Raw genomic sequence first — 227,657 nt, forward strand, 5'->3', positions numbered from 1 at the left:
GGGCAGGCATGACCCAGGCTCGGCTGCGGGAGCTCAATGCCAAGCACGAGGAAGAATCGGCCTATATTTTTAATTTTTATTTTTTTTGAGATGGAGTCTTGCACTGTTGCCCAGGCTGGAGTGCAGTGGCACGAGCTTGGCTCACTACAAGCTCCGCCTCCCGGGTTCACACCATTCTCCTGCCTCAGCCTCCCTAGTAGCTGGGACTACAGGCACCCGCCACCAAGCCCGGCTAATTTTTTTGTATTTTTAGTAGAGATGGGTTTTCACCGTGTTAGCCAGGATGGTCTCGATCTCCTGACCTCGTGATCCGCCCACCTCAGCCTCCCAAAGTGCTGGGATTACAGGTGTGAGCCACCGTGCCCGGCCATTTTTTGTATTTTTAGTAGAGACGGGGTTTCACTGTGTTAGCCAGGATGGTCTAAATCTCCTGACCTCGTGATCTGCCCACCTCGGCCTCCTAAAGTGTTGGGATTATGGGCGTGAGCCACTGCGCCCAGCCCTAATTTTTTTTTTTTTTTTTTTTAGATGGAGTCTCGCTCTTGTCGCTCAGGCTGGAGCGCTGTGGTGTGATCTCAGCTCACTGCAACCTCTCCCTCCCGGGCTCCAGTGATCCTCCCACTCAGCTTCCCAAGTAGCTGGGACTATAGGCACATGCCACCCTGTCTGGCTAATTTTTGTATTTTTTGTTAGAGAAGGGGTTTCGTCATGTTGCCCAGGCTGGTCTCAAACTTCTGAGCTCGAGAGATCTGCCCACTTCGGCCTCCCAAGTGCTGGGATCACAGGTGTGAGCCACTGGGCCCAGCCTCGAATGGGTTTAATTTTTTTTTTTTTTTGAGATGGAGTCTTGCTCTGTTGCCCAGGCAGGAGTGCAATGGCGAGATCTCAGCTCACTGCAACCTCTGCCTCCTGGGTTCAAGCGATTCTCCTGCCTCAGCCTCCTGAGTAGCTGGGATTACAGACATGCACCACCACACCCGGCTAATTTTTGTATTTTTAGTAGAGATGGGGTTTCATCATGTTGGCCAGGATAGTCTCGAGCTCTTGACCTTGTGATCCGCCCACCTCCGCCTCCCAAAGTGCTGGGATTACAGGCATGAGCCACCACGCCCAGCCTTTTTTTTTTTCTTATGTTAAATAAACAACAAAGAACTGTGAAATAAAATATATAACAATACAAGGAAAAACATGAGAAACAGTTTTATTGGAAATATTCTAACACATTTTCTGAACAAATAATCAAAAAATAAATAAGGACATAGAAAATATGAACATATAAATTTCTTACCCTGAAAACAAACAGTACACCTTCTTTTCAAGTTTCATGGACAGTGGACAAAATTAAATAATTATTAAGCTACAAAGAATATTTTGGTAAATTTTGAAAAGTAGAAATTCTAGAAACCATTCTCAGATCAAAATGCAATACAACTAACAATAATGTAAAACATACCACTTAGAAATTTTGAAACGTAAGTAGCACCTCAAATTATCCTTAGGACAAGATGTAAATCAAGAGTTAAAAAAATTAAAAAACAGACGATTTAGAAAATAATTTAAAAAGTAGGATTAACAGCCAAAGCTATATGCAGAGGTAAAAACAGCATTAAATGCTTTTAGTGTCAAAAATAGAAGAAAAATGAAACGAATTAAGCATGCTTGCAAGTTGGGATTTTGGAAAGTAGTATAAAAACAGTTCCTCCAAAAATGGGAGAAATGGAATATTTGAAATAGAAAACAGAAAAAGCAAACACTCAGAGGCCTGAGAGGTGGTGGGATGAGTTTTCTGCCTGTGGACAGAGACACGCTTGGAGGCATCCCCGCGGGCTTGGTCCCCTGGCGTGTGTCATCAGGCCTGTCCCCTCTCACTCCTCGAGCCCCGCCTGGTGTCCTCTCCTGTTCCCAGGGCTGAAGCTCCTGTGTCTGTGTCATCACCGCATCTTGAACATCCTGTGCCTTGATTGTGGCACTCTACAGGTTTCTCTACAACTAATTCTTTTCACTTATGACTCACTTACTAGTAGACTTGACAGGACAGGAACCATGTCCTGATACTCATTGGATCCACAGGGCCCGGTAGGCATTGAGTTCTTAATAGACATTATGAGTGGAAGAAAATGAGCAGATGGACTCAAGCACTGATTCCTGAGTTGCATCTGGCCCCATTGCCCAGCCACAGGCTGGAAGCCCATGTCCTGAGGCCTGGAATGAATTAGTCCAACAATAAGAGGACTAACTATGCAGGATCCACCTAATAGATTGTTATGCAACCTATAATGGCTGTGTTGACAATGTCAATAAAATATGAGGAAGTGGGGCTTTGATTGTTTTTCTTTTTCCTTTTTTTTTTTTTTTTTTTTTTGAGATGAAGTCTCGCTCTGTCGTCCAGGCTGGAGTGCACTGGCGCTACCTCAGCTCACTGCAAACTCCGCCTCCCGAGTTCAAGTGATTCTCCTGCCTCAGCCTCCGGAGTAGCTGGGATTACAGACACCTGCCACCACACCCGGCTAATTTTTGTAGTTTTAGTAAAAACAGGGTTTCACCATATTGGCCAGGCTGGTCTCGAGTTTCTGACCTCATGATCCACCCACCTCGGCCTCCCAAAGTGCTGGGATTACAGGCATGAGCCACTGCACCCGGCCTTTTTTTTCTTTTTTTTTTTTTTACTTTTTTTTGAGATGGAGTCTTGCTCTGTCTGCCAGGCTGGAGTGCAGTGGCATGATCTCGGCTCACTGCAACCTCCGCCTCCCGAGTTTAAGCGATTCTCCTGCTTGGGCCTCCCAAGTAGCTGGGATTACAGGCGCCCGCCACCATGCCTGGCTAATTTTGTATTTTTAGACCATGTTGGCCAGACTAGTCTGATTTTTTTTCTTATATTTCCTCTTTTTACTGAATAATCAAAGATTTCTTGTGTGAAATGGAAAATAGTCTTCTCCTCAAGTCCCAGTTCAAACGCCATCTTCTCTGAGGACCGACCCTGATTTCTCCAACCAGAAACACTCTGGCCTTTCCTGGGCTCCCAGAGCACCTGCCCCTCCCTCTGGTCTCTTACAATTTCTGCCTTTGGTTATCTGTGTCCTGCCAAGGGGCTGTCAGCACCCCATAGGCAGGACTGCATACTTCCTGGATGCCTGCACCCCAGGATGTTCATTCCGACTTGAACCCACCCTCTATGGGCTGTGCGGGGTGGGAGGGGACAATATACAGGTTTGAATGAGCACTGGCCGGAATGACAGAGACCACAGTGAACTCAAAGCATGCCAGGGCAGAGGATTATGGTGCCCAAACAGACTCCAGCAAGCCTTGGGGACCAACCTGTGCACACTCACACCTGCTGTGTTATACCTGGCTGGGAAAAGGTCCCGGGAGCAGGTTGTATAGCTCTAGCTACAATGAGGCAGGGAGACATGGGTTTGCTGTCACATCACCAGGGGCTGGTAAAGGAGCAGGTTGTATAGCTCTGGCCACAATGAGGCAGGGAGACATGGGTTTGCTATCACATCACCGGGGGCTGGTGAGTGCAGTTGAGACAGGTGTTTTAATCATCGTTTTTGCACCCAGATGAACAAGGAGAGGGCATTCAGGCATGGCGACCCGCCTGAGCCACCTCCAGGGGCAAGAGATGAGCAGATTTACTTCAGAAAGGACAACAGCATCAGCCACTGCCACAGCCCCCCCCAGATCATCTGTACTGGCTGTCAGAACAGTCCTGCTGAAACGCCAATCACACCTGTCATTCACTGCTCTGCCCAAGACTCTTCAGTGGGCTCCCCAGCGCTAAGCATTTGGCCTGACACTCCAGGCGCCATGTGCCCTGGTCCCCACCTACCTCTCCACTGCAAATTCTGGCCATACACCCCTGCACCCCCAAACAGTGCACTCCCATCTCAGTCCACATTCTCCCCTTACAACATGATTCATCCAAGACCATGGATTCGTGGCCTTAAGTTTACTTCTGGTCTGGACTTCTGTGTCAGCTCCAGAGTATAGTTGTCTCACTGACCCCTTCACTTGGGTGCCAGAGAACACTGGATATTCCAGACCCCTCAAACTCAACGAATCTAACACCTCCCCCCACCACCACCCAACCCCTTACTCTGCTTGTCTTCCCTGTATTAAGTCAACATCACCATTCCCCCGGATGCTCCGGTGGCTCTCAACTCTGCCCTTTCTGACTGTGCGTTCAATCCACCACTAAATCCTGCTGATTCTACCTCCAATGTTTTTATTTTATTTTAGAGACAGGGTCTTACTCTGTTACTGAGGCTGGAGTGCAGTGGCACAATCATGGCTCACTGGAGCCTCAAACTCCTGGGCTCAAGTGATCCTCCCACCTCAGCCTTCCGAATAGCTAGGACTATAGGTGCACAGCACCATGCCTGGCTAATTCTTACTTTTTTTTTTTTTTTTTGAGACGGAGTCTCGCTCTGTCACCCAGGCTGGAGTGTAGTGGCTCGATCTCGGCTCACTGCAAGCTCCACCTCCCGGGTTCACGCCATCTCCTGCCTCAGCCTCTCCGAGTAGCTGGGACTACAGGCGCCCGCCACCATGCCCGGCTAATTTTTTGTATTTTTAGTAGAGACGGGGTTTCACCGTGGTCTCGAACTCCTGACCTCGTGATCCGCCTGCCTTGGCCTCCCAAAGTGCTGGGATTACAAGTGTGAGCCACCGCGCCCAGCCAATTCTTACTTTTTTTTTTTAAGAGACAGGGTGTTGCTATGTTGCCCAGGCAGGTCTCAAACTCCTGGCCTCAAGCGATCCTCCTGCCTTGGCCTCCCAAAGTGTTGGGATTACAGACGTGAGCCACAGCACTTGGCTTCCAATGTTTCTCTTACCTCCATCCATTCCCTCCCCATGTATGTCACAACCCTAATCTAAGCCACATCTCCCACCTGGACTACACGAGGGTCTCCCTGCTTCCTCATGTGTGCCCCTATAAGTGCATTCTCATACAGTAGTCACGGTGATCTTATCCGTAAACTGAATCATGCCACTACACTGAAGCTGGGATGAAATCCAGGCTTGTAGTTTTAAGGAGCTTCCAGCGGCCAAATCTGGGACAATCTGAGCACCAAAATAATTAAGATTAATAACTAATTATAAAATTTATTGGAAAATAATAGAAATCCAAGAGTCCCTATGAATAGTGAATCTAAAATAAGTGGACAGAAGAATGCCAAGTGTTGACTAATAAATGTGGAGGGAGTCCTGGGGTTGAGTTACTATTCTGTAACCATCGTGATTCTTAGGCAAGAATCATCAATAGGTGTTAAATCTCATCTATTTAACTTTTGATGTGGAATAGGATATAGTCATGGTTATAAAATACCTCCTCATAGATTACTTGTTACAAGGGAAAAATAGTAACTCTAGATTGGAGAAATCAAATAACCTTGACTTGGTGATCAAAATTAAAATCACCAAGGAGGGGCTGGGTGTGGTGGCTCACGCCTGTAATCCCAGCACTTTGGGAGGCCGAGGCAGGCGGATCACCTGAGGGCAGGAGTTCAAGACTAGCCTGGCCAACATGGCGAAACCCAGTCTCTACTAAAAAATACAAAAATTAGCTGGGCATGGTGGTGGGTACCTGTAATCCCAGCTACTAGGGAGGCTGAAGCAGGGAGAATTGCTTGAACCCAGGAGGCGGAGGTTGCAGTGAGCTGAGATCACACCACTGCACTGCACTCCAGCCTGGGCAACAGAGCAAGACTCTGTTTTAAAAAAAATCACCACGGAGGAACAGACAGACATGTGTGGCTTTAGCTGTTACACTGAGAAGGACACAGTATCACTTACACAGTCTTCCAGCCAGGAATGCATAATCCATATATTATAATGAAGAAACAAGTAGACAAACCCCAAATGAAGAATGTTCTATTAAGATAAAGGGGAAGATTGAATTCTTCAATAATATCAACACCATGCAGACAAAGAAAGGCTAACCATTCCCGATTAAGGGATACTAGAGAGAAACAACAACCGAATGCAATACAGCATTCTTAGACTTGATCCTGTGCTAGAGGAGAAATGGCATCTAAAGGGTGTTACTGAGACAAGTGACAAAGTAACTTTGATACCACATTGGATCAGTGTGAAATTTAATGCAGTGGATAACTGTACTGTGGGAGGAAACACACTATTTAGGGGTAGAGGAACATGAGGTCTGCAACTTATTCTCAACTAGATTGGAATCAAAGTCATCTGTATATACCTTAAATAGAGAGATGGCCAGTGACAGAGAAATGGGGTAAAATGTGAACACCAGGTGAATTTGGGACAAAGGCTATGCAGATGTCCATTGTACTATTCTTGAGACTTTTCTGTAACTTTGAAATTATTTCCAAATAAAAAGTTAAACCAGGAAGGGCATGGTGGCTCATGCCTGTAATCCCTTTGGGGATTTGTAAGCACTTTGGGAAGCAGAGGAGGGTGGATCACTTGAGGTCAAGAGTTCGAGACCAGTCTGGCCAATATGGTGACACTCTCTCTCTACTAAAAATACAAAAATTAGCCAGGTGTAGTGGCAGGCACCTGTAATCCAGCTACTTGAGAGCCTAAGGTGGGAGAATCGCTTGAACCTCGGAGGTAGAGGTTGCAATGAGCCAAGATCACACCACTGCACTCCAGCCTGGGGACAGAGTGAGTCTGTGTCTCAAATTTAAGAAAAAAAAAAAAAAAAGTTAACCTAAAGCCTCCAGGCTCCTTACTGTGGCCCACCAGGCTCTGCCATCACCCCCGCCCAGGCCACCTGGCTTTATCTCAGCCCAAGCCCCTGCATGCTCAGCTCCCACTATAAGGATTGCCTTTCAGTTTCCCCACCATACCAAGCTCTTTCCCACCCTTGGGTCTTTTGTGCCTACTCTTGCTTGTCTATGGAATTCTCCTCCCCAATTCAGATCTCAGGGAGACAGTAATTGTCACTTTCTCACAATGACCTTCTTTGACCATCTTAATCTAATTTAGATCTACAATATGCTTTCATGGCACCAAGAACTTTTCCTTCATGACACTTATCACAGTTTATAAGAGTGTATTTTGGGGGATTGCATGACGTCTGTCTTCTCCAACAGCCTGGATGCTCCCTGAAGCCAGGAATCCTGTTTGTTCTACTCATGAATGCATCTTTCCACCCCAGCGGCTGGACCTGGCATGCAGCTGGGCATTCCATAGCCAGCTGACTGATTAAATGGTGAATTCCACTCTCCAAATTCACCCCCAGACTGTTGGTAGCGCTCAGAGAACACACTCTGTGGTCTATCTCTAGCCCTGAGAACTCATTCAAGAGGCTTCGTCTTTGAAGCCTTTCTAAATTCCCCACCACTATGCCACAATTTGGAACTAAGAGGCCATGGCAGGGAGGAGGTGGCACTTTGGAAGCAAGCCGTGTTAGGGGAGACATCACGAATGAGACCCAGAGAGGGGATGTCAAGGAGGCAGCTGGCTGCTCAGGCTGGCGCTCAGAGGGGCAGTCTGGGTTAGACTACTGAGAAAGGACCAACAGCTGGAGCTGCGCACATAAAGGAGATCTTTCACAGACCCGTGCAGAAGAAAGAGTCTAAGGACAGGGCCCAAACGAGGCTGACTTAGGGCTAAGCAAGAAAAACAGCCCTGGAAGCAGAGAAGCAGTGTCCAGAGAAGTAGCAATGATATTCAGAGACAGAAAAAGTTGTTACCAAAGGCAAGAAAGGAGGACATTTAGGCACTGAAACCATTTGGATTTTCTTCTTCCTTGTTCAAGATCAGCAGTCTGGCCCCTGGTGGTTGAGGCAGGCTGGTGAGGTTAAGAGCTTGGACTGTAAACTAGCCAGGCGCGGTGGCACAAGTCCATAGTCCGAGCTACTCGAGAGGCTGAGGCACGAGAATCACTTGAACCTGGGAGGAGGAGGTTGCAGTGAGCCAAGATTGTGCCACTGCACTCCAGCCTGGGTGATAGAGTGAGACTCCGGCTCAAAAAAAAAAAAAAAAAAAAAAAGAGCTTGGACTGTGTCTGAATCCTGACTTCATGATATATTAATATCAGTTGTGTGACCTTGGACAATGGACTTGACTTTCTGAGACTTCAAGCCCTCATCTGTACATTGTTGAGGGGCTACTGTCAGAATGACATGCGATCCTCTCTGGAAGGCCCTTTGAGCCATGTTTGGTCTACGGTCTAGGCAATGAATGACATCGTGGTGCATGCACAGTGCGAGAGGGTGCACTGGTTGCCGCTCACAGGAATGTGTCCTAAGTTCAGCCTTTCACCAATAGCAGTTTCAGACAAAAGTCAGAGCCCTCCAACCACCTTCTATTACATGTCCCCTTCCTCTGATGCGGCCCCTAATTAAAAACAAAAACAAAAACATATAGTGGGCAGGTTCCATTTAACATGATCCTTCCTCTAAAGCCTCTTTCTGAAAAATCAGTTTTCTCCCTGTCCCCAAGGGTGCCCCAAGTCATACCATGCCAGAGTTTGCCCTCATGACTACAATTAACCCTTAGCTGAGAGCATTTTGCACTGTTTTCCAGCTACCCATGGTGACACTCGCCTCAACACAGCTACCTTCTGTGGACATAGGTAAGTATTCTCAGGCCCCTTATTTGGGGATACCATTAACGTCTGCCCATAGCTTCCAACCATCCCATCTCTGAAGGCAAGAGAAGTGTGTGGCTACCATTTCACAGTTTAGAAAGCACTTCCCCAACACAGCCTCCCTTTCATCCTCACGACTGCCCGGTGAGGTAGATACAGCAGGTAACAGCTACAGTGGTTTGCATTTATCAAGCACTTACAATGTACCATGTTCTATGTTAAGCATTTTCATATGTGATCCCATTTAAACTCATGAAAACTCTATGAAGATGATGTCTGCCACAATCATCAATCAGTGCCACCACTTTACAGAAGAGAAAAATGGAGTGGTTCGTAACTTGCCTCAAATCAAAGAGGTGGTAAGTAATGGAGCCAGGATTCAAACCTCAGACTGACTACAGAGCCACACTCTTAACCCTCCTACAATATTGCCTCAAAAAGCAAGCATTGACTCCCCACACATTATTCTATCCATTAAATTGAAGCTCAGAGAGGTAAAGTGACTTGCCCAAGACCTCGCCACCAGGAACTGGCAGAGCTAGGATCCATACTTGGATTCTCTGGCTCTGAGGCCCCTGAAACCAAAAAGGCAAGATTCAATGTTCTAGGTAAAATTCCAGCAGCAGACTTGACTTGCCGATGCTGCTCAGTCCAGAGTAGTGTTTCTTTTTCTTTCTTTTTCCTTTTCTTTTGAGACAAATCTCCCTCTGTCACACAGGCTGAAGTGCAGTGGTGGGATGTCAGTTTGCTGCAACCTCTGCCTCCTGGGTTCAAGCAATTCTCCTGCCTCAGCCTCCTGAGTAGGTAGGATTTCAGGCACGCACCACCATGCCTGGCTAATTTTTGTATTTTTAGGAAAGACGGGTTTCACCATGTTGTTCAGGATGGTCTCGAACTCCTGACCTCGTGATCCGCCCGCCTCGGCCTCCCAAAGTGCTGGGATTACAGGCATGAGCCACCGCGCCCGGCCTTTCTTTTTCTTTTTTGAGATAGAATCTCACTCTGTCACCCAGGCTGGAGTGCACAATCTCTGCTCACTGCAACTTCCACCTCCTGGGTTTAAGCGATTCTCCTGCCTCAGCCTCCCGAGTAGCTTGGACTACAGGTGTACAGCACCATGCCCGGCTAATTTTTTTTTTTTTTTTGTATTTTTAGTAGAGATGAGGTTTCACCATGTTGGCGAGACTGGTCTTGAACTCCTGACCTCAAATGATCCAACCGCCTTGGCCTCCCAAAGTGCTGGGATTATAGGCATGAGCCACTGTGCCCAGCCCCAAAGTAGTGTTTCTATGCAGGAAATCCCTTCTGGAATTTATCAGGAAATCTGTATGTTCTTCTGAATCCCAAAATCGATCAGTCAAGAAATTGGGAAAATGGGGAAAAGCATTATAATTCTCCTGTGAGAATTAATGCTTAACAATCAACATAGAGGCATTCCTGGCTTAAAGAAATCCACTGATGCCAAATTGAAAGCAAGAGAAGGCAACGTTGACACACAGAGTCTAAAGTTAAGGTACTGTAATCCCGGTGCTCTGGGAGGCTGAGGCGGTTGGATCATTTGAGGTCAGGAGTTCGAGACCAGCCTGGCCAACATGGCAAAACCGTGTCTCTACAAAAAATACAAAACTTAGCCGGGCATGGTGGCATATGCCTCTAATCCCAGCTACTCGGGCGGCTGAGGCACAAGAATTGCTTGAACCCGGGAGGTGGAGTCGAGATCGCACCACTGCACCTGAGCCTGGGAGCTGCAGCAAGACTGTCTCAAAAAATAAATAAATAAAGTTAAGGTAGACATTTCCAGAATATGGGATAAGAGTACCTAGGAGATAAGTAGTCAAAATACTTTTTGTAGCTGTTGACACACTAAAAGTATATTTGTGGCTGTACCTGTTGTTAAGAGCGAGTCATTCCCACAAATATTAATGTTGACGTGCACTGTGTTTTATACAAATCCTACAAATGATGTTCTAATAAATAACAAGTTTTGGAAACACATAAGTCCTTAAATTGGCAATTCTCTCCCTCTCTCTTTTTTTAAGAGACACGGTCTTGCTCTGTTGCCCAGGCTGGAGTGCAGTGGTGCAATCATAGCTCACTATAGCCTCAAACTCTGGGCTCAAGTGATCCTCCTGCCTTGCCCTCCGAAAGTGCTGGAATTACAGGCATGTGCCACCACACTCAGCCTAAACTGGCAATTTCAACTCGTGATTCTGTGTAGTGTTGTTAATCTTGTCAAATATTTGAACATTTTGTTATTTAAATACTACCCAACAATGTTCATTGGCATCTTCCAGTTACTGAATATTTGCTACGGCCTACAGATCTTTGTAACTACTACTAAATGTGTATTTCTTATTTATTAAAAAATACAGAAAGTGGCCGGGCATGGTGGCTCACGCCTGTAATCCCCGCACTTTGGGAGGCTGAGGTGGGTGGATCACCTAAGGTCAGGAGTTTGAGACCAGCCTGGCCAACATGATGAAACCCTCTCTGTACTAAAAATACAAAAAATTAGCTGGGCATAGTGGCACGTGCCTGTAATCCCAGCTGCTAGGGAGGCTGAGGCAGGAGAATCACTTGGACCCGGAAGGCAGAGGTTGCAGTGAGCCGAGATCACACCACTGCACTCCAGCCTGAGTGACAAGAGCAAACCTCCGTCTCAAAAACAAACAAACAAACAAACAAACAAAAAAAAAAAACACAGAAAGTTATGAAAAATACAGAATAACATGCTTTCAGGAATTCCCCCAAATCCCATTTTTTCATTCCCAACTCCTGAAGATTAGTTTCCCTTTTGGGAACTTGGAAATCTTAGCCCAGAGGAACTGGATGAACTTCCCAGACAACCCAGTGGGATGGCAAATGGAGAGAGGTCATCCTTGTTGGCCTCCAGGAAGGCTCTACACAGGAGCTGGTCCTGGAATGGAGCTTCCTTCACCAACATCACCCTGGTGACGACTGAGAAAAGGTCATTCCAGAATTCCATGGGCTGAACCTAAAGCATTGGCTTGAAGCGTGAAATTTCTGTCATCTCAATCATTGGTACGAATGTTGACTTTCATCCCAGGGAGTATCTACTCACTTCAGTGTAGAAAGCGTTTTCTGTAATTCACCAGAGAAAAATGAATGCTCTCCATAAATGGAGGCCCTGTTAACCCACGGCCTTAACCCCGCTGTGTCCCAGCACAAGAAGTGGTACTGCATTGCTGACTTTGGGCAGGTTCCTTAACCTCTCAGAGACTCAATTTCTCCATCTGCAAAATGCAGATAATGAGAATATCCATGCCACAGGGATGCAGTGAGAACTAAATTACATCAGTCACAATGCCTGGTACAGAGTAAACCCTTGATAAATGGGAGGCGTTATTATTTCCTAGTACAACAGACCCAACGGTGAAGTCAGGAAGTGAGAGCTTGGTGAAGGGCCTTGGAACCACCCAAAAGGCTCACTCGCGCTGCTTCTCGGGCTAGGATTTTCCAGGTAGGTTAGGCCACCAGCTCAGGGCTGCGCCAGAAGTCTCCACGCCTCCACCCGAGGCGGGCGCCTGGGCTGAAAGGCCGCTTGTCCACATGGGTTCCCAGGTTGGCCTGCTAGGCTGACACCCTGGTGGAACCACTTGCCGTATGTCCTCGGGCGCTGGAGGTCTCCCAGCGCTGGCATACATAAGCCCTGGCGTGCGGGGCGGCTTCTGCGCTGGGGTCTCTGCGCGTGCACGGGCCTCAACATATGCATGGACGTCCAGGTGCCACGTGGGCATCTCGTGGTGCTGCAGAAGGCGGGAGGCCGGCGGGTCCCCTGCGCTTGTCCCCGCCACGGCCCTTGCCCGCTGTGGACCCGGAGGCTCAGTGCCGGCAGGACTCGGGACTCGGCGCCTCTCCCGGGGTGGCAGGCGCCTCGCATGGCACACTCAGACCGCTGGGAGGGTGGCCGCATGGGTGCGTGAGGAGGTGGGCGAGGCAGCCCAGTGCACCCCTCCCCTAGGCCTCTAGCAAGGCGGCCTCAGGCACTGGATGTGGTCCGAGTTCTGCCCTAAGCCCTTCCCATGCATTCGGGCGCCAGTGGCGAGCCAGATGGGTGCTGTGGCCTTAGGTTCGGGCAGGTGTGGGGCCGCTCGCCCTCCGATGTTACCGCGGTGGGTGAGCTGGGAAGCTCTTTCCGCCCTCGGGGCACAGGTAGTGGCTGGATCTTGGGGCAGCCAAGGGAGGCTTTAGGGGTCTTGGCTTGCTTGGGGAGCCCACTCACCTCCCCTTACCCTGGGGGATTGTTCTGGGTGCCCTCGGGGCCTTGCTGCCTCCCCCGGGAGCTCTGGTGTCCGGCACCGCCATGGAACTGGGCCGGACATTTGTCCGGAGGCCCCTCCTGGGCAGGAGCCTCCTGAGGGGCTCTGTCTTCAGCCCCTTCTCGTGAAGGGCTCTCCTCGTCATTCTCACTCCCGAATCCTGTACGGAGAAAAGAAGAATCTGGGTAGTGTTTCCTCTTCTCCCCACCTCACTGAGTTTCCACCAACTTGTCCCATTTATGACTTCCAAATGGCGCAAGTTGGTGGAAAGTCTTTTGCAAGCGATTAAGCTGGGTATTTTTGAGAGCAGGCAGAGGGTGAGGCAGGGCCTTGTAGGAAACCTGTAGGACCTCAGTTTCTGAAATTAGACAGTGCTGGGTTTGAATCCCAATTCCAGCCATTACTTGTAGTGTAATCTTGGGCAAGCTACATAACTTCCTGTTAAGCTCTAAGACGGAGATAACCTAAAGGCAGCCTCAAATGATTCTGTCAGTGTGGTTGGTGCATCCACAGGCCATCAGGGATATGTTCAATTGGAAAGATCAATATAAACCTTTACCTTTAAGAAAACTTTTGGCCGGGCTCGGTGGCTCACGCCTGTAATCCCAGCACTTTGGGAGGCCGAGGTGGGTGGATCACCTGAGGTCAGGAGTTGGAGACCAGCCTGACCAATATGGTGAAACCCCGTCTCTACTAAAAATATAAAAATTAGCTGGGCATGGTGGCGGGCGCCTGTAATCCCAGCTACTCGGGAGGCTGATACAGGAGAATCTCTTGAACCCGGTAGACAGAGGTTGCAGTGAGCCGAGATCGCACCACTGCACTCCAGCCTGGGCGACAGAGTGAGACTCCGTCTGAAGAAAAAAAAGAAAAAATTTTTTTAGCAGAGCACGATGGTTTAGCCTGTTATCCCAGCACTTTGGGAGGGAGGCCAAACAAAGCAGGATGATCTCTTGAAGCCAGGGGTTCAAGACCAGCCTGGGGCCAGGCGTGGTGGCTCACGCCTGTAATCCCAGCACTTTGGGAGGCTGAGGTGGGCGGATCACTTGAGGTCAGGGGTTCGAGACCAGCCTGGCAAACATGGTGAAACCCCGTCTCTACTAAAAATACAAAAATTAGCTGGGCATGGTGGTGTGACACCTGTAATCCCAGCTACTTGGGATGCTGAGGCACGAGAATCGCTTGAGCCTGGGAGGCAGAAGTTTTAGTGAACCAAGATCGCATCACTGCACTCCAGCTTTGGTGACAGAGCAAGAATCCGTCTCAAAAACAAAACAAAACCAAAAAGCCCAGCCATAGCGAGATTCCATCTTTACAAAATATTAAAAAATTAGCCCAGCATGATGGCATGTGCCTGTAGTCCCAGCTACTGGGGTGGGGTGGCAAGGTGAGAGGATCACTTTAGCCTGAGAGGTCTGAGCTGCCGAGAACTTATGATCACGCTGCTGCACTCCAGCCTGGGCAACAGAGTTGAGACCCTGTCTTTTTTTTTTTTTTTTTTTTTGAGACAGGTTCTCCCTTTGTTGTTCAGGCTGGAGTGCAGTAGTACAATCATGGCTCACTGAAGCCTCAAACTCCACATCTCAAGCGATCCTCCCACCTCAGCCTCCCAAGTAGCTGGGACTTACAGGTGCATATCACCATGCCTGGCTAATTTTTGTATTTTTTGTAGAGATGGGGTTTTGCCATGTTGCTCAGGCTGGTCTTGAATTTCTGGGCTCAAGTAATTCACCCACTTCAGCCTCCCAAAGTGCTGGGATTACAGGTGTGAGCCACTCGCCTGGCCAAGACTCCATCTCTTTGTATTTTTTTTTTTGTTTTTTGAGACAGAGTCTTGCTCTGTCACCCAGGCTGGAGTGCAATGGTGCTGTCTTGACTCACTGCATCCCCTGCCTACCAGGTTCAAGCGATTCTCCTGCCTCAGCTTCCTGGGTAGCTGGGACTACAGGTGCGTGCCACCACACCTGGCTAATTTTTGTATTTTTTTGGTAGAGACAGGGTTTCACTATGTTGGCCAGGCTGGTCTTGAACTCCTGACCTCGTGATCCACCTGCCTCAGCCTCCCAAAATGCTGGGATTACAGGCATGAGCCACCGCGCCCGGCCGACTCCATCTCTTTAAAAAATTTTTTTTCAACTCTCGTCACTGAGTGAAACTTTGCCACCCTACTGACACTTATGTATATCCTTAATGCCCAGTTGTTGGTGCCTAATAGTGTTTACCATTAAAATAACCAGGAGTTCTTGGAGGGTAGCTGATTACATTTCTTGAGACAAGAAAAATCAGGATGGGTCTATAGCATCCTGTTCATTCCAGAAAGTAAGGATATTTTCAAGGATATTGGGGTAGTGGTACAAAGACAAAGGTGATAATAATTTTTTTTTGAGGCGGAGTTTTGCTCTTGTTGCCCAGGCTGTAGTGCAATAGAGCCTCTTGCCTCACTGCAATCTCTAGGTTCAAGTGATTCTCCTGCCTCAGCCTCCCGAGTAGCTGGGATTACAGGCGCCCACCACCACGCCCAGCTAATTTTTGTATCTTTAGTAGAGATGGGGTTTCACCATGTTGGCCAGGCTGGTCTCAAACTCCTGACCTCAGGTGATCCACTCACCTCAGCCTCCCCAAGTGCTGGGATTACAGGCGTGAGCCACTGAGCCCAGCCGTGAGGACTTTAAATAAGAAGATGCAGATAAAGCACTTAGCACTGGGCCTGCAGCATAGGACATGATTCAAATGAGTTAGTTTATTGAAGAGGGCAGGGGGTGGTAGCAGGAACAGACATCAGAGAGGCAGAGTGCAGAGAGGAGCTTTCCCAGGCATGCTGTCTGGCTGATCAGGTGGCCAGTCAGTTGACTGGCACATGCTAACTGAGTCCCAACAAGGTGCCAGCCACTGGAGACATAATGGTGAACAATGCAGGGCCCTACAATTTTTCCTCCTCTATGGACTTCTCTCCAAGTCCTACTGGCTATCTTAGCTACAAACAATTCCCTACCACACTTTTCCCTTCAGGCTATTTTCATGAATAGAACCAGGACATTCCAGGCTTGGCTTCTTTCCTGTCCCAGGTTGGGCCACTGGCTTCACCACTGAACAGCCCGAGGTCTCAATTCAGGGCACAGGCACTCAGCTAATCTCCACCAAAGTGGTTAGGAGCATGGGCTTTGAAATGGATGACAGAGGTTTGAATCCTGACTCAGCTTCTTCTTATCTGTGACCTTGGGTAAATAATATAACATTACAAAGCCTCAGTTTTCTTATTTGTAAGTAGGCATAATAATCCCTACCCAAAAGGAATGTGATGATTAAATGAGATTACGTGAGTGTATGTGTATATAGTATACACATATAGATCAGAGATAGATGGTAGGTAGCTAGGTAGGTAGGTAGATAGATAGATAGAGGCACTGAGTAACGTTAGTGGCTGCCATTATTGCCTTAATATTCCAGTTACTTCAGGGTTTGCTCCTTGGAGGATTTTGGATATTTGCTTATGAGTATAAACAAACAGATTAGGCCAGGCGCAGTGGCCCATGCCTGTAATCCCAGCACTTTGGGAGGCCAAGGTGGGTGGGTCACTTGAGGTCAGGAGTTTGAGACCACCCTGGCCAACATGGCGATACCCTGTCTCTACTAAAAAAAATACAAAAAATTAGCAGGGATTGGTGGCAGTCACCTGTAGTCCTAGCTACTCAGGAGGCTGAGGCAAGAATTGCTTGAACCCAGGAGGCGGAGGTTGCAGTGAGCCAAGATCACGCCACTGCACTCCAGCCTGGGTGACAGAGCGAGACTCCGTCTCAAACAAACAAACAAACAAAAAAAACCCCCAAATAGATTATATCAGACCAGTGGCAAAATTTTTTTTCTGGGTATTAATAATGCATTATAGCATTTTCAGGAAGTTATAGCCATTTTATTTCAAACTTTCCCCAAATCGTTAACAGATAAATCAATGAAGAATGTCAGAAAGATTCTGGGAAAAAAATGTCTCTATGACAATAGCCAGGGTGGGCAAGTGGTTGCAAAGCACAGGGTGTATTTGAGTCCACAGGATCTACTGAGATCAAGGCCACTCACAACTCCTGGAGGTGGGTGCCATTCACTACCAGGTAAACAAGAGGTTTGTATAGTTAGTGCAACAGATTTCCAACAGATAACAGTACATTGTTTTAAGGAAAGGGCACCTCTTTCCTAGTTCATACAAAGTTGCTAAGAATTTATGAATGAGCCGAAGAGCTGACTGTGGCCTCTCTAGAGGACAGAATGTGTACCACACTTGTCTATTGGGCTAGATTAGGACCTAACAAACCTGTGGCAGAGAGGAACTGTCTTCTCGCAGGGTCTGGGGCAAAGAGTGGGATTCCCTGGTGTGACAGACAGGATTCTAATAGATGCTCCCCTCAAGATTCCTGTCCCCTGGTTATTCAGTCAAGCACTAATTTAGGTGCTGCTGTGAAAGGATTTGGCAGATGTAATTAAAATTCCAAGTCAGTTGATATTAGGATACCGAGATTATCACCTAGTCAGGTAGCCATTTAAAAGCAAGCTCTTCTCTGGCTGGTAGCAGAACAGGAAGTTATGAGGGGCATTTAAGCCATTGCTGACTTGAAGAAGGAGGCAGCCATGTGCTGAGGAATGCGGAGGCCTCCAGAGAGCTGCCACTACCCAACATCCAGCAAGGAGCTGACTTTGGCTAACAACCTAAACGAGCTCGAAAGTGGATTCTTCTTCAAAGCATCTGGATAAGAGCCCAGCTCAGCCAACACCTAGACTTTGCCCTTTTGAGACTGAGCTAAGAACCCAGTCACACCCATACAGTGGGACTTAGGGAACTGTGAGATAATAATTGGTTGTGGCTTTAAGCTGCTAAATGCGTAGTAATTTGTTATGCAGCAATAGGAAACAAATATTATTTGTTTCATGAAAGAGCTCAGCTGGAGATAACTTGGGAATCCCTCCAGGAGAGGACTCTGTCAGCTGTCTTGCATTATGCTGGTGGAGAGAACACATTTTCCCCACTCCTGATGTTTACTTTTATGCAGGTAGAGATCTACAGGTGTAACATTACTGACCTTCCCCCACCTCCTGACTTACTTAGGAAGGAATGGAGTTATTAGGAAGGAGAAATGGTATGTCTATATATCTGTTTCTTCCTCTGTTTTTCCCCTTGAGAGTGAACCTGTTGCCTAAGAACTTAGGTTCTGTTCTACACCGTCAAATTCCAAGTTGTTTTTTTTTTTTTTTTTTTTTGAGACAGAGTCTTGCTCTGTCGCTCAGGCTGGAGTGCAGTGGCATCATCTCCACTCATTGCAACCTCTGCCTCCCAGGTTCAAGCAATTCTCCTGTCTCAGCCTCTCGAGTAGCTGGGATTACAGGCACATGCCACCATGCATGGCTAATTTTTTTATTTTTAATAGAGACAGGATTTCACCATGTTGGCCCGACTGGTCTCAAACTCCTGACCTCAAGTGATCCACCTGCCACAGCCTCCCAAAGTGCTGGGATTACAGGCGTAAGCCACTGCACCCAGCCATCAAATTCCAAGTTTTACAAGGGGAAGGCTGTCAAGGTCTAGTACTACCTGTGACTATGGATGGGTAAACATGGTCCAGAACTGACGAAGAAGAAAGATGTATTAGTCTGGTCTCACCTTGCTAAAGACATACCCGAGACTGGGTAATTTAGAAAGGAAAGAGGTTTAATTGACTCACGGTTCAGCATGGCTGGAGAGGTCCCAGGAAACTTACAGTCATGGCGGAAGGGGAAGCAAACATGTCCTTGTTCACATGGTGGGAATAATAAGAAGTGCTGAGCAAAGTTGGAAAAGTCCCTTATAAAACTACCAGATCTCATGAGAACTCACTCACTGTCACAAGAACAGCATGGAGGTAACTGCCCCCTATGATTCAATTACCTCTCACTGGGTTCCTCCCATGACACGTGGAGATTACAATGGGGACTATAATTCACGATGAGATTTGGGTGGGGGGACACAGCCAAACCATATCAAAGACCTTAATTAATGGTCTCCCTCATCTCTCCCACCCCTGCCAGAAACCACATATAAACATACAGCCCTGGAAGAACTGACCTAATCTGCTCACCCTTGAGCACTTAGAAGGGAGCTGCACAGGTAGACTGACTTGAGGAAAGATGCCTGCCTGCACTTGAAAAGCCCTGTAGGTAAGGCTTCCTATTCATGCCTTAATAGTCAGATAGTGGTCTGCAAATTTGTTCAATACTGGGTGTTGTAGACTGAATGTATATCCTGCCCCCTCACCCCAATTCATATGAAGAGGTCCTGATACCTCAGAATGTGACTGTATTTGGAGAGGGTTTTAAAGAGGTAATTTGTTGGGAGCCGAAAAGGCCACAGGGATTGTGACCAACTCAGCATTCCACTGGAGGCTACATGATCAAACAGCAAACTGTTTATTATGAATGCAGGATGTAAGCAAACTCACACTGCGCCTGCTGCCAAAAGGTTTGCTGAGGGCCATCACTCCCTGGCTCCGGGCTCCTTGAAGTTATCTACTGGGAAATCTAGCGCCTATTGTTCGAAGGATACAGTCTCACAAGCCTGCTGTGAACCAAACAGCTGACTGACAATTACCCGACAACCAGTCCCCCTTTCTCGTTATCTCTTTTACCAATAAATACAGAGGGCTGTGTAAAGCTCAGGGCCCTTGGCCGGGCATGGTGGCTCACACCTGTAATCCCAGCACTTTGGGAGATTGAGGCGGGCAGATCACGAGGTCAGGAGATCAAGACCATCCTGGCTAACATGGTGAAACCCCATCTCTACTAAAGATACAAAAAATTAGCCAGGCGTGGTGGTGGGCACCTGTAGTCCCAGCCACTCGGGAGGCTGAGGCAGGAGAATGGCATGAACCTGGGAGGCGGAGCTTGCAGTGAGCCGAGATCATGCCACTGCACTCCAGCCTGGGCCAAATGCGAGACTCCATCTCAAAAAAAAAAAAAAAAAAAAAAAAGCTCAGGGCCCTTGTCCACCAGAGACAAGGTGCCCCCTGACCCCTTCTTCCAAATATACTCTTCTGTCTTTGTCTTTTATTCCCGTGTTCACCCCCCTTTGTTCAGTCTCCCAAGGTCCGTGCAGGTTACAGTAATTGAGTTACAGTGAAGTTGTTAGGGTGGGCTCTAATTCAATACGACTGGTACACTTAAGAGGAAATTTAGACACAGACATATACAAAGTGAAGACCATGTAGAGACACAAGGAGAACAAGGCCATTTACAAGACAATGAGAGAGGCCTCAGAAGAAACCAACTCTGCCGACACCTTGGTCTTGGACTTCCAGTCTCCAGAACTATGAGAAAATAAATTTCTGTTGTTGAAGCCACCCAATCTGTGGTACCTTGTTATGGTATACCTAGCTAAAGAGCACACTGGCCACTCAAGAGGAAACTTGCCTTACGCCACTTGCCTCTGTTTGATAGAACCTAACATACTATTCTGACTGCTAATTGTAAATAAAATAAGGAATAATTAAAGAAAAGTTACAGCCCATCTAAGGGACTCAGAAACCAGAGGAGGGAAGATCAAGCCAGTCCCTGGATGAAATGTTATTTATTTATTTTTTAAAACAGAGTCTCGCTCTGTCACCCAGGCTGGAGTGCAGTGGTGCGATCTCAGCTCACTGCAACCTCCACTTCCCGGGTTCATGCCATTCTCCTGCCTCAGCCTCCCGAGTAGCTGGGACCACTGGCGCCCGCCACCGCTCCCAGCTAATTTTTTGTATTTTTAGTACAGACAGGGTATCACCGTGTCAGCCAGGATGGTCTCGATCTCCTGACCTCGTGATCCGCTCGCCTCAGCCTCCCAAAGTGCTGGGATTACAGGCATGAGCCACCGCGCCCAGCCATTCTCCTGACCTTGTGATCCACCCTCCTCAGCTTCCCAAAGTGCTGGGATTACAGGCGTGAGCCACTGCACCTGGCCAAAATGGTTTTAACTGAAGTAAAATTGATTGAAGTCTGTTTTTTAAAAAAAGTTACAAGAGCTCAAACTTCCTTGTCACCAATCCTGTTCTTTCCAAATCCCTGGCCATCCAGCCAAATCATGAGCAACTGCCCATGCGTTAGTATAGGTCTGTACTTCTGGCTATTTCTCATTCCAGACATAGCAAACAATCAAACATACTAGTCAAAATTCCGGCCACTGCGAGGCCATGACAGCAGATTTTGCAGACTCTTCTGTAGAATGAGAGATACTCCAGGAGGTCATAGACACTAATGGAGGGAGAGGAAGACAATGTAGCAAGAGTTGGTGTTGGGCTGGGTGCCGTGACTCATGCCAGTAATCCCAGCACTTTGGGAGGCTGAGGCAGGAGGATCACTTGAGACCAGGAGTTTGAGACCAGCCTGGGCAACATAGTGAGACCTTGTCTCTACTAAAAATGAAAAAGTTAGCTAGGCGTAGTGGCACATGCCTGTAGTCCCAGCTACTTGGGAGGCTGAGGTAGGAGGGTCACTTGGGCCTGGGAGGTTGAGGCTGCAGTGAGCTGTGATCATGCCACTGCACTCCAGTCTCGGTGACAGAGTGAGACCCTGACTCAAAAAACAAAAAAAAAAAGTTGGTGTGAAGGAGTGGATTCTTCTATTGGTGTTTGCCATGTTTGCCATGGACACTGAGCGTTACCGGATCTGCTGGATCTCAAGCACCACACAGTAGACCAGCATGTGATGTAATGCAGCCTGGACTTGCTGCAGAGCCTTCTCTCGCTCCAGTCCCTGCTCAAAACTAGCAGCATAGACCGGGCACTGTGGGTCATGCCTGTAATTCCAGGATTTTGGGAGGCTGAGGTGGGTGGATCACTTGAGGTCAGGAGTTGGAGACCAGCCTGGCCAATATGGTGAAACCTCATCTCTACTAAAAATACAAAGAATAGCCAGGCATTGTGGCACATGCCTGTAATCCCAGCTACTTGGGATGCTGCTTGGCAGGAGAATCTCTTAAACCCGGGAGGCAGAGGTTGCAGTGAGCTGAGATCGCACCATTGCACTCCAGCTTTGGCGACAAAGCGAGACTCTGCCTCAAAAAAAAAAAAAAAAAAAAAAAAAAAAGTCCGGGCGTGGTGGCTCATGCCTATAATCCCAGCACTTTGGGAGGCCGAGGCAGGCGGATCACAAGGTCAAGAGATCAAGACCATCCTGGCCAACATGGTGAAACTCCGTCTCTACTAAAAATACCAAAATTAGCTGGGCGTGGTGGTGCGCACCTGTAGTCCCAGCTACTCGGGAGGCTGAGGCAGGAGAACTGCTTGAACCCAGGGGGCAGGGGTTGCAGTGAGCCCAGATGGCACCAATGCACTCCAGCCTGGTGACAGAGTGAGACTCCGTCTCAAAAAAAAAAAAAAAAAAAAAAAAAAGGGAAAAAACAAACAAACTAGCAGCCTTACAAATACTAATTTGCTCCAAGAAAGATACTGTATCTGGGAACAGCAGCTACAATTGGAGTCACCATCTGATAAAGTTTATGATAGTCCACAGTCATTCTCCGAGATCCATCTGACTTCTGCACAGGCCACACTGGTGGGTTAAATGAGCATGTGATAGGTGTCATCACCCTTGCTTCTTTTAATTTTTTGATGGTGGCATTAATCTCTGTGCTTCCCTCAGGAATGTGGTATTTCTACTGGCTTCTTTTCTCTGTAGGGAGGGGAAGTTCCAGGGGCTTTCACTTAGGCCTTCCTGTCATATTGACCTTCAGTCTATGAGTCAGAGAGCCTATGTGGGGATTCTGGCACTATGTCAGTTTTCAATCAGTTGTCTCAGCTCTAAATGTCACCCTCCAGTACCTGCTCTAAGATAACGGGCTGGACTTCTAATACATTTCTCCTTGCAAAGAACATGATGTTATGCTTTGTCAGTAGAGGGCGCTGGTGGGACATTGCAAGAAGAAGGGGAAGCTCTTCCTGGTTCTGGTCCTGTTGAGGTTTCATTTTTCTTGCTCTTGCTGCAGTTTTTCAGGGGCAGATCCCAGTGGTTCTCTGCCCTAGATGCATGTCCAGAGTGAAAAGTCCTTGGGAGGCTCAAAGACCCCAGTTTGCAACACTTTACCACGTTCCCTCCCCCAATATGGACACCACAAATCCCATACCACATGCCGCCTTTGCTGTGAGTGGCTCCTGGCACTTGGATAGTTTTTGCACACCCACCACTGGTCCTGACCTTTATTGGCTTTCTCTAGCACTGAACTCTGGCAGAGCACGCTTCTCCAGTACTTGGCTTCTGTAGCAGTCTAGCTTTCTCCAGCACTGTGCTCTCACCAAGCGCACTTTATCTAACAGGTAGAAAGCATGGCTTTCTCTGCCACTTGGTTCCTGTATGGGTAGAGCTTCCTCAGGCACTGGGCTCTCGCTGAGTCTGCATGCTCTCGTGCTTGACTCCTCTAATAGCCTGACTCTCTACAGTGCTTGATCCTTGCACTGGCAAAGCTCTTTCCAGCAATGGGCTCCTGCAGAGTGAGTTTCCTACAGTTCTTGGTTCCAACAGTGCTTGGTGGAATAGCAGCTTCACCTGATACCCCAGAGGGCAGATTTCTAGGAGGTCTCATTTGGTGAGGCATGTCAGTGGCTTCTCTGCCATGCCTTTCAAATGACATCTGGATCTCAGCCCTTGTGGGAGAAGATTCTTCATTGGATACTGTATCTCAGCCCCGGGGATAGTAGCTGATCTTTATATCTGCCACCTCTGTATTTCTGCATTCTTTTTTTTTTTTTCTTTTTATTGAGACAGCACTCTGTTGCCCAGGCTGGAGTACAGTGGTGCAATCACAGCTCACTGCAGCCTCAAACTCCTGGGCTCAAGAGATCCTTCAGCTGGGCGCAGTGGCTCATGCCTATAATCCCAGCACTTTGGGAGGCCGAGACAGGCGGATCACAAGATCAGGAGATCGAGACCAGCCTGGCCAACGTGGTGAAACCCCGTCTCTACTAACAATACAAAAATTAGCTGTGCATGGTGGCAGGTGCCTGTAGTCCCAGCTACTCCGGAGGCTGAGGCAGGAGAATTGCTTGAACCCGGGAGGCAGAGGTTGTAGTGAGCTGAGCTGAGATCACGCCACTGCACTCCAGCCTGGGCAACAGAGCGAGACTCCATCTCAAAAAAAAAAAAAAAGAAAGATCCTTCAGCCTCAGCCTCCTCAGTAGCTGGGACCACAGGTTTGCACCACCATGCCTGGCTAATTTTAAAATTTATTTATTTATTTATTTATTTATTTATTTATTTATTTTTTGGAGATGGAGTCTCACTCTGTGGCCCAGGCTGGAGTGCAGTGGCGCGATCTCAGCTCACTGCAAGCTCCGCCTTCTGGGTTTAAGAGATTCTCCTGCTTCAGCCTCCCGAGTAGCTGGGACTACAGGCGCCCACCAACACGCCCGGCTAAATTTTTTTGTATTTTTAGTAGAGACGGGGTTTCACTGTGTTAGCCAGGATGGTCTCGATCTCCTGACCTCGTGATCCGCCCACCTAGGCCTCCCAAAGTTCTGGGATTACAGGCATGAGCCACTGCGCCCGGCTTAAAATTTATCTTTATTTTTTGTAGAGATGAGGTCTTACTATATTGCCCAGGCTCTCTGTATTCTTTAGAATTGTCTTTAGCTCTCATTAACCAATTCCCTATCATTCCAATCCCCTATCAATAATTCCTTATGTTAAACTCCCATTGTGGCTTCTGCCTTTTGATTGAACCTTAACTGATATAATAAGTGGCACTGGGAGTGATCCCAGGAGACAGACCTGTGGAGATGGATTTGGGGATTTATTTAATCACACCCTGGGCTTGAGCTCCCTGCTGAGCTCCTTGCCTTGGGAAGTGGGATGCCAGCAACCCATGGCCTGCAGTAGCATTCCAGCTAGTGACGCTGTCACGTGATGGTGGTGAAGTGCCTACTGAAGCACATGCCTTGGGAACCCAAATGGCTGCTATTCTTGACTACAGTGACAGCAGTAATGACCAAGGAGCAAGGACTGTGGTGTGCGATGGATTCTTTTCAGTACAGTCGAGTTATTACAAAGAGAAAATGGCAAGCTCAGGTCTATTCACTCTCAGCTCAAGTCACAGTCTGAGAATCAGAATGCTTCCATGACAAGCCTAAAACAATCTCTGACTTGTGTAGACCCAGGGCTGATATTGCTGAAAGTCAAACACATAATTTAATTGTGTGGTTTGCTGAAAAGTAATGAGTTGAATTTGCAGTCTCATCAAATTTGTCATGCAAAAACTAGGGCACTAATTGGGAAATAATAGGATCCAGAAATTTGGAATGGTGAATCTGGTTGGACCCAGATGAAGCCAACAATATTGAACTCCTATGTCATTCAGAGTCTCCCTTGTGAGTGGAAGTAGCCTGATGTCCACAGTCTGAAGAGACTCACTTTCCTGTCTGAAAAGGCTGTGATAACCTCACCTGGGCAAATGCCTTGAAAGTGGATGCTCATACCCTCAAAATCCACCACAACCTATCTGTTGCCAGTAGGTCTTTAATAGGGTCAAATCTCATCATGGGCCAGGCACAGTGGCTCACACCTGTAATCTCAGCACTGTGGGAGACCAAGGCGGGTGGATCACCTAAGGTCAGGAGTTCAAGACCAGCCTGTCCAACATGGTGAAACCCTGTTGCTACTAAAAACACAAAAATTAGCCGGGCATGATGGTGCACACCTGTAATCCCAGCTACTCAGGAGGCTGAGGCAGGAAAGTCGCTTGAACCCGGGAGGCGGAGGTTGCCAAGAGCCGAGATTGTGCCATTGCACTCCAGCCTGGGCAACAGAATGAGACTCTATCTTGAAAAAAAACAAAAACAAAAACAAAAAAAATCTCACCATGTTTCAGGGGGACAGATACACACTGAGACCCAGGAGAAAATGACCCAGCTTACACACTAAAATAATTGCAGGACATTGTTGATACGTTAGCAGAAAACTAGGGTGTATGGGAAGATGGGTGCTAAGGATGTTAGACCAGTGAGGGGAGAATGTGATACTAGATAAGGCCAAATTCATTGATGTGGGTGCATGTGCTAGAGACTCCAGATGTAATGTGTTAGCTTGTGTACCTGAATTTGGCTGTAAGAGACTACTTGGCTGGTTGACTGGAATTTGGACTTCATGGTGGCCTACCACTATTAAGTGGTTAGTGAAATGAGATGCCAGATCTTTCCTGGTAATCACAAGGAAGAGAGAATCCAAAGGCTTAGCATGATAGACTGCGTTTATCATGTGTACTCTATCAACTCTATTTTATGAGAGGACCCAGAAGGCACTCCTTTTGCTAGGGCATTGAAGGGAGCAGGTGTATCTTTGAGAAGTTCTCTGGTTGCTGTCCTTTGTAGGCCAAGTAAGGCTGCAGGAAATGCACCATTGAGGTGGGCCCTCTGATCTTGGGATATGAAGGGACCCTGACAAGTTAGATACATCAACTGTAAAGGGCAGCAGAGACCACCAGGCAATCTAATTTCTTGGCTTGCAGAGGTCTTGGCAGTAGCTAATGGATTATAGTGTCCCTAGGAACAAAGTAGATGGGCAGTGTACTCCAATATTTCTTGGTCTGTTTCCTTGTTGATCATCTGTTCTATCCATTATTGAAAGTAGGGTATTGAGGCCAGGTGCGGTGACTCACACCTGTAATCCCAGCACTTTGGGAGGCCGAGGCCAGCAGATCGCCTGAGGTCAGGAGTTCAAGACCAGCCTGGCCAACATGGTGAAACTCCATCTCTACTAAAAATACAAAAAAATTCTAGCTGAGTGTGGTGGCACATGCCTGTAATCCCGGCTACTCAGGAGGCTGAGGCAGGAGAATCACTTGAACCCAAGGCAGAGGTTGCAGTGAGCCAAGATTGTGCCATTGCATTCCAGCCTGGGTGACAAAGTGAGACTCCATCACAAAAAAAAAAAAAAGGCTGGGCGCGGTGGTTCATGCCTGTAATCCCAGCACTTTGAGAGGCCGAGGCGGGTGGATCACGAGGTCAAGAGATTGAGACCATCCTGGCTAACACGGTGAAACCCTGTCTCTACTAAAAATACAAAAAATTAACCAGGCGTGGTGGTGGGCGCCTGTAGTCCCAGCTACTCGGGAGGCTGAGACAGAAGAATGGTGTGAACCCAGGAGGCGGAGTTTTCAGTGAGCCGAGATTGAGCCACTGCACTCCAGCCTGGGGGACAGAGCAAGACTCCGTCTCAAAAAAAAAAAAAGAAAAAGAAAAAGTAGAGTATTGAAATCTCTGCCTAATATTGTTGAATTGCTTATTTCTCCCTTCAGTTCTATCAGTTTTTGCTTCATGTATTTTGGGGCTCTGTTGTTAGATGCATGTATGTTTTCAATTATTATGGCTTCCTGATGGATTGACCCCTTTATCATTATAAAATGTCTTTTGTATCTAGTAACAATTTTTGTCTTAAATTCTGGTTTGTCTGATATATATATTAGCATAGCCACTCCACATCCCCGTTTTTTGTTTTTTTGAGACTGAGTTTAGCTCTATTGCCCAGGCTGGATTGCAGTAGCACGATCTCAACTCACTGCAACCCCGGCATCCTGGGTTCAAGCATTTCCTGTGCCTCAGCCTCTCAAGTAGCTGGGATTACAGGCTCCTGCCACCTGCCTGGCTAATTTTTATATTTTTAGTAGAGACGAGGTTTCACCATGTTGGCCAGGCTGGTCTTGAACTCCTGACCTTGGGCAATCTGCCTGCCTCGGCCTCCCAAAGTGTTGGGATTATAGGCATGAGCCCCTGTGCCTGGCCTCCTTTTTTCTTTTTTTTTTTTTTGGAGTCAGGGTCTTTCTGTCACTCAGGCTGGAATGAATGGTACGATCGCAGCTCACTGCAGCCTCCACCATGCCTAGCTAACTTTTGTATTTTTTATTGTAGAGATGGGTTTTGCCATGTTGCCCAGGCTGGTCTCAAACTTCTGGGCTGAAGAAATATGCCTTCCAGGCTGGGCGTGGTGGCTCACACCTTTGGGAGGCCAAGGTGGGCAGATCACAAGGTCAGGAGATCAAGACCATCCTGGCTAACACAGTGAAACCCCATCTCTACTAAAAATACAAAAAAATCAGCTGGGCATGGTGGCAGGCACCTGTAGTCCCAGCTACTCAGGAGGCTGAGGCAGAAGAATGGCGTGAACCCAGGAGGCAGAGCTTGCAGTGAGCCGAGATCGCATCACTGCACTCCAGCCTGGGTGACTGAGCGAGACTCCATCTCAAAAAAAAAAAAAAAAAAGAAAAGAAAAGAAAAAAAGAAATATGCCTTCCAAATTGCTGGGATTACAGGCATGAGCCACCACACCCAGCAAACACATCTCTTATAGTTACTTTTGCATGGCATATCTTGTTATATCCTTTTACTTACAAACTATTTATCTTTGAGTATAAAGGCACTATATACAGTCATGTGTTGCTTAACAATGGGGATACATTCTGAGAAATGTGTCATGGGCGATTTTGTCATTGTGCAGACATCATGGAATGTAGTTACACAAACCTAGATGGTATAACCTGCTACTACAAATCTAGACTATATCATATAGACTATTGCTCCTAGCCTACAGATCTGTACAGCATGTTACTGTCCTGAATACTGTAGGTGATATATATATAATACTGTAACATGATGGTAAGTATTTGTGTATTTAAACACACAGAAAAGGTACAGTAAAAATACAGCATAAAAGATAAAATGATATGCCACACTGGTATACCACGGTATGCCATGGTAAGTACCAGGGCACTTACCAGAATGGAGCCTACAGGACTGGAAGTTGCCCTAGATGAGTTAGTAAGTCAGTAGTGAGTGAATGTGAAGGCCTGGGACATTATGGTACACCACTGTAGGCTTTATGAACACTGTATATATAGGCTACACTAAATTTACAAAAAAGATTTTTTCTGCAGTAATAAATTAATTTTAGCTAAGTGCAACTTTTGGTGCAAATGTAATTGCGGTTTCGCACCATGAATTTTAAATCACTATAACCAGGCTCAAACACATATTTATTAATCAAAATAGGAACCAGTACAAACAACACATTTTTTCCAATAAGAAATAAGTTTGTTTATTCCTGTAGCGTAAAAATCTGTGCTTCGGGATTCAGCGAACTCTTGGAAAGCATTTTCTGCATCCTACTGGTTCGTTTTCCCTGCAAAACTGCTGGGATGCTTGAAGAAGTGGTAGTCAGTTGGCAAGAGGTCAGGTGAATATGGTGGATGAGGCAAAATTTCATAGCCCAATTCGTTCAACATTTTTTTTTTTTTGAAATGAAGTCTCACTCTGTCGCCCAGGCTGGAGTGCAGTGGCACAATCTTGGCTCATCGCAACCTCCACCTTCCGGGTTCAAGCAGTTCTCTTGCCTCAGCCTCTCGAGTAGCTGGGATTACAGGCGCCAGCTACCATACCCAGCTAATTTTTGTATTTTTAGTAGAGACAGGTTTCACCATGTTGGCCAGGCTGTTCTCGAACTCCTGACCTCAAGTGATCCGTCCACCTTGGCCTCCCAAAATGTTGGGATTACAGGCGTGAGCCACCGCACCCGGCCTCAATATTTGAAGCGCTGGTTATGCGATGTGTGGTTGTTGTCATGGAGAATAACTGGGCCCTTTCTGTTGAGCAGTGCCACAGCAGGCCTTGCAGTTTTTGGTGCATCTCATCGATTTGCTGAGCATACTTCTCAGATGTAATGGTTTCACTGGGATTCAGAAAGTTGCAGTGGATCAGACCAGCAGCAGACCACCAAACAGTGACCGTGACCTTTTTTTGGTGCAAGGTTGGCTTTGGGAAGTACTTTAGAGCTGCTTCTCAGTACAGCCACAGAGCTGGTTGTTGCCGGTTGTCATATAAAATCGACTTTTTGTCACACATCACAATCTGATCAAGAAATGGTTCGTTGTTGTTGCATAGAATAAGAGAAGATGACACTTCAAAATGACGATTTTTTTAATTTTTGGTAAGGTCATGAGGCACCCACTTATTGAGCTTTTTCACCTTTCCAATTTGCTTCAAATGCCAGACGGCCATAGAATGGTCGATGGTTGAGTTCTTGGGCAACTTCTTGTGTAGTTTTAACAGGATCAGCTTCAATGAGAGCTTTCAGTTGGTCATTGTCAACTTCCGATGGCCAGACACTATGCTTCTCATCTTCAAGGCTCTTGTCTTCTTTGCAAAACTTCTTGAACCACCACTGTACTATATGTTCATTAGCAGTTCCTGGGCCAAGTGTGTTGTTGATGTTGCGAAGTGTCTCCACTGCTTTATGACCCATTTTTAACTCGAATAAGAAAATCGCTTGAATTTGCTTTTTGTCTAACATCATTTCCATAGTCTAAAATAAACGTAAAATAAACAGCAGTAATGAGTCATTAAAAAAATAAAGTGAGAAATGACCATTAAAATGATGTATAGCATAACCACATTTATTTAAGAATGTATTCCAAAATCAAATGGCAAATTTCAACAATTACTTTTGCACTCACTTAGTAACTTTATAACTTTTTTTTTTTTTTTTTTTTGAGATGGAGTCCTGCTTTGGCGCCCAGGTTGGAGTGCAGTATTGTGATCTCGGCTCACGGCAACCTCTGCCTCCCGGGTTCAAGTGATTCTTCTGCCTCAGCCTCCTGAGTAGCTGGGATTACAGGCGCATGCCACCAGGCCTGGCTAATTTTTGTATTTTTAGTAGAGACGGGGTTTCACCATATTGGTCGGGCTGGTCTCAAACTCCTGACCTCAGGTGATCCACCCGCCTTGGCCTCCCAAAGTGCTGAAATTACATGCATGAGCCACCTCACCCAGCCAAACTTTTAAATTTTTTAAACTTACTCTTTTGTCAATAAGCTCATTAATAAATGTTATTACACTTAGCTTAAAGTACACATTGTACAGCTGTACAAAAATATTTCCTTTCTTTATATCCTTATTCCAGAAGCTTTTTCTATTTTATTTTATTTATTTTTTGATACGGAGTTTTGCTCTTGTTGCCCAGGCTGGAGTGCAAATGGCATGATCACGGCTCACCGCACCCTCCGCCTCCTGTGTTCAAGCGATTCTCCTGTCTCTGCCTCCCGAGTAGCTGGGATTACAGACATGCGCCACCACGCCCAGCTAATTTTGTATTTTTTTCAGTAGAGACGGGGTTTCTCCATGTTGGTCAGGCTGGTCTCGAACTCCTGACCTCAAGTGATCCACCCACCTCAGCCTCCCAAAGTGCTGGGATTACAGGCATGAGCCACTGCACCCGGCCAACTTTTTCTATTTTAAAAAGTATATTTTTCAATATTTTAAACTTTTTTGTTAAAAACTAAGACACACATACACACACACACACCAGCCTAGGCCTACACTAGTCAAGATCATCGAGATCACTGTCTTCCACTTCCACATCGTGCCCCACTGGAAGGTCTTCAGAGGCAATAACACGCATGGAGCTGTCATCTCCTATGATAACACATTCTTCTGGAATCCCTCCTGTAGGACCTGCCTGAGGCTCTTCTTGAGGCACTATCACTCTTTCAAAAAATGTCCATGGAGGTTTGCTTGGCTTCTTTCTTTCTTTTATTTTAATCATACATTTGCTTGTAAACAGATAATGCACCATGAACATATCTCTATTAATGAAAACCGTTCAGTATGGGGGTCCGTGTTTTCAACGTTTTAAGGAGTTTGTTGAGGTCTGCAGCAGCTTCTGCTAAACCCTTCACTGTGAATTTTCTTCTGGGTTTTTCTTCTCCTGCAGTTTCTTTTTTCTCTTGCCTCTTCTTCAGCTATGTATTCCTGTTCCAGTTCCAACAGCTCCTTATTAGTCAATTCCTCAAGAATTACCTCTAGGCGCTCTACCATGTCATCCTCATCCACACCCAGGTTAAAATTATTTGCCACCTCAACCACAGCTTTATTGATTTTTGAAACCTCCTCATCCTTGACAAATACTTTTAAGTCATGGACCAACCTTTTGAGTGTCTTCCTCCAGATGGCATTCATACCGCATGGTGACATCACCCCAAGTCTAAGCAGGGTTCTTGATGAAGTCACAGATGTGTTGCAATCCTTCCAGAATTGTCTCAGTGGCTTCTCAGTGTCTTCCTCAGCTGCAGCAATCACCTGGGCAAAGGTCTCCTCAGGTAATAGGCCTTAAAAGCTGCTATACCTCCATGATCCATTGGTTGAAACAAAGAGGTGGTGTTTGGAGGGGAAAACACCACTTAGATATTGGGATGAATATCACCAGTAAAAGGAGGATGTATGGGAGCCTTATCAACAATAAGCAAAATCTTGAAAAATATATTATTCTCCAAACAGTATTTCTGCATTTCTCTGGCAAAACAATTCAGGATTGCATCTTGGAAGAGGAGCTAGGTCATCCATGACTTCTTATTGCTCCTGTAGTACACTGGCCATGTGTGCTTACTGATGTGCTTCAAGGCCCTGTGGTTCTCACTGTGCCAGATCACAGAGGGTTTCAATTTGTAGCCTACAACATTGTCCCCCAAGGAAGACTGTTATCCTGTTCTTCAAAGCGTTGAAACCTGGCATTGACTTGGCCTCCTTATGGATGAAAGTTCTCTTAGGCATCCATTTTCAGAATAGGGAAGTTTCATCCATATTGAAGATTTTCTCTGGCAAATAATTTTCCTGCACAATCAGCTTATCTACAGTTTCCAAAAATTCTTCAGCTGCCTTCACATCAGCACTCACAGACTCACCACTCACTTTCTTTTTTTTTTTTTTTCTGAGAAACAGTCTCGCTCTGTCACCCAGGCTGGAGTGCAGTGGCATGATCTCAGCTTACTGCAACCTCCGTCTCCCAGAGCGATTCTCCTGCCTCAACCTCCTGAGTGCCTGGGATTACAGGCACGTGCCAACATGCCTGGCTAATGTATTTTTAGTAGAGACAGGGTTTCGCCACGTTGGTTAGGCTGGTCATGAATTCCTGACCTCAAGTGATCCGCCTGCCTTGGCCTTCCAAAGTGCTGGGATTACAGGCGTGAGCCACCATGCCCAACCTCACCACTCACTTTTACGTTATGTAATTAATAACATAATTAATCCTTTAAACCACTCAGAGCTAGCAATAATTCAGCATAATAGTTGGGTCCAGCCGTTTCTTTCAATGTCGCACACAGACTTTTTGTTTTGGCTGAGATCATCATGGTGCTGAGAGAGCTATGCTTCTGTGTCTAGTCTTCAATCCAGGTCATCAGAAGTTTCTCCACATCTGATATAGGCCACCCTTCTCAAATAAATTTATTTATTTATTTATTTTGAGATGGAGTCTCCCTCTGTTGCTCAAGCTGGAGTGCAGTGACATGATCTCGGCTCACTGCAAGCTCTACCTCCTGGGTTCAAGCGATTTGTCTGCCTTAGCCTCCTGAGTAGCTGGGATTACAGGCGTGTGCCCACCACCACACCCGGCTAATTTTTGTATTTTTCATAGAGATGGGGTTTCACCACATTGGCCAGGCTGGTCTTGAACTCCTGACCTCCAGTGATCCATCCACCTCAGCCTCCCAAAGTGCTGGGATTATAGGCATGAGCCACTGCACCTGGCCCTGCCCTTCTCAAATTTTTATGAGTCTCATTGCCTTCAATGAAGCAGATCCTTTAATAGCTTCTGTCACTTTGTTCTTGTTCTTTAAGATCATTGCTACGGACGGGGCATGGTGGCTCATGTCTGTAATCCCAACAGTTTAGGAGGCTAAGGCAAGAGGATCGCTTGAGCCCAGAAGTTTGAGACCAGCCTGGGCAACATAGCGAGCCCCTGTCTCTATTTAAAAAGAAAAGAAAGGGCTGGGCGTGGTGGCTCATGCCTGTAATCCCAGCACTTTGGGAGGCTGAGGCAGGTGGATCACCTGAGGTCGGGAGTTCAAGACTAGCCTGACCAACATGGAAAAACCCCGTCTCTACTAAAAATACAAAATTAGCCAGGTGTGGTGGTGCAGGCGCCTGTAATCCCAGCTACTCAGGAGTCTGATGCAGGAAAATCGCTTGAACCCAGGAGGCGGAGGTTGCATTGAGCCAAGATTGCACCATTGCACTCCAGCCTGGGCGACAAAGCAAGACTCCATCTAAAAAAAAAAAAAAAAAAAAGAAGAAAGTTATAAATAAAACTTTCTATTTTTTTGCATGTCTCATCATTTTTGGTTGAAAGTGACATTTTAAAAACCAAAGTCGGGTGCAGTGGCTCATGCCTGTAATCCCAGCACTTTGGGAGGCTGAGGCGGGCGGATCACGAGGTCAGGAGATTGAGACCATCCTGGCTAACACAGTGAAACCCCGTCTCTACTAAAAATACAAAAAATGAGCTGAGCATGGTGGCGGGCACCTGTAGTCCCAGCTACTCAGGAGGCTGAGGCAGGAGAATCACTTGAACCCAGGAGGCAGAAGTTGCAGTGAGTCAAGATCACACCACTCTACTCCAGTCTGGGCGACACAGTGAGACTCCGTCTAAAAAAAAAAAAAAAAAAAAAGTGTGGCAGCTCTGAAAATTAGATTCCCCTCCTCCCTAGGCTTTGTTATTGTCACTGTACGTTGTTGCTGCTATTTGTTATGTGAATCCCTAGACTAATTCAGTCGCATCTGTATTCTACGTTGTGCAGCCACTGAAGTCTGCTCTGTTAGAGCAGTTAGCCCAGTTAGCTTAGTTGTCAGCTAATGATTGGACAGAGATTTTCTTAAATGCCTTTCACAAATGACTCCCAGCTTTTCCGAGGGGCTCTATGTGTGTGTCTCAGTGTTCCAAAGACAGTGTATAGCACTGCTCTAACCTTCCCTTGCTGCCGGCCGGCACAGAGCCACAAGGTCAGCTAGAGGTGAGAGCGTAGGGACTTCTCAGGTCTTTTCTCTGTATGTTCACAGCCCTAGACATGCTGGTGACCTAGGAATTCCTAAGAATATGTCAGAGCTTTGCTCTCTATTGGATATGGCATGGTTTTCTTTCCTTTTAAGTTTTTTTGTCAGCCTCTTATATCTCCAACTGGTATTACCACCCCAGGCACTTGTGATGTTAAACAGTTGTCACTGCCTGTTTTTGTTTGTTTTCAACAAATGCCCTAGGGACATGGCTGTTAGTAAAGGAAAAGTCCTGAGTCAGGTCAAATAAAGATAAACCCTGAGGGCTGGGCACGGTGGCTTATGCCTGTAATCCCAGCACTTTGGGAGGCCGAGGCGGGCAGATCACATGAGGTCAGGAGTTCAAGACCAGCCTGGCCAACATGGTGAAACCCCACCTGTATTAAAAATACAAAATTAGCTAGGCACGGTGGTGCATGCCTGTAGTCCCAGCTACCCGGGAGGCTGAGGCAGGAGAATCACTAGAACTCAGGAGGCAGAGGCTGCAGTGAGCCAAGATTGTGCCACTGTACTCCAGCCTGGGTGACAGAGCGAGACTCCATCTCAAAAAAAAAAAAAAAAAAAAGATAAACCCTGAGAATAGAGCTTTTCAAGGAGTCAGCGGATAGGTCAAATAATGACACTTCTCTGGAAACAGAGCTTTTGTTGAGGTTCAAACCTGTTCTGCCCCTCTAATGGCTGCTAGGCTATTGGTTCTCACAGGTCTCTTAGTTGTGAGGCTCTTAGTTACCAAGATTGCTGTGGACCAAGGGAGAGAAGAATGGGAGCAGAGCAAGTTAAAACACCACAAAACTCACTCTCCTTACTAGGATTCAGCTGTTTTTTCTTGAAAAACCATGCCTTGGAGGCCGGGCGTGGTGGCTCATGCCTGTAATCCCAGCACTTTGGGAGGCCAAGGCGGGTGGATCACCTGAGGTCAGGAGTTAGAGACCAGCCTGGCCGACATGATGAAACCCCATCTCTACTAATAATACAAAAATTAGCTGGGTGTGGTTGTGCACGCCTGTAATCCCAGCTACTCGGGAGGCTGAGGCAGGAGAATCACTTGGACCTAAGAGGTGGAGGTTGCAGTGAGCCGAGATTGTGCCATTGCATTCCAGCCTGAGTGACAAGAGCGAAACTCCAACTCCAAAAAAAAAAAAAAAAAGAAAGAAAGAAAGAAAAGCCATGCCTTGGATTGTAATAGCTAGCCTTTGGTTAATTTATAGAGTTCTGAAAAAGCTGATTTGGGCAATTTTTGCCAGTGTTCTCATTGCTTTTATGGGGGAATGGATTTTTGGAAGTCTTTAGTCTGCCATTGCAGAGTATTTCTCTCCTGCTTCCTTTATACACTAGGAGAAACCCTAGGTCTGGTAGCCAAGATCCTGACTCCATTGCCACAGTGAAGAGTCCCAGCCTCTCATTCCTTTCCAGACCTAAGTCATTAGCGGACCCAGAGCTCCTTGATTGAAGGAGATAACCAGTACCCTGGAGGAAGGTCCTTGCAGCATAAATCTTCCTTCAAGCCTTTCCGAAGTGACCTATGGCCACTCACCAGGGTGTCTGTGCCTTGGGGAGAGGGAATATCCAGGCTCCTTAGGGATTACTAGACATGGGCTCTAAGTTTATGCTTATTCCTAGGGACCCAAAACGCCAGTGTGCTCCACCAGTCAAAATAAGGGCTTAAGGGGGTCAGGGGACAGATGGAATCTTAATTCCAGGCCTCCTCAGTGGGCCCCAGTGGTTCACAGACCCATCCTGTGGTTACTTCCTCAATGCCAGGAAAAACCTAGAATAGACATATTTGGTAGTTGGCACAGTCATTAATGAGACACTCGGAGATACTGGAAGAAATCCTATCACATGTCAGAAATTCAAGAGAAGGAGCCCTGCAATTACATGTGAAACTGAAGGGCTGATCCAGAAGACCAACAACCAAACAACAGGAGCCCCAAAAGAAGAGAACGGGAACAGTGGAGTGGGAAATTTGAGTCTGAAGAGTAAAATGACTCGCATGACTAAAGATAAGCATCTAGACATAGCCTGATAAAATCCCTGAGTCCCAGAAATAGAAAAAACACCCTATAAGCTTCCAGACAAAAAGATTAGGTTACTTATAAGGGAACGAGAATCCTCTAAGGGTGCCCATCTACAATACTACAAGCCAGGAGATAGTAGAATACAGATTGCTAAGAGAAAAGGAATGTGACCAAAGATCAAAACCAACCAGTGTAATTGCCTGATCAAGGCAAAAGAAAGACATTTTCTGGCTTACAAGATTCAGTGCATATATCACCTACATGCCCTCTGAGGGATTTCCTTAAGAAAATTCTTTCAGTAGTGGTTACAAATTCACGATAATGACAGATGAAGAGGTAAGGTAGCAGAGTTAGCAATGAATTATGCAATACAGAGAAAGAGTTCAGCTTAGACGGTGGAGGATAGACTGGGAATTTGTGCATCAAGTGTTTAGAGACTGTTTTGCAGAAGTGAGTAATGAAAATCCTAATAACAGTCCCACCATGGTGGTTTACACCTGAAATCCCAGCACTTTGGGATGCTGAGCTAGGAGGATCATTTGAGGCTAGCAGTTCAAGACCAGCCTGGGCAACATAGCAAGACCCTGTCTCTGTCAGGCCTCTGAGCCCAAGCTAAGCCATCACATCCCCTGTGACCTGCATGTATACATCCAGATGGCCTGAAGCAACTGAAGATCCACAAAAGAAGTGAAAATAGCCTTAACTGATGACGTTCCACCATTGTGATTTGTTCCTGCCCCACTCTAACTGATACGATATATTCTCCCCCCTCCCCACCTTTAAGAAGGTACTTTGTAATATTCTCCCCTGCCCTTAAGAAGGTACTTTGTAATATTCTCCCTGCCCTTGAGAATGTACTTTGTACACCTATCCCAAACCCATAAGAACTAATGATAATCCCACCACCCTTTGCTGATTCTGTTTTCGGACTCTGCCAACCTGCACCCAGGTGAAATAAACAGCCTTGTTGCTCACACAAAGCCTGTTTGGTGGTCTCTTCACACAAATGCACATGACATTTGGTGCCGAAACCTGGGACAGGAGGACTCCTTCGGGAGACCAGTCCCCTGTCCTTGCCCTCACTCCGTGAGGAGATCCACCTACGACCTTGGGTCCTCAGACCAACCAGCCCAAGGAACATCTCACCAATTTTAAATTGGGTAAGCGGTCTTTTCACTCTCTTCTCCAGCCTCTCTTGCTACCCTTCAATCTCCCTCTCTCGCTACCCTTCAATCTCCCTGTCCTTCCAATTCCAGGTCTTTTTCCTCTCTAGTAGAGACAAAGGAGACACATTTTATCCGTGGACCCAAAACTCCAGTGCCGGTCACGGACTCGGGAAGACAGTCTTCCCTTGGTGTTTAATCATTGCGGGGACACCTGCCTGATTATTCACCCCACATTTCATTGGTGTCTGATCACCGCGGGGATGTCTGCCTTGGTCATTCACCCACATTCCCTTGGTGGCAAGTCAACTGTGGGGACGCCTGCTTTGGCTGCTCACCCACATTGCAGCCCAGGGCTGCTCACCACCACTCCATGTCTCTACCTTTCTCTTTAAACTTACCTCCTTTGCGATGGGCAAGCTTCCGCCCTCCATTCCCCTTTCTTCTCCTTTAGCCTGTGTTCTCAAAAACTTAAAACCTCTTCAACTCACACCTGACCTAAAACCTAAACACCTTATTTTCTTCTGCAATACAGCTTGACCCCAATACAAACTCGACAATGGTTCCAAATAGCCAGAAAATGTCACTTTCAACTTCTCCATCCTACAAGATCTAGATAATGCTTGTTGTAAAATGGGCAAATGGTCTGAGGTGGCTGACATCTAGGCATTCTTTTACACATCAGTCCCTCCCTAGTCTCTGCTCCCAATGTGACTCGTCCCAAATCTTTCCTCTTTCTCTCCTGTCTGTTCCTTCAGTCTCCACCCCAAGCTCTGAGTCCTCTGAATCCTCCTTTTCTATGAACCTATCTGACCTCTCCCCTCCTTCCCAGGCTGCTCCTTGTCAGGCCAAGCCAAGTCCCAATTCTCCCTCAGCCTCCGCTCCCTGACCCTATAATCCTTCTATCACCTCCCCTCCTCACACCCGGTCCGGCTTACAGTTTTTTTCCGCGACTAGCCCTCCCCCATCTGCCCAACAATTTCCTCTTAGAGAGGTGGCTGGAGCTGAAGGTAGAGTCAAGGTTAATGCTCCTTCTTCTTTTTCTGACCTCTCCCAAATCAGTTAGCGTTTAGGCTCTTTTTCATTAAATATAAAAACCCAGCCCAGTCCATGGCCCGTTTGGCAATAACCCTTAGACGCTCTACCGCCCTTTACTCGACATTAGAAAAAGCTCCAAAAATTAGATTCTGGCCGTCAAACCCTACAACAGGACTTAATTAACCTTGCCTTCAAGGTATACAATAATAGAGTAGAGGCAGCCAAGTAGCAACATATTTCTGAGTTGCAACTCCTTGCCTCCACTGTGAGAGAAACCCCAGCCATATCTCCAGCACACAAGAACTTCCAAACGCCTGAACTGCTGCAGCCAGGCGTTCCTCCAGGACCTCCTCCCCCAGGATCTTGCTTCAAGTGCCAGAAATCTGGCCACTGGGCCAAGGAATGCCCACAGCCCGGGATTCCTCCTAAGCCGTGTCCCATCTGTGTGGGATCCTACTGGAAATTAGACTGTCCAACTCGCCCAGCAGCCACTGCCAGAGACCCTGCAACTCTGGCCCAAGGCTCTCTGACTGACTCCTTCCCAGATCTTCCCGGCTTAGTGGCTGAAGACTGATGCTGCCTGATTGCCTCGGAAGCCTCCTGGACCATCACAGACGCTTTGGGTAACTCTTACAGTGGAGGGTAACTCCGTCCCCTTCTTAATCAATATGGAGGCTACCCACTCCACATTACCTTCTTTTCAAGGGACTGTTTCCGTAACTGTTGTGGGTATTCACGACCAGGCTTCTAAACCTCTTAAAACTCCCCAATTCTGGTGCCAACTTGGACAACATGCTTTTTTTTTTTTTTTTTTTTTTTTGAGACGGAGTTTCGCTCTGTCACCCAGGCTGGAGTGCAGTGGCGTGATCTCAGGTCAATGCAAGCTCCGCCTCCTGGGTTCATGCCATTCTCCTGCCTCAGCCTCCCAAGTAGCTGGGACTACAGGCACTGGCTAATTTTTTGTATTTTTAGTAGCGACAGGGTTTAACTGTGGTCTCAATCTCCAACCTCGTGATCCGCTGCCTCGGCCTCCCAAAGTGCTGGGATTACAGGTGTGAGCCACCGCGCCCGGCCTGGACAACATTCTTTTATGCACTCCTTTTTAGTTATCCCCACCTGCCCAGCTCCCTTATTAGGTCGAGACATTTTAACCAAATTATTTGCTTCCCTGACTATTTCTGGGCTACAGCCACACCTCAATACCTCCCTCCACAACCCATTATTCTGTTATGGATCTCAAACATGCTTCCTTTACTATTCCTTTGCACCCTTCATCCCAGCCTCTCTTCGCTTTCACTTGGATTGACCCTGACACTCATCAGTCTCAGCAACTTACCTGGGCTGTATTGCCGCAAGGCTGCAGGGACGGCCCTCATTACTTCAGTCAAGCCCTTTCTCATTATTTACTTTCTTTCTGTCCATCTGCTTCTCACCTTATTCAATATTGTAACGACCTTCTACTTTGTAGTTCCCCCTACAAATCCTCCCAACAGGACACGCTCCTGCTCCTCCAACATCTATTCTCAAAGGGATATCTCGTATCCCCCTCCAAAGCCCAAATTTCTTCCTCATTCATTATCTATCTTGGCATAATTCTTCATAAAAACACACGTGCTCTCCCAGTTGATCGTGTCCGGATAATCTCCCAAACCCCAAACCCTTCTACAAAGCAACAACTCCTTTCCTTCCTAGACATGGTTAGGTACTTTCACCTTTGGATACCTGGTTTTGCCATCCTAACTAAATCATTATATAAACTCACAAAAGGAAACCTAGCTGACCCCATAAATCCTAAATCCTTTCCCCACTCCTCTTTCCATTCCTTAAAAACAGCCCTAAAAGCTGCTCCCACACTAGCTCTCCCTAATTCATCCCAACCCTTTTTGATTACACACAGCTGAAGTGCAGGGCTATGCAGCTGGAATTTTTATACAAGAGCTGGGACCATGCCCTGTAGCCTATCCAAACAACTTGACCTTACTGTTTTAGGCTGGCCCCCCCACATTATTCCTGATAACACACCTGACCCCCATGACTGTATCTCTCTGATCCACCTGGCATTCACTCCACTTCCCCATATTTCCTTCTTTCCTGTTCCTCACCCTGATCACACTTGGTTTATTGACAGCAGTTCCACCAGGCCTAATCGCCACTCACCAGCAAAGGTAGGCTATGCTACAGTATCTTCCACATTTATCATTGAGGCCACTGCTCTGCCCCTCTTCACTACTTCTCAGCAAGCCGAACTCATTGCCTTAACTCAGGCCCTCACTCTTGCAAGGGGACTATGCATCAAAATTTATACTGACTCTAAATATGCCTTCCATATCCTGCACCACCATGCTGTTATATGGGCTGAAAGAGGTTTCCTCACTACACAAGGGTCCTCCATCATTAATCTGTCTTTAATAAAAACTCTTCTCAAGGCCCTTTTACTTCCAAAGGAAGCTGGAGTCAATCACTGCAAGGGCCATCAAAAGGTGTCAGATCCCATTGCTCAGGGCAACGCTTATGCTGATAAGGTAGCTAAAGAAGCAGCTAGTGTTCCAACTTCTGTCCCTCACGGCTAGTTTTTCTCCTTCTCATCGGTCACGCCCACCTACTCTCCCACTGAAACTTTCACCTATCAATCTCTTCCCACACAAGGTAAACGGTTCTTGGACCAAGGAAAATATCTCCTTCCAGCCTCACAGGCCTATTCTATTCTGTCATCATTTCATAACCTCTTCCATGTAGGTTACAAGCCACTAGCCCACCTCTTAAAACCTCTCATTTCCTTTCCATAGTGAAAATCTATCCCCAATCCGCCACTCTTGACTCCCTCTTGGAGTGGATAGATGATCTTTGCTGACAGGGCACACTCCAATTCTTTCACCCTGATGAAGTCCTATTCTTTACTTTTATACTCACTCTTATTCTCGTTCCCATTCTTACGTCACCCTCTACCTCTCCCCAGCTATCTCCATCACACTATCAATCTCACTGACTCTCTCCTAGCCGTTTCTAATCCTTCTTTAACAAATAATTGCTGGTTTTGCATTTCTCTTTCCTCCAAAATCACCGAGGCCCTGATTTACTCACTGCTGAAAAAGGAGGACTCTGTATATTTTTAAATGAAGAGTGTTGTTTTTTCCTAAATCAATCTGGCCTGGTATATGACAACATAAAAAAACTCAAGGATAGAGCCCAAAAACTCGCCAACCAAGCAAATAATTATGCTGAACCCCCTTGGACACTCTCTAATTGGATGTCCTGAGTACTCCCAATTCTTAGTCCTTTAATACCTATTTTTCTCCTTCTTTTATTCAGATCTTGTGTCTTCTGTTTAGTTTCTCAATTAATACAAAACTGCATCCAGGCCATCACCAATAATTCTATATGACAAATGCTCCTTCTAACAACCCCACAATATCACCCCTTACCCCAAAATCTTTCTTCAGTTTAATCTCTCCCACTGTAGGTTCCCACGCTGCCCCTAATCCTGCTCGAAGCAGCCCTGAGAAACATCACCCATTATCTCTCCATACCACCCCCAAAAATTTTCACCGCCCCAACACTTCACCACTATTTTGTTTTGTTTTTCTTATTAATATAAGACAGGAATGTCAGACCTCTGAGCCCAGGCTAAGCCATCATATCCCCTGTGACCTGCACGTATACATCCAGATGGCCTGAAGCAACTGAAGATCCACAAGTGAAAATAGCCTTAACTGATGACATTCCACCACTGTGATTTGTTCCTGCCCCACCCTAACTGATGCGATATATTCTCCCCCCCACCCCCACCCCCCCACCCTTAAGAAGGTACTTTGTAATATTCTCCCCTGCCCTTAAGAAGGTACTTTGTCTGTAATCCCAGCACTTTGGGAGGCCGAGGTTGGCGGATCACAAGGTCAGGAGATCGAGATCATCCTGGCTAACACGGTGAAACCCCATCTCTACTAAAAATACAAAAAGTTAGCCAGGCGTGGTGGCAGGCAACTGTAGTCCCAGCTACTTGGGAGGCTGAGGCAGGAGAATCACTTGAACCTGGGAGGCGGAGCTTGCAGTGAGCCGAGATCACGTCACTGCACTCTATCCAGCCTGGGCAACGGAGCAAGACCTCCAACTCAAAAAAAAAAAAAAAAAAAAAGTACTTTGTAATACTCTCCCCACCCTTGAGAATGTACTTTGTATGCCTATTCCAAACCCATAAGAACTAATGATAATCCTACCACCCTTTGCTGACTCCTCTTTCGGACTCAGCCCACCTGCACCCAGGTGAAATAAACAGCCTTGTTGCTCACACAAAGCCTGTTTGCTGTTTGGTGGTATCTTCACCCGGAAGCGTGTGACAGTCTCTACCAAAAAAAAAATTTTTTTGAAAATTAGCCTGGCCTAGTGGTGTGCCTTTGTATTCCCAGCTACTTGGGTGGCTGAGGCAGAAGGATCCCTTGAGCTCTGGAGTTTGAGGTTGCAGTGAACTATGATTATGCCACTGCAGTCCAGCCCAGGTGACAGAATGAGATCTTGTATCTTTAAAAAATAAATGAATAAAAATAAAATAAAACACCAATTCAAGGTACTGGCAGTAGGACTCTAGGTGGCAGGAATAGTGTTACTCTCATTTTTCCTCATCTGTATTTCCTGACATTTTACCGTGCACATACATATGGCTTTTTTTTTCTTTTTTTTTTTTTTTTTGAGATGGAGTCTTGTTCTGTCACCCAGGCTGGAGTGCAGTGGCGTGATCTTGGCTCACTGCAACCTCCACCTCCCAGGTTCAAGCGATTCTCCTGCCTCAGCCTCCCTAGTAGCTGGGATTACAGGCGCCCGCCACAGTGCCCTAATTTTTTTTTTTTTTTTGTATTTTTAGTAGACACAGCGTTTCACTATGTTGGCTAAGCTTGTCTCGAACTCCTGACGTCAGGAGATCCATCTGCCTCAGCCTCCCAAAGTGGTGGTATTACAGGCGTGAGCCACCTCGCCCGGCCATATGGGTTTTATAACAACAACAAATCCTCATAATAGACGAGAACAAAAAATTGTAAACTATCTCAGTAATAAAACTCAAGGACTGGGGAGAGTGGGAGAGTTAGAAGCATGCTAAAGGCAGCGTCTTTCAGGGAGTGATGGAGGAGTTGGCAAGCATAATATTTTGATGGAGGAGGATTATTTACCATGTATCCATAGAGCAATTTAAGGATATGATTGTTAGGAAAGAAGATAAACACTAGCAGGTTAGCAAAGGGAAGGCTGGGTGCGGTGGTTCACGCCTGTAATTGCAGCACTTTGGTAGACTGAGGTGGGTGGATCACTTGAGGTCAGGAGTTTGAGACCAGCCTGGCGAACATGGTGAAACGCTGTCTCTACTAAAAATACAAAAATTAGCCAGGCGTGGTGGCACGCACCTGTAGTCCCAGCTACTCAGGGGGCTGAGGCATGACAATCGCCTGAACCTGGGTGGCAGAGGTTGCAGTGAGCCAAGATCGGGCCACTGCACTCCAGCCTGGCCAAAATAGCGAGACTGTCTGGAAAAAAAAAAAAAAGGTGGGGGGGTGGGAATTAACAGGAACTTGATGAAACCCACCAAAGTTAAAGAAAAAAAAAGGCACAGAGGAAAACATTAATGAAATGTAAATAGTAAATGTAAAATAAGGCGGAAAGAAAGTATATTGCTTATTGAAATAAATATGAACAGGCTGAATTAACCTATTATAAGTCAGAGGTTTGCTGGGCGTGCCGTCTCATGCCTGTAATGCCAGCACTTTGGGAAGCTGAGGTGGGAGGATTATATAAGGCCAAGAGTTCACGACCAGTCTGGGCAACATAATGAGATATCTTCTCTACAAAAAGTTTAAAAATCAGCTGAGCATGGTGGTGCACACCTGTAGTCCCAACTATCCAGAAGGCTGAGGCTGGAGGATCACTTGAGCCCAGGAGTTTGAGGCTACAGTGAGCTACAATTGTGCTACTGCACTCCATCCTGGATGACAGGGAGATACCCTGTCTCAAAAACAAACAAAAGTCAGAGCTTGTCAAACCAAATGACTTTTAAAATCTAGCCATATGCAATGTATAGGAAATGCACATAAAACAAAGTGACAAAAATGTTGAAAGTTAATAGATGGACAAAAAAATTCCAGGCCCAAAAAAACATGATTGGGGGAAGGTGGGTATCATTGAGATTCTGACCATGTTTATTTCTTGGTTTGGGTGGTGGTTATAAGGATATTTTGTTTTGTAATACTATCTTAGACTATTTTTCTATGAATATTTATGTATATGGATGTTTCATAAGTGGTAGGCAGAATAATGGCCATTATTCTGATGTCCTAAAATTCCCACACCCTAACCCCTGGAACATGTGAATGTCTTAGTTTACATGGTGAAGGGATTTTGCAGGTGTGATTAAGGACCTTGAGATGCGGGTGGTCTTGGATTATCCAGGGGGGCACAATGTAATCATGTTGGTCTTTAAAATCAGAGACTCGGCCATCCCAGCACTTTGGAAGGCCGAGGCAGGCAGATCACCTGAGGTCAGGAGTTCGAGACCAGCCTGGCCAACATGGTGAAACCCCATCTCTATTAAATATACACAAATTAGCCAGGCGTGGTGGCGCATGCCTGTAATCCCAGCTACTCAGGAGGCTGAGACAGGAGAATCGCTTGAACCCGGGAGGCGGAGGTTACAGTGAGCCAAGATCGCGCCACTGCACTCCGGCCTGGGCAACAGAGCAAGACTCCATCTCAAAAAGAAAAAAATAAAATAAAATCAGAGACTTATTTCTGATTTTGATCAGAGGGAGATGTGATTGTGGAAGAATGGTCAGAAATGCAGTGTGACTGACTCTGAAGATGGAGGGAGGGGCCTCTGGAAGCTGGAAGAGAGAGTGAAACAGACTGTCCCCTAGAGCCTCCAGGAGGGAACACAGCCCTGAAGACACCCTGATTTGATTTCATTTATTTATTATTTTTTGTTGTTGTTTTACAACAATCTCTTGTCCAACAGAAACACCTCGATTTTAGCCCAGTGAGACTCATGTCAGACTTCAGACCTACGGAATTGTAATATGATAAATCTGTGGGTTTTTTTTTTTTTTTTGAGACAGAGTCTTGCTCTGTCACCCAGGCTGGAATGCAGTGGTGCGATCTCAGCTCACTGCAACCTCTGCCTCCTGGGTTCAAGCGATTCTCCTGCCTCAGCCTCCCGAGTAGCTGGGACTACAGGCGTGTACCACCCGACCCGGCTAATTTTTTTTTTTTTTTTGTATTTTTAGTAGAGACAGGGTTTCACCATGTTAGCCAGGATGGTCTCCATCTCCTGACCTCCTGATCCGCCCACCTCGGCCTCCCAAAGTGCTGGGATTACAGGCGTGAGTCACCGCACCCCGCCAAATCTGTGTTGTTTTAAGCTACTAAATTTGCTGTAATTTGTTACAGCTATAGAAAACAATACAATAGGCCAGGCGCGGTGGCTCACGCCTGTAATCCCAGCACTTTGGGAGGCCGAGGTGGGCAGATCACCTGAGGTCGGGAGTTCGAGACCAGCCTGACCAACATGGAGAAACCTGGTCTCTACTAAAAATACAAAATTAGCCAGGTGTGGTGGCACGCGCCTGTGATCCCAGCTACTTGGGAGGCTGAGGCAGGAGAATCTCTTGATCCTGGGAGGTGGAGGTTGTGGTGAGCGGAGATTGCGCCATTGCACTCCAGCCTGGGCAACAAGAGCGAAACTCCATCTGAAACAAAACAAAAAACAACAGCAACAACAAAGAAAAAGAACAGAACGGAAAAGAAAAATAATACAACAGCAAAAAAAAAAGATTTAAAAAAAATTGGCCTGTTATGCCTCTGCTTTACCTCCCTTCTCAGCTTCCACATTACACTTTTAAAATGAATCTGTAATTTTTTCTTTTTTTTTGAACTCCTGACCTCAAATGATCCACCTGCCTCAGCCTCCCAAAATGTTGGGATTACAGGTGTGAGCCACCGCACCCAGCCATGAATCTAATTTTTTCATGGCCATGGCTTTGTGAGTCGACAGTTATGGGAAAGACAAAGTAGAAAGAGTGCCGAGCTTGAAGACTGGGGCCAGAGTCGTAGTTCCAGCTTTGCTGTGTCACTCGGGGCCTATCGCTTTCCCTCTCTGAGCCTATAGCCTTCATTATTTTATTTTGTTTTTTGCGACAGGGTCTCACTCTGTCACCCAGGCTGGAGTTCAGTGGCACGATCATGGCTCACTGCAGCCTCGACCTCCCAGGTTCCAGCAATCCTCCCACCTCAGCCTCCTGAGTAGCTGGGACTACAGGCGCCTGCCACTGTGCCCAGCTCATTTTTTTTTACTTTTTGTAGAGATGAGTTCTCACTATGTTGCTGGCCTCGAACTCCTAAGCTCTAGTGGATCTCCTGCCTCTGCCTCCCAAAGTGCTGGGATTACAGGTGTGAGCCACCACGCCTGGCTCTTTCTTTTTTTTTTTTTTTTTAAAGAGACGGGGTCTCGCTCTGTTGCCCAGGCTGGAGTGCAGTGTCACGATCAAAGCTACTGTAGCCTTGAAACTCCTGGGCTCAAGGCATCCTCCTGCCTTCGCCTGCAGTGTAGCTGGGACTACAAGTGAGGACAATCATGCCCGACTAATTTTTTTTATTTTTTGTAGAGATGGGGTCTCGCTATGGTGCCCAACCTGGTCTCCAACTCTTAGCCTCAAGCAATCCTCTCACACTGGCCTCCCAAAGTGCTGGGGTTACAGGCATGAGCCATGGTGCCTGGCCTTTTTCTGTCTTTTCTGAGTTCAGCATGGACCTAGCATAGAATGGCACCTCCATGATTGTTGAATGAGTAAACAAATTATTCCTTGCCCTTAAATTAGAAGATAGAATGAGGTGATATCTAAGAAAACTCTTCTCTAAAATTCTAGAAAAATAGAGTAGGGCAGCGGCTAAAAGCCTAGAATCCATGTGTATGAATACATGCATCTATCCATCTATCTCATATATCTATATATCTCACCTGTATCTCAATCTCTTAGCCCAGGGCCTGCCACCTTAGGAAGATGCAGTAAATGGGAGCCATTGTTACCATCACATTCCTGTTCCCCAGGGAGGCTCAAGGATTCTCATCTCCTTTTCCCCAAACTCCAAGCCCCTCAGCCCAGCTGCTGCTCTAGAAGCCTAGGCAGAAAATGGTTCCTTAGACCAGGCCTTACGACTCCTGGCCTGCCAAAGGAGTGAGACTTCTTTTTTATAAGAACACCCTTTTCATAGTGGTCTTTTAAGTTTCATTCTGAAGTTCCTAAAAAAAAGGAAGCTTGCTTTCATTAGAAAAATTGGGAAAAGAGGCCAGGTGCAGAGGCTCACACCTGTAATCCCAGCACACCTGTCTTCTCGGCCAAGGTGGGAGGATCACTTGAGCCCAGGAGTTTGAGACCAGTGTGGCCAACATAGTGAGACCCCGTCTTTACAAAAAAAATAAAAAATTAGCCGGGTGGGCTGGGTGCGGTGGCTCACGCCTGTAATCCCAGCTACTCAGGAAGATCAAGCAGGAGGATCGCTTGAGCCCAGGAGTTGGAGGCTGCAGTGAGCTGTACTCCAGCCTGAGTGACAGAGCAAGATCTTGTCCCCCCACCAAAAAATAAAATAAAATTAAATAAATAAATAAATAAACTGGGGAAAGAGATTTTATAGATAAAGTAGAGCCAGAGAGGGTAAGAGACTTGCTGGGGTACCACAGCCAAGCATCACCTCCCTCCCTTACATGACTCTCAACTCCAGAATGTCCCTAAGGAGTGGCCAGAGCAGTAGACTCAGGGATGGGCACCTGGGTTCCAATCCTTGTTGCTCCATTCACTAGCTGTGTGCCCCTGGGCAAGTCACTTCACTGTCCTAGAATTCAGTTGACTTATCTGTAATATTGGAAGAATAGCGCCTGGGAAGTAGCGAGGACCAGATAAATTGTAAATGTACCCAGCCCAGTGCTGACACATAGTAACTCGGTGGCAGTTGCAGGCCAGGGGAACAGTTGTTAACTCATCACCAGAGGGGCCAGAACTGGGCAGGGGGAAAGGTGTCCTGAGTGGGAGATCCAGGTCTTGGGGTGCTCCGACTCTGGATCTCTGGGAAGAGGAATCCCCAACTCTGCTTCCCAAGTAGCTAGAAACTGACTTAGGAGGGGGACAGCGTATAGGGAACACTGAAATGCTGCTGTAAACGATGGCTGGAGTTAGCCTCATCTGAACTCTGTGTTTGAGGGTACACACTCTGAAGTCAGATGATACGGATTCAGATCTGCCTCTATTATATACTATGGGACAAGTGACTTCACTTCTCTGTGCCTTGCTTTTCTCATCTGTCAAGTGGAAATAATAAGAGTACTTACCTCACTAAGTTATTGAAATGATTTTGTAAGATTATGCATGTAGTGCTCTGAGAATATTCACCTAGCTCAATGTTAGCTTTTTTTTTTGAGACTGAGTCTCACTCTGTCGCCCAGGCTGGAGTGCAGTGGTACGATCTTGGCTCACTGCAACCTTCACCTCCCGGGTTCCAGTGATTCTCCTGCCTCAGCCTCCTGAGTAGCTGGGACTACAGGCAGGCACCACCACACCTGGCTTATTTTTGCATTTTTAGTAGAGACAGGGTTTCACCATGTTGGCCAGGCTGGTCTTGAACTCCTGACCTCAGGTGATCTGCCTACCTTGGCCTCCCAAAGTGCTGGGATTACAGGTGTGAGCCATCGCACCCGGCCACTATTTTGTTTTATAGGGTCCAGAATTACTCAGATAATTGCTTGGATTTAGGGTTGAGATTCTCACCTAAGTTGAGTGAGACCAGATGGACCCTAATCATCCTGTCTGGAGGTGCTTAGCCTCAAGTTTGGGTCAAGTTGAATTGCACAGCTGTGAGAGAGGTGGACTGAGTTAAATCGGTGTTGAACAAGAGCATGGCAGGACCTGGTTGTTTTGCTTATCTTCTATATGCTATAATTTCAAAAATTAAGGTATAAAATTAAGCTCTCTCTGGAAAAGGATATTCGTGTTATTGGAATGGGTTCTGAATTTAATGGTCAGTTAAAGCCCACAGGGAAAGAATAAGATGAGGAATAGGGTCTGAGGGAGGAGGCAGAGTTCTGATGAAGATGATGGCAAGAGGTGGGAAAGTCCTTGGCCAGGAAGGGGAGAGAGGGAGTCATGGTGAATACCCTGCGGCTGTGCTCCAGGAAAGTGGTCAGTCCTGAGAGCAGGTGGCGGCCTGACATTCCAGAAACATGGGACCCTATATGCAGGTAATCCCAGCCAGCCTAGAGACTCTGGTGCCCACAGGTGGAATAGGGCAGAAGTCATGGAGTGTAAGGGACCCCTGTGGGCTTGGAAAGTGATGCCAGTAGCAACCAAGATGAACTAGAGATCAGACTCTCCTCACCACCAGCACGCACGTTCACACACACCCTCATTCTCCAGGCAGGCAGCACTTCCTGAACTGCGGTGTGCCGTTGAGAGAGGGTGAAAGCCCCAGTGGCAAATGAGATGGGATTTCTGTTTAGAGTCATAAATTGTTTCATAGAAATATTTGAATATTTGTTAGAAGAGGTACCCAAAACAACTCAGGCAGCCTGGTGCCCGCATGTTTTGGGTAGTGGCCAGAGTCCCCTCTCAAGCCTGCTAGTCCATTCCCCACCCCCTATCCTACTTCCAGACTTGGTAAGTAGGTAGTTTTGGCAATCAGACAGACTTGGTTAAGCCTAGCTTCTGTCACTAGCTGTGTGACACTGGACAAGTAATTGTACCTGACTTCTCTGAACCTGTTTCTTCATCGGTAAAATCATGCACTTCTTTACAGGAGTTGTCAGGAAAATGCAATGAAAGAATAAGGTGAGGGTGGTTTTCAAATGATGACCTGGAGAACCGTAAATCAGACAATCCAGTGTTTGCCAAACTTCATTCACATCCCATCTTCCCAACCTCTGACAAATTTGTGGACCACCTCTACTTCTGTTTACTTAATCTTGTTCTTTAAAAATTATCAACTCACGTTTTGATGGAACTAGGTGTATTCAAAAGGAAACTTTAACCACTGCCATAAATGAGAAATTATCATGTACCCAAGAGTGGTAAAAATAGATACAATAAAACCAAAACAATGCTGTTCAGTTCTAGCTGGCTATGATTATAGGCCAGGGCTCTGAGCTCAAGGAGTTGATTTTGTTAAAAACAACAACAAAAAGGTTATCTCAGTCAAAAAAGGCCACATAAAGCCCTAATATGAAATGTCCAAAATAATCAACTCTATAGAGACAGAAAGTAGATTTGCAGTAGTCTAGAGCTGTAGTGGGAGGAAGGCTTGGGAGTTACTGTTAATGGGTATGGTTTCTTTTAGGGGTAATGAAAATGTTCTAAAATTGACTGTGGTGATATTTGCAAAACTGTGAAGATACTAAGAATCATTGAACTGTACACTTTAAATGGGTGAGTTGTATGGTGTGTGAGTCATCTCTCTCAGTAAAGGTGTTATTTTAAAATACGTATATATGGGCCGGGTGTGATGGCTCAGACCTGTAATCCCAGCATTTGGGGAGGCTGGGGCAGGCAGATCACTTTTGAGCTCAGGAGTTCCAGACCAGCCTGGGCAACATAGCAAAACCCTGTCTCTACTAAAAATACAAAAATTACCCAGGCATGGTAGCAGCAGCCTGTAATCCCAGCTACTCGGGAGGCTGAGGCAGGAGAATCGCTTGAACCTGGGAGGCGGAGGTTGCAGTGAGCCGAGATCGAGTCCCTGCACTCCATCCTGGGCCACAGAGCTACACTGTCTCAAAAAAAAAAAAAATTGTACAGATATATATACACACACACACATATAGAAAAATTATATAATTTTTCCTCCTCTCTCTATATACATATATATATAGATATATGTATACACACACACACACACACACAGAGGAAGGTATAGGTGTCAAACCTTTTTTTTTTTTTTTGAGACAGATTCTTGCTCTGTGGCCCAGGCTAGAGTGCAGTGGTGCGATCTTGGCTCACTGCAACCTCTGCCTCCCGGGTTCAAGGGATTCTCCTGCCTCAGCCTCCCGAGTAGCTGGGATTACAGGTGTGTGGCACCACATCCGTCTAATTTTTGTATTTTTAGTAGAGACAGGGTTTCACCATGTTGGCCAGACTGGTCTTGAACTCCTGACCTCAAGTGATCTGCCCGACGTGGCCTCTTAAAGTGCTAGGATTACAGGCGTGAGCCACTGAGCCCAGCCTAAATTCAATTATTAAACTCCTTGAGTTAATTAAAGGGTAGCCAGGTGCGGTGGCTCATGCCTGTAATCCCAGCACTTTCAGAGGCCGAGGCAGGAGGATCGCTTGAGCCCAGGAGTTCCAGACCAGCCTGGACAACATAGCGAGATCCTGACTCTACAAAAAACAGAAAAATTAGCCGGGCGTGGTGGCGCGTGTTTGTAGTCCCAGACACTCCTGAGGTTGAGGTGGGAGGATCACCTGAGCCCTCGGGAGGTCGAAGCTGCAGTGAGCGGAGATCGCACCGCTGCACTCCAGCCTGGGGGACAGTGAGGCGGTCTCAAAACAAAACAAAAACAAAAGGGGAGGGCGGGGGGAAGACTTAAAGACCCCTGAGCCAGGGCCATTATTATTTAACTTGGTCGGGTCTCTGAACCATTCGGAGGAAGCTTGGGTTTCTATCCTTCCCGACTGAGCCACAGACCTGAGTCTTGACTCCGGATAAATCACCCCAGACTGTTTTTCTGTCTGTGACACGGGAACGGCAGCTTCTGCCTCGCGAGGTGGAGAGAGAATGAGAAGCGCCGTGTGTGGCGCGCCTGACACGGTCAGCTCGCGGGTGGAGGCCCGGAGCAGAACGCCCTCGGGCGCCCGCTCTTGCAGCCGCACTGGAGACCGGGAATGGCTCCGGCCACGCCTCTGCCGACTGCGGCAACGCGAGGGACAGCTGGTCTCCGGGGTTGCAGCGTAACGCCCTCCTTCCCGGCCTCATCTTTCCTGACTGCATAACGGGCATACAGTGGGTTCCATGGCGCAAGGGAGCTGAAGAAGCCGCCCGCCCCCAGCTCGCCCGGGATCCTCACGCCCCTATAACGCCCCGAGGGGCCACGATGCTGCCCACAGCCCAGATCGCGAGTGCGGACCCTGCGGGAGGGTCTGGCCTAGATGCGAGTTTCCCGCCGCAGACCAGGCGAGGCCACGCGACATATCCCCTACCCGCTTACTGCAGGCCGCAGACGGAGACAGTGCAGCCCTGCGCACTGCTGAGGTTGCCCGAGGTCTCAGCCTCGGCGGGTCGGGAACACGCGGCGCGCGCCCGCGCCCCAACCGGAAGTCCGCCACCGGCCGCTCTAGCACGCGCAGGGCTGCGTCTGTGGCCTTAACCCTTCCCAAGGCTGCGCCGCCGGCCTTTGTCTCCGCGGAGCGTCACAAAGGTTGGAAGGGTCGCGGGGCCTCTGGGTGCCGAGCTGCAGATGCCTCCACTGCGAGCACAGCCCTGAGACAAGGGCCCAGGCGCCCAGCGGGGCTGGTTTCACTCAGTCCAGCCGCACCTACCCGTGCCCTCACCAGATCTTAAGATACAGACATTAAAACCTCCACCGGGCCGCGGCACAGGACAGCAGTTTTACTTTCTGTTTTTGGCATTGCATTGCCTCCATTTCCTAGAGTGCACGTAATAAATACCGCTGGTGATTCCAAAATATAAAGGTTGAAAATATTTACTTTACAAAAATTTGGTTCCCATACTGCTTTTAAGGCCATCCTCTGCACTTGGTTCCCGCTGCTCCTGATGTGGTTGAAAGATGGATGACCCCAAAGACGAGGAAAAGATTATTGGCTCCATTTTTTAGATGCGGCAGCCAGCTAAGGTCTAGACAGGGGAAGGGACTTGCCCCAAATCACAGTTAGAGCAAATCAGTCTGAATCAGGAATAACTCCATTCCTATCCCGCATCCTGCCCTTTCACTACGCCACAGCTGCCTGGCTGCCTGGAGGAACAAAGGAGGGCCGGGCAAGAACGCCATTACCAACTGCAAATCCACAGGCAAATGCAAGAGGACAGAAAGTAAGTTCTTGGGCTCTGCCCTTGTGCCGTACCCGGAGGGGTTCTGGGGTCACCAGCCAGGTGCATCCCTGCCTTCACAGCCATGCACAGCGACACCCAGTTAACTAATGGGGGGGATTATGCCACTTGCTGGGTATGCCTGTGCCACCAGTGCACTCACTCTGTGCCTGGGGAAATAACCACGGATGAATCTGGGGATCCCCTGGGCCCACTGTGAAATGGACCTGAGCTAAAACTCCATTGATCACAGGACCTCAGGGATCTTTTGGGTCTCGAGAACAGAATTGGATGCTACAGGAGAAATGTAACCAGAAAAGGATTAGGATTTTGCCAGTAGAGAAAGGGAGATGTGCTTGCTTTCATTCATTTATCATTAATGAGCACCTACTGTATGCCAGGCACCACACTAGGCCCTAGGAAGACAGAGATTATGAGACAGATGTGGCCTTATTCTAGCAGGGGAAGTGAGATGAAGGAGGTGAGAAAGAGGAAGTATAGTGACTAACCAGGGACCTGACCTAGTTTGAAGGTCAGGGAACCTTGGAGGAGGTGAAATCAAACCCAAAGCCTGAGATAAGAGAGAGAAGGGGAGGGTGGAGGGAAGGAAAGGGCTTCACAGACAGAGGGAACGGGAGTGCTAACAGCCTGGCCAGCTTCCTTGTGGTAGAAGTTCTATGCATGAGTTGGAAGAAAGCTTGGGGAAAGGGGCAGGAGAGGTGGGCAGGGGCCAAATCCAGCAGGGGCTTTTCTACCATAAGGAACTTGGTGGGAGAACTCCATGGGCAAAAACAGGTGTGGAAGGGACCAAGAAGCCCATGTGGCTGGAGGGCAGGACATGAGATGAAGATGACTAGAGCAGGGAGTGAGGAGGTGGAGAAGGTGAGCAGAGGCCAAGGCTGGGAGGCCTGAAATGCCTGGCCGCAAAACTCAGCCATTAGCCTGGAGGCCATGCAAGTGAACAGCAAGGAGGAGAGTGGAACACCAGGGAGCGGTAGGGATTGCGGGGACTGAAGGGCAGAGACTCCGCCCCCAGGGCAGTCAGTGTTCTGCACCCCCTACCCCCCTACCCCACCAACCTCCGCCCCATGACCACTCCAGGAGGCAAACTCAGTATCTCAGAATATCTGCTTTCAAGGGTAGCTGGAGTCCAGATTTCTTTTTTTATTTTTGGTAGAGACAGGATCTTGCTCTGTCGCGCAGGTTGAAGGGTAGCAACACATAGCTCACTGTAGCCTCAACTCCTAGGCTCAAGCAGTCCTCCTGCCTCAGCCTCCCAAAGTGCTGGGGTTACAGTGTGAGGCACGTCACCCGGCCTGAGTCCAGATTTTTTTTTTTTTTTTGAGACGGAGTCTCGCTCTTTCACCAGGCCCGAGTGCAGTGGCACTATCTCGGCTCACTGCAAGCTCCGCCTCCTGGGTTCAGGCCATTCTCCTGCCTCAGCCTCCCGAGTAGCTGGGACTACAGGCACCCGCCACCGCGCCCAGCTAATTTGTTGTATTTTTAGTAGAGATGGGGTTTCACCGTGTTAGCCAGGATGGTCTCGATCTCCTGACCTCGTGATCCACCCGCCTCGGCCTCCCAAAGTGCTGGGATTACAGGCGTGAGCCACCGCGCCCAGCCTAGTCCAGATTTTTATATGAAATCACTTGATTTTAATGTTGCCAACATGTTCAACACCATGTAAGCCAAACAAATCACATTCACAGGCTCACAGCTCCAAGCTTTGCAGCATGTTAGCATCACCTGAGGAGCTTGTAAAAATCCCAGGGCCCTTGGCCGGGCGCAGTGGCTGATGCCTGTAATCTCAGCACTTTGGGAGGCCAAGGCGGGTGGATCACCTGAGGTCAGGAGTTCGAGACCAGCCTGGACAACATGGTGAAACCCCATCTCTACTAAAAATACAAAAATTAGCCGGGTGTGGTGGCAGGCACCTGTAATCCCAGCTACTTGGGAGGCTGAGGCACGAGAATGGCTTGAACCTGGGAGGCGGAGGTTGCAGTGACCCAAGATCATGCCACTGCACTGCAGCCTGGGCGATAGAGCTAAACTCAAGACTCAAAAAAACAAAACAAAACAAAAAATCCCAGGGCCCAGGTTGCACATGATACCAATGTAAAATGTCTGGGGTGGGGCCGGGTGTGGTGGCTCATGCCTGTAATCCCAGCACTTTGGGAGGCCGAGGGAGACGGATCACAAGGTCAGGAGATTGAGACCATCCTGGCTAACACGGTGAAACCCCGTCTCTACTAAAAATAAAAAAATTTAAAAAAATTAGCTGGGTGTGGTGGCACGCGCCTGTAGTCCCAGCTACTCGGGAGGCTGAGGCAGGAGAATCACTTGAACCCAGGAGGCAGAGGTTGCAATGAGCCGAGATCGTGCCACTGCACTCCAGCCTGGGCGACAGAGCGAGACTCTATTTCAAAAAAAACAAAAATGTCTGGGGTGGCTGGGCGTGGTGGCTCACGCCTGTAATCCTGGCACTCTGGGAGGCCGAGGTGGGTGGATCACGAGGTCAGGAGCTTGAGACCAGCCTGACCAACATGGTGAAACCCAGTCTCTACTAAAAATACAAAAATTAGCTGGGCGTGGTGGCACGCACCTGTAATCCCAGCTACTCAGGAGGCTGAGGCAGAAGAATCACTTGAACCCGGGAGGCAGAGGTTGCAGTGAGCTGAGATCGTGCCACTGCACTCCAGCCTGGGTGACAAAGCGAGACTCCGTCTCAAAAAAAAAAAAAAAAATGTCAAGGGTAGAAGGCAGCCATCAGAATATTTAAATGATTCCCCAGGTGATTCCAGTATGCACACTACCAGAGACTACGTGCTTTCAGTTGCCAGGCTCAGCCATGGGGAGCCATGGGAAGTTTTAGAACAGGAGAGGAGCCCAGTTTAGAGTTTAAGGAAAATCATTCTGTAGGAGGAACAGAATGTAATCTTGTGTGAAAAGGGTCCGGAAGCCCCAAGGGCAGTGGCAGGATCCTGCTAGGGTGATGGTGATCAGCCATCCCAGTTTGCTCAAGACTGGGGTGTCTCCTGGGACATGGAACCTGCAGTGCTAAAACCAAGAAAGTCCTGGGCAAACAGGGATGCTTGGTCATGCTAGATTCTCCTGATGTAGTTCTGTTTTCCCAGATTTTTGGGGAGACTGATGCCACAGACTTCGCATTCTAGAAATTCCTAAGAAAAGGCTGTCCATCTCCCTGTGGTGCATTCACCTGAGTCTCTGAGCCCTGGCAGGGCCCATCTCTTCTCCACCCAGCAGAGTGATCCTGGCCTATGGAATATAATTTAGCAGTAAAAAGGAACAAACTACTGATTCACACAATAATCCGGATGACCCTCAAGAATATTAGCCTGAGTAAAAGAAAACAGATGCAAAAGAGTTACATACTGCTTAATTCTATTTACATGAAGTTCCAGAACAGGTTCACCCAATCCGTTACTTTAAAACAATCAGGCCAGGTGTGGTGGCTCACGCCTGTAATCCCAGCACTTTGTGAGGCCAGGAGGATCCCTTGAGGCCAGGAGTTCCAGACCAGCCTAGGCAACACAGAGAGACTCCCCTTCTCTACAAAAAAAAAAAAAAAAAAAACTGGGCACGGTGGCTCACATCTGTAATCCCAGCACTTTGGGAGGCTGAGGCGGGCGGATCACGAGGTCAGGAGATCGAGACCATCCTGGCTAAAATGGTGAAACTCCATCTCTACTAAAAATACAAAAAAATTAGCTGGGCATGGTGGCAGGCACCTGTAGTCTCAGCTACTTGGGAGGCTGAGGCAGGAGAATTGCGTGAACCCGGGAGGCAGAGCTTTCAGTGAGCCAAGATCACGCCACTGCACTCCAGCCTGGGTGACAGAGCGTGATTCCGTCTCAAAAAAAAAAAAATGTTAAGTAGTTGGGCGCAGTAGCACATGCCTGTGGTCCCAGCTACTCGGGAAGCTTAGGTGGATCACTTGGGCCCAGGAGTTCAAGGCTGCAGTGAGCTATGATCTAAAACAAACAAACAAAAAAAAACACTTTACCCAGTTACTTGGGGGAGGACAGACATTGTGGCATCATTAAAGTTGTTTGAACAACAACAAAAAGGCTGTGTGCATGGCTCACACCTGTAATCCCAGCACTTTGGGAGGCAGAGGTAGGTGGATCGCTTGAGCCCAGGAGTTCAAGACCAGCCTGGGCAATATGGTGAGACCCCGTCTCTGCAAAAAATACAAAAAAAAATTAGTGAGCTGTGAACATGCCACTGCACTCCACACTGGACAGCAGATCAAGGCCCTGTCTTATTAAAAAAGTCAGAACAGGCTGGGCGCGGTGGCTCATGCCTGTAATCCCAGCACTTTGGGAGGCTGAGGTGAGCGGATCACGAGGTCGGGAGATTGAGACCATCCTGGCTAACATGGTGAAACCCCGTCTCTACTAAAAATACAAAAAAAAAAAAAAAAAGTCAGAACAGCGGTTGACTCTGGGGAGTTGGAGATGAGAAGGGGGCAACGGGAACTTTCTGGCAAGTGATAGTGATGTTTTGTATTTGAGAACAGTTTCCTTATGCAGATGTATGCATTTGTTTTGTTCTGGTTTTATTTTTATTTTTATTTTTTTTAGACAGGGTCTTGCTCTGTTGCCCAGGCTAGAGTGCAGTGGTACAATCATAGCTCACTGCAGTGTTGAACTTCTGGACTCAAGTGATCCTCTCACCTCAGCCTCCCAAGTAGCTGGAACTAAAGGTGTGCACCATCATGCCCGGCTAATTTTTTTTTAAGTTTTTGTAGAGATGAGGTCTCACTATGTTGCCCAGGATAGTCTTAAACTTCTGGACTCAAATGACCTTCCTGCCTTGGCCTCCCAGTGAGCCACCGCACCTGGCACTATGCTTTTGTTAAAATTCACTGAATCAAGCAATTAACACCTATGCATTTTACTATATAGATATTTTACATCAAAGACGGGGGAAAAAACCTGTGAATGAATACTGGGCTGTAGTTAACAATGTGCCTGCAGGCCGGGTGCCGTGGCTCATGCCTGTAATCCCAGCACTTTGCAAGGCCCAGGCGGGTGGATCACCTGAGGTCAGGAGTTCAAGACCAGCCTGACCAACATAGTGAAACACTGTCTCTACTAAAAATACAAAATTAGCTGTGTGTGGTGGCGAGTGCCTGTAATCTCAGCTATTTGGGAGGCTGAGGCAGGAAAATCGCTTGAACCCAGGGGGCAGTGGTTGCAGTGAGCCGAGATTGCACCTCTGCATTCCAGCCTGGGTGACAGAGTGAGACTCCGTCACACACACACACACACACACACACACACACACAACAAAAAATTAGGAACAAAACCTAAGTCTGATTATGCTTTTCTGCTCAGAACACTCCACGATACCCAGAGGAAAAGCCAAGTCTTGACAGTGGCCTCTGAGCAGGGCGACCATAAGTTCTGCTGGCCCAGCTTCTGCCTGCCTTCCCAGCGTGATTAGTACTGCCCTTGTTTTCATTCTCCCAGTGTGAAGGATAATTTAAGTGCTTGCCCTGCCTGCGAGGCCCAGCTGACCTGAACTCACTCCCCTGCCCCTCCCTCCCTCCGCTCCAGTCACACTGGCTCTCCTTTGCCCTGGCCATTCCCTCTGCCTGGAATGCCCTTCCCCAGAAACTTGCAAGGCTCTCTCCCTCACCTCCTTCCAGCTTTTCTTCAGCCTTTGCCTCAGTGAGGCCCCTGCCTCGCCCCCGCTTAAAATCACACCCTGCTCTCTCCCCATCTCCCGTTCTGTGCTTGCTTTTTCCAGCGCACTCTAACTTCCTGCTTAGGATATAACTGCCTGAAGGCAGGTGCCATGAGGGCAGGGATTTTTTTTTTTCCTGTGTTCTTTTTTTTTTTGAGACAGAATCTCACTCACCCAGGCTGGAGTGCAGTGGTGCGATCTCGGCTCACTGCAACCTCCGCCTCCAGGGTTCAAGTGAATCTCCCATCTCAGCCTCCCGAGTAGCTGGGATTATAGGCACCCACTACCAGGCCTGGCTAATTCTATTGTATTTTTAGCAGACATGGGGTGTCACCATGTTGGCCAGGCCGGTTTTGAACTCCTGACCTCAGGTGATTTGCCTGCCTCGGCCTCCCAAAGTGCTAGCCACCACGCCCGGCCATTTATTCTGTGTTCTTTAAGCTGCATCCTCAGGTCCTAGAACAGTGCCCAGCAAACAGTAAGTACACAATAAGTACCTATTGCTATGAATAAAGGGAATCCTCTGCCCTCCTGGGGCTTGCAGGCTGGTGCTGAAGAACCAAGCAGACAGGGACCACTACAAAGCAACAGCCACCACTTCACGACATAGCAGAGGAGGGGTCAGGGGCTGAGGGAAGGCAGAAGAGACACCCCAGAAGCTGAGACTTGAAAACTGCTTTGGCATCTGCCAGGCGAAGAGGGGAAGGGAGGGGCTTTCCTGGTGGAGCAGCCAGTGTGAGCAAAACCCAAGGGGTGAGAGATGGCAGCAGGCATCTGGGGGCTGTGAGCAGTTCAGAGAGTGACTGCAGGTGTGGGTATGCAGCAGGCTGTGGGCTCCATCCTGCAGGTAGTAAGGACAGGAAGGTTCTAACTGGGGGCAGTGGCATGGACAGATTTGGGTTTCTGAAAGATTGCCCAGCTACTGGGTGGAGCATGGATTGGAGGTGGGCACCAGGAGGCTGTTAGTTTTGCTGGCACCTAGTAAAGCAGTGTTGCCCTGAAGAAAGGGGCTAACTGGAAAATTACTTAAGACAGAGACCTAACAGGACGTGGTGGTTCCTGGAAGGTGACTCTGACTTCTGGTGTCACCATCTTGGCTGGCTCCTGGGATGGTAGGAATAGGTTGTGGGGAGGATGAGGCTGGGGTCTCTGGGATATCCCAATGGAGATGTGATGCAGCCATTTGGCTCCTGGAGTCTGGAGGTGGGGGTGGAACTTAGAGTCAGAGAATGAGGAACTGTTGATTCAAAGGGCAGGTGGGACCCAGCAGGGAGAGTGTGCACAAAGAGAAGCAAGTCCAGGGCAAGAGACAGTTCCCAGACCAGGAAGAGGGGAGTGCCCAAGGACAGATGAGGGCTCAGAGGGGAGGAGTCAGTGAGCCCCAGAGGTGGGGCCCGAGAGCCAGGGGTAGAAGGATTTCCACAAATAGAGTGTGGAATTTGGGGAGGAGGTGGAAAGGGGAGACAGCAAGGTGGTAAATAAGGGCTGTGGCTCTGGAAGAGATAGCTTTTTAAATTTACCATGTTCACTGTTTTTTTTAAGATACAGGGTCTCGTTCTGTCATGCAAGCTGGAGTGCAGTGGCACAGTCATATCTTACTGCCGCCTCAACCTCCTGGGCTCAAGCGAGCCTCCCGCCTCAGCCTCCCGCCTCAGCCTCCCAAAGTGCTGGGATTCCAGGTGTGAGACACCATATCCAGCCAAACTGGCTTTTTTTTTTTTTTTTTTTTTTTTTTTTTTGAGATGGAATCTCACTCTGTTGCCCAGGCAACCTCCGCCTCCCACGTTCAAGTGATTCTCCTGTCTCAACCTCCTGAGTAGCTGGGACTACAGGCATGCACCACCATGGCTGGCTAATTTTTGTATTTTTAGTAGAGACAGGGTTTCACCGTGTTAGCCAGGCTGGTCTCGAACTCCTGACCTCAAGTGATCCGCCTGCCTTGGCCTCCCAAAGTGCTGGGATTACAGGTGTGAGCCACCACGCCAGGCCCAAACTGGCTTTTAAACCAGGTCAAAGTGCCGGGCGCAGTGGCTCAGGCCTGTAATCCCAGCACTTTGGGAGGCCAAGGCGGGCGGATCACGAGATCAGGAGATCGAGACCATCCTGGTTAACACGGTGAAACCCTGTCTCTACTAAAAATACAAAAAATTAGCCGGGCGAGGTGGTGGGTGTCTGTAGTCCCAGCTACTTGGGAGACTGAGGCAGGAGAATGGCGTGAACCTGGGAGGCGGAGCTTGCAGTGAGCCAAGATCACGTCACGGCACTCCAGCCTGGGCGACAGAGCGAAACTCCGTCTCAAAAAAAAAAAAAAGCCAGGTCAAAGAATGGGGCATGAGAGGGTGGGGGCATGCCTGGGGGGAATCAGGACAGTTTCCTAGGCCCCGTGACCAGGAGAGAGTCAAGAATGGGGGAGACTCAAACTTTAGCTTCTCAAGGCTGCTCAGAAATGGACACCCTGTCTGGGGCCAGGCTTCTGTCCCCAGCCTCAGGGACAGGAGAGTCTCTGGTAACCTCATTTGTAACATGGGGCAATAGGACAAAACCTGCCATTTATTGAGCACTTACTACGTCCCAGGCCAAAGGCTGTCTCTCCATGTGTGGCCTAATTTAACTCTCAGAATACTCTCATCAGGCTGATGTCACTATTATCTCCTATCTCCATTTGTTTTTTTTTTTTTTTTTTTTTTGAGACAGAGTCTCCCTCTTTTGCCCAGGCTGGAGTGCAATGGCGTGATCTTAGCTCACTGCAACCTCCTCCTCCCGGGTTCAAGAGATTCTCCTGCCTCAGTCTCCTGAGTAGCTGAGATTACAGATGCCCCGCAACCATGCCCAAGTAATTTTTCTATTTTTAGTAGAGACAGGGTTTCACCATGTTGGTTAGGCCAGTTTTGAACTCCTGACCTCAGTAATCCAACCACCTCAGCCTCCCAAAGTGCTGGGATTACAGGTGTGAGCCACCATGCCTGGCCTATTATCTCCATTTTATAGATGAGAAAACAGATGCACAGAAAGGTTCAGTCACTTGCTCAAGGTGATACAACAAATGAATGCAGATGCTGAGATTCAAACCCGGAACCTGAATTCTGAGCTTCAACACTGCACCACTAACCCACACAAGGGACTTTCCCATTTACAGAACACTCTCCTCCCTCGGGAGTGGTTGAGGGGAGTCATGAGGTGGCCACACACCCAGCAAACAGCCGACATTACCATGAAGATGGCCCTCCAAAGAAGTCCACATCTGAATCCCCAGAATCTGTGCATGTGTTGCTTTATATGGCACATGGGCTTTTGCAGGTGTGATGAAACTAAGGATTGTGAGATAGGAAGAGTGTCCTAGATTATTCAAATGGGCCCAGTGTCATCACAGGGTCCTTGGAGGAAGGAGGCAGGAGAGTTAGAGAAGATGTGACGATGGAGAGAGATTGGAAGATGCTACACTGCAGGTAGCCTCTAGAAGCCGGAAAAGGCAAAGAAAGAGATCCTCCTCTGGAGGGAACTACTGCTGAGACCTTGACTTTAACCCAGTGAGACTAACTTTGGACTTCTCCAGAACTGTAAGAGAATCAATGTCTGTGGCTTTTTCTTTTTTTTTTTTTTGAGATGGAGTCTTGCTCCATCACCCAGGCTGGAGTATAGTGGTGCGATCTCGGCTTACTGCAACCTCCCGGATTCAAGCAGTTCTCCTGTCTCAGCTTCCCGAGTAGCAGGGATTACAGGCGCCCGCCACTATGCCCAGCCAACTTTTGTATTTTTAGTAGAGACGGAGTTTCACCTTGTTGGTCAGGCTGGTCTCACACTCCTGACCTCAGGTGATCCACCCACCTCGGCCTCCCAAGGTGCTGGGATTATAGGCATGAGCCACTGTGCCTGGCTAATGTCTGTGGCTTTGAGCCCCTATATGTGTGGCAATTTGTTACAGCAGTGATAAGAAACAGTTACACTACATTGCAGCAAGCCTGGCTTCCCTGGACAGCACTGGCTCCACCAACACCACTGCAGCTGCTGTCGGAAGCATCCTTACATTTCCTTTGTTTGTTTAGACACAGGGTCTTGCTTTGTTGCCCAGATTTGAGCACAGTGGTGCAATCATCACTCACTGCAGCCTCAACTTCCCGGGCTCAAGCAATCTTCCCACCTCAGCCTCCCAAGAAGCTTGGACTACAGGCGCGCACCAGTATGCCTGGCTAATTTTTTCATTTTTGTCTTGCTTTGTTGCTCAAGCTGGTCTCAAACTCCTGGCCTCAAGCAGTCCTCCCACCTGTGCCTCTCAAAGGCCTGGGATTACAGGTGTGAGCCACCACACCTAGCCTACAGTTTTTAATGCTTCTTTAAAGTTCCAATTTGGTCCTCTCTGAACCTCAGTATCTTTCTTTATTAAAAATAAAAATAGGGCCAATATACATGACCCTATAGGCACAGAGTGAGAGGGCCTTATATTACTCGAAGCTTCCCACAAACCCCTGGGGCAGATGAGGCCTAGTTATTGTTCCCATTGCTCAGATGAACAAACTAAGGCTGAGAGTAGAAACAGCCTGCCTAGAGCCACTCAGGGAGTAACAGAGCCAGGACTTGAACCAGGGCTTCTGACTTGAGTTCTAGCACAGAGGTTCATGTCTCAGAGCCCAGCTCACATGCCACCTCCTCAGAGAAGCCTGCCTGGAAAACCCCAGCCCATTCATGTATTCATTTATTCATGAAGCAGCTGCTGGGACTGCCCTGTTCCCAGTGTTGTGTGGAGACCCCTCAGGAGCCCACAGCCTCGTAGACAAGACAGACACACAAACCACGGATCCCAGAACAGCCTGATAAATGATGAAACAAGGAGAATGAAGCCCAAGGGGTTGCTGGAGCTCAAAAAAGGGGAAACTCACTGAGCCTGGAGTCAGGGAAGGCTTCTCGGAGGAGATGGTGATTGAGATGGGGATAAGTTAGACCCAACCAGAAGTGTGGCCAGGCATCCCAGGTGGAGGAGTGGCTTCTTCAGGGCAGGGAATGGGTTGGTCATCCCAGGCCCCCAAGTCCCTCTGGGCCTCTGTGTTATTATGTATGAAACGTGAATAGGCTGGGCGCGGTGGCTCACGCCTGTAATCCCAACACTTTAGGAGGCCAAGGCAGGAGGAACACTTGAGCCCAGGAGTTCAAGACCAGCCTGGGCAATGTAGCGAGACCCCATGTCTACAAAAAATAAAATTAGCAGGCTGGGCATGGTGGCTCATGCCTGTAATCCCAGCACTTTGGGAGGCCGAGGCGGGCAAATCACTTGTGGTCAGGAGTTTGAGACCAGCCTGGCCAACATGGCAAAACCCAGTCTCTACTAAAAATACAAAAATTAGCCGGGCGTGGTGGCAGGCACCTCTAATCCCAGCTACTCAGGAGGCTGAGGCAGGAGACTTGCTTGAACCCAGGAGGCAGAGTTTGCAGTGAGGCGAGATTGCGCCATTGCACTCCAGCCTGGGCAACAAGAGCAAAACTCTCTAAAAAAAAATAGTGATAAATAAATAAATAAATAAATAAAATTAGCTGAGTATGGTGGCACACACCTGTGGTCCCGGCTACTTGGGAGGCTGAGGTGGGATGTCAAGGCTGCAGTGAGCCATGATCGCACCACTGCACTCCTGCCTGGGCAACAGAACAAGTCTGTGTCTCAAAAAAAAAAAAAAAAAAAAAAGAATCATGGCCTAGCTACCCAGAGTTTTGATAATTGTTAGGCCCAGGCGAGGGCTGAGCAGGAAGAGGGGTCCTGGGCCTCCCAGAGGAGGAGGTGAAGGTCGGGAGATAGGACAGACCTGGGAAGTACTGAGAGGCAGGGTCCTGGCTCAAGCCCCCACCCCACTCTGCCTTGTGGTGTCACTACAGGAAGGTCCTCTCAGAGCCTCAGTGACCACATCTGAGCAATGGTGCATGAGACAAAACTGTCTCCAAAGACCCTCCCCAGCCCTGACGGGGAAATGACATGACACAAAATTACAAAAGGGTCTTTATTTGTAAAAAGCCAAAGGGGCCCCTGGGGCAACAGGACAGGCAGGCCGGCTTCTCAGGGGTCAGGGGCATTTGGGCAGATGCGCTTGAGTGGGGGGGCACCCTCCGAGTCCTCTGTGTCACCCTGGGCTGCCTCAGGGACAGGTGGCACTGGCTCAAAGACAGGGTAAGCTTCGGGGGCCTGGAGAGGAAGGGTGGACAGGCGTGAGCTCCACAGAACCCAGGCGTCCAGCCTCTGAGCCTCTGCCTTCTCCAAAGCCTCCACTCCCCTCCCCTCCTGGGCCCGGGAGGCAAGCCCAGGGCCAGATGCCCAGGATGCAGAGGAAGCAGGCACCAAAAACAACAACGACAGTGACACTGTGTGGAGGAACGAACCTGATATTTGATATTTCTGAAAATGCCTCGAGGTAGCCTCGTGAGAAATGTCAGAGGTTTATAAGGAATTTTCTTATGCTAATTATACAGTTAGATATTTTTTGATATTTTTTGAAAATGCATGGAGGAGCGCCATGATTTTGTCAGGCTTTATTTATTTATTTATTTTTGAGAAGGAGTCTCGCTCTGTCACCCAGGCTGGAGTACAGTGGCGCGATCCTGGCTCACTGCAGCCTCCGCCTCCCGGGTTCAAGCAATTCTCCTGCCTTAGCCTCCCGAGTAGCTGGGACTACAGGCACGTGCCACCACGCCCGGCTAATTTTTGTATTTTTAGTAGAGACGGGGTTTCACCGTGTTAGCCAGGATGGTCTCGATCTCCTGACCTCATGATCCACCCGCCTCCGCCTCCCAAAGTGCTGGGATTACAGGCGTGAGCCACCACGCCCAGCTTTGTCAGGCTTTTAATGGTCTCAATCAGCCCTGATCCAGCCCTCAGCACTTTGTCTCTGAAACACCCTTTCTTTTTCAGTCCCAAGAACCCAGCCCCTAAGCCTTCAGCTCTGTCCCAGGTCTGCCTCTCCTCCAGGCCCTCAGGACGCAGGCTCCAAGCCTTCGACTGCCCAGATCCCCCATTCCCTCCAAGACCCAGGAGTCCAGCCTTCTGGCCTCTCTCACCTCAGCTTCCAGCAGTTCTGGAACAGGCTCCTCCTTGGTCAGCATTGGGGGTTCGTCGGTGCTGCCAGCAGTTATGCCCCCGGGATCTGGAACGTCAAGGTAACAAACATCCCCTGAACAGCCACTCTGTGCCAGCAGCACAGACAGTGGGGGAAACAGATGGTCACAGGCCCCAGTCACAGAGGGCAGAGGGCCATGGGAGCAGAGAGGAGAGAGCAGGAACCTGGCTGTGCCCCAGGAAGCAGAGGAGGGAACACTGATGTGGGAGCTCGAGGGTGATGCGGTGGACAGGAAAGTATGACACGTGAGACAGAGGGAATGCATGCTAAGTTGCCACAGATTCTGGGCTTGGACTGCCTGGGTTCAAATCCTGACCTTGGGCCAGCTACTTCATTTCCATGGGCCTCAGTTTCCCCATCTGTAAAATGGGGATAATGATAGTAATTACCTCATGTGGCTGTTGTGAGGGTCAGATGAGCGGATGCAGGTAAAGCACAGTGGCTGGCACACAGTAAGTGCTCAATAAATGCTTGCTACCATTTTTATATTAGCAAAGGTATACAACTGCTTGGCACTGTCTAGACCCAGACCCAGTCCACAGGCCCACATCAGGGTTTTCTTTTTGTGTGTTTGTTTGTTTTAGTTTTTGAGACAGAGTCTCGCTGTGTCCCCCAGGCTGGAGTGCAGTGGCGCGATCTCGGCTCACTGCAACCTCCGCCTCCCAGGTTCAAGTGATTCTCCTGCCTCAGCCTCCCTAATAGCTGGATTACAGGCATGTGCCACCACGTCCCGCTGATTTTTTGTATTTTTAGTAGAGACAGGGTTTCACATTCTGGGAGGCTGAGGCAGAAGGATCGCTTGAGCCTAGGAGTTTGAAACCAGCCTGGGCAACATAGTAAGACCCTGTCTCTATAAAGAATAACAACACTAATTAGCTGAGCATGGTGATGCATGCCTGTAGTCCCAGCTACTCAGGAGGCTGACTGAGCCCAGGAATCCAAGGCTGCAGTGAGCCGTGATCACGCCTCTGCATTCCAGCCTGGGCGACAGAGTGAGACCTTGTCTCAAAAAAAAAAAAAAAAAAGCAAAGCTTAAAAAATGAAGGAAAAAGTTGTTCTGGCAGCTGTGTGGAGGTGACTAGAAGAGACCAGCTGGAACCAAAAACGGGTGAGAAATGGGAAGGCCAGGGACAGGGAGCCTAGGAGGAAGAGGTGCCAATCAGACGGGTTTGACTGCATGGAAGAAAGCAGAGCTGGCTGGGCACGGTGGCTCAAGCCTGTAATCCCAGCACTTTGGGAGGCCGAGGCAGGTGGATCACGAGGTCAGGAGTTCAAGACCATCCTGACCAACATGATGAAACCCCGTCTCTACTAAAAATACAAAAATTAGCCGGGTGTGGTGTTGTGCAGCCTGTAATCCCAGCTACTCAGGAGGCTGAGGCAGGAGAATTGCTTGAACTTGGGAGGCGGAGGTTGCAGTGAGCAAGATCGTGCCACTGCACTCCAGCCTAGGTGACAGAGTGAGACTCCATCTCAAAGGAAAAAAAAAAAGCAGAGCTGATGAGGACACAGGCCCAAGATGCTGGCTCACTGGCTGAGTTACTTCTCTGGGTCTCAGTTTCCTCATCTATAAATAGGGATCATAACAAGATCATCACCCTTATAAGGTTGTAGTAAAAATTAAATGAGAAAAAAACACGTAAAGTGTTGGCTGGGCACGGTGGCTCACACCTGTAATCCTAGCACTTTGGGAGGCCGAGGCGGGCGGATCACCTGAGGTCAGGGGTACGAGACTAGCCAGGCCAACATGGTGAAACTCCATCTTTACTAAAAATACAAAAATTAGGCCAGGCACGGTGGCTCACGCCTGTAATCCCAGCACTTTGGGAGGCTGAGGCAGGCGGATCACCTGAAGTCGGGAGTTCGAGACCAGCCTGGCCAACATGGAGAAACCTCGTCTCTACTAAAAATACAAAATTAGCGGGGCATGGTGGTGCATGCCTATAATCCCAGCTACTCGAGAGGCTGAGGCGGGAGAATCGCTTGAACCCGGGAGGCAGAGGTTGCGGTGAGCTGAGATTGTGCCATTGCACTCTAGTCTGGGCAACAAGAATGAAACTCTGTCTCAAAAACAAACAAACAAATAAACAAAAAAAACAAAAATCAGCCGGGCATGGTGGCATGCCTGTAATCCCAGCTACATGGGAGGCTGAGGCAGAAGAATCGCTTGAACCTGGGAGGCAGAGTTTGCAGTGAGCCAAGATCGTACCACTGCTCTCCAGCCTGGGCAACAGAGCAAGACTTCATCTCAAAAAAAAAAAAAAAAAAGGCTGGGCGTGGTGGCTCGTAATCCCAGCACTTTGGGAGGCCAAGGCGGGCAGATCACCTGAGGTCAGGCGTTTGAGACCAGCCTGGCCAACATGGCGAAACCCCAACTCTACTAAAAATACAAAACCAGCCGAGCATGGTGGTTCATGCCTATATTCCCAGCTACCCAGGAGGCTGAGGCAGGAGAATTGCCTGAACCCAGGAGGTGAAGGTTGCAGTGAGCCAAGATTGTGCCGTCGCACTCCAGCCTTGGCAAGAGCGAAACTCTCTCAAAGAAAAGAAAAAGAGAAAAGAAAAAAACCCAACCACGTAAAGTGTTTACCAGGGCACCTAGCACACAGTAAGAGCTCAATAAATACTAGCTGTTGTTATTCCTATTATTGTTAATCACCCCTATGACTATCACTATTATTTATTCACTCAACAGATATTTACTGAGCACCTACTATGTGTCCCATATTATTCTGAGGATACAGTAGTGAACAAGATCACATAGGGCCAGGCACAGTGACTCACGCCTATAATCCCAGCACCTTGGGAGGCTGAGACAGGAGGATCATTTCAGGCCACGAGTTCAAAACCAACCTTGGCAACATAGCGAGACCCTACCTCTACAAAAAATTTAAGAATTGGCTGGGCATGGTGGCACACACCTGAGTCCCAGCTATTTGGGAGGCTGGGGCCAGAGGATCCCTTGAGCCCAGGAGTTTGAGGCTGCAGTGAGCTATGATTGCACCAGAGTACTCCAGCGTGGGTGACAGAGACCTTGTCTCTAAAAAAAAGGGGGGGGAGGGCCGGGTGTGGGTGTGATGGCTCACACCCGTAATCCCAGCACTTTGGGAGGCTGAAGGTGGAGGACTGCTTGAGCAAGTGAGTTTGAGACCAGCCTGGGCAACATGGTGAAACCTTATCTCTACAAAAAATACAAAAATTAGCCAGGTGTGGTGGCATATGCCTGTGGTCCCAGCTACTTGGGAGGCTGAGGCGGGAGGATCGCTTGAGCCCAGGAAGTTCAAGGCTGCAGTGAGCTATGATCACACCACTATACTACTCCAGCCTGGGTGACAGAGCGAGACCCTTTCTCAAAAAAAAAAAAAAAAAAAAAAAAAAAAAAGGATCAATATGGGCCCAACATTCAGGAAACTGACATGAGAGTGAGGAGAAAGATAAACTAGTAAAAAATTAATTTACATGAAAATCTCAGACAGTGATATGTCTGTATAGATTCTAAGAGACCAGAGGAATGAGACTGTAGCTACAGGGAGATTCTGCAGGAGTCGGAAGGCGCCTTGAGGAGGGTGCACAAGACGGGGAGCAGGTATAGGGATGAGCTGGTAGGTTAGACTCTGGAGAAGACAGGACTTAGAGGAGAGAGCTCCTGGGAGGTACCTGGTCCTACCTCTCTCTTGGCCCAGCCGTGGGGGCTGAGCCTCCTCAGGGACCCCTTCTGGGGGTCCGGCAGGTGACACAGGGCGGCTGGGCTGGGGGGTGCCCCCAGGACTGGGCTCTGTGCCCTTTTGCAGGGAACCTTCCGAATGGAAACTCTGGTTGCTGTTCTCATCTGCGGGAGCAAGAGCCGAGATGGTTGGCCTGAGATCCCTAGTACACTCCTTCAGTCCCCACAGCCCCCCGCGTTTCAGGATCCCTACCTACCATTAAGATCCAGCAGGATGAGAGGGCCACCCCCTCGGGGACTGGCGCCCCTGCCCCGACGTTCCCGGCCACGGGATCTCTCTGCCCCGCCACCTGCCCGCCTTCGCTCCTGGGGGTTAGAGGATTAGGGTCAGAGCTCTTGGAAAGCCCCACCATACACCTAAGGAAACTGAGGCACTGAGAAGCAAAAGGGCTCAAACTCAGGGGGTGTGGAGCAGAAAAGAGGGCAAAAGGGGAGGAGCTGCTAATGATGGTTCCCGTCTGTCCTGCTGCATCTGAGGTCTCGGGGAGCTGGAGGTAGAGGTCAGCGTGGGGAGGAACTTGCCTGAGGTTGCACAGATGCAGGGCCTTGTGGGAATGGGGGTTGCTCACCTCCTCCTGGGGATCCACCACTGGCACCCACTTGAAGATACGAAGGGAAGTGTCGCCCACAGTCACCCATCGCTTCTCCCTGTGGGAGGGTGGGGGGCTGGGTCAGAGAGGCCTGAGGGGAGACCCACCCCCCTAGGAGCTGGACACATCTGGGGGTACCTGCAGAGGTTGAGGAGGCACAGGAGGATAGCAACAGTTTTGCTAATGGGGCATAGTTACATGGAGGAAGAGAGTCCTGCAAACCCCAGGGCATAGGCGGTGGGTGCCTCTAGAGAGAGGATATGATTTGGGGCCCTGGCTCTGCGGACCCCTGGGGCACACATGGGGGGCGTGGCTATGGGCCTGGCCCGGGATCAGAGCCCTGCAGATCCTGGGGCGCACCTGCAGGAGGGGTGTCAAAGCTTTAGGGGGCGGGGCACAAGAGGGGGCTCCCGCTCTGGGAGGACACGGCTGGGGATCACGCTTTGTAGACCCCCAGGAGTAGCCAGGCGAACGGGGACAGAGCCCTGTGGATCCAGGGCAAAGCTAGTGGGTGGAGATACACCGAACACCCGGGGCCCAGAGCTGGCGAGGGCAGCGTAGACGCCTTTGGTGCTGGTGGTCCCGCTGTGTCCCGTCCCTGGCCCCCGAGCAGCGCTCACCATCTCCGGACCTTCTCGATGGTCGCCATCACCTTCTTGATGTCATCCTTGGCCCGGCTCCGGGTCTCGGCCCGTACAGTCCGGCCGGCCATGCTGGCGGGGCTGGGGCCGGGGCCGAGCCCGCGGCGGGGCCGCCTCCCGTCCGGCGGGCTCAGGCTCCGCGCCAGGCCCGGGCGCCGCGCTCTCGGCCTGCCGTCCCCCCTGGAGTTGGCCGCGCCCTCTCTCGTCCCCAACGCCTCCGCAAGTCCCCGCCCCGTTTCCTGCCGCCGCGCCCCGCCCCGGCCTGTCCCCGGAGCGGCCCGGTGGCGCGGGCGGCCAGAGCCCAGGCCTGGAAGCCCGGCCGGCCCCGCCCCGACCCGGGCCCGCCCCCTTGGAGCGCCTGGACGCTCAGCGCCCCCTGCCCGCCGCCGAGAGCGGGAGTTGGGGACGGACGCGCGAGTTGGGGACGGAGAGCGGGAGTTGCGACCGGACGCGCGAGGCAGGGCCGAGGCCGTGTGTTCAGACCACGTGGGCGCGGGGTGCGCGACAGGGTCTGTGTCCTGCGCTGCGTGAGCCGCGGTGGGTGTCCGCGAAACGCTGTGTGTGGAGTGCGTGCGTGTGTCCGCCCTCGCCAGGCTGTTGGTCTACACCGCCCAACTTACTCAGTCATCCATTCATTCAACAGTCTTGTTAACTGAGTGCCAATTACGCTCCAGGCGCTGCGAATACGAGTGGGTCTCCACCACCAGAATGGCTAAAGTGAAAAAGACCGCACCGTGTGGAGGCGAGAAAGTAGAGCGACTGGACCTCTCTTGTATTTCTGGGGGAGTGTAAATTGGTAGAGACATTTTGGAAAACTGGCAGTTTTCTAATGAAGCCGAACATATGCCACCTCTGTGATCCAGCAGTTCCACTCCTAGGCTGTCAACACCCAGCAGAAATGTGTAGGTGTGAGCATCAAGAGGGTGCATGGGAATGTTCAGAGCCCTTTCATAACAGCCCCAAACTGGAAATAACCCATCAACAGAATGGAAAATGAATGATGCCCTACTCACTACCATGCACATAGACACAGCAACGGGATTGACATGCCCGGCTACACACAGCAACATAGACAAGTCGCATGATGAAATCTTGAGTGACAGAAGCCAAATGCAACAGTACATACTAGATGGTTCCAGGTGTATTACGTTCAGAACCAGACAAAACTAATTTATAGTGCACCAAAGTCAAGATAGTGATCGCCCTTAGGGTTGGGAGGGGACGAGGGGAGAGCTTCTGGGAGCTGATCCAGTTCTGTTGTGTAATCTGGTGCTGGTTCCCTGGGCATATGTATTCTGTGAAAATCCATCACATGACTTAAATAAAATGTACATTACTTAAATAAAATGAGTGTGTCTTTGTTGACTTTATTTGAGGCTGGCTTGTCAGCAGATAAGACCATGTCAAAATTTGTGCTGCTGTTGTGTGTGTGTGTGTGTTTCAAGGTGTGGCTGTTGTGTCTGTGAATTTGGGCGTGACCATGTCCAGAGGTTAAGGGTATAAGGGGTTAGGAGCATGGTTAAGACAGCATTTTTTTGAGCCAAGCTGCTTAGGTAAAATCCCAGTTGTGCCACACCTAACTGTGTTACCCTGGACAAGTCACTTCTCTCTATTCCGCATCTATAACACAGGAGTTAGTTAATGTGCATATGGCTCTTAGAACAGTGCCCAGCACATGGTAAATGCCCAATAAATATTTACAGTTAATACACATGTGATTGTGGGCCCTACCAATTGTCTGGCTCAATTCTATCTGCTGTGCCCTCTCCAGTTAAACTCTTTCTTCTTTTATTCCAGCAATTGCTCACGGCAATACACACACCCACTCACACGAACACACGCACACACATGCACGCGCACATGCACACACGCGCACACCTGCACACTCACACGCACACAAATCCACTCGCACACACGCATGCTCACACGCACACACGTCCGCATGCACGCACACACGCAGACACACGCAAGCGCACACACACACGGGCCTCCTCGTCTTCATTCACAAACCCCATTAGCTTCTGTTGTCTATGGGCTTCCTCGACAGACCGCGAGCCCCTCGCGGGGGCCAGAAACCAAGTATGGATCATCCCTATGTGCCTTCCTTTCCGTCTACACCAGGTTAATGGGGTTGACGTATGGGTGTGACTTCCTGTCCAGGTCTCTGTAGCTTGTTCTCCTGGGGGTGGGGGGCGGGGTGTGATTGTTACTAGGCCTGCTAAGAAGAGGAGAGCAGTGTATCTGTCTCCCTCCTGGTGGGTGTGACAATGAGATTGGAAGCCATCTAAGATAGGCCAGGAGATGTATGTCTGGACAAACATGCCCCAAGCCTGACGGCCCCCATCGTAGCCTCCCTCGCAAGCCGCGCCCCAGACTAGAGAGAGGGCCTGCGCATTCCTGTCCTGCCAGTCCGGCAGTTCCCTCTCCTGTCTCCTCAGCTTTACACCCAAAGCAGCCGCTGCCTCAGGTCCAAGCCTGAGCCCGCGGCAGAACATTGGGCTGCCTCCCAGGCCCTGACACCCCCAGCCCCGAGGTCCTGTCCACCCGGCAGACAACTTGCCTTCCCCCTCGGGCCCCTTCCCCCACTAGGCCCCACGGACGAGGAGCTGAGCTCAGGGCCAAGGAATCCTGTCTCAAAAGGGGGGGTAGGATGAAATGTTTGGGGTCTGGGCTCTGATTGGCTGCGCCCGGGCCACGCCCCCAGCCCTTTCCCCTTTCTCCCCCCTCGAAAGGGGGGCGTGAAGGGAGCCGGGATCAGCCAGGGGCCAGCATGAGCCGGAGGGAGGGAAGTCTGGGTAAGGGGCTGAGGGACCGGACGCCGGGTCGCTGAGGGGCGCAGGAGTCAGAGGGATTGGGAGCTGGGGGTCTGGGTTTCCGCCACCCCCGGGTCCGGGAGGGGAGCGGCCTTGGCGGGGAAGGGCAGGGCTCCGGTGTCAGGTAACGAGTGAGCGGGTGAGTTGTGAGAAACAGCAGGCGCTAGGGTTTAGAGGAGGCCTGGGGCTGAGGTTTCAGGGACCTGGGCTCAGGGCTTAGATCACCGGTTCGAGTACACCCAGGGGGAGGACTGGGGTCGGGGCTGGGGCAGGACCCCTGCGTCCACTGAGTCTCGGGAAAGAATCAGAGCTGGGGGGCTGAAGGAAGGGGTAGAGTAAGGGAAGGCAGTCTTGGAGTCACAGGAAGTAGTGAGTGACAACAGGAGACGAAAGTCTGGGCTGCTGAGGATCGCGACTGGTGCTGGGAAACTTCGGGGGTGGGGCGGGGGCGGGGCACCGGGTCAGGACTACATTCCCCAGCACGCATCGGGCGCGCGCTGTGCGTTTCGGGAAATGGAGTCCCTCCCGGGGCGCCAGACACTGGCTCTTGCGGACCTTGATTCGCTGACTAGCCAGGCCAGCGCCTTGCATGGATGGGGCATCAGGGAGAGAAATGGAAATGGAAGTCAGTCTCCCTATCTGTAAAATGGGCCTTCAAGGCACATTTTGATATGAAGTTCTGTACTTCGATGATGTTGAAGTCCACTAGCAGTCACTGAGGTAGAAATATGTAAGCCCTGTCTTCAAAGGGCTCTCAGGCTAAGGCAGATACACACAGAAAAGCCGTTAAAAGAGCTACCCTGGAACTCATGCAAATGGCCTTAAGTCAAAGGAAGGAGTTCGTTTATAAAGGAGAAGTGATTCTGGAGGCTTCACTGAGGAGGCAGTACAGTCATGCACTGCATAACAACATTTGGTCAACAGGTGGACCGCACAGACAATGGAGGTCCCATAAGATTCTATGCATTTTTAGCCTGGGCAACATGGCGAAACCCTGTCTCTACAAAAAAATACAAAAATTAACCGGGCATGGTGGCGCATGCCTGTAGTCCCAGCTACACAGGAGACCCAGGCGGGAGGATCGCTTGAGCCCAGGAGGTCGAGGCTGCAGTGAGCCAAGATTGCACCACTGCACCCCATCCTGGGCGAAAGAGCAAGACTCCGTCTCTCTCTCTCTCTCTCTTTCTCTTTTGGGATGGAGTCTTTCTCTGTTGCCAGGCTGGAGTGCAGTGGCCTTGGCTCACTGCAACCTCTGCCTCCTGGGTTCAAGCAATTCTCCTGCCTCAGCCTCCCAAGTAGCTGGGACTACAGGCGTGTGCCACCAAGTCCAGCTAATTTTTTTTTTTTTGTATTTTTAGTAGAGATGAGGTTTCATCATGTTGGCTAGGATGGTATTGATCTCTTGACCTCGTGATCCACCTGCCTCAGCCCTCCAAAGTGCTAGGATTACAGGCGTGAGCCACTGCGCCTGGACAATTTTTTTTTTTTTTTTTGAGACGAAGTCTCGGTCTGTCACCCAGGCTGGAGTGCAGTGACCTGATCTCAGCTCAATGCAACCTCCTCCTCCCAGGTTCAAGCGATTCTCATGCCTCAGGCCCCCTGGTAGCTGGGATTACAGGCACCCACCATCATGCCTGACTAATTTTTGTATTTTTAGTAGAGACAGGGTTTCACCAGATGGTCCCGAACTCCTGACTTCAAGTGATCCGCCCGCCTCATCCTCCCAAAGTGTGGGATTAAAGGCGTGAACCACTGAGCCCAATGCCTGGCTAATTTTTGTATTTTTAGTAGAAACGGGGTTTCACCATGTTGGCCAGGCTGGTCTCAAACTCCTGACCTCAAGTGATCTGCCCATCTCGGGCTCCCAAAGTGCTGGGATTACAGGCGTGAGCCACCACGCCTAACCGATATATATTATATAATAAAATACATACCTATATATGTATTTTAACTGTAGCTTTTCTATGTTTTTATTTATTTATTTATTTAGAGATAGGGTCTTACTCTGTTGCCCAGGCTGGAGTGCAGTGGCACACTCACAGCTCACTGCAGCCTCGACCTCCCGGGGTTCAAGTGATCCTCTCATCTCAGCCTCTCAATTAGCTGGGACTACCGGCATGTGCCACTATGCCTGGCTTATATTTGTATTTTTTGTAAAGATGGGGTTTCACCATATCGCCCAGGCTGGTCCCAAACTCCTGGGCTCAAACAATCCACCTGCCTTGGCCTCCCGAAATGCTAAGATTACAGACATCAGCAATCTCACCTGGCCCTTTTCTATGTTTAGATACACAAATACCACTGTGTTCCAGTTGCCTGCTGTACTGTAACATGCTGTCCAGGTCTGCAGCCTAGGAACAATTGACTAACACCACATAGCCTGGGCGTGTAGCAGGCTGTACCACCTAGGTTTGTGTAAATACACTCTACGATGTATTTACGTACTCTACGATGAAATCGCCTAAGGATGCATTTCTCAGAATGTATCCATGTTGTTAAGCAAGGCATGACTGTCTTTGAATTTGACTTTAATAGGATTTCAACAGTGATTTGGGGACAGGCAATACATTTCAGGTAGACCACCTGCTTGACAAAGTTCTGGTGCCTCATTTTCCTTCAGTTGGAATGGGACAGACCCTGATGGGGTCAGGAACAAAGAGCCAGCGTGGGAGAGGTGATCAATGAGCAGGAGGTTGGCCATCCTCATTCCTCCCCCCTTTCCCACCAGAAGACCCCCAGACTGATTCCTCAGTCTCACTTCTTCCCCACTTGGAGGCCAAGATCCGTCAGACACACAGCCTTGCGCACCTCCTCACCAAATACGCTGAGCAGCTGCTCCAGGAATATGTGAGTGGGAATGGGGGTGGGGGTGCCGGGGGCCTGGGGAATGGGAGCAGACATCACAGAGGTCCTCGATCACCCATTCTCTCAACCTCATTTTCCAACTGTGGAAATCAGGGCTCCTGAGAGGGACAGCAACTTGCCCCTGGCCACACAGCAAATTGGAAGAGGACCCTGTCTGTGACCCAGATGCCACTCTGTCCTCTCCAGCTTAGAGGCACCCTCCTCAGTGCTTTGTTTTTGAGAGGAGGCCTCGCTCTGTCGCCCAGGCTGGAGTGCAGTGGTGCCATTATGGCTCATTGCAGCCTCAACCTCCTGGGCTTAAGCAATCCTCCTGCCTTAGCCTCTCAAGTAGGTGGGGCCACAGGCACACACCATCATGCCTGGGTAATTTTTTCATTATTTTGTAGAGGCAGGGTCTTGCTGTATTGCCCAGGCTGGTCTTGAACTCCTGGGCTCAAGTGACCTTGGTGCTTTAAGTCAGAGGTAGCCAGGTAGCCTGGGGCAGTGAAGAGAACTCTGATCTGTATCTCAGGAAACCGAGGTTCTAGGCTCTGCGTGACCTTGACACCTCCCCTCCATGGGCCTTGGTCTCTCCCCAACAGTAAAAGGAGGCAGCTAAATATGATTAACTCTGAACTCTCCCACCTGGGATATTCAGGGAAGCCAAGAAGAGGTTCCAATCTGGAGCAACAGTTATCCCAAGAGGGCACTTTCACAGAAGACAGGGATCTGCTGACATCTTTAGTTGGGCAGAGGACCCTGCCCAAGGAAAGAAAATATTTCCCCAAATTACCCTCGTGTAGTGAAGGGAGGGTATAGCTTTGAATCAGACTGCAGGCCTGCCAACTTGTTAACTGTGAGCTTGGGCAGTAACAATAACATTAAAAATAATAATGTAACAATTATGGCAGCGGATAGTGGGAGAATAGTGGCATAATAGAACTAGCTTTGGGCTGGGTGCGTTGGCTCATGCCTGTAATCCCATTGCTTTTGGAGGCTGAGGCAGGAGGATTGCTTGAGCTCGGGAGTTCGAGACCAGCCTGGGTAACACAGTGAGCCCTCATCTCTTAAAAAAGAAAAGAATAAAAGAAAAGAAAATAAAAAGGAAAAGAAAAAAATAGCCAGGCGTGGTGGTGTATGCCTGTGGTTCCATCTACTCAGGAGGCTGAGTGTGGAGGATTGCTTGAGCCCTGGAGGCTGTGTGATCAAACCATTGCTCTCCACCCTTGGCGACAGTGTGAGACCCCATCTATTTAAAACAAACAAAGAAAACTAGCTTTGTACTGCTATGAACTTTGGTTCAAATTCCAGCTCTGCCACTTCCTAGGGTAAGTCACTATAGTCACTGTATCTCCAGCCCAACATTTTTTTTTTTTTTTTGAAATGGAGTTTCGCTCTTGTGGCCCAGGTTGGAGTGCAATGGTGCGATCTCAGTTCACTGCAACCTCCGCCTCCCAGGTTCAAGGGATTCTTCTGCCTCAGTCTCCTGAGTAGCTGGGATTACAGTCACCACCACCATATCTGGCTAATTTTTGTATTTTTAGTAGAGATAGGGTTTCACCATGTTGGCCAGGTGGGTCTTGAACTCCTGACTTCAGCTGATCTGCCTGCCTTGGCCTCCCAGAGTGCCTGGATTACAGGCGTGAGTCACCGTGCCCAGCCCCACATTTATCTTTCATTTGTTCATTCATATGATGTTGATTCATTGAGCCCCTGCTCAATGCAGGTACAGAGGTTGGGGAGGATAGGGAAGGGAATGAAGCCCCCTTGGCCCCTGGACTATCTTATATGATTTCCATGAAGACAGGACAGGAAGCTTCCCCATTCATTGTACAGATGAGAAGGCTGAGGCTCAGAGAAGGGAAGTGGTTTTGCCCCAAACTGCACAGCTAGTAAGTGGTGAAGATAGGATTTGAACTCTGGTCTGTAAGGTAACTTTAATAAAAGAGCTGACATTTTTACTGAACTCTTCCTGGGACCAGGCCCTGTCTTGAACACTTGACATGGTCATAACTGCTTTATGAAGTTGCTGCTGTTATTAGGTCCTATTTATTTATTTATTGAGACAGGGTCTGACTCTCACCCAGGCTGGAGGGCAGTGGTGCCATCATAGCTCATTGAAGCCTTGACCTCCTGGGCTCAAGCAATCCTCCCACCTCAGCCTCAGCCTCCGGAACAGCTGGAACTACAGACATGCGCCACCACACTCGCTATTTTTTTTTTTTTTTTTTTTTTTAGAGCTGTGGTCTTGCTGTGTTGCCTAGGCTGGTCTCGAACCCCTGGGCTCAAGTGATTATCTCACCTTGGCCTCCCAAAGTGCTGACCTAAACTGGCCCAGTCTGGGTCCAGTTTAGGGAGGAAGAAACAGGCATTGGTGTCAAGCGCATGCCACTTTGTTTTGCCTTAAACAGAGCAGCTCTGTTAGGAGGGATTATCATCTGCAAGATGAGGAAACTGACACCCCCAGAGAGCGGGTTGGAGAGCCCAGTTAACAGCCCCCTGCCCGTGCTCCGGGGCCCCGCTGACCCGCCGGCCGTGTCTCCGCAGGTGCAGCTCCAGGGAGACCCCTTCGGGCTGCCCAGCTTCTCGCCGCCGCGGCTGCCGGTGGCCGGCCTGAGCGCCCCGGCTCCGAGCCACGCGGGGCTGCCAGTGCACGAGCGGCTGCGGCTGGACGCGGCGGCGCTGGCCGCGCTGCCCCCGCTGCTGGACGCAGTGTGTCGCCGCCAGGCCGAGCTGAACCCGCGCGCGCCGCGCCTGCTGCGCCGCCTGGAGGACGCGGCGCGCCAGGCCCGGGCCCTGGGCGCCGCCGTGGAGGCCTTGCTGGCCGCGCTGGGCGCCGCCAACCGCGGGCCCCGGGCCGAGCCCCCCGCCGCCACCGCCTCAGCCGCCTCCGCCACCGGGGTCTTCCCCGCCAAGGTGCTGGGGCTCCGCGTTTGCGGCCTCTACCGCGAGTGGCTGAGCCGCACCGAGGGCGACCTGGGCCAGCTGCTGCCCGGGGGCTCGGCCTGAGCGCCGCGGGGCAGCTCGCCCCGCCTCCTCCCGCTGGGTTCCGTCTCTCCTTCCGCTTCTTTGTCTTTCTCTGCCGCTGTCGGTGTCTGTCTGTCTGCTCTTAGCTGTCTCCATTGCCTCGGCCTTCTTTGCTTTTTGTGGGGGAGAGGGGAGGGGACGGGCAGGGTCTCTGTCGCCCAGGCTGGGGTGCAGTGGCGCGATCCCAGCACTGCAGCCTCAACCTCCTGGGCTCAAGCCATCCTTCCGCCTCAGCTTCCCCAGCAGCTGGGACTACAGGCACGCGCCACCACAGCCGGCTAATTTTTTATTTAATTTTTTGTAGAGACGAGGTTTCGCCATGTTGCCCAGGCTGGTCTTGAACTCCGGGGCTCAAGCGATCCTCCCGCTTCAGCCTCCCTAAGTGCTGGGATTGCAGGCGTGAGCCACTTTCCCAGCCTCTCTTTGCTTTGCCTGCCCCGTTCTCTTAACTCTTGGACCCTCCTCGTCTGCATGGTAACTCCGTCTGAGTCTACCATTTTCTTGCTCTCCCTCCTTCCTTGGGCCTGCCTCAGTTCCCTTTGGCCTCCCCCTTTACCCAGCTCTTGGGGTGTCTCTGTTTTTTCCATCCCCACTTCCTGCCTTCTCGTGGCCCTGTGTGAGCACATGTGTACATCTCAGCCTTATCTCAAGGAGGTGACACCTTCTCTCCTTGTCCCCATCTGGCTGTCTCTCTGTGCTTCCCTGGCCAGGGGCGTGCCTGCTGGTCCTATGGGGGGAAGGCTACTCTGCATCTCAGCCACCTTCCTCAGGCTCACTCCACCTACATCCCCAGTCTGCCACACCCCATCCCTTTGGGCCTCAGCCCTGTCCCTTTGATGTCCTCCTTTCCTTCAGCCCCTCTGCCCTGTCCCTGCACACCTCCACTGCCTCCCAGCAGATCTGTGGAGACAAAACAAGCAACACCTTAAAAGAGTTTTATTTCTGAAAATAAATTAATTTTTTGTAAATAAAATGTTTAAAAATAAAAAAGAAACTAAAGTTACTTGTATATATAGTTGTTGAAAATGGGGAGACAGCTTTAGGGAGAAAAGGACCCTTGGGATGCAGCCTAGTCCCCCAGACATGCCCAAGAAGCCCAGCAGTATAAATAGGAGGCTGACAGCCCCTGGCCAGTGGTGCCCTCTGCCAGCCCAGAACAGGAAGTGGATGTGTCCTAACAGGAAACAGATGTGATGCAGTCCTTAGTTCTTCAAGAATTGGGCTTCCATGGATCAGGAAGTGGAGCCCCTGAGGACAGGAAGTGGAACAGTAGCCCCAGAGAGACAGGCCAAGGAGGGGAGCCAATGAACTTCAGCAGGAAGAAGGAAGCCTATCCGCTTAGAAAGGCGGGCTCTTCATACAGCGAATGAGGCAGACAGAGACAGGAAGGCAGCCCCAACCGTCCCAAAATTACAAAAAAGGGAAGGTCTCAGGGAGAGCCTAGGAAGGGGACCAACTGTCCTCTCCCTGTAGAGTGACAGGTGAAGCCTCTTTGGAGAGGTGCATCTTTCCAACCAGGAAGTGGACACCCAGTACCACTGGATGGGTAACCCATGGAATGGCATCCATGGAGGTTGACCCAGACCTAGAACGCAGGCCAGAGGACCTGGGCCGGAAGGCCCTGAAATAAGGAAATTGAGGCCTGGCTCCCAGGAAATATTCCCATACATGGCACCCAAGCCCCATCTGCTAGATGAGGTTTATCTCCTTTTCTAGCCCACAAGCAAGGCAGAAAAGAGGCCATTGTGAAAGAGGAAGTGCTGCAGCCTCTGACAGGAAGTCCTACCCCTCTATGCTGAGTACTTAGCCTTGAGCAGAGCCAAGTCTCTCACAGCTCGGTCTGTCCAGTGGCCATATTCCCGGGTCACCACGTAGCCTCGACATTTCCTCTCAAAGGCCGAGGCCCCAAAGGCAGCAAGCCCTAGAGTATCCTCTTCTGGGGGGATTGGCAGCCCCAGGGCCGTCATGATGGCGGCCATATTGCCCAGCAGGCCTTGGGCCCTGAGTCTCGCAGCCCCGAGCTGAGCCGGCAGGATGGGACTGCCAGGGTTCAGGTCGCTCTGGTCGTCCTCCACGAGCTGGAGGTGCTGGGTCAATGGCCCTCTGGGCAAGGCTCAGCCGTTCCCCGTCATCCAGGGCGTGCCAGGTCTTAAAGAAGGCGGTGGCAGGAGGCAGGCTGCTGAGCTGGAGCTCAGGGGCTGAGAAGCCAGGGTCACTAAAGGGGCTGCCCTGGTACTGGAGCTGCAGGAGGGACAGAGACAGACAGGAGTGAGGGGACCAGAGCGGTGCCTGGGACTCTGACTTCACGCCTGCCCACTGAGACTGGCTTCTTCCCAGGAGTCGTCACTTGCTGCGTCTCAGGGAGCTGCTGGGATGTCCTGACACAGGGCAAGGGCCCTAGGAGGCTCAGGTGTGTCATCCTCTGCACGCTAGCTGTGCAACGTGGAGTCACAAGCTTCAGAAATTCCCACCTGGCAGTGTTATGAAGATTATAGGAAATAATATATATAAAGCCCTTAGCAGGCCGGGCACGGTGGCTCACAGCTGTAATCCTGGCACTTTGGGAAGCCGAGATGGGTAGATCACTTGAGGTCAGGAGTTTGAGACCAGCCTGGTTAATATGCCAAAACCCTGTCTCTACTAAAAATACAAAACTTAGCCAGCTGTGGCAGTGCACGCCTTCTATGCCAGCTACTCAGGAGGCTGAGGCACGAGAATCACTTGAACCCAGGAGGCAGAGGTTGCAGTGAGCCGAGATCATACCACTGCACTCTAGCCTGGGCGACAGAGTGAAACTGTAAAAAAAAAAAAAAAAAAAGCACTTAGCACAGAGTCTAATATACAATACAGCATCTGATATACAATAAGGGTGTGATAAGCCATCATTAATAATATATTTATATTAATATCAATGAACACTATGATTACATTATTTACTGTAATGTTTTCTTTTCTTTTATTATTTATTTATTTATTTTGATACAGAGTTTTGCTCTTGTTGCCCAGGCTGGAATGCAATGGTGCGATCTTGACTTACTACAACCTCTGCCTCCCAGGTTCAAGCGATTCTCCCGCCTCACCCCCCAAGTATCTGGAAACCCACATTACAGGCACACGCCACCACACTTGGCTAATTTTGTATTTTCACTATGTTGGTCAGGCTGGTTTCGAACTCCTGACCTCAGGTGATCTACCTGTCTCAGCCTCCTAAAATGCTGGGATTACAGGCACGAGCCACCACACCCAGCCAACTGTAATATTTTAAACCAAGTATATTATTGACAATGTAGTTACAGCCTGGTATCTTTTTTATTTATGGCATTTAGTTATGTTTGTTTACTTTATTTTATTTTATTTTATTTCATTTATTTCCCGAGATGGAGTCTTGCTCTGTCGCCCAGGCTGGAGTGCCTTGGCATGATCTCTGCTCACTGCAACCTCCGCCTCCCGGGTTCAAGCAATTCTCCTGCCTCAGCCTCCCAAGTAGCTGGGATTACAGATATGTGCCACCACTCCCAGCTAATTTTTGTATTTTTAGTAGAGATGGAGTTTCACCATGTTGGCCAGGCTGGTCTCGAACTCCTTACCTCAAGTGATCCACCCCACCTCAGCCTTCCAAAGTGCTGGGATTATAGGTGTAAGCCACAGCCTCCAGCCCTGGGACCTTAGTGCACACTGATAGATGTCCTAACTGGCAGATTGCCTGGTCCCATTTTACAAGTGGAAAAACTGAGGCTAAGGGTGCCCAAGGCTATCCAGGGAATAGTGACAGCTGTGGGACTAGAAACTAGGTCGAAAGGTTCAGTCACTTCACAGGGGCCAGAAATCTGGCCCAGAGAAAGAGCTCCAGATGTCAGGGGCTCCAGGGCCAGGCAGATCGTGTCAGTTGTGAAGAAGGCAGGACTACGATGCCAGGTGGGAGTTTTGACCAACAGTATCCCTGTGCCTGCTATAGACAGGCATTCCATTCATATTCAAACTTTGAACAGGAGCTGTATGGGCCAAACAAAAAAACAGCTGTGGGTCAGACTCAGCCAGCAGGCTTCCAGCTTTAACTTTGAGATGGTGTAGAAGGCCATGGAAAGGGGAGGAAATTCCACAGACCTGGCTTCAGATCCTGGCACTGCCAGTTATTAGCTCTGTGACCTCAGGCAAATTATTCACCCCCCTCTAAGACTCAGTTTCTTCACCTGTAAAATGGATTATAATTCCACCTGCTAGAACTGTTTGAAGAGTCAGTAAGATAATGGGGGTAAAGGACAGGCACAGTGGCTCACGTCTGTAATCCCAGCACATTGGGAGGCTAAGGCAGGTGGATCAGTTGAGGCCAGGAGTTCAAGACCAGCCTGGCCAATATGGTGAAACCCTGTCTCTACTAAAAATACAAACATTAGCCAGGCGTGGTGACATGCACCTGTAATCCCAGCTACTCGGGAGGCTGAGGGACAAGAATCACTTGAACCCGGGAGGTGGACGTTGCAGTGGCCGAGATCACACCACTGCACTCCAGCCTGGGTGACAGACATTGGGGGTAGAGTGCCAAGCAGGCATGGGCCCAGGTAATCACACAGCATGAATGGTGAGGAATTAAATGTGGCTGTGTAAAGCCCTTCTCTCTCGGTGTGTCCTTTGAACACTGTCACAGTCCTAGGAGGTCAGCAAAGGCACGCTCAGCATCCCATTTTGCAGATGAGAAAGCTGAGACCAAGAGAGGAAGAATGACTTGCCTAAGGTCACCCAGCCACCAGTGACATGAGTGGCACAAGTGAGTGTGGCTCTAGTGAACACTAGAGTGTTACAGGCATCCCTGTCCCCTCGGGCCATGGAGGAGTCTTCTGGACTTGCTCTGCTCACCCTACCCATGGCAGGGCCTGGGAGGCAGCATCCCTCTCCCCTCGTCCCCTGCTCATGCCCCTTGTCATTCACATAAGTCCGCAGCAGCGCTGAGGTGTTCTTCTGCATGTAGAGGGCCAGGCTATAGGCTTGACTGATGGGCTCAGCTGGGGAGATGGAGGCTGCTGAGCTGAGGGGTGGCGACAGCAGGGTCAGCAGGCAGAGGCGGGCTGGCAGAGGAAGCCGGAGGTCAGCACCAAGGCCTCGACCCTGCCTCCGATTCATTCATTCATCTCCACAACTCCGGAAAAGGTCCCATCCCTTGTGGGCTACAGCGATCTTGCATGTCCAAGTCAGTGACAAACCCTCCTGCAGGTAGATTATCCTGGCCCAGAACCCTCTGAACTCCAGGCTCATTGATTCAGCTACTTGACATTTTCAATTGAATATTAGTAAGCATCTCAAACCCAAAATATCCAGGGTTTAATTCTGGAATATTCCCCCCAAGCCCCTCCTCTCCTAGGCTCCCCTGTCTCAGGTAAAGGCATTTCAATTCTTCCAATTGTTCAGGCCAAAGTCATGGTGTGCTCTTTGATGCTTCATTTTTTTTCTTACTCTACACACCCAATCCCACAGGAAATCCTGCTAGCTCTATGCTTTAAAGGCAGCCAGCACAAGTGTGAATTTTTTCCTTCTTTTAGAGATGGCGTCTTGCTCTGTCACCCAGGCTGGAATATAGGGGTGTGATCATAACTCACTGCAGCCTCGAATTCCTGGGAGCAGGCGATCCTCCCACCTCAGCCTCCCAAGTAACTGGGACTACAGATCCACACCACCACACTCAGTTAATTTTTTAAATTTTATGTGGAGACAGGGTCTCGCTATGTTGCCCAGACTGGTCTCCAACTCCCGGCCTCAAGCAATCCTCCTGCCTCGGCCTCCCAGAGTGCTGGGATTACAGGTTTGAGCCACTCCACCTGGCTGCATGCTTATTTTAAATGTAAATAGATGCTGCCAAATTGTCCTCTCAAAGATCTGGTCCAAGCTGGGCGCAGTGGCTCATGCCTATAATCCCAGCACTTTGGGAGGCCAAGGCGGGTGGACCACAAGGTCAGGAGTTCGAGACCAGCCTGGCCAATATGGTGAAACCCTGTCTCTACTAAAAATACAAAAAAATTAGCCAGGCGTGGTGGCAGGTGCCTGTAATCCCAGCTACTCAGAAGGCTGAGGCAGGAGAATTGCTTGAACCTGGGAGATGGAGGTTGCAGTGAGCCAAGATCAAGCCACTGAACTCCAGCCTTGGTGACGCAGTGAGACTCTGTCTCAAAAAAAAAAAAAAAAAAAAAAAGGCCGGGCACGGTGGTTTATGCCTGTAATCCCAGCACTTTGGGAGGCCGAGGCTGGCAGATCACGAGGTCAGGAGTTCAAGACTGGCCTTGCCCACATGGTGAAACCCCATTTCTACTTAAAAATGCAAAATTAGCTGGGCATGGTAGTGTGTGCCTGTAATCCCAGCTACTCAGGAGGCTGAGGCTGGTGAATCGCTTGAACCCAGGAGGCGGAGGTTGCAGTGAGCTGAGCTCTCGCCATTGCACTCCAGCCTGGGTAATAGAGTGAGACTTCGTCTCAAAAAAAAAAAAAAAAGAAGAAGAAGATCTGGTCCAGTTTATGTTTCTACCAACAGTGTGAGGCTCGGAGAGGAGGAGAATGACCTAAGGTCACCACCCAGGAGAAACAGAGATGAGAGGCAAACCCAGGGCGGCCTCCTTCATCCCCCTTGCCACATTCCTGAGTTCCCAGAGTTCAGTAGCAACTCAGAGAAGCCTGAGAGGGAAGACCATTTCATTCCTTCATTTCACAAACTTCGGGCTTGCAGTGGTTCACACCTGCAATCCCAATATTTTGGGAAGATCGCTTGAGCCCCAAGTTCGAGACCAGCCTGAGCAACACAGGAGATCCCATCTCTAGAAAAAGTTAAAAAAAAAATATGTCAGGTGCAGTGGTTCATGCCTGTAATCTCAGCACTTTGGGAGGCCGAGGCAGGTAGATCACTTGAGGTCAGGGGTTCGAGACCAGCCTGGCCAACATGGTGAAACCCTGTCTCTACTACCAATACAAAAATTAGCCAGCCGTGGTGGTGGGCACCTGTAATCCCAGCTACTCGGGAGTCTGAGGCAGGAGAATCACTTGAACCCAGGAGGCAGAGGTTGCAGTGAGCTGAGATCATGCCACTGCACACCAGCCTGGGCAACAGAGCAAAAACTCCGTCTCAAAAAAAAAAAAGAATTAGCATAACCTGGTGTCGTACACCTGTGGTCCCAGCTATTCAGGAGGCTGAGGCAGGAGGATCACCTGAGCCCTGGAGTTTAAGGCTGCAATGTGCAAAGATTCTGCCACTGCACTCCAGCCTGGGCCACAGAGCAAGACCCTGTTTCAAAAACCAAACAAACCAACAAAAAAAGCCACAGTTGGATCACTGCACCACTTTCTGTCACACTAGCTTTACAATTTTCTTGTTAGTACACATATTATGTGTCTGCAGAATGAAATTTCCATGAGGCCATGGATTTTTGTCTGTTTGTTCACTGCTGTCTCCCCAGATGCTTCCAACAGTACCTAGCACATGATAGGCATTCAATAAATATGTGTTGAATTAATGATGAAGGAAGCCTTGATGTAGGGGGATTTGGAGGTTTTCAGCAGGTGCAAAGAGAGCTGGACACCTGAGTCAGAGAGAGGAGGGGCTCTGCGGGTCCCCCTGTCCTGTGTCTCTGGGGCCTGGCGCTCCTGCCCCTCACTCACCCAGTGAACAGCTCATGCTCTCTCCTCGGCTTCTTCCTCTCTGCAGCCTCTGGGTCTTTCAGGACACCTGTCCTTCTGCCCCTCAGGTGTCTTTATACCTGGGGCTGAGCCCTGGGGTGGCCCAAGAGGGAGGGAGGGAGTCACATCCTGGGGAGAGGGGCAGGAGCAGGCAGGGCCCTGGCAAAGAATGAGAGACAGACCTGGCCACCAGACAGGACAGGGAGCGGGTGGGAGGACCCAGAAGGGGGACATATGTTCCGCACGGGGAGGCCTCGTGTGCAGAAGCCCCAGAGGAAGGAAATGGGTAGGGAAGGGGACACAGATGGGACCCCCAGGCCCCTCCAGCTCCCAAACTCGACCCTAAACCCTGGTGGCTGGGAGGGAGGGGGCGAGGGCGTGATGGGGATTATCCAGGGACAAAGGGGCCGCCCCGCTCCCTGCTGTTCTGCAGGTCCTGGGATCCAGTTTCCCAGAGGAGGCCGCCCCCTGCTCCGCCCCACAGGGACCCAGGCGCTGGGCCCGGGCTCCCAAGGAGTTTGGAAAAAGGACAGGAGGGATGGTGTGTGAGCAACATCATCGTCCACACCCAGGTTCACCCTTAGGCACAGGAACAGTCACACGTCTACACAGGCATTGGCACGTGGGCACACACAGGCATGAGCACACACTTTCATGCGCTCATTCATTCAGGACTTATGGGCCCTGACTGTGCACCAGTCCCTGTTTTAAGTGCTGGGGACAGAGTATGGAACAAGACAGACAAAAATCCGTGCCCTCGTGGAGCTGACACTTTAGTAGACATGGGTACATATATGTGGGATCATGCCAGGCCTACACACATCACACACACAGTCCCAGACACACGCGTGCACACAGGGGAACCCATAGTGCATCCCTGGGGGCCCAGCCAGAGGCACCTACACAGAGCAGACGTGGGACACACACCTCATGCCCATAGATGCACGCAGAGGTGGGGACCAGGGGTCATGGGATCTGGCCACGTCTTAGCCTCTGATACACTAGGAGATCTCCTCCCTCTGCCCAGGCACAACACACTTGGACTTACACACACACACCTAAGACACTGTCCCTCGGGGAAGCCTTGCAGCAGAGGGGCAGGGTCGGAGAGGCAGATGCTGGGTTCTGGTCTTTCTCCAGTACTCCCCCAAACTCTCCATCATGGAACCAATGTTAAGTTCTCATCCCTGCCACCCCCTGAGTCAGGCAGTGATCGGTCAGACTCCCACCCTAGTGGGCTGGAATACTGCTCCACCCTAGCTTCCCTGGTCAGGTGGTAACCTGGAGGCAGAGGGGCCCACACAGTCACTCAAGAGGTGTTTTATTTTTATTTTTATTTTTTATTTTTGCGACGGAGTCTCACTCCGTCGCCCAGGCTGAAGTGCAGTGGCACGATCTCGGCTCACTGCAACCTCTGCCTCACCTCCCAGGTTCAAGTGATTCTTCTGCCTCAGCCTCCCGAGTAGCTGGGATTACAGGCAAGTGCCACAACGCCCAGCTAACTTTTATATTTTTAGTACAGACAGGGTTTCGCCATGTTGGTCAGGCTGGTCTCGAACTCCTGACCTTGTGATCCGCCCGCCTCAGCCTCCCAAAGTGCTGGCATTACAGACGTGAGCCACTGTGCCCGGCCAACAGGTGTTTTTTTTTTAAGAGACAGGGTCGGCCCGGCCGGACACAGTGGCTCACGCCTGTAATCCCAGCACTTTGGGAGGCCGAGGCGGGCGGATCACCTAAGGTCGGGAGTTTGAGACCAGCCCGACCAACATGGAGAAACCCCGTCTCTACTAAAAATACAAAATTAGCCGGGCATGATGGCGCATGCCTGTAATCCCAGCTACTTGGGAGGCTGAGGCAGGAGAATTGCTTGAACCTGGGAGGCAGAGGTTGCAGTGAGTCGAGATCACACCATTGCACTCGAGCCTGGGCAACAAGAGCGAAACTCCGTCTCAATAAAAAAGAAAAAAAAAAAGGCTGGGCGCAGTGTCTCACGCCTGTAATCCCAGCACTTTGGGAGGCTGAGGCGGGCGGATCACGAGGTCAGGAGATCGAGACCATCCTGACTAAAAAACAGTGAAACCCCGTCTCTACTAAAAATACAAAAAATTAGCTGGGTGTGGTGGCGGGCACCTGTAGTCCCAGCTACTCAGGAGGCTGAGGCAGGAGAATGGTGTGAACCCAGGAGGTGGAGCTTGCAGTGAGCTGAGATCACGCCACCGCACTCCAGCCTGGGCCACAGAGCAAGAATCCGTCTCAAAAAAAAAAAAAAAAAAAAAAAAAAAGAGACAGGGTCGGCTGGGCGTGGTGGCTCATACCTGTAATCTCAGAAATTTGGGAGGCTGAAGTGGGTGGATCACTTGAGGTCAGGAGTTTGAGACCAGCTTGGCCAACATGGTGAAACCCTGTCTCTACTAAAGATATAAAAATATTAGACAGGTGTGGTGGCACAGGCCTGTAATCCCAGTTACTAGGGAGGCTGAGGCAGGAGAATCACTTGAACCTGGGAGGCGGAGGTTGGAGTGAGCTGAGATCGTGCCACTGCACTCCAGCCTGGGTGACAAAGCAAGACTCCATCTCAAAAAAAACAAAAAAAAAAAAGAGAGAGAGACAGGGTCTTGCTCTGTTCCCTAGGCTGGACTGCAATGGCACCATCATAGCTCACTGTAGACTCCACCTCCCAGGCTCAAGTGATCCTCCCACCTTGGCCTTTCAAAATGTTGGGATTACAGGTGTGAGCCACTGCACCTGACCCCAGTAGCTATTAACACAGCACCTACTGTGTGCCAGCACCAGGGTGAATAATGAGGCAGGTAAGGTCCCTGCCTCACGGGTACACAGTCTGGTCGGGGAGACCAGCACGAAACATGTGAATTAACACACAGCAAGGTTTCCTAAAGTGACATGGTGCTGAGAAGAAGCCCAGACAGGTTGGTGTGATGAGCTGGGTGTTCGGAATACTTAGATAAGGAGCCTGAGGCCCAGAAAGGGGCGGCTACTTACCTGGAGTCACACAGCAGAGTCAGGGCAGATGCTGGACTCCTGTCCCCAGCTTGGGGCTGGCTGTGGGGTTCCAGATCTGAACTGTGAGCTGAAGGAAGGAGGAGGTTGAAGGAAAAGATGGATTCTGAGGTGAGGGGTCCTAAACAGGCTCTCCAAGGCTGGGGGCTGCTAGGGCTGGCCGGCAGGGCCTGTGCCAGGCAGGTGGTGATATCAGGGGATTATAGGAGGCCCATTAAGTGGGTGCACCGAGGCATGGGCCGTGCCATGGTAGTAGAGCAGGGGGAAGAGGAGGTACAGGAGGGGGAGAGTGAGGCAGATACTCGATCTGGTACTATTCACAGGTGGACGGCCTACATGGGGCAGGCCTCACCTGGGAGGGCAGGCTAACCCCACCAGAGCCCACCACCACCCGCCTCTCTCTGGGGCTTCCCTTTCTCTCTCTCTGACCCCCACCCCAGGTGGCTTTTGTTTTTGTTTTTGTTTTTTGAGACGGAGTCTCGCTCTGTTGCCCATGCTGGAGTGCAGTGGCATGGTCTAGGCTCACTGCAACCTCCACCTCCTGGGTTCACACCATTCTCCTGCCTCAGCCTCCCGAGTAGCTGGTACTACAGGTGCCTGCCACCACGCCCGGCTAATTTGTTGTATTTTTAGTAGAGACGGGGTTTCATTGTGTTAGCCAGGATGGTCTCGATCTCCTGACCTCGTGATCCACCCTCCTCGACCTCCCAAATTGCTGGGATTACAGGCGTGAGCCATGGGCCTGTCTTTTTTTTTTTTTTTTTTTTTTTTTGAGATGGAATCTTGCTCTGTCACCCAGGCTAGAGTGCAGTGGTGTGATCTCGGCTCACTGCAACCTCCACCTCCTGGGTTCAAGTGATTCTCCTGCCTCAGCCTCCCAAGTAGCTGGGATTACAGGCACATGCCACCACACCTGGCTAATTCTTATATTTTTAGTAGAGACGGGGTTTCACCATGTTGGCCAGGCTGGTCACAAACTCCTGACCTCAAGTGATCCTCCTGCCTTGGCCTCCCAAAGTACTGGGATTACAGGCGTGAGCCACCACGCCCAGCCCCCTCAAGGTGCTCTTCACATCTGGAGGAATTAGCCGCATCCCAGGCCCAGCTCTGTTGTCCAAGGCATCTGTCTCGGTAGAGGTCAGAGGTCAGCAGCTCTGCCCCCTCTACCCCCATCGTGCCCCACCCTGCAGGCCAGCTCATCTTCTGTTTTGGTTACACCAGAAGCTGAATTCTTGGGAATCCCAGCAATTTAGGAGGCAGTGGGCTTCGGTTCAAGTCCTGCCTTTGTTCATCTTTTTTGTTTGTTTGTTTTGAGACAGTCTCACTCTGTCACCCAGGCTGGAGTGCAGTGATCTTGGCTCACTGCAACCTCTGCCTCCCAGGTTCAAGCAATTCTCGAGCCTCAGCTTCCCAAGTAGCTGGGATTACAGGTGTGTGCCACCAGGCCCGGCTAATTTTTTGTATTTTTAGTAGAGACGGGATTTTGCCATGTTGGTCAAGCTGGTCTTGAACTCCTGGCCTCAAGCAATCTGCCCGCCTTAGCCTCCCAAAGTGCTGGGATTACAGGCATGAGCCACTGCGCCCAGCTCCTGCCTTTGTTTATCACTAGCTTGGACAAGTTCCTTAACCTCTCTGAGCCTCAGTTTGCTCCCTTATCTGGAAACTGGGATAATAATTCCCACTCACAGGTTCTAACTCACAGGGCACACCCACCAAGTGCCCTGACCCCTCCTATGAGGCCTCTCCTGGGCTTGTCAAGGGTTGCCCCAGTAACATATAATGCCGCCAACCAATGGCAAAGACTCAATGTCCCATGAGCCTGTGCCTGGAGCCCAGCCCCATGCCCCGGCTACACATGTGCTCCCAAGAGATCTGGTACCTTTGCTCAAGCATGACCCAGTGTTGTCCAGAAAACCACACAGTGGGGCCCATTCAGAACAGAGGCAAGGGTGCTGGGCGCAGTGTCTCACACCTGTAGTCTTAGCACTTTGGGAGGCTAAGGTGAGGGGATCGCTTGAGGTCAGGAGTTCAAGACCAGCCTGGGCAGCATAGCAAGACTCCTGTCTCTACAAAAAAATACAAAAATTAGCCAGGCAAGGTGGTGTGCACCTGTAGTCCTAGCTACTCGGGAGGCTGAGATGGGAGGATTACTTGAGCCTGGGAGGTCAAGGTTTCAGTGAGCTGTGATCACCCCACTGCACTCCAGCCTGGGTGACAGAGTGAGATCCTGTATTTAAAAAAAAAAAAAAAGGCCGGGAACGGTGGCTCACACCTGTAATCCCAGCACTTTGGGAGGCTGAGGTGGGCAGATCACAAGGTAGGAGTTTGAGACCAGCCTGGCCAACATGATGAAACCCCATCTTGAACCCGGGAGGTGGAGGTTGCAGTGAGCTGAGATTGCGCCACTGCACTCCAGCCTGGGCGACAGAGCAAGACTCTGTCTCAAAAAAGAAAAAAAAATAGTACTTAAGAAAAAGATTAATAACGTTATCATTATTGTTAAAATACCTGTTCATTAGAAAACTTGAAGCAGATCATAAATGAACAAAGAAGAAACCAACAAACCACCCTATTTTACCACCCAGAAATAACTATGACTGTTAACATTTAGTGAGCATCATTCTAGACACCTGATCAGATAAATAGAAAAAGATTTTATGACAATCAATTAATACTAGATATCCTATTTTTAAAATTACATTTAACTTTATTTGAATTTAACAAAAGGAACAGAAATAGAAGTTTAATTGAAAGAACTGTGGAACTTCAGATAAATGTTTCTTCACTATAAATAATATTTCCTGTAAGATTCTTCCAAGTTTAAAAAAAAAGATTTGAAAACCATGAAGGATAAACTCATTATTTATTTATTTATTTAATTTTATTTTTGTGAGACAAGAGTCTCGCTCTGTTGCCCAGGCTGGAGTGTAGTGGCACAATCTTGGCTTAATGCAACTTCCACCTCCCAGGTTCAAGTGATTCTCCTGCCTCAGCCTCCCGAGTAGCTGGGATTACAGGCGCCTGACACCACACCAACTGATTTTTGTATTTTTAGTAGAGGGTTTCACCATGTTGGCCAGGTTGGTCACAAACTCCTGACCTCAGGTGATCCGGCTGCCTCAGCCTCCCAAAATGTTGGGGTTACAGGTGTGAGCCACTGCGCCTGGCCCCCCTAAGGTGTTTCTTCACACCTGGAGGAATTAGCCTCACCTCAGGTCCTGCTCTGTTGTCCAATGCGTCTGCCTTGGCAGAGGTCAGAGGTCAGCAGCTCTGCCCTCCCACCCCCACCTCCATTGTGCCCTACCCTGCAGGGCGACTTGTCTCCATCTTTGTTTTGGTCACACTAGAAGCTGAATTCTTGGGAATCCCAGCAATTTAGGAGGCAGTGGGCTTTGGCTCAAATCCTGTCTTTGTTCATTTTTTTTTTTTTTTTTTGAGACGGAGTCTCACTCTGTTGCTCAGGCTGGAGTGCAGTGGCGCGATCTTGGCTCACTGCAACCTCTGCCTCCCAGGTTCAAGCGATCCTCAAGCCTCAGCCTCCCGAGTAGCTGGGATTACAGGCATGCGACACCATGCCCGGGTAGTTTTTACATTTTTAGTAGAGACCAGTTTTCACCATCTTGGCCAGGCTGGTCTGGAACTCTTGGGCTTAAGTGACCTGCCTGCCTTGACCTCCCAAAGTGCTGAAATTACAGGCATGAGCCACCATGCCCAGCCCAGTCGCTATTTATTTTTAATATTTTCCTCAGTCTTCCCCTACACCCAGATTTTTTCATTATATTACTACTTTCAATTTACTAGTATTCATAACATGTATAGTATATTCCATTCTGTACCTCAGACTTTTTAAATTATTTAATCTTAGATTGATATTTAAATATTTTCAATGGTAGCCAACTATGTATTTATTTATTTGTATTTTTTATTTTTAGAGATGAGGTCTCATTCTGTTCCCCAGGCTGGAATGCAGTGGCTCAGTCATGGCTCACTGCAGCCTTGACCTCCCAGGCTCAATCTCCTACCCCAGCCTCCCGAGTAGCTGGTACTACACGTGGGCACCACCATACCCAGTTGATTTTGATTTTTTTTTTAATTTTGCCAGTAGAAACCCCGCTATTGGCCTCGTGTGGTGGCTCATGCCTATAATACCAGCACTTCCAGAGGCCGAAGATCACTTGAGCCCAGGAGGTCGAGGCTGCATTGAACTATGACTGCACCACTTCACACCAGCCTGGGCAAGAGAGCAAGACCCTGTCTAAAAAAAGAAAATAAACCCAAACCCAGCCATTGATGCCATCCATTCCCCCAGGATCACTGGCCAGTGAAGTCTACTAACATGTTCCTCGGCCATCTGAAGCCATACACACTGCTGGGCACTTCACTTCTGGGATTTTCAGTAACCAGATCCACTGCAGCTTGGAGAGCTTGGCTTTTTGGTGATTGCTGATCCCAAGGCTGACCCTGAGCTTCTCACAGAGGCATTTTCCGTTCACTCGCCCAAGTTGGTCAGTGTCAATCAGACTCCTCTGTTCTATATCGATGTTGCCATCCCACATAACAAGAGTTCAATTATTGGGTGCCTTGCAGTGGGTGGTATCCCAGAAAAAGCCTCCATCCTGTGGCACTAACTTCCCCTGGGAACCGCAGGAAGCTGTGCTTGTCATAAGGGCTGTCCACAGGTTTTCTAGTTCTTCTCCCAAGCATGTGGCAAGAGTTGGCTTCTCTAACCCCTTTAATTAGTTATGGCTATCTCTGTAATATATATACATATTTTTTGAGACGGAGTCTCGCTGTCGCCCAGGCTGGAGTGCAGTGGCGCGATCTCGGCTCACTGCAGGCTCCACCCACCGGGGTTCACGCAATTCTCCTGCCTCAGCCTCCTGCGTAGCTGGGACTACAGGCGCCCGCCACCTCTCCTGGCTAATTTTTTGTATTTTTAGTTGAGACGGGGTTTCACCGTGTTAGCCAGGATGGTCTCAATCTCCTGACCTCGTGATCCACCCGCCTCGGCCTCCCAAAGTGCTGGGATTACAGGCGTGAGCCACCACGCCCGGCCTATCTCTGTAATATTTTTAGACAGGGTCTCACTCTGTCGCCCAGGCTGGAGTGCAGTGGCTCGATCATGGCTCACTGCAGCCTGGACCTCCTGGGCTCAAGCGATCCACCCACCTCAGCCTCCCGAGTAGCTAGGACTACACATGTGCACCACCACTCCAGCTAATTTTTGTATTCTTTTGCAGAGACACAGCCTTGCCAAGTTGCCCACGCTGGCCTTGGGCTCCTGGGCTTGAGCAGTCTGCCCAACTCAGCCTCCCAAAGTGTTGGGATTACATGCATGAGCCACCTTGCCTGGCCAGGGTTAGCTATTTGACAGGTCAATAAAATGTGAGCTGAATTGACATGTCACTTCTAGGCAGAAGCTATAAAAACCGCCTTCTTCTTCTTCTCCTTCTCCTTCTTCTTCCTTCTTCTCCTTCCTCCTCCTTCTCCTCCTTCCTCCTCCTCCTTCCTCCTCCTTCCTTCTTCTCCTTCCTCCTCCCTCTTCTTCTTCCTTCTTCTTCTTTCTTCCTCTTCTCCTTCCTTCTTCTTTCTTCCTTCCTTCTTCTTTCTTCTTCTTCTCCTTCTTCTTCTTCTTCTTCTTCCTTTCTTCTCCTTCTCCTCCTCCTCTTCTTCTCCTTCTTCTCCTTCTTCTTCTTCTTCTTCTTCTTCTTCTTCTTCTTCTTCTTCTTCTTCTTCTTCTTCTTCTTCCTTTCTTCTTCTCCTTCTCCTCCTCCTCTTCTTCTTCTTCTTTTTGAGTTTCACTCTTGTTGCCAGGCTGGAGCACAGTGGCATGATTTTGGCTCACGGCAACCTCTGCCCCCCCGGTTCAAGCGATTCTCCTGCCTCAGCCTCCTGAGTAGCTGGGATTACAGGTATGTGCCACTGTGCCTGGCTAATTTTGTATTTTTAGTAGAGACAGGGTTTCTCCATGTTGGTCAGGCTGGTCTCAAACTCCCGACCCCAGGTAATCCGCCCACCTTGGCCTCCCAAAGTGCTGGGACTACAGGCATGAGCCACCACACCCGGCCCTTTTTTTTTTTTTTTTTTTTTGAGACTGAGTCTCGCTCTGTTGTCCAGGCTGGAGTGTAGTGGCATTGTCTTGGCTCACTGCAGCCTCTGCCTCCCAGGTTCAAGCAATTCTCATGCCTCAGGATCCTGAGTAGCTGGGACTACAGGTGCACGCCACCACGCCCAGCTAATTTTTGTATTTTTAATAGAGACGGGGTTTCACCATGTTTGCCAGGCTGGTCTTGAACTCCTGGCCTCAAGTGATCCAGCTGCCTTAGCCTCCCAAAGTGTTGGGATTACAGGCATGAGCCACCATGCCCGGCCTTTTCTTCTTCTATTTTTATTTTTTTAAATACAATCCACGGTCCTGGACTAGATTTCAGGACTTTTCAAGAGAAGCTGGAAATCCATTTTGCCTGAGAAATGTGTTGTTGTTGCTATGCCAAATTAAATGCACACATGACTGGATTTGTTGTTTCTGCATGTTGTAATAGTTCTGAGCATGAGTTCGGGAGTCTGGGGTTTGAATTTTGGCGGTACCACTCATCCATTCTGCATAATTGAGGGTCCCAGTTTCCTCGTCTCTAAAATGGAATTCTACCTCATAAGGTTGTGTGGGTTTTTTTTTTTTTGAGATAGAGTCTCGCTGTCGCCCAGGCAGCAGTGCAGTGCTGTGATCTTGGCTCACTGCAACCTCCGCCTTCCAGGTTCAAACAATTCTCTTTTCTCAGCCTCCTGAAGAGCTGGGACTACAGGTGCACACCACTACACCTGGCTAATTTTTCTATTTTTAGTAGAGATGGGGTTTCACCATATTGGTCAGGCTGGTCTCGAACTCCTGACCCCAGGTGACCCACCTGCCTTGGCCTCCCAAAGTGCTGAGATTACAGGCGTGAGCCACCATGCCCGGCCCTCAAGATTTTTATGAGGACCACATGAAATGCTGAAAGCACTTAGTAGTATGTCCAGGAGCAGGGTCTTGCTCTGTCATCTAGACTTGAATGCAGCGAGTGGCATCGTCATAGCTCACTGCAGGCTCAATCTCTCAGCCTCAAGCAATCCTTGCCCCTCAGCCTCCTAAGTAGCTGGGACTACACGTCCAGCTAATTTTTGTATTTTTGTAAAGATGGGGCCTCACTATGTTGCCTTGGCTGGTCTTGAACTCCTAGTTTCAAGTTATCCTCTCACCTTGGCCTCCCGAAGTGTTGGGATTATAGGCGTGAGCCACTGCAACTGGCCAGGACAGTGATTGATTGATTGATTGATTGGTTTGAGACAGAGTCTCACTCTGTCGTCCAGGATGGAGTGCAGTGGCACGATCTCAGCTCACTGTAACCTCCACCTCCCGGGTTCAAGCAATTCTGCTGCCTCAGCCTCTCGAGTAGGTGGGATTACAGGCACATTCCACCATGCCCGGCTAATTTTTGTATTTTTAGGAGAGACAGGGTTTCACCATACTGGCCATTGCTGGTCTCGAACTCTTGACTTCATGATCCGCCCGCCTAGGCCTCCCAAAGTGCTGGGATTGACAGTGGCATTTAAATAGAGACCTTTTAGAAAAGTGGGAAAGTAGAAAAATAAATAATAAATACATAAATAGAGACCTGTAAATGATGAACAGTGAACTTGGTGGAGAAGTGAGATGGGCATGGGGAGGATAGCCCTCAAGCAGAGGGAACAGGGTAGAAATCAATCATGCAACACCAAATTCAAGCAGTGAGGATAGAGGGGACAGCCAATCCTCTAGGGAGGGCTAAGGATTTCCTGACTGATAAAGCCTGAGCGGCAAAGAAGCCTCCTATCCAGCCTTGGGCAAGTCTCTGCCAAGCTGGGACTTCACACTACACTGGCCAGCCATTGACTTCCCTGATAGAAAAACCACAACCAACAAGTCCTCGCTGGGGCTGGTCTGCCAAACACAGAAGACAGAGGGAAGGGGAGGGGGCTGTCTTGGGGTCAGAAGTGAGCAGGTTTTCCAGGGGAGAAGGAAGATTGAGAAGAGGGGTATGGCTGCTGGCTCACACCTATAATCCCAACACTTAGGGAGGCCAAGGCGGGAGGCACACTTGTGGCCAGGAGTTCGAGACCAGCCTGGGCAACATAGCGAGACTTCGTCTGAACAAAAAAAAATTATAGTTTAAAAATTAGCTGGGTGTAGTGGCGCGTGCCTGAAGTCCCAGGTATTCACAAGGCTGAGGGAGGAGGATCGCTTAAGCCCAGGAGGTCGAGGCTGCAGCAAACTATGATCCTGCAACTGCACTCCAACCCAAGTGACAGAGCAAGACCTTAAAACACACACAAAAAAAACCAAAAAACGGCAGAAAGATGAGAAGCCGTTCCATTTGCATAGGCAGTTGAAGTGTCTAGGCAGAGGCCTCCAAGGCTGACTGGATATCAGGCAGGGGATGAGGCTGGACAGCCTGCAATGCCTCCAACTCCAGGTTGCGGAAATCGTGTTTGTAGTACCTCAGTCGAATGGAGATTGAGCGCCCCCTGGGAGCAGTGCTCGGTAACAGACGCTGGAGGACCCCGATGAGGAGGGGCGGGGGTCGGTTCAATCTGGGAGGAGCCTGCGGGTCAGTTTTCTTCTCACAGGAGCGAACTCTGTCCGGCATCATGGATTCCTGGGCTCCCAGAACGGCTGGGCTGGAAGGGACCTTAGAAAGGGATCTACCACCGCGTGCCCCGTGCCAGAGTTGGGCACTTTGGTGACAAGAACATTGGCTTGTTTAACACTCACAACTGTGCTTCGAGGTGGGGATCATTATCCCCATTGTCCCCATTTTGCAGATGAGAAAAAGCAAGGTTTGGTGGCTTCCCGGGGCGGGGCGGGGATTCGCTGTGACTCCAGGTCCTTTTCCCCGGAGCCCGCACGTCTTGTAAGACACTGATTCCCGGAGGTCTGAGGAGCAGGAATCGAGTGGGAGGTGCCCAGGCTTTCTAGGGAACAAGAGTGTGAATGCACTCTCGACGAGAACCACGCCCCCCTGTTCGACAAGACTGATTCCTGCTGCCTTCCTTTAAGGGCCCTCCCCTGAAACGCGAAGTCCTCGCCCCATGGAGAGGCGGACATTCTTTATTCCCGGATCGCCCGACGTTTTTCTCCCCCACCCGCACTGATCCCCACTGGTGACATAAATCCTTCCCCTCCACTCGCGAGTGAAAGCTTGGGACTACATTTCCCGCCAGGCTGTTCAGAAGCCGGTGGCGGAGAGAGGAGAAAAGAGTCTTTCCGTTTCCGTCGCCTCGCAATTTGGCGTGTCCGCCGGGATTCACATTTCAACAGCGACGTCCTTTCTCTGTTGGACTCGGCAAGGAACTACATTTCCCAGCAGGCACCGGCGCAGAGGTCGAGGGGCGAGGTCGCCATCTTTTTCGTAGTCCTCTCCCTCATTTCCGCAGGGAAGAGGCCAGACGCCTGGACTACACATCCCATGTCGCAGTCGCCCCGGCCCTGCAGCCGCCATCTTTGCCGGTGGCCCCGCCCCATCCCCTTCCATTGTCTCGACTTGAGATGATAGACGGGAGCCGGGAGACTGCAACTCCCGTCAGGCCGTGCGCCACTGGTGGGGGGGATTTCGAGACCACAGGCGGGCGAGGTGCCCAAGGTGGTGGAAAGCGGAGACCGGGAGAGGCTAGGTAGCCTGCCATCTTTACGGTAGTCTCCTCGTCCTCCTGGTTCCGCCATTCTTAAGGAACACTGGAAGGCTATAAAACTACTAATCCCATCGCACCTCGTAAGATCGACTACTAGTCAGGTGTATGTCCCTCTTCCGCCATCTTGCTTGTAGTCCTCTTTCCTTTTCACCTTTCCATTGTTCCTGACGAGTAGAAATGGCAGCGGGAAGGCAGCAGATGGACTGCGACTCCCGTCAGGTACCACACACGCGGAGGGTTGTGGACAGGAGGGCGTGTGAGTGCCTGGGAAGGAGGTCGGGTCGGGGGAGAAGGCCATCTTGTTTGTAGTCATCGTTCCCTCTCCTTCTCGATGTTCTGCAACTGGGAGCCTCGGGGCAACGGGACTCTAACTCCCGGCATCCTCGGCTCCCGGCTGGGCACGCCCTCCGCCGTCCTGTTTGTAGTTCCCGCTGTCCCCAGCGTCCTATTGTTCCCCCGTAGCATCAGTGGCCGCAGGACTACAACTCCCGTCGAGCCCTGCGTGCGTTCGTCCTGGAAAGTGGAGGTGGTGGAGGAAGGAGGGGGAAGGGGGCGGGGTTCCTCTGGGAGAAGGAGGGAGTAAAGAGGGGGAGGAGGAGGAGGAGGAGGGAAGGAGGAGGGAGGGGAGGGGAGGGGGGAAGAGAGGAGGAAGGAGGAAGGAGCTGAGGAGGGATGAGAGAGGCGGCCAGGGCCCCGGGCCGTAGCAGCGCGGGGCTGGGGGACCAGGGGGGCTGAGACACCCCAACTGCCCCCTTCCCCTTTCCCTCTCCCCCTCTATCCTTTCCTTCCACCCTCCCGCTTGAGGAGGGGGATTTATTCAAATTTTATTTAAATCCCTATCTCCCGAGGGTCGCGCGCTTGGGGGAGGGGGAGAGGTCGGGGGTGCGCGCGGGCTGGGGGGGGCGGGGCCGGAGCAGCTTCCTTCACCTCCCCCTCCGCTCGCCTCGCAGCCGTAGGGCAGGGGGTCGCAGTCCAGGGGCGGGCCCAGGGGAGGGGGGCAGGTTACAGCGACCCCCCCCTCCCCGGGAACCGGCGGTGGGCGGGCTTGAACCCCGGAAACGGTGGGGGGGGCCCAGGCCTGGCACTGGACCCCTGGGCAGTGGGGTCCGGGAAGGGGCCAGTTAAAGGGCCAGGGGCGCTGGGGAGAGGCGGGGCGGGGTGGGGGGAGGGGAGCTGGGACTCGGACCCGGGACTGAGTGGGCCCCGGGCAGAAGCTGAGCACCCTGCGCCCAAGGAGCCCCCGTTGGCCTGGGGGGGCTGAGGGACTGAGCCTCCCAGAGCAGGACCTCCCCCTGGAAGGGCCGCGCCGCAGCCCGTGGGAGGGCCTCGCCCCCGGCGCCCCCCATCTCCACTCGCCGCCGTCCCGGCCTCCGCCGGAGGGAGGGGCCGAGCGCCCTCGGGGGGCCGTGGACCCCGGCGTTCTGAGCGTTCCGCGCCCCGCGCCGCCCGGCCCCCCCGCCGCCGATGGCCGCCGACCCGCCGGGAGCTGCCGAGAAGGGAGAGATGGCTCCCGGGACACGTGTGAGGTGGGTTCATGCGGCTCCTCCTCACCCCCAGACCTGGGCAGCGCCCACTCCCATTCATCCTCAGCCCGGCCTCTCTCTACCTTCCCCGCCCCCAGCCTCACCCTCTCTCTACTCCAAACTCATCTCCAGCCCTCCTTCCTATGACCTCTCCACCCTGGGGAACTGGCCCTCCTTCCTAGACCCTGCTTCCCCTTGAAAGCCCCCACCCCCGCCTGCAGTCGCCGCCCTCCAGGCCCCTCCCCTGGAGCGCTGGAGGGCCCCTTAGCCCCATGGATGGGTATGAAAGTCCCCGGAAAGGGGGAATCTGGGGTAAGACTGACTGGGAAGAGACCCTCCAGGCTTCTAATTCCACATGGGATCTTGGAGGATCTGGTTTCCATGGGAGGGGGAGCCCAAGGGATTCTAGATGATTAGGGATGAAAGCAGCCCGGGAAGCTGGGGGTCCTAGGACTGAGCCCATCCTCAGTTCTGGGAAGATGTCAGGCTGGATTCTAGAATCCCAAGGAATTTGGGAGATTGCCCAGGTGGACCTGAGGGATCCAAGAGGAGGGTGTCCTGGAGGAGGGAACCCTGTGGGGAACAAGAGGGGCTGAGATCTTGGGCTGAGAAGGGTCTCTGAAGAAGCATCTCCAGGGCTGTCAGAGCTCTGGGGAGTTAGTGGGCAGAGGAGATCGTTAGGGACTTGGGGGCAAGGATCTCGCTGGATCTGGTGAGGATAACTGGGTTGAGGGGAAGAGAGATTGGATGGCTGCTGTGGATGAAAAGGTTGGTGGGGCGGGGGGGAGGAAAAGTCCGGAGCTTCCGTCTAGGAATCTCTGGGTATCTGGGAGGTGAATCTGGGCAGTTTACCCCAGATTGAGGTTGGGGAGAGCCTGGGATATTCTACACTCGGATAACAGGGGAAGAGTTGGGATCTCTCCAAGCTAACACCACGGACAAGGAGTGCCTGGCCTTTCCAAGGAGCTCCGGTGTGGGGATGGCAGAGGAGAGGGCCTCGGTGTCCCCTCCTGCTCCCTGGGCTAGGGAAGGGACCCTGAGGAGGCGGTAGAGGAGCGAGGCCAGGAAGCAGTTCTTGGGCTCCTCTTGAGCTGCTGCAGGGAGACAGGCCTTGAGTAGAGGATTGGCCCCCAGATACACAGAAGGGGGTGACCTCCTTGTCCCCCTGAGGAAGAGGGCAGGCTCTAGCTGCCTGTAGGTGGAGGGACCTGTCAGGGGTCTCCCAGGCCAGGGCCCCAGTGGGCCCATCTGACCCTGCCACCATCCACCTACAGCCCTCGGCGTTGCTGACGCCCCCAATGTCGTCGAGCAGCCGGGGGCCGGGGGCCGGAGCGCGCCGACGCCGAACCCGCTGCCGCCGCTGCCGGGCCTGTGTGCGAACTGAGTGCGGGGATTGCCACTTCTGCCGAGACATGAAGAAGTTCGGGGGGCCCGGGCGCATGAAGCAGTCGTGCCTGCTCCGGCAGTGCACTGCCGTGAGTTCTGCCCCCACCTTTGGGCTCTGCCCACCCTTCCCAATACCTTCTTGGAATGGCTGGTGACTGCCTCCCAGCCTGTACTGTGGAGTGGCTGTTTGTTCACTCGTTCATTTCTTCCCTTCATTCACTAGTTTGTGTCAGTATCCATTTTTGTCCTCAGCTCCAAGCTGGGGGCAGTGTCCAGGTGCACAGAAGGATCTGACCCAGTCCCCACTTTCAGGCTCTTCCCAGCTCTCAGAGTCACACCCCCGCAGAATGCCCAGCCCCTGCTCTATCACCCCCCAAGATGTCTCTGTGCAGGAGGGGGCCCATCCCCAGAGATGGCCCCCTTCCAACAGGTCTTGCCCTTCTCTGGCCTCTTCCTCACCCAGGGTGGTCTTGGATTTGAGGCTAAGCTCACCCTTTATGTGACCTTGAGCAAATCATGCTGAATGAACCTCAGGTTCCTTCTCTGTAAAATGTTTCCTTTGCTGAGTTGTAAAGATTAAACAATGGCATGGATGCGAGTGTGTCTACCACAAGGCCCAGCACACAGTAGGGATCGGGGAAGCATGGGTTTCCGCCCTGCCTTCCTCATCCTTTGAGCCTCCCTGGGCTCCAGAGCACGGCCCCTCCCCAGCAGCCGCGAGGAGCCAGCTGCATCCTGCGTCCCCCTCCCCACTCTGCCACCTCCCTCTCTTCCTCCTGCCACTCTTTCCTGGTTGGTCTCTTCACCCCTCAGCCCCTCACTTCTTTTCCTTTATCCCCCAACCCCTTGCCTCACTTTTCCTTCTCCCCCTACCTGCATCTTCCTTGATCCTGCCGCATCCTTGTTATGACTCAGTCCTACCACTGTCTTCCTCAAAGTCACACTGTCTGAGGCTGCCCCCACTTCCCCAAGACTAGTGGCTTCCCTAGTGTTCCCAGGGGGTCTTGCCAAAACCGGATTCATTGTGGGATTCAGAGCAACCCTTGGGCTGCTCATGGAGCGACCTTGGTATCACCCTAAGCTGTCTTCCCCACCCTCTGAGTGTTACTGTCCTCCTCTCCAAAGCCAGCTGTAATTTCAGGGTCCCACTGGCCCTGGGTCCAGCTATAACAGTCACAGGTGATAACAGCTACATATCAGTGTCTCTCGCGTATTATTTTGCTCTCCCAAGAGTCCTGCGAGGGAAAGATTCTTAGCCCCATTCTGCAGATGCAGAAACGGAGACTTAAGGAGGTTAAATCAGTTGCTTGAGGTCACACTCCCAAAAGGAGCAAACTCAGGATCAGACCCAGCTTGACCCGTGGGTGCTGCACCTCATCCGTCACCTGGCCAGGGTCCCTAGAAGGAAGGGTCTTTCCCCTGTTGTTAGCTTTCGGGGCCCCTGATGTCCCCTCTCCCCCAACAGCCCGTGCTCCCACACACAGCTGTGTGCCTCTTGTGTGGGGAGGCTGGGAAGGAGGACACGGTGGAGGGAGAGGAAGAGAAATTTGGTTTGAGCCTCATGGAGTGTACAATCTGCAACGAGATCGTCCACCCCGGCTGCCTGAAGGTGATGGCCCTGGGACCCCGGCGTCTGGGGTGGGGCAGATTGTCAGGGAGCAGAGAGTGGGGGATCACCCTGGCTCTGGGCTTCCTGGCCAACCCCCCACTCACTGCCCTCCTGCCTACAGATGGGGAAGGCTGAGGGTGTCATCAATGCAGAGATCCCCAACTGCTGGGAGTGCCCTCGCTGCACCCAGGAAGGCCGCACCAGCAAGGTAGGGGCTGGGCTGGGCTGAGCTGTGGGTAGGTGGGTGTTGGGGAGCTGTGCAGGTCCTCACCCCCAGCTTCTGTCCCGCCTAGGATTCAGGTGAGGGGCCTGGCCGCCGTAGGGCCGACAACGGCGAGGAGGGCGCCAGCTTGGGGAGCGGATGGAAGCTGACAGAGGAGCCACCGCTTCCACCGCCCCCGCCCAGGCGCAAGGGCCCCCTGCCTGCCGGGCCCCCCCCGGAGGACGTGCCTGGGCCCCCCAAACGAAAGGAAAGGGAGGCAGGGAATGAGCCTCCCACCCCAAGGAAAAAGGTGAGCCACGGAGCACGCTCACTAGGCTTGTCCTGAGGAATTCTGGGAGCTGTAGTCCTGGCTGGTTCTGTGGGGCTGTGTGGGCCTGGGAGCGTGCTCTGTGGGTTCCCCAAGGACTGTTGGGAGATGTAGTTCAGGAGTTGGGTGGGGGGAGGATAGAGCATGCTCAGTGTGGAGGAGGGGGGGGACAGGTGAGGTGAGCTGGCACTGCAGGAAGCTTTGGGAGCCCTGGGTGGGTTAGGGAGGCAGGAGAGAGCATGCTCAGATCATCCCTGCATGAGAGGAGGGAGGGGCTGGAGAGGGCCTGAGGGGAGGAAAGAGGAGATGGAGCATGCTCAGTGGGCTAGGACGCTGGGTGCAAGGTGAGCATGCTCAGAGTTATCCCTGGGACGGGGGCTTCTGGGACTTGTAGTCTAAGAGGAGGGCATGGACCTTAGATTTCTGGCCCATGAGGGCCTAATGGGGTCTCTCCCTTCCTCCATATCTCCCTCTCACCCTGGTAGGTGAAAGGAGGCCGAGAGAGGCACCTGAAGAAGGTGGGTGGAGACGCCTGCCTCCTCCGAGGATCGGACCCAGGCGGCCCGGGCCTGCTGCCCCCCAGGGTTCTGAATCCGAGCCAGGCTTTCTCATCCTGCCACCCTGGGCTCCCTCCCGAGAACTGGGAGGTGTGCCGGGGACCTCCTCCCTCCCCTTCCCACCTTCCCTTGCCCCACCCTTCACCCTGGAGCCCAAGACCTGTCCCTTCCTGCTCACCTTGTTCTGCCCCAGCCCCACTTGGCCACGGTGGGTGTCCGGACACCTGGGATGAGTTGGGTGGGAGGGTGGGTTGAGTCCAGGCCACAGGAGCCCCTGACTTCCCAAAAACCCTTAGGGCTCATCTGACCTACTTGCCTCATCTTTCCAAGCCTTACAGGGGAGAGAACTGAGTTCAAATTTCTGTCCGACCGTTTACTCTTTGTATGATCCTAGCAGCTTGTCAGCCACCCTGAGCCTTAGTTTCTTTATCCATGTAGTGGAGATGCTGCTGCCTGCCTTGCCCCCTTATCCCGCAGAAGTGTATAAGTCTTACGAGGTTCTGAAAGGCAATGAGCTTTGTAAGCTATAAAATTTACCCAGATTGAAGGGAAATAAGGCCCAGAGAGGTTTGAAGACTTGTCCAAGTCACACAGTAAAGCCAGAATTGAGGTATTACTTGGCACGGACACTCAACACAGGAGTCCGCCTGATTGGGTCCAAATCCTGCCTCTGCTGTTTGTCAGTTTGTAACCTTGGACAAGTCACTTTGTGCCTTTAAGCCTCGGTTTCCTCATGTCTGAAAAGAGTGGCCCAGGTCACCACTGTGTTAGAATACTGTGAGGATGGAATGAGTCAGCCGATGCGGGGTGCTGCTCGTGGGGCCAATCACTGTTACCCTCAGTTGATAGACAGACGCCTGCTCCAGCTGGTCCGTGTAGTGGATGATGAAGCAGGGGCTTCCCACAGCCATCCAGAGTTGAGGGCAAGCCAGGATTCAAAGCAGGGTCTCTCATTTCTCCATTCCCTACTGCTTTTGGAACTGCCTAAGCCATGCAAACCCATAAGGGCTGGAAATTATTTTATTTTATTTTATTTTTGAGACAGAGTCTCGCTCTGTCGCCCGTACTGGAGTGCAGTGGCGTGATCTCGGCCCGCTGAAACCTCCACCTCCCAGGTTGAAGCAATTCTGCCTCAGCCTCCCGAGTAGCTGGGACTACAGGCTTGTGCCACCATGCCCAGTTTATTTTTGTATTTTTAGTAGAGACAGGGTTTCACTATGTTGGCCAGGATGGTCTCGATCTCTTGACCTCGTGATCCTCCCGCCTCGGCCTCCCAGAGTGCTGGGATTACAGGCGTGAGCCACTGCGCCCGGCTGGAAATTATTTTAATTAGCACTCTTCTGTTACCAATAAGAAAACTGAGGCCCAGGGCCTGGCAGTGGCTTTAGCAAGGTCTCTCACTGTCCGGAGCAGAGCCAGGGCTGGAACTCAGGACTGTCCCTCGGGCTGTTCATCCCCTGGTGACTCCTCGGGGTAGGGGGGTGGGAAAATGTATCCCAGGCCCTAGAACAGCATCAACCCTGTCTCCCTGCAGAAACCAAAGCCGCCTTTGGCCTCTGCAGAGGGCCCAGCGGTGCCGTCCCCGTCCCCGCAGAGGGAGAAGCTAGAGCGTTTCAAGCGGATGTGCCAGCTGCTGGAACGGGTGCCTGACACCTCCTCTTCCTCCTCGGACTCAGACTCCGACTCCGACTCTTCGGGCACATCGCTGAGTGAGGACGAAGCCCCCGGCGAGGCCCGGAATGGGCGACGGCCAGCCCGGGGCAGCTCTGGCGAGAAGGAGAACCGTGGGGGGCGGCGGGCTGTGCGCCCTGGCAGTGGGGGGCCCCTACTCAGCTGGCCCCTGGGCCCAGCCCCACCACCCCGGCCTCCACAGCTGGAGCGGCACGTGGTGCGGCCCCCGCCTCGAAGCCCTGAGCCCGACACACTCCCCTTGGCTGCTGGATCCGACCACCCCCTGCCCCGGGCCGCCTGGCTTCGCGTCTTCCAGCACCTCGGGCCGCGGGAGCTGTGTATCTGCATGCGAGTCTGCCGAACTTGGAGCCGCTGGTGAGTGGCCTGGACAGGCCTGCGTTCCGTGGCCAGCAGGCTTCCCGCTTGCTGGGTGACCTGCGGTAGGTCTCTGGCCCTCTCTGGGCCTTGCTTTTATATTGGGGATACTTCTCTAGTATGCACAGATTACAGTGCATCCTTCCGTATTTCCCGTGTGCAGGCTACTTTCCACTTATGGGCTCATTTAACCCCCTAGACAACTTTGAGGTAGAGGTTATTTTCCCCTTTTTCAGATGAAGCTGAGGCCCAAGGTCATGTGGAAGAGAAGTGGTGGTAGAACTAGGCATTGGAACCTAGGCCCTTTGGCTCCAGTGCCTTTCCTCCTAATAGTAGCGACTATATTGAGTGTCTAGTGTGTGTCAGCCATAGCACTGAGTGCTGTACTGCATTGTCACTTCTCATACTGCCACTTCCGAAAACAGTCTGACGATTGGTTCCATTCACTTAGGAGAACGCCATGTGCTGGGCTGCCCCTGCCCTCGAAAGACAGCCAGGCTTGAACCTCCTGACTCGGTTCCTGCTTTCCTTCTGCCCTGGAGCCACCACTAATGCCCTCTGCCCATCCCCCAGCCCCCCAGCCTCTATTAGAAATGTCGGTCATCCTCCCGAGCCTCTTGTCTTCCTCTCTGATCTCGCCCCCAACAAAATTCCTCCTCCTCTCTATGAAACTCCCACAGCACTCTGTTCCCCTCATAGAGCAAGCAGAGGCCTTCGGCGTGTTGACAAGCCTTCATTCATTTACTCATTTCATGTTCCCATCAGTTGCTGGGGTGGGAGCAGATAACTGTGTCTGTTTTATCTTCACGTCCCTAGCACGGGACAAAGGGCGGTATAAGTGCCCAAGAAATGTTGCAGTAAACGAGGCTATCAGGCTCTTTCCCAGGGACTCGCTGTGGCTGGGACCAGGCTCCCTGTTGGGCACTGCACCAAGGTTAGCTGATTTGACCTTCATAATGGCAGCCCTGTGAGAGAAAAGGGATACCTGAAGTTACAGTACAAGTTCATGGCTGAACTCAAACTCTAGTCTTCTTTTGGGACCAAGTCTGGGCCACTGGTGCCTTCTGGTATCTGCAGAGATTGTGCAGCCAAAAGTACCAGAGTGCAGGCTCTGGAGGCAAATTGCCTGTGACAGAATCTTTTTATTTTTATTTTTTTTTAAGACGGAGCCTCACTCTGTGGCCCAGGTTAGAGTGCAGTGGCATGATCTTGGCTGATTGCAACCTCTGCCTCCCGGGTTCAAGCGATTCCCCTGCCTCGGCCTCCTGAGTAACTGGGATTATAGGCACCCACCACCACACCCGGCTAATTTTTTTTTTTTTTTTTTTGTAATTTTAGTAGAGACAGGGTATCACCATGTTGGCCAGGCTGGTCTTGAACTCCTGACCTGAAGCGATCCGCCCGCCTCAGCCTCCCAAAGTGCTGGGATTACAGGCATGAGCTACCGGTTATGGTTATAGCTGAAGAGCTATAAACCATTAGGCCAGTCACTTAACTTCCTGTGCCTCGGTTTCTTCATCTGAAAAACCAGATAATCAACGCTCTTGCATAGTGTTTTCTTGAGCTAATACACATGAAGAACTGAGCACAGTACCTGGGAAATAGGAACTACTTGAAAGAGCTCTCATTGTAGCCAGTATTTACTTAGTTGCAAATAGTTGCTGAACGCACAGCCTGTCAGGCCTCAGAATGTAGATCTGTGCCCTTGAAGAGCATATAGTTAAGCTGCAACATAGAAGCAGATAGTTACAGAAGTTGCAGGGGATGACACCTGCCTCATGTACTAATCAAGGAAATGTTTGCTGAGGCCCCTTCAAGGCCAGCTCTGTGCCTGGCATGTGGGAGCCAGAACTGAAAGGGACCTGATTTCTGCTTCAACGGGAGACGTGTGGCCCGAAGCAGACAAAGCGAGAGGCAATGGCTCCCAGTGTGGGCCCTGGACTCTGCATCCTTGAGTTTCACTGGCTGCGTGGCCATGTGTGGAGAGCGATACCTCTTGAGGCCCTGGTTTTCTCATCTGTAGTCTGGGTTTGTATGAATACTCACCTTTTGGGGATTAAGTGAAGTGATTCCTACAAAGCCCGCAGCACAGTGCCTGGAGGGTACTAAACACTCAATCAGATGGCACCTCCCAATGAAAAGGACACGAGCCGGGCAGAGCAGGGGCCTGTGGGGGCACAGCAGGACCACTCAGGAGGCTCTGCGAGGTCTGGGCACAGAAGCAGGGGTAGTGGGGAGAGATTTGCAATGATAACTTTTTTTTTTTTTTTTTTTTTGACAGAGCCTTGCTCTGTCACCCAGGCTGAAGTGCAGTGGCATGCTCTCGGCTCACTGCAACCTCCACCTTCCACGTTCAAGTGATTCTCCTGTCTCAGCCTCCCAGGTAGCTGGGACTACAAGCACCCACCACCATGCCTGGCTAATTTTTTTTTTTGAGATGGAGTCTTGCTCTGTCACCCAGGCTGGAGTGCCTTGGCGCAATCTCAGCTCACCACAACCTCCACCTCCCAGGTTCAAGCGATTCTCCTGCCTCAGCCTCCTGAGTAGCTGGGACTACAGGCATACGGTACCACGCCTGCCTAATTTTTGCACTTTTTTAGAAGAGACAGGGTTTCACCATGTTGGTCAGGCTGGTCTCGAACTCCTGACCTCAGGTGATTCGCCTGCCTCAGCCTCCCAAAGTGCTGAGATTACAGGCATGAGCCACTGCGCCTGGCCTAATTTTTGTATTTTTAGTAGAGACGGGGTTTTGCCATATTGGTCAGGCTGGTCTCAAACTCCTGACCTCAGGTGATTCACCCACCTTGGCCTCCCAAAGTGCTTGGATTACAGGTGTGAGCCACCTTGCCAGGCCTTATTTTTGTTTGTTTTGTTTTTCTTTTTTAGAGAGGGTCTCTCTCTGTTGCCCAGGCTGGAGTACAGTGGTGCAGTCATAGCTCATTGCAGCTTCAACCTCCTGGGCTCAAGCAATCCTCCTGCCTCAGCCTCCTGAGTAGCTGGGATTGCAGGCACATGCCACTGTGCCTGGCCAATTTTTAAAACTTTTTTGCAGGAACCAGGGGCTCGCTGTTACCCAGGCTGGTCTTGAACTTCTGGCCTCAAGTGATCCTTCCACCTTGGCCTCCTAAAGTGTTGGGATTACAGGTGTGAGCCACTGCGCCCGGCCAAGAACTTTTTTTTTTTTTGAGATGTAGTTTAGCTCTTGTTGCCCAGGCTGGAGTGCAATGGCATGATCTCGGCTCGCCACAACCTCCACCTCCTGGGTTCAATCAGTTCTCCTGCCTCAGCCTCCCGAGTAGCTGGGATTACAGACATGCGCCACTATGCCTGGCTAATTTTGTATTTTTAGTAAAAACGGGGGTTTCTCCATGTTGGTCAGGCTGGTCTCGAACTCCTGACCTCAGGTGATCCACCCGCCTCGGCCTCCCAAAGTGCTGGGATTACAAGCATGAGCCACCACGCCCGGTGTAAGGACTTTTTAAGAAGTGGAATGGCTTGGGCCAGGCATGATGGCTCATACTTGTAATCACAGCACTTCGGGAGCCCAAGACGGGCGGATCACTTGTCAGGAGTTCGAGACCAGCCTCGCCAACATGGTGAGACCCTGTCTCTACTAGAAATACAAAAAATTTAGCCAGGCATGGTGGCATACATCTGTAGTTCAGCTACTTGGGAGACTGGGACAGGAGAATCGCTTGAACCTGGGAAGTGGAGGTGCAGTGGGCCGAGATCACACCATAGCTCTCCAGCCTGGGCAGGAAGAGTGAAACTCCATCTCAAAAAAAAAAAATGGCCGGGCACGGTGGCTCACGCCTGTAATCCCAGCACTTTGGAAGGCCGAGGCAGGCGAATCACCTGAGGTCAGGAGTTTGAGACCAGCCTGGCCAACATGGTGAAACCCTGTCTCTGCTAAAAATACAAAAATTAGCTGGGCATGGTGGTGGGCGCCTGTAATTCCAGCTACTCGGGAGTCTGAGCCAGGAGAATCGCTTGAACCCGGGAGGCGGAGGTTGCAGTGAGCCAAGATTGAGCCACTGCACTCCAGCCTGGCCAACAGAGCAAGACCCTGTCTCAAAAAAAAAAATGTGGAATGGCTTGGACTTGACTAACTGGCAGTGGGGACAGCAGGGTAACCCTCAGGTGAGTTTCTGACCCAGGAGCCTGGATGGGCAACAGCATCATTCCCCAGGCTCAGGAGGAGCAGTTTCCAGGAAGGTAAAGAGCTCAGATGACTGACGTGTGTGGTGTGCTCAGGACGTGTGGGTCTGATGCTCAGGAGAAAGATACACGTTTGGGAGTTCTCAGCCTGTAGGTAGCAAGCCAAGCAGCTTTGATGAAGAGGGCAAAAGATCATACATCAGTACTTGTGAGTTAGAGCAAGAGCCTAGCCAGATAATTGGAGGAGCTCATGGCCAGAGGTGTGCCCCCGAGTAGAGAACGAGGCAGGAGGGAATGTGGTAAGCCAAGGAGGATGCTGGTGAGAGGCCGTGGGAGATCAAGGACCAGGAAGTGGTGGTTGGATTTTGCTACCAGGAGGCCTTAGTGTCCTCAGCTGTGCTCTGGGGGTTGGGGGTCCAAAGCCAGATTGAATGGAGTCGAGAACATCAGCTTCCAGGCAGGGACTTGATTCGTTTGTTCCTGTTGTGTTCCTGGTGTCTAATGGCACCTGGCGGACAGTGGGCAGTGAGATCATCTTCGCTGAATGAGTGAAGGACAAGAGAGCAGGATGCAGTGTGGAAGGATGTACAGAGGGTGGCGCTGGAGAGGCGTGTGTAGGGGACAGCAGGAGGCTGCAGGCTTTCCTGTCTGGTGGCTTCCATCTTTTCTTGGAACTGAAAGGGAAGTGATCCCTTAAGAGTGAAGAGTGAAGAGTGGAGAGAGGGCAGCAGGGAAGGCGTGCAGGGGTTATTGAGATGCAAGGAAGAGGGTTGGGGCTTTTGAGGACATGGACAGAGAGAAGGCAGCAAGGAAGGGACTGGAATACAAGGTGATCATGGTCGGGTAGGGTCTGGAGGTGGACAGATTGGAGGGCAGTGGTAGCATCGGGGCCCAGAGAGCTACAAGAGGTCGGAACTGGCAGTGCTTGGAGCCCTAGGGGCCGTGAGCCTTCAGAGGGCAGTAAGGGCTGGTCCAGCTCCCTGTTCCCGGGGGCTTCTGCAAGAGGGAGGGTTAGGATTGGAATTGAGGGTTTGCAGGTCGGCCTAGTAGGAGAGGACTCATTGCGGGGTGGCTGGAGTCCAGGAGGAAGTGAATGGGTTAGGGGACTTTGGCATCAAGCCACATGTCTCTGGGACGACGGCACACCTTGGCTCTTAGAGCTTTCCCTGCCTCTTGTCTCAGTGTCATTCTCCAGCTTAGAAAGAACCCACCTGTGGCTCCCTGTCGCCCTCACAACAGACGCCCACCATCGCAGTCCTGTTGGACATATGGACATGAACTGGGCCTACCGACTGCACCAACCACTTCCCTGAGCTGTGTCCCTTCCTTGTCACAGCAACCTCTGAAGGAAGCGCTGTTCTTCACCCCACTGTACAGTTTGGGAAATGGAAGCCCACACAGGGCGAGTGACTTGCCTGAGGCCCCCCAAAGCCTGGAGGTGGCAGAGCTGGGATTTAGATCCCCATAGCTCACATCCTCAGCTCTGGGCTCTGTGACCATGATAGTCTATGGCCTGGCATTCCAGCCCTCCTTGACATGACACCCATCCCTCCTTTGCAGCTCCACTCTTGCCTCTTCTCTCCTCAGAATTCAGGCTTTCCACCCAGACGGGCTAGGTGGAACCCCGCCTCTACTACCTACCACTTGGTAGTTGTGGGACCTTGAATACATTTCTCAACCTTTCTGGGCCTCATTTTTTTTTTTTTTTTTGAGACGGAGTCTCACTCTGTCACCCAGGCTGGCGACAATCTCGGCTCACTGCAAGCTCCGCCTCCCGGATTCACGCCATTCTCCTGCCTCAGCCTCCTGAGTAACTGGGACTACAGGTGCCTGCCACCACGCCTGGCTAATTTTTTTTCTTTTTTTTTTTTTTTTTTTGTTTTTTAGTAGAGACGGGGTTTCACCATGTTAGCCAGGATGGTCTCGACCTCCTGACCTCATGATCCACCTGCCTCAGCCTCCCAAAGTGCTGGGATTACAGGCGTGAGCCAGCGCGCCCGACCTTTTTTTTTTTTTTTGAGGCAGAGTCTGACTCTGTTACCCAGGCTGGAGTGGAATGCTGTGGTCTCGGCTCACTGCAACCTCTGCCTCCTGGGTTCAAGTGATTCTCCTGCCTCAGCCTCCTGAGTAGCTGGGACTGCAGGCGCGTGCCACCACACCCAGCTAATTTTTGTATTTTTAGTAGAGACGAGGTTTCACTATGTTGGCCAGGCTGGTCTTGAACTCCTGACCTCGTGATCCGCCCTCCTTGGCCTCCCAAAGTGCTGGGATTAACAGGCGTGAGCCACCGCACACGCTTGCCTCATTTTCTTTACTGTAGAAAGGAGATGATGATGGTAATGTTGACCTCCTAGGGCTGGCGTGAGGTTCAGTGCTTAATGCATGGGACAGTGCCTGGCACACAGTGAACCCTGGATGATGGCTGGTTAGTAGTGCTGAAGTCACTGTGATCAGCGTGACTCTGGTTATGATGATGAGTTCCTGTGGCCTGGGGTTTCCAGAGCTCTCCGTCTTGTCTCTTGTGGGCCTGGACACAGGTTCTTGCCCATCTGGAACACACACCCTCCTCCCCCTCCCCTTGCTGAAATAACTACTGCTTTCCTCGGAGTCTCAGGTCAGGCATTGTCCCCCCAGGAGGCTCCCCCACCCAGTCCTTGAGGTGACTCTTACCATGCCCCTTGTCACCTCAGTTACTGCGGACTGTCCATGTCTCCCTGACTGTATGGCAGGAACCTGTCATCTTTGCCTCCTCCGTGCCCAGTGGAAGCCAGATACTTGGGATCAGTAGGGCCCTCAGTGACTGTTGGTTGTCCCTCTGAGGTTTAACCCCAGTGTCCTGGTTGTACAAGAGCAGGGGGACTGATGAGCTGTAGCCAAGGAAGGTGTGGGAGACTTCCTGGAAGAGGAGGCACTGGAGCCGAGCCACGAAGGCTCTGGGTTGGCATTTCTGGCAGAGGCACAGCATGTGCCACAACGTGTTGGCATCAGACAGCACTGTGTCTATAGGTGGGCAGGTGTGTGGCCTGGCTGTTGTGGAGTATGATACAGAAACACAACTGGGGTCCTGTGGGTGCCCCCAGGGAAAGGGGCTTCCTTCCAGCTGTGGACCGTGGAAGGGAAGTGGCTTCAAGGAAGTGGTGACAGTTAAGCTGGGAGGCAGTCGTGGCAGGGTCACAGTGGGCAGAGAGAGGTTTTGGATAGAGCAGATGTCACCGATTTTCTTGCTCACAGAAAGAGCAAAGGGGCAGGACCTAGGGGTAGAAGCTGGGTCGGGCATGAGTTGGTTTTTTTCCTTTTCATGTTTTGAATTGGAGAGATTTGCAGATGTTTATTAGTTGAGAGGAAGGAATCAGGAGAGGGAGAGGCTAGAATGCCAGAAAAGCAGGATGAGGGTAGGAGGGAACAGGAGAGCGAGTGGCAGAGGGGTGAAGGTGTTCGGACTGAAGCCTTGGTGTCTGTGCCCTCAGCCTTCTCTAAAACGTCACACCAGGGCTGGGCCCAGTGGCTCACGCCTGTAATCCCAGCACTTTGGGAGGCTGAGGCAGGAGAATTGCTTGAGCCCAGGGGTTCAAGACAAGCTTGGGCAACATAGTGAGACCCCCATCTCTATTAAAAAAGAAAAAATTAGCTAAGCATACCTGTGGTCCCAGCCACATGGGAGGCTGAGGCAAGGGGATCACTTGAGCCCAGGAGTTTGAGGCTGCAGTGAGCTATGATTGCATCACTGAGCTCTAGCCTGGGCGACAGTGAGACTTTGTCTGAAAAAAATAATGAAATGACACACTGGGCCTCTGGAGTAGGTCTGGCATTTTTCAGTGACACAAAAATATGGCTTAATCCCTCTGTGAGTTTTGGAAAGGAAGTCTTTCCATTGGAAGGAAGTCTCTCCATCGGGTGCTTTTTTTCTTTTTTGAGATGGAGTCTTGCTCTGTCGCCCAGGCTGGAGTGCAGTGGTGCAGTCTCGGCTCACTGCCAGCTCCGCCTCCTGGGTTCACGCCATTCTCCTGCCTCAGCCTCCTGAGTAGCTGGGACTACAGGCGCCTGCCACCACGCCCGGCTAATCTTTTGTATTTTTAGCAGATACGAGGTTTCACCGTATTAGCCAGGATGGTCTCCATCTCCTGATCTCGTGATCCGCCTGCCTCGGCCTCCCAAAGTGCTGGGATTACAGGCGTGAGCCACTGCGCCTGGCCACTATTGGGTGCTTTTTCTAACACTTCTCTGATACTTATCTCCCTGTTTAACAAAAGTAGTCTTCAGGTAGTAGCCTAAAGCCACAGCAACACCTGGCTAGGATTTAATAACTCTGGTCTTTTTTGTGTTTTATTTATTTATTTATTTATTTTTGAGACAGAGTCTCGCTCTGTCACCCAGGCTGGAGTGCAGTGGCGCAATCTCGGCTTACTGCAAGCTCCGCCTCCCAGGTTCATGCCATTCTCCTGCCTTAGCCTCCCAAGTAGCTGGGACTACAGGTGCCCGCCACCACGCCCGGCTAATTTTTTGTATTTTTAGTAGAGATGGGGTTTCACCGTGTTAGCCAGGATGGTCTCAATCTCCTGACCTCGTGATCTGTCCACCTTGGCCTCCCAAAGTGCTGGGATTACACCACACTTGGACTTTTGTGTTTATTTTTAAGATTAACATATTTATGTGAAACAATACTGGGGTTTTTTTTTTTGTTTTTTTTTTGAGACGGAGTCTCGCTCTGTCGCCCAGGCTGGAGTGCAGTGGCACGATCTCGGCTCACTGCAAGCTCCACCTCCCAGATTCACGCCATTCTCCTGCCTCAGCCTCCCGAGTATCTGGGACTACAGGCGCCCTCCACCACGCCCAGCTAATTTTTTGTATTTTTTTTTTAGTAGAGACGGGGTTTCACTGTGTTAGCCTGGATGGTCTTGATCTCCTGACCTAGTGATCCACCCACCTCGGCCTCCCAAAGTGCTGGGATTACACGCATGAGCCACCGCGCCCGGCAACAATACTGGTTTTAAGTGCAAAGAGGAGATGATTCAAAGATAAATCATGTTACGCAGATAAGTGAACAGCAAATACTGGAGCTTGGGAATCACTGCCCCAGCCCAGGGCTTCTACAAGGAAAAGCCTTTCAGAGTCATGAGGGCAGGGAGGGAGGCAAGAGAAAGCTTCCCTTGGGAGGCCAAGGGAAGGATCGCTTGAGCTCAGGAGTTCAAAACCAGCCTGGACAACCTTGTCTCTACTAAAAATAAAAAAATAGGCCAGGCACAGTGGCTCACGCCTGTAATCCCAGCACTATGGGAGGCCAAAGTGGGCAGATCACCTGAGGTCAGGATTTCGAGACCAGCCTGGCCAACATGGAGAAACCCTATCTCTACTAAAAATACAAAAAATTAGCCGGGCGTGGTGGCGCATGCCTGTAATCCCAGCTACTCTGGAGGCTGAGGCGGGAGAATCGCTTGAACTTGGGAGATGGTGGTTTCAGTGAGCCAAGATCACACCATTGCACTCCAGCCTGGGCAACAAGAGCGAAACTCTGTCTCAAAAAAAAAAAAAAAGTCAGGTGTGGTGGCATGTGCCTGTAGTCCCAGCTACTCAGGAGGCTGAGGTAGGAGGATGGCTTGAGCCCAGGAGTTTAAGGTTGCAGTGAGCTGTGATCGCAGTACTGCACCCCAGCCTGGGTGACTAAGCAAGACACTGTCTCAAGAAAAAAAAAAAAAAGCTTCCTGGGCCTGCTGCTTCTGACACAGTCTATTGAGTCTCAGAGGCATTTCTGGACATGCCTTTGAGAACTACTGAACTCAGAGAAGAGAGTTCTCAAACTGAGTCCAAAGGAACTTCAGTGTACTACAAAATGTTACTAGATTACCTTGGGAGAGGTGGGGAAGGATTCCTGGGGAAGTACGTTTGAGAGGCCCTTCTCCAGTTCACTGCATGTTTTTTGTTTGTTTGTTTGTTTGTTTGTTTTTGAGATGGAGTCTCTCACTGTTGCCCCAGCTGGTGTGCAGTGGTGCGATCTCGGCTCGCTGCAATCTCCGCCTCCCGGGTTCAAGTAATTCTCCTGCCTCAGCCTCCCGAGTAGCTAGGATTACAGGCGCCCGCCACCATGCCCAGCTAATTTTTTGTACTTTTAGTAGAGACAGGGTTTCACTAGTAGAACAGCCAGGCTGTTCTCGAATTCCTGACCTCATGATCCACCCACCTCGGCCTCCCAAAGTGCTGGGATTACAGGTGTGAGCCACTGCACCCAGCCCACTGCATGTTAGATAGTCTGTTGAGGCCTGTGGAGTGCTCGGGTTAGGAAACCTGTTTAATGTTGCTTAGGACTCGTTCATCTTTGTAGCTTCAATACTTGGGACCTATAACGCTTTCTATAATCAGAGTGAATAAATGAAATGCTGTAGATGAGGAGGTGGGGGAGAGTGGTCAGTGGAAGCTTTAAGTAGTTACTAGCTTGATTCATTCATTACAAATGGGCAGCTGGGTGCAGTAGCTCATGCCTGTAATCCCAGTGTTTTGGGAGGCCAAGGCAGGAGGATCGCTTGAGGCCAGGAGATCAAGACCAGCCTAGGCAACATAGTGAGACCCTGTCTCTACAAAAAAATTGTTTAAAAATTAGCCAGGCGTGGTGACATGTGCCTGTGGTCCCAGCTACTCAGGAGGCTGAGGTGGGAGGATTGCTTGAGCCCAGTAGGTTGAGGCTGCGGTGAGCCTGAGTCCAGCCTGGGTTACAGAGTGAGACCCTGTCTCAAAAAAAATTTTTTTTCAAAAAGTGGAAAACGCAAATCTGCCCTTGTGGAATTTACATTGTAGTTGGAGGAACACAGTAATGTAATAGGGAAGATATTAGGGCTGTAAGTCCAGCTGCGGGCAGCTGGCTGTCAAGATGGGACAGGTGTGGATCAGAAGCAGAGATGAGTAAAGGAGGCAAGGACCCATGAGCACCAGAACTCAGTCAGGAATCAAGAAGCCCAAGGGTGGCTGGAGACGACTGGATAACACCAGTCCCCTTGGCATGACATCAGGCAGCATGCGTGGCATTTGTGTATGTGTTGGGCAGCACACTTTCTATGCTGGGAGGCCCACAGCTGGGATGAGCCCATGTGACCTGACAGCTGCCCTGTGGGCAGGCAGAGTGGGGGGGCTATTGCCTTCAATCATAAACGAGGCTTCTGAGGCTCAGGGAGAGGAACAGACTTGCCCAGGGTCTCATTTCCAGTTAGTGATGGAGTTGGGTTCCAATCCCAGTGCTCTTGGCTGAGGTCAGGTGCTTCTTGCTACCCTGTTGTCTGTGTGGCCAGAAGAGAGCTGGGGTGCACCCTTGGAGCTGGGGAGCCTGGGAACTGTGGGCTGCTGAGAGCTGAGGGCTGAGGTCTCTGTCTCCCCCCTATGGCCGCCAGGTGCTATGACAAGCGTCTGTGGCCTCGAATGGACCTGAGCCGGCGGAAGTCACTGACCCCGCCCATGCTCAGTGGTGTGGTTCGCCGCCAGCCCCGTGCCCTGGACCTCAGCTGGACAGGTGTCTCCAAGAAGCAGCTCATGTGGCTTCTGAACCGACTACAAGGTAGGGTGTGTGGTACGGAGGACAGGGTGGGGACAGGGACAGGCCTGGGATGGAGTCCTCACAGCACCTGCTTCCTGACTGCCCCCTCTCCGCAGGCCTGCAGGAGCTGGTGCTCTCTGGCTGCTCCTGGCTCTCTGTCTCTGCCCTGGGCTCAGCCCCACTGCCAGCCCTGCGGCTCCTGGACCTCCGCTGGATCGAGGATGTTAAAGACTCCCAGCTCCGGGAGTTGCTGCTGCCTCCACCAGACACCAAACCAGGTGCAACCTCTGTTTGCTTTTCTGGAGAATGGGCTGGGCAAGGGTAGGGTAGGAGGCCTCTCAGGTCTCTTCTGACTCATGCTGGATGGTAAAGTATTTGAAGAAAGGAAAGAATACATGAGTTTGAATAGGAAGGCCCTGGTTGGGCATTATTCATTCATTCACCCACCTGCTGTGTACTTTGAACTGAGTCTTGAAAGGAACAGGGTTTTCCCAGGGAGTGTGAGACTCAGCAGTTTGGTGGGGCAGGAGGCCCATATTGGCAGAGGGGGATGCTGGGAGCAGAGGCCATCTCTCTTCATCTACTTAAATCTCATCATCCTTTAGGCCTGGGTATAAATGCCACTTCCTCCAAGAAGCTCTCCCTGATCCCACCCCACATTGAGCTCAGAGTCCCTCTCAGCTTTGAGAGCAGCCCGCCAGCATAATACTGGGCAATTGTGGAGTGCCTTGATGCACATCTGTGCCCTCCTGCCAGGGTCTCCAGCTCCCTGAGGGCAAGCGCTGGCTGGTCCCCCAGCACGTTCTCAGTGGCTGCTCCATAGATAGCTGTTGAATGAATAACTTGAATGAGCAATCAGGATGGGAGAGGTCTAGTTTGAGGAAAGATTTTCAAAAGGAGATTTGCAGTCCCCTGAAATAAGATAATCCTTTTGTTTGTTTTTGTTTTTTGAGACCATCTGGCTCTGTCACCCAGACTGGAGTGCAGTGGCAAGATCTCGGCTTACTGCAACTTATGCCTCCTGGGTTCAAGTGATCCTCCCCACCTCAGCCTCCTGAGTAGCTGGGCCTACAGGCGTGTGCCACCACGCCTGGCTAATTTTTTTGTAATTTTTTTTTTTTTTTTTTTTTTTTTGAGGTGAAGTCTTGCTCTGTCGCCCAGGCTGGAGTGCAGTGGTGCTATCTCGGATCACTGCAAGCTCCACCTCCCGGGTTCACGCCATTCTCCTGCCTCAGCCTCCCAAGTAGCTGGGACTACAGGCGCCCGCCACCACGCCTGGCTAATTTTTTGTATTTTTAGTAGAGACGGGGTTTCACTGTGTTAGCCAGGATGGTCTTGATCTCCTGACCTCATGATCCGCCTGCCTCGGCCTCCCAAAGTGCTGGGATTACAGGTGTTAGCCACCGCACCCGGCCTGTAATTCTTATAGAAACAGGGTTTCATCATGTTGTCCAGGCCGATCTCGAACTCCTTGTCTCAAGTGATCTGCCCACCTCTGCCTTCCAAAGTGTTGGGATTATAGGCGTGAGCCACCACACCTGGCCAAAAGAATCTTTTCTTTTGGAGTTCTTTCACCCCTCTCTTTCATAGTTCCCTTCTTCCCACCATGCCCCCTCCACAACAGCCCTGAAAGGGGAGAATAGAGAAGCAACTAAGATTCTTCCCGTATTCTAGATGAGGCACTGGAGGCCCAGAGGGATTGACTGCTGCAGGTCACCCAGTCAGGCCAGAGCACTCAGCCATTGTCCACTCTTACCAGAATTGGACTGAGTTGGAGAGCTATGGGTGGGGGGTAAGGTGGGCATTGGGAATGGTGCATCCTGGGAGGTGAGAAAGTGCTGGCTGGTCCATTTCCTCCTGCTGGAATTCAGTTCAGTTCAGCCCTTTATCAGGAGCTCAGGAAGGTGGGCCTTTTTTTTTTTTTTTTTTTTTTTTTTTAGTTTTTAAATTTTTTTTTTAACTTTTAAGTTCATGGGTATATGTGCAGGTTTGTTAAATGGGTAAACTTGTGTCATGGGGGTTTGTTGTACCGATTATTTCATCACCCAGGTATTAAGTCTATTTACCATTAGTTATTTCTCCTGATCCTCTCCCTCCTCCCTCTGAAAGGCTCCAGGGTGTGTTGTTCCCATGGATGTGTCCATGTGTTCTCATCATTTAGCTCCCATTTCTAAGTGAGAACATGCAATTTCTGTTCCTGCATTAGTTTGCTAAGGATAATGGCCTCCAGCTCCTTCCATGTTCCTGTAAAGGACATGATCTTGTTCTTTTTTATGGCTGCATAGTATTCCATGGTGTATATGTACCACATTTTCTTTATTCATTCTTTCATTGATGGGCATTGAGGTTGATTCCATGGCTTTTACTATTGTGAACAGTGCCATACACCTTCAAACTCTTGCCCAGCTTAAATGCCACCACCTCAGTGAAATCCTCACTGATGCCTACTCCTCCCTGCCCAAGCCAGAAGTGACTTCTCTTTCCTCTGCTTTCCTCTATGGGCCTTTCCTCCTTGTGCCTTTAGCTGTGGCCCAAGGTTGAGGGCATCTGTAAAGGTATCCCCTCTCCAGGCGCTTGGCTCCTCAAAGACAGGAGGAGGGGTTAAAATTTAGGGCTTGCAAAGTCAAGTGCCCATAGAGTTGGCCTGGGAGGTAACAGAAGTGATGCATTGGTGTAGGACATTAGGGAGTGGCACCTAGCCACCCAGCTCCCCTCAGTCATCATCTGGTGGGAAGGAGTGCCTAGTGAGGCCACATCTTACGATTCTTCAAGGAAAAGCTCAGTATGTAAATTTATTTATAAAAATGTCCTTTTTGTAGTGTTAGTCATTAAGGAAGTTTTTAGCATTCTGTAGACTCCATAAAACATGTTTGGAGGGCAGCCTCATGGTTTGTGCCATCTGATCTATTAATAGTTTATCTTAGGGATAGGCTGGTGCCTGGGAGGCAGACAACACTGTGGTAAGAGTTCAGATTCAGCATCACCAGGCCTGGGTTTCCTGGCTGTAAACAGGAATGATGATCAGAGATCTTGTCTCCCAAGGCTGTGGTTCTTAAAGTGTGGTCGGGGGACCAGCAGCATCCACAAAACTGGAGAACTTGTTAAAAAAGTAAACTCTGGGCCGGGCATGGTGGCTCACACCTGTAATCCTAGCACTTTGGGAGGCCGAGGTGGGCAGATCACTTGAGGTCAGGAGTTTGAGACCAGCCTGGCCAACATGGTGAAACCCCATCTCTACTAAAAAAATACAAAAAATTAGCCAGGCGTGGTGGCAAATGCTTTTAATCCCAACTACTTGGGAGGCTGTGGCAAGGAGATTGCTTGAACCTGGGAGGTGGAAGTTGCAGTGAGCCGAGATTGCACCACTGTACTCCATCCTGGGTTACAGAGTGAGACTCCATCTCAAAAAAAAAAAAAAAAAAGTAAACTCTGGTCAGGTGCGGTGGCTCAGGCCTGTAATCCCAGCACTTTGGGAGGCCAAAGTGGGAGGATCAAGGCTACAGTGAGCTACAGGGAGGTTGAGGCTGCAGTAAGCTGTGATTGTACCACTGCACTCCAGCCTGGGTGACAGAGCAAGACTCCGTCTCGGGGAAAAAAAAAAAAAAAAAAAAAAAAGGAAAACGTATGTATGTCAGAAAAATGCATATAATATGTCAAATGGTGAGAAAAAGAGGAAAAAATGATGCAAGGAAGTGGTAGGAGTGTGGAGAATTACATTAGTTTTTGCATTGCTATAAAGAAATACCTTCGGCTGGGTAATTTATAAAGAAAAGAGGTTGAATTGGCTCAGGATTCTGCAAGCTGTACAGGAAGTATCGTGCCTGCGTCTGCTCAGCTTCTGGGGAAGCCTCACGTAGCTTTTACTCTTGATGGAACGTGAAGGAATCGGCATGTCACATGGCAAGACAGCAAGAGAGAGGAGGGGAGGTCACAGACTCTTTTATTTATTTATTTATTTATTTTGAGATGGAGTCTCGCTCTGTTGCCCAGGCTGGGGTGCAGTGGCACAATCGTGGCTCACTGCAACCTCCACCTCTCGGGTTCAAGTGATTCTCCTGCCTCAGCCTCCTGAGTAGCCGGGATTACAGGCGCCTGCCACCATACCCGGCTAATTTTTGTATGTTGAGTAGAGACAAGGTTTTGCCATGTTAGGCCAGGCTAGTCTCGAACTCCTGACCTCAAGTGAGCCGCCTGCCTCGGCTTCCCAAAGTGCTAGGATTACAGGCATGAGCCACCACGCCTGGCAGAATATTGTAGTCTCAAATACAATAATCATGGAAGGCCTCCGAGGAGGTGATGTGAGGAGTGGACAGATGAGGTCAGGCCATGAGGGTGTTTTTGAGAAGAGCAAGCCACAGAGTGCACCAGGTCACTCACTTATGTGGGAAGCAGGTGGAGGGCAGATGGTCTGGATACCTGGGCGCAGGGATGGGAGTGGCCAGGAGTGCTGACCTCTCATCTGGCTGCCCAGGGCAAACAGAGAGCCGTGGTCGGCTGCAGGGGGTGGCAGAACTGCGTCTGGCAGGTTTGGAGCTGACAGATGCCTCCCTGCGTCTCCTGCTGCGTCACGCACCCCAGCTGAGCGCCCTGGACCTGAGCCACTGCGCCCACGTCGGGGACCCCAGTGTTCACCTCCTCACGGCCCCCACGTCCCCACTCCGCGAGACCCTGGTGCACCTCAATCTTGCTGGTAAGCACGGTCCCCCATCCGTCCTGCCAGCCTGTGGATCCCCACGGCCAGTGCCAACCCCTTGCTCACCTGCCTGGTCTCAGCTCCACTGCCCCATCCCCAGGTTGCCACCGCCTAACGGACCACTGCCTCCCGCTGTTCCGCCGCTGCCCTCGTCTACGCCGCCTAGACCTGCGCTCCTGCCGCCAGCTCTCACCCGAAGCTTGTGCCCGGCTGGCAGCTGCCGGGCCCCCTGGCCCCTTCCGCTGCCCTGAGGAGAAGCTGCTTCTCAAGGACAGCTAGTTGGGCGCCCCCCACCCTCCCCCGGACTCGACAGGAGCCTGGACCTCCGGCTTCATTTCACCCCTGCTGGGAGGCCAGGTTCCCACCTCACCACCCTGGGATTCCTGAGTGTCAGTGACTTGGGATTCCCACCCAGGGACTCAAGCCAGCCACCCCCTTCTTTCCCCCCTGCACTGATATCTCTGGGGGTTTCTCCTTCCTATGTCCTGCCCCTGCTACCTGCTTCATTGTCCATCCCCTGGGGGAGTGGGTCAGAGGTACTGGAGGGTGCTGAGCCGAAGGGACGGTGGGAGGGGGGTTATGGTGCAAGTGTTGGGGGGGAGAATGGGGAAAGGACACACACAGGATATGGGAGCCAGGGGCTGGGGGAGGTGGAAGGGGCGGGGGGCGGGGCAGACAGCAGACCACCAAGGGTTCAGGGAACAAAGACCAGTTACTTGGAGTGGGGGGTGGGGGTGGGGCCACAAAAGGAAAACCGGAGGAGCAATTGGGGATCCAGGTGTCAGAGGTAGGGGAACCAGGGGCAAGCTGGGGCTGAGCTGGAGGTGGGGATGAGAGCAGGTGTGGGGACAGCAATACCCCCTTGGGGGTCACCTCTCTGCTTCCCCCCTCCCCAGGCTTCAGTTCCTTCCCCCTGACCCTGACTCCTTGAACGTCACTGAAAACGGCAGCTATTGCAAGGAGTGGGGGCCGCGGGCAGCCGCTCTTCAGCTCGCGGCCCAGGGGAGTGGCGAGGGGCGCCCCAACCCCCTGCCCGCCTCTCCGCACAATACTTGAACATTCATCTGTACTGAAGTGTTACTTGAACCGGGGGAATCTCGGACCTGGGGGAGCCGGGGTGTGAGGGGACTGGACCAGCTTGGACTGAGACCTGAGACCGGGCCGGTGGGCGCCCATTTGGGACTGCGCCACCCCCAGGCTTGTTCTTGTTTTACTGTATTGAGCGGCGGCACCCGCCGGACCCGCATTATGGCTGGGGGCGCCAGCCCAAGAATGGGGACCATGGGACTCCTCCAGCCTGGCTCTTCCCACTCTTTCATCGTCATGGAAACTTGTATCCCATTTGCCCAGGGAACTGCCACTCCTGGTTGCCATGGAAATAGCAGCCAACGGACACCTCCCGATGCCAGTGCTAAGGCTGGAAATGGCCCCCTCTTAGTTGCCATGGGAACCTAGTAACAGACTCTGCTGGCCCTCCTTCCCTGCCCCTTCCTCGAGCGCGGGGTGGGGCTTCGGGACCCCGGGGATGAGCCGGGCCAGGTCCCGCCCCTCCGCGCAGGCCTCCGGGGGGCCGGGGCTTACCATGTAGGGGAGGGGAGATCTATCCACATACCTCAGGTAACAGGGAGGTGCGCGGGTGGGGGGAGGGCTGGGCGGACCAAAGGCCGGAGGGGTGGGGCCTGGGGATAGCGAGAGGCTTGAGAATGGGGCCGCTTGGGGGAGGGAAGAGGCAGCCCGGCGAGGGGCAAGCGGGGGACCCAGCCGGGCTGGGCCCCTGGGCCCCGGGTCTGTACAATACGGTTTGCTATAAAACTCAAAATCTTCCAGCCGGGGCTGCGGAGTTCGTGTGTGTATCTGCGGGGTCCCTACCTACAGATGAGTGGGCTCACCTCTCCTGGACTCATTTTGGGAGGGATTTGGAAGTGTGGACACCTGGGGTGTCCAGCTGTACCTTGGAGGGGGCTGGGGTTGGCGTGCACCTCGGTGGGGTCCGGGCGCTTGGATAACGTTCTTGGTGGGTAGGGGTCGCGGGGAATCTCTGCGGGCCCGGGACTGCGGGGACTTGGTCCCCGGCTCCACCCCATCATGTGGCTAGCCCCGGCTCCGCCTCTGTCCCAGTTCCTGTTTTGGCCTCCGCTGTCCCGCTCCGGCTCCTGGGGCTCCCCGCAGACGCTGCTTTTCTTGCTCCACTGGGGGTGCCTCTTCCTGGGCGCCCGCCGCCTGCATCCTGCTCGTCCTGTCTGGGAATGGGGCCGCCCCCGGGCTTGGGCCGGCCCGGCTGGGGCCCCCGAGGCGCTTCCGCCCCGTAGTGACCGCCTGGTGCCGCCCCCCCCCCAGGATGAAGGGCGGCGAGGGGGACGCGGGCGAGCAGGCCCCGCTGAACCCTGAGGGCGAGAGCCCTGCAGGCTCGGCCACGTACCGGGAGTTCGTGCACCGCGGCTACCTGGACCTCATGGGGGCCAGTCAGCACTCGCTGCGGGCGCTCAGCTGGCGCCGCCTCTACCTCAGCCGGGCCAAGCTCAAAGCTTCCAGCCGCACGTCTGCCTTGCTCTCGGGCTTCGCCATGGTGAGGGGCCGGGAGGGGTCACACCCGGTGGGGCAGAGCAAGTGGGGGGCACAGGTCGGGGGGGGGGCGAAGTAAACAGGTCCCAAGGGAGACAGGTTAAAGGGGGCTTTCGTCAAAGGGGGAAGGAACAAGGTCCCGCGGGACTGAGCAAGTCCCTTCTTACGGATGTGTGTGTACAGGGGACCCCAGGAGACGGGGCCACCGGAGGACACGAAAGTCCTAAAGGTGTCGTAGTGGGAGTGGGGTGAACAAATCGCTGGTGGGGTTGACTGCAACAGTGAGGCAGAGTGGTCCAGATGGAGCCTGTACCTGGCAGAAGTGGTTCCTAAGTCCCAGTGCCAGCTTCAAAGGCAGGTCAGCTGGGTGGGGGCTGCATCAACAGGTGGGGGGCTCGAGATGGATTAGCTGGGTGGAAGGGTCACCCAGCTGAAGGTGGGCCCGTCCCAGGGAAGGTGGCCACTCTCCAGCGGGCCCAAGGGGTGCTAGTGTCAACCAGGAAAACTGACAAGAGATCATGCCCGGGAGGGAACCGCTGGGGAAGGAGGCTGATGAGGAAACTGATAAGCGAGTCTCAAGCTGATAAACCCCAGGTGCAGGAGGACGGTGTTGGCTAACGGTCTGCCCCAGCAGTGGCCTCACAGGAAGTGGGATGGAGGGAGGTCCCAGGGTGAGGATCAGCAGACACAGTCCTGGCTCCTCCCTGCTTGTGGCCAGCTGTGTGACCCTGGACAGGCCTCCACCCCGCTTGCAAGCCAGTGGGAAACTGAGATCATGGAGGGTGCGCCCTCTGTAGCCAGCCAAGTAACCGCCCCAGGGTGAGCCAGGCATGTCAGAGCAGGTCACGTACCAAGGATGGCTCAGACTAGCCTGCTAATTGGACAGGTGTGGAAAGTAAAAGCCTTGCCTCTGGGCAGGAGCGAATGAACTGGGACCCAGGGTTGCTGCTCTGTTAGTCTGGGGTTGCCCCACCATCACCCCAGGAAAAAGGAGAAAGTGAGCTGCAGGAGGTACTTTGGGGAACGCACTCCTGTGGGGGTGGATATCAGAGGCGGTTGGGGTGGGGACCATGGCGCTAGGGGATCTGGGCTAGTCCCTGCCCTGTCTGTGCCACAACCTCCATATTTGAACAATGACAGGGAAACTCTCTAACCCTAAGGGTCATCATAAGCCTATGGTCTTCTATGTGGGGTCCCAGAATCCACAGACCAGCTTACCTTTCATGATGGGGGCATCACCTAGGGACAGGATGTTGGCTCCCCTTCATCTGCACAGCCTGCAGAGGGAAGGGAGCAGCCACCCAAGCTGAGGGAGGTCAACCCCATGGTCCAGCCTGTTCCCAAGGAGACAATCCCTCCACGGCAGAATATGCAGGTGCAGGTTGCTGGGGTGACAGCTTAAGGGCCCGAGCCTTCTCTGCAGGAGGAAGGGGCTGGAGGTTTAGGTTCCGGGGGCAGGACTGGCCGCAGTCCTAGCAGGGGTGACCGAGGCTGGGCCAGGCTCTGGGAGAAACCAGGACTAAGCCTGGCCCAGATCCCTGTCTGTGGAAAACACCTCCTGACACCTGCCATGGCCCAATTTCCCAAAATACTCAGCCCTGTTTTCCTACCTCCACCCGCCAGCCTCTACACCTACCTTCTTCTTTCCCCAGGCCCAGAGCAATCGAATGGACCCTACAAGAACCAGGGATGGGGAGAGAGTGGGCTTCTGAAACTCAGGTGGCCTAAGTTAGAATAGCATTATACAAATTGTATCCAGCTGTCACTAAGCACCAGGCACTGCCCTCAGTGCCTTTATATACATCATCTGTTAGCCTACAAAGTGGGTACTGCTACTCTGGCCATTTTACAGATGAGGAAACTGAGGATCAGAGATGTTAAGACACCTGCCCAAGGTCCCACAGCAAGTAAGTGGCAGGATTTGAGCCTAAGCCGTCTGGTTCCAGACTCCAAATTTATAAATTCCTAGAATAGGGTCATCAACTCAAATGTTTGCAAAGGGCCAGGCAGGTAATATGGATGCCAAATTGGCTGGGTAGGGACTAGCAAGCAAGAGACCCCATGACATTGGGGGTGATGGCTCACACCTTTCATCCCAGCACTTTGGGAGGCCAAGGCAGGAGGATCGCTTGAGCCTAGGAGCCCAGGAGTTCGAGTCCAGCCAGCCTGGGCAACATAGCAAGACCTGGCATCTACCAAAAAAAAAAAAAGAGAGACCCCATGACCTTTCCAAGGGGAGCAGCCATGACTGATTTGAGCTGATAGTTGCCATGCAGGAACGCAGGCCAAGTGTGGCTAGTTCTTCCAAGTTTTCAAGGGGATCTGGAAATAGGGATATAAGAAATCTCTTCAGTTTTACAAGTTGGCAGCATCTTCCATTTTTTAAGAAACACACTGTGTGAGCCAAGCAAAACACGTCTGCAAGCTGGCAGTGGTCCACAGTGTGCCGATTTGTAAACTCTGTCCTCAGACTTTAGCATTCACTATAGCAAGAACAGCAAACACATACCTAGTGCTTACTCTGTGCCTGGCACTGTTCTTTTTCTTTTTCTTCCTTTTCCTTTTCCTTTCCTTTCCTCTTTCTTTTTCTTTCTTTCTTTTCTTTCTTATCTTTCTTTTTTTTTTTTTTTTGAGACAGAGTCCCACACTGTCACCCAGGCTGGAGTGCAGTGGTGCGATCTCGGCTCACTGCAACCTCTGCCTCCTGGGTTCAAGCAATTCTCCTGCCTTAGCCTCCCAAGCTCCTGAGTAGCCGGGATTACAGGCGCACACCACCACGCCCGGCTAATTTTTATATTTTTAGTAGAGACAGGGTTTCACCATGTTGGCCAGGCTGGTCTTGAACTCCTGACCTCAGGTGATCCGCCCAACTCGGCCTCCCAAAGTGTTGGGATGAAAGGCGTGAGCCACCACTCCCAGCCCATTTCATGTATATTTCATTTAATGTTTATACCAACCCTATAAGGCAGGGAGGTGCTGTTATCAATCTCTATTTCCAGATAGGAAATTGAGGCACACAGAGAACTGACTTGCTCAAGATTACACAGCTAGAGCAGAGAATGATCCCAGGCAGCCCAGCTCCAGAATCTGCTGTTTGATCCCTATGCAGTAAACCTGTTAGAAGCATGTCATCCAGCCCTTTTTTTTATTTTTATTTTTAATTTTTTTTTGAGACAGAGTCTTGCTCTGTTGCCCAGGCTGGAGTGCAGTCACATGATCTCGGCTCACTCAAACTTCTGCCTCCTGGGTTCAAGCAGTTCTCCTGCCTCAGCCTCTCAAGTAGCAGGGATTACAGGCATGTGCCACGATGCCCGGCTAATTTTTGTACTTTTAGTAGAGACGGGGTTTCGCCATGTTGGCCAGGTTGGTCTCAAACTCCTGACCTCAGGTGATCCACACACTTTGGCCTCCCAAAGTGCTGGGATTATAGGCATGAACCGCCGCGCCCGGCCATCCAGCCCTCTTGATAGGGAGGTGGGGAAACCAGAACAGAACAGAGCCTTTGCAAAGCTGTCCATTCGTTTACTCAACAGAGACTGAATGTCTCTGGTTTCTGCCAGGCACAGTTCTAGGTCCTAGGGATATGTATCAGTGATGTATCCCGATAGGCGGAAAAAATCTCTACAGTTGAGGTTATGGGGAGATCAGTACATCCCCTCTTGTCCCTGCAGGTGGCCATGGTGGAGGTGCAGCTGGAGAGTGACCACGAGTACCCACCAGGCCTGCTGGTGGCCTTCAGTGCCTGCACCACCGTGCTGGTGGCTGTGCACCTCTTTGCACTCATGGTCTCCACGTGTCTGCTGCCCCACATTGAAGCTGTGAGCAACATCCACAACCTCAACTCTGTCCACCAGTCGCCACACCAGAGACTGCACCGCTACGTGGAGCTGGCCTGGGGCTTCTCCACTGCCCTGGGCACCTTTCTCTTCCTTGCTGAAGTTGTCCTGGTTGGTTGGGTCAAGTTTGTGCCCATTGGGGCTCCCTTGGACACACCGACCCCCATGGTGCCCACATCCCGGGTGCCCGGGACTCTGGCACCAGTGGCTACCTCCCTTAGTCCAGCTTCCAATCTCCCACGGTCCTCTGCGTCTGCAGCACCGTCCCAAGCTGAGCCAGCCTGCCCACCCCGGCAAGCCTGTGGTGGTGGTGGGGCCCATGGGCCAGGCTGGCAAGCAGCCATGGCCTCCACAGCCATCATGGTACCCGTGGGGCTCGTGTTTGTGGCCTTTGCCCTGCATTTCTACCGCTCCTTGGTGGCACACAAGACAGACCGCTACAAGCAGGAACTAGAGGAACTGAATCGCCTGCAGGGGGAGCTGCAGGCTGTGTGAGACTGGTGTTAGCCACCGCTCACTGCAAGCACTGCCTCCCTCCGGGGTCTGTAAGAGGCCGCAGGGGCCTACAGACCTCATCCCCCCATCCCCTGGCTGGAGCCACTTCCAGTGGCCACTCTCAGGCAGAGTTCAGATTCCTGCCCGCAGGGTCCTCTGGGCTGGGCCTTGGGGCAGCTCCCACATTCCCAGGGATTTTCCCCATCAGTCTGTCCCTTGGGTTTTGCAAGCTACTCTGCACCTGGGCTGGCCTCAGTTGAAGGATCATGCAGTAGATAGAGGGGAGGCAGGGAGAGCTTGTGGGACCTTCAGTGCTGACTTTAGCCACCATTTCCATTCCTATACAGGATGTGAAGGTCAGAAGGCAGCCAATTGTTGGTTTAATTTTTTTTTTTTTTTGAGACAGTCTGTTTCCCAGGCTGGAGTGTAGTGATACAGTCACAGCTCACTGTAGCCTCGACCTTCCAGGCTCAAAAGATGCTCCCACCACAGCCTCCCAGGTAGTGAGTAGCTGGTACTACAGGTGTGTGCTGCCACACCCGACTAATTTTTTTGTAGAGACGGGGTTTCGCTGTTCCCAGGCTGGTCTCAAACTCCTGGGCTCAAGTGAACCTCCCGCCTCGGCCTCCCAAAGTGCTGGGATTCCTTTCTTTATTTCTGTAGAATCTATTTTATGGTTGGCATTTTGGGGGAAGATTTCGATGGGTTCCACATTCTTGCTTTAGTTGTTGTAGAGGGATTTGGGTGTTTCTACCCAAGGCATTGGTCTAGCTTTTCCTACAATGAACCTATCTTTGGAGGTTCAAGCTCCCCACCTTCCCCCACTGTGGTGACCTGTGGCCACTTGCAGAAGGGATGGTGCCTGACCCACTGCCCTAGCCCCACGCTATGCACCAAACTTGTTCTCCCCGTCCTGGTCCAGGGCTGGGGTCTTTAGAGACTGACAGCCTCTGCCCCAGGCCTGAGTCCTTAGCAAGGGTTGGGTAAGGAGGTTTTAAGGGAGAAGGTCCAGTCCTTAGCCCTTGAAATACAAAGCTCTTCTGACACTGAATTTGGATGCACCTTGTTTTATATAATAAATCGTGTTTCACAGATGTCCCTGTTGCTGTGAAGGGGATGCAGGGCAGGCCTTCTTAGGATAACTTTACTTGTTCCCAAGAGCCGGGTGGTGGCAAGTTTGGGTGGACAGGACCTGGGAGGGGAGTGGGTTTCAGGTGTAACCCTGTCAGATGCTAACAAGGGCCAACAGCTTCTGAATGGGGAGAGTTATTCCAAGGCTACAGGCTTTGAACTCTTGTCCCTGAGTTCAGAGTCTCTATCTCTTCCACTGAGTATTTATTTATTTAGAGACGGAGTCTTGTGTTGCCCAGGCTGGAGTGCAGTGGTGCGATCTCAGCTCACTGTAACCTCCGTCTCCCAAGTTCAAGCAATTCTCCTGCCTCAGCCACCAGAGTAGCTGGGATTACAAGTGTGTGCCGCCACACCCGGCTAATTTTTATATTTTTATTAGAGACGGGGTTTCGCCATGTTGGCCAAGCTGGTCTCAAACTTCTGACCTCAGGTGATCCACCTGTCTGGCCTCCCGAAGTGCTGGGATTACAGGCATGAGCCACCACACCCAGCCCTCCCTGAGTGTTTAGTATAAGCACTCTTTTTTTTTTTTTTTTTTTGAGACCGAGTCTCGCTCTGTCTTGCACTGTCGCCCAGGCTGGAGTACAGTGGCATGATCTCGGCTCACTGCAAGCGCCGCCTCCTGGGTTCACGCCATTCTCCTGCCTCAGCCTCCCAAGTAGCTGGGATTACAGGTGCCCACCACCACGCTCGGCTAATTTTGTTTTTGTATTTTTAGTAGAGATGGGGTTTCACCGTGTTAGCCAGGATGGTCTTGATCTCCTGACCTAGTGATCCCCCTGCCTTGGCCTCCCAAAGTGCTGGGATTACAGGTGTGAGCCATCGCGCCCAGCCGAGACAGTCTCACTCTTTTGCCCAGGCTGGAGTGCAGCTGTGCAATCTTGGCTCACTGCAGCTTTGACCTCCCAGGCTCATGAGCCTCCCACCTCAGCCTCCCAAATAGCTGGCACCACAGGACGTCCCACCAACCCAGCTAATTAATTTTTTTTTTTTTTTGTAGAGAGGAGGGTCTCACTATGTTGTCCAGGCTGGTCTTGAACTCCTGGGCTCAAGTGATCCTCCCACCTTGGCCTCCCAAAGTGCTGAGATTACAAGTGTTAGCCACTGCACCTGGCCTCAAGTTTCTTTCTTGAGCAACTACCACATACTAGGGGACTTTCATAGGTTATCTTATTTAACTCTCACAACACCTTAAGCGTTAAGTCTTTATCATTTTCATTTCAGAGATAAGGAAACAGGCCCAAGAAGGCTGAAGATCTTGCCCAAAACCACACAGCTAGTCCATGAAACTGAACTTGGACTATCTACCCCTCACACGGGAATCTCTCTTTGATTTGAGAAAAGGAACCAGTGCCTTTCAACTGGAACAGAAAGGAATCTGATCTCAACACCTATGCCTCCACGTAAATTATTTTTTTCAGCCTTATTTCCCTCAAAATTGTAGAGTCCTAATCTTCTTCTATCTTGTGGTGTGAGACCTTGGATAAGTCTCCCTTCCACCTTTTCCTATTACTTAAAATGGTGAATTTGCATAAACCAGGCTCTAAGGGTCTTTTCTGCACTGTTCGGATGTGTACAAATTGACATCCAAGTTTAAAGGAAGACTCTGAAACTTAGGTCAATGACTTGCCCAAGGCCATATAGCGAGGGCCTGATGTACACATATCAGGAGCTTGGGGCATCCTCAGCTCAGGAAAAGGGACCTCCTGGGAGTGCCTGCGCCCACACGGGATCAAAACGGTGCCCAGCCTTCAGAAACCTCAGCCCGAGTTCCAGGGGTAGGCCTGGGCCGCTGCTGCCCTTGTGCGGAGGCATCCCGTGAGCATAGGGCGCCATAGCCAAAGAAGCGGGCAGTGGGACCATGACGCCAGGAGGACACACCAGTCCAGTCCCGTTCCTGTAGGACCTCGTTTATTATTACAAGGCCCATTTAAGGGCACTTAGGCCCCACTAGGCTCATCAGAAAACCTTGAGGCGGTCCCTGGATTTAACCACTAATGGTGGGTTTGAGTACGGCAAAGTAGGGCACCTTCTACAGGCCTCACTCTCCCCATCTGGCAAATGGGCATCCTAAGCAGCCAGACACCCAAGGGCAATAACGGGAAGGAAAGGTACCCTGCATTTATGTGCGAGGCGGGGCAAACCGCCTGAGTCACCGCTCACGGTTGTGTTTTTCCACCTCCCGGCCGTCCCTCCCATCCGGGTGAGTCCTCGTGGGTCCTCCCGGAGGCGCCCCCTAGTCCCAGGCTCTGCACGCCCTGGCCCCGCCCCTTGACTCGGCCCCGCCCACAGCGGAATCCGCAGATTCGCCAGGTCGGATCCTCAGAATTCCTCGGGTCCCTCGATACTCGGCTGAAAATTCTCATCGGACTCTGAGAGGAGCGCTGGGCTGGAGGCATTTTCCCCAGGGACAGAAGCGGGCTATTCTCTCACTTGGGCCAGTAAGAAAAATCCAAAAAAAGTTGTCGACTCTGCCAGCAGGGATTGGCTAACGGGCCGTTATTTTCTTGACTCCACCAAGGCGGATGAAGGGGAGGCTACGGCTGAGGCCGGGAACAGTGGCGAATCTGCAGCCTCTCAGAATTTGGCAGTGCAAGGAAGGGACGGGGAAGAGAAGCAAAGCGGCGCGCATCCTGTCCAGCGATTCGCCCCGCCCGCCCGGTGAATCTGCGTCTGCAGAACGCGCCACTGAAGGTTCCCCAGCGCTGGCTGGCCTCCTCCCCTCCGCCCCGCCCCTTTTCCTCAGGGACTAGTCGCAGCTTTCGTCGCCGCCGATTCGTCAAGGTCCCGGGCCGCAGCATCTAGATCGTCGTGGCGAAGCCGACTCTCCGGGGGATGCGGCCAATCTCCAAGCTCCCTGGGCCGCAACTTCCGAGCCTCCCAGGGCGCCGGCCGAGGCGAAGCCGCTACCCTCGGCCCCGTGGGTCCCCCGGCAGCGCCTGTGGCGAAAGTGCGAATGCAGACCCTGTGCCCGCTGGGCCTCGCGCAGGTGGCAGTGGTGTTTGGTGCGCGCGCCGGGGAGGTGGTGGTGGGGGGGCGCCGCCGCCGCCACCGCTGCGGGGCCGGGTCTCGCGCTGCCGCTGCCGCCGCCTCGCGCCGCTGAGGTGCCGCGCGAGGTGGGGGGAGGGGGAGCCGCTCGCCGGGAGCGGGTGAGTGGGGCCGCGCGGCGCGCGTGCGCGGAGACCTGCTGGGGGGGGTGCAGAACGCGCCGGGGCGGGAGGAGAGGGCAGCGGTGCACGTTCCCCCCACCCCCCCGCCCGGATTCGGGGTCGAAGCCGGGTCTCGGGCTCGGTCTCGCGGTGTTTCCAACGCCCCGAAGAGGTGCCACCTTTCGGCCGGAGGATCGGGGCGCGGGGAGGAGAGCGGGTGTGTGGGAGCCGTGGCCGGGCTCGGCCCGGGCCGCTGGCCGGTGAGGAGGCGGGAGGGGGCGGGGCCTGCAGGGGGCGGGGGAGGGGTCTTGCTCCGAGGCCAAGTGGGGCGCGCGCTAGGGAGAGCGGGAAGGTAAGGGGGCTCGAGACGGGCCTGGGGGCCTGACAGTAGAGTTGGGAGGTGGAAAGAGGCTGGGTTGTTGTGGCGAAACAGAGGGTACTTGGGGGAGAATCCGGGGGAGCCCCGGGTCAGGGTGAGGGTTGGAAACTGGAGTGATGGGAGAACCTGGAATCGGGGCTAGCCAATGAGGAAAGGCAGGGGAGTCAGGCCCCAAGTCCTGATCCTTCTTGCGTGTCCCTCTTCCCCTAACAGTGTAAATGAGCAAAGATGGATCAGGAAGGTGGGGGAGATGGGCAGAAGGCCCCGAGCTTCCAGTGGCGGAACTACAAGCTCATCGTGGATCCTGCCTTGGACCCTGCCCTGCGCAGGCCTTCTCAGAAGGTGTACCGCTATGATGGAGTCCACTTCAGTGTCAACGTGAGTGCCCGGGTCTTTGGTTGCCATCCGGGGAGCTCCAGGCGCCCGTCCTCTGTGATTCTGTTCAGCACCTAGAACGGTAGCCTGCCTTCTTGAAAGTGGGCAGTTGGACCCAGCTCTTCTGCATGTGTGTGTCCAGATGGGCTGCTTGGAGCTCCCTAGCCTGGATTCACCCTGAGCTCTCTTTCTGCTGCTGCTTTCCTTCCTAGGACTCAAAGTATATACCAGTCGAAGACCTCCAAGACCCCCGTTGCCATGTCAGGTCCAAAAACAGAGACTTTTCCCTCCCAGTCCCTAAGTTTAAGGTAAGTGTCTGCTGGGCTCCTGGTGTGGTAGTCCTAAGAGGGTGTGGAGGATGCGTCTTGGCACTATAGCTGAATAAAAGGGTTTCCAATGAAAGGATCTCAGCCAGATCTAGCAACCTCTGAGGCTGTGAGACTCAGTTGTTTTGGATAGGAGGTACACTTAATCTTCCAGAAAGGTGCAGGTCAGGTGTCCTAAGTGTATCCCTGGTGGCTGGGGTGTCGACTTCTTGAAGGGTGAGGTAAAGACTCTTTAGCTGCTATACCTATCACTGTATATTCGTAGACAGTGCATCATAGCACACAAGAGTGGGATCTCCCAGTTCCTTGACAGTCAAGGGGAGTGACAAGGCCACTGCCTACCTGGGTAGCACTATTCCCCGCCTCTCATTTGGCGATGTCATTTCCCTCTTGTTTCCTTCGAGGACTCCTATTCTCCACCCTAGACAAGATATTCTTCAGGCCTTGAACTGGGCCTGGAACACTGGTGGTTCTTCATTTCCTTCTCTGATTCTTTATTCTTCCTTTCTAAATAAATTGTTTGTGGGGTCCCTTCATTCTTCTTCTTCTTTTTTTTTTTTTTACTTTGTACACTTCACTTGGACAATCTCTTTCACACCCACAGCTTCAACTATTACCTAAATGTTGATGACTTCCAAGTATCTGTTTCCAGCCAACATCTCTAGGCTTGTATGCCTGGTAGGGGGACAGTTTCATTTGGAGGCCACACATGTTTCAGATTTAAGGGATTTAAAACAAATTATCTACCTCCTTAACCTACCTTTTTCATTTTCCCTCTACTCATATGTGGCAGTACCATCGACTCAGCTGTACAGCCTGGCAGCCTGTGATTCTCTCCTTTTCTCTCTCAGTTGGTCACCGAATCCTCCTGGCTCTTTTCTTTTTTATTCTTCATCTTTCTATTCTCATTGCCACTTAATGTAGACCTTGGTATTCATTTCACCTGGTCTCCTTGCCTTCGTTCTTGCCTCAGTTTCTCCTCTGCCTTGCTGTCATTTGTCTCTTTGGCTTCACTACGCTGCTGTTTTCCTTTTGTTGCCAAGTCCATGTTTTGGGACACTGACATGTATGGTTATTGACCTGGCCAAGCCTTATCCTCCGCCTTGACACCACACCCCTGTGTTACATCCACACCATAACGCTTTGCGGTTTTTCAAAAACACCAAGTTGTTTTATATTTCCATGTTCCAGGGGTCCTTGTCATTTGATGAATTGTTAATCCCCAAATCTCAGTAAGAATGACACCATCTTTATGAATTCTTCCCTGATCATACTCTGTACAAAAGTTTCCTTCCCTGGGCTCCAGAACACCATGTATGCGTCAGCTGCCACTGGGTCGTGTTGTGTTTGTATGTGCATGTCATGCTGCTTTTCTGTATGGGAATCTCTTCCTTTCTATCTCTGTATTTCCAGTGCCTCGTTCATGGTAGTTACCTAGTAAAGGCTGAGCTAGGAAATCATCGCCCTGTAGCTCGTTCTCTCCACGTATATTTATTCCTCAGTGTGTACATTTCTTTCTTTCTTTCTTTTTTTTTTTTTTTTTTTTTTTGAGACGGAGTCTCGCTGTGTTGCCCAGGCTGGAGTGCAGTGGTGTGATCTCGGCTTAGTGCAACCTCTGCCTGCCAGGTTCAAGTGATTCTCCTGCCTCACCCTCCTGAGTAGCTGGGATTACAGGTGCCCACCATCACATCCAGCTAAATTTTTTTTTTTGTATTTTTAGTAGAGACAGGGTTTTATCATGTTGGACAGGCTGGTCTTGAACTCCTGACTTCTGGTGATCCGTCCACCTCATCCTCCCAAAGTGTTGGGATTATAAGTGTGAGCTGCCACACCCGGCCTAGTTTGCACATTTCTGTTCTTAATTCTTGCTGTTATTCTGTGGTGAGAAGAATTCAGGGAAAAGGGGTCAGGTCTGATGGATCCCTTATTTTGGGCCCCTTCCCTTGCCCCTCACTTTCCCGGATCTCTCTCTTGACTTCATGGAGCTTGCTAAAGTTTCCCGAAGGACAAAGGAACAGTGGTCAGTGTTGAGACCCCATACCAACTCCTGTTCTTTCCCCAGCTGGACGAGTTCTATATTGGACAGATTCCACTGAAGGAAGTGACTTTTGCAAGGCTGAATGACAACGTGCGGGAGACCTTCCTGAAGGATATGTGCCGTAAGTACGGTGAGGTGGAAGAGGTAGAGATCCTCCTTCACCCCCGTACGCGCAAGCACCTGGGCCTGGCCCGTGTGCTCTTCACCAGCACTCGGGGCGCCAAGGAAACGGTCAAAAACCTCCACCTTACCTCCGTCATGGGCAACATCATCCATGCCCAGCTTGACATCAAAGGTGAGGACTCCTCTGCCTGCCACTCAGGCTTGGCCTCCAGCGGAGGTTGTACATGCAAATGCCTGTCAGGGTCAGGCAGGCGCCCAGGGTCATGATCTGAAACTGCTGGGGCCAGTTGTGTTTCTGAAATCAGATCAGATTTTAGAGTGGAATTATGGTACATGGATTTTTGTGTGTGTGGTGTCTCCAGCAAGGTCGGGCAATAGGCCATAATCAAGCACATAACTATCTGTAAAAAAAAAAAAAAATCATATGAAGGGTTGTACTAGGTAAGATGAATAGATTGTAGTAAATCAGCCCAGGTCAGGTTGGTTGCTTGGTTGGTTTTTGAGACAGGATCCTGCTCTGTCACCTAGGCTGGAGAGCAGTGGCGTGATCTTTCCTCACTGCAGCCTCCAGCTCCTGGGCTCAGCCACCCCAGCCTCCTGAGTAGCTGGGATTATGGGCATGCACCACCACACCTGGCCAAAGTTTTTTTGATTATTTGCAGAGATGAAGTCTCACTACACTGCCCAGCCTGTTTTTAATTTTTTTTTTTTTTTTTTGAGATGGAATCTCAATCTGTCGCCCAGGCTGGAGTGCAGTGGCACGATCTTGGCTCACTGCAACCTCCACCTCCCAGGTTCAAGTGATTCTTCTGCCTCAGCCTCTTGAGTAGCTAGGATTACATTTATGCGCCACTACGCCCGGCTAATTTTTGTATTTTTAGTAGAGATAGGGTTTCACCCTGTTAGCCAGGCTGGTCTTGAACTCCTGACCTCAAGTGATCTGCCTGCCTCGGCCTCCCAAAGTACTGGTATTACAGGCATGAGCCACCATGCCTGGCCTCTTTTTAATCTTTCTATATGCTATTCTATAACCCATATAGGTTTTGGTGCCAGATTCTCAGAAATACTGGATTTTCTGGGTTTTTAGGTTTGGAAATTTGAGATAGAGAGTAAAGGAGCTGTGAACACAAGCGAGGTGGTCTGGGCTTCTGTGTTGAGTGATGGGGAGCAGTGGGGTCTGTGGCGAGCTGCAGATTGCAGTATTGTCTGGAGGAGGCAGCCATTAGTAGGCACTGGCCAGTTTGCAAGTGGAAATGAGGTTTAACATTCTTGAATTTGGTTTGTAAAAGAAAGCCAGGGCCGGGCATGCGGTGGCTCACGCCTGTAATCCCAAGACTCTGAGAGGCCAAGGTGGGCAGATCACCTGAGGACAGGAGCTCGAGACCAGCCTGGTCAACATGGTGAAACCCCATTTCTATTAAAAATAACAAAAATCCGGACGTGGTGGTTCATGCTTATAATCCCAGCTACTCGAGAGGCTGAGGCATGAGAATCACTTGAACCTGGGAGGTGGAGATTACATCGTGCCACTGCACTCAAGCCAGAAATTTGGGTTTTTGTGTGAAATCTCATGGTTTTTAAATACCATGTTTCTTTCCTCACAAGGTGTTTCTGAGGTGTTCACTCCACAGCTCCTGCAGGCTCCGTTAGTCCCCCGGTTGCTGTTCTGCATGCTTTAGTTTACAGGATAAAGAGCATGGGGTGATCGAGCCTCTGGGTTTGAATTCCAATTTTTCCAATGACCAATTCTGTGACTTTGTGTAGGTCGCTTTTAAGCCTCTAGAACAGAGGTACTGATGCTTCCCTTCTGGTGATCCAACATGGTAAAATAAGTAGAAGTGTTTTTGATAAATCGTGAAGTGTCATAAAATATGTTGTTTGTGGTAGTTTAGAGGTAGAGATAAGGTAGAAGGTCCCAAAGGTAGAGTTATGGTAGGAGAACTGAAATCCTGAAACCCAGATTCCAAGAAATTGTAGGAAACTTGAGGCCTGAGAAAGCAGGAATACCAGATCAGGAAGGAGTTAGTATCTCCATCTGACAATTGGTTCCCATTTCCCTCCCTCCAGGACAACAACGAATGAAATACTATGAACTAATTGTCAATGGCTCCTACACCCCTCAGACTGTGCCCACTGGGGGCAAGGCCCTGAGTGAGAAGTTCCAAGGCTCGGGTGCAGCCACTGAGACGGTGAGAAGTTTGTGGCTACCACAGCCCCTAGCCATGTGGGCATGGTGTCCGGGTGCCCGGAGCAGGAGCAGTCTTCGGGAGGTTCCGGGCTTTCCCGTTAAACAAAGAAGAGCCAAGCAAAGCTGCTGAGATGCTTTCAAAAGACAGGGAACTAGGGGCCAGGCACAGTGGCTCACGCCTGTAATCCCAGCACTTTGGGAGGCCGAGGCGGGTGGATCATGAGGTCAGGTGATTGAAACCATCCTGACTAACACGGTGAAACCCCATCTCTACTAAAACTGCAAAAAATTAGCCAGGCATGGTGGTGGGCGCCTGTAGTCCTAGCTACTTGGGAGGCTGAGGCAGGAGAATGGCATGAACCCGGGAGGCGGAGCTTGCAGTGAGCCGAGATCACGCCACTGGACTCCAGCCTGGGCAATAGAGCGAGACTCCGTCTCAAAAAAAAAAAAAGGGAACTAGGATTCCTGGTTTGGGAAAGGGCAGGTCTCAAGTGGTGTTTGAGCCCATTCCTCTCTCCTTGCCCTGCTCTGTCGCTCTAGGCCGAATCCCGCCGCCGCTCTTCCTCTGACACAGCTGCCTACCCAGCAGGCACCACTGCGGTGGGCACTCCTGGCAACGGCACCCCCTGCTCCCAGGACACAAGCTTCTCCAGCAGCCGACAAGATACCCCATCTTCCTTTGGCCAGTTCACACCTCAGTCCTCCCAAGGAACCCCCTACACGTCTCGGGGCAGCACCCCCTACTCTCAGGACTCTGCCTACTCCAGCAGGTACAGAGCAGACCCCGCCTGGGGCCCCGCCCGCAAAGTCTGGGAGCTGCCACTGGGAAGAAGATGCCCAGAGTCTGTCTCCAAGAGGGAGTTGGAAATAATTTGTCCTAGTTTCTCTGTGGATTCAGTCAACAAATTGCTGTCCTCGGGGAACACACTAGCTAGGAACCCAACATATAGCTCTTCTTTTGGAGGGCAGCATAGAGGGGCTTTGGGCCCTGGGACCCAGTACGCTGTGGTTTGGTCATAGAGAGCTGAGTCCAGCTAACTCCCCTGCTTCTTCTCCAGCACCACTTCAACCTCCTTCAAGCCCCGGCGGTCAGAGAACAGCTACCAAGATGCCTTTTCCCGCCGCCACTTCTCTGCATCTTCAGCCTCCACAACCGCCTCCACGGCCATCGCCGCCACCACTGCAGCCACTGCCTCATCCTCCGCCTCTTCCTCCTCATTGTCCTCGTCCTCCTCGTCATCCTCTTCCTCCTCGTCCTCTCAGTTTCGTAGTTCTGATGCAAACTACCCAGCGTATTATGAAAGCTGGAATCGCTACCAGCGCCATACTTCCTACCCACCACGCCGGGCCACACGGGAGGAACCCCCTGGAGCCCCTTTTGCTGAAAATACAGCTGAGCGCTTCCCACCTTCTTACACCTCCTACCTGCCCCCCGAGCCCAGCCGGCCCACCGACCAGGACTACCGGCCTCCTGCCTCAGAGGCTCCACCCCCGGAGCCTCCAGAACCTGGTGGAGGCGGGGGTGGAGGAGGGCCCAGCCCTGAGAGAGAAGAAGTTCGGACTTCCCCCCGCCCAGCCTCCCCTGCCCGCTCTGGCTCCCCAGCCCCGGAGACCACCAATGAGAGTGTGCCCTTCGCCCAGCACAGCAGCCTGGATTCCCGCATCGAGATGCTGCTGAAGGAGCAGCGCTCCAAGTTTTCCTTCTTGGCCTCTGACACAGAGGAGGAGGAAGAGAACAGCAGCATGGTCCTTGGGGCCAGAGATACAGGGAGTGAGGTGCCTTCTGGGTCAGGGCATGGGCCCTGCACACCCCCTCCGGCCCCAGCTAATTTTGAGGATGTGGCACCTACAGGGAGCGGGGAGCCAGGGGCTACCCGGGAGTCTCCCAAGGCAAATGGACAGAACCAGGTGAGGTTGGGGTCAGCCAGAGGAGGCACCTGGGCTCTGGGAGTCAGGGTTGGGCCTAGGGGAGAGGGAAGGGAACCAGATGAGAAAGTAGGGCTTGGGTCAGGCAGAAGCCTTCTGTGACCCTCTTCTGCCCCCGCAGGCTTCTCCATGCTCTTCTGGAGACGACATGGAGATCTCCGACGACGACCGGGGTGGCTCACCCCCTCCGGCCCCGACGCCCCCTCAGCAGCCTCCGCCACCTCCCCCTCCCCCGCCGCCTCCTCCTCCCTACCTGGCGTCCCTTCCTCTTGGTTATCCTCCCCACCAACCTGCCTACCTCCTCCCACCCAGACCTGATGGGCCGCCGCCCCCTGAGTACCCCCCACCTCCTCCACCACCCCCGCACATCTATGACTTTGTGAACTCCTTGGAGCTCATGGACCGACTTGGGGCTCAGTGGGGAGGGATGCCCATGTCCTTCCAGATGCAGACCCAGATGTTAACTCGGCTCCATCAGCTGCGGCAGGGCAAGGGATTGATTGCCGCCTCAGCTGGCCCCCCCGGTGGGGCCTTTGGGGAGGCCTTCCTCCCGTTTCCACCCCCGCAGGAGGCAGCCTACGGCTTGCCGTATGCTCTATATGCACAGGGGCAGGAGGGCAGAGGGGCATACTCACGGGAGGCCTACCACCTGCCCATGCCAATGGCAGCCGAGCCCCTGCCCTCCTCCTCAGTCTCGGGAGAGGAGGCCCGGCTGCCACCCAGGGAAGAAGCAGAGCTGGCAGAGGGCAAGACCCTCCCGACAGCAGGCACCGTGGGCCGTGTGCTCGCCATGCTGGTCCAGGAGATGAAGAGCATCATGCAGCGAGACCTCAACCGCAAGATGGTGGAGAACGTGGCCTTCGGAGCCTTTGACCAGTGGTGGGAGAGCAAGGAGGAGAAGGCCAAGGTGAGGCCAGCGCCTGGGACCGGGGAGCCCTGGGCTTTGCAGGAGGAAATGGGCCTCTGGCTCCTCCAGGCTGCACAGCTCAGAGGAGACAGGTGATGGAGGCGAGTGGAGAGAGGCCGCAGGCCCTGCAGGCCACCCTGGGTGGGCAGGGGAGTTGAGGGGACAGAGAAGCAGGCACAGATGGGCCTGGGAGGCAGCAGAGCTTTGTCCTGGCTCCATTCCTTGCTGGCTTGCAGTGGACAAGGCCCTTAGCTCTCTTCAAGCTTTGGTCTTCCATTTTGCCACTTGTGAAGTGGGAATGGTGGCTATTTCTTAAGACTGGTGGGCGAAATGACAGACTTTTGAGAAAATGCCGTGCGGGGGCTGGGACAGGTGTGACCAAGATATGGAGCAGCAAGTAGATGCGTTCTGTATTCCTGGGGTCCGGGAGTAGGTCTCAGGCAGGAGGGAATGCCTGGGTTCTGGGCGCTGGGGCTCAGCCCCACTGCTGCCTGCAGCCATTCCAGAACGCGGCCAAGCAGCAAGCCAAGGAGGAGGATAAAGAGAAGACGAAGCTGAAGGAGCCTGGCCTGCTGTCCCTCGTGGACTGGGCCAAGAGCGGGGGCACTACGGGCATCGAGGCTTTCGCCTTTGGGTCAGGGCTGAGAGGGGCCCTGCGGCTGCCTTCATTCAAGGTACTCAGAACTGTCGTTTTGTGGGGTAGGGTGGGGAGAGGGAGAGGGGGCCCCCTTCCTTGGGGTAGGGGTGGTCAGGAACCATGAGTGTTTGAGTTTTTTCTTTTTTTTGAGATGGAGTCTTACTCTGTTGCCCAGGCTGGAGTGCAGTGGCCTGATCTCAGCTCACTGCAACCTCCGCCTCCCGGGTTCAAGCGATTCTCCTGCCTCAGCCTCCCGAGTAGCTGGGGTTACAGGCACCCGCCACCACGCCTGGCTAATTTTTGTATTTTTAGTAGAGCTGGGGTTTCACTGTGTTGGCCAGGCTGGTCTTGAACTCCTAACCTCAGGTGATCTACCTGCCTTGGCCTCCCAAAGTGCTGGGATTACAGGAGTGAGCCACCGTGCTCTGCCTGAGTGTTTGAGCTCTAAACAGGCCCCATCTTTTCCCCATCCCCCAGGTAAAGCGGAAAGAGCCATCGGAAATTTCCGAGGCCAGTGAGGAAAAGAGGCCTCGTCCCTCCACTCCTGCTGAGGAAGATGAAGACGGTGAGCAGGGTCAGGCATAAGGAGAAGGGGTGTGCTGCGTGGGTTCTGATGGGAGAGCAAGAGGTAGGGATGAAGGGGTCAGGTCGTCCTGAGGGCACAGCCAGGTGGAGGTGCAGGGTTGAAATGCAGCAGTTCTGAGAGGTATGGGATGCACCAGGTAGAGTTATCCCCGGATTGTAGTTGCAGGTCTTCCTCTGGTCTGCTGATTTACATTTTCTGTATTTTGGGTTTTTCCATCCATGAAATTCAGTGTCTGGAATCACAGAATTCCGAGTTAAACGAGGCATCTCCCCAAGTTTCCCACCTGATGCTAATGCCCTCCTACCACCTTCCTCCTAGTTTGCCTGAGTTTGAGCCCTTGCTTGATAGCTACCATGGCCTGGAAACTTGCCCATTGAGTCAGATCTGCTTCCCTGGAGACCCACTGGCCTTCATACTCTTTTCTTGGGCCAGGCATAACAAGTCAGCTCCCTCTTCCACCCGACCAGAAAATGATACAAGATCAAATGGACAGGACATATTTAAAACTGTGTGGGCTGGGCGCAGTGGCTCCTGACTGTAATCCCAGCACTTCCAGAGGCTGAGGCAGGAGGATCACCTGAGGTCAGAAGTTCAAGACCAGCCAGGCCAACATGGCACAACCCTGTCTCTACTAAAAATACAAAACAGCCAGGCATGGTGGTGTTCACCTGTAATCCCAGCTACTTGGGAGGCAGAGGCACGAGAATCACTTGAACCCAGGAGGTGGAGGTTACAGTGAGCCAAGATTATGCCACTGCACTTCAGCCTGGGTGATAGCACGAGACTGTGTCTCAAAAAAAAAAAAAATACATATATATATATATATGTACACACACATATGTATATACACACAAATATATACACACACACATATATATATACACACACATATGCGTATCTGTATATATTAAGGCCAGGCAGGGTGGAGCTCACCTGTAATCCCAGCACTTTGGGAGGCCGAGGCGGGTGGATCACAAGGTCAAGAGATCGAGACCATCCTGGCCAACATGGTGAAACCCCGTCTCTACTAACAATAGAAAAATTAGCCAGGCGTGGTGGCGGGTGCCTATAGTCCCAGCTACTTGGGAGACTGAGGCAGGAGAATTGCTTGAACCCGGGAGGCAGAGGCTGCTGTGAGCTGAGATTGTGCCACTGCACTCCAGCCTGGCGACAAAGCGAGACTCCGTCTCAAAAAAAAAAATATATATATATATGCCAGGCACGATGGCTCACGCCTATAATCCCAGCACTCCAGGAGGCTGAGGCAGGAGGATCACTTGAACCCAGGAGTTCAATACCAGCCTGAGCAACATAGGTAGACCCTGTCTCTACAAAAATTTTTAAAAATTAGCTGGGTATGATTGCATGCCCCTGTATAGTCCCAGTTACTCAGGAGACCGAGGCAGGAGGATCGCTTGAGCCCAGCAGGTTGAGGCTGCAGTGAGCTGTGGTCATGCCACTGCACCCCAGCCTGAGTGACAGAGCAAGACCCCGTCCCAAAAACAAAAACAAATACAAAACTATGAAACATGAGGTAACTGAGGTGTTTGAGTTCCTCTGGTGAGCTTCCAAATTCTCATCTGTGAAATGAAGACCATCAGGAAGATTGGTAATAGTATATGTAAAGCCCCTTGCACAGGGCAAGTATCTTGTGGTTGATGGTAAATTTCCCCAACTACCACTCTGCTGGCCTAGACCCTGAACAAGAGAAGGAGGCTGGAGAGCCAGGACGTCCGGGGACCAAGCCCCCGAAGCGGGACGAAGAGCGAGGCAAGACCCAGGGCAAGCACCGCAAGTCCTTTGCTCTGGACAGCGAAGGGGAGGAGGCATCCCAGGAGTCCTCCTCGGAGAAGGTGAGGGCCCGGGCGCCGGCTCCTGGCCGAAGCCTACTTCCCATAGCCAGCATCTTTGTGGTTGGAGCCCAGGCAGCTGTGCCTGGTGTAGGACCAGTTGTCCCCTTCCTGTTAGTCCTCATTTGTCTTTTTTCTTAAGGATGAGGAGGATGACGAGGAAGATGAGGAAGATGAAGATCGAGAGGAAGCTGTGGATACCACAAAGAAGGAGACAGAGGTGTCGGATGGTGAGCACAAGACAGTGAAATCGACTTTGGGCTCGGAGGAGGGGTTCGGCTGCCTGGCTAGCCCTTTTCTGAGCCCACATGACCTTCCTGCTGGGCTTGTGGGTCACCTTTGCCTTCTGCAAGGGCATCTGTTTGGGCCACATTCTTAGGAACCCTTGGCCCCTTGACAGCAATAAGCTCAGTGCTCAAAATGCTCCCTCCTGCTCCCTCTTCTGCTGAGACATAGCTGTCCAAAAGGACAGCCTGGCAGAACGCTTTTTTTGTTTTGTTTTTTGTTGTTGTTGTTGTTGTTGTTTTGAGAGAGTTTCGCTCTTGTCGCCCAGGCTGGAGTGCAATGGCGCAATCTCGGCTCACTGCAACCTCCGCCTCCTGAGTTCAAGAGATTCTCCTGCCTCAGCCTCCGTTGTAGCTGGGATTACAGGCACCCACCACCACCCCCAGCTAATTTTTTGTATTTTTAGTAGAGACAGGGTTTCACTATGTTGGCCAGACTGGTCTTGAACTCCTGAGCTCAGGCGATCCACCCACCTCAGCCTCTGGAAGTGCTGGGATTACAGGCGTGAGCCACCACACCCAGATTTTTTTTTTTTTTTTTTGAGACAGAGTCTCGCTTTGTCACCCAGGCTGGAGTGCAGTGATGTGATCTTGGCTCACTGCAACCTCCGCCTCCCTGGTTCCAGCGATTTTCCTGCCTCAGCCTCCCAAAGCGCTGGGATTACAGGTGTGAGCCACCACACCTGGCTAATTTTTGTATTTTTAGCAGAGATGGGGTTTTACCATGTTGGCCAGGCTGGTCCCAAACTCATGACCTCAAGTGATCCACCCACCTCGGCCTCCCAAAGTGCTAGGCTTTCACCTGTGAGCCACTGCACGCAGCCTCTTGCAGCAGTCTTGACTGATTTCCCTGTCTCTCTTTCTGTCCTTCTCCCTCTGTTCCAGTCCATTTTCCAAACTGCTTATAGAATCTCTTTCCTAAAATGCACTCCTGACCCTGTGACTTCCCTCCATAAGGTCCTTCCTGGCAACTTGTTCTCCACAGGGTGTCCCCCCAGGCCAACACCATGGGCCGTTTATCTCCTGGCCCTGCTCTGTTCAGCTCCATCTCGCCCTCCTCCAGTCCGCTCCCCAGCTGCCACCACCTTCTAGTCTAACTTATCCAATTCTGTTCCTCAAAAACTGTGAAATTCTTCAGTTTTTTCGAGTCCTTCCCGTACATGAGCAGTCTCAGAATATAGAGCCTGTCGTGTTTTTTAACCTTTTCAGCCCAGAATCCTTTTTCACCCAATCCTTCGTCCAGACTGGGTCCTGAGACCCACTTTAGGAAGGTTTGAGTGCCAGAGCAGCCTGCTTCCCAGTCTCCAAGCCTCCACTTCCTCTTGCTTCCGACATCCCTGTGCAGTCCCCATGTCTGTGTGGTGGACTCCTTGTCCTTGAGTTCAGCTTGTCCCCTGGGATGCTTTCCTTTTCGGGCCTCTTCAGACAGAGTCTGGGGCTTCCTTTGCCATCCTCCCCGCATGCTGATGTTTATCTCACAGTGAAAATGGTTTGCTTATGCAGCTCCTTGGTCTGTTGGACTTCCCCGTCCCTAGCCCAGAGCCCAGCATCCACAGCAGGGAGTGAGTGAGGAGCCCACGGCTGGCCAAGTGAGGTCTGCCCACCTCTCCTGACTGCCCCTTCTGGATTTCCAGGCGAGGACGAGGAAAGCGATTCGTCTTCCAAATGTTCTCTGTATGCTGACTCAGATGGCGAAAATGACAGCACATCAGACTCCGAGAGCAGCAGCTCTTCCAGCTCCTCATCCTCCTCCTCCTCCTCGTCCTCATCCTCCTCGTCCTCTTCATCCTCTGAGTCCTCCTCTGAAGATGAAGAGGAAGAGGAGCGGCCAGCAGCCCTTCCCTCAGCCTCCCCGCCCCCCAGAGAAGTCCCAGTGCCCACGCCAGCACCTGTGGAGGTGCCAGTGCCGGAAAGGGTTGCAGGCTCCCCAGTCACACCCCTGCCCGAACAGGAGGCGTCTCCAGCAAGGCCTGCAGGTAGGTGCCACAGGGCTGTCGGTTAGATCGCTGTGTGTGTGAGAGAGAGAGAGAAAACAGTGGTGCTTGCATTTATTGTGTACAAGTGTGTGACTTTATTAGAAAAACATACAAAGAAAATGTCACCATCTCCTGTCACTACCTTCTAGAGACATTGATTGTCTGACACACTTCAAACTGTACCGTCATGGTGGTTTACAGAACCCCAGGCTAAGCTGCATACTAAAGTAAAATGGGTTGGTCTCTTCTCAAGTAAATTAAGGAGAAAGTGCCCAGTTGAATAAGTTCTTCCTCCTAATTTTTCTTAAGCCTGTTCTTCAGTGAGTAGTGAACAAGTGCAGGTTATTAAATGGGCAAATAGGTAGAAAACAAGTATTAACATAACACAGAACTTGGTCCTAGCTGCTTTTCTTTGTTCATTTGTACGTCTAGTTGTTATACTCTAGCACATTCGCATAGCTTAGCCTGCTGAGGGAACCGCTCTTTCAAGCAGTAGATATTTTTTTGAGTGCTCATCGCAGCCAAACAGTAGGTGCAGGGGATGGGTTGCTGAGCCTCACAGGCAGTGTTCTCACTCTCATCATGCTTACAGTCTACAGGGAAAGACATCTTCATTGAGTAAGAAATACATAGGAGGCCGGGCGCGGTGGCTTACGCCTGTAATCCCAGCACTTTGGGAGGCCAAGGCGGGTGGATCATGAGGTCAGGAGATCGAGACCATCCTGGCTAACATGGTTGAAACCCCATCTCTACTAAAAAATACAAAAAATTAGCCAGGTATGGTGACAGGCACCTGTAGTGCCAGCTACTCAGGAGGCTGAGGCAGGAGAATGGCGTGAACCCAGGAGGCAGAGGCTTGCAGTGAGCCGAGATCGCACCACTACACTCCAGCCTGGGCGACAGAGCGAGACTCTGTCTCAAAAAAAAAAAAAAAGACCAGCCTGGGCAACATGATGAAACCCTGTCTCTACAAAAATTACAAAAACTAGCTAGGCGTGGTGGCGCACACCTGTGATCCCAGCTGCTCGGGAGGCTGAGGTGGGAGGATCACTTGAGCCCAGGAGGCAGAGGTTGTAGTGAGCCAAGATCACACCACTGCACTCCAGCCTGGGTGGCAGAGCGAGACCCTGTCTCAAAAAAAAAAAAAGAGAGAATACCTAGGAAAACCTGTGGTTACGAACCATGAGAAGCACCAGGAAGAGGCACAGGGCAGCCAGCCGGAGCACATCTGCAGGAGGAGGAAGGCTTCCTGCTGAGGTACTGCTGGGCTGAAGTCTGGGCAAAGCAGGCAGCACGGCTGGCTTAGCGTGTGCAAAGGCCCTCCAGCAGGGGAAGCAGCGGGTTGGAAGACTGGAAGAAAGCCGACCCTTCAGAGGGTTGAGCACAAGGGGGCACTGGGGTGGCTGAAACTGGAGAAGTGAGTGAGAGTTGGGCCCAGCAGACAAATAGGCCAGCCATGTCAGGAATTTGGCCTTTATTTTGAAGTAGAAACCCATCAGAGGAATGACATGGTCAGATGTATGTTTCGAAAAAATGCAGTGCAGAGAAAGCTTGGAAAGGGGCCACAGTGGATGTAGGGCGCTTCTTAAGTGGCTATTGTAGAATGTAAGGCGAATTATGGTGATAGCTTGGACTTAGGGTGTTGCAAGGATAGATCAAATAAGTCAGTGTTCAAGATGTGCTATGAGCTTTAGGAGGCCGAGGCGGGCAGATCACTTGAGGTCAGGAGTTCGAGACCGGCCTGATCAACATGGCGAAACCCCATCTCTACCAGAAAATACAAAAATTAGCCAGATGTGGTGTTGTGTACCTGTAGTCCCAGCTACTTGGGAGATCGAGGCACGAGAATCGCTTGAACCCGGGAGGTGGATGTTGCAGTGAGCAGAGATCATGCCACTGCATTCCAGCCTGGGCAACAGAGTGAGACTCCATCTCAAAAATCAGATGTGCTGTGAAGATGTGCATGGCCTCCCGGGGTCTCCCAGTTGCACGTTGTTGAGAATCCGTGGTCTGAGATAGGCAGTGCCCACAGGAAGACCTCCTCACCCTGGTGCACTCTACTAAGCTCCAGACCCCATGAGAGGGGAGTTGAGGCGCTCATTACACCTCAGATGACTCTCCAACCTCTTCTGGGCCCATTGGGTAGCAGAAGGGCCTGTGGGGTCACCGGCAGGTCAGAAGGCATGGATCTTAGTCCTCTTCCATTCTCATCAGAGCAGGAAGGAGAGGGGCCTGACCATATCTGCATTTCAGAAAGCCCATTCTAGCAGGAGGAGGAGAGATTTGGAAGAGAGGAGCAAGGAGGTGGGTGACATGAGGAGGTTTGAAAGGATGCAGGTGAGATTTAATGGCATGAACCAAAGCCGAGCGGTTCTAATGTGGCAGAAGAGTGGAGTGGAAATGGGGGTGAGGATTGGAGGGAAATTTAGGAGGTAGGATGATTTGGTTAAACTTCCCCAGGAAAAGAAACTTGGGAAGAAAACCAGGATTAGGAAGAAAACTGATGAGTGTAGTTGAGGTTGCATTTGAGGTGCCCCTTGGGCTTCCCAGTAGAAACAGTGGCAGTTGGATCCATGGATCTGGGGTCTGGAAAGAACGGTAGGCTGGATATGAGGTCGGTGCTTAGGTCTTGAAAGTGTAGCAGTGAATTCACCTATAGACCCAGGTAGGCGAGTGGGGGGAGAGAAAGGGCAGAGCCTTCCCATCCTGTGAGAGCAGTGGGCAAGCAGGGCCCGAGGAGGCTGAGAGCGGTGACCAGAGGCGAGAAGGGAAGCAGGTAGTGGAGAGGCTCTGCAAAGCAGGGAGTGGCCTTGTATCACCAGGCCACCAGCAAGGCTGAGATAGGAAGTATCTGTTGCATTTGACAGTTAGGAGGTCATTGGTGACCTTATCAATTTCAGTTGAGTGGTTCAGACTGAAGCCAAGTTACAGGGTGTTAAGGAATGAGGGGAGGGCAGTTTTCTGGAAGGGTGGACCACTCTTGCTGAGATAGAAAGGAGAGTTGGGGCCGGGCGCAGTGGCTCACACCTGTAATCCCAGCACTTTGGGAGGCTGAGGTGGGCAGATCACTTGACGTCAGGAGTTCGAGACCAGTCTAGCCAACATGGTGAAACCCCATCTTAACTAAAAATACAAAAATTAGGCTGGGTGCGGTGGCTCACGCCTGTAATCCCAGCACTTGGGAGGGCTGAGGCGGGCAGATCACGAGGTCAAGAGATCAAGACCATCCTGGCCAGCACCAACATGGTGAAACCCCATCTCTACTAAAAATACAAAAACTAGCTGGGCATAGTGGCACATGCCTGTAATCCCAGCTACTCGGGAGGCTGAGGCAGGAGTAATCGCTTGAACCGGGGAAGCAGAAGTAGCCATGAGCCGAGATCGTGCCACTGCACTCCAGCCTGGTGACAGAGCGAGACTGTCTCCAAAAAAAAAAAAAAATTAGCCATGCATGCTGGCAGGCGCCTGTAATCCCAGCTGCTCAGGAGCCTGAGGCAGGAGAATCACCTGAACCTGGGAGGTGGAGGTTGCGGTGAGCCGAAATTGTACCACTGCACTCCAGCCTGGGCGACAGAGCGAGACTTCGTCTCAAAAAAAAGAATTGGGGGTTGTGATATCAGCTCCCATGTGTCAAGTACCTATGTGTGCCAGGCTCTAGGCATAGCATGTTGACAATTCATTTTCTCATTGAATCCCCACAACCTCTCCCTTTTTTTTTTTTTTTTTTTTGAGATGGAGTCTCATTGTGTTACCCAGCCGGGAGTGCAGTGGTGCAATCTCGGCTCACTGCAACCTCCGCTTCCCGGGTTCATGTGATTCTCCTGCCTCAGCTTCCCAAGCAGCTGGGATTACAGGTGCACACTGCCACGCCTGGCTAATTTTCGTATTTTTAGTTGAGACAGGGTCTCACCATGTTGCCCAGGCTGGTCTCAAACCCCTGACCTCAAGTTATCAGCCCACTTTGGCCTCCCAAAGTACTGGGATTACAGGTGTGAGCCACTGCGCTTGCCCCACAACCTCCCTGTGATTCCCATTTTATAGATGAGGGCTTCAAGGCTTAGTGAGATGCAGGAACAAACTAAGGTTACCAGCCAGAGCTGGAGGGAGAGCAAGAAGAGAGGGCAGGGTTGAGGGAGGGGTTAGCTTTTCCAAGTAGATGAGGTTTGGGCATGTTCCACTGAAGGGAACGGGCCAGGTAGATGTGCCGGGAGAGAGGAATGCTTGCTGGCATGGCCTTTTTGGGGAGGTGGAGGAGTAGCTTCCAGATCTGATGCAGTTATACCCTTCGGTGGGGAGGCAGGGAGATGGGGGTGTTGTGCCTGAGTCCTCTTTTGACCCTGTTGCTGTAGGACTGTGAGAGGAAGAGTGGAGTAAGAACCTTGGAAAGTGGAGAAAAGTTGCTCCAGTCCAGGCGCGGTGGCTCACACATGTAATCCCAGCACTTTGGGAGGCCGAGGCAGGAGGATCTCTTGAGCCCAGAAGTTCGAGACCAGTCTGGCTAACAACAACAACAAAAAAAGCCAGGCATAGTGGCACATGCCTGTGGTCCCAGCTTCTGGGGAGGCTGAGTCGGGAGGATTGCTTGAGCCTAGGAGGTTGAGGAGGCTGCAGTAAACAGTGATTGTGCCGCTGCACTGTATCCTGGAGACAGAGCAAGCCTCTCGCCTGGGCCTCCCCATGCTGGAAGGCCTTGCCAGAGCTGGGGCCTGGGAGTGAGGGGAGAAGAGGCTGCTGGCTGGCTCCACAGGGTAAAGGTGTGGTGGAATGATGAGGACCTGGGGCTGTGCTGGGACAGGAGAGGGCAAAGTACGGGCCCTGGGGTCTGGGCAGGGTGGAGGAGGAAGTTGGGAAGAGGGTGATGTGCTAGAGGGAAACTGAAGGATGGGAAGTTGAAGGTGCAGTGGGGCAGACTGAATGGACAGTGGGGAATGTTGGAGAGGATGGGGAATCTCCAAGGCGGAGCCATTCTGGGATTGACAAGGCCAGGTGTGTGGCTGCTTGAGGGGAGCTGAGGGTGATTGAAGGGGATCACTGGAGATGCAAGAATCCAGGTAAACAGGCGTGATTGCCAAGTCCCCTGGGGAGGTGGCAGAGGTGGAAGAGGAGAGGAAGATGCAGGCAGCCCCTTGGTGTCTGGATAGTGAGAGGGCACGACAAGGGAGTCTGAGTTACCGAGGACAGAGGAGCCGTGGCTCAGAGCAAGGGGTGCTTAGTGAAGGCTCACTGTGTTTCTTCTCTTTTTTTTTTGAGATGGAGTCTCGCTTTGTCACCAGGCTGGAATGCAGTGGTGCCATCTCGACTTACTGCATCCTCAGCCTCCCAGGTTCAAGTGATTCTCCTGCCTCAGCCTCCCGAGTAGGTGGGACTAAGGCACGCGCCATCACGCCCGCTAATTTTTGTATTTTTAGTAGAGACGGGATTTCACCATGTTGGTCAGGATGGTCTCGATCTCTTGACCTCATGGTCCACCCGCCTCGGCCTCCCAAAGTGCTGGGATTACAGGCGTGAGCCCCCTCGCCCGGCCAGCTCACCGAGTTTCTAATAACCAGAACCAGTTTCAGTCACCACCGTCTTAGTGATTGCCGCCTGGGGATGTTAGTGATGGCCCTGGGGAGGGGCAGGTTATGCAGTAGGAACTGGCTTCTGGGGCCTCGCCCCATGGACCTGAGCGTGGCAGTAGAGCAGTTCTCAGAGGAAGGTGGTGGGAGTCATATTGACTGGGCAGGTGCCCCCAAAAGTTGTCTCCTAAATGAGAGGGATGGGCAGGTTCCCTTTGGGACAGTCGCAGAGGGAAGTGTGTGTGCAGCAGCTGTGCTGGTGGAGGAGTGTGTTCTTCGAGCGAGGCTTCCCGAGGACATGCATGCTGAAGCGTGAGGTGGTCTGTAGGGGGCGCTGCCCCAGCGTGGTGGGGAGGAAGGTGAGAGGAGGCCTGCATGCATCTGGGTCCTCACTGGCTTCCTGGAGTGGGTTGCTGCCACAGGCTGAGACCCCAGCGGGTGTCTAGAGCCTAAGGTGCAGCCAAGAGCCTGGCTCAGGGCGCCAGGGTTGGGAGTGCGGTGGACTCAGGTGAATCGCTGCCTCCTAGGGCCGGGCCTGGTGCCGGCGGCCCTGTTGGCGCTGAGCGGGGAAGCCAGTTGTGAAGCCAGTGAGTCCGTGGGCTGCAGTTCAGAGCATGAGCTCAACCCACATGGCCTGGGAGCAGAGCTTGTTCTGTCATCTGGTAACTGACCACATCTCTGTGCCTCAGTTTTCCTGTCTGTAAGATAGGACCCTCTGCTGGGTACAGTGGCTCACGCCTGTAACCCCAGCACTTTGGGAGGCCGAGGCGGGCAGATCACGAGGTCAAGAGATCGAGACCATCCTGGCCAACATGGTGAAACCCTGCTTCTACTAAAAATACAAAACTTAGCTGGGTGTGGTGGTGCATGCCTGTAGTCCCAGCTACTCGGGAGGCTGAGGCAGGAGAATCGCTTGAACCCGGGAGGCGGAGGTTGCAGTAAGCCGAGATTGCGCCACTGCACTCCCACCTGGCGACAGGGCGAGACCCCATCTCAAAAAAAAAAAAAAAAAAAGATAGGAACCTCTTTGGGCTGTTGTGAGGATTACATGAGTTACTCTACGTAAGAGGTGTGATTGGTGTTAGGCACAAAATCCATTGGGCTGGCTCTGAGAGCCTCATGCAGGCTTTCCCAGGGATGGCGGCCAAGGGAGGATGCACTCCCCGTCCTGAGGGTACGCTGGGGAGGCAGCACCCCCAGCTCGGAGCCAGTGTGTTCCCTCCCCAGCCACCCGCATCCTGGGATCTCCACTCCAGCCCTGCTTCTCTAGCAGCGCTGTCTCCTGCCCCTCCCTGCAGGGCATGTTCAAATTCTGTAGGGGATGGGGAGGAAGGCAAGTTTCATAAAATATTTTAATACAAAGATGCCACTTTTTAGGTTGTATCGTGTTCACCTTGCTAAACTGAGAATATTGTTTATGATGGAGATAATGGATATTTTAGCTGAAATGTGGCTGACTGGGTCCTTGGCATGTGACATGGCTGGGGCCTGGGCACAGGGCTGTCCCGCCAGTCTGGGTAGGAAAGTGGAGTCCAGGGCGAGTGGTGCCGCCCTTCTCAGCGTGGTTACAGCTTGTTGTGATGGTGTCTCCTGTTGGACTGTGGCTCCGGGAGGACATGGAAGGTGTGTGTGTGGACTCCGAGTGTCCCACACACGTGTCACAGCGGGAACGAATGGGTGGGAAACCCCCTCTCATCAAGGGAGTTCATCTTGCTGGGATGTGGGGCTGAGGCCAGGGCGTCTGTGTTCCCTCCGGGGTTCCTGGGCGGAAGTGGGGGAGAGCACACAGCCTGTGGTCATGGGCGGCCAGGGTGGCTGAGCCTGGGTCTCCCTGACCTCCTTTCCTTCCTATGTGCTTCCTTCCCAGGCCCCACGGAGGAGTCACCCCCCAGTGCGCCTCTGCGTCCCCCAGAACCACCTGCTGGGCCCCCGGCCCCTGCCCCACGCCCCGATGAGCGTCCCTCTTCTCCCATCCCCCTCCTGCCCCCACCCAAGAAACGCCGGAAAACTGTCTCCTTCTCTGCCATCGAGGTGGTGCCAGCCCCGGAGCCCCCTCCAGCCACACCGCCGCAGGCCAAGTTTCCCGGCCCAGCCTCCCGCAAGGCTCCCCGGGGCGTGGAGCGGACCATCCGCAACCTGCCCCTGGACCACGCATCTCTGGTCAAGAGTTGGCCCGAGGAGGTGTCCCGAGGAGGCCGGAGCCGGGCTGGAGGCCGAGGCCGCCTCACCGAGGAAGAGGAGGCTGAGCCAGGGACAGAGGTGGACCTGGCGGTCCTGGCCGACCTGGCCCTGACCCCTGCCCGGCGCGGGCTGCCTGCCCTGCCTGCTGTTGAAGACTCAGAGGCCACAGAGACATCGGACGAGGCCGAGCGCCCTAGGCCCCTGCTCAGCCACATCCTCCTGGAGCACAACTATGCCCTGGCCGTCAAGCCCACGCCCCCTGCGCCAGCCCTGCGGCCCCCGGAGCCAGTGCCCGCACCCGCCGCCCTCTTCAGTTCCCCAGCTGATGAGGTCCTGGAGGCCCCCGAGGTGGTGGTGGCTGAGGCGGAGGAGCCCAAGCCGCAGCAACTGCAGCAGCAGCGGGAGGAGGGCGAAGAGGAGGGGGAGGAAGAGGGGGAGGAAGAGGAGGAGGAGTCCTCTGACAGCAGCAGCAGCAGCGATGGGGAGGGCGCCCTCCGGAGGCGCAGCCTCCGCTCCCACGCCCGGCGCCGCCGCCCTCCGCCCCCACCCCCGCCGCCACCGCCCCGCGCCTACGAGCCACGCAGTGAGTTTGAACAGATGACCATCCTGTATGACATTTGGAACTCGGGCCTGGACTCAGAGGACATGAGTTACCTGCGGCTTACGTACGAGCGGCTGCTGCAGCAGACAAGCGGGGCTGACTGGCTCAACGACACTCACTGGGTCCATCACACAAATATCCTGAGTGTGGGCGGCCTTCCCCGGGCTTGGGTCCTCCCCCGACCCCTCCAGGCACCTGCATCTGTGCCCCACTCTGTCTGCCTCCCCTCTGGCTCCAAGCCATCTTTTCTCTCCTCCTGGTGCCTCTTTTCTGCCTTCCAAAGCATTTCTGGCAGGAACGATGGGGCTGGGGCTTCCTCCCCTGTCCCTCACCTGGGTATGCTCAGCGGCGTGGGCCCCGCCCTCTCCTTTGGCTGGGACGCAGGTGGCCAGAGAGGAGCCGTTCTCTTCCTTAACACCCTGCACTCACCAACCTGACCACCCCAAAACGCAAGCGGCGGCCCCAGGATGGGCCCCGGGAGCACCAGACAGGCTCAGCCCGCAGCGAAGGCTACTACCCCATCAGCAAGAAGGAGAAGGACAAGTACCTGGACGTGTGCCCAGTCTCGGCCCGGCAGCTGGAGGGCGTGGACACTCAGGTGGGCCTAACCCCGCCGCCGCGTCCTCCTGCCACTCACTTCCCTGCCCTGCTCACCTCCTCCCTGCCGTGTGTCTCACAGGGGACGAACCGCGTGCTGTCCGAGCGCCGGTCCGAGCAGCGGCGGCTGCTGAGCGCCATCGGTACCTCCGCCATCATGGACAGTGACCTGCTGAAACTCAACCAGCTCAAGGTGAGGCTGGGCTGCAGGAGGGGCTGGGTGGGGTGGGGTGGGGCAGGAAGGGGCAGAGGCCAGGGGACCACCCAGCAGGCTCCTGTGGTTCCCTCGGGTGGAGTTGGGGGGTAAGCAGCCAGAACACCCTCTGCCCAGGAAGTCTGTGGGAAGAGTGAGGGTCTGGGGTGTGGGAGGTGTCTGGCAGTTGAGTCTCCCTTCTGCCCCCCAGTTCCGGAAGAAGAAGCTCCGATTTGGCCGGAGCCGGATCCACGAGTGGGGTCTGTTTGCCATGGAACCCATTGCTGCTGACGAGATGGTCATCGAATACGTGGGTCAGAACATCCGTCAGGTGAGGCTGCACTCCCAGCCCCGCCCCGGCTTCTGATGCAACAAGACAGCATGGGGGCTCACACACATGCTGTTTGTCCGGTTAAAGCCTTGCACACTCCCTAACCCCGGTACCTAGCCAGTGAGACCAGCCTCCCTCCGGTGTGGTCAGCAGGTGTCAGTGGTCCAGCAGGAGGCATGGCTGATGGCACTGCTCCCTTTCTTTTTTTGTTTTGAGACATAGTCTCTCTCTGTTGCCAGGCTGTAGTGCAGTGGTGCGATCTTGGCACACTGCAACCTCTGCCTCCTGGGTTCAAGCGATTCTCCTGCCTCAGCCTCCCGAGTAGCTGGGACTACAGGCGTGTGCCACCATGCCCAGCTAATTTTTGTATTTTTAGTAGAAATGGGGTTTCACCATGTTGGCCAGGATGGTCTTGATCTCCTGATCTTGTGTTCTGCCTGCCTTGGCCACTCACAAGTGCTGGGATTAACAGGCGTGAGCCATCGCATCCAGCCAAGCGCTGCTCCCTTTCAAAGGGCCTGGGAAGCGGGAGGACAGGCACTGAACAAGTATCCACACAGAAGGATGGTGTTCCAGCCTGAGCAATATTGCCAGACCCCGTTTCTGCAAAAAATACAAAAGCTAGCCGGGCGTGGGGGTACATGGCTGTGGTCCCAGCTACCCAGGAGGCTGAGGTGGGAGGATCACTCGAGACCACGAGGTGGAGGCTGCTGTGAGCCAAGATTGCACCACTGCACTCCAGCCTGGGCAACAGGGTGAGACCGTGTCTCTAGAAAAAACAAAAGCCAAAAGGATGGCATTTGGTATTAACAAGATCTTAACAAGATCTGGGGAGTTGGGCTATGGGAACACACACCTGGGGGGCCTAAGACCTTCCAGAGACCATGGTGCTTGAGTAAAGCTGAAAGGAGCTCGCAGGCCCAGACAAGTGGTAGTGTGTGTGCGCTTGGTTGCGAGACACCATGTGCACAAACCTGGAGGCACGGTCGTCTTGTGAGAGTGTGGAGGTCAGCTTGGCTCATTAGAAACCAGGGCCATGGCCAGGCGCGGTGGCTCATGCCTGTAATCCGAGCACTTTGGGAGGCTGAGGCAGGCAGATCACCTGAGGTCAGGAGTTCGAGACCAGCCTGGCCAGCATGCTAAAACCCCGTCTCTACTAAAAATACAAAAATTAGCCAGGCGTGGTGGCAGGCGCCTGTAATCCCAGCTACTAGGGAGGCTGAGGCAGGAGAATCGCTTGGACCTGGGAGGCAGAGGTTGCAGTGAGCCAAGATCGCGCCATTGCACTCCAGCCTGGGCGACAGAGCAAGACTCCGTCTCAAAAAAAAAAAAAAGAAAAGAAAAAACAGGGTCAGTGGCAGCGACGTGTGGCTGGAGGGAACAGAGAGCCCAGACCGCACGGGCTTGGGAGCCTGTGAATCCACTTGGGCCTGTGGTGAGAGAGGAGGAAAGTCCCGGAGCTTTCTTCAGGAGAGGGTCCTTCCGCAGGAGAGGGTCCTTCCGCAGGAGAGGGCCCCATGGCTAGTGAGCTCCATGTCTAGGCTGACACCAGTATCCAGGCAAAGGCAAGGGTGGCCCGACCCAAGCAGTGGCAGCAGAGGTGACAGAGAGGAGGCTTTGGGTGCAAGGTGGTTGGCTGGGCTCAGCAGTGAGAGGGTGAGGGGGACGGGAGGCCCTCTCTCGGTGCTGCTCTTAGCTGCTGGGAGTATGATGGGAGGGCCAGTGAGATGGGTGTGAGGAGGAAGAACAAATATATGGTCAAGATGAGCTCCAGTCTGGACATGTGGGGTTGCAATGCCCCAGGGACATCTAGGGGATGACGCCCAGCAGCTCCACTGAGGTGGCTTTTGGCTGGAAATGGAAGTTTGGGAGGAGTCCCCACCACATAGCTGGCGGCTGAGGCTCTGGAAGGGAGTGAGGTCACCCGAGGAGGGCGTGCAGAGGCTCCTCACTGTCTTCTGGGAAGTAAGGGTTGCTCCTCACACGGAGGTGCGGGGCCTGACATGGGCGGCCTGCCATTTGCATTAGCCGGTGGCAGCCAACAGGTGCCTGTTTTGGAGAGAGGTCCAGGGAGGAGAGATGAGCAGGGTGCCGTTGGTGACATGGCCAGTCATTTCAGGAGCTGCCCCAACCCCAGACTTGCCCCAGCAGTCCGGGACCCCACTGTGACCAGGCAGATGCTCGAAGGAGTCAGTGGCTCTCTTACCCAGTGCAGATTTCCCTGGAGTTCCCTGCGGGTGACTTAGAATGGCCACCAGAGGCTTAGGATGCTGCCCCAAAGAGGGAGGGCTCCTGGAAGCAGAGTCGAGAGAGTCAGTGCCGGGTTAGCGGGAGCTGGAGGCAGAGCTGCAGCTCCAGGCCTGGTGGGCGTGGACCTGGGGTGCTGGCTGGCAGGCGTGCTCAGGGGCAGGAAGTGGGGGACTCTTCCCTGACCATCGCATCTCACCCTGGCAGATGGTGGCCGACATGCGGGAGAAGCGCTACGTGCAGGAGGGCATTGGCAGCAGCTACCTGTTCCGGGTGGACCACGACACCATCATCGATGCCACCAAGTGTGGCAACCTGGCCAGATTCATCAACCACTGCTGCACGGTGCGCCAGGGGCCAGCCGGGGCAGGAGTTGGGGGTCGGTGGGGGTGGCCACGGCTCACACGCCCTTCCATCCGCAGCCTAACTGCTACGCCAAGGTCATCACCATCGAGTCCCAGAAGAAGATCGTGATCTACTCCAAGCAGCCCATTGGCGTGGACGAGGAGATCACCTACGACTACAAGTTCCCACTGGAAGACAACAAGATCCCGTGTCTGTGTGGCACAGAGAGCTGCCGGGGCTCCCTAAACTGAGGTGGGGCAGGATGGGTGCCCACACCCCTATTTATTCCCCCTGGTGCCCTGAGCTCCCAGCACCCCCCCAGCCTTAGTGGGCTCAGCAGGGCCCACATGCCCCCATCTCCAAGCGTGGGGTTGGGGGCCCCAAGCCCAGCGAGGGAGCCTCAGTCCCTGGAGGCAGCTTCTGCCTCTCCTGTCACCCCTGCCCACCACCCCCTGATTGTTTTTCTTTGCGGAGAAGAAGCTGTAAATGTTTTGTAGCAGCCAGCAGCTGTTTCCTGTGGAAACCTGGGGTGCCGGCCTGTACAGATTCTGTCCTGGGGGGCTACACAGTCCTCTTGCTTTGTGTTAATGGGGACTTCCCCTTACGCCCTGCGTGTACCCCTCCCCAGTTTAGGGGTCTCTGGGGCAGTGGCCATGTTCTCCCCCTGGGGGGGCTCTGCACCCCCAGTCCTGGGGACTCCGTGCCTGGAACCCTGCCTCATCTGTTCCTGCCAGACCCTGAGGGTCACCCTTCCACCCTGGTGTCACTCCCCGGCTCAGCCAGGCCAGGATGGCGGGGTGGGTCCCTTTTGCTGGGCTGGACTGTACATATGTTAATAGCGCAAACCCGACGCCACATTTTTATAATTGTGATTAAACTTTATTGTACAAAAGTGTTTGGTCGGTGTATTTGGGCAGGAGCGAGGGGTTGGGGGTAGAGGGCACGGAGGGTTGTGCAAGTTGAAGAGAGGGAAAAGTGGGTACCTGAAGTGTGGGGCAGGTAAAGGGGCCTTCAGGCAAGAGCCCAGACCTGCAGAGACAGTCCGAGACTGTCTCGGACCCCCTGACAGGCTGCAGCAGCCGCACCCGCACCAGGAATACCCCACCAGTGCCCGCCAGGGTGGTGCCAAGGTCAGGCCTCCCCTTCCTACAATCACAGCTGCAGCTGGACCTCCGGCCTCCTGGGAAGCCCAGCAGGAGGGAAGGCCTGAGGTCACACTGTGGGATGAGGTCACCGCTGGCTCCACCCACAGCCCCAGACCCCTTCAGCCCACTCTGCAAGTTCGAGCTTCATCCCCACCAAGTTCTCCGCTGGACCCAGATGCCAGTGGAGCACAGAGCGGCCGCCAGGGGGCGCCTTGGGGCAAGAGTGGTGGGGGTTGTGGCTGGGCGGGTCTCTGTTCCTGGAATGGGGCAGGAGGGAGAAGGAGGAGCCAGCGGAAGGACGGTGTGCGGGCCGGCCAGCCCTGGACGAAAGAAGAGGGCCCCTCCAGGCCAGTCTGGGCACCCTGGGATAGCGGCTGCAGGTAGGCAGAGGCGCTGCCAGTGCCCAGGTGGCCTTTCCCTCCATCCGGCCCTTCCCACCTTCCTATAACCTTCCCTCCACCTCCCTCAACTCCTGGCCTCCCCACCCTTTTACTGCCTTCAAATCTCTCTCCCTAAACCCTGACCCCTTCCTGCACCCCAAGCCCGCCCCTCTCTCCGTAACTCAGCCATCAGCAGGGGCAGACGGCAGGTGGCCTGGTTGCTGCAGCTCCCAGGATCAGCTCTGCCCTCCCCGCAAACGCCAGCCTCGTCACCGCTCCAGGGCACCTCCAGCAGTAACAGGTGGTTGCAGCAGGTGGCAGCCAGCCCCTGGATGAGCCAAGGTCTCTTCCCCAGCCAGGCATGGCCGACTCTGCACAGGCCCAGAAGCTGGTGTACCTGGTCACAGGGGGCTGTGGCTTCCTGGGAGAGCACGTGGTGCGAATGCTGCTGCAGCGGGAGCCCCGGCTCGGGGAGCTGCGGGTCTTTGACCAACACCTGGGTCCCTGGCTGGAGGAGCTGAAGACAGGTTCTTGTTGGGGGAGCTTGTGGTGGAGAGGGTGTGGACGCTTCCCCAACCCTTCCCAAGCTGGGATCCCCACCCCTGCAGTGGAACAGATGATGCTGGTTTCTGTCCACATGGATGGGTCGAGTGAGTCACATTGGGAACGTGACTCCAGGGTGGAAGATGAACCCAGCCTCTGGCCTCTGGCCCCAGCTCTGACATGGCCTGTGTCCTCCAACCCCGGCCAGGGCCTGTGAGGGTGACTGCCATCCAGGGGGACGTGACCCAGGCCCATGAGGTGGCAGCAGCTGTGGCCGGAGCCCATGTGGTCATCCACACGGCTGGGCTGGTAGACGTGTTTGGCAGGGCCAGTCCCAAGACCATCCATGAGGTCAACGTGCAGGGTGAGGAGCTCTGGACACTCCTGGCCATCTTGCCTGTTTGTTCCCCACTCTGTCTTTGGCCTTGACCTCCGGTGACTCCCCTGGGACAAGTTGTCCTATTGACAGCCCTGCCCCCGCCTCCCCTGACCTGTCATGGTTTTCCCTGGACCTGGGATGGGGAGGAGGAAGATGCAGAGAGGGAAGAAGCTGCAGCTTGGATACGCCTCCTCCTCTGCCAGGTACCCGGAACGTGATCGAGGCTTGTGTGCAGACCGGAACACGGTTCCTGGTCTACACCAGCAGCATGGAAGTTGTGGGGCCTAACACCAAAGGTCACCCCTTCTACAGGTGAGTGGCAGGCCCTCTTGTCCTCTAAGAGCCCATTTCCCTCAGCATTGAGTCTTCCTTCTCCTCCCACCAGGGGCAACGAAGACACCCCATACGAAGCAGTGCACAGGCACCCCTATCCTTGCAGCAAGGCCCTGGCCGAGTGGCTGGTCCTGGAGGCCAACGGGAGGAAGGTGAGCCCAGAAAAAGGAGGCGCAGAGATGGGGCTCCTGCCCTGCACACCCCCTTACCCTGCCAGCCCAAGGAGGCCGGGGCCGAGAGCAAGCTGTCGGGTCCCAGGTCTCAGCAGTACCTGCCTTTGCCACCAGGTCCGTGGGGGGCTGCCCCTGGTGACGTGTGCCCTTCGTCCCACGGGCATCTACGGTGAAGGCCACCAGATCATGAGGGACTTCTACCGCCAGGGCCTGCGCCTGGGAGGTTGGCTCTTCCGGGCCATCCCGGCCTCTGTGGAGCATGGCCGGGTCTATGTGGGTGAGGACTGGGCTAGGCAGGGGGAGGCTGAGAATATGGCAGGAGGACTTGCTCTAGAAGGGGGCAGGACCCACATGGCCCTGGGAGAGAAGTGTGGACTCTGGCTAGAAAAATATGGTCTATACATGGGCCAAGGTAGACTGTGATTATGTCTCCACAGCCTGCAGAGAATACAGGATCCATGCAAGTTGGGACATTAAAAAGTGTATCATAGGCTACAGAGAAGATTGCAGCTATGGGAGCAGCCATTCCCCAGGAGAGGAGAGGAGAGGGACAGTGTGTACACAGCACTAAAAGGGCTGGGTTCAGTGGCTCGCATCTATAATCCCAGCACTTTAGGAGGCTGAGGCGGGAGGATGGCCTGAGCCCAGGAGTTGGAGGCTGCAGTGAGCTATGACCGCACCACTGCACTCCAGCCTGGATGACAGAGACAGACCCTGTCTCTAAAACTTTTTTTAAAGGAAGTAGCATCTACACAGGGAATAAGGTCACCTGCCACTCCATCCTGCAGTCCCCAAGCCTCTCAGGGCCCACCACGCAGGTCCTGGTTTCTCTATCCTCTCCCCAGGTTCTTTGCAGATGCAGGCTGGCCCAGGAGAGCAAGTGACTACCAGGGCGAGGGAGAAGGCAGCCTTTCCCAGGCTGCTGTGGGGATGTGGGCGGCAACTACCTGGGCCCAAAGAGGGGGTGGCCCAGGAGAGCAGCCTCGATGTGGTGTTGCAAGGGCACTCAGGGGTGTGTCCGCCTCTCTTCCGCCACCGGCAGGCAATGTTGCCTGGATGCACGTGCTGGCAGCCCGGGAGCTGGAGCAGCGGGCAACCCTGATGGGCGGCCAGGTATACTTCTGCTACGATGGATCACCCTACAGGAGCTACGAGGATTTCAACATGGAGTTCCTGGGCCCCTGCGGACTGCGGCTGGTGGGCGCCCGCCCATTGCTGCCCTACTGGCTGCTGGTGTTCCTGGCTGCCCTCAATGCCCTGCTGCAGTGGCTGCTGCGGCCACTGGTGCTCTACGCACCCCTGCTGAACCCCTACACGCTGGCCGTGGCCAACACCACCTTCACCGTCAGCACCGACAAGGCTCAGCGCCATTTCGGCTATGAGCCCCTGTTCTCGTGGGAGGATAGCCGGACCCGTACCATTCTCTGGGTACAGGCCGCTACGGGTTCAGCCCAGTGACGGTGGGGCTGGGGCCTGGAGGCCCAGATACAGCACATCCACCCAGGTCCCGAGCCCTCACACCCTGGACGGGAAGGGACAGCTGCATTCCAGAGCAGGAGGCAGGGCTCTGGGGCCAGAATGGCTGTCCTTGTCGTAGAGCCCTCCACATTTTCTTTTTCTTTTTTGAGACAGGGTCTTGCTCTGTCACCCAGACTGGAGTGCAGTGGTGTGATCATAGCTCACTGCACCCTCAACCTCCTGGGTTCAAGCAATCCTCCTGCCTCAGCCTCCTGAACAGCTGGGACCACAGGTGCACGCCACCACACCTGGCTTTTTTTTGTTGTTTTTAGAGACAGGGTCTCACTATATTGCTCAGGCTGGTCTTGAACTCCTGGGCTCAAGTGATCTTCCCACGTGGGCCTCCCAAAACGCTGGAACTACAAGTGTGAGCCACCGCGCCTGGCCCAAGCCCTCCACATTTTCAATCCAGGAGCCTTGAGTCTGTGTTGTGTCCTGACACCTCCAAGTTCTAGGGCCGTCAGGACACGGGAGGGTTTGGGGACAGAGTGTCCTTCCTCTGTCCTCTCATCCCAGTCCTGATGGCCGCTTGGTGAGTGTCTGGTGCCCTGGTGGCCTGCCCCAGCTCTCTTCTGGCTTTCTGAGCAGGAAGCGAGCAGAGGCTCCACAGGCTTACGCTGCTCTCCTGACAGCCACACGCGACCCTCGGTGCAGAGTGCAGAGGCGGCTCTGGTTCCTCCAGCCACCTCAGTCCCTCTTTGGGAGGTGATGTTCCCATTGTTTTTCAAAGGCCTCACCTTCAACTGTCTGTCTTAGAATTCCCCTCTGGAGGGCTATGGCCTCCCTATGCTTTCACTTCCCACCTCTCTACCTAAGTTCCTTCCCAGCACATCGCCAGCCCTGGGCCTGGGGATGTCCCCAATGCTGTACCTGGCTGACCCCGGATTAAAAGCCTCATCCACGACCGTGTCCATCTGTCTGTCCAGCTCTCCCTCCCATCCCCCCACCCCATGTCCGCCTCCCCACGGCGCCCATCCCACGTGGGGACAGAAGGAAGTGAGCACACGGCACACCCGCTGTTGGATTGGTTGCTATTTCTCCCGTCCCACAGGGCCTGACCTGGCCCAGGGTGGGGTGGGGGGCTCTGGGGACAGGACATGCAGGGAGGAAGGGGGGGGCAGGATTTTCCTGTGTTTTATCCATTTGCAAGTTGGTCACCAATAGAAATGGGACTCTGAGGGCTAACAGAAATGGGACTCTGAGGGCTAACAGGAGAGGGCGGCCTGGCTCTGGGCCCCAGCCAGGCCCCAGGAGTCCTGTCCCCTCTGAGAAGGGGAGGGAGAGAGCTCTAGAAACCAACGGAGAAACAGAGAAGGGGGCAGGGGCTCATGTCAGCAAACACGGCTACATCACGTGACACGCCAGTGACACAGAAACACACGCCAACGCACACGGCTGCACAGCGGGCAGGGGCGGTTAGGGGAAAGGGAGCCGGGGCCACCCATCTTGTCCTCTGCAGGGCGGGCTGGGGGGCAGGGTGAATGCATAGAACACATCATGTGTACACGCTCAGGGCGTGGCAAGAGCGTGTGTCGACCCACGGGTACATGGGATGGACACGCAGTGTGCTTCATGAGGGGTGGGAACAGGGAGGAGGGGGAAGAGGAGCACTGAGCCCTGGCCAGGCCCGGGACCACCCGCAGGGCACACGTGGGGCACATGTGGGCTCAATGGTTGCAGGCGCCTGGGCAGGTAGCACACATTTGTCCAAGAACATGCAAAAGACACCAGCCTCCAGACAACATGCCAGGACGCACACAGACAGCAGCCAACAAGCAGGCACATCATAGGATGTGGAGGACGCATAGAAAGGGCACAGCAGACCCTTAGAGATCCCCTGGTCCACCTGAGGCCCAGAGATGGGCAGCTGTGGGCCCAATGCCACTCCAGGTGGGGGGAGTGGTGCCCCAGCCACGCTTCAACCCTTCTCCTGTGGCCCCAAGGCCGTGGGACTTCCGGAAACACCTGGGCTGAATGGGGGTCCTGTCCAGGCGGCCGGAAGAGGGGACTGGGGGCTGGGGCCTGCTCTGATGTCTCCCAAGCAGCCCGAGATGGGAGCAGGAGGGCCGTGGCCAGACTTGGGGCAGACTTCCTGTCCTGCAGAGGGGCGTTCTGGGAAGGGACAGGCAGGCCCCCAGCTCAGGACAGCCCACCTGGGGTTACGCACGTGGCCACACTGACACACACACAGGACAAGGGAGAGCTCGGCTGTCTGAGCTCGGGTAGAGGTGGAGGGGTACTGTGTTCTGGGAGGTCACATCTGTTTGGCCACATGCACACACAATGCACACACAATGTACACACACATACAATGCACACACACGTACGCTTCACATGACCTGGGACCCTGGGGTCCGCACACACACACCGAGTGCCTTGCCTGTGCACACATAAGCCCCATGCCAGGGCATGGCACATTTGTGTACTTGTGTGTTCACCTTTCATGATCCTAGACCACGGAGTGGGGACCTCTAACACTGTCCTTTCTCCCACGCACCACCTACCTGCCACCAAACCCACAAATTGTGCCTGTGCTGGCTACACAACAGGGGAGGTGCTAGCCCCTTCCTCACACCAGAAATCCAGGCCTGTGTACCCCTCAGTCACACCCTGGTGTGGGGAGCAGCCTGAGGGTTCAGCAGGAGAGGTGTCGGGGATGGGTCTCAGGACCCAGCCCACCCTGAGTGGCCACTGCCACACTGGCCACTCCAGTACTTCTGAAATAGACATTTCCCCAAACCCGAGTTCCCTGAGGCAGAGCCCAGAGCATCCGATGGGGCAGTGGGGGACACACAGTCCTCTCCCAGGTCTGAGGTGGGTGTGTGAGGAAGGGGTCGTGTCCTGATCTTTGATCCCTGCAGGGAAGTCCTTGGCATCTTGCCTCATCAGTAACATTCCTACAAGTAGCCCTTTCCTTCCAGGAGGCATTCGTGTGATCCCCGCACCCATGCCAGCGTGCATGGTTTGTGCCTGGTATGGCCCCTGCCTGGGGCCACCTCGGCCTTGCCACGTGTGAGCACACTGAGGGGTACCAGCTTCCAGGGGCTCGGGGCTATGCTGGGCAGAGACATGGAGGAAGATGAGGATCTAGGTGTGAGCATGCAGAGCCCTGAGGCTGGGCAGGCAGGGAGCTCTGCCTGCACAATGATGTAGCCGTGTGTGGCCACACCAGCACTGGGCAGCACCTCTGGGGAGGGGGGCAGGGCAAGGACAACTGGAGAGACAAAGCCAGATGGGGCCACGTCCTTAGAAGTGTGTGTGCACGCACGTGTGTGTGTGTGTGTGTAATACGCAGGGCAGAAACACACCATGTAGGTCAGGCAGGACAGAAACACATCATGTAGGCCAGGCGTGGTGGCTCAGGCCTGTAATGCCAGCACTTAGGGAGGCCAAAGTGGGCGGATCACCTGAGGTCAGGAGTTCGAGACCAGCCTGGCCAACATGTCAAAACCTCATCTCTACTAAAATTCTAAAATTAGCCAGGCGTGGTGGCAGGCGCCTGTAGTCCCAGCTACTTGGGAGGCTGAGGCATGAGAATCGCTTGCGTCAGGGAGGCACAGGTTGCAGTGAGCTGAGATTGCGCCACTGCACTCCAGCCTGGGTGACAGAGCAAGACTCCGTCTCGAAAAAAACAAAAAACAAAAAACAAAAAAAAATTAAAAAGCACACCATGTAGAGAGCCCCTAACACACACACACACGTGCATACACACGCACGCCACACACACACAGCTGCATTCTAGGTAGCAAGAAATACACATTTCTGTGCCCTCCCAAAACAGGTGTCCAGTCCACAGTGTGGAGGGCTCTATCTGAGAAGACCTATCAATACTTCAGGCACATCCTGGACACACACACACACACACACACACACATGCACACCCTCCTGGGACATGCCACAGCCCCTGGGGTAACAAAGACATGGGGTGTCTGCCATGGCCTGTGTGTACCTGGGCCTCCCTGGATCCTCTGAGAATGTGAGTGTGAGTCCACACACACCACCTGCCTGGTTTGTAGCAGACACAAAGGGCTCAGGTATCAGTGGCTTTGTTGCTGTTGCATTAGGTTCAAACACTGAAACACAAAATTCCACGTACACAAATGGTGTGTCCACAGATCTGTGGTCTCACGCACGCACACACACTGTTCACAGAGGACAGAGAGGGCGTGATGGACTGCTGTGTTACACTTGGCTGCAGTCTACACAACAGCCCCGGTGAAGGGGGAAGCTCAGACCACGCACACACACCCAAGGTGGGGGTGGAGGGGGTGCTCTGGTGCATCACACACATCACACGCACACGCACGCTGGGGTGTCCACACGTCTCGAGCATGTGCCGGCGGCATGCATGTTGGTGTGCATGTGTAATCACGCCTGCTGCGATCTACGTGCGGGGACGGGGGGGGGGTCCATGGCCCGGTGAGGTCCAGGGACACCAGGGTCTGCCGTGGGGGTGGGGCTGCCTGGGTCTGTTTTGGGAGTGAGCCTGGAGCAGGGGATGGAGTGAAAGGGGTGGTGGGGGTATTGCTCCCGATGTGGTGGGGGAAGGGTCTGGGAGAGAGAAGGGTGGGGGGGGCCTACAAGCCCAGCGTCCCCCCAATGGATGACGCCAAGACCACCCCCAGCACCACACAGCAAATGATGATCATGATTTTCTTCTGCAGCAGAAAGAGGAGTGAGACAGGCAGACAGTGAGAGAGATCGACACACGGACAGATGCAGGGACAGACAGGGCAGAGGGTGGCAGGGAGAAGAGGGGAGAGAAAACAGAAACAGGAAGAGGTCAGAGCCAGAGATAAGGCCTCCCGCCCGCTGCCATCACTCACCTCAGCCCGGGCTCAGCCTTGGGCTCCCCCGCCTACCCCCAGGCCGCCTGCCCCGCTCACCCTCCGGGCCTTGCTCTGATATTTCACTGCTTTCTTGGTGTCAGACACAGCTCGCTCCACGTAGTCCACAGAATGTTCCACGTTGTACTCGATGCGGTCAATCATCTCTCCCTGCAGACAGAGGAGACATGCACAGGGAGGGATGGGGGCTGGGCTGGAAGAGGGGACCTCAGGCCCAGGGAGGCTCCCAGAGTGGCATGGGTGGCAGAGCCAGTACCTGGCTCTCTACGAGCATGGCCATGTCCACAAACATATCGTGCAGCTCGCGGATGCTGGTCTCCAGCTTGATGATCTCATTGTGCCTCGTCTCAATCTCATTCAGCGCCTGCTTCGTCATCTGTGAGTCCATTTTGATCTAGGGTGACGAGGGAGAGAGCTACAATCACCCTTCTCCGCCATGAGCGCCTCCACCGCAGTGGAGTGGCCAGGGTCAAATCCGGTGTCATTTACTAGCTGAAACCTTAGGCACATTATTCACCTGCTCTTGGCCTCAGTTTCCCCACCTAGAAAATGTGGATCATAACACTGCCCACCTCACAGGGTGGTTGTGAAGACTGAGTGAGTTAATATGTACACATTGGTCAGGCACGATGGCTCACACCTGTAATCCCAGCACTTTGGGAGGTGTGTAGATCACCTGAGGTCAGAAGTTTGAGACCAGCCTGGCCAACATGGCGAAACCTCGTCTCTACTAAAAATATAAAAATTAGCCTGGTGTGGTGGTGGGCACCTGTAATCATAGCTACTCAGGAGGCTGAGGCAGGAGAATTGCTTGAACCCGGGGGGGCAGAGGTTGCAGTGAGCTGAGATCACGCCACTGCACTCCAGCCTGGGCAACAAGAGTGAAATTCCATCTCAAAAAAAAAAAAAGAGTCAGGGCTGGGCACAGTAGGTAGCTCATGCCTGTAATCCCAGAACTTTGGGAGGCTGAAGCGGGCAGATCACGAGGTCAGCAGACCAAGACTATCCTGGCTAATGCGGTGAAACTCCGTCTCTACTAAAAATACAAAAAATTAGCCGGGTGTGGTGGTGGGCGCCTGTAGTTTCAGCAACTTGGGAGTCTGAGGCAGGAGAATGGCGTGAACCCGGGAGGCGGAGCTTGCAGTGAGCCGAGATTGCGCCACTGCACTCCAGCCTGAGCCACAGAGCGAGACTCCGTCTCAAAAAAAAAAAAAAGAGTCAGTAGGGAGAGGCCTGTAACCCCAGTACTCTGGGAGGCCAAGGCAGGAGGATCACTTGAGCCCAGGAATTTGAGGCCAGCCTGGGCAACATAGTGAGACTTTGTTTCTATCAAAAAAAAAAAAAAAAAAGGAAATTAGCTGGGCATGGTGGCGCCTGTGGTCCCAGCTACTCAGGAAACTGAGGCAGAAGGATTGCCTGACCCCAGGAGGTCGAGGCTGCAGTGAGCTATGATTGCTTCACTTCACTCCAACATGGGCCACAGAGTGAGACCATGCTGAAAAAAAAAAAAAAAGAAAGCCAGTGGGGAAGAGACCGTGACCCACAGTCAGATATGCCTCCTCTCCACAAACACCCAGCCTCAGCCAGGTGACTCACTTCCCAAATTACTCACTGTTCTTACCACATTGAGCCACTCCTCTGCTCTACAGCCTGCCATGGCTCCCCACTACCCAAGGCTCCACACCTTCCCTTCAGCAGTCAAGGCCCAGACTCCCTCTCCCCTCATCTCCTGCTCATCCTATGACCATTCTATAAGCCGAAATCATACAATGGCTGTTTGGACAGTGTTCAGTCTCCCCGTCTTTTTTTTTTTTTTTTTTTTGGTTTTTGTTCTTTGTTGAGACAAGTTCTTGCTCTGTCACCTAGGCTGGAGTGCAGTGGTGCTATCATAGCTCACTGCGGCCTTGACCTCCTGTACTCAGGCAATCCTTCCACCTTAGCCTCCCGAGTAGCTGGGACCACAGGCACACGCCACCATGCCTGGCTAATTAAAGCAGGTTTCACCATAGAACTGATTTGCCTACATTAAAAGAAATTGTTTTTTAAATCAAAAAAACATTTTTTTTGTAGAGATGGGGGTCTCACTTTGTTGCCCGGGCTGGTCTACGAACTCCTGGGCTCAAGCCCTCCATCCTCCTTGGCCTCCCAAAATGCTGGGATTACAGATGTGAGCCACCACACCGGGCTGCTCAATGCGTTTTCAACAAAGATCAGTTCTCCAAATAACAATGAGCTGAAAACTTTTAAGACAGTCATAGCGCATCCTTTAAACCTGGTCTAGAACCCTTAACCAGAGTCATTTTGCCACCAGAAACAGAAACGGAGACAGGAGTGGGCAGGCCGGGGCAAAAGTCCACTGAGAGAAACAAGAACTAGGTTCGGGGAAAGCCCATCCTTTCTTTCTTTTTTTTTTTTTTAAGAGACAGAGTGTCAGTCTGTTGCCCAGGCCGGAGTGCAGTGGCAAGATCTCGGCTCACTGCAACCTCCGCCTCCCAGGTTCAAGTGATCCTCCTGCCTCAGCCCCCTAGTAGCTGGGATTACAGGCACGTGCCACCATGCCCGGCTAATTTTTGTATTTTTAATAGAGACAGAGTTTTGCCATGTTGGCCAGGCTGGTCTCGAACTCCTGACCTCAGGTGATCTACCTGCCTTGGCCTCCCAAAGTGCTGGGATTACAGGCATGAGCCACTGGGCCCGGCCAGCCCATCCTTTCATATGTAAAAGGACAAGGGCAGCACAGGGGACAAAACCTAAGCAAAACTAAAACTTGTTTTAAAAAAAATATTCAAAATGTAGGCAAATTAGGCTGGATTCGGTGGTTCACGTCTGTAATCCCAGCACTTTGGGAGGCTGAGGCAGGCAGATTATTCGAGCCCAGAAGTTTGAGACCAGCCTGGGCAACAGAGGAAGACCCCCCATCTCTACAAAAAAAGGTTTTTTTAGGCCGAGTGGTGGGCGCCTGTAATCCCAGCTACTCGGGAGGCTGGGGCAGGAGAATCGCTTGAACACAGGAGGCGGAGGTTGCAGTGAGCTGAAATCTCGCCACTGTACTCCAGCATGGGTGACAAGAGCAAAACTCCGTCTTGAAGAAAAAAAAAAGAAAAAAAGTTTTTTTTAATTAAAAAAAATTTCTTTTAATGTAGGCAAATCAGTTCTCTGGTGAAACGACTTGCTTCAGTAGCAGAGTATGTCGTGTATCCTAGGGCTCGAGAGTTCTGACTCTGAAACTAGACAGGATTCAAGTCCTGGCCCTCTCCCTCGCTCTGAGATCTTGCCAAGTGATTTCATCTCTCTGGGCCAGTTTTCCTCATCTGTGAAATGGGGTTTCCTCGAAGGGGATGTGTGAGTATTAAATGAGTTGGTGGGTGAATGTGAAGATGGAAAGTGCTTAGAACAGTGCCTGGCACACGAACGACTCCGTCATCTGATGGGGGTGCCTTCCTGCTCCGCTCCCATGGAATTCCCCAGTTCCCGGCTCAGGCTTCCCGCTGCTCATTTTTCCAGGGTGGACTTAGGACCTTAGTTCAACCTGAACTTAGGGAGGGGAGGCAAAAATTTTCCAAAAGCAGAGCCCGCCCCACCCGCGGCTCACGTCATCTGTGAAGATGGCCAGCTTCCCGCTCTCCAGCATGTCTTCCAGTTCTTCGTTGGTGGTGGTCCTTCCAGCTGCGGGAAGAAAGGACTCCCTGCTCGGGGGCTGGGACAGCCTGGGGGCCTGAGGTGGGGTGATGGGGCGGGGACCTGGGGCCCACCCTCCCACGCCGCCTTAAGCCAGGGGCCCCCTCCAGAGAGGAAATGCCTGGAAGGGGGCTTGGGCAGCCTCAAGGAGTTCGGGGTCCTGGGGTGGGGGGCACACGCACTGATCTCCAGTTGCCGCTGGATCCGGTCCTTGCAGCGGTCCCGGTACTTGGACTGGGTCGCGTTATATTCGGTCATTACCTCCACGAACTTCCGGGACAGTGTGGAGTGCTACGGTGGGGGTGGGGGGACAGACGGATCAGGGAGGTAGTCAGGGATCAGGGAGGGAGTCAGGGAGCAGAGACCGAGGCAGGTGAGGAGGCAGTGCATGGGCGGAATAAGGAGGAAGCGCTGAATTAGTTTACGGTCCCTTCTTCAGCTCTGGCCGCGATCCCAAACCCTGACAAGTTCATGGTTCCCTACCCGCCCGGCACCCCCATCTTAGGCCAACACCAGCTAGAGACACTGCTACTGCGCTGAGATGCGGCTCGACCCCGCCCTCCCCGAGAGCCCCGCCCAGGGCCCCGCCCGCTCTAGCCTCGCCCCCAGAGCCCCGCCCCAGCCCTCCCTGACCACGCCCCCGCCGGTGCTTGGCCCTGGCCCGCCGGCCTCCAGCCTGGGCTCCTCCCGAGCTGGGTCCCGACCCGACCCCCAATGGGCTGCCGCCTCCTACCTGGGTCTTGCGGATGCGCAGGTCCGCGGAGGAACGGTTCAGCCCCTCCTCCTGTTCAATGCTTTGCTCGATCGCTGCGGGAGAGAGGGCGCAGCGATGGGCGGGAGACCCGGGGCACATGGGGCGAGGGTCCGGGGCGTACGAATGGTCAACACCCCGCGGCAGCGCCAGGCCCGGGGAGAAACGTCATCCCCAGGGCGAGTTGCGGGCAGCGGTGCCCCAGGGTGGTGTTAGGAGCCAGCAGATAAACAGACGAACAGACGTTTGAGGGGGTTCCGAAGGCAGGCAGGAAGGGATACTGAGGGTCAGAGGGTCACCAGACAGAAGGGGGCTATTTGTTCTAGTGGCAGAACTGGGTCTTGGAAAGTCCCATCAGTGGTAATTCCTGTCCAACTCCATGAGGGCGTGCCGGCCCAGCCCGCGTGAAGGGGCCATGTATGTGGGGTGCTCCCTACTTCCTACAGCCTCTGGACAGGGGGCAAGAACACAGCCTGCCTTTTTTCTGATGGAAGGCAGTCACCTCCAGGTGGATCAGGTTCTAGTGGCCCCTCTTTCCCAGGGGAATTCAAGGGCAAACACATGGATATTCCAAGGGAGAAAGCAGCCCTCTCCCTGCCCTGTAAGGTGATCCCCGATCCGGGAATTCCCACTTCTGAAGGACGTTCTGGAAAAGTGCACAGATTAACTGAGATTCCTGCTTCTGGATCAAGCACTCCTGACACTATCGTTCCGATTTTCTAAAAAAGAGATTGTGGCAAAATCTACCTCGGTGAGATCAGAAAATGCAGCAGGGATGAATCACCGGCCCTCTCAGACCTCACCAGCCTCCAGGCCATTCCTAAGAGCCTCACTCCTCCGTTCTGTTGGCAGTGGGGGAGGTACGGGGCCGGATGGCACCCCAAGGCTCCCCCGATTGAGTGACAGCTCTGGCTCAGCAACACATGGCCCAGGGATATTGGAATCGGCTGGCCCAGATTGGGGCCCGACTGTCAGCCTTGGGGCTGGGGTCAAGTCCGGAGGGAGGGGTCTCTTACAGGATCTCATTGACTTTTTACAACATTCCTGGGAGTTCAGTGATATCAGCTCATGTTTTAGACTAGAAACTCAGTTTCCAGTGGGCAAAACCACTCACTCAAGGTCACACCCAAAGCCTGAGCTCATGCCACCAGCTGGAAGAGGACTAAGAGAATCCTCTCTCCTTTCCTGGAGGTCTGAAAGGTCAGCTTCTCTAAACCACGGCCACTTTTCCAGCTTCTTTCTTGGTCTATTCCTGAACCCCTCACCCACAGAGCCCTCCCCAGGGTCTTACAGAGAGTGTTCAAGGTCAAGGCTTGATGGACCTAGAGAAACCATTGAGCCCAGGGGATTTTAAACTGCCAGCAGGAACCTTGTTTCTGAGAAGGAATTTCAGGGGCTGTTGCAGAGAATGAAGAGAGGTCAGGCAGGTAGGTGCTCCCAGCTCCAGCTCAGCTAGAACAACCTGACTTTTATGTTTTATATATTGGGATTCTTTGTATGACTTTGGAAAAAAAAGTATTTTGATGCCCTCCACCCCCCACCCCCAAAACAAGCTAATTTTGAAATTGCTTTCATTTGTCTTACTGTACTGATAAGGAAGCTGAGAGTAGGGGACTTGTCCAGGGTGAGCTGATGGTGGAGGTTAGACTCTGTCTGCCTGGATTTGCACTTAACATGCTCCCAGATTCAGACAGTTTCCATCCAGCAGACTCTCCTGAGTACAAAGGGCTTGTTTTTACAAATCCACATCTGAGGCTCACATATGGCCTCCCCTCCAGTCCAGAGGGCATGGAGTTACTACCCTTCTCTCTCTGGGCCAAGGTCAGTGTTCTCCAGGCCAGGTAGCTGATATAGCTCCTCTTCCCCAAAGCCTAGCAATGTGCCTCGGACATTGGAGGTGCTCAGCATATGTTTTCTGATACTGACTTACCAGGAGCATGCAAAACAGCATGCCAGTAACACTGCTATTTCCCTGGTATGAGCAGACAAGGAGGTTCCCAACCCACGGTGCTTTGGGGGAAGGTGGTTATTACCAGCACCCAAGTCCTTAAATTAGAGTGAATAAATGAACATTTGGCAAGTCCCTCTTGAAAGCTCGCCAGCCCCTGATGTCAGCCACACAAGTCCAATCTGTCCTGAGCCAAGGATACCGATTCAGAGGCATTTGCTGGGCCCACCCACTGGGTGCTCTGTGCCATGCCGGGGGCCTGCTCAGGAGAGATGAGGACTTAATGAAATCGAAGCCACTCGGAAGATCACCTTTTTCTGGTGAACCTTCATGCTGGTGGAACCAGCAGGGCTCAGATGCAATTTAGACAGTCTCCTTTCCCTCATTTCCTATCATATATCTTTCTCCAAAGAACTGGAGCAAGGGGGAAAGCTGGGGTTTTGTGCTTTCTGACTGTTTAATAATCTGGCTCCTGGAACTTTGTAGAAATTCCTTAGAGAAAGGCCTGTTTTGCTCAATGGATGGCAAAGTTCTTTTTTTTTTTTTTTGAGAAAGAGTCTTGCTCTGTCACCCAGGCTGGAGTGCAGTGGCGCGATCTCGGCTCACTGCAACCTCTGCCTCCCGGGTTCAAGTGATTCCCCTGCCTCAGCCTCCCAAGTGGCTGGGATTACAGGCGCCTGCCACCATGCCCGGATAATTTTTGTATTTTTAGTACAGATGGGGTTTCACCATTTTGGCCAGGATTTGGTTAGGATTTTGAACTCCTAACCTCAGGTGATCCACCCACCTTGGCCTCCCAAAGTTCTGGGATTATAGGCATGAGCTACCACGCCCAGTCCCTTTTTTTTTGTTTGTTTGTTTTTTGTTTTTTTTTTTTTTGTTTGAGACAGGGTCTCTATCTGTAACCCAGGCTGGAGTACAGCAGCATGATCTCGGCTCACTGCAGCCTCGACCCCCTGGGCTCAAGCGATTCTTGTGCCTCAGCCTCCCAAGTAGTTGGAACAGAGGCACGTACTACCATGCCCAGCTAATTTTTTTTTTTTGAAACAGAGTCTCTCTCTGTCACCCAGACTGTAGTGCAGTGGCGCGATCTCAGCTCACTGTAACCTCCACCTCCCGGGTTCAAGCAATTCTCTGCCTCAGCCTCCTGAGTAGCTGGGATTACAGGCGCCCGCCACCACACCCAGCTAATTTTTGTGCTTTTAGTAGAGATGGGGTTTCACCATCTTGGCCAGGCTGGTCTTGAACTCCGGACCTCGTGATTCACCCGCCTCGGCCTCCCAAACTGGCCCAGCTAATTTTTGTATTTTTTGTAGAGACAGAGTTTTGCCATGTTGCCCAGGCTGGTGTTGAACTCCTGGGATTGAGCAATTGGCCCCGCCTCGCCCTCCCAAAGGCCTGAGCCACCATGCTCCACCCACAATTCTTTTCCTTCCTGGTTGAGGGATTGTACTCCTCACCTTTCAATTTGGACCGAACCTTGTTGGCCGTCTTCTTGATGTCTGCAGTGAGATCCTCCAGCTCCTGTTTGGTCTCTGAGGGGAGGGCGAGGGCAAGTGAGATGTCTGGGTGGGAACCCCAGGCCCCTTCTCCTCCCACCCCACAGTCACCGGCAGCCACACTCACTCTCATCTGGGTTGGGTGCGGCCAGGATGGCGCTATGCTGTTTTTTCACCTGCTCCACATCCTCCGACAGTTTCTCAATGCAGCCCCGGATCTCTTCCACCTGGAGCAGAAAATCGGCTATACCCAGCCAAGCTGTCAGGCCAAACAACGGGTTCCAGGGGAACCAGCCAGGGTTCAGGGGAATGGACCAGCCCCAGAACGGCTGATAAAAGGCCAGGGAGGGTGCAGGAGCAGGGAAGTGGGGGACAGGGAAAAGGAAGTTGTCGGTGGCTAGGGGCTGGGTGCCGGGGCTGCGGCTGGGCGGTGGGACTAGGGGCTGGGGCTGGGTGCTGGGGCTGGGGCTGGGTGCCGGGGCTGAGGCTGGGCGGTGGGACTAGGGGCTGGGGCTGGGTGCTGGGGCTGGGGCTGGGGCTGGGGGCCTTGGAGGCCCATTACCTGTTCAAAGAACTCATCCATGAAGTGGTCCCGATCCACGTGGACCACCTCCTCTTCATCATCACTGTCTTTCGCCTGGGGACAAGGAAGGCTGAGTCCATGAGCAGGCCCTACCTGGGTCCCCAAGGCTGGCTCTCCAGCTCTCCCACCCTCTCCCTGCTATGCACACACAGGTGCTCCCAGCTCTAGGCTCAGAGGAGGGGTCCTGGGAGGGGTCCCATGCAGGGTAGATGGCAAAGGCACCAAAAGTGTTTGTCAGCCCAAAGGATTCCTTAGAAGGAATTGGAAAAAGACCCCCTCTCAGGGTGGATGTGGCCTTGGGGGCGCAGAGCCAGCCTTGACCAGCCAATAGGGATGATTTCAATATTTCAACAACGGCTCAACGTCAGGCTTGCAGTAACTGACCCTGGGCTCCATGAAGGGTCCTGGACTAGAGTCCCGGGAGCCTGGATCTCCCTACTGTTCCTGCTCTCCTGCCCAGATCTCACTTTACTCCTTCTCTTCCTCTCCTGCCCCACCTGACCAGACATGTCCCCTGTGCAAGGTCACTTCACTGCCAGCGGCAGGCGCCAAGTTGAGCAAGCAGTGAGGGCTGGATAAGAGATACGGGCAGCACCCCGACCTCCCTCGCGCCCTGTGCCCCCCTCTTCCCGCCCACTCTCCCTCCCCTCCCAGCCGGCTCTCCCTCGCAGTGGATTCACTTGCTTTCATCCAGCCCCTTCCAACTTCACACCCACCTACTCTTGCTGGCTTGGATTTCCCAGTTGCAACCTGCAGCTGCTCAACCCTCCACCCGCAGGGCTCAGAGACACAAAGAGATTTACCCACCCACAGCACCACTGCCACCGACAGACAGACTCGAGACACAGACAGAAGAGCTGACACCCAAGGCACACAGGAATAGGCCCCCCCGACACCCACACGGAGATGCACTGATGCTGGCGTTCACCCGCACGCAGACTCACAGCTGAGCCGCACTGACATGTGTGGACACACTGGCTTTCAGCTGCACCCCTGAGGACATTTGGGAGGGCTCACTGGGCTTGTTCTTCCAGCTTCTCCGAGCCTCATGTCTGCACACACACTCAGAGCTGGACAGGAGAGGCTGTAGGGGAGGTGCCCTGTGCTACACACACCTGAGTCCTTCTCTGCTTGGGACAGAGGTCTGACAGCAAAATCTGAGTCCATCAAGCTTAATGACATCTGGAGCCCTGATCAGCCCCAGTGGAAATGTATACAGAGTTCATTCTGATTTCCAAAAAGAACCCAGCCAGAGCTCAGACAGAATCCAAACCCCAGAGGCTGGGTGAAATCAAGACAGGATCCAAACAGCATCCACCTGGGGGTGTACTCAGTTGGAATCCAAAAAGAAGAGCTTGCCAGGGTCCCAGCGGAACGCAGACAGGGCCTAACAGAAACCAGACAGGCTCAGACTGAACTAGCCGAGGCTCACACGGATCCCAGACAGATCCCAGACAGCTCAGATTGAACCTAGACAGGGCCAGATGGGACCTAGGTGCAGTCCACACAGCCAAAACTCAGGATCAGCAGTGCCCCACAGCCCCAGGAAAAGCCAGCACAGCCTGGGGGGCCTCCAGCTCCACGCTCCTGAGCCACCCCAGCCTCCCTGCTAAGCCCAGCCCAAATGGAACTCCAGGGAGTCTTCACACAGACGCTGGGCCCACACTGTGTCGGAAAATGTGTTCAGCACTTGTGTTGAATTTCCAGACAATCCCAACCATCCGCCTGGAAAGGGAGTTTCCTCTGTCTTGGCTCACAGCTGCCCCCAGAAAGTGGGGCGGCACAGGTGGCATAAGTTGGGGACCCTGAGAGGCTCTGGGATGCTGGGCTCACCTCTGAGGACCCATCGGCCTACCATGATGCTCTTCACTTTCTCTGTCCTCAAAATCCAGCTGTGCTACAAGGCCTCCTTCCCCTAGAGCCAAAAGCCTTCCTCTGCCCTTTCTCTCCCTTCAACCACTCACTCAGCCACCAGCCTCACGCAGGTCATGCGGCCTCTCCCTGGCCCGGGTGCCTGAGGACTTTCCTGTTCTCTGTGTCTCTCCCTTCCCCATGCTAATGTTAGGAAGTCTTTCCTAAAATCTAATTTCAATCTCTCCTGTTGTTCTTGGAGCCACCTCCCTTAGGTTCATCTCTGGAGCACCCTGGGCTACCTATTTGTTTGCCCTCAAGACAGGAAGAATGATAGAAGGCCCAAGTGTGGTTTATTTGGTATAATAAATACAAAGAGAGCTGGGAGCTAATAATCCTCTACCATTTACAAACACTTTTACATCCATAATCCGTTTTGATCCTCAGCACCACCAGCCCTGAGAGAAAAGCTGCATAAACATCATCGTCCCCATTTCACAGATGAGGGAACAGGAAGCCAGGGGGGTAAAAGGAGAGTGACTTGCCCAAGGGCACCCAGGCCACATAGGGCCAGAAAACCATGGGCATCCAGCCCCTCAAAGACCGCTGTTAGGCTCCAGACTGGGCTACCTCCCCCACTGACTTTCCGCTCCCAGTTACTTTCCCTCTCAGTGAGCGCCTGCTAAGTCCCAATCTGGGGAAGGCTCTGTGTCCGGACAACCTAGCAAAACAAGAGCACTTGATGGTATTTTTTGCGTAAGTCTTACATTCTTGTTATCTCATTTAATCTTCATTAGGACTCTGTAAGGACCATTGGCCAACATAATTATACTTATGCAAATATTTAGATGATGTTTTACAATGTGCCAGGCACTGTTCTATGTGCTCCACATATATCTATCCATTTCATTCTTACAACAGTCCCCTTGGAGGTATTATTATAGCCCCCTTTTATAGATGGGGAAACTGAGGCATAGAGCTAAATAACTCAGGCCAGTTGTAGTGGCTCACGCCTGTAATCCCAGCACTTTGGGAGGCTCTGGTGGGAGGATCACTTGAACCCAGGAGTTCAAGACCAGCCTGGGCAACATAGCAAGATCATGTCTCTACAAAAAATACAAAAATTAGCTGGGCATGGTGGTGCGCACCTGTAGTCTCAGCTACTTGGGAGGGTGAGGTAGGAGGATCCCCGGAGCTCAGGAGGTCAAGAGACTGCAGTGAGCTGTGATTGTGCCACTGCACTCCAGCCTGGGTGACAGAGCAAGACCCCGTTTCTTAAAAAAAAAAAAAAAAGAACTTGCCCCAGGTCAGCTGTTAGAAGACCATTTGGCTCTACCCCTGAGCCTAGTCTCTGCATTTGCTGAGTGGTAACAATGCCTACCACCGGCTGATTCCATGTTACAGACAAGGAAACAGGCTCAGAGAGGTTGCCTGACCTGCCTAAAGCTTCACAGCAAATGAGGCCAGAGGTAGGACCTGAACCCAGGACTGTCTGGCACTAAATGTCAGGCTCTCTCCCTTCTGTCCTGCTGACAGATGGCAGTCCCTCCTGGTCCTAAAAAGCCCACTCTGCCATGTCCTCAGGACTGCTGAACTCCTGCAGCCAGGACAGAAAATCAGTAGGAGGGGCCCAGGGCTGCAGGAAGAGCTTGGACAGGAGGCCATCCCTCCCAGCCTCCGTCTGTCTTGCTGTGTGACCCCAGGCAAACTTAGACTCCTCCCTGGGCCCCAGTTCCCTCATCACTGAAATGAGCAGACTGGTGCAAGTGCCCACCCTGCTCTGAAGGGCCCTCCGTGCTCTGAGTGATGCATATTTAGTAATGAGTACAGCATCCATTTCTGGAAGAAGTTAGGCCAGCCAAAAAGAAAGCAGGCTGTGGGCAAACCAGACTACCTAGGAAAAGATGATCAAATGTGCCCCAGTCTACTTTATGGTGGCCTCAGGTTACAGGTGAACGATTCAAGCCTCAGTTGCCTCATGTGCAAATCGAGGATGTAACATATATGTGCTGATTACCACGAGTTGGGTCCTATTACAAGTGCTTTGCATTTCTTTTTTTTTCTTTTTCCTTTTTTTTTTTTTTTTTTTGAGAGATGGGATCTCACTATATTGCCCAGGCTGGTCTCGAACTCCTGGGCTCAAGAGATCCTCTCTCCTTGGCCTCCCAAAGCGCTGGGATGACAGGTGTGAGCCACTGCACCCAGCCTGCATCTCTTGTTTAATCCTCACGACCACTCCATGAGGTCATATTCTTATTCTCACTGGACAGATGAGGAGGTGGAGGCGCAGAGAGATTGGGTAACTTGCCCAAGATCACACAGCTGATGGGATGACTCAAACTCAGGCACTCTGCTCTACAGCGCACAGCTCCTTGAGCACTTGAGAGGGATTGAATGAGAGAGTGCAGTGCCCCTGAGCCCCTTCCAGAAGCACCTGGGGACTGCGCACATCAGATCCAAGCCTCCAGCTGCAGCCTGACCTCCTCAGGGGCCCCCTAAGTCCAGGTCTTCCACACCAGAGCCACCACGGGCCTTGTGTGTATGTCGATGTGGAGCGACGGCAAGGACAGATACAGAAGCGGAAGGAGGAGAGTGACAGTGAGAGCCAGCAAGTCAGTGACCAGAGAGACAGATGGTGAGACGGTGACAAAAACACAGAGGCGGCAAGAGACTGGAATTGGGTGACAGAAAAGTCAGAGAGAGTGTGCGTGTGTGTACGTGTGTGTGTGTAAACATATGCGTGCCCCAGCACTGACACACACGGGCTTCCCATGCTCCTCAGGGGTGCAAGCATCATCGTTTGATCGGAGGCAGCAGCCTCCCCCTGCGCCCTTTCCCCCACCCTCTGCTTCAGTCCATCTGTCTCCCTGGCTGGGGCCTCTCCTTGCTCCCTCCCCCTGAGCAGCCTGGCCCTCTCACCCTGACCTCTCTCCTCCATCTTTCCTGCCTTACCCCCTGCCCCTTTCTCATCCTCCCTCTGCTTCATGGAGTCATTCATTCATCTAACGGATGTGTCTGATTTGTGCCAGGTACTCTTCTGGGTGCTGCTGGCGATGTGGTGGTGAAGAAGACAGGCGAGGAGGGCCTGCCTCCAGGGAGCTGGCATTCCAGTGGGGGAGGCAGACAATGGGAGGTGAACAAGACCATTTCAGATTGTGCTGAATAGCAGGAGGGAGATAAGCAGAAAGATGGAATTGAGAGACATGGGAATTGGGGGGGATTGTGGAAGGATTTCTACAGGACAGTTAGCAGGGCTTTTCTGGGGAGGTGACATCTGAGCTAGGTCCTGAAGGAGCCAACTGTGCCACAGTGCTGGGGAAACAGAATTCAGGGCAGAGGGAACAGCATGCTGGGCAGAGGGAACAGCATGCGCGAAGGTCCTTGGACAGGGGTAAACTTGTGTGTTTGGATAGCAGAAAGAAGCCCAGTGCCAGCCGAGCGCGGTGGCTCATGCCTGGAATACCAGCACTTTGGGAGGGCGTGGCGGGAGGATCATTTGAGGCCAGGAGTTCAAGACCAGTCTGGTCAACATAGACCCCATCTCTACAAAAGCAAAAAGAATTAGCCAGGCATGGTGGTGCGCATCTGTAATCCCAGCTACTCGAGAGGCTGTGGCAGGAGGATCCCTGGAGACCAGGAGGTCAAGGCTGCAGTGAGCTGTGATTGCACCGCTGCACTCCAGCCTAGGTGACAGAGGAAGACCATGTCTCTAAAAACATTTTTTTAAATATAAATAAAGGCAGCCCAGAGCAGCTGGAGGATATGGATCCATCACCCAGGGTTCGTTGGTCTCTGCACCCTGTGATTTCAGGGCTGCGTTTCTAAAGCACCTACTGTGCCTGCCTCATACCTGAGGGCCTTTGGGGCACGGGGCGGTCCCTCAGCAGCCTTCATCCTGTCCAGCCTCAGATTCAGGCTCCTGCAGTGCAGGCCCCACCTTCCTCCCAGGGTGTCTCCGCACTTCTCCCACCCGACTCCACAGCTGCGTCTCAGACCTCAGCCCTCCCTGTGCCCCTCCTGTCTTCTCCCATAACCCACCTTCCTCTCCACCTCACTCACTCTGCTCTTTCCTCTGGAGCCCCACTCTGGCTTCACTCCTTAGACCCTGGGACACCTATTTAGCTGATTAACTCCTTTTCACAGCCTCCACAACCAGCCTAGCACCAACCAAGGTTGCCTGGTAAACTGGACGCAGAAAACCCTGGTTCAAGCCCACCTCAACCATTAAAAGCTATCTGACCTTGGACAAGTCAGGTTTTTTTTACCCCCTCTGGCCCTCAATGTACTCCAAAATAAAATAGGGGCCATGTCCTGCCCATCGCAGGGGGCTTGTGTGGTGTTGAAGAGAAATAAACAAGCCATCTGCTGGGTAACAGACACACAGCACTGCTGGGCGCCAGGCCCCCTCCTAGGCACCTGATGCATATTAACTACTTCCAGTCCTCAGGACAACCCTGTGAAACAGGCACTCTTACTTCTCCCAACTCATACGCGAAGAAATTGAGGACCAGAGAGGTTAAGCAACTTGCCCAAGGTCTCACAGGAAGTAGCAAAATTAGAATTTGAACCCAGACAGTCTGGCTCCCGAAACCACTGTGTGACAAACGGACTTGAGAACCCCTTGGGAATGCCAAGGTACTGTTGGAAAGACAATCAGTCCCCTGGGCTAATGTCCCCTCCCACCACCGCCCCTGCCTCATCCCTCCCAGTGTCTCAGAGACCCCGTTTCCAGGTCCCCCACACCCTGCCAGGTGTCTCCTGCATCCCAGGCTCCTTGCTTTCAACTGTAGCAGGGAGACCCTTACGCTACCTGAATCTGTCAGCTTTTCCCACCCCGCCCGCCCCCTCTTGAATCTCCAGTTTCCCTGAGCTGTGACTAATACCAAAGCCACCACATCCACTCAGCCCCTTCACCCTTCCACACCACCTCCGGCAGCCACAGCCAACAGGATTCCTTACCTCTGAGCAGGGGCCCCTGACTCATTCATGAGGCCTCCCCCTCCCCTGCCTCCCCCTTACCCCGCTTAGCCTTTTCCCTCCCTCTTTCTCGAATTGTACCCCAATTCCACACCACCTGATCCCAACCCACTTCCATTTCCCTGGGTTTTGGAGTCATGGAATAGTCCTGGTAGCAGGGGAACTGGGTTCAAGTCCGGATCCCTCACCTGCTAGCTGTGTGACCTTTGGAAAGTTATTCAACCACTCTGGGCCTCAGTTTCCCCAACTCTAAAATGAAAGAGCCTCCCCGTCCACTTGCCAGGAGGTCAGTGGGGCTCTAATGACATCACGGATGAAAGCCTGCTCTGCAAACTGAGGAGGGGAATTGACAGCACCGATGCTGAAGCCGGCCTGCCTGGGTTTGAATCCTGCCTTTACCAGCTGTGTGACTTTGGTCTAATTACTTAACCTCTCTGAGCTTAGTGTCCTTATCTATAAAATGAGATAACATATATCTATATATCTAAAAAGATATTTATATATCTATGAAATGAGATAACCAGTCTCATAGGATTGCTGTGAGGATCAAAATGAGTGAATATGCATAAAACACTTCAAACAATGTTTATTATTACTGTCACTTTCCTCATGCCTGAGTGTATATTCAGTAAAAATGTAATAAAGAAACCTTTAAAATTCCCTCCCTCAGCCACCAGCTCCTCCTTGCTTCCCATTTGGCAACCTGTCTGTCCCCAGAGACAGCGGTCACTTGCCTCCAAACACCTTCTTCTCGTCTGTCTGTAACCTGGGTCCCCACCCCCAAATCCAGGGGACAGCTCTTCACCCCCAGTGCTGAAACTTCTGTTTCAAAGGCCAGAAAAGCAGAGACCTGTGTCAACCTAGCAGACAGGAAACCCAGATTGCAGTCTGCCCCCCACCCACTTGCTTGGTGACCTTGGACAAGTCCCTTCCCACGCCTGAATCTCAGTTTCCTCATCTGTCAAGTGGGGTAATAACCCCTGGGGTAACAACCCACCAGTTCCCTGTAAAGGCTCAGTGCATTGGGCAGCTCAGCCGGGGCCGGTACCCTTATTAACATAACACCACCAGCCCAGCACAGTGCGGACTGTCAGTGCTGCCTCCTCGGGCCCCAGGTCATTTCTCCAAATACCCCAGCGTCCTCCCTGCCCCTGAAACCATTCTCATCGAACCCCACTCCCCAGTTCCTCCAGGTAGCAGCCTCCACTGCAGTCCTTCCCCTGTCCCCCCAAAACCAGGGACTGCCTGGCCAGACTCTTGGAGCCGGGCCTCTTCAGGCCTGCAGACCTGGGGCCTGCATCAGCCCTTGACTGCCCGGGGTGCCCCAGTTCCCCCAAGCAGAGCACGGCCCGTGTTCCATGGCCCTCTCCTCTGCATCCCCATCTCCCACCTCTGGGTCACCCTGTCTCAGGCCCTGGCCCTCTGGCTCTCTCCGGAGGCCACCTCTTCCCTCCCTGTCTCGGAGAGATGCCCCCTCCCTATAGGGAGTGACACACGCGTGTGCACACACACACACACTTCATTCACTGCCAGGTGCTGGCATCTCAGTCCCAACCTGTGTCCTTCCCCGTAGCATCCCCTGAATCTGGGTCCTGCTAGACTCTCAGCCTGGCCCAGTCACCGCCCCCATGCTTCTCTTTGGCAAACCTGCCCAGGGGATGACAGTCTCCTCCGGTTTCTCCTGATATCCACTCTCTCCCATCCCCAGACCAGACCCCGGGGCCCTCCTGGGAATGCGGGGTGTTCGAGGCCCCTGAGACCTCTCCTGCCCCCTTGTGTCTTCATGGCCTCCAACCCCTTCCAGGCACTGTCCCCAAAATGCAGGTTCACTGGAGAGACATCAGGCGCCTGAAGATACTGGGGTGCTCCGGCTACCAACCTCCGATCTCATCCTTCGCCCCCACGTCCCAGCACCTCCCCCACTCCATCCCCACGCGCTCCCCCAATATTGGGGTCCCGCCCCCCCATTCTCCCCACCCCCAAGCTCACACTCCGCAGCTCTTGAGTCCGATCCTTCATCCTGCGACGGCTCCTCCTCCTCCTCCTAGTCCTCCTGCCTCTGCTGCTGCTCCGGGTCTCCCGCCTCTGTGCCGGAGGCCGGGGTCTGGGGGCGCCGGGGGGCGCCGCGGCCGCTGCGGGGGGCCTGCGGGCGGGGGCGGGGCCGGGGGCGACTGGCCGAGGGCCGGGCAGGGGCAGGGGCCTGGGCCGGGCTCGGCTCTGCCGGGCTGCGGTGGCGATGCGGCTGCGGCACAGGGTAGGATGGAGGGATGCGGGAGCCGAGCGCGGGGGAGGGGGGCGGAGGGAGGTGAGGAGGAAGCGAGGGCGGGGGGAGCGGGAGCGCGCAAGGAGCAGGGGGCATGCGCAGCACCCGGGCCGGGGGCGCCTGGGGGTTGTAGTCACGGGCTTGGGGGACACCCGAGGAGGGGGCGGGAGAGGCCTGGAGGCGGGTGGGGGTGGGCAGAGCCCGAGGAGCAGGGAGAGATGCGGAGAGCCAAGCGGAGATGCTAGGGTGGCCCGGGGGGTGGGGTGGCCCGGCGGAAAGAGGGGGTGACGGAATGAATTCAGGGAATAACCTGGGAGCCAGGATGTGGATCCCTTTCCAGGAGACACAGATCGCGGCTGTGTTTTGTGTCTGGTGTCTGCGTGAGGCTGCGCGCCGACCACCTCTGGGTGCGAGCCCATGTGTGTTCTTGCAGGAGGCTCTTTGGACACTATAAATAGAAAGACCGACCCTCTGTGTGGTTTTTACGATGCAGGGAACCAGCCAGGTGCTTGCTGAGAAGGACACGGGGCTTGTGTTGCACAGCCTGGGCCTCTCCCGCCGCGGTGGGTCTCGGAGCTCTGCTTGTCTGCCTCCAGGGACAGGGTGCTCACTACCTCCCAGGACCTCTTGGCCCATCTGCAGATGGCTCTGACTGTTGAACATGAAATTTGTCCTTAGTGGGAGGGGAAATCAGGTGCCCCTGAGGGTCTGAGTGACCTCCTGTTCTGATGCCCACCTCTCCTCTCCCCATCCTTACACCACACCAGCTCCTCCCACCCCCTGCAATGGGGCGCCGGTCCCCAATGGGACAGGTCTTGACTCTCAATCGATCCTCCTGCCTCAGCCTCCCAAAGTGCTGGGATTCCATGCCTGGGCCACCGCACCCGGCATTCTCTTGCCAGGTACCCAGTGACCTCCTTGGTGCCAAATCTGTGTCTGATAAACCCTCATCCCACACCGCCAGTCGGGCCTTACCATCCCTGACCTCTCAGCAGCATGTGACCCTGATGAGCCCCTCTTCCTGAAACCCTCCTGTCTGTGGTGCTCCGCCCACCTACCCCCCAACCTGATCTGTGAGTGTTGTCTCCCAGCCTCTTTCCAGGTCCTTACCTTTTTTCCCACAGCCCTTCAACCTCAGGGTTCCCTGGGCTCCGTCCATTCTCTCTTTTTTTTTTTTTTTGAGTTAGGGTCTCATTCTGTTGCCCAGGCTAGAGTACAGTGGTGCAATCTCGGCTCACTGCAGCCTCAACGTCCCAGGCTCAAGTGATCCTCCCACCTCAGCCTCCTGAGTAGCTGGGACTACAGGCACGCGCCACCACACCTGGCTAATTTTATTTTTTGTAGAGACAGGGTCTCACTATGTTGTCCAGGCTGGTTTTGAACTCCTAGGGTCAAGCGATCCTCCTGCCTCAGCCTCCCAAAGTGCTGAGATTACAGGCCTGGGCCACCATGCCTGGCATTCTCTTCCTTCTTTACCTGCATCTTTCTGCACCTCCGTGTCTGCAGTGCCCACATCTGTACCTGCGAGCCAGATCCTCCCCCTGTAAGACAGCCCCTACTATATGCCTAAGCTCTGAGCTGGGCACCAAGAAGACAGAGATTGAAGATGCCACCAGAGCCATGAGTAGATCCATGACTACAGTGGGCATGGCTAGCGCTGACGTGGGGACCTCAAGGAGGTGGCTGTCCCCAAAGTGTTCCTTCCTGTGTTCTCCCTCAGAGATGGCGTCATCTCCATCCACCCAGCCACTCAAAGCACAGAAAGCTGTCCTTGCCTCCCCGCCATTATAATGCCAGCACGTTCTGGGCATCCAACGTGTTGCATTCACTATGCTGGTAGCTCCCAGAAACCTCCCAACCTCACAGTAGCCACTGCTAAGATCCCAAGTGTATAGACAAGGACACTGAGGCTTTGCATGGTCACATAACATATCCAAGTTCACAAGGTTAATAAAGGGCAGGGCTGGGGTCTTGTTTGCTTTTTTTTTTTTTTTTCCAGAGACAGGGTCTCACTCTGTTCCCCAGGCTGGAGTGCAGTGGTGCAATCACACCTCACAGCAGCCTTGACCTCCTGGGCTCAAGCAATCCTCCCATCTCAGCCTCCTGAGTAGCTGGGACTACAGGTGTACACCACTGTGTCCAGCTAATTTTCTTTCTTTCTTTCTTTCTTTTTTTGAGAGAGAGTCTCGCTCTGTCACCCAGGCTGGAGTGCAATGGCGCGATCTTGGCTCACTGCAATCTCCGCCTCCTGGGTTCAAGTGATTCTCCTGCCTCAACCTCCCAAGTAGCTGTGATTACAGGTGCCTGCCACCATGCCTGGCTAATTTTTATATTTTTAGTAGAGACAGGGTTTCGCCATGTTGGCCAGGCTGGTCTGGAACTCCTGACCTCAAATGATCCACCCGCCTTGGCTTCCCAAAGTGCTGGGACTGCAGGTGTGAGCCACTGTGCCTGGCCCTAATTTAACTTTCTTTTTTTCTTTTTTTTGCAGAGACGAGATTGGTCCTAGCCTCCTGGGCTCTCACCTCGGCTTCCCAAGTGCTGGTATTATAGGCATAAGCCACTGTGTCTGACCTTGTTTGTATCTTTTGATTGCAAAGCCCATTCTTCTTTTCTTCTTTCTTCTTCTTCTTCTTCTTCTTCTTCTTCTTCTTCTTCTTCTTCTTCTTCTTCTTCTTCTTCCTCTTCCTCTTCCTCTTCCTCTTCCTCTTCTTTCTTCTTCTTCTTCTTCTTCTTCTTCTTCTTCTTCTTTTCTTCTTCTTCTTCCTCTTCCTCTTCTTCCTCTTCCTCTTCTTCCTCTTCCTCTTCTTCCTCTTCCTCTTCTTCTTCTTCCTTCTCTTTCTTCTTTCTTTTTTCCTTCTCCTTCTCCTTCTTCTTCTTCTTCTTTTTTAAGAGATGGGGTCTTACTCTGTTGCCCAGCCTGGACTCAAACTCCTGGGCTCAGTCTTCCTACCTCATCCTCCTGAGTGGCTGGGACTACAGGGGCACACCACTGCACCTGGCTCACAACCCATTCTTGTAAAAGCATGCTCTTATAGCTCCTCTCTCAACTGTGACACCCAGAGCCGTCTCTAGGCCCTCTCCTGTCCCCACCACCTCAGGTCAGTCTAGGCCCTCACTGTCTTTCACCTGGGCCGTCAGCACAGCCTTCTCTCTCTGGTCTTCCCACTTGAACAAAGCCCCTTTCCTTTACATATGTCTTCCTCCCCAGTCCTTAATGTGATTGCCCCCAAAACAAATGTGACCTGCCGGGCGCAGTGGCTCATGCCTGTAATCCTAGCACTTTGGGAGGCTGAGGCAGGTGGATCACCTGAGGTGGGGAGTTCGAGACCAGCCTGACCAACGTGGAGAAACCCTGTCTCTACTAAATATATGAAATTAGCCAGGCGTAGTGGCACATGCCTGTAATCCCAGGCACTAGGGAGGCTGAGGCAGGAGAATTGCTTGAACCTGGGAGGCGGAGGTTGCAGTAAGCCGAGATCATGCCATTACACTCCAGCCTGGGCAATAAGAGCGAAACTCCATCTCAAAAATACATAAATAAATACATAAAAATAAAAAATAAAAATATAAAAATTAGCCAGGTGTGGTAGCATGTGCCTGTAATCCCAGCTACTCTGGGGGCTGAGGCAACAAGTATGGTTGAACCTGGGAGGCGGAGGTTGGAGTGAGCCAAGATCGTGCCACTGCACTCCAGCCTGGGAGACAGAGCAAGACTCTGTCTCAAAAACAAACAAACAAAAAAATCAGAATGAATAAATGGCATATTCCTGCACCCGTTTTACCCAGGCATAAAGAACAAAGCAAACTGTGAAGGCAGGGAGTTTTGTCTGTTGTGTGTTCACTGCTGGTTCTCCAGTGGCTCCACGGCACCTGGCACATGGTAGGCGCTCAGTAATTATGTGTTATAGGAATGAATGAGTGAATGGCGCACCACTCAAATCTGTCTGCAGCTCTAAAGATGGACACAGGCACACACATATGGCAATTCCTCTCACTGATCAGTGATTTCAAGCTCATTACATTCATGACCACTTATGGGCTACCCAAAGTGAGTCATCTGAATCATGAAGGAACTTCCTATGCAGTCTCCTACCCAGTGCCCCCCACCCTTTTTTTTTTTTTTTTTTTTTTGAGATGGCGCCTTGCTCTGTCACCCAGGCTGGAGTGCAGTGGCACAATCTCCACTCACTGCAACCTCCACCTCCCAGGTTCAAGCGATCCTCCCACTTCAGCCTCCCAAGTAGCTGGGACCACAGGCATGTGCCATCTCACCCATCTAATTTTTTTGTATTTTTTGTAGAGACAGGGTTTCACCATGTTGCCCACGCTGGTCTTGAACTCCTGACCTCAAGCAATCCACCTGCCTTGGCCTCCCAAAAGTGCTGGGATTACAGGTGTGAGCCACTGTGCCTGGCCAAATTTTTAAAGCATTGATATAACCAGGCCAGCCCCTGATCAGAAAATTTCCCTGGTTTCCCATTGCTTATGGGGTAAAGCCCCAATTTCCTAACCTGGCTTTCCACTTTAGGGCATGCCACCTATTCCCACGCACCTTCTACTCCTATCCCGTTATTCCCTGCATTTTTATATCTCCATGCCTTTCCTCGTGTCATTCTTGTCCCCTGGAACTCCCTTCCCTCTAACATCCCCAAGCCCACCTCCTGCTCTTCTATCAAAGTTCAACTACGGTGTCTTTCTTGGCCCTCCTGACGCTAGAGGGAAAGCATAGCCAAATCCAGGCTCAGCTGCTCACTGCCCAAATGCTAAACACGAGACGAGAGTTGGGGGCTGAGCACGGTGGCTCATGCCTGTAATCCCAGCACTTTAGGAAGCCAGGATGGGTGGATCACCTGAGGTCAGGAGTTCAAGACCAGCCTGGCCAACATGGCGAAACCGTCTCTACTAAAAATACAAAAATTAGATGGGCATGGTGGCTCACGTCTGTAATTCCAGCTACTCGGGGGTGCTGAGGCAAGAGAATCGCTTGAATCCGGGAGGTGGAGGTTGCAGTGAGCCGAGATCATGCCACTGCACTCCAGACTGGGCGACAGAATGAGACTCTGTCTCAAAAAAAAAAAAAAAAAAAAGAGTTGGTAGGAGGAAAGCAGGTTTATTCGGAGAGCCAGCAAACCGAGGAGATGGCAGACTAATGTCTGAAAGTCTCATCTCAAAATTTTCAGGCTGGCTGGGTTTTTTTGAGACAAGCTCTCACTCTGTTATCCAGGCTGGAGTACAGTGGCACAGTTATAGTTCACTGCAGCCTTGATCTCCCAGGCTCAAGCGATCCTCCCATGTCAGCCTCTGAAATAGCTGGAACTACAGGCACGTGCCACCAACCTGGCTCACTTTTTGATTTTTTTTGTAGAGATGGGGTCTTGCTATGTTCCCTAGGCTGGCCTGAAACTCCTGAGCTCAAGTGATGCCCCTACAACCAGCAGCCCCCCACTTCGGCCTCTCAAAGTGCTGGATTACAGGCATGAACCACCGCGCCCAGCCGGTGGGGGTTGGTTATGAGAGGGGGTGGTTATGAGAGGGGATATATGGAAGCTATGCACAGGTTGACTCGAGGTGGGTCAGTGTGTCTGGTCTCATTGACAGTCTTGAGCAGTGGGCCATCTGGTGGTCTGGCTGGCACTGGTTCGGGTGCAACAGGAATACAGGAGGCACTCAGCATTCTTCCCAGGGCTGGACATGCTGCAACCTTGATTCCCTGCTTAGTTTTTCAAGGCCACTTCCTGGAGTTCTTTATGCCAAGCACTAGTTAACCATTATTAAAAACCCAGCATAAAAGGAAAGGAGGGGAAAAATAAAAGCAAAAAAGAATAACTGATTTTCAAGATGGGGTGGTAGTTTCTGTCTCAAAAGCCTATTTTTTTTTTTTTCAAGACAGCGTCTCACTCCATCACCCAGGCTGGAGTGCAGTGGCGCCATCTTGGTTCACTGCAACTCCACCTCCTGGGTTCAAGTGATTCTCTTGCCTCAGCCTCCCCAGTAGCTGGGATTACAGGCACGCACCACCACGCCTGGCTAATTTTTTTTTTCTTTTTTTTGAGATGGAGTCTGGCTCTGTCGCCCAGGCTGGAGTGCAGTGGCACGATCTTGGCTGACTGCAACCTCTGCCTCCCAGGTTCAAGCGATTCTCCTGCCTCAGCCTCCTGAGTAGCTGGGATTACAGGAACGCACCACCATGCCTGGCTAATTTTTATTATTTATTTTATCTTATTTTATTTATTTTATTTTATTTTATTTTATTTTTTGAGACAGAGTTTCGCTCCTGTTGCCCAGGCTGGAGTGCAATGTCGCAATCTCGGCTCACTGCAATCTCCGCCTCCTGGGTTCAAGCGATTCTCTTGCCTCAGCCTCCCCAATAGCTGGGATTATTACAGGCATGCGCCACCATGCCTGGCTAATTTTTTTTTTTTTTTTTTTTGAGACGGAGTCTTGCTCTGTCGCCCAGGCTGGAGTGCAGTGGCGCGATCTTGGCTCACTGCAAGCTCCGCCTCCCGGGTTCACGCCATTCTCCTGCCTCAGCCTCCTGAGTAGCTGGGACTACAGGCGCCCGTCACCGCGCCCGGCTAATTTTTTTTGTATTTTTAGTAGAGACGGGGTTTCACCGTGGTCTCGAGCTCCTGACCTCGTGATCCACCCGCCTCGGCCTCCCAAAGTGCTAATTTTTTTTTCTTTTTTTTTTTTGAGATGGAGTCTGGCTCTGTCACCCAGGCTGGAGTGCAGTGGCGTGATCTTGGCTGACTGCAACCTCTGGTTCCCAGGTTCAAGTGATTCTCCTGCCTCAGCCTCCTGAGTAGCTGGTATTACAGGCATGCACCACCATGCCTGGCTAATTTTTATTATTTATTTTATTTTATTTTATTTTTTGAGATGGAGTTTCGCTCTTGTTGCCCAGGCTGGAGTGCAGTGGCGCGATCTCGGTTCACTGCAACCTCCGCCTCCCGGGTTCAAGCAATTCTCCTGCCTCAGCCTCCCGAGTAGTTGGGATTATAGGCATGTGCCACCACACCCGGCTAATTTTGTATTTTTAGTAGAGACGGGGTTTCTCTGTGTTGGTCAGGCTGGTCTCCAACTCCCGACCTCAGGTGATCTGCTCGCCTCAGCCTCCCAAATTGTTGGGATTACAGGTGTAAGCCACCGCGCTCAGCCAATTTTTGTATTTTTAGTAGAAACAGGGTTTTACCATGTTGGCCAGGCTGATCTCGAACTCCGGGAGGCTGAGGTGGGAGGATCACTTGAGCCCGGGAGGCGGAGATTGCAGTGAGCCAAGATCACATCACTGCACTCCAGCCTGGGTGACAGAGCAAGACTCTATCTCAAGAAAACACACACACAAAAATATGAATGCAGCTGGGGTGGAGCACAAACATTGAACCCCTAACAGAATACCATGATCAAACTTTCATTTTGCAAAGATCCTGCTGGTGGCCGTGTGCGGGACCACCACAGATGGCTGTGCCAGAGTGCACTACGTGAAGCAGTACGCCCCAGAAGCACTGCTCACATCCCAGACATCATGTATTTGAATATTTATTATAACAATTATCTGACAGGTGGAGGTACAGTGTCATGAGGAAAGAATGCCTTTAACTAATTTCCACCAAGGTGCAGTCAAGTTGGCAGTAGCTCTGGCTCTGTGAAGGTTGATGGGGAGATCAGTTAGGAATCACCCAGGCCAAAAATAATGAGGCCTGCACCGAGGCCTAAAGGTGGGGATGGAACATCCATTACACAGGTGTGTCATGGGGGGAAATTTGTCAGACACGATTGCAGATTGGAACAGGTGATGAAGGAGGGAGGAGGGTCCTAGATCACTCCTGGGTCTCTTGCTGTTACTGTATGTGGAGTAAGTTTGATGGAATAAGAGAAAGATCTTGGCTGGGCGTGGTGGCTCATGCCTGTAATCCCAGCACTTTGGGAGGCCGAGGTGGGCAGATCACATGGTCAGGAGTTCGAGACCAACCTGTTCAGCATGGTGTAATCCCGTCTCTACTAAAAATACAAAAATTAGCCAGGCATGATGGTGCGAACCTGTAATCTTAGCTACTCAGGAGGCCGAGGCAGGAGAATCACTTGAACCCGGAGGCAGAGGTTGCAGTGAGCTGAGATTATGCCACTGCACTCCAGCCTGGGCAACAAGCGAGACTCCATCTCAAAAAAAAAAAGTGAAAGATCTTGAAATACATTGCCTTTATAAATCTTACCAGCAAACTACTAGGAAATGTAAAAATGCCATTTATAGAAATCTATAGTACCTGGCAGGGTGCAGTGGCTCACACCTGTAATCCCAGAACTTTGGGAGGCTGAGTTAGGAGGATCACTTGAGGCCAGAATTTCAAGACAAGCCTGGGGAACATAGCAAGACCCTGTCTCTAAGGAAAAAATTTAATTAGTTAAAAAAAAATCGCTGGGCACGGTGGCTCACACCTATAATCCCAGGACTTTGGGAGGCCAAGGCGGGCGGATCACCAGGTCAGGAGATCGAGACCATCCTGGCTAACACAGTGAAACTCCATCTCTACTAAAAATATAAAAAATGACCTGGGTGTGGTGGCACATGCCTGTAGTCCCAGCTACTCGGGAGGCTGAAGCAGGAGAATTGTTTGAACCCAGGAGTCGGAGGTTGCAGTGAGCCGAGATCATGACACTGCCGTCCAGCCTGGGCGATAGAGCAAGACCCCATCTCAAAACAAAACAAAACAAAACAAAAAACTATAGCGTTTAAGAATAAATCTTTAAAACATATGTTAATGTCCTTTATGAGAGAAAAGAATTAAATTTTATTGAAAGACTTTAGAGAAGTCCTTTTTTGAAACAGGATCTCACTTTGTCGCCCAGGCTGGAGTTCAGTGGCACAATCAGGACTCTCTGCTCTGCAGCCTTGCGCTCGCGGGCTCAAGTGATCCTCCCACCTCAGCCCCCTGAGTAGCTGAGACTACAGGAACATGCCACCATGCCGAGTAATTTTAAAATTTTTTGTAGAGACATTATGCTGCCCAAGCTGGTCTCAAACTCCTGGCCTCAAGCAATTCTCCCGCCTTGGCCTCCCAAGGCACTAGAATTACAGATGTGAGCCACTGCACCCTGCCCAGATGAACACTTGCTTTGCTCACCACTGTGTCTCTATGTAGCATCAGAGCATCGTCCTGGTACAAAGAGTGGGGCCTGAATAAAGATTTACTGGTTAATGGATGGATAGGTCAAATGGGTATTCATTCTTTTGTTCCTGAGCACAACAGGTGTAATAGGTCCTGTGCCAGGTGGCACGGGGAGGCAGAGATTAGTCAAATGGGGGCCAGGTGCGGTGGCTCACACCTATAATCCCAGCACTTTGGGAGGCCGAGGCGGGCAGATCACCTGAGTGCTTCTCAAGTGGCTGGGATTGCAGGCACACACTACCATACCCAGCTAATTTTTTTGTGTATTTTTAGTAGAGATGGGGTTTCATCACGTTGGCCAGGCTGGTCTTGAACTCCTGACCTCAAGTGATCCACCCGCCTCAGCCTTCCAAAGTGCTGGAATTACAGGCATGAGCCACTGTGCCCAGCCTCATATGCTGAATCTCTAATCTCCAATGTGATGGGAGTAGGAGGTGAGGCCTTTGAAAGGTAACTAGGTTTAGATGAGATCCCAAGGGTGGAGGATCATGAGGATGATGGGACTCGTGCCATTATTTAAAAAGGAAGAAGGCCAGGCATGGTGGCTCATGCCTGTAATCACAGGAATTTGGGAGGCCAAGGCGGGTGGATCACTTGAGCTCAGAAGTTCAAGAACAGGCTGGGCAACATGGCAAAACCCTTCTCTACCAAAAATACAAGAAAACTAGCTGGGCATGGTGCATGCACCTGTAGTACCAGCTACTTAGGAGGCTGAGGTGGGAGGATTGCTTGAACCCCGGAGGTTGCAGTGAGCCGAGATTGTGCCATTGCACTCCAGCCTGGGCTTTTTTTGAGACCCCCATCTCAAAAAAAAAAAAAAAAGGAAGAGACACCAGACACCAGAGCTTTCTCTCTCTCTGCCATGTAATAATACAAGAAGGTGGCTGTCTGCAAACTAGGAAGTGAGCCCTCACTGTGAACAGAATCTGCTCGCAGAATCTTGGACTTTCCAGCCTTTGGAACTGTGAGAAATAAATGTCAGTTGGTTAAGCCACCCCATCTATGGTATTTTGTTAAAGCAGCCCAAACTAACTAAGACATAGTTAAAATTGGTTTAAAATTACTCAAAGGTACCATTCTTTGATATATTACCTTTTAACATTCTTTCTTTTTTCTTTTCTTTTCTTTCTTTTTTTTTTTTTGGAGAAGGAGTCTCGCTCTGTTGCCCAGGCTGGAGTGCAGTGGTGTGATCTCAGCTCACCACAACCTCTGCCTCCTGGCTTCAAGCAATTCTCCTGCCTCAGCCTCCTGAGTAGCTGGGATTACAAGCGCCCGCCACACGCCCAGCTAATTTTTCCATTTTTTTAGTAGAGATGGGGTTTCCCTATGTTGGTTAGGCTGGTCTCGAACTCCTGACCTTGTGATCTGCCCACCTCGGCCTCCCAAAGTGCTGGAATTACAGGCATGAGCCTCCACGCCCGACCAACATTCTTTCTTTACCATTATTTATTTAATATATTTTTTCAAATAGGTAGTACTTTCACATAGTACAAAAATCTAAATATTACCAAAAGGGTTCAGTGAAATTCTTACTCTAACAGCTCTACTAGCCACTTTGTTCCCATGAACCACACCTACGGAACCACTTTTATTAGTTTCTTATAAACCTTCCAGAATTTCTTTATGCAGATGTTACCAGAAAGGGGTCTGGATCCAGACCTCAAGAGGGGGTTCTTGGACCTTCCTCAAGAAAGAATTCAGGGTGAGTTGATAGAGTAAAGTGAAAGCAAGTTTATTAGAAAAGTAAAGGATTAAAGAATGGCTACTCCATAGACAGAGTAGCCCCAAGGGCTGCTGGTTGCCCATTTTTATGGTTATTATTATTATTTTTTTTATTTTTTGAGACGGAGTTTCACTCTTGTCGCCCAGGCTGGAGTGCAGTGGCACAATCTCGGCTCACTGCAACCTCTGCCTCCCGGGTTCAAGCGATTCTCCTGCCTCAGCCTCCCAAGTAGCTGGGATTACAGGCGCCTGCCACCATGCCCAGCTAATTTTTGTATTTTTCGTAGAGACGGGGTTTCACCATTGGCCAGGCTGGTCTCGAACTCCTGACCTCAGGTGATCTGCCCGCCTCGGCCTACCAAAGTGCTGGGATTACAGGCACGAGCCACTGTGCTGGGCTGGTTATTTTTTGATTATATGCTAAACAAGGGGTGGATTATTCATGCCTCCTCTTTTTAGACCATATAGGGTAACTTCCTGACATTGCCATGGCATTTGTAAACTGTCATGACCTTGGTGGGAGTGCTGCAGTGAGGACGCCCAGAGGTCACTCTCATTGCCATCTCAGTTTTGGTGGGTTTTAGCTGGCTTCTTTACTGCAAACTGCTTTATCAACAAGGTCTTTATGACCTATATCTTGTGCTGATCACCTATCTTATCCTGTGACTTAGAACACCTTAACTGTCTGGGATGCAGCCCAGTAGGTCTCAGCCTCATTTTACCCAGTTCCTATTCAAGATGGAGTTGCTCTGGTTCAAATGCCTCTGACATAGATACAAGCACACACACAAACACACACACACAATTTTTTTCTTACATAACAGTAAGCATGATACACTTATTCTACACTTTGATATTCAATGAACAAATATTTCATATCTATGCAAAATGAAGTTTCTAATTCTTTTTGACAGCTCTGTACCTGCTGATGGACAAGTTATGATTATTGCAAATACTGGGTGAATTACATTGGATGGGTCATTTCATACATGCGCAGACGTGTTGAATTAAAATTCTATTTCCCCAACCTTTGAAGTTGGTGTGGACTTGAGACTTGCTTTGGCTAACAGAATGTGGTAGAAGTCATGTGCAAATTCTGAGCAAGGCCTCAAGATTTTGTTACTGTTTCCACTTTCACTTTCCTGGAAGTCTAAGGCCATTACGCTAAGAAGAAACCCAGGATGAAATGTAACATGCTGGGAGTGGCTCAACTGTTCCTGCCAACCTAGTCATCAGAGCTAGGATAGCAGACAACAGGTGAGTGAGTCCATCTTGGGCCATCCAGCCCCAGCCGCGGTGCCAGCTGACTGCAGTCACTTATATAATACAAGCCACCCAGCTCCTCTCAGAATCTGGAGAAACAATACATTGTTGTTTATCTCGGTAAGAAAACTCAAGGTTTGGGAGTGGTTTTTTACCCAAGAGTAGCTAACTGATAAAACAGAAATCTCTTTCAGATAGATTTTCAGAAGTAAGATGACTGGTTCAAAGTGTAAATGCTTGCTGGGCGCGGTGGCTCATGCCTGTAATCCCGCACTTTGGGAGGTCGAGGCGGGCAGATCACCTGAGGTAAAGAGTTCAAGGCCAGCCTGACCAACATGGAGAAACCCCGTCTCTACTAAAAATCCAAAATTAGCCAGGCGTGGTGGCTCATGGCTGTAATCCCAGCTACTCAGGAAGCTGAGGCAGGAGAATCACTTGACCCCGGGAGGCAGAGGTTGCGGTGAGCTGAGACTGCACCATTGCACTCCACCCTGGGCAACAAGAGTGAAATTCTGTTTCCAAAAAAAAAAAAAACAAAAAACAAAGTATAAATGCAGCTGGGTGAAGTGGCCCATGCCTGTCATCCCAGCACTTTAGGAGGCTGAGGCAAGGGGATTGCTTGAGTTTGAGACCAGCCTGGACAACATAGCGAGACCCTGTCTCTACAAATAACTTTTAAAATTAGCTGGGTGTGGTGGTGTGTGCTTGTGGTCCCAGCTACTTAGGAGGTTGAGGCAAGAGGATCACCTAAGCCCAGGAGATCAAGGTTGCAGTGAGCTGCGATTGTACCACTGTACTCCCGCCTGTGTTAAAGAGACCCTGCTCAAAACAACAACAATAAAACAAAATGTAAATACATTTGTAATTTTGATAAACATTTTCTGGCTTGTATCATTTTCCATTCCCACCAACAATGGGTGAAAGGACCCATCTCCCCACAATCTTGCCAAAAGAGTGTTTTGCCAAACTTACATCTGTATATGTGTCTAAGGCCTTATTGTTTTTGTGAACTGTCATGTTCTTTGCCCATTTTTTGTTGAACTACCGGTCTTTCTTATCAATATATGAGAGCTCTTTAAACAGTAGGGAGATTAGACCGTTGTATGCAATAATAGCTGCAAATATTTTTCCCAGTTTTTTTTTTTTTCCTGAGACAGGGGGTCTTGCTCTGTTGCCCAGGCTGGAGTGCAGTGGCATGATCTCAGCTCCCTACAGCCTCTGCCTCCCCAGTTCAAGCGATTCTTGTGCCTCAGCATCCCGAGTAGCTGGGGTTACAGGTGTTCACTACCACACCCAGCTAGTTTTTGTATTTTTAGTACAGATGGAGTTTCAACATGTTGCTCAGGCTGGTCTCCAACTCCTGGCCTCAAGTGATCTTCCCACCTCGACCTCTCAAAGTGCTGGGACTACATGCATGAGCCACTGCGCCCCAACAGTTGTCTTTTGATTTTACTTATGATGTTTTTTGCCATGCAGAATTGTTGTATGTAGACAAAGGTATTAATCTCTTCTTTTACAGTTTCTGTATTCTGAGTTGGAGTTGGAAGGGCCTTCCTCACTCCAGAAGTTATAAAAGATTTTGACCATATTTTCTTCTAGCATTTTATTTAATTTTTTTTTTTTTTTTTTTTTTTGAGACAGAGTCTCGCTCTGTCACCTAGGCTGGGGTACAGTGGTGCAATCTTGGCTCACTGCAACCTCCATCTCCTGGGTTCAAGCGATTCTCCTGCGTCAGTCTCCTGAGTAGCTGGGACTACAGGGGTGTGCCACCATGCCCGGCTAATTTTTGTGTCAGTGCACTCCACTTAGTAGAGGAGTACTACTCCTTTTAGTAGAGGCGGGGTTTCACTATGTTGGCCAAGCCGGTCTCGAACTTCTGACCTCAAATGATCCACCCACCTCGGCCTCCCAAAGTGTTGGGATTACAGGCATAAGCCGCCGTGCCCAGCCTCTTCTACCATTTTAATATAGTTTATCCAAACAAATTGTATGATCCATCACCTTTACAATAAAGTTCAGGGCAGGCCGGGTGCGGTGGCTGATGCCTGTAATTCCAGCACTTTGGGAGGCCAAGGTGGGCAGATCATCTGAGGCCAGGAGTTTGAGACCAGCCTTGGCAACGTAGTGGAACACTGTCTCTATTAAAAATACAAAAATTAGCCAGGAGTGGTGGGGTGTGCCTGTGCCTGTGTTCCCAGCTACTCGGGAGGCTGAGGCAGGAGAATTTCTTGAACCTGGAAGGCAGAAGTTGCAGTGAGGCAAGATTGCACCATTGCACTCCAGCCTGGGCAACAAGAGTGAAACTCCATCTCAACAACAACAACAACAACAAAAAGGAATAGGGCCGGGTGCGGTGGCTCATGCCTGTAATCCCAGCAGTGTGGGAGGCCAAGGTGGGCAGATCACCTGAGGTAGGGAGTTCGAGACCAGCCTGACCAACATGGAGAAACCCCGTCTCTACTAAAAAATACAAAATTAGCCAGGTGTGGTGGCGCATGCCTGTAATCCCAGCTACTCGGGAGGCTGAGGCAGGAGAATTGCTTGAACCCGGGAGGTGGAGGCTGCAGTGAGCCGAGATCGAGCCACTGCACTCCAGCCTGGGCAACAACAGCAAAACTCTGTCTCAAAGAAAAAAAAAAGGAATAAAGTTCAGGGCCAAAATTATGACATGAGTGACCCAATTGTAAAATTATGACAGTGTCATCCACGTGGATGGGAAACAGGAGGAAGAGTGGCTGGCTCAGGAGGTTCTCAGTGGGAGGCAATGCTTCCTGTTTGGGACACTTTCAGCTTAAAATGTCTGTGGGACCTCCAGGAGGCAAGTGGATTCAAGGGTCTGGAGTTAGGAGAAATTTGGGGCTGGAGATAGGGACTTGCAGGCCAGCATACGGTTATTCAAAGCCACAAGAGTATGTAAATAGTTTGAGGAAGAGAGGGTCTCAGATGAAACTCTAGGGAGTGGTCAAGTTTAAGCCCAAAACATGCCCATGGGGAGAGAGCTATGGGGGTGTATCGTCTCCATGGCCCTTAGGGCTTGGCACAGAAATAGCCTCAGAGATGTCTGTAGGGTTAACTGCAGCCCTTACTTGAGTCCTGTGTGGATATCTTTGGCTGCTTGGGACACAGCTCACAGGGAGAAGGGGAGGAACAATAACCTCGCTGGCAATCAGCCCTAACCCAGCGGTGTGGCAGAGACCTGAGACGGGGGCCGGGGGAGGCTCAGTGGGTATAAGTCATCTGCCCCTCCTCCCCCAGACAGTCCAAAGCAGGATATCAATAGGTGGCAGCAAGTCCCCAAGGGTAGGTGGAACACGGCCACCCGAACTGGTATTTCCCTGGGATCACAGTGCAGTGGTTAGGAGTACAAACAGTATGGGCCGGGAGCGGTGGCTCACGCCTGTAATCCCAGCACTTTGGGAAGCCCAGGTGGGAGGACTGCTTGAGACCAGGAGTTTGAAACCAGCCTGGACAACATAATGAGACCCCATTTGTACAAAAAAATAAAATAAAATAATTAGCCAGACATAGTGGCACTCGTCTACGGTCCCAGTTACTCTCAGTAAGCCGAGGTGAGAGGATCCCTTGAGCCCACGAATTCAAGTCTTCAGTGAGGCATGATCGCACCACTGAACTCCAGGCTGGGTGACAAAGCAAGACCCTGTCTCAACATCAATAACAACGAAAAAATACAAACTGTGGAGCTCCAGCATCTGGGTTAAAATTCCGGCTGTATCCTTTACTGGCTGTGTAACCTCAGGCAAGTTCCTCAATTTCTCTGTGCCTCCACTCCTTCCTTTATAAAATGAGAACAGTAATAGTACCTCCCTCATAAAACTGTTATGAGATTAAATGAGTTAATAAAGTGCTTATGTTAGTGTCTGGCACATAAAGTGCTTTATAAATATTGAATAAGAAATAATTTCATTCATTTGTGAGTATTTGTCAAGTGGCTACTGTGTACCAGGCACTGTTGTAGGTGCTGGGGGCACAACTGGGGGTAAGGCAGGCGAAAACCCTTGTCCTGTGGAGCTTACATTCTAGTTGACGGGGGAGCAGTGATAACAGACAATACGTAAAATTTTTTTTTTTTTTGAGATGGAGTCTCGGTTCTGTTGCCCAGGCAGGAGAGCAATGGCACGATCTCGGCTCACTGCAACCTCCACCTCCTGGGTTCAAGTGATTCGCCTGCCTCAGACTCCAGAGTAGCTGGGATTACAGGTGCACACCACCACATCTGGCTAATTTTTTATATTTTAGTAGAGACGGGGTTGCACTGTATTGCCCAGGCTGGTCTCAAACTCCTGAGCTCAGGCAATCCACTCGCCTTGGCCTCCCAAAGTGCTAAAATTATAGGTGTGAGCCACCACGCCCGGCCAATTTTTTTTTTTTTTTTTTTTTTTTTTTTTTTTGAGACAGAGTCTTGCACAGTCGCCCAGGCTGGAGTGCAGTGGCGTGATCTCGGCTCACTGCAAGCTCCACCTCCCAGGTTCACACCATTCTCCTGCCTCAGCCTCCTGAGCAGCTGAGACTACAGACACCCGCCACCACGCCCAGCTAATGTTTTTGTATTTTTAGTAGAGACGGGGTTTCACCGTGTTAGCCAGGATGGTCTCGATCTCCTGACCTCGTGATCCACCCGCCTCGGCCTCCCAAAGTGCTGGGATTACAGGTGTGAGCCACCGTGCCCGGCCTATTTTTATATTTAGCATAGACGGGGTTTCACCATGTTGGCCAGGTTGGTCTCGAACTCCTGATGTCAGGTGATCTGCCCGCCTCAGCCTCCCAAAATGCTTGGATTACAGAAGTAAGCCACCATGCCTGGCCTTTATTTTTTATTAAAAAAATTTTTTCTGAGACAGGGCCCTACTCTGTCACCCAGGATGGAGTGCACTGGCACAATCATAGCTCACTGCAGCCTTTAACTACTGGCCTCAAGCAATCCTTCTGTCCCAGCTTCCCAAGTAGCTGGGACTACAGGTGCGTGCCACCATACCCAGCTAATATTTTATTTATTTAAATTATTTATTTATTTATTTTTTGAGACAGAGTCTCACTCTGTCTCCCAGGCTGGAGTGCAGTGGCGTGATCTTGGCTCATTGCAACCTCTGCCTTCCAGGTTGAAGTGATTCTCTTGCCTCAGCCTCCCCAGTAGCTGGGATTACAGGCATGCACCACCACACCCGGCTAATTTTTGTATTTTTAGTAGAGACAGCGTTTCTCCATGTTGGCCAGGCTGGTCTCAAACTCCTGACCTCAGGTGATCCACCCACCTCAGCCTCCCAAAGTGCTGGGATTACAGGTGTGAGCCACCGCACCCGGCCTTATTTTTTATTTTGTAGAGATGGGGTCTCACTATGTCGTCCAGACTAGTCTCAAACTCCTGAGCTCAAGCAATCCTCCTGCCTCAGCCTCCCAAAGTGCTGAGATTACAGGCATGAGCCACCATGCCTAGCTCAATATGTAAATAAATTAGCAAAATATATGGTATGTCAGCTCCAAGTGGAGACACAAGAGATGGGTGTGAGCTGGCAAGGCTGATAGCCCTGGCCCTGGTGCACAGTGGGACCCAGAAGACGGAGAGCAGAAGGAAGTCCCCAGATAGGCAGCAACATGGACCCTCTAGCAGAGACATTAGAGCTGCTAAAAGATTCAGAGTAACAATCATCGCCGTCATACAACAGCAGGAAGCACTGACATACTGACATTCCACACCAGGTGCTGTTCTGTTTGCTTTACAAATATCACTTCATCTTTACAGCAGTCCTATGAATATGGTGCTATTATTATTTGGATTTTTCTGTTTCTTTTTTTTGAGATGGAGTTTCGCTCTTGTTGCCCCCAGCGTACAATGGCGCAGTCTTGGCTCACTGCAACTTCCGCCTCCCAGGTTCAGGCGATTCTCCTGACTCAGCCTCTCAAGTAGCTGGGATTACAGGCATGTGCCACCACGCCCGGCTAATTTTGTATTTTTAGGAGAGACGGGGTTTCTCCATGTTGGTCAGGCTGGTCTCGAACCCCGGACTTCAGGTGATCTGCCAGCCTTGGTGAGGGCCGGGAACGGTGGCTCATGCCTATAATCCCAGCATTCTGGGAGGCCAAGGCGGGTGGATCACCTGAGGTCGGGAGTTTGAGACCAGCCTGACCAACATGGAGAAGCCCCATTTCTACTAAAAATATAAAATTAGCCGGCTTGGTGGTGGGCACCTGTAATCCCAGCTACTCGGGAAGCTGAGGCAGGAGAATCACCTGAACCCAGGATGTGGAGGCTGCGGTGAGCCAAAATCACACCACTGCATTCTAGCCTGGTGACCTGGAGAGACTCTGTCTCAAAAAACAACAACAACCAAAAAAACAAAAACAAAAACAAAAACAAAAAAAAATGAGAACTGAGGTATAGAAAGGTTATATAACTTGCCTCCTAGAGTTATTACAGTGGGTGAATGGGCTGGGATTCCAACCCAGGTCATCTGGCTCCCATGTGGATAGGTCTGGACCCACAGGTAGAGGGGACAAGACAAATTGCCAAGCCTCAGGACTGGGTAGAGCAAGACAGGATCAACAACCTCTCCAGTAGTTGGCTCCAACCTAGCAGGTGTGGGAGAGGACCTGTGACAGGGGCGGGAGAAGGCTTAGTGGGGCCGGCAGTCCACCCACTCCTCCCCCAAGACAGTCCAAAGCAATAGGTGACAGCAAGCCCCCAAGGGTGGGTGGAACACGGGAAGCCACCCCAGCTGGTATTTTCCTTGGATCATAGTGTAGAAGTTAAGAAACACACCCCACCCCCCAACAGCTGCACAGTCTGGAGCGAATATACACGCCCACCACCCACACACCCAAGACCCAATACACTTTTTTAAACTTTATTTTTACTTCTATTTATTTATTTTTAATTATTTTTTAAAAATCTAATTAGAGATGAGGTCTTAGGCTGGGCACAGTGGCTCATGCCTGTAACCCCAGCACTTCGGGAGGCCGAGGCAGGCAGATCACGAGGCGGGAGGATCACGAGGTCAGGAGTTCGAGACCAGCCTGGCCAATATGGTGAAACCCCATCTCTGCTAAAAATACAAAAATGAGCTGGGCGCGGTGGTGTGCACCTGTAATCTCAGCTACTTGGGAGGCTGAGGCAGAATTGTTTGAACTCAGGAGGCGGATGCTGCAGTGAGCTGAGATCGTGCCACTGCACTCCAGTCTGGGAGACAGAGCGAGACTACGTCTCAAAACAAACAAACAAACAAACAACAACAACAAAAACAGAGATAAGGTCTTGGCATGTTGCCCAGGCTGGTCTCAAGTCCTGGGCTCAAAGGATTCTCCTGCCTCAGCCTCCCAAAGTGCTAGGATTACAGGCGTGAACCACTGCACCCACCCTACTTTTTTTTTTTTTTTTTTTTATACAGGATCTCACTCTGTCACCCGGGCTGGAGTGCAGTGGCAAGATCACTGCTGACTGTACCCTTGACCTCAGGGACTCAAGTGATCCTCCTGCCTCAGCCTCCTGAGTAGCTGGGACTACAGGAGAGCGCCAGCACACCTGGGTAATTAAGATTTTTTTTGTAGAGACAGACGCTATGTTGCCCAGGCTGCTCTCGAACTCCTGGCTTCAAGTGATACACCCTTGGCCTCCTAAAGTGCTGGGATCACAGGCATGAGCCACTGCACCTAGCCTAATATAGTTAATATCCCCGTCAAGGCTGCTCAGAGGGCCTGAGAGGAACAAAGGGCTCAGCTCTGGAGAGCTCCACCCCCAGCGCCAATCTCTCTAAATGGCCTCTTTCCTCTCCATATTCCACCACAAGGCTTGGAGTCCAGCTTCCTGTGACCTTAAGTCACCATTCCAAAGCCCTGCGATCTCACCCAGAGACCACAAGTGAAATAATATTATAATCCTGAGAAGTTTAGTGGACCAAGATGGCATGCCATCAAGACGCTGAGAAACAAAGAGGAAGATGGGACCAGGGGGCCCAGAAGACGCTGGAACCCACAGTATTAAAAGCTCAGAGAGGCTGGGCACAGTGGCTCACACCTGTAATCCCAGCACTTTGGGAGGCCAAGGTGGGTGGATCACTTGAGCCCAGGGGTTTGAGAACAGCCTGGGCAACATGGCGAAACCCAGTCTCTACCAAAAAATATACAAAAATTAGCCAGGCATGGTGGTGCGTGCCTTAGTACCAGCTACTTGGGAGGCTGAGGCAGGAGGATTGACTGAACCTGAGAGCACACCACTGCACTCCAGCCTGGATGACAGAACCAGACCTGACCTCAAAGAGAAGAAAAAAAAAAAAAAAAAAAAGCCCAGAGGGGAGGGTACCCTCAACAGTTTTCCAGCCCCTTCCACATCCTTCCTAACCTCACTTGATAGTGTTCAAGTCCTACCTTAGGCAAGGCAGAAATTATAGGACCAAGCCGCCAAATGGGGAAATTGAGTCCCAGAGAGAAGTAATGCATTATTTAAGATCCCATGCAGGACTATGAGTCAGGGGTCCAAGAGCCCTTCCACCGTGTGCCACTCAGAGACACAGAGTAGGAGGGGGAAGGGGGTCGGGTGGCAGGGGACAAAAGATGCAGGAGGCAAGCAGCAGTGACTGAAGAGGCAGAGGCTGACATGAAAGACCCAGGAGCAGAGAATCTTTCCTTATCATCTCCAGGGGACACCACTGGGCAGGGCTTGGCCTCCGGAAAAACCCTGCATTCCCTCTGTGGGTTCATCAGGGCACCACTCTCCTACTAGCTGGGTTTTTTTTTTTTGTTTTGTTTTGTTTTTGAGACAGAGTCTTACTCTGTCACCTAGGCTGGAGTGCAATGGCGTGATCTCAGCTCACTGTAACCTCCACCTCCCATGTTCAAGCAATCCTCCTGTCTCAGCCTCCCAAGTAGCTGGGATTACAGGCACCTGCCATCATGCCTGGCTAATTTTTGTATGTTTGTAGAGACAGGGTTTCGCCATGTTGGCCAGGCTGGTCTCCAACTCCTGGCCTCAGGTGATCTGCCTGCCTCAGCCTCCCAAAGTGCTGGGATTACAGGCATGAGCCACCACACCCTGCCTGAGCTGGGTTTTAACAGGAAGAGGAGAAGAGCCAAAACTCCTCACATAGAATCACACAGCACTTGACAGTTTCCAACCTCATCATCACTGAAGTTTAGAGCAGCCGATACCCATAAAGATGATCTCCCCATCCCCCTACAGTTACCCACTGTGCAGAGGGAGATCCACACTTAGAGACAGGAAGCGATTTCCAGAAGTCCATAGCAACTCAGTCCCAGGAATCTAGGTTTCCTGACCAGGGCATAGCAGAAAGGGTCCATTCCTTTCCTTGCTTGTACCTTCACAGAAGCTTCCTGGACAGAGCCCTGGGGTCCAGGAGACCTGTTATTCATTCCCGGCTATGCTGAGACTTGCTGAGTGACCTTGGGGACTCCTTCTAGAGAATATAAGTTCCACGAGTGCAGGAATTTTTGTCTATTAGTCCTTGATGTATCTCCAGCCCTAGAACAGTGTTTGGCCCATACTATGTGCCCAAAAAATATCCATTAAATGACTGAATGTTGCTGTGCATGGTGGTGCATGCCTGTAATCCCAGCACTTTGGGAAGCTGAGGCAGAAGGATTGCTTAAGCCCAGGAGTTAGAGACCAGCTTGGACAACATAGTGAGACCGCATCTCGTAAAAATTTTTAAAAATAAAAAATGAGTGAATATCTAGATAGCCAGGATTAGAGAAGTGTCACAGTCAGAAAGCCTGAAGCCTAAAGAAGACCAAGGAACCAGGGGCTTTATCCTCAGATACATGAAAGCCTGAAATTCTGTCCACAAGTATTTATAGAGGGCCCGTAATGTTCTTGGTACTGGGCTAGGAACTCCCCAGATTCAGTTAAGAACAAAGTCATTACCTGGCCTCAGATGCAAGGCAGGGGCTGGGGGGTGTGAGTGGCAGGGAGGCAGCGTGATCAATACAAACACTTTTCTTAGCCTGAGCTGCCCTGACATGGTCTGACGGCTCACAAGGTGGTGAGTGCAGCCGGGCTGCAGTGTTCAAGGAGGGCGCCGGCTGGCCGCCCACCTGTCAGAGGCTGCGCCAGAAGGATGCGGAAGAAGAGATTTCTGCCTTGGCTGAGGTCACTTCCCACCCCCAGATTCCCTGCCCACACAACCCTGCAATTTTCTGACGCTGACGACTCGGATCCTATTATTTCCCGATTTTCAAGGTCCCATGATGCTGACAGCCCCAAATGCTAAGTCGTCAGTCCGCCCACGCCCTGGACCCGAAAGCAATAAAGGCGAGGTCAGCAAGGGTCCTACCACCCACTGCCTCGAAAGGCCTCTGGGGGTGGTCGGCGCGCCCCTCCCCACCTCGCGGGGGCCGTGTGGGCGTCGCTCGGTCGTTGGGGTGCCGGGGACGTCGTGATGAGAACGGCGTCCCAGAGACGGCGGTGACAGAGCCGGGACACGTGACAGTCACAGGGTCACATTCTGCGGTCCACGAGTTTGGGACCGGGCTGGTCACGTGACGCGGTGGGGGCACCATGGGGTGATGTGAGATGCGGGTGTCTCGGATTACGTACAAATGACGTATTCCTACCCCTTTTGGCAACCAGATTTCCGTTGGAAGATGCAACGGTTCCGGTGACGGTAGCAAGTTCTCGCGTCCAGGCATCTCCGCTTCCGCTCGGGGCGCAACAACTTCCGACTCCACCTTCCCAGCCTCGGGCAAGGAAGAGACGCGACCATGTGCGCATGCCCCGAATTTATCACGGAGGGGCGGGGCTGAGGCTGCGGGAGCTGGAGCGGGGAAGAAAAGGGAATTCCAACCTGTGGAACCTTGGGGGGTCCCCGGGGTCGGCGCCTTCCCATTGACTGTGGGCGGTGCAAGGGACGGAGCCTCTGGCGGCTCGTGGGGGTGTTGGGGTCCGCAGGGGGAGGGAGGGGAGTGTCAGAGTGTGAGCGGGGTACGGGAATTCCAAATTTGAGGGCCTCCCGGCTCTGGCGCCGGGGAGGGAGAGCTCAGGCCGCCATGCGGGACAGGACCCACGAGCTGAGACAGGTGAGACGCCAGGGCAGCGGGGATGGGGACGGGCGGACGAACTGGAACGCAGGACTTCTGGTCTTCGGGATAGGGAGGGGTGGCTGATGGCCAGGAAGGAAAGTCCCGGAAGCCTGTGGGTCCTGCGGGGTAAGAGCCGCAGCGAAACGGTGGTGCCAATGACTCCGGGCCTGGCAGGGGGATGACAGCTCGGACGAAGAGGACAAGGAGCGGGTCGCGCTGGTGGTGCACCCGGGCACGGCACGGCTGGGGAGCCCGGACGAGGAGTTCTTCCACAAGGTAAGGGGCTGGGGTCTCCGCCTGGATTCGCGAGGGTGTAGGAGGACCCGAGGAGTAGCGTGGTCTGGAGTACCCCATATCTCTTTCAGCCCTCTCGGTCACCCTCCCCAGGTCCGGACAATTCGGCAGACTATTGTCAAACTGGGGAATAAAGTCCAGGAGTTGGAGAAACAGCAGGTCACCATCCTGGCCACGCCCCTTCCCGAGGAGAGTGAGTGAAACCCCGGCTGCAGGGCGCATGCTCCGCCCCAGGGATTGTGGGGGTTGTAGTTCCACGCAGGTGGTGGCCAGAGTGGTTTGTTGAGGTGGGGGCTGCTGTTTGGGAGTCTTGGCCTTCTCTTATTCAGGCATGAAGCAGGAGCTGCAGAACCTGCGCGATGAGATCAAACAGCTGGGGAGGGAGATCCGCCTGCAGCTGAAGGGTGAGCTCCTGGGACCTCAGACAGATCCTTCCCTCTGATCCTGCCCTGTTGTTGGTATATCTGGGGAGTGTGTGGCCCAGAGAAGCCAGTGATATATCCAGGTCACACAGCAGGCCTGGGTCTAGCATCTGTCTCCTGGCCTCCAGGCCATTGTACTCTCCACAGCACAAGTCCGCCTCTCAGGTTCTTTTATTTACAATGAAACCATTTACTTACACAGTTATCGCTGCCCACTGGGCATTCTTTGGGCAGGGAGATGGAGTTTTGTTAGGTGGCCTCTGCATACCTATGGGAACTCAGTGATGTAATGCAAAGAAAAATAAACTTACTTTCTCCTCTTAGAGGCTCAGCCTTAGTCATTTTATGATAAATTATATTTCCCTAAAAATCCTATGGAGACAAGTACCCCCAATACCCCTGTGTCTTCCCACAGCCATAGAGCCCCAGAAGGAGGAAGCTGATGAGAACTATAACTCCGTCAACACAAGAATGAGAAAAACCCAGGTGGGTTTTTTTTCTCAGAAATGAGGACATTTCAGCAAATGTTTCATGAAGTATTAGATGACAGGTGTATGAAGGAAGGGCCTGCAGAGATCATGGAGTCCAATTGGATGACTTTTCCAAATGGGGAAACTGAGCTCAGAGAGAGAAAGAACTTGCTCAAGGTCAGGAAGCCAGGTCTCCTGATGCTCAGTCCGGTTATAACACCCTGCTTTATTTTCTTCCATTCAATAGGAAGTTACTGTGACCCCAGACAAGACCTAGTCTTGGCTGTGGGACACATGTTTTCTTTTCTTTTTTTGCCTCAGCCTCCTGAATAGCTGGGATTACAGGCGGACACCCCCATGCCCAGCTAATTTTTGTAGTTTTAGTAGAGACTGGGCTTCACCATGTTGGCCAGGCTGGTTTCGAACTCCTGACCTCAGGTGACCCTCCTGCCTCGGCCTCCCAAAGTGCTGAATTACAGGCGTGAGCCACCATGCCCAGCTGGGACACATGTTTTCTGGGAGTCAAGATGAGGAGTTAGGGTTCAATAGGGGATAAAGACATTACTCACGTGGGACCTGGTGGCTAACGGCGCTGCCCAGGGAAGGAGAGTGAGAAGTCATAAATGACTGGCAGGTTTCCTATCTATGTGACAGGGACATCCTTAGTCCCACAGGTGGAATTCAAGAAGTCAGGAAGAGGAACTTCCTTGGGGCAACACTGAAGAGGAACTCCCCTGGTGTGATATCTTATTTTTTTAATTATTATTATTTTTTTGAGATGGAGTCTCACTCTGTCCCTCAGGCTGGAGTACAGTGGCACAATCTTGGCTCACTGCAACCTCCACCTCCTTCAAGCGATTCTCCTGCCTCAGCCTCACGAGTAGCTGGGATTACAGGTGTGCACCACCACACCTGGCTAATTTTTTATATTTTTGGTAGAAATGAGGTTTCACCTTGTTGGCCAGGCTGGTCTCGAACTCCTGATCTCAACTGATCCACCTGCTTTGGCCTCGCAAAGTGCTATGATTATAGGCATGAGCCACCGCGCGCGGCCCCTGGGGTGATATCTTAGTAAGGAGATTTGCAGTGATCTGACTGGCCCTCTCTGGGTCCCCAGTGAGGAGGATACCAGGAGGTCAGGGTTGGAGTAGTTGGGCCCAGGGCTCAGCAGGGACCCCAGATTGAAGATGGAGCAGCTTGGGCATCTTGGAAGGGTGAAGCTGGAACCAGGAAAGCAGATGTATCTCTGGAAAAGGAACTCCAAGGAATGAGCATATTTAAGGCCTCAGAAGAAGGGGCAAGGCAGAGCAGATGCCCCAGAACCAGTGTTTCTGGGGAAGCCTGTGGTGGTGATTGGCATGAGTGGTTGAGGGTCCATGTGGGCCTGTTGCACCTGTTTCGCCCAGGCAACATGTTCATCTCTAGGCGTAGGAGCTGTGGTGTAGGCAGCGAGGTTGGCATTCAGCAAGCATTCAGCAGTTACATATTGGGTGCCTACTGTGTGCCAGACCTTTTTGGAACTGTTTAGGATACAGCAGTGAACCAGTGATCCCTGTCCTCATGGAACTTCCCTTCTGGTGTAGACAATCACCATAATAAATAAGTGAATTATTTAGAACATAATAAGCATTAAGGAAAAAAGAGCAGGGGAAGAGGGACTAAGCATGCTGGAGGAGGTAGAGTTGCAGTTGAAAGCAGGTGGAGGAAGCTTCATTCAGAAGGTAACATCTGAACAAGAGACTTAAAGGTGTTTGCTGGGAATGAGCATTCTAGGTAGAAGGAAAAGTGAATGCAAAGGCTTAAGCTGAGAGTGTGCTTTGTCTAGGGAGGGGTAAGGAGACCAGTGTGGATGGGCAGAGGAAGGGAACAGTAAGAGGAAGTAAGATCAGAGAGGTCATGGGAGAAGGAGAGATCATAGAGGGCTAGCCAGGCACCGTGGCTCACGCCTGTAATCCCAGCACTTTGGAGGCTGAGGTGGGAGGATTGGTTGAGCCCAGGAGTTTGAGACCAGCCTGGGCAATATAGTGAGACCCCCCCCCCTTTTTTTTTTTTCCTTTGAGACAGGGTCTCACTCTGTTGCCCAGGCTGGAGTACAGTGGTGCCATCTCTGCTCACTGCAACCTCCGCCTCCTGGGTTCAAGCCATTCTCTTGCTTCAGCCTCCCAAGTAGCTGGGACTACAGGCGCCCACCACTGCACCAAGCTAATTTCTGTACTTTTAGTAGAGATGGGGTTTCACCACGTTGGCCAGGCTGGTCTTGACCTCCTGACCTCAGGTGATCCACCTGCCTCAGCCTCCCAAAGTGCTGGGATCACAGGCATGAGCCACCGTGCCCGGCCAACCCTGTCTCTATTAAAAATAAAAATAGGCCAGGTGCAGTGGCTCACGCCTGTAATGGAGGCCGAGGCAGGTGGATCACAAGGTCAAGAGATCAAGACCATCCTGGCCAACATGGTGAAACCCCATCTCTACTAAAAATACAAAAATTAGCCGTGCGTGGTGGCGCGTGCCTGTAGTCCCAGCTACTCGGGAGGCTGAGGCAAGAGAATTGCTTGAACCCGGGAGGCCAAGGTTGCAGTGAGCCGAGATTGTGCCACTGCACTCCAGCCTGGGCAACAAGAGTGAAACTCTGTCTCAAAAAACAAATAATAAATAAATAAATAAATAAATAAATAAATAAATAAATAAAAAAGATCATGGAGGACCACATAGGCCTGATAAGGGCTTTGGCTTTTAGTCTAAGAGAAATGGGGGAGCCTGTCAAGGTCATCACAAGGTGGTTAAGGTGGCAGATCCCGCATAAGAGCTCATGCTATTTGCTCACTGTACTATGGGGTTGCCGAGGCACCGACCGGGCAGGGATCCTCCCAGGGGCACTCAGCCTATATTCTTCATCTTTAGCATGGGGTCCTGTCCCAGCAATTCGTGGAGCTCATCAACAAGTGCAATTCAATGCAGTCCGAATACCGGGAGAAGAACGTGGAGCGGATTCGGAGGCAGCTGAAGATCAGTGAGTTGTGCATGCCCAGCCTGGCCCGCAGGGGCAGGTAATCCCAACCCAACCCTGAGCCTGGCCTTTTCCTTCACAGCCAATGCTGGGATGGTGTCTGATGAGGAGTTGGAGCAGATGCTGGACAGTGGGCAAAGCGAGGTGTTTGTGTCCAATGTGAGTGGCCACAGCCAGCCCCTCTCTGCTGTGCCTCCCATCCCCTCTGAGTCCTGTCCGTTTCTCGACCTCCTGGGCTCAGGTGATCCTCCTGCCTCAGCCTCCCGAGTAGCTGGGACTATAGGTGCAAGCCACTGCACCCCGCTTGCTGTGGCCCTTTCTGATTAAGGGCACCCTGAGGCCTCTAAGGGAATTAATTAGCCTGCCTGGAGTCACCCATCAGATTCCAGGCTGAGGGCTCCCCAGAAGCTCAACAGGAGTTTCTGACCTGCTGTCGGTCTCCCTGTGAACAGTTGCCCCACTCCTGTCCACCCCCCAGATCCTGAAGGACACGCAGGTGACTCGACAGGCCTTAAATGAGATCTCGGCCCGGCACAGTGAGATCCAGCAGCTTGAACGCAGTATTCGTGAGCTGCACGACATATTCACTTTTCTGGCTACCGAAGTGGAGATGCAGGTGGGTGCCCCGCGCAGCCCCAGACGTGAGACCAGGCTCAGTCCAAACTGCCAGCCTCCCGCCACCCTTAGATTCTCTCCCTGAGGCTTTTGTGTCTTCCAGGTTTGGCCATGCCCCCAGATTGGTGCTTATTCCTATCCTTAGCTGTACCCCGAGAATGGCACCTGCCTCTGCTGCTACACAGATGCCCACTCCCTTCTGCATAGCACCCTGCCCCCTCTCCAAAACTTGAGCCTGCCCAGGTCTGGCCCCAGCCCTCACTCCCCCTCCACTAACAGCATCCACCCTTATACCTCTCAGAGGTCCAGTCAGAGTTGCCCTAGAGGGGCTGCCTCCTAACATCTGTACAAGGCTGGGGTGGGGGCGGCGTTCCCCTGGCCCTGGTTGTGAGTTGAGTTGAGCTTCCAGCCCTGTCCTGGAGGAGCTGGCCTCAGTCATGCTACAGCCAATGCCCTTTTGCAGCTGAGACTTACAGGAAAGAGATCTCATTCAGTAGGAGTACTGAGACCTGAGGCTGGTGGTGCCAGGAGGAGGCAGGGATAGGGAGGGCTTTGCAGCAGCTGTAGATAGGCCTGGAAGAATGGGTAAATTCAGACAGATTTGTGAAGGCACAGTTCACCATCTGTGAAAGGTATGAGCCATTTGAGGCCCTTAGCTCCAAGCTACCACTGCAGATAGAGGTTGTATGGGATAAGTGAGCAGGGGACAAGGGACTACATGATAGAAGGGGCCTGGAAGCCATCCCCAAGGAGTCTGAACTTTTGTCAGATCAAGTCTTGCCCTTGTCTTTGTTAGTGCAATTTTTTTTTCCTGCCAGGAATGTTCTTCAGTCATCTGGGGTGGGGTGGGCAAAGGCATCCTTACCTCCCTGAACCACCCCATCCTCTGAGCAGGGGGAGATGATCAATCGGATTGAGAAGAACATCCTGAGCTCAGCGGACTACGTGGAACGTGGGCAGGAGCACGTCAAGACGGCCCTGGAGAACCAGAAGAAGGCGAGGAAGGTGAGCCTCCCAGGCCCGGCCACTGCCCCAGGCACCCTGTGTGACTTCCCTGACCCCCTCCTCTCCCACAGAAGAAAGTCTTGATTGCCATCTGTGTGTCCATCACCGTCGTCCTCCTAGCAGTCATCATTGGCGTCACAGTGGTTGGATAATGTCGCACATTGTTGGTGAGATGTTGTGGGCTGCCCCCTGGCCTGCCCCAGCCCTGGCCCCAGCCCTCCCTCCTCCCTCAGACCCTGTTCTCCCTCCTTTCCTTACAGGCACTAGGAGCACCAGGAACCCAGGGCCTGGCCTTCTCTCCCAGCAGCCTGGGGGGCAGGGCAGAGCCTCCAGTCGGACCCCTTCCTCACACTGGCCCCTATGCAGAAGGGCAGACAGTTCTTCTGGGGTTGGCAGCTGCTCATTCATGATGGCCTCCTCCTTCAGGCCTCAATGCCTGGGGGAGGCCTGCACTGTCCTGATTGGCCGGGACACACGGTTTTGTAAAAAATTAAAAAACAAAAAAAGAGCATAGAAAGCCCTGTGCACGTGTGTTCCTGGAAGGGCTGGCCCAAGGCTTCCGGGCATCCAACCTCCTTACCTCCTGGACGTCCCCAGGGCCAGGTCTGGCCCTGGCTGCTCAGGTCAAACTGCCAGGGGTGCTGTGCCCACAGCAGGCTGGTTCTGCCTTTCTGCACCCCCATAGGAATGGGTGGGCAGGGAGGGGTAACACCGGCATCTAGCTCCTGGCTCAGTACTGTCCCCGGGAAAGGACCACTGTGAGTATCTGTCTTGGAAATGATGAGGCTGACCAGGCCAGGCTGGGACGCAGGTGAGATGGGGGTTTGGGTGGCATCAGTGGGCCTTCTTGTGGCCCAGAGGAAGAGGCACCATGAAAAAATGCCTAATTGAGGCTGTCACTTTGGATGCAGTGGATAGGGATGGTCTGGTTTCAGCAGGGATGACATTGGAGTGGGATGTTAAGCTGGGGAAGAGGTTGCCAGTCAGAAAGCACAGGAGGCCGGGCCCTGTGACCAACAAAAGCATCATCTTTTACATAAGCGTTTAGGCAGGGTGTGGTGGCTCGCACCAGTAATCCCAGCACTTTGGGAGGCCCAGGCAGGAGGATCTCTTGAGCCCAGGAGCTTGAGACCAGCCTAGGCAGGATGGGGCAACCTCTTCTCTTTAGAGAATAATAATTTTACAAATTAGCCAGGCGTGATGGCAAGTGTCTGTCGTCCCAGCTACTCCAGAGGCTGAGGTGGGAGGATCGCTTGAGCCCAGGAGATTAAGGCTGCAGTGAGCCATGGTCATCCCACTGCACTCCATCCTGGGTGACAGAGCGAGACCCTGTCTCAAAAATAATAGCAATCATCATCAGTAGCAGCAGCAGCAGCAGCAGCAGCATAGAGAGCCAGTGATCCTGGATCAGTGCACCTGGTTGCTGAGGGTTACCTGGCTGAAGCAGGTGGTGGCAGCAGAAAAGCCTGACCTCTGATTTCTTCCATAAGGTACCTGAAATCCAAGCCCTGACTAAATTTCTTTTTTTCTTTTTTTTTGAGACAGAGTCTTGTTCTTTTGCCCAGGCTGGAGTGCAGTGGCACTATCTCAGCTCACTGCAAGCTCCGTCTCCCAGGTTCACGCCATTCTCCTGCCTCAGCCTCCCGAGTAGCTGGGACTGCAGGCACCCGCCACCACACCCGGCTAATTTTTTGTATTTTTAGTAGAGACGGGGTTTCACCGTGTTAGGATGGTCTCGATCTACTGACATCGTGATCTGCCCTCCTCGGCCTCCCAAAGTGTTGGGATTACAGGCGTGAGCCACCGCCTAAATTTCTAAGGGCTCCTAGTCCTGATGCCTAATTTCTGGAGTGGACGTGGCTCCTGTTCCCCGACACCTAGAGTTTTTGTTTGTTTGTTTGTTTGTTTTGAGACAGAGTCTCGCTCTGTCGCCCAGCCTGGGGTGCAGTGGCGCAATCTCGGCTCACTGCAAGCTCCGCCTCCCGGGTTCACGCCATTCTCCTGCCTCAGCCTCCAGAGTAGCTGGGACTACAGGCGCCCGCCACCATGCCCGGCTAATTTTTTTTTTTTTTTTGAGACGGAGTCTTGCTCTATCGCCCAGACTGGAGTGCAGTGGTGCGATCTCCGCTCACTGCAAACTTCGCCTCCCGGGTTCACGCCATTCTCCTGCCTCAGGCTCCTGAGTAGCTGGGACTACAGGCACCCGCCACCGCGCCCGGCTAATTTTTTGTATTTTTAGTAGAGACGGGGTTTCATCGTGTTAGCCAGGATGGTCTCGATCTCCTGACCTCGTGATCCGCCCGCCTCAGCTTCCCAAAGTGCTGGGATTACAGGCATGAGCCACCGCGCCCGGCCCCCGACACCTAGTTTTAAAGGGTAAGCCGGCTCCTGGCACCTGCCTACTTGCAGTAGGGCGGCGCCTAGCTCTGACCTCCAAGGTCTGGGGACTGCGTCGCAGCCGCCCAGTCCATCCCACTTTCAATCTTACAGGCCCCTGCTGTTGCTGCCGCTGCCGCCGCTCCCAGCTGCCCAGTCTGGCGGGCTCAGTCCCGCGTTGCCATGTGTGGGAGACCGCGTCGCGTAAGCGCTGGATGTGGCTTCGCTGATGCACATTGGACCGGGCTCTGGACTGGGCTAGGGGAAGGGCAGGAGGGCGGAATTGGGCCCGAGGGCCAGGCCTCGCCGACCCCCGACTGCGCCTCCCGGTGGCCCCGCAGCGCCTCCCGGTGGCCCTGGAGTGCAGGTCTTACCGTCCGAGATCGTCCGCAACTGGGCGAGCTGTGCATGGGGCGTGGCTAAGGCCGTGGTTTGGTTACGATTGGCCAGCGGGACTTAAGTGTTGTCTCTGAAGAGCATGGACATTAGTCTGGAGGGTCCTGGAAGAGTGATCCCCGCCCCACCATCAAATGGCGCTTAGGTCTAGGAAGCGGGTGTGGGTGGGGCCTTAGGGCGAGGCGCAGACATACCCCGAAGTGGTTGGATTGTATACCGCAAGGGGCTGGATCGAACCCCCCAAAGACACTGGAAGGCTGTGTGGCTGAGGAGGGCCCGGCAGATCCAGTGTGTCGTGGGCTTTACAGGAAAGAGCTCCACCTTCTCTGGAGTGTGCAGATGCGATCTAGGTGTGTCCACCCGATGGGAGCTGCGGGCCGGGCAGATGCTGCCCCAGTACAAAGCTGATTTGGACCTGGGGCCTCTGGACTTCCCTGATTCTCTGCTTGCATCTCCAGCAAAGTCCTGTCCCGTTGGCTGCCTTCATCCACTCTCTCACTTCTCTGCCTTCAGAGTAAAATTGCAAGATCTGTGGTGCTTACTGGGATCTGATAGAGTCTCTCGGCATCCACTGTCTATGCAGCGGGTGTCCACCTGCAGCGGGGGCCATGTGCAGCGGGGGGCCACGTGCAGTGTGTGCCTCTTCTTAGCCATGCTGGACAGCGCCGCCCCTGAAAAGCAGCTCCCCGGTTTCACCCAGAAAGCCATCCAGAACCTCCTGGAAAAGGTGGCCTGATGGCCAAGTGGCCTCGGATGCCAGGCTCAATCCTTTGAACTTTTCCTGTGGGCTGTCAGGACCCATAGAAGGTCTTTGAGCAGGTGAGTTTGGAGCAGATCTGGTAGGCAAGCGAACAGATGGATGCGTGCACTGGAGATTCCGTGGGTTCCCCTGTGTACATCTCTTCCCTTTGGGAAACTGCCCTGAGTGAGGGGCTAAGGGCAGGATTTGCATTGAAATCCTAGCTTTGCTGCTGTCAGCCCAACTTTTAGGCAACAGGGTCTTGGTTTGATGTGACATTTCCAAGTCCATCTTGTATCACAACCTGTCAGCTGCAGCTCACTTATTCAATCTATTGTGGTTCAAGTTCCCAAGAAAATGAATCAGTCTGGTCTGCTCTCCAGATCAGATTACGTTTACTTGCCTAGGAATTGTCTGCCCTTTAACTCAAGACTTTGCACTGTTGTTCACATTTGTAATCCCAGCACTTTGGGAGGCCAAAGCAGGAGTATTGCTTGAGCCCAGGAGTTCAAGACCAGCCAGGGAAATATAACAAGACCCTATCTCTACAAAAATTAAAATTAGGTTGGGCACTGTGGCTCATGCCTGTAATCCCAGCACTTTGGGAGGCCCTGGCAGGTGGATCACCTGATGTCAGGCGTTCGAGACCAGCCTGACCAACATGGTGAAACCCCGTCTCTACTAAATACAAAAAGTTAGCTGGATATGGTGGTGCAGGCCTGTAATCCTACTTGGGAGGCTGAGGCAGAAGAATCACTTGAACCCGGGAGGTGGAGGTTGCAGTGAGCCGAGATTGTCCCATTGCACTCCAACTTGGGCAACAAGAGCAAAACTCCCTCTCAAAAAAAAAAAAAAAAAAAAAAAAGCCAGGTACATGTCAGTGGTACGTGCCTGTGGTCCCAGCTACTTGGGAGGCTGAGGTGGGAGGATTGCTTGGGCCTGGGGTTGAGACCACAGTGAGCCAATATTGCACCACTGCACTCCAGCCTGGACAACAGAATAATACCCTGTCTCAAAAAAAAAAAAAAAAAAAAAGAAAAAAAAGAAAAGAAAAAGACTTTGCCCTTGAGTCAAGACTTTACCCTTTTACCCTTGGCTAAGATGGATGTAGGAAGTGACATGGTACAAAATGCTGCAGCAGAGCGTGTGTATGTGCTGGAAGAGGAGTTGACTAGGGCAGTGATTGACATCTCTGTTCCAGATATTTGCTTACCTTCCCTGCTGGGCCCCTCCCTATAGGAGCATTATATGCTCATTCCCTACTTACAATAGGTTTGGCTATAGGACTTGCTTTGGCCAGTGGAATATGGGTAGGAAGGCAAAATATCGGCCGGGCGCAATGGCTCACACCTGTAATCCCAGCACTTTGGGAGGATGAGGCGGGTGGATCAGCTGAGGTCAAGAGTTCGAGACCAGTCTGGCCAACGTGGTGAAACCCTGTCTCTACTAAAAGTACAAAATTAGCCAGGCATGGTGGCACGGGCCTGTAATCCCAGCTGCTAGGAAGGCTGAGGCAGGAGAATCACTTGAACCCGGGAAGGAGGAGGTTGCAATGAGCCCAGATCATGCCATTGCACTCCAGCCTGGACAAAAAGTGAAACTCCGTCTCAAAAAAAAAAAAAAAAGGTAAAGTATCACTTCTGCATAGAAGCTTTAGGGCACCATTGAGTACTCTAGCAGCTTCCAGTCTCTTCTCCCTCTGCTCAGGCTCATAAACCTGGCAGTTTCCAGATCTAGACTTCTCTTTCAGCCTGCAACCCAGAATGACAATGACATGAAGCTGGGCTACAGCCTACCTATAAAATGATGCAGAATTTAAGAAATAAATCTCTCTTGCTGTGAGCCATTGATATATGGAGGTTGTTTGTTAGCACATCCAAATGTTTAAACAAACTGTTACAGAATTAATACCCAGAAGTGGTGTGCTGCAACAATAAAAATTGAGCCTCAGCCGGGCACGGTGGCTCACACCTGTAATCCCAGCATTTTGGGAGGCCAAGGTAAGTGGGTCACCTAAGGTTAGGAGTTTGAAACCAGCCTGGCCAACATGACAAAACCCTGTCTCTACTAAAAATACAAAAAAAATTAGCCAGGCATGGTGGTAGGTGCCTGTAATCCCAGCTAGAGGCTGAGGCAGGAGAATCGCTTGGACCCAGGAGGCAGAGGTTGGCAGTGCGTCAAGATTGCGCCACTGCACTCCAGCCTGGGCGATGGAGTGAGACTCCATCTCAAAAAATTAAAAAATAAAAATAAAAATATTATTAAAAATTAGCCAGGTGTGATGGCATGTGCCTGTAGTCCCAGCTACTTGGGAGGCTGAGATGGGAGGATCACTTGAGCCCAGGAAGCAGAGGTTGCAGTGAGCCAAGATTGCACCACTGCACTCCAGCCTGGGTCCAAAAAAAAAAAAATCCCCAGCCAGGCATGGTGGCTCATGCCTGTAATCCCAGCACTTTGGGAGGCTGAGGTGGGTGCTGAGGTCAGGAGTTTGATACTAGCCTGGCAAACATGGTGAAACCCTGTCTCCACTAAAAATACAAAAATTATCCAGGCATGGTGGTGGGCACCTGTAATCCCAGCTACTCAGGAGGCTGAGGCTGGAGAATCGCTTGAACCTTGGATGCGGAGGTTGCAGTGAGCCAAGATCAAGCCACTGCACTCCAGCCTGGGCGACAGAGCAAGACTATCTCAAAAAAAAAAAAAAAAGCCTAAACTATGTAAACTATATGACATTGACGTTGAGCTGGACAGTGGCTGGTAAGGGAACTGTCATTGGAAGTTGGAAAGATGGTGACGTGTGTTATGCAATGGTGAATCGTTTGGTTAAACTGTAAGCTTATGACCAAATGAGCTTTAGGCTTTAGGTAAAGAACTGGGGAAAGGGAGTATTGGTAGCATGCTGTCACTACTATTGCATGCATTTGAGGAGTTACTAGAAGAAAGAGATGACTCAGAAATTAAATGGTCAGTTTATAAGCAGAAATGGAAGAGAATATAGAAATTCGAGGCAAGTGATCCACATTTTCAGTAAAAGATACAACTGAGAAAGTCCTTGAGCCACAAGGTTTTCGTTTTTGTTTTTGAGACAGTCTTGCTCTTGTTTCCAAGGCCACCTTCTGGGTTCAAGCCTTTCTCCTGACTCAGCCTCCCAAGTAGCTGGGATTACAGGCGTGCACCACCACGCTCAGCTAATTTTTGTATTTTCAGTAGAGACAGGTTTCACCATGTTGGCCAAGCTGGTCTTGAACTTCTGACCTCAAATGATCCTCCCACCTCGGCCTCCCAAAGTGCTGGGATTACAGGTGTGAGCCACTGCGACCGGCTGAGCTACAAGTTTTGATTAAAAGTCATCTTTGTGGCAAGGGCCATATCAAGTATATGGCTATTATGCCCTTTGTAAAAATCTCCAAACTGATCAAAGTGGTTCCTAATAAATCCTCTCAGCTAGTCAAGATGATTCAAAGGAAAGAGGTTAAGAGTGTAACTCACCTTGGCTGGGCGTGGTGGCTCACGCCTGTAATTCCAGCACTTTGGGAGGCTGAGGTGGGCGGATCACCTGAGGTCAGGAGTTTGAGACTAGCCTAACCAACATGGAGAAACCCCGTCTCTACTAAAAATACAAAATTAGCCAGGCATGGTGGTGCATGCCTGTAATCCCAACTACTTGGGAGGCTGAGGCAGGAGAATTGCTTGAACCTGGGAGGCGGAGGTTGCAGTGAGCCAAGATCACCCATGGCACTCCAGCCTGGGCAACAAGAGTGAAACTCCATCTCAAAAAAAAAAAAAAATGTAGCTTACCTGAGGGAGTCAGTAGGCTCAACTACAGTTAAGTCTAACGTCATGGTTATGTCTGAAAAGAATTATGGGTATGCTGTTGACCCATGGATCTGAATGGAGTAAAATACGTAAGTTCAGTTTTGGAGGGAATTGCCCTGCTTCCCCTGCCTAACACCCCCTCACCCTGACAAAAAGCCACCAGGTTAAATCTTGACCATGAGTGTTCAATACTTAGTATGATTTTTAGGTCCCCAAGTTTCTTTCTTTTTTTTTATTTCGGAGACCGGGTCTCACTCTGTCACCCAGCCTGGAGTGCAGTGATGCAACCACAGCTCTCTATAACCTCGAACTTCTGGGCTCACACGATCCTCCTGCCTCAGCCTCCCAAGTAGCTGGGACTACAGGCCCATGCCACCCCAGCAGGCTAATTTTTGTTTTTCAAATTTTTTTGAAACAAAATCTCACTCTGCCACCCAGGCTGAAGTGCAGTGGCACGATCTTGGCTCACTGCAACCTCCGCTTCCTGGGCTTGAGTGATCCACTTACCTCAGCCTCCCAAGTAGCTGGGACTACAGGTGTGCGCTACCATGCCCGGCTAATTTTTGTATTTTTTTGGTAGAGACAGGGTCTTGCTATATTGCCCAGGCTGGTCTCGAACTCCTGAACTCAAGCGATTCACCTGTCTTGGCCTCCCAAAGTGCTGGCATTATAGGCGTGCAGTGTACCACCATGCCCAGCCTATTTTTGTTTTGTTTTGCTTTGTTTTGTTTTGAGATGAAGTCTTGCTCTGTCACTCCAGCTGGAGTGCAGTGGCACAATCAAGCCTCACTGCAGCCTCTACCTCTAGGGCTCCAGTGATCCCCCCACCTCAGCCTTCTGAGTAGCTGGGACTACAGGCATGCGCCACCACACCTGGCTAATTTTTCTATTTTTTTCTGGAGAGGATTTCAGCCTGTTGCCCAAGCTGGTCTTGAACTTCTGGTCTTAAGGAGTTCTCCCTCGTTGGCTTCCCAAAGTGATGGGATTACAGGTGTGAGCCACCATGCCCAGCCTAATTTTTGTATTTCAGGTTTTTTTTTGTTTTGTTTTGTTTTGTTTTTAGTAGAGATGGGGGTCTCTGTATGTTGCCCAGGCTGGCCTCAAGCAATCCTTGCCTCAAGTGATCCTCCTGCCTTAGCCTCTCAAAATACTGTGATTGCAGATGTGAACCACCATGCCCGGCCTGGGTCTCCAAATTTCTTTTTTTTTTTTAGAGACGGAGTCTCGTTCTGTCACCCAGGCTGGAGTGCAGTGGTGTGATCTCGGCTCACTGCAAGCTCTGCCTCCCAGGTTCACGCCGTTCTCCCGCCTCAGCCTCCCGAGTAGCTGGGACTACAGGCGCCCGCCACCATGCCCGGCTAATTTTTTTTTGTATTTTTAGTAGAGACAGGGTTTCACTGTGTTCGCCAGGATGGTTTCGATCTCCTGACCTCGTGATCTGCCCGCCTCGGCCTCCCAAAGTGTTGGGGTTATAGGCGTGAGCCACCGCACCTGGCCATGGGTCTCCAAATTTCTATGGGCATGAAGGAGACTGAGAAAGCTACTCTACTTCAGAAAGACATAACCACCAGTGTCCTCTCAATTGTGGCCAAGGAGAATAAGTGGAAAAGGGTGGTTTACTCTAAGGGCAGAGCCAAGAACATGGTGAAGAATGAACTAGGGAACTCTTCCCACTCCCAGGGAAAAGTGGGGGTTCTTCTCAACATCTGCCCAGCAGCACTTTAGACTTAGTGGGGCCCAGAGCCTGCTGTGTGTCTCCTGTCCTTCCTTCCTTTTTTTTTTTTTTTTTTTTTTTTGAGACAGAGTTTCACTTTTGTCACCCATGTTGTAGTGCAATGGCACTATCTCGGCTCACTGCAACCTCTGCCTCCTGGGTTCAAGCGATTCTCTTGCCTCAGCCTCCCGAGTAGCTGGGACTACAGGTGCATGCCACCACGCCTGGCTAATTTTTGGTTTTGGGGTTTTTTGTTTTTGTTTTTGAGACGGAGTCTTGCACTGTCGCCCAGGCTGGAGTGGAATGGCACGATCTCGGCTCACTGCAACCTCTGCCTCCTGGGTTCAAGCGATTCTCCTGTCTCAGCCTCCTGAGTAGCTGGGACTACAGGGGCCCGCCACCACGCCCGGCTAACTTTTTGTATTTTTAGTAGAGACCGGGTTTCACTATGTTGGCCTGGCTGGTCTTGAACTCCTGACCTTGTGATCTGCCCCCCTCGGCCTCCCAAAGTGCTGGAATTACAGACGTGAGCCACTGCGCCTGGCTAATTTTTGTATTTTTAGTAGAGACAGGTTTTCACCGTGTTGGCCAGGGTGGTCTCAAACTCCTGACCTCAGGTGATCCACCGGCCTCGGCCTCCCAAAGTGCTGGGATTACAGGCATGAGCCACCGCACCGGGCCCTGTCCTTCCTTCTGAACGGGAGTGTGCTCTGCTGTTCTCCTGTCCTTGTTCTGCTTTATATGTTGGATGTGTTCGTGTGTGTGTGTGTGTAGAAATGGGGCACAGGTAACTTGTCTCTGTCTCTCTCTTATTTTGTAGCTCATAGGTCTCTGAATCAAGAGAAGCCACATCTGGACCTGATATAGAAGAGACTATTAGAGATCCTGGGCTTGAGGCTGATTCCATGTCAGATGGGTCACTTAGGTGGTCTCCCTTGGGAAGGGGATGCATTTATTTTGCATATGGAAGAAAATGCAAAGGCAGTATTTGTAAGGAAGAGGGCAGACGGGGGAAGATTTTATAATTGTTCAAAAACATTCACTGGGATGTGTGTGGTGGCTCACGCCTATAATCCCAGTGCTTTGGGAGGGTGAAGCAGG

At 52.1% G+C, this 227,657-nt stretch overlaps 8 protein-coding genes, 2 long non-coding RNA genes, 2 other non-coding genes and 1 pseudogene across 50 annotated transcripts, besides 54 other annotated features; 8 read left to right on the top strand and 5 right to left on the bottom strand.

Annotated features, from left to right (window-relative positions):
- Window positions 1-11,489: 11,489 nt before the first annotated feature.
- Window positions 11,490-71,941, bottom strand: BCL7C (BAF chromatin remodeling complex subunit BCL7C). 8 transcript variants are annotated; one of them, XM_047434896.1, is made up of 7 exons: window positions 71,717-71,941; window positions 71,076-71,154; window positions 70,704-70,812; window positions 70,450-70,611; window positions 66,724-66,809; window positions 58,088-58,180; window positions 28,843-30,186 (listed from the first exon to the last, which is right to left on the bottom strand). In XM_047434896.1, exons 1-7 carry the CDS (start codon window positions 71,806-71,808, stop codon window positions 29,833-29,835), a joined length of 975 nt encoding a protein of 324 aa, XP_047290852.1. In that variant the 5' UTR covers window positions 71,809-71,941; the 3' UTR covers window positions 28,843-29,832. The 8 variants fall into 8 exon arrangements, with proteins under 8 accessions (NP_001273455.1, XP_047290852.1, XP_011544282.1 ...); NM_001286526.2 differs by lacking the exons at window positions 28,843-30,186; window positions 58,088-58,180 and adding an exon at window positions 11,490-13,012; XM_011545980.4 differs by lacking the exon at window positions 58,088-58,180.
- Window positions 22,485-22,574: an enhancer, noted in NCBI's record as "active region_10730". NCBI's record gives its function as "activates an Ori minimal core promoter by ATAC-STARR-seq in GM12878 lymphoblastoid cells {active_cell/tissue: GM12878}" and the evidence as "EXISTENCE:reporter gene assay evidence [ECO:0000049][PMID:35858748]".
- Window positions 22,615-22,714: an enhancer, noted in NCBI's record as "active region_10731". NCBI's record gives its function as "activates an Ori minimal core promoter by ATAC-STARR-seq in GM12878 lymphoblastoid cells {active_cell/tissue: GM12878}" and the evidence as "EXISTENCE:reporter gene assay evidence [ECO:0000049][PMID:35858748]".
- Window positions 51,852-52,607: an enhancer, noted in NCBI's record as "H3K27ac-H3K4me1 hESC enhancer chr16:30885309-30886064 (GRCh37/hg19 assembly coordinates)". NCBI's record gives its function as "activates a minimal SCP1, AML or CMV promoter by ChIP-STARR-seq in naive H9 embryonic stem cells {active_cell/tissue: H9 hESC(naive)}" and the evidence as "EXISTENCE:reporter gene assay evidence [ECO:0000049][PMID:30033119]".
- Window positions 52,608-53,362: an enhancer, noted in NCBI's record as "H3K27ac-H3K4me1 hESC enhancer chr16:30886065-30886819 (GRCh37/hg19 assembly coordinates)". NCBI's record gives its function as "activates a minimal SCP1, AML or CMV promoter by ChIP-STARR-seq in naive H9 embryonic stem cells {active_cell/tissue: H9 hESC(naive)}" and the evidence as "EXISTENCE:reporter gene assay evidence [ECO:0000049][PMID:30033119]".
- Window positions 52,897-53,156: an enhancer, noted in NCBI's record as "active region_10732". NCBI's record gives its function as "activates an Ori minimal core promoter by ATAC-STARR-seq in GM12878 lymphoblastoid cells {active_cell/tissue: GM12878}" and the evidence as "EXISTENCE:reporter gene assay evidence [ECO:0000049][PMID:35858748]".
- On the bottom strand, window positions 53,130-53,187 carry MIR4519 (microRNA 4519). Its single transcript, NR_039744.1, has one exon. It is a non-coding gene; the product is annotated as a microRNA 4519 (primary transcript).
- Window positions 53,324-73,084, top strand: MIR762HG (MIR762 host gene). 3 transcript variants are annotated; one of them, NR_110940.1, is made up of 3 exons: window positions 53,324-53,982; window positions 66,578-66,822; window positions 72,412-73,084. It is a non-coding gene; the product is annotated as an MIR762 host gene (long non-coding RNA). The 3 variants fall into 3 exon arrangements; NR_110942.1 differs by lacking the exon at window positions 66,578-66,822 and having other exon boundaries at window positions 53,324-53,350; window positions 53,894-53,982; NR_110941.1 differs by lacking the exon at window positions 66,578-66,822.
- Window positions 53,363-54,117: an enhancer, noted in NCBI's record as "H3K27ac-H3K4me1 hESC enhancer chr16:30886820-30887574 (GRCh37/hg19 assembly coordinates)". NCBI's record gives its function as "activates a minimal SCP1, AML or CMV promoter by ChIP-STARR-seq in naive H9 embryonic stem cells {active_cell/tissue: H9 hESC(naive)}" and the evidence as "EXISTENCE:reporter gene assay evidence [ECO:0000049][PMID:30033119]".
- Window positions 53,427-53,636: an enhancer, noted in NCBI's record as "active region_10733". NCBI's record gives its function as "activates an Ori minimal core promoter by ATAC-STARR-seq in GM12878 lymphoblastoid cells {active_cell/tissue: GM12878}" and the evidence as "EXISTENCE:reporter gene assay evidence [ECO:0000049][PMID:35858748]".
- Window positions 53,667-53,716: an enhancer, noted in NCBI's record as "active region_10734". NCBI's record gives its function as "activates an Ori minimal core promoter by ATAC-STARR-seq in GM12878 lymphoblastoid cells {active_cell/tissue: GM12878}" and the evidence as "EXISTENCE:reporter gene assay evidence [ECO:0000049][PMID:35858748]".
- Window positions 54,037-54,096: a silencer, noted in NCBI's record as "silent region_7397". NCBI's record gives its function as "represses an Ori minimal core promoter by ATAC-STARR-seq in GM12878 lymphoblastoid cells {active_cell/tissue: GM12878}" and the evidence as "EXISTENCE:reporter gene assay evidence [ECO:0000049][PMID:35858748]".
- Window positions 60,504-61,004: an enhancer, noted in NCBI's record as "H3K27ac hESC enhancer chr16:30893961-30894461 (GRCh37/hg19 assembly coordinates)". NCBI's record gives its function as "activates a minimal SCP1, AML or CMV promoter by ChIP-STARR-seq in primed H9 embryonic stem cells {active_cell/tissue: H9 hESC(primed)}" and the evidence as "EXISTENCE:reporter gene assay evidence [ECO:0000049][PMID:30033119]".
- Window positions 62,809-62,888: a silencer, noted in NCBI's record as "silent region_7398". NCBI's record gives its function as "represses an Ori minimal core promoter by ATAC-STARR-seq in GM12878 lymphoblastoid cells {active_cell/tissue: GM12878}" and the evidence as "EXISTENCE:reporter gene assay evidence [ECO:0000049][PMID:35858748]".
- Window positions 65,320-65,821: an enhancer, noted in NCBI's record as "H3K27ac hESC enhancer chr16:30898777-30899278 (GRCh37/hg19 assembly coordinates)". NCBI's record gives its function as "activates a minimal SCP1, AML or CMV promoter by ChIP-STARR-seq in naive H9 embryonic stem cells {active_cell/tissue: H9 hESC(naive)}" and the evidence as "EXISTENCE:reporter gene assay evidence [ECO:0000049][PMID:30033119]".
- Window positions 70,898-71,530: an enhancer, noted in NCBI's record as "H3K27ac-H3K4me1 hESC enhancer chr16:30904355-30904987 (GRCh37/hg19 assembly coordinates)". NCBI's record gives its function as "activates a minimal SCP1, AML or CMV promoter by ChIP-STARR-seq in primed H9 embryonic stem cells {active_cell/tissue: H9 hESC(primed)}" and the evidence as "EXISTENCE:reporter gene assay evidence [ECO:0000049][PMID:30033119]".
- Window positions 71,069-71,398: an enhancer, noted in NCBI's record as "active region_10735". NCBI's record gives its function as "activates an Ori minimal core promoter by ATAC-STARR-seq in GM12878 lymphoblastoid cells {active_cell/tissue: GM12878}" and the evidence as "EXISTENCE:reporter gene assay evidence [ECO:0000049][PMID:35858748]".
- On the top strand, window positions 71,767-71,849 carry MIR762 (microRNA 762). The gene has a single exon (NR_031576.1). It is a non-coding gene; the product is annotated as a microRNA 762 (primary transcript).
- Window positions 71,779-72,258: a silencer, noted in NCBI's record as "silent region_7399". NCBI's record gives its function as "represses an Ori minimal core promoter by ATAC-STARR-seq in GM12878 lymphoblastoid cells {active_cell/tissue: GM12878}" and the evidence as "EXISTENCE:reporter gene assay evidence [ECO:0000049][PMID:35858748]".
- Window positions 73,142-73,647: an enhancer, noted in NCBI's record as "H3K27ac-H3K4me1 hESC enhancer chr16:30906599-30907104 (GRCh37/hg19 assembly coordinates)". NCBI's record gives its function as "activates a minimal SCP1, AML or CMV promoter by ChIP-STARR-seq in naive H9 embryonic stem cells {active_cell/tissue: H9 hESC(naive)}" and the evidence as "EXISTENCE:reporter gene assay evidence [ECO:0000049][PMID:30033119]".
- Window positions 73,648-74,151: an enhancer, noted in NCBI's record as "H3K27ac-H3K4me1 hESC enhancer chr16:30907105-30907608 (GRCh37/hg19 assembly coordinates)". NCBI's record gives its function as "activates a minimal SCP1, AML or CMV promoter by ChIP-STARR-seq in naive H9 embryonic stem cells {active_cell/tissue: H9 hESC(naive)}" and the evidence as "EXISTENCE:reporter gene assay evidence [ECO:0000049][PMID:30033119]".
- CTF1 (cardiotrophin 1) lies at window positions 73,710-81,424 on the top strand. 5 transcript variants are annotated; one of them, XM_011545759.3, is made up of 3 exons: window positions 73,710-73,858; window positions 77,279-77,397; window positions 79,942-81,424. In XM_011545759.3, exons 1-3 carry the CDS (start codon window positions 73,768-73,770, stop codon window positions 80,401-80,403), a joined length of 672 nt encoding a protein of 223 aa, XP_011544061.1. In that variant the 5' UTR covers window positions 73,710-73,767; the 3' UTR covers window positions 80,404-81,424. The 5 variants fall into 5 exon arrangements, 4 of the variants coding, with proteins under 4 accessions (XP_011544061.1, XP_011544062.1, NP_001136016.1 ...); XM_011545760.3 differs by having other exon boundaries at window positions 73,710-73,816; NR_165660.1 differs by lacking the exon at window positions 73,710-73,858 and adding an exon at window positions 74,478-74,532 and having other exon boundaries at window positions 77,171-77,397.
- Window positions 75,015-75,064: an enhancer, noted in NCBI's record as "active region_10736". NCBI's record gives its function as "activates an Ori minimal core promoter by ATAC-STARR-seq in GM12878 lymphoblastoid cells {active_cell/tissue: GM12878}" and the evidence as "EXISTENCE:reporter gene assay evidence [ECO:0000049][PMID:35858748]".
- Window positions 79,890-80,389: a silencer, noted in NCBI's record as "silent region_7400". NCBI's record gives its function as "represses an Ori minimal core promoter by ATAC-STARR-seq in GM12878 lymphoblastoid cells {active_cell/tissue: GM12878}" and the evidence as "EXISTENCE:reporter gene assay evidence [ECO:0000049][PMID:35858748]".
- Window positions 81,951-82,451: an enhancer, noted in NCBI's record as "H3K4me1 hESC enhancer chr16:30915408-30915908 (GRCh37/hg19 assembly coordinates)". NCBI's record gives its function as "activates a minimal SCP1, AML or CMV promoter by ChIP-STARR-seq in primed H9 embryonic stem cells {active_cell/tissue: H9 hESC(primed)}" and the evidence as "EXISTENCE:reporter gene assay evidence [ECO:0000049][PMID:30033119]".
- On the bottom strand, window positions 82,112-88,172 carry CTF2P (cardiotrophin 2, pseudogene; annotated as a pseudogene).
- Window positions 82,452-82,952: an enhancer, noted in NCBI's record as "H3K4me1 hESC enhancer chr16:30915909-30916409 (GRCh37/hg19 assembly coordinates)". NCBI's record gives its function as "activates a minimal SCP1, AML or CMV promoter by ChIP-STARR-seq in primed H9 embryonic stem cells {active_cell/tissue: H9 hESC(primed)}" and the evidence as "EXISTENCE:reporter gene assay evidence [ECO:0000049][PMID:30033119]".
- FBXL19-AS1 (FBXL19 antisense RNA 1) lies at window positions 97,183-101,133 on the bottom strand. Its single transcript, NR_024348.1, has one exon. It is a non-coding gene; the product is annotated as an FBXL19 antisense RNA 1 (long non-coding RNA).
- Window positions 99,506-100,474: an enhancer, noted in NCBI's record as "H3K27ac hESC enhancer chr16:30932963-30933931 (GRCh37/hg19 assembly coordinates)". NCBI's record gives its function as "activates a minimal SCP1, AML or CMV promoter by ChIP-STARR-seq in naive H9 embryonic stem cells {active_cell/tissue: H9 hESC(naive)}" and the evidence as "EXISTENCE:reporter gene assay evidence [ECO:0000049][PMID:30033119]".
- Window positions 99,506-101,442: a biological region, named in NCBI's record as "H3K27ac hESC enhancers GRCh37_chr16:30932963-30933931 and GRCh37_chr16:30933932-30934899".
- Window positions 100,215-101,034: an enhancer, noted in NCBI's record as "active region_10737". NCBI's record gives its function as "activates an Ori minimal core promoter by ATAC-STARR-seq in GM12878 lymphoblastoid cells {active_cell/tissue: GM12878}" and the evidence as "EXISTENCE:reporter gene assay evidence [ECO:0000049][PMID:35858748]".
- Window positions 100,475-101,442: an enhancer, noted in NCBI's record as "H3K27ac hESC enhancer chr16:30933932-30934899 (GRCh37/hg19 assembly coordinates)". NCBI's record gives its function as "activates a minimal SCP1, AML or CMV promoter by ChIP-STARR-seq in primed H9 embryonic stem cells {active_cell/tissue: H9 hESC(primed)}" and the evidence as "EXISTENCE:reporter gene assay evidence [ECO:0000049][PMID:30033119]".
- Window positions 100,715-126,647, top strand: FBXL19 (F-box and leucine rich repeat protein 19). 5 transcript variants are annotated; one of them, NM_001382780.1, is made up of 11 exons: window positions 100,715-101,016; window positions 103,595-103,795; window positions 105,172-105,315; window positions 105,437-105,523; window positions 105,609-105,827; window positions 106,331-106,363; window positions 107,937-108,448; window positions 119,980-120,143; window positions 120,239-120,400; window positions 124,594-124,812; window positions 124,916-126,647. In NM_001382780.1, the coding sequence occupies exons 1-11, from the start codon at window positions 100,975-100,977 to the stop codon at window positions 125,092-125,094; spliced, it is 1,962 nt and encodes a 653-aa protein (NP_001369709.1). In that variant the 5' UTR covers window positions 100,715-100,974; the 3' UTR covers window positions 125,095-126,647. The 5 variants fall into 5 exon arrangements, with proteins under 5 accessions (NP_001369709.1, NP_001269280.1, NP_001369708.1 ...); NM_001282351.1 differs by having other exon boundaries at window positions 100,919-101,016; window positions 103,633-103,795; window positions 106,331-106,494; NM_001382779.1 differs by lacking the exon at window positions 100,715-101,016 and adding an exon at window positions 101,436-102,323 and having other exon boundaries at window positions 106,331-106,492.
- Window positions 101,065-101,154: an enhancer, noted in NCBI's record as "active region_10738". NCBI's record gives its function as "activates an Ori minimal core promoter by ATAC-STARR-seq in GM12878 lymphoblastoid cells {active_cell/tissue: GM12878}" and the evidence as "EXISTENCE:reporter gene assay evidence [ECO:0000049][PMID:35858748]".
- Window positions 101,195-101,354: an enhancer, noted in NCBI's record as "active region_10739". NCBI's record gives its function as "activates an Ori minimal core promoter by ATAC-STARR-seq in GM12878 lymphoblastoid cells {active_cell/tissue: GM12878}" and the evidence as "EXISTENCE:reporter gene assay evidence [ECO:0000049][PMID:35858748]".
- Window positions 112,992-113,286: an enhancer, noted in NCBI's record as "tiled region #7559; K562 Activating non-DNase unmatched - State 25:Art". NCBI's record gives its function as "activates a minimal TATA promoter and a strong SV40 promoter by Sharpr-MPRA in K562 cells {active_cell/tissue: K562}" and the evidence as "EXISTENCE:reporter gene assay evidence [ECO:0000049][PMID:27701403]".
- Window positions 119,874-120,003: a silencer, noted in NCBI's record as "silent region_7401". NCBI's record gives its function as "represses an Ori minimal core promoter by ATAC-STARR-seq in GM12878 lymphoblastoid cells {active_cell/tissue: GM12878}" and the evidence as "EXISTENCE:reporter gene assay evidence [ECO:0000049][PMID:35858748]".
- Window positions 120,428-121,370: an enhancer, noted in NCBI's record as "NANOG-H3K27ac-H3K4me1 hESC enhancer chr16:30953885-30954827 (GRCh37/hg19 assembly coordinates)". NCBI's record gives its function as "activates a minimal SCP1, AML or CMV promoter by ChIP-STARR-seq in naive H9 embryonic stem cells {active_cell/tissue: H9 hESC(naive)}" and the evidence as "EXISTENCE:reporter gene assay evidence [ECO:0000049][PMID:30033119]".
- Window positions 126,358-126,607: a silencer, noted in NCBI's record as "silent region_7402". NCBI's record gives its function as "represses an Ori minimal core promoter by ATAC-STARR-seq in GM12878 lymphoblastoid cells {active_cell/tissue: GM12878}" and the evidence as "EXISTENCE:reporter gene assay evidence [ECO:0000049][PMID:35858748]".
- Window positions 126,932-132,802, top strand: ORAI3 (ORAI calcium release-activated calcium modulator 3). The gene is made up of 2 exons (NM_152288.3): window positions 126,932-127,381; window positions 131,049-132,802. Exons 1-2 carry the CDS (start codon window positions 127,154-127,156, stop codon window positions 131,706-131,708), a joined length of 888 nt encoding a protein of 295 aa, NP_689501.1. The 5' UTR covers window positions 126,932-127,153; the 3' UTR covers window positions 131,709-132,802.
- Window positions 126,978-127,237: a silencer, noted in NCBI's record as "silent region_7403". NCBI's record gives its function as "represses an Ori minimal core promoter by ATAC-STARR-seq in GM12878 lymphoblastoid cells {active_cell/tissue: GM12878}" and the evidence as "EXISTENCE:reporter gene assay evidence [ECO:0000049][PMID:35858748]".
- Window positions 127,251-127,769: an enhancer, noted in NCBI's record as "H3K4me1 hESC enhancer chr16:30960708-30961226 (GRCh37/hg19 assembly coordinates)". NCBI's record gives its function as "activates a minimal SCP1, AML or CMV promoter by ChIP-STARR-seq in primed H9 embryonic stem cells {active_cell/tissue: H9 hESC(primed)}" and the evidence as "EXISTENCE:reporter gene assay evidence [ECO:0000049][PMID:30033119]".
- Window positions 127,278-127,327: a silencer, noted in NCBI's record as "silent region_7404". NCBI's record gives its function as "represses an Ori minimal core promoter by ATAC-STARR-seq in GM12878 lymphoblastoid cells {active_cell/tissue: GM12878}" and the evidence as "EXISTENCE:reporter gene assay evidence [ECO:0000049][PMID:35858748]".
- Window positions 128,058-128,287: an enhancer, noted in NCBI's record as "active region_10740". NCBI's record gives its function as "activates an Ori minimal core promoter by ATAC-STARR-seq in GM12878 lymphoblastoid cells {active_cell/tissue: GM12878}" and the evidence as "EXISTENCE:reporter gene assay evidence [ECO:0000049][PMID:35858748]".
- Window positions 128,288-128,805: an enhancer, noted in NCBI's record as "H3K4me1 hESC enhancer chr16:30961745-30962262 (GRCh37/hg19 assembly coordinates)". NCBI's record gives its function as "activates a minimal SCP1, AML or CMV promoter by ChIP-STARR-seq in primed H9 embryonic stem cells {active_cell/tissue: H9 hESC(primed)}" and the evidence as "EXISTENCE:reporter gene assay evidence [ECO:0000049][PMID:30033119]".
- Window positions 130,865-131,430: an enhancer, noted in NCBI's record as "H3K27ac-H3K4me1 hESC enhancer chr16:30964322-30964887 (GRCh37/hg19 assembly coordinates)". NCBI's record gives its function as "activates a minimal SCP1, AML or CMV promoter by ChIP-STARR-seq in naive H9 embryonic stem cells {active_cell/tissue: H9 hESC(naive)}" and the evidence as "EXISTENCE:reporter gene assay evidence [ECO:0000049][PMID:30033119]".
- Window positions 134,926-135,689: an enhancer, noted in NCBI's record as "NANOG-H3K27ac-H3K4me1 hESC enhancer chr16:30968383-30969146 (GRCh37/hg19 assembly coordinates)". NCBI's record gives its function as "activates a minimal SCP1, AML or CMV promoter by ChIP-STARR-seq in naive H9 embryonic stem cells {active_cell/tissue: H9 hESC(naive)}" and the evidence as "EXISTENCE:reporter gene assay evidence [ECO:0000049][PMID:30033119]".
- Window positions 135,147-135,276: an enhancer, noted in NCBI's record as "active region_10741". NCBI's record gives its function as "activates an Ori minimal core promoter by ATAC-STARR-seq in GM12878 lymphoblastoid cells {active_cell/tissue: GM12878}" and the evidence as "EXISTENCE:reporter gene assay evidence [ECO:0000049][PMID:35858748]".
- Window positions 135,618-162,528, top strand: SETD1A (SET domain containing 1A, histone lysine methyltransferase). Of its 8 annotated transcripts, none has more exons than NM_014712.3 (19): window positions 135,618-135,828; window positions 136,581-136,745; window positions 136,955-137,050; window positions 139,131-139,401; window positions 141,297-141,418; window positions 141,958-142,187; window positions 142,476-143,325; window positions 143,465-144,250; window positions 144,748-144,924; window positions 145,365-145,452; window positions 147,169-147,326; window positions 147,466-147,553; window positions 149,242-149,583; window positions 157,009-158,058; window positions 158,349-158,521; window positions 158,603-158,713; window positions 158,925-159,044; window positions 161,499-161,636; window positions 161,714-162,528. In NM_014712.3, the coding sequence occupies exons 2-19, from the start codon at window positions 136,596-136,598 to the stop codon at window positions 161,885-161,887; spliced, it is 5,124 nt and encodes a 1,707-aa protein (NP_055527.1). In that variant the 5' UTR covers window positions 135,618-135,828; window positions 136,581-136,595; the 3' UTR covers window positions 161,888-162,528. The 8 variants fall into 8 exon arrangements, with proteins under 8 accessions (NP_055527.1, XP_016879398.1, XP_005255780.1 ...); XM_017023909.2 differs by having other exon boundaries at window positions 135,618-135,789; XM_005255723.1 differs by lacking the exon at window positions 135,618-135,828 and adding an exon at window positions 135,834-135,988.
- Window positions 135,877-136,096: a silencer, noted in NCBI's record as "silent region_7405". NCBI's record gives its function as "represses an Ori minimal core promoter by ATAC-STARR-seq in GM12878 lymphoblastoid cells {active_cell/tissue: GM12878}" and the evidence as "EXISTENCE:reporter gene assay evidence [ECO:0000049][PMID:35858748]".
- Window positions 136,237-136,326: a silencer, noted in NCBI's record as "silent region_7406". NCBI's record gives its function as "represses an Ori minimal core promoter by ATAC-STARR-seq in GM12878 lymphoblastoid cells {active_cell/tissue: GM12878}" and the evidence as "EXISTENCE:reporter gene assay evidence [ECO:0000049][PMID:35858748]".
- Window positions 141,413-141,560: a silencer, noted in NCBI's record as "fragment chr16:30974870-30975017 (GRCh37/hg19 assembly coordinates)". NCBI's record gives its function as "represses an EF-1alpha promoter that drives an FKBP-Casp9 reporter gene in an ReSE screen in K562 erythroleukemia cells {active_cell/tissue: K562}" and the evidence as "EXISTENCE:reporter gene assay evidence [ECO:0000049][PMID:32094911]".
- Window positions 162,540-163,052: an enhancer, noted in NCBI's record as "H3K4me1 hESC enhancer chr16:30995997-30996509 (GRCh37/hg19 assembly coordinates)". NCBI's record gives its function as "activates a minimal SCP1, AML or CMV promoter by ChIP-STARR-seq in primed H9 embryonic stem cells {active_cell/tissue: H9 hESC(primed)}" and the evidence as "EXISTENCE:reporter gene assay evidence [ECO:0000049][PMID:30033119]".
- On the top strand, window positions 163,071-167,011 carry HSD3B7 (hydroxy-delta-5-steroid dehydrogenase, 3 beta- and steroid delta-isomerase 7). Of its 9 annotated transcripts, none has more exons than XM_011545961.2 (7): window positions 163,071-163,161; window positions 163,324-163,688; window positions 163,913-164,068; window positions 164,287-164,395; window positions 164,469-164,568; window positions 164,704-164,866; window positions 165,632-167,011. In XM_011545961.2, exons 2-7 carry the CDS (start codon window positions 163,523-163,525, stop codon window positions 166,045-166,047), a joined length of 1,110 nt encoding a protein of 369 aa, XP_011544263.1. In that variant the 5' UTR covers window positions 163,071-163,161; window positions 163,324-163,522; the 3' UTR covers window positions 166,048-167,011. The 9 variants fall into 9 exon arrangements, with proteins under 9 accessions (XP_011544263.1, XP_011544262.1, XP_047290672.1 ...); XM_011545960.3 differs by having other exon boundaries at window positions 163,348-163,688; XM_047434716.1 differs by having other exon boundaries at window positions 163,426-163,688.
- Window positions 165,898-166,397: an enhancer, noted in NCBI's record as "H3K4me1 hESC enhancer chr16:30999355-30999854 (GRCh37/hg19 assembly coordinates)". NCBI's record gives its function as "activates a minimal SCP1, AML or CMV promoter by ChIP-STARR-seq in naive H9 embryonic stem cells {active_cell/tissue: H9 hESC(naive)}" and the evidence as "EXISTENCE:reporter gene assay evidence [ECO:0000049][PMID:30033119]".
- STX1B (syntaxin 1B) lies at window positions 167,120-188,502 on the bottom strand. 2 transcript variants are annotated; one of them, NM_052874.5, is made up of 10 exons: window positions 188,231-188,502; window positions 179,393-179,467; window positions 178,958-179,057; window positions 178,792-178,866; window positions 175,366-175,439; window positions 174,815-174,923; window positions 174,547-174,620; window positions 171,211-171,348; window positions 170,994-171,104; window positions 167,120-170,765 (listed from the first exon to the last, which is right to left on the bottom strand). In NM_052874.5, exons 1-10 carry the CDS (start codon window positions 188,258-188,260, stop codon window positions 170,685-170,687), a joined length of 867 nt encoding a protein of 288 aa, NP_443106.1. In that variant the 5' UTR covers window positions 188,261-188,502; the 3' UTR covers window positions 167,120-170,684. The 2 variants fall into 2 exon arrangements, with proteins under 2 accessions (NP_443106.1, XP_016878382.1); XM_017022893.2 differs by lacking the exon at window positions 188,231-188,502 and adding an exon at window positions 179,798-179,873.
- Window positions 167,904-168,547: an enhancer, noted in NCBI's record as "H3K4me1 hESC enhancer chr16:31001361-31002004 (GRCh37/hg19 assembly coordinates)". NCBI's record gives its function as "activates a minimal SCP1, AML or CMV promoter by ChIP-STARR-seq in primed H9 embryonic stem cells {active_cell/tissue: H9 hESC(primed)}" and the evidence as "EXISTENCE:reporter gene assay evidence [ECO:0000049][PMID:30033119]".
- Window positions 168,548-169,191: an enhancer, noted in NCBI's record as "H3K4me1 hESC enhancer chr16:31002005-31002648 (GRCh37/hg19 assembly coordinates)". NCBI's record gives its function as "activates a minimal SCP1, AML or CMV promoter by ChIP-STARR-seq in primed H9 embryonic stem cells {active_cell/tissue: H9 hESC(primed)}" and the evidence as "EXISTENCE:reporter gene assay evidence [ECO:0000049][PMID:30033119]".
- Window positions 173,239-173,298: an enhancer, noted in NCBI's record as "active region_10742". NCBI's record gives its function as "activates an Ori minimal core promoter by ATAC-STARR-seq in GM12878 lymphoblastoid cells {active_cell/tissue: GM12878}" and the evidence as "EXISTENCE:reporter gene assay evidence [ECO:0000049][PMID:35858748]".
- Window positions 173,309-173,398: an enhancer, noted in NCBI's record as "active region_10743". NCBI's record gives its function as "activates an Ori minimal core promoter by ATAC-STARR-seq in GM12878 lymphoblastoid cells {active_cell/tissue: GM12878}" and the evidence as "EXISTENCE:reporter gene assay evidence [ECO:0000049][PMID:35858748]".
- Window positions 175,239-175,308: a silencer, noted in NCBI's record as "silent region_7407". NCBI's record gives its function as "represses an Ori minimal core promoter by ATAC-STARR-seq in GM12878 lymphoblastoid cells {active_cell/tissue: GM12878}" and the evidence as "EXISTENCE:reporter gene assay evidence [ECO:0000049][PMID:35858748]".
- Window positions 178,351-178,851: an enhancer, noted in NCBI's record as "H3K4me1 hESC enhancer chr16:31011808-31012308 (GRCh37/hg19 assembly coordinates)". NCBI's record gives its function as "activates a minimal SCP1, AML or CMV promoter by ChIP-STARR-seq in naive H9 embryonic stem cells {active_cell/tissue: H9 hESC(naive)}" and the evidence as "EXISTENCE:reporter gene assay evidence [ECO:0000049][PMID:30033119]".
- Window positions 178,852-179,352: an enhancer, noted in NCBI's record as "H3K4me1 hESC enhancer chr16:31012309-31012809 (GRCh37/hg19 assembly coordinates)". NCBI's record gives its function as "activates a minimal SCP1, AML or CMV promoter by ChIP-STARR-seq in naive H9 embryonic stem cells {active_cell/tissue: H9 hESC(naive)}" and the evidence as "EXISTENCE:reporter gene assay evidence [ECO:0000049][PMID:30033119]".
- Window positions 188,538-189,039: an enhancer, noted in NCBI's record as "H3K4me1 hESC enhancer chr16:31021995-31022496 (GRCh37/hg19 assembly coordinates)". NCBI's record gives its function as "activates a minimal SCP1, AML or CMV promoter by ChIP-STARR-seq in naive H9 embryonic stem cells {active_cell/tissue: H9 hESC(naive)}" and the evidence as "EXISTENCE:reporter gene assay evidence [ECO:0000049][PMID:30033119]".
- Window positions 210,746-211,257: an enhancer, noted in NCBI's record as "H3K27ac-H3K4me1 hESC enhancer chr16:31044203-31044714 (GRCh37/hg19 assembly coordinates)". NCBI's record gives its function as "activates a minimal SCP1, AML or CMV promoter by ChIP-STARR-seq in naive H9 embryonic stem cells {active_cell/tissue: H9 hESC(naive)}" and the evidence as "EXISTENCE:reporter gene assay evidence [ECO:0000049][PMID:30033119]".
- On the top strand, window positions 210,959-218,032 carry STX4 (syntaxin 4). Of its 6 annotated transcripts, NM_001272096.1 has the most exons (12): window positions 210,959-211,170; window positions 211,254-211,386; window positions 211,877-211,978; window positions 212,068-212,189; window positions 212,326-212,400; window positions 212,834-212,904; window positions 215,790-215,898; window positions 215,978-216,054; window positions 216,374-216,511; window positions 217,405-217,515; window positions 217,587-217,682; window positions 217,776-218,032. In NM_001272096.1, coding segments are annotated over exons 2-11 (888 nt in total). In that variant the 5' UTR covers window positions 210,959-211,170; window positions 211,254-211,384; the 3' UTR covers window positions 217,668-217,682; window positions 217,776-218,032. The 6 variants fall into 6 exon arrangements, with proteins under 6 accessions (NP_001259025.1, XP_005255578.1, NP_001259024.1 ...); XM_005255521.2 differs by lacking the exon at window positions 210,959-211,170 and having other exon boundaries at window positions 211,355-211,699; NM_004604.5 differs by lacking the exons at window positions 210,959-211,170; window positions 211,254-211,386 and adding an exon at window positions 211,422-211,699 and having other exon boundaries at window positions 212,090-212,189; window positions 217,776-218,028.
- Window positions 211,770-212,280: an enhancer, noted in NCBI's record as "H3K27ac hESC enhancer chr16:31045227-31045737 (GRCh37/hg19 assembly coordinates)". NCBI's record gives its function as "activates a minimal SCP1, AML or CMV promoter by ChIP-STARR-seq in naive H9 embryonic stem cells {active_cell/tissue: H9 hESC(naive)}" and the evidence as "EXISTENCE:reporter gene assay evidence [ECO:0000049][PMID:30033119]".
- Window positions 218,033-227,657: the final 9,625 nt, after the last annotated feature.

The sequence above is a fragment of the Homo sapiens genome, chromosome 16 (genome assembly GCF_000001405.40).
Source record: "Homo sapiens chromosome 16, GRCh38.p14 Primary Assembly".
Classification (NCBI taxonomy): Eukaryota; Metazoa; Chordata; class Mammalia; order Primates; family Hominidae; genus Homo; species Homo sapiens.

Coding starts and splice junctions, on each gene's coding strand:
- BCL7C (XM_047434896.1), bottom strand. CDS start 71,808: ATGGCCGGCCGGACTGTACGGGCCGAGACCCGGAGCCGGGCCAAGGAT. Junction 70,813..71,075: donor TGGTGGATCCCCAGGAGGAG/GTGAGCAACCCC, acceptor TCTAACCCCCAG/GAGCGAAGGCGGGCAGGTGG. Junction 30,187..58,087: donor CCAAAGTGCTGGGATTACAG/GTGTGAGCCATG, acceptor CGTTTATTTTAG/ACTATGGAAATGATGTTAGA.
- CTF1 (XM_011545759.3), top strand. CDS start 73,768: ATGGGCTTCCTCGACAGACCGCGAGCCCCTCGCGGGGGCCAGAAACCA. Junction 73,859..77,278: donor TTCCTTTCCGTCTACACCAG/GTTAATGGGGTT, acceptor CTTTCCCACCAG/AAGACCCCCAGACTGATTCC. Junction 77,398..79,941: donor AGCAGCTGCTCCAGGAATAT/GTGAGTGGGAAT, acceptor GTGTCTCCGCAG/GTGCAGCTCCAGGGAGACCC.
- FBXL19 (NM_001099784.3), top strand. CDS start 102,597: ATGGGTATGAAAGTCCCCGGAAAGGGGGAATCTGGG. Junction 108,449..119,979: donor TGCCGAACTTGGAGCCGCTG/GTGAGTGGCCTG, acceptor TATGGCCGCCAG/GTGCTATGACAAGCGTCTGT. Junction 120,401..124,593: donor TCCACCAGACACCAAACCAG/GTGCAACCTCTG, acceptor CTGGCTGCCCAG/GGCAAACAGAGAGCCGTGGT.
- ORAI3 (NM_152288.3), top strand. CDS start 127,154: ATGAAGGGCGGCGAGGGGGACGCGGGCGAGCAGGCCCCGCTGAACCCT. Junction 127,382..131,048: donor TGCTCTCGGGCTTCGCCATG/GTGAGGGGCCGG, acceptor TTGTCCCTGCAG/GTGGCCATGGTGGAGGTGCA.
- SETD1A (NM_014712.3), top strand. CDS start 136,596: ATGGATCAGGAAGGTGGGGGAGATGGGCAGAAGGCCCCGAGCTTCCAG. Junction 144,251..144,747: donor GCAAGGAGGAGAAGGCCAAG/GTGAGGCCAGCG, acceptor TGCTGCCTGCAG/CCATTCCAGAACGCGGCCAA. Junction 159,045..161,498: donor TGGGTCAGAACATCCGTCAG/GTGAGGCTGCAC, acceptor TCACCCTGGCAG/ATGGTGGCCGACATGCGGGA.
- HSD3B7 (XM_011545961.2), top strand. CDS start 163,523: ATGGCCGACTCTGCACAGGCCCAGAAGCTGGTGTACCTGGTCACAGGG. Junction 164,396..164,468: donor AAAGGTCACCCCTTCTACAG/GTGAGTGGCAGG, acceptor TCCTCCCACCAG/GGGCAACGAAGACACCCCAT. Junction 164,867..165,631: donor GCATGGCCGGGTCTATGTGG/GTGAGGACTGGG, acceptor CGCCACCGGCAG/GCAATGTTGCCTGGATGCAC.
- STX1B (NM_052874.5), bottom strand. CDS start 188,260: ATGAAGGATCGGACTCAAGAGCTGCGGAGT. Junction 179,468..188,230: donor GGACTCAAGAGCTGCGGAGT/GTGAGCTTGGGG, acceptor CCTTGTCCCCAG/GCGAAAGACAGTGATGATGA. Junction 175,440..178,791: donor GGTTCGGTCCAAATTGAAAG/GTGAGGAGTACA, acceptor TCTCTCCCGCAG/CGATCGAGCAAAGCATTGAA.
- STX4 (NM_004604.5), top strand. CDS start 211,670: ATGCGGGACAGGACCCACGAGCTGAGACAG. Junction 212,190..212,325: donor CACGCCCCTTCCCGAGGAGA/GTGAGTGAAACC, acceptor TCTCTTATTCAG/GCATGAAGCAGGAGCTGCAG. Junction 212,401..212,833: donor GATCCGCCTGCAGCTGAAGG/GTGAGCTCCTGG, acceptor GTCTTCCCACAG/CCATAGAGCCCCAGAAGGAG.